This window comes from Schistocerca nitens, chromosome 10, assembly GCF_023898315.1.
Source record: "Schistocerca nitens isolate TAMUIC-IGC-003100 chromosome 10, iqSchNite1.1, whole genome shotgun sequence".
NCBI lineage: Eukaryota > Metazoa > Arthropoda > Insecta > Orthoptera > Acrididae > Schistocerca > Schistocerca nitens.
This window is the reverse complement of record NC_064623.1, coordinates 211663216-211951573: the sequence shown is the minus strand read 5'-3', so window position 1 is coordinate 211951573 and position 288358 is coordinate 211663216. Positions and strand designations below refer to the sequence as shown.

The following is a 288358-nucleotide window of genomic DNA, read 5'->3' as shown; positions in this document are numbered from 1 at the left end:
CGCTGCGTCTGCCTTGTGTCTGTGCAGGAAATTATGTGAAGTAAATAGCTGATACCGCGGCGACGTCTTGCTCTCACGCGTTGTTGAATATATTTCGGAATGACTGAATGGTGAAGATATCCCACGTGGAAGCAAATGAAGCCATTTGCGCCATACTAAGGTACTGTTTTATTCTGCTTAAATTTGTCAGTTATGTGTATTTGTATGCCCTTCTTTAGTTGCAGAAGTTATAGAATTCTGTAAACAGAGAGCTATGTGGAAAGGGATGTAAAGTTGAAACCCTTCCAATAAGTGAATACACTCGAACTCTGCATTACTAAAGGTGCCTTTCCATACCAGCACCTGCCTTGGGTAATAAGTGTTATTCGGAGGTTGCCATGGTGCTGTAAGTAATTATTATACACAAAATTGTTTATTCTGATTATACTAAATTGGAGATATCGGTTGTGTGCCGCTGTAAATTACTATTGTCTCCTCTGTGTGGCAGCCTAGCATTGTCAGTGGCTTCAATCATTATTCCTGTCACATTTCGAGTTTGGTATTCACATTTCGAGGTTGGTATTCGCGGGTTTGCTTAAGCTGACACTGTTGAGTTGTAAGACCTATAAACAGGCAAGTCAAACTGAGTATACTATGAGCTCAAGACGATATCCTATTACGTGGTACCTTAGTTTGTTTGCTTTCTCTAAATAGGAGCTAGGTCTGTGAAGTAGTTTATATTTTATTACTGTGTTACGCGTTGTGCCTTTTCATGTTAGTTGTTTTTAAGAAGCTACAAATGACTGTGTATGTTGCAGGTAGCTGAAACTGACGTGTCCACGGGGGTCGCGTCCTGACGGGGTTGATGGTGGCCCTTTTTACTACGGCACATCCGGCTGTTCTCCTTCAGTACATTTGTCTCGCTTATATCGTTACTACGTTTGTCGAGTGGAATTAGGGCTTACTGTAATCACCTTATATCTTGAAGTTAAGTATCTCCATTGCCAGGGCGCGAACCTTAGTGGATATAGTCGTATTCTCATCTGTAAAGATTGATAGTGTTATTCATCTGTTCTCGTCACATGTATGATTATTTATCTTGTTATATTTAATGACAGTAAAATGTAAGTGTTAGCGAGGTCCGAATTGGGACGTTGTATTCTCCTCTTGTTGAAAAAATGTAAGCGATTTTATTCCTTTTTTAAGTAGCTTTTACATGCGTACATTTGGCCACCATGTTTGGTGTTTTTATGGCTTCCACGTTATTTAAAATTAAAGGTAAATTTGGCAGCGGAGGGTTTCGTGTATTTATTAGTTGCTAAGTGGATGCTAAGTTAAGTGCAGGAACCCTACCAGTTACGGTAAGGTGACCATCAACGTCCTTGGTCAGTTAACATATAGTGTGACATCATGGGAAACAAACATATTGGTCCGTATTTTATCAACGACAAATTGAAAAATTGAATAGACGCAAATATCGAAAGTTTTTGGAACTGCCGGTTCTACTACAGTGTGTTGTTCTGGGCGTTCGAAAATGTATGTAATTTCAGCGTTTCGGTTGCCCAGCGCTTTACAGAATTTGAAGTACGGGAGGTATTAGACAATGTTTATGGATCGGCGGGGATGGCTCTATTAATTGCCCTGCTAGGTCGCCAGATTTGATGGCGCAGGAGTTCTTTCTGTAGGGATATTTAGGAGGTAAGGTGTCCCAGCAAGTGCCAACAGGCCGTGAAGACATGTCTGCCGCAGCAGAAACCTGTGCTGTCATTCCCGCAGACATGCTTCTGTCCTGTGTAGGGTCATTTCAAAAGCGGATTACAGTTACTACATTTGAACACTTAAGCTGGTTGGAAGAGTATAGTAGCGTTCGCCACGGCAACAGCTTCGCGTCGATTAGTCGCCTGTTCGAAATGTCAGAGGAATACAACGTTGCCAGTGGAATTTCCAGTCAGAAGCTATGAAACTCTGGCCTTCCCTACCCCCGCATCATAAAGTGGGGTCCCAAGTGCCACTGGACATTCAAGGGCCCTTGAGTAGCATGCCGTAAATTACGACTGTGTAACCATTTCTATTACTCCAATTACAACGCCAACTGTGGCGAAACGAAGAAAATGCTTCAGACAAAAGGTATGTAGATTTTGCTGTAAATTCGAATCTGCAATAAACGAGGTCTCCTATTGAAGATTTCAAAGCCGCCCCCGCCACCCTCGTACGGGATGAGGGGGTTGGGGGTCGAGTGTAGTCCCCCTTCAAAAGAAAATTGAAATTGTAACTTCTTTTGTCCCGATGTGTAATGTTAGAAATATTTCAATGTCTTCAGTAAAAATGAGCACCCTGAAAAGCGTAACTTGACACAAAGAAGGGATTGGTTCATTGGACACATCCTATATGCAGGACAGTGCGAACGGTAAAAATTGTGAAGTGAGACATAGGCTCAACTAGAGTAAGCAGGTTGAAATAGAAGTAGTTTCAGGAGTTATGCATAACTGAAGAGGCTTGCATATGTTGGACTAGCATGGACCACTGCATCAAATCAGTCTTCAGACTCATAAGAAGAACAACAGTAACAACGCCAATAACAACAACAACGCGTATAGTAAGTAAAATATGCATGTATACAGTACGAGAAAGATAACATCAAAAATTAAAAAAAAAAACAACACATGAATGTCACTTGCTACTTTCCTTAAAGCAGATATTATGATACGATATTTAGGGATGTTTTAAATTTGTGTTAACAGTACGAGTGTATGGTGTAAGAGTTCTGGGTCTGGGAATCGTACTATTCTCTCCCAAACTTCGCTTGGTAACCAAACACATCAAAAAAAGTTTTGCATCATCCCGGTTCCCCGAACTATTGAAGAGAGACTTTGACTGTGGATATTGTATCACAGACACAGTCCCTTTGACTGTTCAGAGATGTCACTAAACCCACTCAAAGATGTAAACAACCATGTACGTGCAGCGCTTATTAGACGGAGGGGGTCCGACAGACGATAAGTTCCACTCATTCCACCAGGAAGGATGTACACGGCTCGTGTTGTCTGTAGTTCAACCATGCCTAGACGATCAATATCGCGGCTCGATCGCGTCCACATTGTGACATTGTGCCAGGAAGGGCACTCAACAAGAAAAGTGTCCAGGCGTCTCCGAGTGAACCAAAGGATGTTGTTCGGACATTGAGGAAATACAGTGATAAGAACTGTCGATGACATGCCTCGCTCAGGCCGCCCAAGGGCTACTACTGCAGTGGGTGACCGCTACCTACTGATTATGGGTCGGAGAAACTCTGACAGCAACGCCAACGTGTTGAATAATGCTTTTCGTGCAGCCACAGGAGGCCGTGTTACTACTTAACCTGTGCGCTGTAGTCTGTGTGATGTGCAACTTCACTCCCGACGCCCATGGCGAGGTCCATCTTTGCAACCACGCAGTGCGGTACAGATGGGTCCAACAACATGCCGAATGGACCGGATTGGCATCACGTTCTCTTCATCTATGAGGGTCGCATATGATTTCAACCAGAATGGAGGCAACCTGGTCAGGTTGAATGCCCTAGAAACACTGACCGACGAGTGCAGCAAGGTGGAGGTTCCCTGCTGTTTTGGGATGGCATTATGTGGGGCCGATGTAAGCCGCTGGTGGTCATGGAAGCCGCCATAACAGCTGTACGATGCGTGAATTCCATCCTCCGACAGATATTGCAACCATATCGGCAGCATATTGGCGAGGCATTCGTCTTCATGGACGACAGTTCGCGGCCCCATCGTGTACATCTTGTGAATGACTTCCTTCAGGATAACGACATCGATCGAACATGCCTGGGATAGATTGAAAAGGGCTGTTTATGGACGACGTGACCCACCAGCCACTCTGAGGGATCTACGCCGAATCGCCGTTGACAAGAGGGACAATCTGGCCCATCAGTGTCTTGATGAACTTGTGGATAGTATGCCACGGCGAATACAGGCATGCATCAGTGCAAGAGAACGTGCTACTGGGTGTTAGAGGTACCAGTGTGTACAACAATCTGGACCACCGCCTCTGAAGGTCTCGCTGTATGGTGGTACAACATGCAATCTGTGGTTTTCATGAGCAATAAAAAGGGCGGAAATGATGTTTATGTTGATCTCTATTCCAATTTTTTTTACAGGTTCCGGAAATCTCGGAACCGAGGCGATGCAAAATTTTTTTGATGTGTGTATAAAGGAAATGTTAGCTGAAGTCGTGCGACGAGGGCCTCCCGTTGGGCAGACCGTTCGCCTGGTGCAAGTCTTTCGATTTGACGCCACTTCGGCGACTTGCGCGTCGATGGGGATGAAATAATGACGATGATGACAACGCAACACCCAGTCCCTGAACAGAGAAAATCTCCGACCCAGCCGGGAATCGAATCCGGGCCCTTAGGATTGACGTTCTGTCGCGCTGACCACTCAGCTACCGGGAGCGGACTTAGCTGAAGTAAAGTATGATTATAAATCAAGTTTCCTTACTTGAGAGGGGCCCCCATTCGTAGGACGTTGAAACCTTGTAGAAACATTTGTAAGGACATTCGGAAAATAATAACGGATAAACCATTGCAAGGAACATATTAATTTACACGAGAGGGTAACATTCGTTAATTGCGTACCATGTTTACGTTTCAGGTTACAAACGAGCATGTGCATCTACGACAGACTAGAACCACACTAGAGTTTGCTCCACTGCTGCCCGAAACATATCAGGTGGATCATGGAATGTTTAGTCGTCGTGACACAGCTCGTACACTACTTGCAGGCCGCACATCGCTTTCACCATTCTCATGGCAACAGTAGCTTCTTCAATAATTTGTGGCCAACTATCAGTCAGTCTGTCCCAGGAGCAATTCCCAAATCGCCGGTTAAATCGAACTTCCCAATCATGTTCAACCTCTGTGTGGAAAGAGGACCTCTCCGTATTCCTATGATGCGTCTATACTCACGAAGAGCAGCAGTACTATTGCTGTCTAATGTACACTGATGCTTGTGTTTCAACACTAAGTCAACGTACCACTACCGGCGCCTAACAAGTCATAATACTAACAATCAAAGACCATATACGATGTTTGGAACTTAAATATTGGCAACTATTTATTCGCAACCGATACAAAAGAGTTGCATGTTTGTACCCATTACTGTCCTTCAGAGTAGTCATCAGCGTTGTGTAGAGCCCGTTTTCAGCGATGTGGAAGGCGTAGTATACAGTTAGCAGAGCCTGTTCTGTTGATGGTGGGAATGGAGCGGTCTACTGCCTGCCGAATCTCTGGAACAGTTCTGAAGCGAATACCGCTAAGTGGTTCCTACAGCCGGCCGCGGTGGCCGTGCGGTTCTAGCGCTGCAGTCCGGAACCGCGGGGCTACTACGGTCGCAGGTTCTAATCCTGCCTCGGACATGGATTTGTGTGATGTCCTTAGGTTGGTTAGGTTTAAGTAGTTCTAAGTTCTAGGGGACTGATGACCTAAGCTGTTAAGTCCCATAGTGCTCAGAGCCATTTGGTTCCTTCATTTTAGGAATCAAATCAAAGTCACAATGACTTTGGATGGTACAGTACTTCCCAGTCCCATCGACCGAACAGAGCAGCCACAGCTTGCGCTGTATGCGCCCGCGCATTGTCGTGTGGGTTACGTAGAAAGTGCCGCCACTTCTTTCGCAAAGCCGGTCGCAGGTGATGCTCGAAAAACGAACAGTAATACTGTGTATTGACGGTATGTCGTGGAGGAACGTAATGCGTTAGGATAACACCATCACAGTCGTATACGAGAATCACCATAACCTTAGACCGCGCCATTCGCACCATCAACAGAACAAGTTCTGCTAACGGTATACTACGCCTTCCACATCGCTGGCAACGGGTTCTACACAACGCTGATGACTACTTTGAAGGACAGTTACAGGTGCAAACATGTAACTGCTTTGTATCGGTTGTGAATAAATAGTTGCCACTATTTAAGTTCCAACCCCCCTGTAACATAGACCGCCCATGTCCCTGTCTCCGCCGTGTTAACGGTTGAAACCAACATCTAAGTCACGTGACTCGGAGCAGAAAGCTGAGTTCCCGTCATTACGCGCTGTGTGAAGTGGAAGTGGCAGTTACAGTTTCTCTCAATTATTGCTGAAATCAAGCATTGATTTTGATATTCAACCTTCTGTAGTACAACTCTTAGACATGTAATAGCGCAGTTAATCTAATTTATTCGAAATTCCTGATAAAACAATAGTTATCTTTTTTTACATGTGGTCAAGTTGAAACGTATTGACCTCTTAACAAGCGACAGAAAGACCCTTCTTTAGTGAATACACGTTTCTTTTCTTTCTTTTTTCACTATGAATTCTTGTAGTTCACCGCTTTCGCAGGAGTGGAAGACAAAACAACAATTTCGAACACAAGAATATGTGTGACATGCTATTGGAAGAAAGGAAATCCGTATATATTGAAACGCGTACCTTTCAAATGTACTCATTACCAGCGATGGCGAGGCGTGACAGAATCTCTGACCAGAGAGTTATTTATCGTGGCTAATAGAGATGGGTCGAACTCGTTCATTCCCGTGAACTACTTCATTCATTTCACTCTTTGCCGTAAAGCGTTCAAATGAAGTAGTTCATTCATGAAGTACGGAAGCCTGGCGAAGTTGCCCAGTTCGCCGCTCAGCCGCGGCTACGCTCGCTTCGCCTCGCTCGTACAATAAAGCTTAGTAATACTTCATAATTTTACCAACAGATGGCCGAACTATGCAGTAACGTGCACGCAACGTTTTGCGTCTTACAGCGTCTGACGAGAGTTAACTTAAATAGAGCATGGTCGAAGGGGACAAAGGAAAGATAAACAGAGAAGCATGTCACATATAAAGAAGCTATTACGTTTAATCTTGCTCGACATTTTCTCATGAAGAGCCAAAAAAAGTCTTCATCTGCCAAGTGAAACCTTATTTGTTTTTTTCATGGACTGAAAACTAGGGCTACCAACGAAATGCAGTCCAATTTTATGTTCCTTTTAAAATTTAATCCAAAATGGAATGAGTATGTTTACCACTGTCACATAGTCTATATACCAACGTTACGTAATTATTCAGAAGTTTTCCTGTATATTTTATTTTTGTTGAGAATAATAACCCTCTAAATTCAAAACGTATACTGTCACATGTAGTCATTGGTACGATTTCAGGTAAAATCCCTCATTATTTTATTCGGAAAGCAGTTTTTGTTTGTGTTCACGCTTATACAATGGCTAGCAACTCACGATCGCCTAAAAGTAGTGAAATTTGGGGTTTCTTCGCAGGTTTAGGTGATGGGAAAGCAAAGTGCAACTGTTGCTCTAAGTGTATTACACCGCGCGATTCGTCGACAGGCAGTAGAGGGAGGACTGAAGTGAAGGGAGAATGAGTGACGTAGCGCCGATATAGTGGAAGAGGGAGAGGGGAAGAGAGTGAGTGAACTAGACAAAAGTGTGGAGTGTGCTATCTGTGAAGAGTTTGAAGTGCCAGTTCATTGAAATTGAGTGGTTAGTTCACACTTCACTGGAGTGAAGCGTTCATTTGAACGGCTCATTCACGAGCTTCCCATCACTAGTGGCTAGTCTGCGCTTGACCGCGCGAGAGTTTAGTTGTGTGTGGCGAGTCGGCAGAGGGAGTAGACAGTTGGATAGTTGTACTCAGTCAGTGCTAGTGTGTAGCGAGTCGGCATGCATCCGCGGTGTGCTCTGCCCACGAGTCTGGTCAGGAATGTGGTGGACGATATGTATATTATTGTAGAAGGTAATGAAGCAGCATTGCGCTCAGCTAATAACGTATGTTAATTGTAATTAATTTGTTCAAAATGATGCCCCAATAATAACTTTTTATAAAGTAACTCATTTAAAGAAAAAGATTCATTTCAAGCTAAATAATATTTCCTATGCATTCCTTCCAAAAATCAAAATTAATTATAAGCCAGCATTGCACGAAGCTATGCCGAAAAATAAGAGCAGATATAGATGCAGTTTTACTGAGGTATGAATTTTGGTTTAATTATTTCACAGGGCCGTAGGTCAACGCTGCTGTCCTTATAAAATTTGTCAGGTTTAATTATTGCTGTTGAGTTGTTACATTCAGTTCATGGTTCATTATCTAATTAATGTTATTGTGGGTTTGTGATCAATCTTCATCCCTTAACGATATTTTGTGGGGAGTTTATATTTGCACAATTTTTATTCTTTAATTTTGCAAGGAGGTTACGCTTGGCTCATTTTATTATTCCGTTAATATAGACTAACTTTATTGAGGGGAGGTTACACTTGGCGACATCCGGACTAGGATCGTATTTCTTTGTGAATCTTCTGATAAGTAGTCAGATATCTGCTCTTATTTACTTAAATATAATCAGCATTTGGCGCAACGCATTTTCTAATTTGTCAACTTTCTTCCATAGATCATCGGCAATTAGTTGCTCTCTGTTGTATTTGTGTCTGTGGGATTTTGTACTGTCTTTGTTTCATTTGTGAATAATTGTGTTTTGTGTAAAAATGCCGCGAAAAACTGTTAATAGTACATCGCGAGGTATAATGAGTGAAATAACCGAATTAAACAACTTGACCGATAGTACTTGCGACACACAGTGTAATGACAATCCTTCAATTACGGACAATCAGTGTGTACCGATCACTAATGTTGATTTTGATCCTAGTGATGAACAGTCGAACTCATTGTGTCCTCTGTTAATTTGACGACAATTGATGACGCGGCGCGTTCTGTTGCAATGAGCTCTGCCCAGCTTAACACAACAGGTTTGCAAAATTTACAGACAAATTTTTCTATTGAAAATGAACAGAGTAATCAGAGTACGACAGATTTATTTAATTCCGGTGTAGTGACTAACAGTGCTCATCCGATTGGCAAACATTTCCAAGAATCACAGAATAACCAAGTGGTTACAGAAAACGTGACAAATGCAAATACACCAACACACAGCAGAGAGAATAGAGTTGTTAATTTTGGCTCGGATGAAATTATGGCATTGTTGCTACATATTAATGAACGTATAGATAAAAATTCCAAACAACAGAATGAAAGACGAGACGAAATTCACAAACAACTAAATAAAAAATTGGACAACAATTCCAGACAGCTTAGTGAACAGATTAGAGTCGTTGCCGCGCAGTGTCATGATACTAAGGAACAATTACGTGAGGAAATTGAGACTTGTGCTAGGAAAAGTAGTGAGGAAATTAGATCTGTTGCTCAAGAATTAAGGGATATGCAAACAGCTGCAACAGAATCACTTAGAGACGAAATTAGTGCAGTCGGTGAACAATGCTCTGAGAAGGCAGCACAATTACGCGAAGAGTTTAAATTAATGACAGCAGAACTTTCGCGCACAATGGATGTAAAGATAGACGCGGAATTCGACCAACAGAACACTCAAATTGACGAGCGTTTTAATCATCACCTACAAAACAGTGATACGCGTTTCCGTAAAACGACAAGTCATGGAAACGATCACCGCACAGAGACAGGAAGAAAAACGTAAATTGTTTGCGAAAGCAAAAACATACATAGACAACAATATTGCTACAGTGTCCGACGAAATTAATACCATCAAACAGTTGAACACAGAATTACGTGATGAAATATCCGATCTTAAGTCGAAAACAGACACACACACAGCAGACTTTCAGACAGTGACAGACAGACTCGAACAATTAGAACTAACACAGGATTCCGATGTCATTAAAGCAGACGTTAAAAAATTGAACGAAACCACACGAAAAATACAAAAACAAATTAATGCTTGCGACACTAAAACCGTTGATCAGGTAAAAATACTGACTGAAAAATATGATGAATTGGCCAGTCGTATTGACGTTATTGAAAATAATAATGTCAGCAAATCAGACGACACTGCACCGATTTTGTTTAACCAAACACCTGAATTCCAAAATTTACAGCAGACGATCAGTGAGATAGATTCGTCTAATAATACATTACGTAGAAAATTGTCAAGTTTACAGCAAGAAGTAACAGAGATGAAAAATGTTTCAGCGTTTAACACATCACAGCAGACGCCACTTTGCGAACATTTGTCAGATTCACACAGCCAGTATAATTGGGATAATTTACAGAGAGTACGTGACTTAAAATCCGAAAAGATACAGACAAACAGATTCTTATGTAATCGTGAACGTGTTCACACATTCAGTGACGAGAACGTTGATTACGAGCAATTTTTATGTGTAAAAAAGTCTAAGGTATTTGAAAATGACAGAGCACAGGTACACGCTTTGAACCGTATACGACAATTTGTTTTTGAGTTTTCAATAGCATTGCCTGTAATACAGAAACTAGAATTAGCATGGATACAGCAATTTGCTTCTGAATTTTTACCGCCATTGCCTGTAACGCAGAAGCTAAAATTTATTTGCAGCGCGTAATAGACCTCAGGGGATTCATTATGCTTTAACGAATATGTGCCGTAGCGTGCACAGGGCCCCGAGCCGTAGTAGTGCTGTTTCATCTTTTAGTTTTCTGCACTGCTGCCTTCTCTTCTACATCCTTTATATCTATCAAAACGGCTCTTCAACTATTGCTCTACCTAGTATTAAGAAACGTGTAAAGAAAACCTGATAAGACAAGTTTTACCGAAAGTGACAGTTCTCTTTAGACACTCCCGAAATAACAACTGCCGCCGTAATTTTAATAACAGATAAAATTGTAATCATCAGTATGTATAGCATTTTCAGCCATCGTCAAAATTATCAGCAACATCGAACGCATTTTGGTTACAATAGACGTCTTTCACCGCAACAGCATGAAAGCGAGCCGGTTAGCATACCTAACCAACAATGTAATGCACAAGGTCAACCAAGCTTTAATGTTTCGCCGCGTGCACGTATAGTCCCAGCTACAACAAATAGTAACGCACGCCAGCAAGGAAATAACTACGTGCAGAAAACACAGTACTTCAATTCCTATCGCAATGCACCGTATAGAAATGACTATCACGACAGACGTAAAAACAATGAGCACAATTATCAACATACGTTTAATAACAGTCGGTCTTACCAGCAGCAAAATGATCAGCAACAACATATTCTCATGAATGAACCAGACAGTAGGTATCATCCAGAGCGTAATACGTCTGGAAGAAATAACAGAACAGTTCAGATAGTCGAAATGCCACAGAATTCTCCTTCCAGTAACACAAGCACTACTTTTGACACGCAGAATGTTGTTTACGAAAATGTTATTACTTTTGACGACATCCGAGACACTCTATTGCAGGAAAGACCAGTTGTTCAGAAAACCATTTCACATCCTGTCATCGAAATTAAAATTGGTTCATCGAAATTTTCAGCAGTAATCGATTCTGGATCACCTATGTCAGTTATAAATGAAGAAACTTTCAACGAGTGTAACAAAGGGAATACCTATCCTACGTTACCATTAGGCAAAACGAAAGTAAAAGGAGCAGTATCTAGTAAAGGAGTAGATGTTAAATTACAGACATATTTATCATTTTGTATTGCAGGTCATACATTTCACTCAAATTTTTGGATTGTTCCCTTATTGACAACAGACATTATTCTAGGTACGAATTTTCTGGTGCAACACGACGCAATTATTGACTTTCAAAATTCCTATTTAATGTTAAAGGATGAAAATGTACAACTGGCTTTAGAATTTCAGCACTCTTTATCTGCGGAAGAACAAACAATTAATTGTACTGAGGTCATTTCCGTATCACGTAGCATAGACTGTAATTCCACATTGTTCACGGATACGTACATACATAACTATAATACTCCAGACGAAGCTGACTATGACATTATGCAGATGATTTCTGATCAAGTTAAACAGAGCAGTGCAAATACAGACGACGAACGCACGCAACTACACAATATTCTTTTACAGCAAGCTCCAGTTTTCGACAACATTCCTGGTACTATGTCCGGTTTTATGTATGAATTTCAAGTTAAACAGCACGACACATTTAAAGCCAAACATTATCCTATTCCGTATATTCATAGAGAGCAAGTTAAGAAAGAATTGCAAGATATGCTCGAGCAAGGAATTATTGAACCGGCAGTTAGTCCGTACATAAACCTGCTCCATATTGTTAAGAAAAAAGATGGTTCACTTCGCCTCGTACTTGATTCGCGTCACATCAATGACATAATTATTAATGAAACAGATCGACCACAGACACTAGAAGAACTACTACAGAAATTTCACGGTACTGCTATTTATTCTACATTAGATCTGAAATCGGGATTTTGGCAAATTCAGCTCCATCCGAACTGCAGAAAGTACACAGAATTTCTCTGTTTTGGCGTCTGTTATCAATTTTGTAAATTACCATTCGGTTTAACTATTTCTTCTGCAGCTTTTATTCGCGGTTTGAATACAATACTTCCGACAGAACTTAAAGACAGAATTACAACGTACGTAGACGACATTCTTATTGCAGAAGCTAACTGGTCTGAACACAATCTGATTCTTGAACAACTGTTGCAAACTTTTCGTGCACAAGGACTCACAGTTAATCTCAGTAAATCGCACTTTGGTAAAACTTCTATAAAATTTCTTGGACATGTAATTTCAGCGGAGGGCATTGCACCTGACCCAGAAAAACTTCAAGCTTTACGTGACATTACTGTTCCTACGACGAAAAAACAAATACGCAGCTTTTTGGGTTTAATTAACTTTTTTCGTAAATTTATTCATTACTCTGCTTTAGACACCCCTAGATTATGCCAATTGACAGGGAAAAACACTATTTGGTCCTGGGATAAGCAAGAACATTCTGAATTTATGAACCTGAAACATGCTTTGTTGAATGCACCACTTTTATCGCACCCAGATCATACCAGAAACTTTTCCATTCCCACCGACAGTTCTAACACCGATTTGGGCGTACATATTTTTCAGGAAATTGAAGAAGATGGCTGTACTGTATTTAAAAACATAGCATTTGCAAGTCGCATTCTATCATCTGCTGAGCGAAATTATTCTGTTACAGAACTTGAAACATTATGTGTTGCTTGGGCTTTTACGAGATTTAGGCATTTTCTTTATGGAAGACACACCACCGTTTACACAGACCATAGAGCAATACAATTTTTACTTTCGGCTAAATTTACTCACGACAGATTAAGCAGATGGAAACTTTATTTACAGGAATTTAATTTTACAATTGTTCACATTCCCGGCACACAAAATATTGTAGGAGACGCACTATCCCGTTCTCTCAGCAACAATCAGCAAGTCATCGCAACCAACTTCTGCAAAGCAAATTTCAGCGTCAGGTACATTCAACAAGTTGCATTTGAAAATTTCACTTCGTCGTCATTACAAGACATAGCACAAGAGCAGAGTAAAGACAACGTATGGAAAGAGATTAAACACCTTTGGCAAGATAGGAAAAATGTTACCATTAGAAACCATTACACTGTACGCAATGACATTCTGTTTCGCCGCTCTCATCCTGACAGCAACAACTGGTTATTATGCATTCCTGACGAAATTGTTAACAAATTAATCTGGTATACTCATTTAAGTTACGCACATTACGGAGCTAGAAAATGTTTTCTTATACTGAGACAGAACTGTTATTTTGCCAACATGAAGAAAAACGTATACGACGAGTTTTAGTGTCATGTAAAATCTGCCAGAAAGCTAAATCAGATACGACTTCACATATTCCTCCATTATATCCCATTGTACCTGTTAAATTGAGACATATGGCCGCTGTAGACATTTTTGGTCCAATTCCCAGAACTAATAGAGGTTTTTGCTACATCTTTGTCGCTGTCGAACTCACTTCAAAATTTGTTACCTTCACTCCGTTACGCAAAGCTACTGCTAAAACTGTTTCGAAAGCATTTGTAAAACATTTTCTATTTCATGTAGGGCATGTGTTGAAAGTAATTTCCGACAATGGATCACAGTTTCGATGTGCTATATGGACACGTATGTTACGAGCTAGAAACATTTCTCCGATATACATATCCAGGTACCATGCTTCTTCGAACCCTTGTGAACGAATAATGAAAGAAATTGGTAAACTGTGTAGAATTTACTGCCATAAAAAACATATTGATTGGGACACACACATACTCTCATTCCAAGATGTAATTAATTCCATACCGAATGAATCTACTATGCTATCACCGTCTGTTATACCGAAAAATGTTGAACCACCTAACAAAATTAAAGAATTAGTAACATTTCCTACATCTCGTCGACTACGACACCATGAAATAATTGACATTGCGCTGAACAACATCAAACGTGCCGCAGAGCGCCGGAGACGACAGCAGAAACAGGTTTGTACAAGCCGTGACTTTCACATTGGACAGAAGATATTAGTAAGTACACACTATTTATCCAACAGAGGAAAGAGTAGATGCAGTAAATTTGAGCTTCTACACGCAGGTCCATATCGAATTCGCAGCATTCCTCACCCCAATGTAGTACACGTCGAAACTTTGAGAACCAGAAAAACCAAAGGGAAACACCGAAACACCACGTCTCCAACATCAAACCCTTTATTGAATGAACATACTTTATGATTTATCACACTGTAATGCCATTTCCTAATTTTTTTATGACCACTTATGCAATTATATTCACATGAACACTTACTGATGATTATTGTATTTTTTTCTTGGCAAGTGCCCGGCAAGGTAAGGTTAGCAGGTCGCTTTTCTTGTCGTTACACATTAGACCGTGCACATTTTTCCAAATAGACTTACACTTTTTATGACCAGTTCTGCAATTATATTTATGTGACTACTTACTGACAATTATCGTATTTCTTCTTGGCAAGTGCCCGGCAAGGTAAGGTTAGCAGGTCGCTCTTCTTGTCGTTACACATCAGACCATGCATATTTTTCCAGATGAACTTACACATTTTATGACCACTTATGCAATTATATTTATGTGGTTACTTACTGATGATTGTCGTATTTTTTCTTGGCAAGTGCCCGGCAAGGTAAGGTTAGCAGGTCGCTTTTCTTGTCGTTACACATCAGACCGTGCACATTTTTCCAGATAAACTTACGTATCTTATGAATAATTATGCAATTCTATCTAGTGACATATTAATTTTATTAAATTCTCTCTCCATTAAAGTCTACAATTCTCGCCTCTATTCACAACATACAAGCCGTACACAAAGAAGGTCACATTCCTTGTCGTTATATATCAGACCGTGCATATTTTCCATTTTTCATGTATGTATGATTGTTTTCCTGATTTGTTTGTATGCACTATGAAATATTTACGATATAACAAACACCAGTTGACTTTGACATTTTTGCCTTATGATATCTCAACATCGTGACTATTTTACACTTTTTTTTTTTTGCTGCTACATTGTGATACTCTGTGTACATTTTTGCACCTGCACACTGTCTATGATTTTGACATATTACGTTTTCTGTCATGCTATGCTGTATGATTAATTATATCACTATAAACCAGTTTTTATCTAATGGGTATATGAATTAAATGCAAGACATTAATCTTTGTTCATCATTTTCAGAAAGAAATAACGTGTAAAGGAAATAAATTAAACAGAAATGGGAATTTCACCTACGGAATAAACGAAAGAAGATGCAAAAACCTTATGAGGGAGAGTAAATGGATCAGAATTAACAAGCATTAACAAGAATATACTATACACATCGTAGAATAGCAGTCTTAACTAAGTTTTTCTTTCAGAATACGAAGCGATTGATGCAGGCTGTCAGACAGAACTTCACATTTTAGTTTTAGTGAGGAAATATGCTAGAAATAAGGAATAGTTGTGTAATGAATAATGAAGTGATTTTTTTGCAGATGATAATGAATGGTGATGAATAATGATGAAGAATATGCAGCTATGAATAATGAAGTTTTTCTTTACAGGTGATGATAATAATGGAGTTATGGTAATGAAGTGATGGATAATGAAGTTTTTTCTTTACAGATGATGATGATGTTGAAGTTTATGTATTTATGCTCTGTAGTTATTTAAGTATTTGTTGCAGTTCTTTTTGACAGTATGTGTTGTATTGCATAGTATGATGACTGAAGGTTTTGGAAAGGACAGCTAGGGAACACATTTTATACACATTTCACTACCTGTTAATTCGAAGTTCACTACTTTTCAGCATAAAATGCGTTTCTTCTTTCAGTCTAATAATCCATTTTTGTATATTTTGCAGGAGAAATTACTCATGAAATTAATGTACTATAAGCAGTTGTTCATTAAACCCATGTCATTTATGAATGTGATTACATATACTCTACTTGTTTCATGATCTTGATACAGCTGACTCATGACGAATGACGTTACACATCTTCATTTGCAGCAATAACTCAAAAGCAAATATTGTTATTAATTATCGAACCCAACGCAATGCATTGCTAGCACAAAAAAATGCTTTGTAACTGGCAAATGAATGCCACTGATTAATGTAATAAGATGAACTATGAGGACAATGTTTACTATAATTAGATTAATTATGCCATTTATTAACTCATTTTCAATGATGACTTCTGATGGTTTGTAATTAGGCAATGAATGCCAATGTTCTCTGTAAATGACTTCTGATGGTAATTAGGCAATGAGTGCCAATGTTCTCTGTAAATGACTTCTGATGGTTTGTAATTAGGCAATGAGTGCCAATGTTCTCAGTAAATGATTTCTGATGGTAACTAGGCAATGAGTGCCAATGTTCTCTATAAATGACTTCTGATGGTTTGTAATTAGGCAATGAGTGCCAATGTTCTCTGTAAATGACTTCTGATGGTTTGTAATTAGGCAATGAGTGCCAATGTTCTCTGTAAATTTACTCATGAACATTATTCTGTAATACTACGTACATGGTACAGAAATGTTCAATGACTCGGCAATGAGTGCCACCCATTACTAGTGTAATTCTCAATGAAGACTAGTATGTGACTTAATGTCCTTCACCTTCTAACCTAACTACCTGGAATTACTGCTATATCCGTTTGTCCTGTATATCCTCATGATCATGGAGCATTATATTTGGTTTTTGCACTAATTCTACATTGCTGTAACAGACAAGAACGTGGTGTTGACACGACATGCTGTCCACCACAATGAGGGATGAGGCTATTATGGTCCCACTGTTTGGTGTACCTAATGTACTACCAAAAGGATAACATGGAATATTACTACGGTATTTCAGTGTCTTGACTACGCTGATTAATACTTCTAGGAAAAGAACTTTAGATTGCCTCACTTGGTGTTGTGCTTCTGTAGAAAGATATGGACTTTCAGTGCAGCTGCGTGCAACCTAAAGTGCTACAACCATGACGCAATCCTTCCCTTTCCTATCCTAATTCTTGTAACATATTAAAAATCATTTTGTTATCATGATTTGTATTCATGGCCTACACATTTTGTGATTTGCTGATATGTTCTGAACTACAGCGCATGTGCACTTTTGTCATTTTGTTAACATGTTTTCTACTCATTGCATATACATTTTTTGTGATTTGCTGATATGTTCTGTACTACTGTGCGTGTGCACTTTTGCCATTTGTGAATATGTTTTGTACTCATTGTATATATTTTGTCTTTGCCTGATATGTTCTGTACTCAGTGCATGTGCACTATATTTACTTCATGTTCTACACACACACACACACACACACACACACACACACACACACACACACACACACACACACACATATATATATATATATATATATATATATATATCTGTATATATTCTGTAATTGTAAAGTTAATTAGTCAAGAAAAAATTTGTTGCTCATGGCAAGTCCAAATGACTCACCATCGCTGCCAAATTTTTGCCCCCCCAGTGGAGGGTTATGAAACGCGTACGTTTCATATGTATTCATTACCAGCGATGGCGAGGCATGACAGAATCTCTGACCAGAGAGTTATTTATCGTGGCTAGTCTGCGCTTGACCGCGCGAGAGTTTAGTTGTGTGTGCCGAGTCGGCAGAGGGAGTAGACAGTTGGATAGTTGTACTCAGTCAGTGCTAGTGTGTAGCGAGTCAGCATGCATCCGCAGTGTGCTCTGCCCACGAGTCTGGTCAGGAATGTGGTGGACGATATGTATATTTCCGGGTCTAGTGCAGCAGGGGATACAACCCGTCGGCTTTGAACAATGACGTCATTCCTTAGTCATAGATCGTAATGTCTTCACTTCGAGGCATAGATAATAAAGCAGTTCTGTGTTCTAATAAGCACTATCATTAAAATAATTGAATGTCAATCTAAAAGCGATCGCTTGATATTTGGTCCATCATTAAATGTGTGATTTAGTTAACTTAATTGTTTGTTTTTTATTCGTCCGGTACTTAATATTTTTCGTAATGATATTGAGGTAATGTAGATTGTGTTTTTTGGCTTTTTTTAAAAAAAAATCTCACGACATAGAATAAACTGATCCTACTTTATTCAGCAATCAATAAAAAAACTAAACTAAAACATAACAGCTTTTGCTGTTATCTTTCCATTTCGTTTTTTTACTGATTGCTTAATAAAGTAGGATCAGTTTATTCTATCTCGTGAGATTTTTTTTAAGCCAAAAAACACTTATCAGCTACTGAAGGCAGCTACAACACTACGAAGAATCGCTTCTCGGCTTCTGACAAGATATTGCTTAATAAAGTAGGATCAGTTTATTCTATCTCGTGAGATTTTTTTTTAAAAAGCCAAAAAACACTATTGCTTAATAAAGTAGGATCAGTTTATTCTATCTCGTGAGATTTTTTTTTTAACCCAAAAAACTCTTATTACGTACTGAAGGGAGCTAGAAACACTAAGAAGAATCGCTTCTCGGCTTTTGACAAGATATTGCTTAATAAAGTAGGATCAGTTTATTCTATCTCGTGAGATTTTTTTTTAAAAAGGCAAAAAACAGTTATTAGGTACTGAAGGGAGCTGCTTAATAAAGTAGGATCAGTTTATTCTATCTCGTGAGATTTTTTTTAAGTCAAAAAACACTTATTACGTACTGAAGGGAGCTAGAATATTAAGAACAATGGCTTCTCGGCTTTTGACAAGATATTGCTTAATAAAGTAGGATCAGTTTATTCTATCTCGTGAGATTTTTTTTTAAAGTCAAAAAACACTTATGCTTTTGACAAGATCAATGTTTATCTCTCTCGCATTCCTTTGTTTCTCAACATTCTCCTCAGCTCTTTCATCTCTGTAATACATGCTCTCTGGCGACTTGAGACGTCATTGTTCAAAGCCGACGGGTTGTATCACCACCACCTAGAGACAAGGCCGCGGCGCGAAATTCATAGCAGGTCGTGACGTCACTCCAAGCGGGCCACCATGTTGTGTTTCGAAGCGTTTGTTTATCTACACGTTTGTTGGATCGAGTGCTATATTCGTGCTTAAAACTAGCGATTACAGTGTTTACGTGTAGTGAAGCTACTGTGAACATGGTTTACAAGTGTTGTGTGCCAAGGTGTCGTGGGAATTACGGAACTCGACCGAAAGTAATGTTGTTTTCCTTTCCGAAAGATGCGAATTTGGGGTCTAGTGCAGCAGGGGATACAACCCGTCGGCTTTGAACAATGACGTCATTCCTTAGTCATAGATCGTAATGTCTTCACTTCGAGGCATAGATAATAAAGCAGTTCTGTGTTCTAATAAGCACTATCATTAAAAAAATTGAGTATATTTACACATCTGTAGCGTAGCCCACTTGAGGTTAGGTTGGGAGTTTTTATTTTGGAATGCGGCCGCGGCAGCGGCCGTCTATGATTCGAAAATATTGAACTGTTGGCAACTGCATGTAAACATTATATATGCCAAGTATTACAGTATACGTTCATTTTAACGGAACGGTAGGTACGTATTTTTACTAATTAGCCACAATCAAACGCCAGTGCAAAATTAACAAACTTTTAATAAACTCCCCCCACTGTATATTTACACATCTGTAGCGTAGCCCACTTGAGGTTAGGTTGGGAGTTTTTTTTTTGGAATGCGGCCGCGGCAGCGGCCGCCTATGATTCGAAAATATTGAACTGTTGGCAACTGCATGTAAACATTATATATGCCAAGTATGAAACGATTTGGATGACTAAAAAATGAAAAATTTTTTCCGTACCTGCTAAACTGCATAAGTGCCGGAGCTAGAACACTAACAGGAATCGCTTCTCGGCTTTTGACAAGATATTGCTTAATAAAGTAGGATCAGTTTATTCTATCTCGTGAATTTTTTTTTAAAGGCAAAAAACAGTTATTAGGTACTGAAGGGAGCTGCTTAATAAAGTAGAATCAGTTTATTCTATCTCGTGAGATTTTTTTTAAAAAAAGTCAAAAACCACTTATTACGTACTGAAGGGAGCTAGAACATTAAGAACAATCGCTTCTCGGCTTTTGACAAGATATTGCTTAATAAAGTAGGATCAGTTTATTCTATCTCGTGAGATTTTTTTTTATAAAGTCAAAAAACACTTATGCTTTTGACAAGATCAATGTTTATCTCTCTCGCATTCCTTTGTTTCTCAACATTCTCCTCAGCTCTTTCATCTCTGTAATACATGCTCTCTGGCGACTTGTGACGTCATTGTTCAAAGCCGACGGGTTGTATCCCCTGCTGCACTAGTCCCCGAATTTGCGTTGGAAATGTCTTTCAGCGATTCATCGGGACAATTTCCAACCCACTGAGCACACGAAGGTATGTAAAAACTATGGGTCTAGTGCAGCAGGGGATACAACCCGTCGGCTTTGAACAATGACGTCATTCCTTAGTCATAGATCGTAATGTCTTCGAGGCATAGATAATAAAGCAGTTCTGTGTTCTAATAAGCACTATCATTAAAAAAATTGAGTATATTTACACATCTGTAGCGTAGCCCACTTGAGGTTAGGTTGGGAGTTTTTTTTTTGGAATGCGGCCGCGGCAGCGGCCGCATATGATTCGAAAATATTGAACTGTTGGCAACTGCATGTAAACATTATATATGCCAAGTATTACAGTATACGTTCATTTTAACGGAACGGTAGGTACGTATTTTTACTAATTAGCCACAATCAAACGCCAGTGCAAAATTAACAAACTTTTAATAAACTACCCCCACTGTATATTTACACATCTGTAGCGTAGCCCACTTGAGGTTAGGTTGGGAGTTTTTTTTTTGGAATGCGGCCGCGGCAGCGGCCGCCTATGATTCGAAAATATTGAACTGTTGGCAACTGCATGTAAACATTATATATGCCAAGTATGAAACGATTTGGATGACTAAAAAATGAAAAATTTTTTCCGTACCTGCTAAACTGCATAAGTGCCGGAGCTAGAACACTAACAGGAATCGCTTCTCGGCTTTTGACAAGATATTGCTTAATAAAGTAGGATCAGTTTATTCTATCTCGTGAGATTTTTTTTTTAAAGGCAAAAAACAGTTACTAGGTACTGAAGGGAGCTGCTTAATAAAGTAGAATCAGTTTATTCTATCTCGTGAGATTTTTTTTAAAAAAAGTCAAAAACCACTTATTACGTACTGAAGGGAGCTAGAACATTAAGAACAATCGCTTCTCGGCTTTTGACAAGATATTGCTTAATAAAGTAGGATCAGTTTATTCTATCTCGTGAGATTTTTTTTTATAAAGTCAAAAAACACTTATGCTTTTGACAAGATCAATGTTTATCTCTCTCGCATTCCTTTGTTTCTCAACATTCTCCTCAGCTCTTACATCTCTGTAATACATGCTCTCTGGCGACTTGTGACGTCATTGTTCAAAGCCGACGGGTTGTATCCCCTGCTGCACTAGTCCCAAAACTATATACCTAGTACAATTATTATTTTTTTCTGGTGGAATATCTTGCATTTTGGATACATTTGACTAAAATTGTGAGCAAAAGTTCGCAGTAAATAGGCCTAGTATTCGTTATCAAGTGGCTTTATTTTGATTTTGAAAACGAAATATAAATTTGTGGCTCGTGTTACTTTTTATTCGTGTTTAAATTTCTCTGCAGTTCGTATTTTGTTACGCATTACCGATACGTTTTATTCTCTATTTGTGAGGGGGTGTTGTTTTTCACTCTCGCATTAGTTAGCATGAGTGCTAACGAATGTTGAAACTGCTGTTTTCATGTTTAAAAAGCGATCTCTCTGTATGAAGCATATCTGTGTTATTTTTCGATGTGTCAAACAATGGAACAAATTAATCTAGAAATAGGTTAAATTTATTATTGACGTTTTTAGCTTGACACATTGTCTCATTCCAACTGCTGCAAATGTCTGCTGAAGGTTTGTAGATTTTCACTGTTGACTTATGCTCAAAATCTGCCATATTTTTACAGGAAAGAAAATTTACATTAGAATAACAACGCATAATTGTTTTTGTGAGGTGAGTTAAAAGTGATTGTTTGCTTGGGGAATGTACTCAGCTTTCCTGAGGGAGCTCTATAAACAGTTACACAATAATTATTTAGGATTCTGAAGGCAGAGGAATTTAATATTATACACTGTATTAGTGCAGAATTTTTCAAGTGAGTGTAAATAATAGTTGTCTGGTCCTGAAAGAATGTACTTTATTACAGTGCATTTTTCACAAATGTACCTTGTTTTATCATGTATATCGCAATATTATTTACATCCCGCAGTCGTACGTTTTCACTGGCTATTGATAAGTCTTATGCAATTACATTACCGATAAAAAAGAATTATGAACTATAGTTTCTGCTATATCGCGATTGATAAAGTTACTTATTTTAACCATTCGGCAAAGTACTCTCCTCTTTGCGTGGTATCATTTGCCAAGATCTCGTTTCGTTATCTCCAGCGGTTTACGAGATATGACAGGCGTTATGAATATTTCATTCCCGCGCGTTGCGATCGGAAGTGAAGTTGCTGCAGACGCTCAATTTTTTCGAGATTGGAAGCAGATATTGATCCAAAGTTTTACGAAAATTTCAAAACCTCATCTGTATTTCATACTCAGCAATAGAATGTGTAATATGCATCAAACACAAATTCATAGCGACCCCTATTTTTGATGGCAACGTTCTCAAATTTGATACTCATCTGTGAAATACCACAATAGTTATGACCATTATCGAAATGATTGACACTTCATCATGAAGCTGCCATATAAAGCTAAAAGTATTTCAGAAATTAATTATTTTTTACGGAATAGGTTCTGTAAAACCGTTTGACAAAGATTTGCAGGCCGTGCGTCTCGATTCTTTAAGCGCAGCGCCAAGCCAACCCTGGCCCGCTTTGTGTGACGTCACAAGAGCGCGCCGCGGCCTTCTCTTTAGGTGGTGGTGGTTGTATCCCCTGCTGCACTAGTCCCCTATTTCCTATGCATTCCCTCCAAGAATCAAAATTAAATATAAGCCAGCATTGCACGAAGCTATGCCGAAAAATAAGAGCAGATATAGATGCAGTTTTACTGAGGTATGAATTTTGGTTTAATTATTTCACAGGGCCGTAGGTCAGCGCTGCTGTCCTTATAAAATTTGTCAGGTTTAATTATTGCTGTTGAGTTGTTACATTCAGTTCATGGTTCATTATCTAATTAATGTTATTGTGGGATTGTGATCAATCTTCATCCCTTAACGATATTTTGTGGGGAGTTTACATTTGCGCAATTTTTATTCTTTAATTTTGCAAGGAGGTTACGCTTGGCTCATTTTATTATTCCGTTAATATAGACTAACTTTATTGCGGGGAGGTTACAATATGCATAATGTCAGTGTTGTGTTGGCAAAAGAGCCAACACCGTGTTACTAGTGGAGGCCGAAAGGCACGCGTTTTAGCTCACGCAGGCTGGCATGAGGAGGGAAGAACTATACTGACGTGAGGTCTGGAGCATGACAAGGAATTAGAATTCAGAAAGCTGGCGTAATTAGTTTGATACTTAACTTTAATCCATTAATGATGAACGTCGCTCTCGACGGTACATGATTCACAATATTATCAGTTCAGAATACATTCGTGAAGAATATGGCGCCTTGCTAGGTCGTAGCAAATGACGTAGGTGAAAGCTATGCTAAACTGTCGTCTCTGCAAATGAGACCGTATGTAGGCAGTTAACCATCGCTAGCAAAGTCTGCTGTCCAACTGGGGCGAGCGCTAGGGAGTCTCTCTAGACTAGACCTGCCGTGTGGCGGCACTCGGTCTGCAATGACTGATAGTGGCGACACGCGGGTCCGACGTATACTAACGGTCCGCGGCCGATTTAAAGGCTACCACCTAGCAAGTGTGGTGTCTGGCGGTGACACCACAGTCAGGCATTTACATAAAATAAGCAGATACGTTTTCTGACTTAATACAGTAGAGATACCAAAACGATATCAAGATAGGAAGCGTAATATATTATAAAATGTTGATTATACTGGTGTACGTGATTTCCCTAAATCGTTTCAGGCAAATGCCGGGATGGTTCCTTTGAAAGGGCACGGTCGATTTCCTTCCCCATCCTTCCCTAAGCAGAGCTTGCGCTCCGTCTCTAATGACCTCGTTGTCGACGGGACGTTAAACACTACTAACCTAACCTATACTGGTGTAATGAGCTAGATATTAACATGTCGTCTCGAAAGCTTAGTCAATCACCAAGTTTTACCTTGAAGGACCTACATCCATCTTAACTTTCAACTTGTGAAAATCCAAGTACTTTAAATTAATTACACAACTCAGATTTTCATCACTATATCTAATCTGTAGGATACAAAAACAAAACACTTATCTGAGCCTATGAGAAGTTCTTTACTTTTGCAACTAGTAAAAAGCACAACAGCACAACATTTGATCTGTATCAAAAAGTCATAAATTGTGCACTATAAATGCATAATGATATATTCGGCTTCGTGCTTAGAGTCACGTGACACACATGTTGGTTTCAGTGAAATGACGTCATGCTCAGTCTATATAATCTATGGTCCATGCTAACAATACTAACAAAGCATTTCCTGCAGAATGTACGCTGAAAATCATTCCTAAAAAGTTGGATGTGTATACGGTAGATAATTTTCCAGCTACACTGGCTGAAGTAGCACAACTTTAATTGGTGAGTATAACTAAAGAAGTGGACTGAGATCCAGACATATTTTCATTTATTAATTATTCCTTTTATATATTATTCTGAATTGATTGACTGTCATTGCAGCGATCCCCAACAGCAAGCTGTCGTACACTATATTCAGATTCTGTTCGTAATAAGTTTTCTTTAACTACTTTAGTAGTAGAATGAAATTTTCACTCTACAGCGGAGTGTGCGCTGATGTGAAACTTCCTGGCAGATTAAAACTGTGTGCCGGACCGAGACTCGAACTCAAGGATTTTGCCTTTCGCGGGCAAGTGCTTACTTTAGTACTAACTAATGGAGACGAAGCACTTTGTGAGTATTCGGTTCGCGCCAGCAATATGCACCAAAGGAGGAGTTTTGGTTTGTCTGAGTAGTCGCGTTTTGAGAGTCGTGTCTGCCGAATTATCGCCACGGATTGAGCGCCGGGACGATACGGTTGTAGGTTGTAGGTCGCACGTGTACCGGCCCAGTTACGCGCCGTCTACGTAACTGTCGTAATGAATCGTGTCCTTGCGAGTGTCTAAATAAGAAGTTTATTCTGTTAGGTGAGTTATGCAAAGCATTTTGAATACTTTATGGTATTGTACAGCTTTAATGTTGTTGTTTTTGATGGAGGAAAGCAGGCAGCGAGGTCAGAGGTCTCATCGGATTAGAGAAGGAAGAGGAAGGAAGTCGGCCGTGCCCATTCAAGGGAACCATCCCGGCATTTGCCTGGAGCGATTTAGGGAAATGACGGAAAACCTAAATCAGGTTGGCCGGACGCGGGATTGAACCGTCGTCCTCCCGAATGCGAGTCCAGTGTGCTAGCCACTGCGCCACCTCGCTCGGTCAGCTTTAATATATGTTAAGAACTGTATTATGCAATGCACAGCTTTGTCGGTATATTTAATTAGAGACGATCTGTTTCGGTCTAGGATCAGACCATCATCGGGTCCACTGTACTGAGGAAGAACAAAAATGCATATAACGAAGTATAAAGTATGGAAGTGTTACGTGTAACGACATTAAATACATCATATCTTACGTCACTATAGCAAGGTACTTACAAAACATCTGAGCTGTGCATCAGCGTAATTTGTTCAAATGCTTAAATGTGTGTGAAATCTTATGGGACTTAACTGCTAAGGTCATCAGTCCCTAAGCTTACACACTACTTAACCTAAATTATCCTAAGGACAATCACACACACCCATGCCCGATGGAGGACTCGAACCTCCGCCGGGACCAGCCGCACAGTCCATGACTACAGCGCCCCAGACCGTGCGTAATTTGAATTACAGTTATCAGATGTATATTGTTCCATTAGTAACAATAGCTGTATACACATAACATATATGTCTATTAACCTCGTAAACGTTTGTGTGTGGTGTACTCATGCACTGAACAGTGTAGTCAAAGATTATTCAATAATTCATTTAAGGTATTACAAAAATATGCCAGCTATAGATTAGTTAGATTGTAAACACCACACAGACGTTAACATTACACATTACTACAAACGCTAAATGCAAACATGTTACAACATTAATAATTCATTTGCATTTTACGTTTAGTGTACAGGGTGTTTCAGAAGTGATAGGCAATAATTCACGCATGTAAAGTACAGGCCAAAAGTAGCTAAAAAGCCCCAATAAACATGGGACCACAAATCAGTAGTTATCGAGATACATTCTCTGTTGCGGTTCATCAGTGTCTAAGAACATCTCTAAACGTTAAAGTAAGTGTTCGAAATGTTATCCATGCGTCTGAATGCAACATTCAGCCCGTCTCTGAAATGATTTGCGAATCCTCTCAGGCAATCCAGGGGAATTCTGTAAATGATGGAAGGCTGTTTTAATCCGCAAGCGTAATTCCTCAACAGTGTTGGCCTCTGTAGCTTAGACCAGGCTTTTGACATGACCCCACACACAGAAATCTATGGGATTTAAATGCGGCGACCTTGGAGGCCATGGCACAGACCCTCCTCCAACTATCCAATGTTGACCATACGTCCGAGTTAAAAGCAGGCGCACTTGTAAATGAAAATCTGCTGGAGCACCGGCATGCATGAACCATACATCATCACGTACATCTGGAAGTATAGTCCGCAGAACCCGCATGTACTTTTGCCCAGTCAGACTCTGTGGTAGGAAGTTGTTGTTGTTGTGCTCTTCAGTCCAGAGACTGGTTTGATGCAGCTCTCCATGCTACTCTATCCTGTGCAAGCTTCTTCATCTCCCAGTACTTACTGCAACCTACATCCTTCTGAATCTACTTAGTGTATTCATCTCTTAGTCTCCCTCTACAATTTTTACCCTCCATGCTGCTGCCCTCCAATACTAAATTGGTGATCCCTTGATGCCTCAGAACATGTCCTACTAACCGATCCCTTCTACTAGTTAAGTTGTGCCACTATTCTATTCAATACCTCCTCATTATTTATGTGATCTACCCATTCAACCTTCAGCATTCTTCTGTAGCACCACATTTCGAAAGCTTCTATTCTCTTCTTGTCCAAACTATTTATCGTCCAAGTTTCACTTCCATACATGGCTACACTTCATACAAATACTTTCAGAAACGACTTCCTGACACTTAACTCTATACTCGATGTTAACAACTTTCTCTTCTTCAGAAACGCTTTCCTTGCCACTGCGAGTCTACATTTTATATCCTGTCTACTTCGACCATCATCAGTTATTTTGCTCCCCAAATAGCAAAACTCCTTTACTACTTTAAGTGTCACATTTCCTAATCTAATTCCCTCAGCACCACCCGACTTAATTCGACTACATTCCATTATCGTCGTTTTGCTTTTGTTGATGTTCATCTTATATCCTCCTTTCAAGACACTGTCCATTCCGTTCAAGTGCTCTTCCAAGTCCTTTTCCGTCTCTGACAGAATTTCAGTTATTTCTTCTCCATGGATTTTAATACCTACTCCGAATTTTTCTTTTGTTTCCTTTACTGCTTGCTCAATGTACAGACTGAATAACATCGGGGATAGGCTACAACCCTGTCTCACTCCCTTCCCAACCACTGCTTCCCTTTCATGTCCCTCCACTCTTATAACTGCCATCTGGTTTCTGTAAAAATTGTAAATAGCCTTTCGCTCACTGTATTTTATCCCTGCCACCTTCAGAATTTGAAAGAGAGTATTCCAGTCAACATTGTCAAAAGCTGTCTCTAAGTCTACAAATGCTAGAAACGTAGGCTTGCCTTTCCTTAGTCTATTTTCTAAGATAAGTCGTAGGGTCAGTATTGCCTCTTCCAACATTTCTACGGAATCCAAACCGATCTTCCCCGAGGTCGGCTTCCAGTAGGAATTATGGCCCAGTTATGCGTTCCCTGAGTACTCCTGCCAAGACATTGAACGAATAACGCTGCTGATTTGCGGTACAAGTGCTGCATTAGGATTGACATCGGACCAAATTTGACAGCTATGGTAGTTAAAAATACCGTCATGGGTAAATCCAGTCTCTTCCATGAAGAGAATACTGCTTACAGACAGGAGATTCAGGATACACTTTTGTTGCACCCACAGGTAGAAATTCTGTCTTGGAGGTGTAGTGTCCCTTTTGCAATATTCACCATTATCGAGGTGAAACATAAGTAAAAATGACTGTATGTGACTCAAAATGAACTGCAAACATCGATTTATCTGCTAAAGGCAATAACACTAACTGTAAAAATGTACAATATAGATCGATAGATGCAGAAGAGACATTATTTTTATTGTATGAGATTATAATGTGTAAGTAATTAAAAAAATTATTATTATCTTTGTAAGAGTATAAAACACAATACAATGCTCATTCTTCTGTCTAGTCTGTTTTGTTCTGTTCGTTCTGGTGTTAGCTGGAATAAGGTAAGCAAGCTATTGTGCTGCGCTAGCATTTGTTTCTGTCGTAATAACGTAATTACAAATATTTAATGGTGTAAACTGTGTCCTAGTAAGAATATATTAGTATAAAGTGATCTCCGTGAGTTATTTCAAGAACCTACGCCACATTTATCTTATGAAAAGAATATTTAATGAAAATTATTTAGCCTGTTTCCAGCTGCTGCGGAGCGAGTAACAGTGATCTCTGACTGTTAACAATTAGCCGCCATTACGCGGTACATTTAAATATATTTTTTCACAGCACAATGTCGGAGCGGAAAAAATTATGTAAAAATATTCAGTGAGATTAATTGACGGAATCCAGTGAAATAATTTTATTAAAACTTGTCTATTTTCTGTGATAGTAATAATTTCAGATCAGTGAACTGGAGCTGAGTAATACTACGCTATTGCATTTAAAGTAATTTGTAGGGAGCCTGGCGCTCGATAAAACCAGACATAATACGTAATTGGCAACCTACGAAATTCATTATTTTGCTTATTATATCTCTTTTGCATTTTTTTTAAAGCTAAACGTAAAAACTAACTTCACTAAAAATCAGTAACAGATCACGATAAATCAAAGGACAACAAATTTACTAGAAGTGTGTTTCCTCTAAAATAAATAGTTACATTATTTTTTAAGAGATATAATAGAGGGCTTGCACTCGCTGGATATGATATGGATGGAGTATTTTCCGATATAAAATCCACCACACACTGCTATGGCGCAGGACACGCTGTTGTTGAAGTACTCTGACTTCCGTGTACAATGCGTGTAACACCCTTTCTTCAACATCGTGTGTTATGGCTCTGGGTCGACCTTCTCGTACATCGTGTGCGAAACTCCCGGATTAGTTAAGACGCTAATGTAACGGGCTAAATGTACGCCTGTCGGGCTGCCTGCCGAGAGAAAAAGCTTCTTCATACAATCGTACAGCCTCAAGGGCACTGCCATTGGCTTTGTCATACATGAAGTGCACGTCAGCCTACTCTTCATTGGTGTAAGCTCTGTTCATGCTGACTTCACGTTCGTAACTGATTGTGAAACCGGTACGGCACAGTGCATGGATGGGAAAGGAAAGTAGGTGCGCATGCGTAAACAAACAGATAGTCCGTGCCAAACCTAAAGATAACGACGTAGATACCGCTGCATCCAGGGACGTTTAGAGTTGGTTCCCAACTCGAAGTAATGCGATGCCTAAAAACGGACGTAGCTGGTGGAATACTTAACTTTAATCCATTAACGATGAACGTTGGTCTTGACGGTACATGATTCACACTATCAATAGTAACTGATAATGGCGCCTTGCTAGGTCGTAGCGAATGACGTAGCTGAAGGCTATGCTAAACTATCGTCTCGGCAAATGAGAGCGTATTTCGTCAGTGAAGCATCGCTAGCAAAGTCGGTTGTACAACTGGGGCGAGTGCTAGGAAGTCTCTCTAGATCTGCCGTGTGGCGGCGCTCGGTCTGCAATCACTGATAGTGGCGACACGCGGGTCCGACGCATACTAACGGACCGCGGCCGATTTAAAGGCTACCACCTAGCAAGTGTGGTGTCTGGCGGTGACACCACGGTAGATATTTGGAATGCTTTAAGTGCTTCACTGAATAATCTCCGAGAAGTCTGTTTAGTGCATGAGTATACCACACGCAAACGTCTACGTATGAGGTTAAATGAACATATACAGTACGTTACGTATATCCAGCTACTACTAGCGATGGAATAATGTGCATCTGATAACTGTTACTTGTAACTATTATTCCAATTACGTAAATACATAGCTGAGGTGGTTTTGGAAGACCGGTCTTACAGCCACGTATTTAATGTCGTTTCATCTAACAGCTGCATACTTCAATGTTACACAGTTCGTTGCATGTGTTTTTGTTCTTTTTTAGTACAATGGAGCCGATGATGGTCTTATCCTAAAATATACCGACACAAATATGTATTGCATAATGCAGTTCTTAACATATTTTATGTGCATTTCAGTTATTTACGTACTGAATCTGTGTTTCGTGTGACGTTTTGCTTTTGCTGATACGTTATTCGAGCACCAAAAGCCGTCGGTGCCCCTCTTTGGAATTTGGCTTTTCATTTGGTAATAGTAGTACGGTATTCTGCCTTACGGCAGGTCTTGTCATGGGTTAAGCCTCTTCCACTTTTGTCTGTCCATAGCCAGTCTTTTCATTTCTGAATATTGGTCTCGTCTGATACTGTCCAGCATTTGCTATCTTCTTTTTCCTCTTCCCCTTTTTCTCTCCACCATTCCTTCTATTCCTTCCTTCAATAAACAGTCCCTCCTCAAACAATGTCCAATCTAGTTCCGTTTTCTCTTTCTGATGACTTTCAGCATGTTACTTTCTTCTCCAACTCTTCTTAATACTTCTTCATTCCTTACTCGGTCTTCCCATTTTCCATTCTTCTCCTCCAAACTTCTGTCATCTTCCTTCCTCAATGTACAGGTCTCCGCAACATATAGTGCAACGCTCCAGATGTAAAATTTGGCAAGTCTTTTCCTCAGAACTTTGTTTAGTGGTGCACAAAGTAATTTCTATTTCCTCTTGAATCTTTCTGTTGCCATTGCAATTCCTTTCCTAATTTCTATTGAGCAATACATATCATCCATTATTACACTTCTCAAGTAATTGAAGTTATTCACGTGTTCTATTTCTTCTCCCCCTATTTTCATATGGCATTTTCTACCCTTTCCTCCAATGACCATGCCTTTCGTTTTCTGCTTGTCAGTCTTCACTCCATATTCTTCTAATTTTGTGTTTCGACGATCTAACATTTGTTCCATCTCTCTTGCAGTAGGAACTCACTGATCAGTTTCTTACTGCCTCACATCAAGGAACACGAACCTGCGAAATACGTATGCTGCTTCTGCGGGACAACCGAGCGAGGTGGCGCAGTGGTTAGGCACTGGACTCCCATTCGGGAGGACGACGGTTCAATCCCGCGTCCGGCCATCCTGATTTAGGTTTTCCGTGATTTCCCTAAATCACTCCAGGCAAATGCCGGGATGGTTCCTCTGAAAGGGCACGGCCGACTTCCTTTCCCATCCTTCCCTAATCCGATGAGACCGATGACCACGCTGTCTGGTCTCCTTCCCCAAACCAACCAATCTGCGGGACATCTACGTCTACTAGACACACCAGGCGGGTGGGTAATAAGGAACTGTGTGTTATGCCTCGATACGGCAGAGTACAGCTGGGCCCTTCGCACGTTCTGCATTCACGTTACAAATGTGGACATGCGCGTCTAATCCGTTGTAATACAGAGGAAGGAACACACACGACGCTTGTCGCATTGGTCACTGACTCGCGTTTCCATTCGATTGCAAAGTTAATTAGTTTCCCTGTCCTATTGTTTCGCCGTAATGGTTCTCCAGAGAACATTCAGACAAACGGTTACAGGTTAATATCTGACAGACATAAAGTGTATGACACAAACATATCACTCTGTCCTGAAATACTTCTCGTGACGTGACCCAGTGAGAAGTGTCCTATGTCCGTTTATGCCGGGTCGCACATCAGGATCGCAGACCATCTCAGGCCGGGCGGGAAGCACGCTAACGTTCACCGTGGCATATCTACTGCCACAGTATCTGAGAGCTATTTTCGAACTGACCGACTACTTCGCAAAATTTTTTAGCTAAGAAATAAGAAATGAAGAGCAAAGTTGGCGGGTCACAGATATAGCGGGTCAGTCATTAGAGAGGGCTTGCCCAGTCGGATAACTAGCTGTGACGTAGTCTCCCTCCAGCTAAAGTGCACTGTACAAGGACGAGCAGCTGGCACTGTATTGCGAGGTCATAAATGCTCTGCTTCACCAGTGCAGTGTGTACCATTTTGTTAATGTAAGCAGGTTCCGGGTCTGATATGAGATTCAAACTATGCGAAACCTCATTAGTTCCTCACCAATCATCCATGATCTGAGACTGTGAAGAGGCGCAACTTTCAAATAGATTATTAAAATACGAGGCGTATTGTAAGTTTCAGTTGGTATCCTCGTAAAAACAACCGTTTTAGCGCTCACAGTGGGGAAAGCTCATGTGTGTATCAGTTTAACCACTTTCATTGTGCACTGCGGCAGTTCGGAATTATACGATTTGGAGGACGACTTCACGTTGCAGAGCTCAATGCACAAGAAAGCAGGCACTGCTCCTAGAGAGATTCCATCCATTTATGAAACGATTCCACAAGGCTGCCATGACAGTGACTGAACAGCACTTTGTAGAATATGATCCACTAGAAAAGCACTCATTGCTTCTGGATGATTCCATCCACTCACAAGGATACTCATTCGACGGACGCACGTGCACCTACACCAGCCAGGACCTGCCATACCACAGACTGCATTGCGTAATGCGTTTTAGGTCTTGAACGGTAAACAAACAGTTAAAAAAATCATTGACATGTCTTCTTCGTAATACTGTTCCAAATGTCCGCCGAGACGAGAGAGCCGGCCGGAGTGGCCGTGCGGTTCTAGGCGCTACAGTCTGGAGCCGAGCGACCGCTACGGTCGCAGGTTTGAATCCTGCCTCGGGCATGGATGTGTGTGATGTCCTTAGGTTAATTAGGTTTAATTAGTTCTAAGTTCTAGGTGACTGATTGCCTCAGAAGTTAAGTCGCATAGTGCTCAGAGCCATTTGAACTATTTGATACGAGAGAGAAACTTATTTTCATCGTATTAAATTCACTAAACCGTTTGCAATTTATTGATAGCATTGAGAAGATTTACTGCAAGGTAGGGACTGCCAAATACTGTCTATTCTGCGAATGCAACAATATTTCAAACTGTGAACACGGAAAAGCGCTCTCATTTCTCTGAGAACACTTTGCTCATCATGGTATTTCGTGGACGTTCATTGTACCAAAGGTGGAGGGTCTGATGGTTAGCGTATGGTAGGAACAAATGAGATTTTCACTCTGCATCGAGTTTGGGCAGATATGAAACTTCCTGGCAGATTAAAAATGCGTGCCGCACCGAGACTCGAACTCGGGACATTTTTTTTCATTTTTGAATGGAGGGATCAGGGGTTGTAACCCGAGGCCTGGCCACAGTGACCCCCTCGCCCGTCGAGGAATCAAGGAATCATGGGTGGTAAGGGGAAATCTTTTGTGGGAATTTTTATTTCTCTATTTACATATTTTTATTTACTGATTTTAATATATTCGTAGTCTGGATTTACTTTGTACCACAACAAAAATAAATGAACCTAGCACTGCATCGTGCTATGAGTAAACAAAACAATATCTCAGCACGTTCCTACGCCGAGGTAACACACTACTGGACATTAAAATTGCTACACCAAGCAGAAATGCAGATGATAAACGGGTATTCATTGGACAAATATATTATACTAGAACTGACATGTGATTATATTTTCACGGAATTTGGGTGCATAGATCCTGAGAAATCAGTAGCCAGAACAACCACCTCTGGTCGCAATAACGGCCTTGATACGCTTCGGCACTGAGTCAGAGCTTGGATGGCGTGTACAGGTACTGCTGCCCATGCAGCTTCAACACGATACGACAGTTCATCAAGAGTAGTGACTGGCGTATTGTCACTAGCCAGTTGCTCGGCCACCATTGACGAGACGTTTTCAATTGGTAAGAGATCTGGAGAATGTGCTGGCAAGGGCAGCAGTCAAACATTTTGTTTCCAGAATGGTCCGTACAGGACCTGCGACATGCGGTCGTACATAATCCTGCTGAAATGTAGGGTTTTGCAGTGATCGAATGAAAGGTAGAACCACGGGTCGTAACACATCTGAAATGTAACGTCCACTGTTCAAAGTGCCGTCAATGCGTACAAGAGGTGACCGAGACGTGTAACCAATGGCACCCCATACCATCACACCGGATGATACACCAGTATGGCGATGACGAATACTGGCTTCTAATGTGCGTTCACCGCGATGTCGCCAAACACTGATTCGACCATCGTAATGCTGTAAACAGAACCTGGATTCATCCGAAAAAATGACGTTTTGCCATTCGTGCACCGAGGTTCGTCGTTGAGTACACCATCGCAGGCGCTCCTGTCTGTGATGCAGCGTCAAGGGTAACCGCAACTATGGTCTCCGAGCTGATAGTCCATGCTGCTGCAAACGTCGTCGAACTGTTCGTGCAGATGGTTGTTGCCTTGAAAACGTCCCCATTTGTTGACTCGGGGATCGAGACGTGGCTGCACGATCCGTTACAGCCATGCCTGTCATCTTGTAAGGTAACAGGGGATAATATGGAACTCTTTCAAGTAATTTAAAATTTAAAGCACGGCAGCAGAGATAATATGCTGGGCAAAATAGACCGGAAAATACTTGTTTGTGTTTTGATGGACGTTGTAGTTCCGTGGGATAGTGTTTTGGTTTTCTTTTAATTGCAACGAATTCTATAAGTGTGGTGATAATTTGTAAAATTATATAATGTATTTAGATTTAAGTATTTAAATACTATAAAATATTGTAAACGAATTGTGGCCATATTTAGCAATTGTTTTGACTACTGTGGTGTCATGTGACCCGACTCAGGTCTGTGGATGTGAGCGGGAAAATCGGGGTTTTTTGTCGTTGGCCGTTGTGGTGGGGAGTTGGGAGCGGGAAAGTGCCGGGAGTGCAAGCATGGACGCCAGGGTATGCGAAGGAACAAAGTGAAAGTGTGTGGGTGTGAGACAAACAGTGTACGAATTGCACCGATTATTATTTGTGAACTTAAAAATGCATGGCCACAACGTTAAAGTTTTTCTTTTGAATAAATAAGTTACAATCTGAACGTGTATAGTTCAATTCACTGCTCTTCAAAAGCCAGCCAATATCAGGCTCAATAATAGGGGCGCAAATGCAACCGTTTACTACCAACCCCCTTTACAGATGAGCCACGTGAAAAATAGGTAGTAAACGAGCCCGAGTACAGTTGCAATTGGGGGCTCGTCCGGGATAGGACTTTCTTCCATATTCCATAGTATTTCGGAATCGAATGTCCGTCTGAATTTAGGCTTTTGAACAGTCAGTGTGGGGGCTCTGAGCTAAATCGGTGCATTAGGAGTACCGGAGTGTTTGTGCTGGACAAGATAGCGCTGCCCCGTGGTTACGCCGATATAAGGCCACCACGATTGTGAAGCAGTCAGTTACACAGTCTGATGAGTCGACCACGTGTTGCCGCGGGTAAAAACCGCCGTGCTTGCCGTATCCACGTGTTGCCGCGGGTAAAACAGTCGTCCGTGCCGCGATACGTGCTGCCGCGAGAAGAAACCGTCGTCCGTGCCACGTCCATGTGTTGCTACGGGTAAAGCAGTCGAAGCTGTATCCGCTTGCTGCCGACGATCAACGCCGTCGTCCGTGCCACCGACCAACACGACTACATGCTGCCAGGGGCCTACGCAACGTGTTCTCGCTCCTGATTGAGTTTGCTGTGTGTCCACGCCGCCGATTAAGATTCATTGCATAGCTGTGCCGCGGAGCTCACTGCAGACGTCGCGTCACACGGGGATTTAAAAGATAAGTACAGTCAGCAGCTACATTGCAAAATTGTGTCCTTTCATTAGCCATGGCCGATGAGACGCGTGAATCTCAAAGTGAAGGCGAGTCAGTGGATGTTAGGAGTACCTGTAGTAGCCCTAGCATGCCAAAAGAAATAGGCTGGATACCAGGAAGTGACCTCAGCACATTTTTTGTAAAACGTACTAGTAAATTAGGAGAAATAGACTCGAAAATAGGGAATATAAAAACTGCAATAGTTGGAGAAATGGATTCGAAAATAGGGGATATGGAATTAAGGCTTAGTGATAAAATAAAGACAGTGAGTGAAAAATTTGATCAGCTAGATCTCAAATTCACTCAAATTACAGATAAAGTTGAAAACACAGTTAAAATTGTTGAGGGAATTATTGAGAGAGTTGATGAGGTTGAAAGAGGCCTAGTAGCCAAGGTGGACACTGTACAAAGTAATCTTGTGGGGCAGATTCAGGTACAGGAACAGAAATGCACATTATTTCAAAGACAAACAGAGGCAGACATTGAATCCATTAAGATAGGAGTGCTGGATTGCCATAAGGGAATTACTGACAATAAGAAGGAATTAGAAGGGGAAATAAATGTCTTGAGGGAAACAGTTAATACTGTGGCAGCAGGGAATGGAAATTTATTGTTGGGATATCCTCTGGGGCATGGATTTCAGTCAAAATCTTTTAATGGGGAGAATAAATACCATGCAGTTGACTTCCTAGCTGCATGTAAGGATATCTTTGTGACAGGGATGAGTGAGCAGGCAAAAATTAAATATGTTAAGAGGCAGTTGGAAGGGGGAGCTCAAACATGGGCAAACCAAAATGATGATAAATTTTGTGATTTTATAAGTTTCGAAAACCTGTTCTTGAACAAATACTGGGGCCAAGCAAAACAATTAAGATTGCAAAACGATTTTTTGAATGGATCCAGTTACAAGAGTGGAAAGGAAAGTATGAGAGAGTTCTGTGTTAGAGAACTGAATAAATTAAATCATCTGGATAGGCCACTGGGCGTATTAACAGAAATATCTACACTAAAGAGAATATTACCAGAGCATTTGCAATGGGATTTGATTCACAGTGCAACAGATTCAGTGGAAGAATTTCTTAATTTTGTGGATAATATGGACAGGGCATTGTGCTACAGACCTAAATACATGGAACATAGGGAGAGTGGAAGCTATCATGAAAGGGGAAACAGTATTAATTATGAATACAGTAATAACCATAACAGGTGGAGGGAAGATAGAAGTAATCAGAATAATCAGGATAGAGATTGGAGAAGCACGCCACAAAGGTATAACAGAAATTTTGGAGGGAGAAGAGACAATTTTGATCAGATGAGGAGTGATAGAGAAGGTATGAGAGTAGGAATGCCAGATGCAAATGGACAGGGTAGGCAATCAAAAAACTAATTGATGCCTCACTTAAGGTCCGCAGGGGGGCTGGTAATTATGTGAACAGGGCCAGACAAGGACATGATGGGATGAGTAATAAAGTCAGCAAGGAGAATAGGGAAATTGGGATATGTCATATGGATGCTGTCTTAGGAAATGAAAATCTATGGGGGGGTTTTAACAATTATAGAAATACAGATAAAAGGTATAAGAGGAAAAAAGGGAACAAGGCTAATATCAGCAATGAACAGTGTGATTTTTACATTGATGACATGTAGCAAGCCCATCAGCAGGGAAGTATTACTGGAATTTAATAGTAATGAGTATTGTTTTGATATTAGTTGCTTTGTGGTGAAGGGTTTGGCGTTGAATGTAATTTTGGGTATGGACTTCTTGTACAAGTATGACTGTAGCATTTTTGTAAAGGACAGAGTGGTAGAATTTGATGCTGGTGGAAATAGACGAAGAATAAAATTTAAAGGGGAATTAAAAGGAGGTGAGACAATTACTCATTTACAAAGGCTAGAAGAGGTAGGTGATGAGATCTGCACTGAACAGCAGATACATGACAAAGTAAATGAAATGGGACATTTAAATGAGGAACAAAAGGTGCAGCTTACAGGTTTATTGTGTAAGCATAAGCATGTGTTCTCTGACAGACCTGGAAAAGTCGTAGATTTCAGTTACGTTTTGAGGGTATTGCCACATGAAGTGATAAGGGCCAAACCTTATCCTATAGCAATAGCTAATAGAGAGGCTGTAAGGGCAAGGATACAGATGATGTTGAAGTGGGGCATACTGGAAATGGGGAGGAGTGAGTATTGTAATCCAATAGTAGTGGTGAAAAAGAGGGATGGTTCTATAAGAATAGTACTGGATGCAAGAAATCTAAATAAAATAATAGTCAAAGAAAATGATCAGCCAGAGAACATGGATGAGCTGTTGCAAAAATATTATAATGTTAAAATTCTGTCAAGTGTTGATTTGACTTCAGGGTTCTGGCAGGTGCAATTGGCTGAAGAGAGCAGAAAGTACACTGCTTTCTTATTTGAGGGCAGGACTTATATGTTTACAGTTGTGCCATTTGGTTTATCAATATCTGTAGCAGTCTTTGTAAGGGCTTTAAGTCATGTGTTGGATGATGAACTAATGAGAAAATTGACAGTGTACGTAGATGACATTTTGATTACGAGTAGCAATTGGCAAGAGCACTGTCAGCTGTTGGAGGATGTATTCAAGGCTATATCTAAAGGGGGGATGACCCTAAAGTTAAGTAAGTGTGAATTTTTTCAAGCAACATTACCATTTCTCGGTCATCAGTTAACTCCTGATGGCATTCTGCCCAATAAAGAGAAAATCAAGGCTATTGTTGACTGCAAGGTGCCAACGAACAGGAAACAATTGAAATCATTTATAGGACTATGTTCATTCTATAGGAAGTACATAAGTGATTATAGCCTGAATTCACCTAACTTATGTAGACTATTAAAGAAAAGTGTAACCTGGTGCTGGACATCTGACTGTGACCAGGAATTTAAAGCCATCAAGAATAGCTTAAAAAACAGCAAAATTTTGTTCTATCCAGATTTGTCTTTGCCTTTCTGTATTGGGGCAGACAGCTCAGATTATGGGATAGGGGCAGTGCTATTTCAGGAGAGGGTAGTAGATGGGAAGGCCGAGCACAGGGCAATCGCTTTTGCAAGCAGAATGCTGTCCAAACATGAATTGATGTATGGTATCTCAGAGAAGGAACTGTTAGCCATAGTTTTTGGATTTCAGAAGTTCAGGATATATGTGGAAGGTAGGTAAGTGATTGTTTACACAGACCATAAGGCTCTGAGCTATTTGCAAGAATGTAAGCTGTTAAATAATAGACTCATGAGATGGGCCATGTTTTTGCAGTAGTTTAACTATGAGATAAGATATATTAAGGGCACAGACAACAATGTGGCTGATGCCTTATCAAGATTACCTTTCATTGGAGAAGAACATGAAGCAAATGGAGACGAGAAAGAACTACAGATATTGTATATGAAAGGAGTGGGTGGAGAGAAGGAAATCAGATCCATCTGTAAGGACATGAGGAGACTTCAGAATGGGGACCAAACCTTGAAGTTTATCAAAACAAACTTTGGAAGTAAAGAACATGAAAAAATAGCTAAATATTATAGAATTTATAAAGGTATTTTATTTAGACGAAGAAATTTGGACAAAGAGGAGTGGAAGGTATGTTTTCCAGATGAGCATGTGGAAAAATTAATAAATTACATCCACCTTAGCCATGGGCATTATGGGGCTCAAAAATGTTTGGAAATACTGCAGGACTATGTTAGTTTTAACAACATGGCCAGGAGAGTAAAGAGACAGTTGGCTTCTTGTGACAAATGTCAAAAAGTGAAGTATAATACTATTGCAGTACAAGGAGAGATGCAGAATATTGTTCCTAAAAGAAATGGTGAACTGCTGGCTATTGATTTATTTGGGAGGCTGCCAACAGGCTGAGGGGGTGTAAAGTATGTTCTTTTAGCTGTTGATGTATTCTCAAAGTTTCTAAGGCTGTATCCACTGAAAAAGGCCACTAGCCAGAATATAATTAACAAGCTAGAGAAAGATTACTTTGTGAATGTTATAAAACCAGAGAATGTTCTGTCTGATAATGGAGCACAATTTGTATCTAGTGTGTGGGGGAAGTTTATGCAAAGATCTGGGATGAAGCATATAAGGATTTCAGTGTATCACCCTGCGGGAAACCCTGCTGAGAGGTATATGAGGGAGCTGGGTAGGCTATGTAGGACATATTGCAGTAAAAAGCATAGTACTTGGGCAGAATATATAACTGTGTTTGAGGATCTTATGAACACAGTGAAGAGTTGTGCAACAGGATTCTCACCCTATGAGCTCATGAAAGATATCAAGCCTGACAATCTAATAGCAGAAAACATAGATTTTCCTCCATCTCAAGACTTGACAAGTCAAGAGAAGATGCAGGTGGCCAGACAGCAAATGTTAAAGAAAGGACATGAGAGACAGAGGAGGCATGGAGAAAGGTATAAGACAACAAAGTTCAAGGAGGGAGATAAGGTGCTCGTGAGGAACAAGAAAAAATCCAGTGACATTGATGGCGAAATCAAAAAGTTATTTGAATTATACCAAGGACCCTTTGAGATAATGGGTTGTCCACACCCTAATGCATATAGGTTAGTATATCCAGTGTCCAAAAAGCCATTTGGACTGAGAAATGTAACGGAGTTGAAAAAATATGTGGTAAAAGAATAAAGATTAAGGAAGTGAGATTCCCATGTACACTATTGTCGAGTTAAAAAAAATTATTTGGGGCTATGTATACGTGTATTTATAATTGGAGTATTATTTGTGTTACTGTGTATGTTGCGATGCCATTGTTGGTGGTCAACAAACTTCATTATACTGTATATATTTGCAATAAGGGAATCTGTTGTCCAATGGATTTGCACAACTGGTGTGGGTGTGATAAAAGCCTTGTTGAAAGTCATACAGGAACTGAAACCTACTGTGCATATAGTCTATTTATGTATAAATATGTGGAGAATATAGGAGGGAGGAAATCTGCAAATAGTTTGTTAAAAAATAGTTGATATTTTTATTAAAATTTCTAATGTATCTGTGGCACCTGGAGTTGATACTGGTGCGTGGGGGTAGAAGTGTCGGAGGTCCTGATCTGGGAACATTTGAAGGGTGAAATAGAATATATTTAACTATGCCATGTTTGTGTTTGATTTGTGTGCATGTTTGTCATTTGTACAAACCTCAATAAGAACTGATCAGTGAAAACAGGATGTTCCAGGGAGGATTTGGATAGCCTGATTCCTGGGAAATGTGGGTCTGCATGTCTAGGCAAGATTTATGAGGATTTGATTAAATTTTGATAGGATGACTTGGCTAATGAGAGGAAGCACAGTGCTGTTGGCTGACAAGTTTGGAAAGACTGTATTACAATGCATAAACCTGTGAACACAAGGATCTGGTTACAACAACTTCGTGCAACTTACAGAAACAACTGTGTAAAAAGTGGAAGTGTTAATGTGCAGTGAGTGGGCAACGTACATATAGACTAACATGGGCATTTATTTGGCCTGCCCAGTCGCTCAATAGGATACTATCTAATTGTCTATTTGAGTTGGATACATTGTTGGATTATGTATGTGTGTTTTCCTAATGACAGTACATACACTGATTAACTCACCACTATAACACTGTTCTACGTGTTTTGGTGCCATTATAGTTATAATTAAAATGTTTAATATATAAAGTAATATGGGTTCACTCCATTTGGTGCTACTTCATGTTGCCGTTACTAAGGTAATGTCACCATGAAGTGGGGGTATGTAAGGTAACAGGGGATAATATGGAACTCTTTCAAGTAATTTAAAATTTAAAGCACGGCAGCAGAGATAATATGCTGGGCAAAATAGACCGGAAAATACTTGTTTGTGTTTTGATGGACGTTGTAGTTCCGTGGGATAGTGTTTTGGTTTTCTTTTAATTGCAACGAATTATATAAGTGTGGTGATAATTTGTAAAATTATATAATGTATTTAGATTTAAGTATTTAAATATTATAAAATATTGTAAACGAATTGTGACCATGTTTAGCAATTGTTTTGACTACTGTGGTGTCATGTGACCTGACTCAGGACTGTGGATGTGAGCGGGAAAATCGGGGTTTTTTGTCGTTGGCCGTTGTGGTGGGGAGTTGGGAGCGGGAAAGTGCCGGGAGTGCAAGCATGGACGCCAGGGTATGCGAAGGAACAAAGTGAAAGTGTGTGGGTGTGAGACAAACAGTGTACGAATTGCACCGATTATTATTTGTGAACTTAAAAATGCATGGCCACAACGTTAAAGTGTTTCTTTTGAATAAATAAGTTACAATCTGAACGTGTATAGTTCAATTCACTGCTCTTCAAAAGCCAGCCAATATCAGGCTCAATAATAGGGGCGCAAATGCAACCGTTTACTACCAACCCCCTTTACAGATGAGCCACGTGAAAAATAGGTAGTAAACGAGCCCGAGTACTGTTGCAATCTCCAGTGATACGAGGCCGTTGGGATCCAGCACGGTGTTCCGTATTATCCTCCTGAACCCGCCGATTCCATATTCTGCTAACAGTCATTGGACCTCGTGCAACGCGAGCAGCAATGTCGCGATACGATAAACCGCAATCGCGATAGGCTACAATCCGACCTTTATCAAAGTCGGAAACATGATGGTACGCATTTCTGCTCCTTACACGAGGCATCACAACAACGTTTTACCAGGTAACGCCGGTCAACTGCTGTGTATGAGAAATCGGTTGGAAACTTTCCTCATGCTAGCACGTTGTAGGTGTCGCCACCGGTGCCAACCTTGAGTGAATGCTCTGAAAAGTTAATCATTTGCATATGACAGCAACTTCTTCCAGTCGGTTAAATTTCGCGTGTGTAGCACGTCATCTTCGTGGTGTAGCAATTTAAATGCCCTGTAGTGCAGAAAAATACTGTCCGTATTTTGTGTTCCGTAGGATCTTGTGGATGGTTCCAAAAGTCGAATTCATCTTACTGACTGAGATACCCCGGCACGACGCGCAACCCGTGCTCACAGGTTCAGTTCTGCCAGTACTTACCAAACTGCACAGAAACTCTTCCACCCTGAAAGGCAAAGATCCCACGTTCGAGTCACGTTTCATGACACAGTTTTAATCTGGCAGGAAGTTTCAAATCAGCGCACACTCCGTTACAGAGTGGGAATCTCATTCTGGAAACATCCCTCAGCCATGTCTCCACAATATCCTTTCTTTCAGGAGTGCTAGTTCTGCAAGGTTTTCAGAAGAGCTTCTGTGAAGTTAGGAAGGTAGGAGACGAGGTACTGGCAGAAGTAAAGCTGTGAGGACGGGTCGTGAGACGTGTTTAGGTAGCTCAGTCGGTAGAGCACTTGCCCGCGAAAGGCAAAGGTCCCGAGTTCGAGTCTCGGTCCGGCACACGGTTTTAATCTGCCAGGAAGTTTCATTAAGGACTTTATTGGTGGAAGAGGCAAATTCGAAGGCAATAATGTCGCTGAAGTCGCCACGATTCATGATAGTCTCCTGGACATTACAAATGGTTCTTCATAGGTGTGAGATCACAATGGACGACAATGCATGCTCTACAACGTGCTTGCATGTTGGCCATAATGTTGCAAAGCAGTTCTTGTGGTAGGGCGTTTCACCAGCGCACTTGATAACGAAAATTGACAGTCGGAATTTGTAGCTGTCCCGCAATACTCCACAAGGCATCCTGCACATCGAAGGAATTTAATTTAAGGGAGCGGACAGTTCATTTGATTCGCCGAGTATCTTTTCGTTCCAACAGCTCATCCACCTACGCTGTTCGGTGAAGCCACGCATTGCGATACAGAAACATCAGGGCCGAGTGTTTCGCTGAAAAGACGGACATGGGGAAAGAGTATAGTGTCACAATAACGCTGATGGTTTAGTGTACTGCGTTTAAAGACCTGGAGGTCAGTACGCCCATGCAAAATCATGCCTTCCCATAACACCTGTACCGCTCACGTTCGACAGTGCTGGAGATACATTCATATGGCGCGATGATAGAGCACGTAATACACCAAGGAACACTGTCGAACATGTCCGTTCAGGTGGGGATTGTGTCACGGTGTGGGGAGCTGTAAGGTTGCATGGGCGCAATGACTTGCAAATCTTTAAACGCGTGACACTCACCAGTCAATGTTATTATGACACTGCACTCTTTCTCCATGAGCTGCTTTTCAGGGGTGCATTCACCACTGACGTTATGTTTACGGATGACTATAAGCGAGCCCTTCGAACAGCGCAGGTGGAGAAGCTCTTTCGGCGAGAGGATACTCGGTGAACCTACACTGAAGCACCAAAGAAACTGGTATACGCATGCGCATGCGTATTCAAATACAGAGGAGCCGGCCGCTGTGGCCGATCGGTTCTAGGCGCTTCCGTCCGGAACCACGCTGCTGCTACGGTCGCAGGTTCGAATCCTGCCTCGGGCATGGATGTGCGTGATGTCCTTACGTTAGTTAGGTTTAAATAGTTCTAAGTTCTAGGAGACTGATGACCTCAGAAATTAAGTCCCATAGTCCTCAGAGGCATTTGAACCATTTGAAATACAGAGAGATTGTAAGTAGGCTGTTTAGGTTTTCTTATTGGTAACATCACGTAGCGCTCTGTATGAAAATCACTGGCTGTGCTGTGTGCAGTCTGTGGCTGGTTTGCATTGTTGTAATACTCGCCATTGTAGCGTTGGGCAGCTGGATGTGAACAGCGCGTAGCGTTGGGCAGTTGGAGGTGAGCCGCCAGCAGTGGTGGATGTGGGGAAAGAAATGGCGGAGTTTTGAAATTTGTAAGACTGGATGTCATGAACTGCTATATATATTTTGAATTTTGATTATATTAAGGTAAATTTGTTCTCTATTAAAATCTTTCATTTGCTAACTATCCCTATCAGTAGTTTTATTTAGCTGGCAGTAGTGGCGCTCGCTGTATTGCAGTATTTCGAGTAACCAAGATTTTTGTGAGGTAAGCGATTTGTGAAACGTATAGGTTAATGTTAGTCAGGGCCATTTTTTTTGTAGGGATTTTGAAAGTCAGATTGCGTTGCGCTAAAAATATTGTGTCTCAGTTTAAGCACAGTCTTGTATAATTCTTCTAAGGGGACGTTTCAAGATGTAAACAGGCAGAATACGGCGCTGCGGTCGGCAACGCCTATATAACAACAAGTGTCCGGCACAATTGTTAGATCGGTTACTGCTGCTAAAATGGTAGCTTGTCAAGATTTAAATGACTTTGAGCATGGTGTTATAGTCGCCGCACGAGCGATGGGACACAGCATCTCCGAGGTAGCGATGGTGTGGGAATTTTCCCGTACGCCTGTTTCACGAGCGTACGTGAATATCAGGAATCCCGTAAAACATCAAATCACCGACATCACTGCGGCCGAAAAAGATCCTGCAAGACCGGGGCCAAAGAGAATCCTTCAACGTTACAGAAATGCAACTCTTCCGCAAATTGTTGCAGATTTCAATGCTGGGACATCAACAAGTGTCAACGTGCGAACCATTCAACGAAACATCATCCATTTGTAGTTTCGGAGCCGAAGTCCCCTTCGTGTACCCTTGATGACTGCACGGCACGAAGCTTTATTCCTTTCCTGGACCCGTTAATACCAACACTGGACTGTTGATGAATAAAAACATGTTGCCTGGTCGGACGAGTCTCTTTTGAAATTGTATCGAGCGGATGGACGTGTACCGTCACGGGGACAGCCTCATGAATCCATGGACCCTGCATGTCAGCATGGGACTGTTCAAGCTGGTGAAGGCTCTCTAATGATGTGGGATGTGTGCAGTTGGGGCGATATTGGACCCCTTATAAGTCTAGACACGACTCTGACAGGTGAACCGTACATAAGCATCCTGTCTGATCACCTGCGTCATTCCGACGAACTTGGGCAATTCCATTAGGACAATGCCACACCTCACACGTCCAGAATTGCTGCAACGTGGGTCCAGGAACACTCTTCGCAGTTTAAATACTACCGCTGGCTACCAGATTCCCAAGACATCGAGACATGAACATTATTGAGCGTATCTGGGATGCCTTGCAACGTGCTGTTCAGCACAGATCTCCACTTCCTCATACTCTTACAGATTTATGGACAGCCCTGCAGGATTCATGGTGTCAATGCCCTCCAGCACTACTTCAGACTTCAGTCGAGTCCATGCCACGTCGTGATGCGGCACTTCTGCTTGTTGACGGGGGTCCTACACGATATTAGCCAGGGGCACGAGTTTCTTTGGCTCTTCTGTATACATCTACAGTTTACGTAGTTATTCTGCAAGATACCGTACGGTGCGTAACGGAGGGTACCCTATACTACTACTAGGGATTTCCTTTACTCTCAAACAGAGCGAGGAAAAAACGACTATCTATATGCCTCCGAATGGGCGCTAATTTCTCGTATCTTATCTTAGTGGTCCTTCCGCACAATGTTTGTTGGCGGCAGTAGAATTGTCCTGAACTCAGCTTCAAATGCCGGTTCTCTTACTGAACAGTGTTTCTCGGAAAGAACGTCAGCTTTCCTCCGGTGATTCCCACTTTGAGTTCCGGAAGCGGTTGCGTAACACTTACGTGTTGTTCGAACCAACCGGTAACAAATCTAGCAGTCCGCCTGTAAATTGCTTCAATATCTTCCTTCAACCCGATGTAGTATAGATGGATCCCTAACACTCGAGCACTACTCAAGAATAGGTCTCTATTACAGATGAAAATTGTCCCAATAAACCGAAGTCGAACATTTGCCTTCTTACAAGCTCGTCCGATCTCATATCGCTTTGCAACGCTATGCCCAGATATTTAAACGACTTTGACTATGTCAAGCAGGACACAAGTAATGCTATAGCCGGACATGTTTGTTCTTCCTACTTATCCGCATTAACTTACATTTTTCCACACTTAGAGCTAGCTGCCATTCATCACACCAACTAAAAATTTTTTTCTAAATCGTCTTGTATCTTCCTACAGCCACTTAACTTCGACACCTTACCCTACAACACAGCACCATCAGCAAACAACCGCAGATTACTGCCCGCCCTGTCTGACAAATCACATATGTAGTACTGGCCATTAAAATTGCTACACGAAGATGAAATGCAGATGATAAACGGGTATTCATTGGACAAATATACTAGAACTGACGCGTGATTACATTTTCACGCAATTTGGGTCCATAGATCCTGAGAAATCAGTACCCAGAACAACCACCTCTGACCGTAATAACGGCCTTGATACGCCTGGCCATTGAGTCAAACAGAGCTTGGATGGCGTGTACAGGTACAGCTGCCCATGCAGCTTCAACACAATACCACAGTTCATCAAGAGTAGTGACTGGCGTATTGTGAGGAGCCAGTTACTGGTCCACCATTGACCAGACGTTTTCAATTGGTGAGAGATCTGGAGAATGTGCTGGCCAGGGCAGCAGTCGAACATTTTCTGTATCCAGAAAGGCCCGTACAGGATCTGCAACATGCGGTCGTGCATTATCCTGCTGAAATGTAGGGTTTCGGAGGGATCGAATGAAGGGTAGAGCTACGGGTCGTAACACATCTGAAATGCACTGTCCACTGTTCATAGTAAATGGGAACAAGAGGTGACCGAGACGTGTAACCAATGGCACCCCATACTATAACGCCGGGTGATACGCCAGTATGGCGATGACGAATAGACGCTTCCAATCTGCGTTCACCGCGATGTTGCCAAACACGGATGCGACCATCACGATGCTGTAAACAGAACCTGGATACATCCGAAAGAATGACTTTTGCCATTCGTGCACCCAGGTTCGTCATTGAGTACACCATCGCAGGCGGCCCTGTCCTTGATGCAGCGTCAAGGGTAACCGCAGCCATGGTCTCCGAGCTCATAGTCCAAGCTGCTGCAAGCGTCGTCGAACTGTTCGTGCAGATGGTTGTTGTCTTGCAAACATCCCCATCTGTTGACTCAGGGATCGAGAAGTGGCTGCACGATCCGTTACAGCCATACGGATAAGATGCCTGTCATCTCGACTGCTAATGATACGAGGCCGTTGGGATCCAGCACGGCGTTCCTTATTACGCTCCCGAACCTACCGATTCCATATTGTGCTAACAGTCATTGGATCTCGACCAACGCGAGCAGCAATGTGGCTATACGATAAACCGCAATCGCGATAGGCTGCAATCAGACCTTTATCAAAGTCGGAAACGTAATGGTACGCATTTCTCCTCCTTACACGAGGCATCACAACAACGTTTCACCAGCAACGCCGGTCAACTACTGTTTGTGTATGAGAAATCCGTTGGAAACTTTCCTCATGTCAGCACGTTGTAGGTATCGCCATCGGCGCCAACCTCGTGTGAATGCTCTGAAAAGCTAATCATTTACACATGACAGCATCTTCTTCCTGTCGGTTAAATTTCGCGTCTGTAGCTCGTCATCTTCGTGGTGTAGCAATTTTAGTGGCCAGTACTGTATATAGAGAAAAACAGCGATCCTATCACACTTCCGGGGGCACTCGTGACGCTACCCTTGATGAACACTCGCTTCCGAGATTCTGTCACTTAAGAAGTTTTCGAGTCAGTTACATATCTGTGAACTTATTCCATATGCTCGTATGCTCGTTAACAGCCTGCAATGGGGCATCGCAACAAATGGCTTACTGAAATCTAGAAATATTGCATCTGCCCGTTGACCTTCATCCGTAGTTCGCAGCATATCATGTGAGTAAAGGACAAGCTGCACGCCCGGCTAGCCGTGCGGTCTAACGCGCTGCTTCACGAGCGGGAAGGCGTCCCGGTCCCCGGCACGAATCCGCCCGGCGGATCCGTGTCGAGGTCCGGTGTGCCGGTCAGTCTGTGGATGGTTTTTAGGCGGTTTTCCATCTGCCTCGGCGAATACGGACTGGTTCCGCCTCAGTTACACTATGTCGGCGATTGCTGCGCAAACACTGTCTCCACGTACGCGTACACCATACTTACTCTACCACGCAAACACTGGGGCTACACTCGTCTGGTGTGAGACGTTCCCTGGGGATCCATTGGGGGCCGAAACGCACAATAACCCTGGGTTCGGTGTGTGGCGGCGGTGGGGTGGGTGGACTGCTGTGGCCTGTTGTGGGGTTGTGAACCACTGAGGGCTACGGCGGGACGAAGCCTCTCCGTCGTTTTTAGGCCCCGGGTTCCACACACACACACACACACACACACACACACACACACACACACACACACACACACACACAATACACGAAGAACAAGCTGAGTTCCACATGAGCGATGCTTTCTAAAACTGTTCTGATTCGTGGACATAAACTTCTAAATCTCAAGAAGCTTTATTATATTCGGACTGAGAATACGTTCGAAGGATATGAGTCTGTAGTTTTGCGAGTCCATTGTTTAGCTCTTCTCCTACCAGGGTTGTCCAGAAAGTAAGCTCCGATCGGTCACGAAGTGAAAACCACTGAGAAAATGCGGTAGAGCTTTGCACAGTGTCTGTGTCCCCGGTATGCCCGTCCATCGTGTCGCGTCGCTCTTTTCAGTTCTGAGTGAAGAGTGAGCACGTAATGATGCGTAGGGAATAGCGTCTCCCGCCAAGATAGAGATTTCGCCTGTGTCATGCAGCCCGCATAACACAACTGTCGAGCAGTTCCTTCTTCACGCCAATCCTCGGCCGCACACTGCAGGGGCAGTGAAGACGCTCCTGCAGCGTTTCCGATGCGAAGTTGTTGATCACTCGCAATGCAGTCCGTAATTGGCTCCCCCTGAGTCTCATCTCTGCTCACAAGAACCGCTGGCTATGAACACAAAATTTTTCCACAGACAACGAGCTGGAGACCAGTGCAGATAACTGGCCGAAAGCGCAGGCGACTGCTTTCTACGACGAGGATATTGGAAAGTTGATACAACACTACGACAAAACTCGAAGTTGGAGCGGCGACTATGTAGAGAAGTAGATGGAAGGTGTACCTAACTGTTGCAAATAAAACTTTTCTGGTTTTCACTGTGGTTTCCATTTCGCGACTGATCGGAACTTACTTTCTGGACACGCCTCGTATACAGGAGTCACCTGTGATTTTTTCCAGTGGAGACTAAAGTGCTGGACGAGAGATTCACCATTGAACCGTGAATTTACTTTCAAAATCTTTTCTTAAAGAATTTACTAGCGATTCATCAAGAACATTTAAAAGGACTCTTACGGTGGAAGAATGGCAACTTTATAAAAAATGACTATTTAAAACCCATGAAATTCAGACTTACATAAAATGTACAACATGCTCTACATTACACATATACCACATCGCAAGATGATAGGCAAGATAAAAACATATTTCAGAAATTCGGCTTTTACACCTTAATTCTATAAATTCGTTAACACCGAATCCGACAAACATGACAGAGGCAGCTATTAACGTATGGCAGATTGACAGGGGGGATTACTGAACAACTCAAACCGCAGATTGCTCTAACCCTCCCCAACTCCACAAGGGAAAAACGGATCACCCAATTCACAAATAACCACCTTCCCCCAGGTGGGCAAACGGTGAAGAATGGTGGGACGACCCCAAAACAAAGCGGCTGGTGACCTCACCAAGAAAACAAGTAGAATTTAACAACTAAATGAAACAACATCTCTCCAATCACTTAACTTCTAATAAACTGCGATTTCTGGCGAAGACCTGGCGCAGCACGCCCAGCGCTCACCCGAACCGTCCGCTGCCAGCCGCTTCAACGGACGCAGGAAGGCGCGTCGATCTCCCGTCTCACGGCGTCGCAGCTCGCCCCGGCCAGCCCGATGTCGTGGTTTCGCTCCTGTTGCTCTCGTGTCAACCGCGAAGCCACTACCCCTTTCTATACGGCGCTGCCCACTGGACTCACGTGGGGACCTCACATGCGCCGACGCTCGAGGCGGACAAGTCATCCCGTGTCTCAGTGCGCGACCGACCAACCGACCGGTCCAACCGCCAATGAGCGTTGCCCGAGCAACTCGAGCAGACTGGCGACCTAACGCGCAGACTCAGATGCAGGAACTCAGCCCCGACCGGGCGACCACTAGCTGAGTTCTCTTACTGGCGGAGTGGCAAGACTCTCATTTTCTGGCTTAAAGTTTGATCCAAACGACAGACATACTCGCACTGCAACGACAGAGAGACACTAACTGCCGCAGAAATGCTAACGAGAAAAGACCAGCAACTAGTGACGCGAGACTGAGCTAGCCTCACTCCGACTGACCAACTGCCGAGCTCATACCGCACCTTAAATGCACGTGAACAGGCAACCTTTCCGCTTTCCCACCAGAGAGACACCAAAGCTGCGATTGCCACAGCGGCGCCACCGCCAGAAACGGAGGTCGACTGCTTCACACAACACGTTGCGGCGCGGTCTTCAAAACAGCAATTTTTTACCACGGCTCAACGATCAATATAAGCTAGGTAAGGGGCGAATACCGTAGAGTACTCTTCGTAAAACTGAACTGGGACTCCATCTGGACCTGGTGATTTATTTGCTTTCAAATCTTTCAGATATTCCTCTAAGCCTTGGATGCTTATTGCTTCGTCGTCTATACGGAAGTCTGGCCTGTCCGTTCCCCCGACTTAAATCCAATCGATCACGTGTGGAATGTGTTGAGGAGAAGTCCGGTGTCACATTAGCACATGCCAGTGACCGTCCAGCAGGTGTCAACCGCGCTAAGAATGGAAGCCGTGCCGCAACAATCCTTACCAGCATTGTGACCAGCGTGGGATCACGTGGTAGAGCATGCACTGCAGTAAGTGGTGATCACACACCGTATTAGGAACCACGCCCTGCCTTTGTAATGTCCAGAGGACCATAACGAATCGCGGTGACTTCAACTTAATTATTGTCCATGAATAAAAGTGTCATTTCTATTCATCTCACTACGTGTCTCTTTCAGTTTCCTTCTGTATTATATTGTAGCAGTTCTTCCTATGTAATGTTCAAATTTTGTCGAGCTATGCTAAATGCCAGTGACGCATCATGCGAAATGCTTTCGTCTTTTGAGGTTGGCCGCTGTAAGGCCACCCAAACGGACCGCGTGGACTTGATCCGGAGCTACCTGTTGATACAAAAGGTGTATCCGTAAGAGTTTGCGACGCTCCTCTGAAGAATTTGAGGTAGGCAACCTGGGGTCGGAGAAGGCAGCTGAAGGAGATGATAGGAATAAAAGCACATTACTGTGTTCCTTTTTTATTTACATTAGTTACAGTTCTCTGCAAATATCATCATTGACACAATGAACGTACCATTTGAACTGTATCTTACAAATTGTGCTGAAACTGACAGCCATCAACCTCACTGCAAGCATGACATCGGCGAACAAGATTCTGACGCCCCTTGACCAATATGCCTGGAGTGTTTCGAAACACATCACAGGCAGCTACAATTCTGGCAACTAATTCCACCTCCGTATCCACTGGGATCTCACACACAACTGACTTCAGACATTCCCACAGAACATGACCAAGGGGTAAATTTCCTTCACTTTATGTCTACGGTCACAATTTTTTTGTCATCAGACTACCGGTTTCGGTGTATCATGACCATATTATGACCTGTTTTATAAAAACATGTCCTAATCAAGGGGACTGAGGTCAGGTGAACTCGCAGGTCATGGAATAGTACATGCCCTTCCAATCTACATCTACATCTACATCTACATCCATACTCCGCAAGCCACCTGACGGTGTGTGGCGGAGGGTACCCTGAGTACCACTATCGGTTCTCCCTTCTATTCCAGTCTCGTATTGTTCGTGCAAAGAAGGATTGTCGGTATGCTTCTGTGTGGGCTCTCATCTCTCTGATTTTATCCTCATGGTCTCTTCGCGAGATATACGTAGGAGGGAGCAATATATTGCTTGACTCTTCGGTGAAGGAATGTTCTCGAAACTTTAACAAAAGCCCGTACCGATCTACTGAGCGTCTCTCCTGCAGAGTCTTCCACTGGAGTTTATCTATCATCTCCGTAACGCTTTCGCGATTACTAAATGATCCTGTAACGAAGCGCGCTGCTCTCCGTTGGATCATCTCTATTTCTTCTATCCACCCTATCTGGTACGGATCCCACACTGCTGAACAGTATTCAAGCAGTGGGCGAAAAAGCGTACTGTAACCTACTTCCTTTGTTTTCGTATTGCATTTCCTTAGGATTCTTCCAATGAATCTCAGTCTGGCATCTGCTTTACCGAGATCAACTTTATATGGTCATTCCATTTTAAATCACTCCTAATGCGTACTCCCAGATAATTTATGGAATTAACTGCTTCCAGTTGCTGACCTGCTATTTTGTAGCTAAATGATAAGGGATCTATCTTTCTATGTATTCGCAGCACATTACACTTGTCTACATTGAGATTCAATTGGCATTCCCTGCATCATGCGTCAATTCGCTGCAGATCCTCCTGCATTTCAGTACAATTTTCCATTGTTACAACCTCTCGATATACTACAGCATCATCCGCAAAAAGCCTCAGTGAACTTCCGATGTTATCCACAAGGTCATTTATGAATATTGTGAATAGGAACGGTCCTATGACACTCCCCTGCGGCACACCTGAAATCACTCTTACTTCGAAAGACTTCTCTCCATTGAGAATAACATGCTGCGTTCTGTTATCTAGGAACTCCTCAATCCACTCACACAGTTGGTCAGTCCATATGCTCTTACTTTGTTGATTAAACGACTGTCGGGAACTGTATCGAACGCCTTGCGAAAGTCAAGAAACACGGTATCTACCTGTGAACCCGTGTCTATGGCCCTCTGAGTCTCGTGTACGAATAGCGCGAGCTGGGTTTCACACGACCGTCTTTTTCGAAACCCATGCTGATTCTTACAGAGTAGATTTCTAGTCTCCAGAAAAGTCATTATACTCGAACATAATACGTGTTCCAAAATTCTACAACTGATCGACGTTAGAGATATAGGTCTATAGTTCTGCACATCTGTTCGACGTCCCTTCTTGAAAACGGGGATGACCTGTGCCCTTTTCCAATCCTTTGGAACGCTACGCTCTTCTAGAGACCTACGGTACACCGCTGCAAGAAGGGGGGCAAGTTACTTCGCGTACTCTGTGTAAAATTGAACTGGTATCCCATCAGGTCCAGCGGCCTTTCTTCTTTTGAGCGATTTTAATTGTTTCTCTCCCTGTCGTCTATTTCGATATCTACCATTTTGTCATCTGTGCGACAATCTAGAGAAGGAACTACAGTGCAGTCTTCCTCTGTGAAACAGCTTTGGAAAAAGACATTTAGTATTTCGGCCTTTAGTCTGTCATCCTCTGTTTCAGTACCATTTTGGTCACAGAGTGTCTGGAAATTTTGTTTTGATCCACCTACCACTTTCACATAAGACCAAAATTTCTTAGGATTTTCAGCCAAGTCAGTACACAGAACTTTACTTTCGAATTCATTGAACGCCTCTCGCATAGCCCTCCTGACACTACATTTCACTGCGCGTAATTTTTGTTTGTCTGCAAGAGACCAGGAAATACAGCTTTGAGATGGTTACGGACGTCCACACCGAAGGGAGACGGTACACCGTTATGTTGTAGTCACAGCCAACGGTATGTTATTCAAAAACTCAGGTAGAACTCTCTGCACGAATCTCAACTAAAAAGGCCTGCGCCATGACTTCCTGGTAATCAGGCTCGTCCTCCTTGTTTCCTTGCAGGAAATGAAGAATGTGCGTGTAAATAAACAGCACATTATGTGTAAATTTGTACGCATGTTAGTTGTAAATAAGCTGGAAAGCAGTAATGCTAAACAAAACGGTACACTACTTCCGTATCTCCTTAAGCTGCCTTCTCCGACACGAGGTTCCCTACCTCAAACTGTTCAGTTTAGCATTCTCTACGTCCTGTTACGTTTTTGCACGCTCTTACGGAAAACACCCTGCATATTCAGCAGCTGCCTCCTGTTACGGGGGGCTTGACCCTGTACACCAGCCTGGAATCATACTGGTAGCATGACTCTTAGGTTGCCACGGGACTCTGATCTTACAACCATCAAGTTCGTCTGATGTGCACGCTATGTGACGCATCTCTTAGGCTATCTGGTTCAAATTCTACCTCGACAGCCACAGGCCCATAATTTATGGGTGTTGCGTGCCCTGTGCGTAGACATCTACTGCTGCAAACGTCCGGAAACCTACCAGGGACTTGTCAAATCCATGATTCACAGAACCGCTACTGCACTGCATTCCAAGAGGTAAACCAACATGTCATTAAACAAATGTTCGTAATGTTTCGGCTTGTAAGAGTTCCTGAAGATACTCGTGGTCTCTCTTCATGGTCAAATTGAGGCGTTTGCGAAAGTAGCCTCGTGTCTCTCGGGTTGACTCATTTTTGGCAGGAATAGGAAAAACCGACCGGTTGAAACCGATGCCGATGTTTAGGTCATGAGACACAGGTATTTTTCGGTAGTTATTTGGTCTCGAATTTAACAGGAATTTTTAGTTTTTTTGATAACCGGGTATAAACCGATATATCAATGTCCGTCCACGGACGAAATAGTGAAGGCAGCAGAGGAGCGAGTAGGTAAAAAGAAGAGGGCTACTAGAAATCCTTGGGTAACAGAAGATATATTGAATTTAACTGATGAAAGGAGAAAATATAAAAATGCAGTAAATGAAGCAGGCAAAAAGGAATACAAACGTCTCAAAAATGAGATCGACAGGAAGTGCAAAATGGCTAAGCAGGGATGGCTAGAGGACAAATGTAAGGATGTAGAGGCACATCTCACTAGGGGTAAGATAGATACTGCCTACAGGAACATTAAAGAGACCTGTGGAGAAAAGAGAACCACTTGTATGAATATCAAGGGCTCAGACGGAAACCCAGTTCTAAGCAAAGAAGGGAAGGCAGAAAGGTGGAAGGAGTATATAGAGGGTCTATATAAGGGTGATGTAACTTGAGGACAATATTATGGAAATGGAAGAGGATGTAGATGAAGATGAAATGGGAGATATGATACTCCGTGAACAGTTTGACACAGCACTGAAAGACCTAAGTCGAAACAAGGCTCCCGGCGTAGACAACATTCCATTAGAACTACTGACAGCCTTTGGAGAGCCAGCCCTGACAAAATTCTACTATCTTGTGAGCGAGATGTGTGAGACAGGTGAAATACCCTCAGACTTCTAGAAGAATATAATAATTCCAATCCCAAAGAAAGCAGGTGTTGACAGGTATGAAAATTACCAAACTATCAGTTTAATAAGTCATGGTTGCAAAATACTAACACGAATTCTTTACACACGAATGGAAAAACTGGTAGAAGCGGACCTCGGGGAAGATCAGTTTGGATTCCGTAGAAATGTTGGAACACGTGAGACAATACTAACCTTACGACTTATCTTAGAAGAAAGATTAAGGAAAGGCAAACCTACGTTTCTAGCATTTGTAGACTTAGAGAAAGCTTTCGACAACGTTAACTGGAATACTCTCTTTCAAATTCTGAAGGTGGCAGGGGTAAAATACAGGGAGCGAAAGGCTATTTACAATTTGTACAGAAACCAGATGGCAGTTATGAGAGTCGAGGGGCATGAGAGGGAAGCAGTGGTTGGGAAGGGAGTGAGACAGGGTTGTAGCCTCTCCCCGATGTTATTCAATCTCTACATTGAGCAAGCAGTAAAGGAAACAAAAGAAAAATTTGGAGTAGGTATTAAAATCCAGGGAGAAGAAATAACAACTTTGAGGTTCGCCGATGTCGTTGTAATTCTGTCAGAGACAGCAAACGACCTGGAAGAGCAGTTGAACGGAATGGCCACTGTCTTGAAAGGAGGATATAAGATGAACATCAACAAAAGCAAAACGAGGATAATGGAATGTAGTCGAATTGGATGACGCTGAGGGAATTAGATTAGGTAATGAGACACTTAAAGTAGTAAAGGAGTTTTGCTATTTGGGGAGCAAAATAGCTGATGATGGTCGAAGTAGAGAAAATATAAAATGTAGACTGGCAATGGCAAGGAAAGCGTTTCTGAAGAAGAGAAATTTGTTGACATCGAGTACAGATTTAAGTGTCAGGAAGTCTTTTCTCAACGCGTTTGTATGGAGTGTAACCATGTATGGAAGTGAAACATGGACGACAAATAGTTTGGACAAGAACAGAATAGAAGCTTCCGAAATGTGGTGGTACAGAAGAATGCTGAAGATTAGATGGGCAGATCACATAAATAATGAGGAGGTGTTGAATAGAATTGGGGAGAAGAGGAGTTTGTGGAACAACTTGACAAGAAGAAGGGACCGGTTGGTAGGTCATGTTCTGAGACAGCAGGGGTCACAAATTTAGCATTGGAGGGCCGCGTGGAGGGTAAAAATCGTAGAGGGAGACCAAGAGATGAATACACTAAGCAGATACAGAAGGATGTAGGTTGCAGTAGGTACTGGGAGATGAAGAAGCTAGCACAGTATAGAGTAGCAAGGAGAGCTGCATCAAACCAGTCTCTGAAGACCACAACAGCAACAACAACAACACAACTTGCCTCAGGAGTGGTGCTAAAATTTGTGCTTGTTAAATAAAACAGTTTAAAAAAAATCTGTTTTGTAGGTAGTTCTGTAGCTTTCGAAAGACTGATATCGCCTTTGTAAGATGTAAGGAATCAACTCGCATGTCAACATACTACACTGTCTAGCGTTAAAAGGTTTTGCTTTTCACATTTAACCAAATATAACATTGATGTTGATAATTTATGGCAATGTTTGCCGACAAGATAAAGAATGCAACCTTTAACACTAGACTGCGTACTCACGGCACTTCTCCTTGGCCGTTTTTTGGTACGACTTGGAAAGAGAGAAAAATTAATGGATGATCGCCGATGCGTCGGTTCTCGATTATGTTCAGGAGACCTACAGATTGATTGCGCGAAAATAGTTTCACAAATGACCTCTTAACCCGGATTGCTTTCACGCAATCAGACTCTTCAATGAAATTACCTAAGGGACCTATTTGAATAATAAAAAAATTGGAAATGAATGCAAAACAGTGAAATTTTGTAAAAAAAATTCTCATATCGGAAACTGAACACATTAATGGTCTCCCAAATACAATCGAGACACCGCAATAAAGAGCGAACCTGTAACAAAGTTCATTTAAACATAAACATTATTTGTAGTTAATTTAAAGAAAAGAATAAACATAGATTTTCTGTACAGTGAAGTATCAATATATTCTCAAAAAACAAAGGCGTTAAACTATAAAGATTAACAAATTTACAATGAATACAAAACTTACATTTCTATGTTTTTCGCATACATGGAGCAGTCCAACAATCGCTGCTTTGTATGTGTGATATTTTGTAAAAATTAAATGTCTTGGCGTCACAAGGTTTACAAAAGCGTTTTTTTTTCTTGGTGATAACGTGGTTTTTCACACTAAATGAAATATAACTTGTGGCGGTGCTACACAACACGTCTTAACAAGTCGGCGACCAAACATCAAAGGTAATGAAGTACATGTTAACATATCGGCGACCAGAAGTACAACTAACTATAAAGACTCTAGAATTTTCCTAACAAATGATAAATTGTTCTTTCTTCTGTTTCGCAGCTTCTTGCTATCAAGCGCTGCGGCAATGATTTTAAATATCTGCGCCCAGCGAGTCATAGTGTTTTAAAGTACCTTTTAAACGCTGGCCGCGCGTCTTGGTATAGGCGCACGTTATAAACCGATTTCGTTTCTTTACTCTCGCGTTGTCATGCTTAGTATCGTTACAAACTACAGCTCGGTGGCTGTCCTTTTCTCATATGCAAAATGTCTGAAATCCAATAATATCACAATTGCCAGTATTTATGAACAGATTGGACCATAAGTATTGGAGAATAAATCAATTCATTATTGAAATTTTAAGTATTTCCGTGTAATTGTTCCTAGTAAATACTATATTTTTTTGATTTGTAAATCATTTAAAGTTTTTGAAAGATTATTTTTCGGCTTTGCCGATACAAAATCAATTATTTTGAAACGACTATTAAAAGGTAATGATATATATTTCACTAAAACCGAGTTTGCGTTCGAAATAATTAAAGAATAAGAATGCTACAAATTTTACACAAAATCTTATTACTTGTCTATCATTACTATGAAACAATAAAAGAGAAAAGAAGTAATTGTTTAAAAACAGAACGGTTCATTCATCATTCATACTGCAAACGGAACTAGCTGATCTTCTGCCTGTATCCTCCCTCCAATACCATTCTTCACTCTTTGGAATGGCTATTTGTAATGCCCACATAGTGGTATGATCCTCAATTATAACGTAATTTTTAACAGAGATTTAAAATATGAGAATTAGGCGAATACCGGTGAATTTTCTATAGTACTCAACCCCTCATTACGTGTCTAGAAAAGCAGCAAGCGGGGGAAAAAGCAAGTATTTGTTTTTTTGTCAATTGTATTTGTTTTGATTCTTTATATGTTGAAACGTATGATGTTAAAGCATTAAGGAATCTCATAACTTTTCAATCTTTTTTGTATGTCTATGTCTATTGTTGGAAATAATAGGAATACAAAACCGAAAATCTGTTATTTTGGGCGGTTCTAACAGGTTAAAATGGAGGTGAAAAAAAACCGGTTGTAACCGGCATCCCGCAGCTACGGCCTATTGAACTTAACTGCGGCAGGTGGAATTTTATTATCTCGTCGTGTCAGCAGCCGCATCTCTAAAGCCCGACGTTTTCGCAATCGTCGCCTGTTGACGACTTCTGACGCATTTCCCGCCAGCCGTTATATCAGGTTAGGTGCAGTTAGCGCCCACGTGGACTCCGGAGCGCGGAGCAGCGCCTGCCGGAGTCACCGCGTCGCCTTCAGTTGTCTGCCTGCCGCTCCGCGAGCTGTCGAGGACCTCGGCAGCGTCTGCAGGGAGACCGTGCCGCGCCTAACAGAGTCCTGCAGGTGAGCGCCGGCTTTGCACAGTAGGGCACAGAAAGTCAGAAACTCGGCAAAATTTTTTTTTGTCAGGGTTTTCCGTTCATATGCTTACAACATCAGTGGCGTATCTACACTCAGAGGTCAGAATTTTATAACCACCAAGCCACACTACTGCCCATTAAAATTGCTACACCACGAAGATGACGTGCTACAGACGCGAAAATTAACCGACAGGAAGAAGATGCTGTGATATGCAAATGTTTAGCTTTTCAGAGCATTCACACAAGGCTGGCGCCCGTGGCGACACCTACAACGTGCTGACATGGGCACAAACAGCAGTTGACCGGCGTTGCCTGGTGAAACGTTGTTGTGATGCCTCGTGTAAGGAGGAGAAATCCGTCCCATCACGTTTCCGACTTTGGTAAAGGTCTGATTGCAGCCTATCGCGATTGCGGTTTATCGTATCGCGACATTTCTGCTCGCGTTGATCGAGATCTGACTGGGTGTTGTGTGATGTCCTTAGATTAGTTAGGTTTAAGTACTTCTAAGTTCTAGGGGACTGATGACCATAGATGTTAAGTCCCATAGTGCTCAGAGCCATTTGAACCATTTTGATCGAGATCCAATGACTATTAGCAGAATATGGAATCGGTGGCTTCAGGAGGGTAATAACGAACGCCGTGCTGGATCCCAACGGCGTCGTATCACTAGCAGTCGAGATGACAGACATCTTATCTGCATGGCTGTAACGGATCGTGCAGCCACGTCTCGATCCCCGAGTCAACAGATGGGGACGTTTGCAAGACAACAACCATCTGCACGAACAGTTCGACAACGTTTGCAGCAGCATGGACTATCAGCTCGGAGATCATGGCTGCGGTTACCATTGACGCTGCATCACAGACAGGAGCGCCTGCGATGGTGTCCTCAACGACGAACCTGGTTGCACGAATGGCAAAACGTTATTCTTTCGGATGAATCCAGGTTCAGTTTGCAGCGTGATGATGGTCGCATCCGTGTTTAGCGACATCGCGGTGAACGTACATTGGAAGCGTGTATTCGTCATCGCCATACTGGCGTATCACCCGGCGTGATGGTATGGGGTGCCATTGGTTACATGTCTCGGTCACCTCTTGTTCGCATTGACGGCACTTTGAACAGTGGACGTTACATTTCAGATGTGTTACGACCCGTGGCTCTACTCTTGATTCGATCCCTGCAAAACCCTATATTTCAGCAGGATAATGCACGACCGCATGTTGCAGGTCCTGTACGGCCTTTCTGGATACAGAAAATGTTCGACTGCTGCCCTGGGCGGCACATTCTTCAGGGCTTTCACCAACTGCAAACATCTGGTCAGTGGTGGCCGAGCAACTGGCTCGTCACAATACGCCAGTCACTACTCGTGATGAACTGTGGTATCGTGTTGAAGCTGCATGGGCAGCTAGCTGTACCTGTACACGCTATCCAAGCTCTGTTTGACTCAATGGCCAGGCGTATGAAGGCCGTTATTACGTCCAGAGGTGGTTGTTCTGGGTACTGATTTCCCAAGATCTATGCATCGAAATTTCGTGAAAATGTAATCACATGTCAGTTCTAGTATATTTGTCCAATGAATACCCGTTTATGATCTGCATTTCTTCTTGGTGTAGCAATTTTATGGCCAGTAGTGTATTATCGATATAAGCCCACCTAGATAATAGGAGCGTCACATGGTGAGAATGCCTGCTACTCAGACACACGAACGATGCACGTAGTACCAGCGAGCGTGCAGGCCGTGTGTAGAATGGCGAAGACGCGCGTTGTGTCTGGCCGCCTTGCCACGGTTCGCGCTTCTCCCCCCCCCCTCCTCCCACCCCCCCGCCAACCCCACCCCGTCGGATGTTCGAGTCTTCCCTTGGGCATGGGTCTGCGTGTTGTCTTTGGCGTAAGTTTGTTTAATTTAGGTTACTTAGTGTGTAAGCCTACGGACCTATGGGCTCAGCAGTTTGACCGAGTGCCGATTGTGATGGCCCGGTGGCTCGGCACGATCATTTCAGAAACTGCACGACTTGTCGGGCGTTCGAGGAATAGTGTGGCGAGTGTCCTCAACACTTGGCGGAACCAAGGTGAAACCACCTCCAGACATCGTCGAGCTGGACGGACACCCCTCATTGCCGGCCGGGTTGACCGAGTGGTTCTAGGCGCTACAGTCTGGAACCGCGCCACCGCTACGGTCGCAGGTTCGAATCCTGCCTCGTGCATGGATGTGTGTGATGTCCTTAGTTTAGTTAGGTATAAGTAGTTCTAACTCTAGAGGACTGATCACCTTGGATGTTACGTCCCATAGTGCTTAGAGCCATCTGAACCGTTTGAGAGTACAAGTTTGTCTGAACAAACAGTGCAGCGAACAGTCCTAACGACGGACTTCCGCAGACGACGCCCCCCCCCCCCCCCCCGCATGTGCCAACTTTAACACCACAACATCGGCAACTACGCGTGAAATGGGCACGTGACCATCGGTATTGGACGTTGCTGCAGTGGCAGAACGTTGCATGGCCTGATGAATCCCGATACTTTCTTCATCGTACAGGCCGCAGGGCGCGAATCTGTCGTCTTCGAGGGGAACAACTCCTTAACACTTCTACATCTACATCTACATGGATACTCTGCAAATCACATTTAACGCCTGGCAGAATCTTCATCGAACCACCTTCACAATTCTCTATTATTCCAATCACGTATAGCGCGCGGAAAGAACTAACACCGATATCTTTCTGAACATCAACAGAAGCAAAACGACGATAATGGAATGTTGTCGAATTAAATCGGTTGATGCTACGGGAATTAGATTAGGAAATGAGAAGCTTAAACTAGGAAATGAGTTTTGCTATTTGGGGAGCAAAATAACTGATGATGGTCGAAGTAGAGAGGATATAAAATGTAGACTGGCAATGGCAAGGAAAGCGTTTCTGAAGAAGAGAAATTTGTTAACATCGAGTATACATTTAAGTGTCAGGAAGTCGTTTCTCAAAATATTTGTATGGAGTGTAGCCATGTATGGAAGTGAAACATGGAAGATAAATAGTTTGGACAAGAAGAGAATAGAAGGTTTCGAAATGTGGTGCTACAGAAGAATGCTGAAAATTAGATAGGTAGATCACATAACTAATGAGGAGGTATTGAGTAGAATTGGAGAGAAGAGAAATTTGTGGCACAACTCGATTAGAAGAAGGGATCGGTTGGTAGGGCATATTCTGAGGCATCAAGGGATTACCAATTTAGTATTGGAGGGCAGCGTGGAGGGTAAAAATCGTGGAGGGGGACCAAGAGATGAATACACTAAGCAGATTCAGAAGGATGAAGGCTGCAGTAGGTACTGGGAGATAAAGAAGCTTGCACAGGATAGAGTAGCATGGAGAGCTGCATCAAACCAGTCTCAGGACTGAAGACCACAACAACAAACAATAAGCTCTTATTTCCCTTATTCTATCGTGGTGATCTTTCTCCGTATGTAGGTCAGTGTCAACAAAATAATTTCGCATTCGGAGCAGAAAGTAGGTAATTGGAATTTCGTGACAAGTTTCTGTCGCAACGAAAAACGCCTTTCTTTTAACGATGTTCAGCCCAAATCCTGTATCATTTCTGTCACAGTCTCTCCCATATTTCGCGATAATACAAAATGTGCTGCACTTCTTTCTACATTTTCGATGTCACTCAGTCAGTCCTATCTGGTAAGGATCCCACACCGCGCAGCAGTATTCTAGAAGAGGACGGACAAGCGTAGTGTAGGCAGTCTCTTTAGTAGGTCTGTTACATTTTCTAAGAGTCCTGCCAATAAAACGCAGCCTTTGGTTAGCCTTTCCCACAACTTTTTCTATGTGTTCCTTCCAATTTAAGCTGTTCGTAATTGTAATACCTAGGTACTTGGTTGAATTTACGGCTTTTAGATTAGGCTGATTTATCGTGTAACCGAAGTTTAACGAATTCCTTTCAGCACTCATGTGAATGACGTCACACTTTTCGCTATCTAGGATCAACTGCCAATATTCGCACCATTCAGGTATCTTTTCTAAATCGTTTTTCAATTTGTTTTCATCTTATGGTGACCTTATTAGTCGATAAGCGACAGCGTTATCTGCAAACAACCTAAGATGGCTGCTCAGATTGTCTCCCAAGTCGTTTATATACAAGAAAGGAACAGCAAAGCGCCTATAGCACTACCTTGGGGAACGCCAGAAATCACTTCTGTTTTACTCGATGTCTCTCCGTCAGTTACTACGAATAGTGACCTACCTGACAGGAAATCTCCAATCCAGTCACATAACTGAGACGATATTCCATAAGCACGCAATTTCGCTAGGAGCCGCTTGTGTGGTACAGTGTACTGTGGGACGGAGACAAGCGGCGGCGGCGGCTCCGTTATGCTCTGGAAAACGCTAAAGCAGGCGTCCGTGGCTCCAGCGGACCTCGTGCGAGGCACCTTGACAGCCAAGGAGCATCGTGCGCTGGCTGCAGATGGCGTACACCCGTTCATGACGATCATGTTTCACGACGGCAGAGGCATTTTTCAACAAGATAATGCGCCATGTGACAAGGCCAGAAGTGTAATGGAGTGGTCCGAGAAACACGGTGGCGAGTTACAATTGATGTGCTGACCCCCAGCTCACCACATCTGAAACAGATCAAATCCATCTGTGATGTGACTGAACATGACGTCAGAGCTCATCGCCCCCACCCCAGAATTTACGGGAACAAAGTGACTTGTGTTTACAGGCGTGGTCCCAACTCCCTCCAGCGACCTGTCAACGCCTCTTTTCCTCCATGCCACAACACGTCGCTGCTTCTATCCGTGCCAAAGATCGACATAGCGCCCGTAAGATAGGTGGTCATTATGCTGTGGCTGATCGCTGTAAATTAGTTATACAAAAGTAATCTTTAACTGTCAAAAAGATAAATACTTTAAATGTTTCATACAGTGCAAGGTGGCTATAATTTCGCATCTTACAAGCACGCATCTGCATACTTCGGTGTGATTTACAGCTGGAATTAGGTGTCATTTGATAGATTGTACATCATATGTATGAATATCTGAAGAAGACTGACATTATCATGTACACCTTATAAATAGTTGTTAACGCTTATTGCATGATAGGTGATGGAGTGTCTTTATTATCAAAACGGCGTAATGAATGATTGCCGCTACAGATAAGACTTTATTAATAATTATAATACAAGGTTACATCACCAGTTACAGTTACATTCTCAGAAAGTACACCAAGTCCTTTCATCTATACATGTATTTTTTCATCAATACTAACTTTACGACAAGAGCGGGTGTACAAAGTAAATGGCATATTGTTGTTGTTGTTGTGGTCTTCAGTCCTGAGATTGGTTTGATGCAGCTCTCCATGCTACCCTATCCTGTGCAAGCTTCTTCATCTCCCAGTACCTACTGTAACCTACATCCTTCTGAATCTACTTAGTGTATTCATCTCTTAGTATCCCTCTACGATTTTTACCCTCCACGCTGCCCTCCAATGCTAAATTTGTGATCCCTTAGTGCCTCAGAACATGTCCTACCAACCGGTCCCTTCTTTTTGTCAAGTTGTGCCACATACTCCTCTTCTCCCCAATTCTATTCAGTATTTCATCATTAGTTATGTGATCTACCCATCTAATCTTCAGCATTCTTCTGTAACACCACATTTCGAAAGCTTCTATTCTCTTCTTTTCCGAGCTATTTATCGTCCATGTTTCACTTCCATACATGGCTACACTCCATACAAATACTTTCAGAAACGACTTCCTGACACATAAATCAGTACTTGATGTTAACAAATTTCTCTTCTTCAGAAACGCATTCCTTGCCATTGCCAGTCTACATTTTATATCCTCTCTACTTCGACCATCATAAGTTATTTTGTTCCCCAAATAGCAAAACTCCTTTACTACTTTAAGTTTCTCATTTCCTAATCTAATTCCCTCAGCATCACCCGACTTAATTCGACTACATTCCATTACCCTCGTTTTGCTTTTGTTGATGTTCATCTTGTATCCTGCTTTCAAGACACTGTCCATTCCGTTCAACTGCTCTTCCGAGGCCTTTGCTGTCTCTGATAGAATTACAATGACATCGGCGAACCTCAAAGTTGTTATTTCTTCTCCCTGGATTTTAATACCTACTCCGAATTTTTCTTTTGTTTCTGTGGTGTCACCGCCAGACACCACACTTGCTAGGTGGTAGCTTAAATCGGCCGCGGTCCATTAGTACATGTCGGACCCGCGTGTCGCCACTGTCAGGATCGCAGACCGAGCGCCACCACAAGGCAGGTCTAGAGAGACGTACGAGCACTCGCCCCAGTTGTAAGGACGACATTGCTAGCGACTACACGTACGAAGCCTTTCTCTCATTTGCCGAGAGACAGTTAGAATAGCCTTCAGCTAAGTCCATGGCTACGACCTAGCAAGGCGCCATTAACCATATCTGGAGAGAGTCTCACTTGTATTATCAAGAGAAATGTACCATAATTAATTAAAGTTAAGTATACGAGAAGCTCCGTTCTTTTCTTTGTAGTATTCATAAAGTATCCTGTTTCAGACTTAACGCAAGACGGCGTGAGTTGACGCGTGCCCTTTCGGCTACTTCAGTGTGGCGTAGCTAGCTTGTTACGCCACAACAGTTCCCTTTACTGCTTGCTCAATATACAGATTGAATAACATCGGGGAGAGGCTACAACCCTGTCTCACTCCCTTCCCAACCACTGCTTCCCTTTCATGCCCCTCGACTCTTATAACTGCCATCTGGTTTCTGCACAAATTGTAAATAGCCTTTCGATCCCTGTATTTTACCCCTGCCATCTTTAGAATTTGAAAGAGAGTATTCCAGTCAACATTGTCAAAAGCTTTCTCTAAGTCTACAAATGCTAGAAACGTAGGTTTGCCTTTCCTTAATCTTTCTTCTAAGATAAGTCGTAAGGTCAGTATTGCCTCACGTGTTCCAATATTTCTACGGAATCCAAACTGATCTTCCCCGAGGTCGGCTTCTACAAGTTTTTCCATTCGTCTGTATAGAATTCGCGTTAGTATTTTGCAGCCGTGGCTTATTAAACTGATAGTTCGGTAATTTTCACATCTGTCAACACCCGCTTTCTTTAGGACTGGAATTATTATATTCTTCTTGAAGTCTGAGGGTATTTCGCCTGTCTCATACATCTTGCTCACCAGATGGTAGAGTTTTGTCAAGACTGGCTCTCCCAAGGCCGTCAGTAGTTCTAATGGAATGTTGTCTACTCCCGGGGCCTTGTTTCGACTCAGGTCATTCAGTGCTCTGTCAAACTGTTCACGCAGTATCGTATCTCCCATTTCGTCTTCATCTACATCCTCTTCCATTTCCATAACATTGTCCTCAAGTACATCGCCCTTGTATAGACCCTCCATATACTCCTTCCACCTTTCTGCTTTCCCTTCTTTGCTTAGAACTGGGTTTCCATATGAGCTCTTGATATTCATACAAGTGGTTCTCTTTTCTCCAAAGATCTCTTTAATTTTCCTGTAGGCAGTATCTATCTTACCCCTAGTGAGATAAGCCTCTACATCCTTACATTTGTCCTCTAGCCATCCCTGCTTAGCCATTTTGCACTTCCTGTCGATCTCATTTTTGAGACGTTTGTATTCCTTTTTGCCTGCTTCACTTGCTGCATTTTTATATTTTCTTCTTTCGTCAATTAAGTTCTATATTTCTTCTGTTACCCAACGAGTTCTACTAGCCCTCGTCTTTTTACCTACTTGATCCTCTGCTGCCTTCACTAATTCATCCCTCAGAGCTACCGATTCTTCTTCTACTGTATTTATTTCCCCCATTCCTGTCAATTGTTCCCTTATGCTCTTCCTGAAACTCTGTACAACCTCTGGTTCTTTCAGTTTATCCAGATCCCATTTCCTTAAATTCCCACCTTTTTGCAGTTTCTTCAGTTTTAATCTACAGTTCCTAACCAATAGATGGTGGTCAGAGTCCACATCTGCCCCTGGAAATGTCTTACAATTTAAAACCTGGTTCCTAAATCTCTGTCTTACCATTGTATAATCTATCTGATACCTTCTAGTATCTCCAGAATTCTTCCATATATACAACCTTCTTTCATGATTTTTGAACCAAGTGTTAACTATGATTAAGTTATGCTCTGTGCAAAACTCTACCAGGCGGCTTCCTCTTTCATTCCTTAGCCCCAATCCATATTCACCTACTATATTTCCTTCTCTCCCTTTTCCTACTCTCGAATTCCAGTCACCCATGACTATTAAATTTTCGTCTCCCTTCACTACCTGAATAATTTCTTTTATCTCATCATACATTTCTTCAATTTCTTCATTATCTGCAGAGCTAGTTGGCATATAAGCTTGTACTACTGTAGTAGACGTGGGCTTCGTGTCTATCTTGGCCACAATAATGCGTTCGCTATGCTGTTTGTAGTAGCTTACCCGCACTCCTATTTTTTTATTCATTATTAAACCTACTCCTGCATTACCCCTATTTGACTTTGTGTTTATAACCCTGTATTCACCTGACCAAAAGTCTTGTTCCTCCTGCCACCGAACTTCACTAATTCCCACTATATCTAACTTTAACCTATCCATTTCCCTTTTTAAATTTTCTAATCTACCTGCCCGTTTAAGGGATCGTACATTCCACGCTCCGATCCGTAGAATGCCAGTTTTCTTTTTCCTGATAACGACGTCCTCCTGAGTAGTCCCCGCCCGGAGATCCGAATGGGGGACTATTTTACCTCCGGAATATTTTACCCAAGAGGACGCCATCATCATTTATCCATACAGTAAAGCTGCATGCCCTCGGGAAAAATTACGGCCGTAGTTTCCCCTTGCTTTCAGCCGTTCGCAGTACCAGCACAGCAAGGCCGTTTTGGTTAATGTTGCAAGGCCAGGTCAGTCAATCATCCAGACTGTTGCCCCTGCAACTACTGAAAAGGCTGCTGCCCCTCTTCAGGAACCACACGTTTGTCTGGCCTCTCAACAGATACCCCTCCGTTGTGGTTGCACCTACGGTTCGGCCATCTGTATCCCTGAGGCACGCAAGCCTCCCCACCAACGGCAAGGTCCATGGTTCATGGGGAAGGAATGGCATATTACTATTACCAAAAACTAAATGGCATATTACTATAAACATAACTAGGTCTAGATTGGGACTTAGCATCCATTCCACAATGTCAGGTCTTATAAGCGATGACATCTCGGTCGGCGAATGAGTCCAATCCAAGTAGAGAGGCGTCCTCACATCGGACGATAGCGAGGTTGGAACGCCAGTGGAAATGAAACGGCAGGCGTAACTCAAGCCCTGGGTGGAGAAGCCCGCGCAGGTGTGTTTGGTCCTGCTTAACACAGGAAGTAGCCGAGACGGATAGTCGGGCCATCTGAGCGGTGAAGCGGAATACAGCGGCGGCCGGAAGGATAACCGGATAATCCTTCGGAAACTCTGAAAATCTGGGACGCAGCAGAGAGGAACGAGGAAGCGTTACCTAGGAAATCACGTAGGCTGGGTTATTTACGAAGATTTTTACTCTTAGAAGCGTAATCCGAATTAACAAGGATAGGTATTTCCTCGCAAACTTTCAGCATTGGACGACAAAAGACTGAAATATGGTTGGTCGGCGTTCGGGAGGATCTGTAGAGAGGGAGAATATTCCGTGGTTTCGAGAATGTGATTCACCTTCTGCAGTTACGAGGGAGGGGAGCCGAGCTCTGCTGGGAAGCGAGCGGTGGAGAGAAAGTGGTCTTCCGTTTTGAGCGCCCTTGTTTGACAGTCGCTCAGAATCAGCTTTGTTGCTACAGACAGTCCTGCTGTCTTTGCTCTCAGGAGATTTTAAATTTAGAACGATTAGGCACTGTGCTGATGCGAGCTTATACGATTCTGGACTTTGCTCCTGGTAGAGAGTCCTCGTTGAGTACACAGCGTTCAGTGATTGAGAGCACTTCTTCTGCCTACACTCACGTTGAGACATTATCTCCGTCCTTGTGGCTGTGAGTTCGCGTTTCTCGTCTGTAGAACACAGAGAGGAGAAGACAGTATTAGATTATACTATTCAGATGACCGTCTTCTGCCGTCTTAGTGTTTGAATGAGGTTTTTCTTTTATATTTTGTGGCTGCAGTTCTTCCGTCGTCGCAGACGAGTACGAGAACCATCACTCCGACGCACTGGACGCAGTACATATGGTGATATTGCTAACTGCTTCGGCTTATTAGGGCTATAAAGCTAATCAGCTGTGATCACGTAAATTTTATTTCCACTGAGGTTCCACACCACTGTAGATCATCTTTGAAAGTAGTGACTTCTAGTGTCTGGTACCTAGACGGTGTCAGTCATCTTGCGTTATTTATATTAGATCGCGTAACCATAAAAAGTGACAGATTTGGGCAATTGATGAATTGTATTAGTTAGGAAATCCATTTGTATCTCTTGATGTCCATTGGACATTGATATATAAACATTTGTTATATATAAAGGGGTTTCAAACTACAATAAATGTATAAGCAGTGTAAATAGGCTGTTTAGGATTTTGGTAACGCCACGTAGCGCTGTATATGAAAATCACTGACAGTGCTGTGTGCACTCTGTGTCTGTTTTGGCATTCTTGGAATATTCACTATTGTAGTGTTGGGTAGGTGTATGTGAACAGCGCGTAGCGTTGCGCAGTTGGAGGTGAGCCGCCAGCAGTGGTGGATGTGGGGAGAGAGATGGCAGAATTTTGAGAGCGGACGATGTGGACGTGTTTCCATAAGAAAGAGTAAATTTTTTAATACTGTATTTCATGAACTGATGACTTTTGAATATTATTAAGGTAAATATACATTGTTTGTTCTCTATCAAAATCTATCATTTGCTAACTTGGCCTATCAGTAGTTAGTGCCTTCAGTTGTTAGAATCTTTTATTTAGATGACAGTATTGGCGCTCGCTGTATTGCAGTAGTTCGAGTAACAAAAATTTTTGTGAGGTAAGTGATTCATGAAAGGTATAGGTTATTGTTAGTTAGACCGTTCTTTTGTAAGGATTATTGAAAGTCAGGTTGCGTTGCGCTAAAAATATTGTGTGTCAGTTTAGTATTGATCAGAATAAGTAAAGAGAGAAATGTCTGAGTACGTTCAGTTCTGCTCAGCTGTTTGAAAATCAAATGACGTAAGAGGTTTCCCAGCACTGTCATTCATAAATTTTTCTAAGGGGATGTTTCAGCAGAAACAGCATTTATCATTTGTAGCTAGTAGTCCCCTTATTTTTTTTTTTACTTTTTTTTACTTTATTGTTATTTTAATACTTGTACAAAGCAAGTAGGCTGGCAGCGGCACACTACGCCGCTCTTCAGCCACAGCGGTTTACAAAAGTAGAAAAACGGAGAAAGACAATGAAACAAAGTGACGGGCAAAAGAAAGATGTCACATAGACACAAAAAACACGGAGTCGTTCACACGTGACGATAACAACACTGAGAACACGTTGGCACGGCGCACACAACACTGACGAATCCGACGGCACAAGTGAACGTAGTAGTGGGACGGCGGACACCAAAAACACTAAACGGCGGCACACACACGAGACACAGAAGGCGACGATCTCTGGCGCGCAAATGTTCACTATGCGTGTGCGAGTCCGGGGACCTGCCAAGAGAGGAGGAGGAGGAAGTGGAGAGGGAGAGCGAGAGGGGAGAGCAGGGATGCCATGGGCAAAGGAGAGAGGGGGAGGGAGGAAGGGGGTGGGGAAGCCCGGTGGAGAGGGGAGGAGGGAGGGGGGAAAGGAAAGAGAAGGGAGGGGATAGGAGGGAGGGAGGGTGCCTAAAGGATAGGACACAGGAGGAGGGGGGGGGATCAAAGTTGATAGGAGGGGTAGATGGAGGGGAGGAGGACATCATCAGGGAGCTGGCGGAAGCCACCTCGGGAGAGGGTAAGGAGGGTGGAGAGATGGAGACCGGGTGGGACATGGGAGTACAGGCGCGGCAGCGGGCGGGGGTGGGAGAGGATCGGGGAGACGAGCGGGTGAGGAGGATCGAGTTTACGGGAGGTGTAGAGGATTCGTATCCTTTCGAGGAAGAGGAGGAGGTGGGGGAAGGGGATAAGGTCATACAGGATCCGCGTGGGGGAGGGGAGACGGATGCGATAGGCAAGGCGGAGAGCATGGCGTTCAAGGATTTGGAGGGATTTATAAAAGGAAGGGGGGGCGGAGATCCAGGCTGGATGGGCGTAACAGAGGATAGGGCGGATGAGGGACTTATAGGTGTGGAGGAGGGTGGAGGGGTCCAGACCCCACGTACGGCCAGAAAGGAGCTTAAGGAGACGGAGTCGGGAACGTGCCTTGGCTTGGATTGTCTGGAGATGGGGAGTCCAGGAGAGACGACGGTCGAGGGTGACGCCAAGGTACTTAAGGGTGGGGGTGAGAGCGATGGGACGGCCATAAACGGTGAGATAGAAATCAAGGAGGCGGAAGGAAGGAGTGGTTTTGCCTACAATGATCGCCTGGGTTTTGGAAGGATTGACCTTGAGCAACCACTGGTTGCACCAAAGTAGTCCCCTTAATCGTTTATTCATATTTATGTTGTAATTTATATGTTAAAGAGCGAGATGGAGGAGATAATACCACCATTAAAAGATCCTAAAATCTGCCCTAGGGGGTAGTCAGACAGGACCATATCTTCATTTTCGCTTTCAATATTTTCCGTTCCACACATTCATTTTACACCCGCCTGGAGTAGCATCTTGGAACAGCACTAATGCAGTATGTCCTCAAGTTTTATTCCCGCCTAATACTATTAGTTTCCCACTTTTCCGGTAGGCGGCATGCGCGAATGAGTTATTTCAACAGTCATCATTGAGTCCTATAACGGAGCAGAACGTGTGTAGTGTTGTTTATAGTTTCATGAATCCAAATCCGCTACTACAGTTCAGAGACAATTCAGAACTAAATATGGCAAGCCACCACCTGAAAGACAAAATGTTACTAACTGGGACAATCGTTTCACTGAAACTGGCTGTGTATCGCCTGGACGTCGGGTCAGGATAGGCCAGCAGTCTCGGGCGCAGCATTTGAATAAGTTTCGCAATCCTACATTCGTAGTCCAGGTAAATCGAAGAGGCGTATCAGCCGGGAGTTGAATGTGCCTAGTATTACAGTGCGGAAGGTATTATCGAAACGCGTCACTGAAACCCTAGAAACTGCAACTGCTGCAAGTTTTAATAGAAAGTGACAAAGAAAAACGAGCTGAGTTTTGTATAGAAATGTTTAACAGAATGCAGACTGAAGTTGATTTTCTTAATAAAATTGTGTTCAGTAAAGTAAATCAGCATAATTTTAGGATATGAGGTGAGAGGAAACCAGGAGCATAAGAGAATATGTACGGGAAGTACCTAATGTAGATTTTTTTGCGCTGTTAACCACAACAAGATTTATAATCCTTTCATTGTTGCCGAGTCACCTGTACCTGGACGTGCCTGGACTTTATCTAATGCCCAATTACAATAGCATATCGGCACAGAATTTATTTTCCAGCAAGATGACGCGCCAACACATTATCTTCGTTATCTTCTCACATTCTCCGTAGCAATATGGCGACTTGATTTGGACGCGGTAGAATAATATCCCGGCCACCACGATCACGGGATTTAACTCCAACTGACTTCTGTGGGTGGGGCTACATTAAAAATAGTTTTGTCCGTCCGCTTCCGTGACAGGTCGACGAGCTGTGACGACGGATAATACAAGCGGTAGCCACCATACATCAAGATTTGCTTCATAGGATTTGACAAGAAACTGATTACAAAAATGGTTCAAGTGGCTCTGAGCACTATGGGACTAAACATCTGAGGTCATCAGTCCCCTAGAACTTAGAACTTCTTAAACCTAACTAACCTAAGGACATCACCCACATCAATGCCCGAGGCAGGATTCGAACCTGCGACCGTAGCGGTCGCGTGGTTCCAGACTGAAGCGCCTAGAACCACTCGGCGTCAGCGACCGGCAAACTGATTAGAGTTGGAACACTTGTCGTGTAACAAAATGTAGCCACACTGAAAATTTGTAAGGAAAACTTGAAGATATACTACATTCAGTGCTGCGTCAAACATTTCTGTGAGTTATTTACCTTTTTCGCTACTAAAGGTTTCTTTTGCGTGACTAATTTACAGAGTGATAATTATTGAACGATATGAAGTAAAATCGCCAAAACTTCTGAACGGTTTGCGTTAGAGAGTTGAAACTGCACAGTTGTCCGCGGGGCATGATGGAAATTCGTATGCGCGTTATATACGAGATGTGGCTAGAAAAAAACCGGACTAGTACTGGTGAAACAATAAAACGAATGCAATAAGGCTGAAAGTCGCATGGCCTGTCACGTGACTCTCGCTCCGCCTACTGCTCGAGTTTCATCTGCCTCCTGCACTCAGTCTGCCCGTGGCGTCTGTTTTAAGTAGTTGACGTTTTGTCTGTGCGTCGGAAAATGTTGAGTGTACAGAAAGAACAGCGTATTAACATCAAATTTTGTTTCAAACTAAGAAAATCTGCAAGTGAAACGTTTGTAATGTTACAACAAGTGTACGGCGATGATTGTTTATCGCGAACACAAGTGTTTGAGTGGTTTAAACGATTTAAAGATGGCCGCGAAGACACCAGTGATGACACTCGCACTGGCAGACCATTGTCAGCAAAAACTGATGCAAACATTGAAAAAATCGGTAAACTTGTTCGACACTTTCCTTGTCAACTCCTGTTAACTCAGACACTGCTCTGATTGTTAAACGGCGATCTTGTCGAACAAGTTTACCGATTTTTTCAATGTTTGCATCAGTTTTTGCTGACAATGGTCTGCCAGTGCGAGTGTCATCACTGGTGTCTTCGCGGCCATCTTTAAATCGTTTAAACCACTCAAACACTTGTGTTCGCGATAAACAAATATCGCAGTACACTTGTTGTAACATAACAAACGTTTCACTTGCAGATTTTCCTAGTTTGAAACAAAATTTGATGTTAACACGCTGTTCTTTCTGTACACTCAACATTTTCCGACGCACAGACAAAACGTCAACTACTTAAAACAGACGCCACGGGCAGACTGAGTGCAGGAGGCAGATGAAACTCGAGCAGTAGGCGGAGCGAGAGTCACGTGACAGGCCACGCGACTTTCAGCCTTATTGCATTCGTTTTATTGTTTCACCAGTACTAGTCCGGTTTTTTTCTAGCCACACCTCGTATTCGAATGGGTTCCTCAATAACCAAAATTGGCGCATTTGGGGGACTAAGAATCTGCATTTCGCTATCGAGAAGTCTCTTCACAATCAACGGGTGACTGTATCGTGTGCAGTGTCCAGTCACGGAATAATCGGTGCGATATTCCTTCATGGCACAGTGACTACCGAACGGTACGTGAAGGTTTTGGATGATGATTTAAGCCCGATTATCCACAGTGACTTCGACAAGATATGGTTCATGGAAGACGGAGCTCGACCCCATCGAAGCAGGAGAGTGTTTGATGTCCTGGAGGAGCACTTTGGGGACCGCTATGGGGCACTCAGCGGCCACTGGCATGGGCCTCGATTGGACGCCATATCCTCCGGATCTGAAGACATGCGGCTCCTATTTGTGTGGCTATATTAAAGGCAGTGTGGGCAGCAATAACCCCGTAATCGCTGCTGAGCTGAAGACAGCCATTCAGGAGGTCATCGACAGTATCGATGTTCCGATACCTCAGCGGGTCATGCAGAATTTCGCTACTCGTCTGCGGCACTTTATCGCCAATGGTGGCAGGCATATCGGACATGTCATAGCCTAAATCTGAATGTCTGTAGTGCCGTTTACATGTTGAATAACTCGTGTGTACGCCGTAGTTTGTAAATAATTTATATTTTTTATTCAAATAGTTCAATAATTATACATCTTGTGTAATCACCGAAATCCCAGCTGCATTTCCAGAGGCATCAAAAGTCTGATTTTCAGTATTTGATGTAAGTATTGACGGAATATAAAAAAATGGATCTATCTTTATAATCTACACAACAAAAAGGTGTAGTCTTACGTAAAGGTGGACTTCCATATTTTACTTGTCAGACTTTGCAGCACAAATTTCTCGCCAAGTGCAATGCAAATTTTCGCTCATACCTGATTCCTCGTCAACAATACGTCTCGTCCGGCAGCATAGTCACAGTGCAAGCAGGGTTCGGTATTAGGTCCTATACGTTTTTCATTGGGTGTCAATAATGTGTCATCACTTTTGTCGTAATGTAAATAACACACGTACGCTGAAGACCTCCAATTGTATCCAAGTGCAAAATCAATAGACCTGGAGACAGTTATCGAGACTCTGAATACCGACATGTGTGCACTCTCAAAATGGGCACAGGATAAAGGGCTAAAGCTCAACCCATCCAAAACCCAAGCGGCATTTGTTGGTCAATCCGAAAAATCAGGAATCCCTACCATCTGTAAGCCTAATTGAGACAAATATCAACTTCTCTCCTTTAGCAACAAGTCTAGGATTAATAATAGATGAAATTGGACTGAGTACGTAACTGCATTGAGCTACAAGAGATCTGCATCTCTCGATGCCCTACAAAAATATGAAAACTCTCCTCTCTTGCCCTGAAAAAGAAACTTATACTTGTAATTATTTATTACAGTCATGTTATCGTCCAAGGTCTTTCTCAGGTTATGAATGCCTGTGTTCGCCATATATGTGATGTTCAACTCTTCGATCGTATTTCACCGTCATGTACACAGCTGTCCTGGCTGCGTGCAGACAAGCGCAGAGATTTCCGCACCCTCTGTTCTCTCTATTGTCTTATCGATGTACATAGTCTCTCATATCTCTCCTTGACTCTAACGCTCTTATCTGAACAACATGGCAGAATTCCCCCATTCAGATACTTCCTGTCGCATTATGTCATTCAGCCACAATCTCGAAGTCCTTCTCAGTAACAGGAACCCGACTCTGGAATAACCTCCCGCAGTAGAGAACTGAATAACATCTCCAGCTTCAGCAGACAGTTAATGAGATGTACACCGATGACCCAAAACTTTAGGACCACATGTTTAATGCCGTGTTGTTCCACTTTTCAAATACAGTACGACAGAGACTCTACTTGGCATTGATTCTACAAGTTCTTGGCAGGATTCCCGAAGTATGTGGCACCAGATGTTTGAGCACAGATCAAGCAATTCCAGAAAATTATGGGATGGTGGTTTATGGGCACGCAGCTAGTACCCAACGTGTGTTCCAGTGGGTACAGATCAGGCACAATTGCTGGCCGAGACATCAGTTTGAATTCGCTGTAATGCCGCTGAAACCACTGCAGCACGATTCTGACCTTGAAACACGGACAGTTGTCCTGCTGGAACATGTCGTCGCTGTAGGGGCAGACTTCAAGCATGAGGCGATGCGGGTGGTCCGCTATGGTGTTCATGTAGCTCACTGCTGTCACAATGCCTTCGATTACCACCACACATCTCGTGGAAGCCCAACTCAGTGCACCCCATGGCATAATTCTGCCCTCACGACCTGGGGTAACATGAAATGCGGCTCATTCGACAGGCGACAAGTTTCTATTGATCCAAAGTGAAAACTCGGTGATGCTGTGCCCACTGCAGTCATAACTGGAGACGTCGTTCAGTCAACACAGGAACATGTAGGGGTCGTGTGCTGTGCAACTCCACGCTCAACAGTGGCCTTTGAACGGTCTGCTTGTACCTGCACCAGCATTGAACTCTGCCATCAGATGTGCCACAGACCGCTGCCTACCCTGGATAACACAGGGGGGGGATCCCCTTGTAACACCATGGCTCTATTGCTCTACTGATTTATTTTGCCTTTGTTTCATTTAATGTTACATCATTGAGCTTCTGTAAATGTGTTTGCTTGAATCGATAACATAAAATTGTATACTCCTTTCTTTGTACGAACTTTGATATGATTTGATTGTATGCTGTGTAGCATATCTCTCGTTTATATGCTTTGATCCATTTGGAGGGAACAAAGCTTACTGTATATAATTGTAATTTTGTGTGAATAATTTTGTGTAGACATGTAAATATGTGCAAATGTTCTGTGTTATTCAATGCATTTGGTTGCTGTTATGCAAACTGCTGATCCTCACTTAGGAATCTTAGTAATTTTGTGTATAAAAGTTGTTGTGGTTCCCCTCGGGAACGGAACTGTGTAGCGCGCGCAAATTGTGGTTGGCCTGGGTGGAAAAGGTGGAACTGATAGTCAGTCGGGGACGAGCCAGCAGTCGGTGCACTGCCATGTAAAAGATACATATTGTGCTGATTCCGTGAGAGGCTTTTCCTGCTTCTTTCTAAGGCCTCGGATGGATGGATAAATAGCTGGAAATATTCTGGAATTTGTATCTATCACCGCCACCAAGAAATGACCGAGTCCAGCAATTCTGCCTGCAATTCCACCTACCATCATGCAGTTGCCACCACATTGCGCAATCACTGTAACGTAATACTATAATGATGTACAGTGAAGGATCAGCTTAATGGATGTGCTAATGTGTTGAAATATAAGGTAATTTATATCTGAATATATGTACCTACCTTGACTTTTCTCCTCATCATAACAGCTCTCAGGGTCCTCTCCGTTTGAACTAAAGTGATTACCGAGTGTCCTTACTGAAAGAACTTTTATGACCAATGTTATGCTAATTAATGTCTCTTGAACGTAGTAAAGTGAAAGATAAAGTTAATGTGGCAAGAAAGTGAGTTAGAGTTAATGATGCTTGCTAAAAATAATTTTCTTAGTAAAAATGCTTATTAATGTGTTGTTGCCAACTTCAAAGTAAAAGTTCTTAAGACTGAGGCTTATAAAGCAAATGATCACGTTGTTGTGTGTAGTAAATTCTAAAAGGTGAGTCAGTTTCTTGCAATTTTGTCAGTATTGTGTTTCGCTGTAGTAAAAGTGAGAAAGCTGCAGTTGCGAAACGTTATATGTTCATGATTACCAAGTGTTTGTATCTCTTGTGTGCATATTAACAGTATAAAGGCCACTCAGTTTGTGTAAGCCCTGAAAGTGATAGTGTTTTTCTGTACCTGTTGTAATGTTGCAAATAGTTTGTGCTACTCCAACTGTTAGTTTCACTCTTACCGTAAACATATGAGTGTGTCAGAGTTCATTGCACTCGCGTGTGGCCAAGTCTAGGTTGTGTTTGTCCGTTATAGTTACTTATATTTTTTTCAACGAGAATGTTAATCATTCTTTTGCCTAGTTAGGCGTTCGACCGTTTTCCATTATCAGTTAAACAGTGCAGATAGGCAAAATTTTGCTTGTTACTGTTCAAACATTTACGTAATTCTGACTTTCATTTCCGATAAGCCACCTCTGTTAGGTACAACACGGTCAACGTAACGAAATTCCTCTCAGAGGGTAACACTGCTCTGTCACTTTATACCATAGTTGCTTTAACAAGATAGTGTTGTTTCACGACCTGCTTCCTACTTTAAGGTTATGGTATAACAGTAGCAGACGAGAGTGTTATACGTGGCTTTTCCGTGACAGGACTATTTGTTCTGTTGGGGCATACTACGTAATGAACCAAACTTGGTATTTCATAGTATAAGCTACGTAAATACGCTGTTGTAGTGTTATACCCTGAACTCTATGTTTTGTGGTCGTCCCATACCATATGGTCCACCTTTTATTTCAGCCACTTTTCCATAGGAGCTCACGACAGTAGTACACCAATAGGCGACCTACTCCACCGTTTCAGAGATTCTAGTGTCCAGCCGCAGGGCCACAACAATGTGCCATTTGTCAAAACCTCTTATATCTGTGGATTTCTGTGGCCCCTACCTTCGCTATAATGACTGTCCGTTCGTCTCTCTTCCCCGTACCTTGTCTCCTTACTGCGTCACGTGCCCGCAGCACCACCAGGAGGCTTTCAGGGTCGCGGTGGCCAATGATGTTAATGTTTTGGCTATCACTGTATACTAAAGCAACATTATTGATTACCATTGTTCCAGTATGCACTCGTTACCCCTGTACATCCTTCTTTCCAGCCAGCCGGAGTGTCTGAGCGGTTCTAGGCGCTACAGTCTGGAACCGCGCAACCGCTACGGTCGCAGGTTCGAATCCTGCCTCGGGCATGGATGTGTGTGATGTCCTTAGGTTAGTTACGTTTAAGTAGTTCTAACTTCTAGGGGACTGATGACCTCAGAAGTTAAGTCCCATAGTGCTCAGAGCCATTTGAACCATTTGAACCTTCTTTCCAACGCTATTTTCCTCACTTCCCAGTATTCTTAGCTGGTGCAGTTTTCCTAAACTTCTCTTCCACAGAACTCATTATGTCAGAAAATACGTATTTTCTGCACCTAGAAATTCTTTTTACATTTGCCACTATTATTATTATTATTGTCATTACTTTTTTTATTACTGTTATCACTATTAGTAGTACAAGTACTACCAGTATTAACTTTAGTAGTTCTAAGTCAGTATTATTTACACTCATTGTCTCAATAGACACGAAAATGATTTTAACCTTAGGACGCCAAAGCCTTCTTCTCTAACTTGGATGCCTAAGGGGGGAGGGGTTCGGTGAACCCACAGGTATTAAATAAGTTTCCTGACGAAAAATTACAACTTTCAAAATGGTTTACGTATTTTAACTAAGGCATCGCTTTATAAATGTTGTTAATTGTTATAAATATTCAATTCAGTAAATAAAAAATTGACATATTATAATACAAAATACAGATGTGTTCATATACAGTAAACTACTCTGAGTCTTCAACTTCAAGGCAAGAGACACACTTCACAATTTTTTCTGAATGTGTGTTACACACATGCTTATGACACTGTCCACAATACTGTTTTGGCTTACTTAGATTGTTGTAATTCTGCTTCTTTGTTTTAGCTTCTCTTACACAAATATGGCACCGACCTTTCCCTGCAGGAGGCTGACGTGCTTCTGTTGTCACTTCATTGATTTTCTTTAGTAGAATAGTCTCCTTTGGTTGAAAAATTTGGTTGGATAACCCTCTTGCATTGGCACTTCTTTCTTCTACCTGCAATTTCACTAGTTCCATCCCAGCTTGCAGAAGATAACGTTTCCGTTTGTTGTGTTTCTTTTCATTCCATCTTGGATGTTGCTGGATGAATATGGTGGTTGCATTGATAGCACAAATGTCGATGAGAGAGTAAAATACAGATAGAGGCCATTTCTTTGTTCCCCTCTTGCAGGTGTACATAGGCGCCATTTGATCTATGGTATCAATTCCACCTTTAGTGGAATTATAATATGCATATATATCGGTTTTATTCTTCTCCCCTCCAACAGTGCCTTTATCTTGGTGCATTGGTGACAACGTCAGTAAGTTTTTACTTGGTTTCGTTTTTGCTATGTAGGACACCAAAGTTACTGGAGGCCTACCTGTTGATGGGTCTGTGAACAAGAACATTGATGAATATAGCTCTCGATTTGACGTGTTGTTCATTATGTCTGGAATATGCTTCCTGTTTGACTGGAGCGTTCCTACTGTAGTAAATTTGTAGTCTTGGTATAACTCTTCCGCCAAATCCACCGACGTGTAGTGTCGGTCTGTAGTAATATTTCGACTAATATTTTTCACATGTGCTACCTGCATAGGGTTCCATATTCAATACGTATCTGTCAACAGCATCGGGCATCATGCGTATAAGGATGCCATACTTGCCCGGTTTATCCTTCATAAATACTTTGAACGAAATGGACAGTGTCTTGAAAGGAGGATATAAGAAGAACATCAACAAAAGCAAAACGAGGATAATGGAATGTAGTCAAATTAAATCGGGTGATGCTGAGGGGATTAGATTAGGAAATGAGACACTTAAAGTAGTAAAGGAGTTTTGATTTTTGGGAGCAAAATAACTGATGATGGTTGAAGTTGAGAGGATATAAAATGTAGACTGGCAATGGCAAGGAAATCGTTTCTGAAGAAGAGAAATTTGTTAACATCGAGTATAGATTTAAGTGTCAGGAAGTCGTTTCTGAAAGTATTTGTATGGAGTGTAGCCGTGTATGGAAGTGAAACATGGACGATAACCAGTTTGGACAAGAAGAGAATAGAAGCTTTCGAAATGTGGTGCTACAGAAGAATGCTGAAGATAAGGTGGGTAGATCACGTAACTAATGAGGAGGTATTGAATAGGATTGGGGAGAAGAGAAGTTTGTGGCACAACTTGACTAGAAGAAGGGATCGGTTGGTAGGACATGTTTTGAGGCATCAAGGGATCACAAATTTAGCATTGGAGGGCAGCGTGGAGGGTAAAAATCGTAGAGGGAGACCAAGAGATGAATACACTAAGCAGATTCAGAAGGATGTAGGTTGCAGTAGGTACTGGGAGATGAAGAAGCTTGCACAGGATAGAGTAGCATGGAGAGCTGCATCAAACCAGTCTCAGGACTGAAGACCACAACAACAACAACAAATACTTTGAAGGGGAAGCGCCCTCTAAACAAGCTGAGCATCTCATCAATGGTGAGGTGCACCCGTGGTTTATTTATTTATTTTTTTTTTTTTTTTGGTCATCAGTCTACTGACTGGTTTGATGCGGCCCGCCACAAAATCCTTTCCTGTGCTAACCTCTTCATCTCAGAGTAGCACTTGCAACCTACGTCCTCAATTATTTGCTTGACGTATTCCAATCTCTATCTTCCTCTACAGTTTTTGCCCTCTACAGTTCCCTCTAGTACCATGGAAGTCATTCCCTCATGTCTTAGCAGAAGTCCTATCATCCTGTCCCTTCTCCTTATCAGTGTTTTCCACATATTCCTTTCCTCTCCGATGCTGCGTAGAACCTCCTCATTCCTTACCTTATCAGTCCACCTAATTTTCAACATTCGTCTATAGCACCACATCTCAAATGCTTCGATTCTCTTCTGTTCCGGTTTTCCCACAGTCCATGTTTCACTACCATACAATGCTGTGCTCCAGACGTACATCCTCAGAAATTTCTTCCTCAAATTAAGGCCGGTATTTGATATTAGTAGACTTCTCTTGGCCAGAAATGCCTTCTTTTGCCATAGCGAGTCTGCTTTTGATGTCCTCCTTGCTCCGTCCGTCATTGGTTATTTTACTGCCTAGGTAGCAGAATTCTTTAACTTGATTGACTTCGTGACCATCAATCCTGATGTTAAGTTTCTCGCTGTTCTCATTTCTACTACTTCTCATTACCTTCGTCTTTCTCCGATTTACTCTCAAACCATACTGTGTACTCATTAGATTGTTCATTCCGTTCAGCAGATCATTTAATTCTTCTTCACTTTCACTCAGGATAGCAATGTCATCAGCGAATCGTATCATTGATATCCTTTCACCTTGTATTTTAATTCCACTCCTGAACCTTTCTTTTATTTCCATCATTGCTTCCTCGATGTACGGATTGAAGAGTAGGGGCGAAAGGCTACAGCCTTGTCTTACACCCTTCTTAATACGAGCACTTCGTTCTTGATCGTCCACTCTTATTATTCCCTCTTGGTTGTTGTACATATTGTATATGATCCGTCTCTCCCTATAGCTTACCCCTACTTTTTTCAGAATCTCGAACAGCTTGCACCATTTTATATTGTCGAACGCTTTTTCCAGGTCGACAAATCCTATGAAAGTGTCTTGATTTTTCTTTGGCCGTGCTTCCATTGTTAGCGTTAACGTCAGAATTGCCTCTCTCGTCCCTTTACTTTTCCTAAAGCCAAACTGATCGTCACCTAGCGCATTCTCAATTTTCTTTTCCATTCTTCTGCATATTATTCTTGTAAGCAACTTCGATGCATGAGCTGTTAAGCTGATTGTGCGATAATTCTCGCACTTTTCAGCTCTTGCCGTCTTCGGAATTGTGTGGATGATGCTTTTCCGAAAGTCAGATGGTATATCGCCAGACTCATATATTCTACACACCAACGTGAATAGTCGTTTTGTTGCCACTTCCCCCAATGATTTTAGAAATTCTGATGGAATGTTATCTATCCCTTCTGCCTTATTTGACCGTAAGTCCTCCAAAGCTCTTTTAAATTCCGATTATAATACTGGATCCCCTATCTCTTCTAAATCGACTCCTGTTCCTTCTTCTATCACATCAGACAAACCTTCACCCTCATAGAGGCTTTCAATGTATTCTTTCCACCTATCTGCTCTCTCCTCTGCATTTAACAGTGGAATTCCCGTTGCACTCTTAATGTTACTGTTTTGTCTAGACATGACAGCCTAGACACAATGAGAGGAAGCCGAAAGGCACGCGCTTAAACTCACACAGGCTGGCGTGAGGTCTGAAACAGGATACGTAATGAATGCTATAAAGAAAAGTACGTAGCTTCTGGAATACTTAACTTTAATCCACATTTGTAGAACATCGCTCTTGATGATACATTAATAGAATCTCAATATCAATTGAATACGGCGCCTTGCTAGGTAGTAGCAAATGTAGCTGAAGGCTATGCTAACTATCGTCTCGGCAAATGAGAGCGTAGTTGTCAGTGAACCACTGCTATGAACGTCGGCTGTACAACTGGGGCGAGTGCCAGGACGTCTCTCTAGATCTGCCGTGTGGTGGCGCTCGGTCTGCAATTACTGACAGTGGCGACACGCGGGTCCGACGTATACTAACGGACCGCGGCCGATTTAAAGCTACCACCTAGCAAGTGTGGTGTCTGGCGGTGACACCACAGTTACCACCGTTGCTTTTAATGTCACCAAAGGTTGTTTTGACTTTCCTGTATGCTGAGTCTGTCCTTCCGACAATCATATCTTTTTCGATGTCTTCACATGTTTCCTGCAGCCATTTTGTCTTAGCTTCCCTGCACTTCCTATTTATTTCATTCCTCAGTGACTTGTATTTCTGTATTCCTGATTTTCCCGGAACATGTTTGTACTTCCTCCTTTCATCAATCAACTGAAGTATTTCTTCTGTTACCCATGGTTTCTTCGCAGCTACCTTCTTTGTACCTATGTTTTCCTTCCCAACCTCTGTGATGGCTCTTTTTAGAGATGTCCATTCCTCTTCAACTGTACTGCCTACTGCGCTATTCCTTATTGCTGTATCTATAGCGTTAGAGAACTTCAAACGTATCTCGTCATTCCTTAGTACTTCCGTATCCCACTTCTTTGCATATTGATTCTTCCTGACTAATGTCTTGAACTTCAGCCTACTCTTCATCACTGCTATATTGTGATCTGAGTCTATATCTGCTCCTGGGTACGCCTTACAGTCCAGTATCTGATTTCGGTATCTTTGTCTGACCATGATGTAATCTAATTGAAATCTTCCCGTATCTCCCTGCCTTTTCCAAGTATACCTCCTCCTCTTGTGATTCTTGAACAGGGTATTCGCTATTACTAGCTGAAACTTGTTACAGAACTCAATTAGTCTTTCTCCTCTTTCATTCCTTGTCCCAAGCCCATATTCTCCTGTAACCTTTTCTTCTACTCCTTTCCCTACAACTGCATTCCAGTCGCCCATGACTATTAGATTTTCGTCCCCCTTTGCATACTGCATTACCCTTTCAATATCCTCATACACTTTCTCTATCTGTTCGTCTTCAGCTTGCGATGTCGGCATGTATACCTGAACTATCGTTGTCGGTGTTGGTCTGCTGTCGATTCTGATTAGAACAATCCGGTCACTGAACTGTTCACAGTAACACACCCTCTGCCCTACCTTCCTATTCATAACGAATCCTACACCAATTATACCATTTTCTGCGGCTGTTGATATTACCCGATACTCATATGACCAGAAATCCTTGTCTTCCTTCCACTTAACTTCACTGACCCCTACTATATGTGGATTGAGCCTTTGTATTTCCATTTTCAGATTTTCTAGTTTCCCTACCACGTTCAAGCTTCTGACATTCCACGCCCCGACTCGTAGAACGTTATCCTTTCGTTGATTATTCAATCTTTTTCTCATGGTAACCTCCCCTTTGGCAGTCCCCTCCCGGAGATCCGAACGGGGGACTATTCCGGAATCTTTTGCCAATGGAGAGATCATCATGACACTTCTTCAATTACAGGCCACATGTCCTGGTTTATATAGTAGTGGAAACCTATCATTCACTTTGTTGCAAACCTCACGGATTGCAGTGAACGTGTCTGCTTCCCTTCTTAGGTAGTAGGTACCTTTGTCATCAAATATTGAAACGTTTTCTTGCCATAATACCCTTGTAAACTGGCTGACCCATTAGGTTTGACTAAAGATCGTGTACACTGACAGAATTGTCCTTATTTGCCTCCATAAGTATCAGGATTCCTATAAAGGCATACAATTCTTTCTCATTAGTCAAAGTAACATTTCGCCTAACTGCCTCTTCATTTGAATGTTTTACTATAACATCCATGACGTCAGGCGTAAGAAGCAACTTCAAGGCTTCTCCAGGTGAATGACAAACACAATGTGGAGTTACTCCTGCCTGCTCTCTTACTTTATTAGCAACAGACCTCCGAGGAATTCTAGGCTGTGTGGTTACGTACCTTCTTCCAGACTTGGCCACGATAACATCCTGATGGTCACTGCCTGAAGCTGCGCTATCTTAATTTTCTCTAACATCCACATCACTTTCCCGATCTGAATCATACTGCATAACACCATCCTCATATTCACTCCCTGAGTCAGAATCTTAATCTACAATTTCATTCAGAACCCTTTCTAAAGACGAGTCACGCATTCTTTTAGTCATTTCTAAGTCTAGGTGTGAACAGTGGGGAACTGCACCAACTCACTGCAAGTTTACAAGATAAATAACATCTGACTGACATCAACAATCACTTCCTCTGAAAGTACACTGATTGTTGTGAATATCAAGAATACCCACCAACAAGGAACTAACTTGCATTGTTGTAGAGATGAGAAATACGAAATCATACTAAGGGAAATTTTCTATAGCATGGAAGCTTAAAGGGGGGGGGGGGGCTTTGTTGGACCCATAAAAAGTTTATTTACTTTTTTTCAAAGCAGGAATTTTGTATAAAATATATTGACACTTACGTTTCATAAAATAGCCAGCAAACAATAACTCAAAGGGACTATGTAGTATGAAAGTAACTTGGGCAATAGCAGGGGACATAAAAAAACTGTGGGTTCAACGAACCGCCCCCCTCCTCCCCCTTAGGCGTCCTAGGGTTAATACTACACTCCTGGAAATTGAAATAAGAACACCGTGAATTCATTGTCCCAGGAAGGGGAAACTTTATTGACACATTCCTGGGGTCAGATACATCACATGATCACACTGACAGAACCACAGGCACATAGACACAGGCAACAGAGCATGCACAATATCGGCACTAGTACAGTGTATATCCACCTTTCGCAGCAATGCAGGCTGCTATTCTCCCATGGAGACGATCGTAGAGATGCTGGATGTAGTCCTGTGGAACGGCTTGCCATGCCATTTCCACCTGGCGCCTCAGTTGGACCAGCGTTCGTGCTGGACGTGCAGACCGCGTGAGACGACGCTTCATCCAGTCCCAAACATGCTCAATGGGGGACAGATCCGGAGATCTTGCTGGCCAGGGAAGTTGACTTACACCTTCTAGAGCACGTTGGGTGGCATGGGATACATGCGGACGTGCATTGTCCTGTTGGAACAGCAAGTTCCCTTGCCGGTCTAGGAATGGTAGAACGATGGGTTCGATGACGGTTTGGATGTACCGTGCACTATTCAGTGTCCCCTCGACGATCACCAGTGGTGTACGGCCAGTGTAGGAGATCGCTCCCCACACCATGATGCCGGGTGTTGGCCCTGTGTGCCTCGGTCGTATGCAGTCCTGATTGTGGCGCTCACCTGCACGGCGCCAAACACGCATACGACCATCATTGGCACCAAGGCAGAAGCGACTCTCATCGCTGAAGACGACACGTCTCCATTCGTCCCTCCATTCACGCCTGTCGCGACACCACTGGAGGCGGGCTGCATGATGTTGGAGCGTGAGCGGAAGACGGCCTAACGGTGTGCGGGACCGTAGCCCAGCTTCATGGAGACGGTTGCGAATGGTCCTCGCCGATACCCCAGGAGCAACAGTGTCCCTAATTTGCTGGGAAGTGGCGGTGCGGTCCCCTACGGCACTGCGTAGGATCCTACGGTCTTGGCGTGCATCCGTGCGTCGCTGCGGTCCGGTCCCAGGTCGACGGGCACGTGCACCTTCCGCCGACCACTGGCGACAACATCGATGTACTGTGGAGACCTCACGCCCCACGTGTTGAGCAATTCGGCGGTACGTCCACCCGGCCTCCCGCATGCCCACTATACGCCCTCGCTCAAAGTCCGTCAACTGCACATACGGTTCACGTCCACGCTGTCGCGGCATGCTACCAGTGTTAAAGACTGCGGTGGAGCTCCGTATGCGACGGCAAACTGGCTGACACTGACGGCGGCGGTGCACAAATGCTGCGCAGCTAGCGCCATTCGACGGCCAACACAGCGGTTCCTGGTGTGTCCGCTGTGCCGTGCGTGTGATCATTGCTTGTACAGCCCTCTCGCAGTGTCCGGAGCAAGTATGGTGGGTCTGACACACCGGTGTCAATGTGTTCTTTTTTCCATTTCCAGGAGTGTATTTGTCATATTAAAATTGTCATTTCTTACGTAACTATGATGTAAAAGTGTACGGTATGTGTCATACCCTGGTCCGAAACAAGAGATTGCCTGAGGGCCCTAATCAGATCAGGTTATATAAATAATACAGTAAGACAATTAGCAACATTAGAAATTGTGTGTGTCTTGTTGCGGAGTTTAGGGTATGCAATTTTTAATAGTTACTGGATTATGTCAGAGACAGCAAAGGACCTGGAAGAGCAGTTGAACGGAATGGACAGTGTCTTGAAAGGAGGATATGAGATGAACATCAACAAAAGCAAAACGAGGATAATGGGAGGTGGTCGAATTAAACCGGGTGATCAAATCAAATGGTTCAAATGGCTCTGAGCACTATGGGACTTAACATCTATGGTCATCAGTCCCCTAGAACTTAGAACTACTTAAACCTAACTAACCTAAAGACATCACACAACACCCAGCCATCACGAGGCAGAGAAAATCCCTGACCCCGCCGGGAATCGAACCCGGGAACCCGGGCGTGGGAAGCGAGAACGCTACTGCACGACCACGAGATGCGGGCAAACCGGGTGATGCTGAGGGAATTAGATTAGGAAATGAGACACTTAAAGTAGTAAAGGAGTTTTGATTTTTGGGAGCAAAATAACTGATGATGGTTGAAGTTGAGAGGATATAAAATGTAGACTGGCAATGGCAAGGAAAGCATTTCTGAAGAAGAGAAATATGTTAACGTCGAGGATAGATTTAAGTGTCAGGAGTAGTTTCTAAAAAGTATTTGTATGGAGTGGAACAATGTATGGAAGTGAAACGTGGACGATAAATAGTTTGGACAAGAAGAGAAAAGAAGATTTCGAAATGTGGTGCTACAGAAGAATGCTGAAGATTAGATGGGTAGGTCACATAACTAATGAGGAGGTATTGAATAGAATTAGGGAGAAGAGAAATTTGTGGCACAACTTGACTAGAAGAAGCGACCGGTTGGTAGGACATGTTCTGTAGCATTAAGGGATCACCAATTTAGTATTGGAGGGCAGCGTGGAGGGTAAAAATAGTAGAGGGAGCCCAAGAGATGAATACACTAAGCATATTCAGAAGGATATAGGTTGCAGTAGTTACTTGGAGATGAAGAATATAAATGCGATAGTACCTGGATCTCAGTGGCAGTAGCCGGACGACCTCAGAAAATGTCTCCCGCAGATGGAGACGAAACGTTGGGTGGAAATTTTATATTTCGACCACGGCCTCTCAGCCCGGAAGTTTCAACTGAAGAGCTGTTGATTTGCCTCTTGTCTGCCGCACCGTACTGCTGTTTGGTGCGGTGCGGTGTAGTTGAAGTGTTCAGTAGTACTGCATCTGCTCCCTCGCCCGTTTTAAGGTTTGCGAGCCGCATCCCAGTACGCAATTGGTAAGTTGGTTCTGCCCTGTCAACGTTTTGCATATCGTGAAAAATCTTTCCCGTGCCGCATGTGATCATCAAGGAGAGCACGGTGCACAACAGCGCATGAACACGACGAAATCAAAAGATATGTATTGTATATATATTTTTTAACGGATGTAACCACTCAGCTTAAGAGCTGCTTTGTGTGTTTTTTATTTATTTTGATAGGAAAAGATTTACATACCTTACTATCAAAAACAGTCTTGATCACAATTTATTTAATACGGTGACGTAATAAATAAATTGTGATTAATACTGTTTTTGACAGCAAATATTTGTAGCATATTGATCACTGTTCACTGCAATAATGTATTCAAAAGTAACTTACATACCTGGTTAATTATAACATCTATGCTTAATTATTTGTCGTAATTCGTTGAGTGTACAATGCATATCATGTAGGGAGGTTTATGGTATAAAGCGTTTAAAAGGTAGGAAAATATTTTGTGATACGGGGCGCATCGTAGAGGCTACGGAGTTTGAGTGTGCGTTGGTAGTAATCAGATATTATTGTATTTAGGTTGTTGCTTTGATTCAAATTTTGTGATCAATAATTTATTGCCATTTAGAGAGCACATGCGATATCTAGGAAAATTTTGGTATTGCCATGTGGCATTAGAAGCTTTTATTTAACCTTGCATTATGCAGTTTGTATTTTTGTCCTTTGCTTAAATAAGGATTTTGACTTTTTTAGGCGTTGCAAATTGATTCTGAGAGCTGTTCTTTGGTCTGTTAAAATAATACTTCAGAAACTTTAATTAAGAACCTATATTGAGGATCTTGCTGTTCATGATAAGGAATGTTCACTTACTATTTTAAAATGAAGTTAGTAAAGTTGTGAAATTTTAAAGGTGAAAAAGGCTATTATTGGAGAAACGGTGCCTGCCCGTACTCGCCATCACTTACACGTATTCAAGGTATTGGCCTTCGGGCGTTGTCTGATGTTTTCCCCGGTGTCCATACCAGCTAACGCCTGCGGGGCCGTGTCACTTTGTACGGTATATGTTGTGGCACGGTACAGTCTGTTCTACAGGATGGTTTAACAATGGACTGCGAAGATCTGAAACTGGCCGATATTTGTATAAAAAAACGTATATATGTGTCTTTGACGGTTTTGTAATTCTGTTGAAAAACTTCATTGTTTTAATCTGTAAAAACTGTCGATCAAAAGGAAAAAGCAAGCAAGAAACAGAGTTCAATAAATAACCGTACCACTGCCTCCTGCCTACGAGGAGAAGCCGTTCCGTCGCCCCACGACTAAACCGCGCGCCTTTGTAACAGTGTCATTTCGTCCAAGTACCATCGTGAAGAAACCACTGCTACCGAACAGAGTTCTGTCGCTAACACGGTTTATGTGACAAAAATGCAGTCGTCACAGTCAGAGCTGGATCATGTTCGACAATGGAATTGTTGAAAGATTCTGGCAGATTAAGGGGAGGTTCGCATCTTTTGGTTCAAAAAATCGATCTTTTTCTAAATTACATTTTTTGATCCATAAAAGTGTTTAGAATCCACCCCTAAAACGGTTTTACCGAATACGGAACGGAAATGTCTGTTACTCGCGGTTGGAGAAAAAAATGCACCTGCCTGGATTCGGCCTTTTTCACGCACCAGTTTGTTTCTTTCGGAGGACGAGTTATTGTACCGGTGCTTGGGAGGAAATACAAAACACAAAATTCAAATGATAGTTTGAACGCGTGTGTTTGGAAGCTAGCCCCCAAGTATTTGCACTCTGGTGCGAAGACTGTGGAGATTGCGACTTTCCTGGCAGTGAGCAGCTTCAACGAAGGGTATTCAGCAATTCTGAAGGCCATGACAACGATAGATGTCACACTGGGACTCTATTCGACGCAGTTCGCCAAGAATTCGGACGACCACCGGATTCAAAGGGCCGAAAACCGCTTGTCACCGGCCGTACGAGCGGCTCTGGAGTAGTGCAGGATGGCCCAGATCGAGCAGAACGCCCTCTATGAGGAAGAGGACGGACTAGTTTATGGACGACGTCGAAAAATCGACGAAAAAACCCTATTTTTTTTCAAATGGCCGCCATTTTGTTTCCTATGGTCCAAATAACTTAAGCGAGGTAGAACTCCTAAAAAGTCTTACATACTTCGCTAACGTCAACTCAATTTTGATTTCACACGAGCCGACTGACCTTTGACGTACCGTGCGTGGAGGTCTACATCGAAATTTTGTTTCGTTCCGACGGCACTTCCGCCTTTGCTCTTCGACATTTCCGCTCAAAAAAATTCCAGTTTGTAGAGGAAACAGCCAGCCGGGGTGGCCGAGCGGTTCTAGGCGCTACAGTCTAGAACTGCGTGACTGCTACTGTCGCAGGTTGGAATCCTGCCTCGGGCATGGATGTGTGTGATGTCCTTAGGTTAGTTAGGTTTAAGTAGTTCTAAGTTCTAGGGGACTGATGACCTCAGAAGTTAAGTCTCATAGTGCTCAGAGCCATTTGAATTTGAATTTTGTAGAGGAAACATCAATAAACATTTTGACCAAATGTGACATTGATATCTACAACACATCTCGAGAAAATAATTATCAAAGAACATGCTTTTTTCGGGCCATAGATAGTAAACCTCTCCTTAAAACTCGAACTCGGATATTCGCTTTCCGGGGGCAAGTGCTCTACCGACTGAACTACCCAATCACGACTAGCGACCCGTCCTCATAGCTTCCTTACTTCCACCAGCACCTCGTATCCCACCTTCCAAACTTAACAATAGTCTTGCAAGTTTCGCAGGAGAACTTCTGTGAAGTTTGGAAGGTAGGAGACGAGGTATAGACGGAAGTAAAAAAGCTGTGAGGACGGGACGTGAGTCGTGATTGGGTAGTTCAGTCTGCAGAAGGCTTGCCCGCGAAAGGTAATGGTCCCGAGTTCGAGTTTCGGTCCGGCACACACTTTTAATCTTCCAGGAAGTTTCAAATAACGCACACTTCGCAGCGGAGTGAAAATCTCTTCTGGATGGCGTTGTTGCTGTCCCAGCCGGCCTGAGGAGTTGTAAGAATTTTCATTGCTATTTCGAAATTTTTTCCACTTCAGTTTGAATCTGGGTGCCGAGTAAGAACGTCGTTTTTGCAGAAGTTGTTTGTTCCCGTGAAACGCTCTGACCAACAATACACTGCGCGTCGCTTCCAACGGCCAATAGGGAGCGAGGTACATACACCACGTGTATATGCCGGTCGCTGCTGCAGCGTCGGACCGAAGCTATACTCTCCGTTCATCGCAAGAATGATTCTCGTGTAAGCAAACACTTGCTAGGCGATTGGCCGGCGGTCATAGCAGACGTTCACGGGTGTTATTACGCCATGGGAAGTAAAACTTACTTATGTACTAGATATTTTACACTCCTGGAAATTGAAATAAGAACACCGTGAATTCATTGTCCCAGGAAGGGGAAACTTTATTGACACATTCCTGGGGTCAGATACATCACATGATCACACTGACAGAACCACAGGCACATAGACACAGGCAACAGAGCATGCACAATGTCGGCACTAGTACAGTGTATATCCACATTTCGCAGCAATGCAGGCTGCTATTCTCCCATGGAGACGATCGTAGAGATGCTGGATGTAGTCCTGTGGAACGGCTTGCCATGCCATTTCCACCTGGCGCCTCAGTTGGACCAGCGTTCGTGCTGAACGTGCAGACCGCGTGAGACGACGCTTCATCCAGTCCCAAACATGCTCAATGGGGGACAGATCCGGAGATCTTGCTGGCCAGGGTAGTTGACTTACACCTTCTAGAGCACGTTGGGTGGCACGGGATACATGCGGACGTGCATTGTCCTGTTGGAACAGCAAGTTCCCTTGCCGGTCTAGGAATGGTAGAACGATGGGTTCGATGACGGTTTGGATGTACCGTGCACTATTCAGTGTCCCCTCGACGATCACCAGTGGTGTACGGCCAGTGTAGGAGATCGCTCCCCACACCATGATGCCGGGTGTTGGCCCTGTGTGCCTCGGTCGTATGCAGTCCTGATTGTGGCGCTCACCTGCATGGCGCCAAACACGCATACGACCATCATTGGCACCAAGGCAGAAGCGACTCTCATCGCTGAAGACGACACGTCTCCATTCGTCCCTCCATTCACGCCTGTCGCGACACCACTGGAGGCGGGCTGCACGATGTTGGGGCGTGAGCGGAAGACGGCCTAACGGTGTGCGGGACCGTAGCCCAGCTTCATGGAGACGGTTGCGAATGGTCCTCGCCGATACCCCAGGAGCAACAGTGTCCCTAATTTGCTGGGAAGTGGCGGTGCGGTCCCCTACGGCGCTGCGTAGGATCCTACGGTCTTGGCGTGCATCCGTGCGCCGCTGCGGTCCGGTCCCAGGTCGACGGGCACGTGCACCTTCCGCCGACCACTGGCGACAACATCGATGTACTGTGGAGACCTCACGCCCCACGTGTTGAGCAATTCGGCGGTACGTCCACCCGGCCTCCCGCATGCCCACTAACGCCCTCGCTCAAAGTCCGTCAACTGCACATACAGTTCACGTCCACGCTGTCGCAGCATGCTACCAGTGTTAAAGACTGCGATGGAGCTCTGTATGCCACGGCAAACTGGCTGACACTGACGGCGGCGGTGCACAAATGCTGCGCAGCTAGCGCCATTCGACGGCCAACACCGCGGTTCCTGGTGTGTCCGCTGTGCCGTGCGTGTGATCATTGCTTGTACAGCTCTCTCGCAGTGTCCGGAGCAAGTATGGTGGGTCTGACACACCGGTGTCAATGTGTTCTTTTTTCCATTTCCAGGAGTGTATGTTATAATAGCACTAACGAAGACGTTCCATAACAACAACAGACAGCAACATTTTCGCTGATCAGTATCCTACGTGCTTACACCATGTATTTCTTATTTCAAATCACAGTGTACAGTCGCTTCCTCCGAAAGATTCTGTGCACAATGTTATTGATAGATCTAATGATACATGTCGCCTTGCTTTGTAAATATGCACTCAGTTTCTCCTTTGAACATGAAATGTCGAAACCCTTAAGTTTTCACTTTCTTCCTAATAAATTTGAGAAACGTGCTACAGTATCACAGTAAAAATACCACGAAGTCCACACACTTGTGGTAGCGTAGTAGATATAGTGACTAGCTTGCATACCGACGGTTCCACTATAAGTTACTTTTTTATTTCCTTGATAATTGGTCCTGCAGTGAAACTTACGTCTTGAAAGGACATTATAAGTGGGGTTCCAGTATCACTGCTTAAAACATGTATTGATTATTTCGACAGCTGTTTCGGAAGATTTCCGTTTTCAAGTACCTGCGTATGCAAAGTTTGAGAATTGCAATGTGCTATAGTTCTATTGAATTTAATTTTTGGACTGGTTGTATTGGACTTCATATTTTTTTTATAAGTGAAGAATTTCGTGAATTTTTTAGATATAACTGAAATTTCAGTCATAATTTTCATTATAACGAATTCCACAATCAACTATGTCCTAATTAATTTTTATATTTGTAAATTATATAAATAAGAGGGAGACTTACGTCTACGTTGATCTGACGTATATACTGTATAACACCTGGTGTGACTGTATCTGCTGACTTTTCTCGTTATATTTCACGTGAAATTCTAAGATACCGATTTCACGTCGATTTTATGCTGTTTCATAGAGTGTGGTATAGGATTTTTATATTATATTGTAAATATTTCCTGTAATTTTTTTGACAGTTCACGCATTAGACGTTTTATATTTACATAGTAACATGCTGTGTCAGAGGTGATTAAATCTTTAGGTATCTGAAGTATGCGTATCCTGTCTTTGGTTCTCAGTTTATGTCAACGTTGTTCTCAGGTAGAAATAATATCTTGTGTGACTGTTCTTACTGCATTTCATGCGACACAGAAATTTCTTGAATTTCACCTGTCAGAGTCGTATCTAGACATATCAGGGGTCTCATATCGCTCCACACCATTACAGAGCCTCTACCAGCTTGAACAGTCCTCTGCTGACATACAGAATCCATGGATTCATGAGGTTGTCTCCATACCCCTACACATCCATCTGATGAGTGGTTATCTTTCAGTACAGCAGCGTTCAGTAATATATGTCATTGTGAAGAAACATCCAGGGGGTAGCAGCGTGCGAAGAAGCTCTCCCGTTGTATTGAAGAAAATGGCGGGAGGTCTCCCCCCCCCCCCCCACTCCTAACTGCTTCCCACAATCTCGCGGGCAGTTACTGTGGTGCTTCTCTCTTCTTCGTGTTTCCCACGTGTACGGTGCAAATGGCTGAAACTGCGTCGTTAAGAAGCGGGAAAAACTGACGCTTCTCAACATTTTAGAGAAGTTATCGGGAGACATCCGTCGCTACCGGGAAAAGAACTTGCAGCAATAACATCCGACTTTACCGGAGTTTCTGTGACAAGTGCAAAGTGTGCGCTTAAACAAAGACGAGACACAGGTAAGCTGTCAGCTCCAGGAAAGACAAGAAATTGTCAACCGTGTGCTTTAGGAAAATGTGATGAATTCGTTACAAGTGCTGTGTGGTCAAAGGTGCACGCATTTTTCTTCAGGAATTAAGCGCCTACAATAAACAAAGTACTTCAGGCCGTACGTAATGACGATCACTTGCCTGCTTTCAGAAGAAAGACATTTAATGACCTGATAAAAGACATTGTTTTCATTTTGAAAGTAGGAAACGGAATACAGTAATTACAGACAGAGGGGATACTGCTTTGTGGAGGAGGCGCTATCTCCAGCAGATTCAATAGTTAAGACGCGAGAAACGGAAAATTAATTACCTCGACGAAAGATGTGTTTACGCAGGACATGTGACACAAAAAGTGTTGACTGACGAAACAATGACTGATAACAGAGAAGCTTTGTTGCAGGTCTTTCAAAGGGGTTACAAAATCCGACGGTAAATGGAAAAAGATGATTACAGCTCATATAGAAAGCAACTGTGGTTTTCTGGAAAGTTTGCATGGGGGCTTAATTATTTAAAATGCAATAATTTTAGTAGCTGTGTGTCCGGTTACGAAGTCTCGTAACCGGTTGGCCCTGACTAGTATTAGTACGCAATCTGACTGCATAAAATAACGATAAAGAATGAAGGGAAATTTCCGTTAACACAATTGATTAATTTAGTCCCCTGCAACTATAAAAGCTACGAAACAATAAAGCACAAGTGCAACTGTTTTGTGTGTGGTAGTGTGACTCAACGTACATGTATCTGGCACGGTTCTTCCTCAATACGACAAGAAATTTTAAACACCATTTACAATGAAGTAATTAAAAAAACCAGAAATACTATAATTGCACATAGAAACCAGAATTACTGTCTAATACATGAACACGAGCCAGATGCTTTGTTGACTGAACCTGTGACCAAGAGGCATTGTTATTTAGGAAATTTGAAATAAAAAAAATTTTTGTTACCTCCATATATATCGACGAAAAAACACACTGTGATCATTGCAACATCTTCCATACATACATTACACCAACCGAACAGCATCTACTCTCTCGCCCAGCAGAACAATAACTGCACACGACATGCTCTCAACAAGCACTGCCCACGGCAACCTCTGAACAACTACTGCCCCAGTGGAGGCGGCGGAATAATACTCTTTGGCGTAATCTGTGGCTCTGTGACTCAGTGTAGCCACCTTTCAAGTTCTAAATTGATTTTTTTTAATACAAAAATACTAGAGAGTATCACGAACGCATGAATAGTGTAGTGTTTCTGAAATGATTCGAAGATATCCTACCCAAAATGTCTTAGTTACGAGAAAGCTTCATATCACTGTGTTAAGACTGAGCTTCGGCCAGAAAAATCTTGGAGCATGGAAGAAATTGTAAACTGTTTGATAGGAAAAGCAGTACATATCGATCCTATTGCGATTAAGCTTGAATTGCTGAAACAAGCTGAAGCTTACGTTGCAGATCAGCACTTTATTGCTGAAGCGGCACAGCCTGTAAATCACATTGCCGTTGGATTAACGCCTGGAATTGGAACCCCTTCAGTACATTATTGATGAAACGGCGCAGTCTGTGAATCACATTGCCGTTGGATTAACGCCTGCAATTGGAACCCCTTCAGTACATTATTGATGAAACGGCGCAGTCTGTGAATCACATTGCCATTGCATTAACGCCTGCAATTGGAACCCCTTCAGTACATTATTGATGAAACGGCGCTGTCTGTGAATCACATTGCCGTTGGATTAACGCCTGCAATTGGAACCCCTTCAGTACATTATTGATGAAACGGCGCTGTCTGTGAATCACATTGCCGTTGGATTAACGCCTGCAATTGGAACCCCTTCAGTACATTATTGATGAAACGGCGCTGTCTGTGAATCACATTGCCGTTGGATTAACGCCTGCAATTGGAACCCCTTCAGTACATTATTGATGAAACGGCGCAGTCTGTGAATCACATTGCCATTGCATTAACGCCTGCAATTGGAACCCCTTCAGTACATTATTGATGAAACGGCGCTGTCTGTGAATCACATTGCCGTTGGATTAACGCCTGCAATTGGAACCCCTTCAGTACATTATTGATGAAACGGCGCTGTCTGTGAATCACATTGCCGTTGGATTAACGCCTGCAATTGGAACCCCTTCAGTACATTATTGATGAAACGGCGCAGTCTGTGGGTAGGTTGTCGTTTAGGTTAACGCCGTACCACTGCAATTTTAACCCCACTGAACTTGTTTAGAGACAAATTAAAGGAAATGTCACAAGAAATAACACGGCATTTAAGCTACTTGCTTAAACTGATGCGCGAAGCTCTGTCGCACGTCGCTTCGGAACGCTGTCGGATGCGTTGAATGGCTACTCATCTGTGTTCTTCAGATTCAGATATCGAAGAAGCTCAGAGGTTACCAAACGACTGAAGTGAGTGTTACCTTCTTTTTCTTCAGTATTTCACTGTACAACAAAATGTCTACAATACGCTCTTAAAATGAGACATTGCTGCCACAGATAAATTACACTGGGTTTACGCAAGTATTTTTTGTTCTTTTTCTGCGATAAAGTATGGTTTCTCCCAGGTCGATTGAGAAGCGTATTTAAGTGAGAAGAGTATTGAAATGTATTTATTTATGCCTTTCAAAATTTAAATGGTATTTCAGCTTTTATTGTCTGCTATTTATTATCTGCAGGTGTAATGTTTGGTTTCATCTGCTTCCGAATGCTTTGCTTTAATTACTCTCATGCGGATGGTTTCAGTGTACCAGCCTGCATCTCGTGGTTGTGCGGTAGCGTTCTCGCTTCCCACGCCCGGGTTCCCGGGTTCGATTCCTGGCGGGGTCAGGGATTTTCTCTGCCTCGTGATGGCTGGGTGTTGTGTGCTGTCCTTAGGTTAGTTAGGTTTAAGTAGTTCTAAGTTCTAGGGGACTGATGACCATAGCTGTTAAGTCCCATAGTGCTCAGAGCCATTTGAACCATCAGTGTACCAGCATTTTCAAATTGCTATCTGTGAGAGGTGTTACAATAAAAGTAATTTTAGACGGATTAAACGAACATTATTAACATTCAGATGTAGAGTGTCGAAAAGAAACAAATAAGCTTCCACAGGTTTATCTACAATTGTTCATATCACTGCGGGTTTGTCGGACCGTCTCCCCTGACTCAGCGCGACGGTGAAGTTTTGCCCGTTGTGTTATCTTTGCTGAGTAGTGCGGGCGAGCTACGCTGCTGCATAAAGCGTAAGGTTATTACTATACCCGATTATACACAGCTGTTGGAAATACACTCAAGCGCCAAAGAAACTGCCAGGCGGTGTGGCCGAGCGGTTCTAGGCGCTACAGTCTGGAACCGCGCGACCGCTACGGTCGCAGGTTCGAATCCTGCCTCGGGCATGGATGTGTGTGATATCCTTAGGTTAGTTAGGTTTAAATAGTTCTAAGTTCTAGGGGACTGATGACCTCAGCAGTTAAGTCCCATTGTGGTCAGAGCCAGAGCCAAAGAAACTGATATAGGCATATACAGAGATATGTAAACAGGCAGAGTAAGGCACTGCGGTCGGCAACACCAAAAGAAGGCAACAAGTGTCTGGCGCAGTTGTCAGATTGGTTACTACTGCTACAATGGTAGGCTATCAACATTTAAGTGAGTTTGAACGTGGTGTTATAGTCGGCGCACGAGCGGTGGGACACAGCATTTCCGAGGTGGCGATGAAGTGGGGATTTTCCCGTACGACTATTTCACGAGTGTACCATGAATATCAGGAACGGTAAAACGTCAGATCTCCGACGTCGCTGCGACCGAAAAAGATCCTACAAGAACGGGATCAACGACGACTGAAGAGAATATTTCAATGTCACACAAGTGCAGCCCTTCCGCAGATTGCTGCAGATTTCAGTGCTGGGGCATCATCAAGTGTCAGCGATCGAACCATTCAACGAAACATCATCGATAACGGCTTTCTGAGGCGAAGGCCCACTCGTGTACCCTTGAAGACTGCACGACACGAAGCTTTACGCCTTGTCTGGGCCCGTCAACACCGACATTGGACTGTTGCTGACTGGAAACATGCTGCCTGGTCAGACGAGTCTCGTTTCAAATTGTATCGAGCGGATGGATGTGTACGCGTATGAAGACAGCTTCATGAATTCGTGGGCCCTGGATGTCAGCAGGGGACTGTTCAAGCTGGTGGAGACTCTATAATGATGTGGGGATTAAGCAGTTGAAGTGATATGGGACCTGTGATAGGTATAGATATGACTCTGAGAGGTGACACGTACGTAAGCATCCTGTCTGATCACCTGCATCCATTCACGTCCATTGTGCATTCCGACGGACTTGGGAAATTCCAACAGGACAATGCTACACAGTTGCTCCAGGAACACTCTTCTTCGTGAAAACGCTACCTCTGGCCACGAAACTCCCCAGATATGTATTGAACATCTCTGGGATGCCTTGAAACGTGCTGTTCAGGAGAGATCTCCACCCCTTCGTACTCTTATGGATTTATGGACAGCCCTGAAGGATTCGTGGTGTCAGTTACCTCGAACACTCGAGACATTAGTTCAGTCGATGGCACGCGGCACTTCTGCGTGCTCGTGGGGTCCTACACAATATTAGTCAGGTGTACCAATTTCTTTGGCTCTTCAGCGTTGGTAATAGCATGAGGTAATAGCAAAGACGTAACGAGAAGAGGCTATAGACGCTCGTTCTGGCACTAATTTTCAGGACGCTTAGTGTATGAGGCGAGCTGTCTCCTTGTTTGGACTTTGTTCCAAACGAAAAACCGACATTTTGGCATGTCTACCTTGACCGACTGACAGCCTCACAGGCCGACTAGGGAGCACCCATCTGAATTCCCGATAAAAGAATAAAATGGATGTTCAGTTTCTTCTTTCGCTATGAAAGCCCATTCAGAAGCCCGCAGTCTTGCCTCTCCTGCCCAGGAGCCGCTTCGACCCTGGACACCGCCGCTACCTCGCTCCATTGTTGTAGGATCTCAAGGCCAATACGCTATTAGACCGAAGGCTTCCGATTATGGCCGATTTCTGCCGGTTGAGATGCGACGGTGGAGGAAACAGGCAAAAAAGGGTGGAGCAGATACGTAATTTATTTGCTTCTCCAACCAGTATTTCTCCGGCTGTCAAGTTTCGGTTGGTACGACCTGTTACGTAACTTAAAAAAAACTTGGGAAAAGACTAAATGTTTTGTGAAATGATTTATCTGCAATTGAGAAATAAAATAGATTACAGGAATATTTGGCGCATCACATTTGCTGTACAAGATTTCAAGCGTTGTTCAAAGACGTGACATATTTCTCTAATTAATTTTTATTTTACTTTTAGACAAATTATTTCACAAAATATTTGACAATTTTTTTAATTTCTTTTTAATTTCAAGAATTGTTCTGAACACATGAGCAGTTAAATATCACACGAATGAACATTTTTGCACGCAAAATATCAGAAGCGATCGAAAAGATTCCATTAGAGGGCATTGCGCCGACGTATATGCAACACAGAGGATTCCGATGCAGGTATATAAGCACCGACTTCTAGTCAAGGAATCATTGTGGCATTCGTGTCTTTCCGACATGTGTGTGTGGTAAATGAGGAAAGGTGAACTTTGGCGCCATTGTTACCAAATGCGTCTCAACAGGAACAACGGGTTCTTAATCTTTTCTTGGCTGCCGACGGGCAAACACCTGTAGCATCCGTCGAAGAATGAGGAACGTGTATGGGGCAGCATGCGCACCAATGGTTGCTTCTGGTTCCTGACGATGCACGTCGCTGTATCTCAAACGTCGTGAGACAGAAGTTACGGCAACTCATGTGGGGGACACAGGAGCACTCGGCCTATAGTCCTGATTTCTCACCATGCGATCAGGAAGTGTTGGCGATTCTTGTAAGACGAGGATATGCAGCAGGCAGTCAAGGAGTTATTCACGCAGCAGGACACGCTGCTTTACTAAACGGGTACCTGAAAGCTGTGAGGCGATGGGATGATTTCCTCAATGCTTACAGCGACTTTGCCTGATTGGTATACCGATTCAGACTGGTTGGTTGGTTGATTTCGGGAAAGGTCATTGGTCGCGTCGGGTTGGGGAAGGAAGTCGGCCGTGCCCTTTCAAAGGAACCATCCCAGCATTTGCCTGAAGCGATTTAGGGAAACCACGGAAAACCTAAAGCAGGATGGCCGGACGTCGGTTTGAACCGTCGTCCTCCAGAATGCGAGCTCAGTGTCCTAACCACACCGATTCTGAACAGTACGGCCTTCGAACGGAAAATTTTTGAGATTTTTGGTCGACCCATATACCTAAATCTTGAAAAGATAAACTTTTTCACACTTCAGTTATATAGCTAGCAGCAGCTGTTCGTGAAATGTTTTAATTTTCCCCTCAAATAACTAATTACGTTTTTCTTTTCTTTACCCTGATAACTCGCAAGCAAAATTACACCTCTCCTGGTCAGTTTGATACTATATTTGACCATTTCCAACTCTTCGTTTGGATATGAAAATTCGGACGCTTAATTTATAGGCGTCTTGCTCCCGCTGTGCTCAAATATTTCACTAAAATTTGAAAAAAATAATAAGACACTTCCTGGCAGATTAAAACTGTGTGCCGGACCGAGACTCGAACTCGGGACCTTTGCCTTTTGCGGGCAAGTGCTCTACCAACTGAGCTACCCAAGCACGACTCACATCCTGTCCTCACAGCTTTACTTCTGCCAGTACCTCGTCTCCTATCTTCCAAACCTGCGAATCTACTGGCAGAAGTAAAGCTGTGAGTAGGGGACGTGAGACGTGCTTTGGTACCTCAGATGGTAGAGCACTCGCCGCGAAAGGCAAAGGTCCCGAGTTCGAGTCTCTGTCCGCCACGCAGTTTTAATCTTCCAGGAAGTTTCATATCAGCGCACACTCCGCTGGAGAGTCAAAATCTCATTCTGGAAACATCCCCCAGGCTGCGGCTAAGCCATGTCTCCGCAATATTCTTTCTTTCAGGAGTGATAGTTCTGCAAGGTTAGCAGGAGAGCTTCTGTAAGGTCTCCCCATAGGCTGGGATTTGAGAGAGAGGAATTAGAGTTTTACAAATGTTGACCCAAATACTGTATTAATATTTTCCGCAGATTCGGATAAATTTTGTTTGTTCCGTGGTCATAAGCCCGCACAACTTTTAATTATCAAACAAATCATCTGACTAGCTAACTAAATAACCAAACATTGCGAAGTAAATAAGTATTTTTTATTTATCCGTAACCATTTTCCATGGAAACATTAGAACATGGATTTTCTTGAATTACAGCACTAACTACCAAGAATCAAAAGAAATGTTTAACACAAAAAGTACGTAGTTTTTTTAGTTTTTTATGTAGAATCTGATTCTGCAATAAATAATGGGGGATCCCATTTGAAATTTTAAACTTTCTTCCCGCCCCACCCCCAGGGGGCTGGGGTGGCGGGCTAATTTTAGCACCAGCTTTTGTATCCAGTCTGGAAGGCGGCGCGTGGGTAGGAGCAGGAAAATTACGTCGCTACTGCAGTGAGTAAAGGTGGTTTACTGGTGCAGGAAAGAATACATACATACCTTTGTACAGATGTGAAGTCTCAGACCCGTCGTATGTAGAGCAAAGCTGAAGTGAAGTTTCCTGGCTGGCTGCACCTGATGAAATGGGCAGAATCTGTAGCGATCTTCGCCCATAGATACTAGTAGACTGGCCTTGCTGTGCAGAAGCTATAGGGCTGGTGTGGCTCCAACATAAACCACGTGACTGTTGGCAAAACGTGGCGGGATTTCAAATCAGCAGTCTGCCATGCTATGTTTGTATCGTATTGTCCCTACATTTCTCAATTGACTGCCAAACGTTTCCAACAAAAATTACTTTTTTATTTGCGAAAAATTATCCCAGAACTACATTTGACCTGGATTTGTTCACAGTACCATTTATAAAATCTAACAAATACATCGAACGCCACTCTGGTGGGCAGCGGGACAAAATTACTATAAACTATCAATTAAAGTAAAATGTCGTTAAAATTCTTTTAAACAATAACAGTGGGCACGTGTAAAAACTTTAAAAATTGGATTCGCCGCGTTTTGTGCTCTAGTCAGTTATAAAAGAAAATGGGATATGGGAATTATGTCAACTATAGGTGCCAAAATTGTCGACTTTAGGAGCAGGTCCATTTTAGAGTATCAATTTTAGTTGCACTTCAAAGGTTCAGTTCCCACTATTTTTACAAAAGTTTAAACTATCAGTTTAAAAAAAATGATATTTTACATGAAAGGTGAGACTTTGAAGTTTCAGAAAATAATTTTGGAGCCTAGGTTTAAAAGTGAGAGACACTGTAAATATAAATTATAAATATACATTGCAAATAATAACTAACCTATCAAAACACTTCTCCGCGAAGTGCTTCGACCAAAGGCGCGTATGTGCAGATGGCTTAAAGTTTTTCCGTTTGTGGGCCTGTATCCAAAGCTGGCTTCGGTTTTCATGCTTAGGGAACCTATGAGTAGGAACAAGAAACAATTATACTTACTTCTGTAACCGAATTATCACAATTACTTTCCAAAATGTAATATGAGTCTGACTTTACAGGCGTCAGTTTCAACACTTTAATGTACGTGATACTCTATTTCAAGTGTAAAAACCATAAAAGTCACTTCCGCAGATTTCAATAAACGCATGAGCACTATCATAGAAACACTTACATGTGAAATGTAATGCCATTTCCCCCGACAAAACGCAGAGTACAGCCATAAGCGCAACAGGAAACAACCATGTTTTGCCAACATTCATGTGACTTTAGCCCAGACATGTTGGAGCTACGAAAATGACGTCAGGGCCAGTCATATATTTATTTATGGTCGAAGGTAGCGATGCTCGTAGAGCTCTCCAGCGGCGGCTAGAGGGCGCTATCAGTACCACACTAGCAGATGTACCCCTCGAAAATAATGAAATTTGGATTCAACACATTTTTTCGTGTGAAGCTTATTTTTCGAGTTATTCTGCTTTGTCAACTTAAAATTTACACCCTTATAGTTCATATACATCACCTATAGGGATTTCCGTCTATATACATATTGAATATGAAATGGGAATTAAGATGAAATGGGAGATACTATACTGTGTGAAGAGTCTGACAGAGCACTGAAAGACCTGAGTCGAAACAAGGCCCTGGTAGTAGACAACATTCCATTAGAACTACTAACAGCCTTAGGAGAGCCAGTCCTGACAAAACTCTACCATCTGGTAAGCAAGATGTATGAGACAGGTGAAATACCCTCAGACTTCAAGAAGTATATAATAATTCCAATCCCAAAGAAAGCAGGTGCAGGCAGATGTGAAAATTACCGAACAATCAGTTTAATAAGTCACGGATGCAAAATACTAACGCGAATTCTTTACTGACGAATGGAAAAACTGGTAGAAGCCGACCTCGGGGAAGATCAGTTTGGATTCCATAGAAATGTTGGAACACGTGAGGCAATACTGACCCCACGACTTATCTTAGAAGCTAGATTAAGGAAAGTCAAATCTACGTTTCTAGCATTTATAGACTTAGAGAAAGCTTTTGACAATGTTGACTGGAATGCTCTCTTTCAAATTCTGAAGGTGGCAGGGGTAAAATACAGGGGGCGAAAAGCTATTTACAATTTGTACAGAAACCAGATGGCAGTTATAAGAGTCGAGGGCCATGAAAGGGAAGCAGTGGTTGGGAAGGGAGTGAGACAGGGTTGTAGCCTCTCCCAGATGTTATTCAATCTGTATATTGAGCAACCATTGAACGAAACAAAAGAAAAATTTGTAGGAATTAAAATCCATGGAGAAGAAATAAAAACTTCTAGGTTCACCGACGACATTGTAATTCTGTCAGAGACAGCAAAGGACCTGGAAGAGCAGCTAAACGGAATGGACAGTGTCTTGAAAGGAGGATATAAGATGAACTTCAACAAAAGGAAAACGAGGATAACGGAATGGAGACGAATCCAGTCGGGTGATGCTGAGGGAATTAGATTAGGAAATGAGACGCTTAAAGTAGTAAATGAGTTTTGCTATTTGGGAGCAAAATAACTGATGATGGTCGAAGTAGAGAGGATATAAAATGTAGACTGGCAATGGCAAGGAAAGCGTTTCTGAAGAAGAGAAATTTGTTAACCTCGAGTATAGATTTAAGTGTCAGGAAGTCGCTTCTGAAAGTATTTGTATGGAGTGTAGCCATGTATGGAAGTGAAACATGTATGATGACTAGTTGGGACAAGAGGCGAATAGAAGCTTTCGAAATGTGGTGCTACAGAAGAATGCTGAAGATTAGACGGGTAGATTATATAACTAATGAGGAGGTACTGAATAGAATAGGGGAGAAGAGAAATTTGTGGCACAATTGACTAGAAGAAGGGATCGGTTGGTAGGACATGTTGTGAGGCATCAAGGGATCACCAATTTAGTATTGGAGGGCAGCTTGGAGGGTAACAATCGTAGAGGGAGACCAAGAGATGAATACACTAAACATATACAGTAGGATGTAGGTTGCAGTAAGTACTAAAAAGTTCTACTTAGGAAATCATAAAATTTGCTACAATTCCAAGGAAAAAATTGCAGGAAAGTATCTTTGCACTGGGGGGGAGGGGCAGCTTTGTCAGTTCTGTCAGAGGCGCAGGATCCTCTCGGTACTACCGTGCTAGGGAGGATGTTTACAGCTGTTTACAGCGGCCGCTCGTAATCTCCGAGGCTCCAGCAGTCGACTTTGCACAGCTGAGGCTCTCTAATCGCTCGCCGCATCTGCGCTGTTTGAGAAGATAGCGCCGTATCGCCAGAGTTGTTTACAAATCACGTGACGGCCGTACTGACCTTAGCGCATCAAGTACTTTAGTTATTACGAGTCCCACGATAACAGGTGTCCCGTGTGGGCCTAACTCGCGGTGATGACGTCCGTCAGACGTACACATGTCCTGATCAGCACTGCGCACGGCTAGGTTGTATACTGCCTGCTGACGCTGAAGGCGCGAGACGCGGTAAGAGAAGTACACTCCTGGAAATGGAAAAAAGAACACATTGACACCGGTGTGTCAGACCCACCATACTTGCTCCGGACACTGCGAGAGGGCTGTACAAGCAATGATCACACGCACGGCACAGCGGACACACCAGGAACCGCGGTGTTGGCCGTCGAATGGCGCTAGCTGCGCAGCATTTGTGCACCGCCGCCGTCAGTGTCAGCCAGTTTGCCGTGGCATACGGAGCTCCATCGCAGTCTTTAACACTGGTAGCATGCCGCGACAGCGTGGACATGAACCATGTGCAGTTGACGGACTTTGAGCGAGGGCGTATAGTGGGCATGCGGGAGGCCGGGTGGACGTACCGCCGAATTGCTCAACACGTGGGGCGTGAGGTCTCCACAGTACATCGATGTTGTCGCCAGTGGTCGGCGGAAGGTGCACGTGCCCGTCGACCTGGGACCGGACCGCAGCGACGCACGGATGCACGCCAAGACCGTAGGATCCTACGCAGTGCCGTAGGGGACCGCACCGCCACTTCCCAGCAAATTAGGGACACTGTTGCTCCTGGGGTATCGGCGAGGACCATTCGCAACCGTCTCCATGAAGCTGGGCTACGGTCCCGCACACCGTTAGGCCGTCTTCCGCTCACGCCCCAACATCGTGCAGCCCGCCTCCAGTGGTGTCGCGACAGGCGTGAATGGAGGGACGAATGGAGACGTGTCGTCTTCAGCGATGAGAGTCGCTTCTGCCTTGGTGCCAATGATGGTCGTATGCGTGTTTGGCGCCGTGCAGGTGAGCGCCACAATCAGGACTGCATACGACCGAGGCACACAGGGCCAACACCCGGCATCATGGTGTGGGGAGCGATCTCCTACACTGGCCGTACACCACTGGTGATCGTCGAGGGGACACTGAATAGTGCACGGTACATCCAAACCGTCATCGAACCCATCGTTCTACCATTCCTAGACCGGCAAGGGAACTTGCTGTTCCAACAGGACAATGCACGTCCGCATGTATCCGTGCCACCCAACGTGCTCTAGAAGGTGTAAGTCAACTACCCTGGCCAGCAAGATCTCCGGATCTGTCCTCCATTGAGCATGTTTGGGACTGGATGAAGCGTCGTCTCACGCGGTCTGCACGTCCAGCACGAACGCTGGTCCAACTGAGGCGCCAGGTGGAAATGGCATGGCAAGCCGTTCCACAGGACTACATCCAGCATCTCTACGATGGTGTCCATGGGAGAATAGCAGCCTGCATTGCTGCGAAAGGTGGATATACACTGTACTGGTGCCGACATTGTGCATGCTCTGTTGCCTGTGTCTATGTGCCTGTGGTTCTGTCAGTGTGATCATGTGATGTATCTGACCCCAGGAATGTGTCAATAAAGTTTCCCCTTCCTGGGACAATGAATTCACGGTGTTCTTATTTCAATTTCCAGGAGTGGATATGAGCGGAGTAGAGGCAAATGAGGAATCATTCTAGCGACGATACGTGGCTAAATGGGAATATCCGCTGACTTAAGCGAATTTGACAAAAACCAGATTGTTGCGGCCCAGTTCATCGGTGCGAGCATCTCGGAAACGGCGAAGCTGGTGGGCTGCTCGCGCGCTACTGTCGTGAGCATTTGAAGAATGCTGGAGCCGCGAATAGGCGACAAGAAGTTGGACGTCCAGACCTCATCACAGAACATAGGGATGGGCGGCTGGTCAGGTCTCCGGAGCACGATAGGGGGCGATCTGTGGCAGGTCTGACGCCAGAGTACAGACACAAGTGTTTCAGAGCGCATCGACCGGCGCGCAGTACTGAACACGGTTCCCTGCAGCACAGGACCCCTGCACGTCCCATGTTGACCCTGCACCCTAGTTGGAAAAACACGAATTTAGGAGATCTACCATCATCCTTTTTCTTACATCATCATATACCACTGAAATGTGACCATGTCCTCCACCACCAGTGTACTCTCCACTGCTATATTAATGCGCCCAACAGCCGCATTAAGATGCCAGTCATGACGCTCACCACTTATAACTAATTTCTGGTACTTCCTATAAAGTGAATCAACAACGCTCTCTAGTTTTAGCAGAAATGCTCTGAAGTCAGAGTTAGGGGACTTCTAAACAACAACAATTCGAAGTTTAGTTTCTCTAAATTCAACTGCCCCGGGACAACATTCAAATATCTGTGCACTGCCGTGATACCTCTATGGACTCAAATGGAATACTGTTTTTTACTTGCATGGCGACTCCACCACCCCGCAAGGAACTCCTTGAAAAACCACCAACTAATCTGTATCCTGCTAAATGAAGCCTCTGAATTGTCAAATTATTTAATTGGTGCTCTGACATACCAATAATTTTAGATTCATCTATTAGCAGTTCTCTAACTTTATCTCTAATGCCTCTTGTATTTTGATGAAATATTCTAATTCCTTCTCTACTTGCAAACATGATGTCCTCTGAAGGTGATTCTTTAGTTAGAGGGACTTCCTTTAAGAATCAATCAATCTAAAAAAGGTGCAGCTTTAACACCAACTACTACAAGAGTTTTTTCATGAGTGATCCAACCAATAACCACTGCACTGTCACCTATAAGCTTTTGCCAGCTTCCCCTTCCTATACCTATAGAGGTGCAGGCCATGCCTAATGAAACCCGAACTATTGATAGACTCAGCTGGCACCACTGAAATGTGAGCCATGTCCTCCACCATCACTGTCCTCTCCGCCGCTATATTAACGCTCCTAACAGCCGCATTAAGATGAGGCCAATCATGACGCTATAACAGTTGCACGAAATGTACATTACTGCCACCAGTTTGAGTAGTTATCTTTACCAGGTCACCACCTACATCATATTCCTCGTCCCTATCGAGACTCTTCCCTGCTCCACCCACTATCACTACCTGATCCTCCTTCGTAAAATTCCTACATAACTCCCCTATGCTGTCAGTCACCTGAGGCCATCCTGCACGAGGCTTCACAATGCTGGTGACCTGGTACTCAGCCGGCCGCGGTCGCCGAACGGTTCTAGGTGCTTCAGTCCGGAACCGCGTGACTGCTATGGTACAGGTTCGAATCCTGCCTCGGGCATGGACGTGTGTGATGTCCTTAGGCTAGTTAGGTTTAAGTAGTTCTAGGGGACTGATGACCTCAAAAGTTAAGTCCCATAGTGCTCAGAGCCATTTGAACCATTTTGAACCTGGTACTGACTCCCCAACACTTCCTGCAACTGCTCTCCCACACATCTACAGTACGAACTGCCTAGCAGCAGAACCTTCCTGTTAGACTTTACATCCTACCTAGGCCATGGAAGGCCATGGAAGTTCCGTCTTTCCATCAGCACCACCTGGTCACGGTCGAACGGTTATTCACCGAAATATCGTGGGCCTTGGGTCCAGCAGTACATCCGAGAACCTTAGAAATATATATCATATACGCAGAGAAACCCTCAAAGCACACACTGCAACCATTTTACCTGGTGGCAAGTATGTGTAGCTAGCTTTCGTATCGGTACTCCGCCACTAATTAGCGCTAGTGTCAAGAAGGTAATTGTGTGACACAATAAATCGTTTTCTCTTTGTATGTAAAGGGAAATGCCGTCGCTGACTCAACATCGCCAGCCCAAACTGCTAGGATAGAAAATTGAAATTTGGAGAGAGTGTTGGTCTTACCCTGTAAGCATTGTTTAAGCAGAGATTTTCCGAAATTCCAGCTCTAAGGGGTTGAAGTAAAGGATGAAAGGTTGTTTGAAAACGAGGCGCTGTAAGGCAATTCTGAAGCTAAAAGTACGAAAGTCGGTATTTGTTTTCCCAGTCAGAAATTAAAAGAAATAAGCGTTTCAGCAATTTTTGAAATTCAGTACCTAAAGTGTGAGACAGCGAGTGTCAGTTCGTTTTGACTGACTATTACATAACTACTTAAGTGTCTGAGGGGGTGAAAACAGGATGAAAAGTTTTATCAAAATATTTCATGATGAAAGCAGATTCGCTTTTCGGGCAGAAGTACATTCAGGAAAGACCATGCTTGTACGGCCTTAACTAGCGTGAAAAGTTTGTAACGAGTTGCAGTTTGTAAGATAAGTCAAAGAAAACAATTAAATAGCGACTACCACAAATCGGCTTTGTCAGAAATGCTTATAAAAAGAAATGGAGCATTAATACATTAACTTTTTAGTAGGCCTAATATGTTTATCAAATTATTTTTGTTGTAATTCAAATGATTCAAATGGCTCTGAGCAGTATGGGACTTAACATCTGAGGTCATCAGTCCCCTAGAACTTAGAATTATTCAAACCTAATCAACCTAAGGACATCACACACATCCATGCCCGAGGCAGGATTCTAACCTGCGACCGTAGCGGTCGCGCGATTCAAGACTGTAGTGCCTAGAACCACTCTGCCACTCCGGCCGGCTTGTTGTAATTACTACGCAAACTAATCATTATTGATGGGAGGACAGATGTCACCCTTAAATGCTATTCCATGTATTGCAATATCCGTTTGAGATATCTGTATGGTGTGAAAATTTGCAATTGGCCCTAACTAACGAAAAGTGTGAGGTCATCCACGTGAGTGCTAAAAGGAATCCGTTAAATTTCGGTTATACGATAAACCAGTCAAATCTTAAGTCCGTAGTTCAACTAACTACCTACGAATTACAATTACGAAGAACTTAAAGTGAAAGGACCGCCTAGAAAATGTTGTGGGAAAGGCTTTCCAAAGACTGTGTTTTATTGGCAGTACACTTATAATATGTAACAGATCTACTAAGGAGCACTGCAGCGAGATGTGAGATCCTTTCCAGATACGGTTAACGAAGTATATCGAGAAAATTCAAAGATAGGCAGCACGTTTTGTATTATCTGGAAATAGGGTAGACGGTATCACGGACATGATGCAGGATTTGGGGTGGGCATCATTCAAACAAAGGCGTTTCTCGTTGCGGTGGTGCCTCTTCACGAAATTTCTATTTCCGACTTTCTCCTCCGAATGCGAAAATATTTTGTTGGCGCCGACCTACAAAGGAAGAAACGATCATCATAATAAAATAAGGGAAATCAGAGCTCGCACGGAAAGATACAGGTATTCGTTTCTTCCTCACGATGTTCAAAGGTGGAGGAATAGAGAATTATGAAGGTGGTTCGATGAACCGTCTGCCAGGCACGTAAGTGGATCTGCAAAGGAGGTGTAGATGTGGATGTAGATCAGATGAGAGAATTCAGTTCCTGGTGTAAGTCTGGTGCTAATAACTGTTGAACCACTTACCCGATTTGTTCAAATGGCTCTGAGCACTATGGGACTTAACTTCTGAGGTCATCACTTAAACGTAACTAACCTAAGCACATCACGCACATCCATGCCCGAGGCAGGATTCGAACCTGCGACCGTAGCGGTCGCGCGGTTCCAGACTGTAGCGCCTAGAACCGCTCGGCCACTCCAGCCGGCTACCCGATTTGTCTTTATTTTTAAACTCCCTGAATGAAATTAAATGAAACCCGTTGAAACACTTTAATTGCGAGAGGATTGGCGGTCATGTAAAGAACCAATAAGTCTTTTATAGTGTGTGTGTGTGGGAGGTGGGGGGGGGGTGGGAGGGACTGTGGAACTGTGGAGGGAGACCAAAACTCAACTAGAGAAAGCAGTCTGTAATTTGTGTGGGCTGCAGTAGCTATCCAGAGATGATGAGGCTTAGACAGGATAGACAACTGTGGAGATCTTGTATGAATCAACAAGGGTTCCGAAAACAATGATGGTGTGAAGCCTAGCTCGCTCTTTTCGGCCACGAGACCCAGAATGCAGTGCGATACGGGGGCCGAGGTAGATGCAGTGTTCTTTGAGTTCACGAAGGCATTCGATACAGATCCGCACTGCCGTCTAAAAAGCAAAATACGAGCTTACTGAATATCAGACCAACTGTGTGACTGATGACTTTATAGCAAAACAGGACAAAGCACGGATAGGAGTCTTCAGACGTAAAAGTAACTTCGGACGTGCTCCGGGGAAGTGTTATCGGACCAATATACGGTGATTTTTTCCAACGTGTACAACCCTAGGAATTGATCGATGAGAGGATACGGAGAAAAAAAGGTCTAAAGAAATTTCCATGGTTTCCATGCTAAGGACCATTTATTTAATCACACATTGTTACGGAGAGTGCGGTCTATTACGCACTGTACCACGCAGCTACAGTTACAGTATGCGCTGAAAATGGTTTCCGTGTGGGTCAACGCATGTGTGTACGCGCCGTAGGCATGTTCTCAGACGTTCACATCGGCTAGGCTGCATCCTAACAGTGTCAAAGGCAGCACGAATACACTGCTCCGGTGTCTCCACATCTGTAATGGGCTCTGTTAGGTGACGTGGAAGGAAGATTGGTCCCAAAATACGGTCGCCAATTATCCCGGTCCACACATTTCGGCTACACCGATGTGGATAATTCGCTGTCACCATACCGTGAGGCTGTGCACAGTATCCCACAGATGACTGTTATGAAACTTGAAGGCACCACTCCGTGTAAAGGTGGCCGCATCTGTGAATAGGCTGGTGAAGAAACCAGTGACAAAACTGCTCCCGATGTGGATGCTCTGTCGCTAGTAAACCGTGCACACGCTGTAAGGGATGAGAATAGTGGCAAATGTCATGGAGAATGTTCCAGACGGTCGTCCGATATACCCTGTACTGGCGGACCAACTGCTTGGCACTGACACGGCGGTCGCCTTTCACAGTGTCCGGGACATTTTCCTCCAAGTCTGGTGTCCGGGCATTTTGGGTACCTTCGTGATTTCCTGCTTCTTGAAACGACCCTGCCTCAGATAAGCCGGCCGCGGTGGTCTCGTGGTTCTAGGCGCGCAGTCCGGAACCGCGCGACTGCTACGGTCGCAGGTTCGAATCCTGCCTCGGGCATGGATGTGTGTGATGTTCTTAGGTTAGTTAGGTTTAAGTAGTTCTAAGTTCTAGGGGACTGATGACCTCAGCTGTTGAGTCCCATAGTGCTCAGAGCCATTTGAGCCTCAGATAAACGGTGAAACGCTATTGCATACATTGAATGCTGTGATGGTTGTCGGCGGGGGTAGGTCACCTGATACAACCTTCGTACCCACCGCTCGTTGCTATTTGCCTTTCCGTAAGTAAACACCATGTGGGCAAGCTGTCAATTCGAATACGGAACCACTGTGTACAACTTTGTGCCACATTCACTACAAGTGGGGTCAGCAAGAGAAGTGAATCGGACAGTACATTACTATGGCAGGAGAGGGCGCTAGGGCATGGCTTATGAGGAACAGTACCACCCTTTAGGAGGAAACCATGCATATTGTGACTGTGGCTGCGTGGGGCAGTGAGTATTAGACCGCAGCCCCTGTAACAATGTATGATTAAATAATGGTCTCTAGCACGGGAAATGTGATATAAGTTCATTACACTTTTTTTCCGTATCCTCTCATCGGTCAATCCCTAGAGTTTGTACAGGTGGAAAAAATCACCGTAGAGAGAGAGAGAGAGAGAGAGAGAGAGAGAGAGAAAGTCGCGACGCAAGAAGCACTGCCAGTTGAGCCTCAAGATAAACAAATGTAACGTATTGCGAATATACAGCCAGAGAGACCCTTTGCTGTATGATTACGCAAATGCAGAACACTCATTTGAGGTATTAACTACCATAAAATATCTGTGAGTATGTGTGCGGAGCGATTGGAGAATGACCACATAAAATTAATCGCGTGTATGCAGATGCCAGACTGATATTCATTACAAGAATCCTTAGGAAACGTAGTCCATCGACAAAGGAGGTAGCTTACGAAACCCTGTTTAGACCTAATCTTGAATATTGCTCATCAGTCCGGGATCTCTACCAGGTCAAGTTGATAGGGGAAATGGAAAGGATCCAAAGAAAAGCAGCACGTTTCCTTACAGGTTCATTGAATATGCGCGAAAGCGACACGGAGAATCTCGGCCAACAACAATGGCAGACGCTGGAAGAGGGGTAGTCTTCACATCGTTGTGGTTTCTTACCAAAGTTAAGAGGGTACGTTCAGAAGAGTCAACAAAAATATTGCCTTCTACTACGCGTATCTCGCGAAAGTACGCATGAAGACAAAATGAGAGGATTTTTCCTGCGTACTATTCGGGACTGGAACACGTGGAGAGGGAGGGTGGGGGGGGGGGATGGAGTGACAAAGTACCCTCCGCCACACATCCTAAAGTGGTTTGCGGAGTATAGATGTAAATGCAGTAACAACAACGACGACGACGACGACGACGAAGACGACGTAATTTGTGTAGTACTCAGCCGTGGACCTTGCCGTTGGTGGGGAGGCTTCCGTGACTCAGCGATACAGACGGCCGTACCATAGGTGCAACCACAACGGAGGGGTATCTGTTGAGAGGCCAGACAAATGTGTGGTTCCTGAAGAGGGGCAGCAGCCTTTTCAGTAGTTGCAGGGGCAACAGTCTGGATGATTGACTGATCCGGCCTTGTAACATTAACCAAAACGGCCTTGCTGTGCTGGTACTGCGAACGGCTGAAAGCAAGGGGAAACTACGGCCGTAATTTTTCCCGAGGACATGCAGCTTTACTGTATGATTAAATGATGATGGCGTCCTCTTGGGTAAAATATTCCGGAGGTAAAATACACTCCTGGAAATTTCAATAAGAACACCGTGAATTCATTGTCCCAGGAAGGGGAAACTTTATTGACACATTCCTGGGGTCAGATACATCACATGATCACACTGACAGAACCACAGGCACATAGACACAGGCAACAGAGCATGCACAATGTCGGCACTAGTACAGTGTATATCCACCTTTCGCAGCAATGCAGGCTGCTATTCTCCCATGGACACCATCGTAGAGATGCTGGATGTAGTCCTGTGGAACGGCTTGCCATGCCATTTCCACCTGGCGCCTCAGTTGGACCAGCGTTCGTGCCGGACGTGCAGACCGCGTGAGACGACGCTTCATCCAGTCCCAAACATGCTCAATGGGGGACATATCCGGAGATCTTGCTGGCCAGGGTAGTTGACTTACACCTTCTAGAGCACGTTGGGTGGCACGGGATACATGCGGACGTGCATTGTCCTGTTGGAACAGCAAGTTCCCTTGCCGGTCTAGGAATGGTAGAACGATGGGTTCGATGACGGTTTGGATGTGCCGTGCACTATTCAGTGTCCCCTCGACGATCACCAGTGGTGTACGGCCAGTGTAGGAGATCGCTCCCCACACCATGATGCCGGGTGTTGGCCCTGTGTGCCTCGGTCGTATGCAGTCCTGATTGTGGCGCTCACCTGCACGGCGCCAAACACGCATACGACCATCATTGGCACCAAGGCAGAAGCGACTCTCATCGCTGAAGACGACACGTCTCCATTCGTCCCTCCATTCACGCCTGTCGCGACACCACTGGAGGCGGGCTGCACGATGTTGGGGCGTGAGCGGAAGACGGCCTAACGGTGTGCGGGACCGTAGCCCAGCTTCATGGAGACGGTTGCGAATGGTCCTCGCCGATACCCCAGGAGCAACAGTGTCCCTAATTTGCTGGGAAGTGGCGGTGCGGTCCCCTACGGCACTGCGTAGGATCCTACGGTCTTGGCGTGCATCCGTGCGTCGCTGCGGTCCGGTCCCAGGTCGACGGGCACGTGCACCTTCCGCCGACCACTGGCGACAACATCGATGTACTGTGGAGACCTCACGCCCCACGTGTTGAGCAATTCGGCGGTACGTCCACCCGGCCTCCCGCATGCCCACTATACGCCCTCGCTCAAAGTCCGTCAACTGCACATACGGTTCACGTCCACGCTGTCGCGGCATGCTACCAGTGTTAACGACTGCGATGGAGCTCCGTATGCCACGGCAAACTGGCTGACAGTGACGGCGGCGGTGCACAAATGCTGCGCAGCTAGCGCCATTCGACGGCCAACACCGCGGTTCCTGGTGTGTCCGCTGTGCCGTGCGTGTGATCATTGCTTGTACAGCCCTCTCACAGTGTCCGGAGCAAGTATGGCGGGTCTGACACACCGGTGTCAATGTGTTCTTTTTTCCATTTCCAGGAGTGTAGTCCCCCATTCGGATCTCCGGGCGGGGACTACTCAGGAGGACGTCGTTATCAGGAAAAAGAAAACTGGCATTCTACGGATCGGAGCGTGGTATGTCAGATCCCTTAAACGGGCAGGTAGATTAGAAAATTTAAAAAGGGAAATGGATAGATTAAAGTTAGATATAGTGGGAATTAGTGAAGTTCGGTGGCAGGAGGAACAAGACTTTTGGTCAGGTGAATACAGGGTTATAAACACAAAATGAAATAGGGGTAATGCAGGAGTAGGTTTAATAATGAATAAAAAAATAGGAGTGCGGGTAAGCTACTACAAACAGCATAGTGAACGCATTATTGTGGCCAAGATAGACACGAAGCCCACGCCTACTACAGTAGTCCAAGTTTATATGCTAACTAGCACTGCAGATAATGAAGAAATTGAAGAAATGTATGATGAGATAAAAGAAATTATTCAGGTAGTGAAGGGAGACGAAAATTTAATAGTCATTGGTGACTGGAATTCGAGAGTAGGAAAAGGGAGAGAAGGAAATATAGTAGGTGAATATGGATTGGGGCTAAGGAATGAAAGAGGAAGCCGCCTGGTAGAGTTTTGCACAGAGCATAACTTAATCATAGCTAACACTTGGATTAAGAATCATGATAGAAGGTTGTATACATGGAAGAACCCTGGAGATACTAAAAGGTATCAGATAGATTATATAATGGTAAGACAGAGATTTAGGAACCAGGTTTTAAATTGTAAGACATTTCCAGGGGCAGATGTGGACTCTAACCATAATCTATTGGTTATGACCTGTAGATTAAAACTGAAGAAACTGCAAAAAGGTGGGAATTTAAGGAGATGGGACCTGGATAAACTGAAAGAACCAGAGGTTGTACAGAGTTTCAGGGAGAGCATAAGGGAACAATTGACAGGAATGGGGGAAAGAAATACAGTAGAAGAGGAATGGGTAGCTTTGAGGGATGAAGTAGTGAAGGCAGCAGAGGATCAAGTAGGTAAAAAGACGAGGGCTAGTAGAAATCCTTGGGTAACAGAAGAAATATTGAATTTAATTGATGAAAGGAGAAAATATAAAAATGCAGTAAACGAAGCAGGCAAAAATGAATACAAACGTCTCAATAATGAGATCGACAGGAAGTGCAAAATGGCTAAGCAGGGATGGCTAGACGACAAATGTAAGGATGTAGAGGTTTTTCTCACTAGGGGTAAGATAGATACTGCCTACAGGAAAATTAAAGAGACCTTTGGAGATAAGAGAACAACGTATGAATATCAAAAGCTCAGATGGAAACCCAGTTCTAAGCAAAGAAGGGAAAGCAGAAAGGTGGAAGGAGTATATAGAGGGTCTATACAAGGGCGATGTACTTGAGGACAATATTATGGAAATGGAAGAGGATGTAGATGAAGATGAAATGGGAGATACGATACTGCGTGAAGAGTTTGACAGAGCACTGAAAGACCTGAGTCGAAACAAGGCCCCCGGAGTAGACAACATTCCATTGGAATTAATGACGGCCTTGGGAGAGCCAGTCCTGACAAAACTCTACCATCTGGTGAGGAAGATGTATGAAACAGGTGAAATACCCTCAGACTTCAAGAAGAATATAATAATTCCAATCCCAAAGAAAGCAGGTGTTGACAGATGTGAAAATTACCGGACAGTCGGTTTAATAAGCCACAGCTGCAAAATACTAACACGAATTCTTTACAGACGTATGGAAAAACTAGTAGAAGCCGGCCTCGGGGAAGATCCGTTTGGATTCCGTAGAAATACTGGAACACGTGAGGCAATACTGACCTTACGACTTACCTTAGAAGAAAGATTAAGGAAAGGCAAACCTACGTTTCTAGCATTTGTAGACTTAGAGAAAGCTTTTGACAATGTTGACTGGAATACTCTCTTTCAAATTCAAAAGGTGGCAGGGGTAAAATACAGGGAGCGAAAGGCTATTTACAATTTGTACAGAAACCAGATGGCAGTTATAAGAGTCGAGGGACATGAAAGGGAAGCAGCGGTTGGGAAGGGAGTAAGACAGGGGTGTAGCCTCTCCCCGATGTTATTCAATCTGTATATTGAGCAAGCAGTAAAGGAAACAAAAGAAAAATTCGGAGTAGGTATTAAAATCCATGGAGAAGAAATAAAAACTTTGAGGTTCGCCGATGACATTGTAATTCTGTCAGAGACAGCAAAGGACTTGGAAGAGCAGTTGAACGGAATGGATGGTGTCTTGAAGGGAGGATATAAGATGAACATCAACAAAAGCAAAACGAGTATAATGGAATGTAGTCGAATTAAGTCGGGTGATGTTGAGGGTATTAGATTAGGAAATGAGACACTTAAGTAGTAAAGGAGTTTTGCTATTTGGGGAGCAAAATAACCGATGATGGTCGAAGTAGAGAGGATATAAAATGTAGACTGGCAATGGCAAGGAAAGCGTTTCTGAAAAAGAGAAATTTGTTAACATCGAGTATAGATTTAAGGGTCAGGAAGTCGTTTCTGGAAGTATTTGTATGGAAGTGAAACATGGACGGTAAATAGTTTGGACAAGAAGAGAATAGAAGCTTTCGAAATGTGGTGCCACAGAAGAATGCTGAAGATTAGATGGGTAGATCACATAACTAATGAGGAGGTGCTGAATAGGATTGGGGAGAAGAGGAGTTTGTGGCACAACTTGACCAGAAGAAGGGATCGGTTGGTAGGACATGTCCTGAGGCATCAAGGGATCGCCAATTTAGTATTGGAGGGCATCGTGGAGGGTAAAAATCGTAGGGGGAGACCAAGAGATGAATACACTAAGCAGATTCAGAAGGATGTAGGTTGCAGTAGGTACTGGGAGATGAAGAAGCTTGCACAGGATAGAGTAGCATGGAGAGCTGCATCAAACCAGTCTCAGGACTGAAGACCACAACAACAACAACATGAAAGTGTACGGGCCTGAAGATGACGTTCACGCAACGTCGAAACTAGTAGGCGAATAAATATGAAATATTAAATACAGCTTCATTTGAAAAGGGCGAGCTCGACGCCCTGTGCCAAACAATCCCCCGTTCGTGCTCGTGGTTCGTCTATAATAAACTTACTGCGCATGAAAGGTCTCTGTTGGATTCCTTTCGTGTTAATTTTTTAAAACTGTTGTCATTTACGGCATACATTCCACTTCTAAATTTACTGTGGTGTTTCTGACTATCTGGGAGGACACTGAGCAGTGAAACGTGTTACTTTTACACATAATCAAGAACGATCTGTCACACTACTACACTTTAAAAGACAGTTTATATGTAATTCATGTCACACAGTCTCATGCGGAACCTACATCCGCTTTCTTTCATATACTGTATATGATAAGATACTGTCATCCCCCTTCCCTTATGTGTGAAAGGATGAATGAGCAAATGTATTTCTAGCTGCATGCTTGATAGTTGCAGACAATCCTGTCTGCTAGAGAACAGTAGGATCAACGTCGGAACAGGTAGCTACGCTTTCTAAAATCAGAGAGGTTTCTATACTTAGTATGGTCCTGTCCGTCCCTTGTCATGTTGGTTTTGTATCTGGAAGCACCATTGGTAGGGGCCCACCGCAGTCTGTCTGCGGCGAGCGTCTGAAGTGGTAAGATCTCCGGCTAAGCGCGTCTCAGCTAAGTCCGTAGGACAATGGATTTCTTAAGTTCAGCCTAACAGAAAATTTAATCACTTTTATTTCAGGTTTAGATCTAAAATATCTAACGTTATCTTAAATTGCAACGCAGTGTAATTCGAGTGTGAAGTTCAGAATATCTTCCAGTAGTTGCTTTGTCACTACTTTGTGAGTAAAGTGGAACCACGTGTGGATGATCCGTAACTCTAAGATCATCAATCTTAAATGCGAATGTGCGTGAGATTATAACGTCTCGTCTTGACAATATTTTTCAATATAGCAACTTTTCTGTATGTTCAACTCATGTGGGGTCAACTTTGTGAGACCAGTACCACGTGCTAATACAATTGTTTGAACCATTAGGTTAATAGCAAGACGATAGTAACCAGTTCGAAGTTTTTCTATTGTAATTTGCGTTCGATGTAATTTATTTTAATTATCAAAATTATTGTGGAGTTACACTCTTCGTGTAAACCAAGTTGACCACGTGAAGCATGTAGTGTAATCATCAAAGTAGCCCTCATCTATTCTTTTCGGGAAGATTTCCCAGAGAGTTAGTATGAATTTAGTATACCAGTGTGTGGTAATTTCATGACGGACAGGATTGCGCTACGAACGTAACTTCTTTGGGTGAAAATTGAATCGGTTGATTGTGGTTAATTTCCTCTTGCATATGTTTCAACGTTCTTCGTGTGTCATTTTATGAATGCAGTGTTGTATGCAGTCTCCCAATCTTGGCTCCATATTTGATATGTTCTGTAAGATTACAAAGTCACATTTTCACAATCTTAAATAAGGCACCAGTTTAGTTATGAATCAAGTTTAATATGCTGAAATTTTAACGGAACAATGATCAGTGTTAAAATAAATGTCCAAATATAAACTGATTTATTTCTGTTTATTTAAATTGTCTTTATATATATACATCACCGGTTATCGTAAGATGACTACTAAAAGATTATAATTAATGTTAGTCTGGTTGGGAATTTGGTAACTTGGTGAAACAGTTGCTCAGTAATGCAAGGTTAACGTCCCCAGATAGCTCAAAGCTTTTAACCCGCTTTTATTGTCTTGAATATCAGCACCGCTTTCAGAACAACTTAATGCATCAACATTACACGGACGGGACGTCAAAGCTACAGCTCTCGTACTTTTTTTACGACTGCGAAGTACCAACAATAATGCCTCTGTTCTGCATGCTTCTCCATAATCTATAGTATTACCGAACGAATGCAGACTGTCTGTTTAAAATTTCATTTTCAATATTTCGTAAAATTATTGACAGAATTTAAACGTTTAAAACGCCACATATTTTCGTTTTCACTCTCTGTCACAGTTGCATTCAATAATTTTTATATCTGATGACTACTTTCAGACTAATTGAAAGTTTTCAAACCATAGCCTGGAGACAATGAACAGCTGTTAATGTAATCCTTACAAAAAGTTTACAACGTTTGAATATTCAAGAAAATTAAACAACTCTCATTTGTGTAATGGACACTGAATACCGTTATAAATGTTGGCTCATGTGCAATACCCATAAATGGTATATACATATTCAGGAACCATTAAGTTCACAAACACGAGTAGTGAAAGGTGTCAAGCTCTCTCCAGACGTACGTGGTGTACTGAAGGTCCACGTGTTGACCGTGTCGAAGTAAACTAGACAGAGGAAGGTAGTCGCTATGTGTAATATTGTTATACGCTGAGAAGCTTTACGTGATTCATGCTTCGCAGTGATAATCATCCGCTATTCGTTAAACAGTATTAATCTTACCGAAAACTTGACGACATCTCATGAAATCTGTTAAACAGTTATAATGCACCAATTAAAACTGCCAAAAGTTAGGACGCATTAAAAGTTCAACGCCATAATCTGGTTCTATACATCTACCTCTACAGTCACCATACAGTAATGGCGAAGGGTACGTTGCACCACTACTAATAATTTCCTTTCCAGTTCCACTCGTAAGTAGAGGGACGGAAAAATGTCTGTATTCCACCGTACGAGGACTAATTTATATTCTTTTATCTTCGTGGTCTTTAAGCGAAATGTACTTTGCTGGCAGTAGAATCGCTGTGTACTCAGCTTCAAATACCGAGTTTCTAATTTTGCGCAATACTGTTTCGCGAGAACACCGTCGTCTTCGCTCCAGGGATTCCCGTTTGAGTTCACGAAACATCTCCGGAATGCCTGGGATCTGATCGAACGTGCCAGTAACAAATATAGCAGCACGCCTCTGAATCGCTTCGGTGACCTTCTTTAATGCGACCTGATGGGGATCCCAAATACTCAAACAGTACTCAAGAATCGGTCTATCTCTTTTGAGAATGAGCAACACTTTCCTTAAGTGCCCCCAGTAAATCGAAGCTGACCATTCGCCTCTCCCACTACAATTCTTACATGCTCGCTCCATTTCATATCGCTTTGCAACGTTACACTTATATATTTAACCGATATGACTGCCAAGCAGCAACCATTATGCTGTATTCCAAAGTCACACGATTTTTTTTACCTTCATTCGCATTAACTTACATTTTACTACATTTAAAACAAGCTGACCTTCAGCAGACCCCAACAATATCTGTAATCACAGGCCAACCGCAGAGATTTTTCTAGGGGAGGGGGAGGCAAGAGACTGTCATTTTTTATATATAAATGATTTGATCACTTTTCAGATGGGTGATGTCAGTTTTCAGATGGGTGATGCCATTAGAACTACATTTTTTAGCAAACACCAAAACCTTATTATATGTCAGAGAACTCACTTCTAGAAGTATATTAGAATTCTTTAATGAAACTGCGCTCCAGATTGCAGTGGGAGAGGGGGGGGGGAGTGTCCCTTATTCATCCGCAGTCCCTTGTAGCCGCCTATGGCCATAATTGCAATAATTAGTAAGTAAGTATGCTTTTATTATTATGTAAAAGACAATTGTGTGAAAAGTATATGAAAGAACGTTACGGCAGTGTTCGAATCTATTGCGTATCTCACTATTGGATTACAGTGTAAGATATGTACACTCCTGGAAATGGAAAAAAGAACACATTGACACCGGTGTGTCAGACCCACCATACTTGCTCCGGACACTGCGAGAGGGCTGTACAAGCAATGATCACACGCACGGCACAGCGGACACACCAGGAACCACGGTGTTGGCCGTCGAATGGCGCTAGCTGCGCAGCATTTGTGCACCGCCGCCGTCAGTGTCAGCCAGTTTGCCGTGGCATACGGAGCTCCATCGCAGTCGTTAACACTGGTAGCATGCCGCGACAGCGTGGACGTGAACCGTATGTGCAGTTGACGGACTTTGAGCGAGGGCGTATAGTGGGCATGCGGGAGGCCGGGTGGACGTACCGCCGAATTGCTCAACACGTGGGGCGTGAGGTCTCCACAGTACATTGTCGCCAGTGGTCGGCGGCAGGTGCACGTGCCCGTCGACCTGGGACCGGACCGCAGCGACGCACGGATGCACGCCAAGACCGTAGGATCCTACGCAGTGCCGTAGGGGACCGCACCGCCACTTCCCAGCAAATTAGGGACACTGTTGCTCCTGGGGTATCGGCGAGGACCATTCGCAACCGTCTCCATGAAGCTGGGCTACGGTCCCGCACACCGTTAGGCCGTCTTCCGCTCACGCCCCAACATCGTGCAGCCCGCCTCCAGTGGTGTCGCGACAGGCGTGAATGGAGGGACGAATGGAGACGTGTCGTCTTCAGCGATGAGAGTCGCTTCTGCCTTGGTGCCAATGATGGTCGTATGCGTGTTTGGCGCCGTGCAGGTGAGCGCCACAATCAGGACTGCATACGACCGAGGCACACAGGGCCAACACCCGGCATCATGGTGTGGGGAGCGATCTCCTACACTGGCCGTACACCACTGGTGATCGTCGAGGGGACACTGAATAGTGCACGGTACATCCAAACCGTCATCGAACCCATCGTTCTACCATTCCTAGACCGGCAAGGGAACTTGCTGTTCCAACAGGACAATGCACGTCCGCATGTATCCCGTGCCACCCAACGTGCTCTAGAAGGTGTAAGTCAACTACCCTGGCCAGCAAGATCTCCGGATCTGTCCCCCATTGAGCATGTTTGGGACTGGATGAAGCGTCGTCTCACGCGGTCTGCACGTCCAGCACGAACGCTGGTCCAACTGAGGCGCCAGGTGGAAATGGCATGGCAAGCCGTTCCACAGGACTACATCCAGCATCTCTACGATGGTGTCCATGGGAGAATAGCAGCCTGCATTGCTGCGAAAGGTGGATATACACTGTACTAGTGCCGACATTGTGCATGCTCTGTTGCCTGTGTCTATGTGCCTGTGGTTCTGTCAGTGTGATCATGTGATGTATCTGACCCCAGGAATATGTCAATAAAGTTTCCCCTTCCTGGGACAATGAATTCACGGTGTTCTTATTTCAATTTCCAGGAGTGTATATGACATCAGAGGGGCATATGACAATTAACATTTCATTTTGACCTGTGTCGAAAATGATGATGTTTGGTTTCTGGGGCTCTCAACTGCGTGTTCATCAGTGCCGCTCAAAGTCCCAATTTTTACACAGTGCAATCTACCCACTGTCACCAATGGTGATTATGATGAGGACAACACAGACATCCAGTACCCGGGCGCCTGTGCCGAGATTAAGCGTTGCTATTTTTTGAGACGAAGACTGCGTCAGACTGGTGCCTTAAAGACTACCTATGCCTATGTCACTACTCAAGAGTGACTTCTACATCTACATCTACATTTATACTCCGCAAGCCACCGAACGGTGTGTGGCGGAGGGCACTTTACGTGCCACTGTCATTACCTCCCTTTCCTGTTCCAGTCGCGTATGGTTCGCGACTGCCGGAAAGCCTCCGCGAGCGCTCGAATCTCTCTAATTTTACATTCGTCATCTCCTCGGGAGGTATAAGTAGGGGGAAGCAATGAATTCGATACCTCATCCAGAAACGCACCCTCTCGAAACCTGGACAGCAAGCTGCACCGCGATGCAGAGCGCCTCTCTTGCAGAGTCTGCCACTTGAGTTTGCTAAACATCTCCGTAACGCTATCACGCTTACCAAATAACCCTGTGACGAAACGCACCGCTCTTCTTTGGATCTTCTCTATCTCCTCCGTCAACCCGACCTGGTACGGATCCCACACAGATGAGGAATACTCAAGTATAGGTCGAACGAATGTTTTTTAAGCCACCTCCTTTGTTGATGGACTACATTTTCTAAGGACTCTCCCAGATTTCCTGGACAAGCGTCTGCTCATAAGCCACACATGACGCCGGTAAATGGCAAACGTTGGACGATTGAACAGTGGAAAAACGTTGTGTGGAGTGACGAATCACGATACACAATGTGGCGATCCGATGACAGGGTGTGGATATGGCGAATGCCCGAATTCACGGTCTGTGGCCGAGTGGGTACACGACAATAGCATTCCTGTAATGGACTGGCCTGCACAGAGTCCTGACCTGAATCCTATAGAACACCTTTGGGATGTTTTAGAACGTCGACTTCGTGCCAGGCTTTAGCGACTGATTCCCATACCTCTCATCAGTGCAGCACTCCGGAAAGAATGGGCTGTCATTCCCCAAGAAACCTTCCAGCACCTGATTGAACGTATGCCTACGAGAGCGAAAGCTGTCATCAAGGCTAAGGGTGGGCCAACACCATATTGAATTCCAGCATTACCGATGGAGGGCGCCACGAACCCGTAAGTCATTTTCAGCCAAGTGTCCGTATACTTTTGATCACGTAGTGTACGTATTTTTATTTGTATGAAGCAAGACCATGAACATATCTCTCCGGGTGCCAGACCCGCCTTACCAAAAATTAATTTTATATGATCATTCCACTTGAAATCGTTCCGCACGCATACTCCCAGATATTTTACAGGAGTAACTGCTACCAGTGTTTGTTCCGCTATCATATAATGATACAATAAAGGATCCTTCTTTCTATGTATTCGCAATACATTACATTTGTCCACGTTAAGGGTCTGTTGCCACTCCCTGCACCAAGTGCCTATCCGCTGCAGATCTTCCTGCATTTCGCTGCAATTTTCTAATGCTGCAACTTCTCTGTATACTACACCATCCTCCGCGAAAAGCCGCATGGAACTTCCGACACTACTACGACATTTATATACATTGTGAAAAGTAATGGTCCCATAACGCCCCCCTGTGGCACGCCAGAGGTTACTTTAACGTCGGTAGACGTCTCTCCATTGAGAACAACATGCTGTGTCCTGTTTGCTAAAAACTCTTCAATCCAGCCACACAGCTGGTCTGATATTCCGTAGGCTCTTACTTTGTTTATCATCCGACAGTGCGGAACTGTATCGAATGGCATCTACCTGGGAGCCTGTATTTAATATTTTCTGGGTCTCATGAACAAATAAAGCGAGTTAGGTCTCACACGACCGCTGTTTCCGGAATCCATATTGATTGCTACAGAGTAGATTCTGGGTTTCCAGAAACGTATCATATACCCGAGCAAAAAACATGTTCTAAAATTCTACGACAGATCGACGTCAGAGATATAGGTCTATAGTTTTGCGCATCTGCTCGACAACCCTTCTTCAAGACTGGGACTACCTGTGCTCTTTTCCAATCATTTGGAACCTTCCGTTCCTCTGGAGGCTTGCGGTACACGGCTGTTAGAAGGGGGGAAAGTTCTTTCGCGTACTCTGTGTAGAATCGAACTGGTATCCCGTCAGGTCCACTGGACTTTCCTCTGTTGAGTGATTCCACTTGCTTTTCTATTCCTTTCACACTTATTTCGGTGTCAGCCATTTTTTCGTTTGTGCGAGGATTTAGAGAAGGAACTGCAGTGCGGTCTTCCTCTGTGAAACAGCTTTGCAAAAAGGTGTTTAGTATTTCAGCTTTACGAGTGTCATGCTCTGTTTCAATGCCATCATCATCCCGGAGTGTCTGGATATGCTGTTTCGAGCCACTTACTGATTTAACGCAAGACCAGAACTTCCTAGGATTTTCTGTCAAGTCGGTACATAGAATTTTACTTTCGAATTCAGTGAACGCTTCACGCATAGCCTTCCTAACGCTAACTTTGACATCGTTTAGCACCCGTTTGTCTGAGAGGTTTTGGCTGCGTTTAAACTTGCAGTGAAGCTCTCTTTGCTTTCGCAGTAGTTTCCTAACTTTGTTGTTGAACCACGGTGGGTTTTTCCCGTCACTCACAGTTTTACTCGGCACGTACCTGTCTAAAACGCATTGGGTACAATGAAACCTAAATTCAATATAGTGTTAGTATGCGGCCCTGTAATATCGTTGTAAGATCACCCTTTCCAAGCCAACCACTGTTAGGAGATGTCCATTATTTAAGCGGGGATTTTTTTTTTTAAATTCCTATCCCCCTCACCCGCCCCAACCCCCCCGCCCCCCAGCCTTGAAGGGGTTTACCCTGCATTTTTAAATAATTAAATTTATTTGATATGTTCATGGTCTTGCTTCATACAAATAAAAATACGTACACTACGTGATCAAAAGTATACGGACACTTGGCTGAGAATGACTTACGGGTTCGTGGCGCCCTCCATCGGTAATGCTGGAATTCAATAAGGTGTTGGCCCACCCTTAGCCTTGATAGCTTTCGCTCTCGTAGGCATACGTTCAATCAGGTGCTGGAAGGTTTCTTGGGGAATGACAGCCCATTCTTTCCGGAGTGCTGCACTGATGAGAGGTATGGGAATCAGTCGCTAAAGCCTGGCACGAAGTTGACGTTCCATAACATCCCAAAGGTGTTCTATAGGATTCAGGTCAGGACTCTGTGCAGGCCAGTCCATTACAGGAATGCTATTGTCGTGTACCCACTCGGCCACAGACCGGGCATTCGCCATATCCACACCCTGTCATCGGATCGCCACATTGTGTATCGTGATTCGTCACTCCACACAACGTTTTTCCACTGTTCAATCGTCCAACGTTTGCCATTTACCGGCGTCATGTGTGGCTTATGAGCAGTCGCTTGTCCAGGAAATCTACGTTTTCTCACCTCCCGCCTAACTGTCATAGTACGTGCAGTGGATCCTGATGCAGTTTGGAATTCCTGTGTGATGCTCTGGATAGATGTCTGTCAGTTACACATTACAACCTTCTTCAACTGTCGGCGGTCTCTGTCAGTCAACAGACGAGGTCGGCCTGTACGCCTTTGTGCTGTACGTGTCTATTCAAGTTTCCACTTCAATATCACATCGGAAACAGTGGACCTACAGATGTTTAGGAGTGTGGAAATCTCGCGTACAGACGTAAGACACAAGTGACACCCAGCCACCTGAACACGTTCGAAGTCCGTGAGTTCCGCGGAACACCACACTCTGCTGTCTCACGATGTCTAATGACTACTGAGGTAGCTGATACGGAGTACCGGGCAGTAGGTGGCAGCAGAATGTATCTAATATGAAAAAAGTATGTTTTTGGGGGTGTCCGAATATCACATAGTGTATGAAATGCCAGTGTTCCTTTGCATACTTTGGATATGAAGTACAACGTTATTTGCCTCTTCCTTCGAATTGTACGATTTACAATCTGTTGATTTATGCTATAACTAAGAGAATTATTTTCGGTGTGCACTCTGTCCTGACATCATGTTCATGGAGGACAAGCGGGACCGCATCGTTCGGCACAGGTGGATGCGCTCTCAGGACGAGAGTATATTCGGCAAATTGACTGGCCTGCCCCTTCTACCGACTTAAATCCCATCGAGGGCATATGGGATGCGGAGGAGAACGTACGGTAGCACGTCCACACGCCCAACGGCCATCAGCAGTTGTCAACCGTACTGTTGGAGGAAGTGAATGTCCTACAACAAAAACTCGTTACCCAACTTGTTGCCCGCAGCTCGTGGTCTAGGTACTAGAGTTGCCTCCTCTGGATCACAGGGTCCCTGGGTCGATTCCCGGCAGGGTTGGGGATTTTCTCTGCGAGGGGACTTCGTGTTTGTATTGACGACATCATTTCATCATCATGCTCATCCTTCGTGACGGTGGCTAGATTGGACTGTGAAAAAATTGGGCCTTTCTACGGGTACTAATGACCGCGCAGTTGACCGCCCCACAAATCATACATCACCATCATTACCAGACTTGTGGCCTGCGTTGCCGTCCTTGCTGATCGTGCAGTTTATTCAACAACCATGACTCGTCTTTTGTAATGTCCAGGGGGCTATAATAAATCGCAGTGACTCAGTGTAATTATTGTCTTTGAATAAAAATGTCATTCCTTTCCGTGTCATTGCGTATTTCTTTCAATTACCTTCTGTATTATGCTGTAGTCGTTCTTTCTGTGTGTGGTTTAAGTATGATCGACCTATGTTACTTGACAGTTCGACATCGTGCCAAAGTTACTTTCGTTCTTTCGATTCGCGCTGCCATATTATATGTATAACGCTCACGCATATAAAAAATTCCAAAATGATTTTACCATACAGGAATTACAGAGTGACAATTATTGACGTATATAAAATAAAATCGTCACAACGTCGGAAAGGTTTACGCTACGACGTTTCAACTGCACGGTTGGCAGCGGTGCATGATGTGAATTAGTATATGTTGTGTGGTTTGGTTTTGAAACCCTCTTTCAGTTGGATGGGTTCGAAACCCTCTTTCATTTGGATGCGTTCGTCAATAAACAAAGTTGGTGCATTTGGGAAACTGAGAATCCACATTTCCCGATCGAGAAGTCTCTTCACCCTCAACGGGTGACTGTGCGGTGTGCAGTGTCCAGTCACGGAATAATCGGTGCGATATTCCTTGATAGCACGGTGACTACCGAACAGTACATGAAGCTTTTGGAAGCTGACTTCATCCCCATTATCGAAAGTGATGGCGGTTTCGACAAGATGTGGCTCTTGCTAGACGGAGCTCGACCATACCGAAGCAGGAGGGTGTTTTATCTCCTGTAGGAGCACTTTGGGGACCGCATTCTGCTTCTGGGGCACCCAGAGGCCACTGGCACGGGCCTCGATTGTCTGCCATATTCTCAGGATCTTAACACGTGCCACTCCTATTTGTGGGGCTATATTAAAGGTGTACAGCAATAACGTGAAAACCATTGCCCAGCTGAAAACAGCAATTCAGGAGGTCATCGACAGCATCTACGTTCCGACACTTCAGCGGGTCATGCAGAATTTCGCTATTCGTCTGCGCCACGTCAGCGCCAATGATGACAGGCACATCGAACTTGTCATAATCTACATTCCAGTATCTTACATAATGAATAAAGTGTGTGCACGCCGTAGTTTGTAAATAATGTACTTGTTTCATGTTGTTGTGGTGTTCAGTCCTGAGACTGGTTTGATGCAGCTCTCCATGCTACTCTATCCTGTGCAAGCTTCTTCATCTCCCAGTACCTACTGCGACCTACATCATTCTGAATCTGCTTAGTGTATTTATGTCTTGGTCTCCCTCTACGATTTTTACCCTCCACGCTGCCCTCCAATACTAAATTTGTGATCCCCTGATGCCTCAGAACATGTCCTACCAACCGATCCCTTCTTCTAGTTAAGTTGTGCCGCAAACTCCTCTTCTCCCCAATCCTATTCAATATCTCCTCATATGTGATCTACCCATCTAATCTTCAGCATTCTTCTGTAGCACCACATTTCGAAAGCTTCTATTCTCTTCTTGTCCAAACTATTTATCGTCCATGTTTCACTTCCTTACACGGCTACACTCCATACAAATACTTTAAGACCGACTTCCTGACACTTAAATCTGTACTCGATGTTAACAAATTTCTCTTCTTCAGAAACGCTTTCCTTGCCATTGCCAGTCTACATTTTATATCCTCTCAACTTCGACCATCATCAGTTATTTTGCTCCCCAAATAGCAAAACTCCTTTACTACTTTAAGTGCCTCATTTCCTAATCTAATTCCCTGAGCATCACCTGTTTTAATTCGACTACATTCCATTATCCTCGTTTTGCTTTTGTTCATGTTCATCTTATATCCTCGTTTCAAGACACTGTCCATTCCGTACAACTGCTCTTCCAAGTTCTTTGCTGTCTCTGACAGAATTACAATGTCATCGGCGAACCTCAAAGTTTTTATTTCTTCTCCATGGATTTTAATACCAACTCCGAATTTTTCTTTTGTTTCCTTTACTGCTTGCTCAATATACAGATTGAATAACATCGGGGAGAGCTACAACCCTGCCTCACTCCCTTCCCAACCACTGCTTCTCTTTCATGTCCCTCGACTGTTATAACTGCCATCTGGTTTCTGTACAAATTGTACGCTCCCTGTATTTTACCCGTGCCACTTTTTTTTGTATGGTTCTATAATTATCACACTATACAGCGGGGCTTACGGTCAAATAAGGCAGAAGGGATAGATAACATTCCATCAGAATTTCTAAAATCATTGGGGGAAGTGGCAACAAAACGATTATTCACGTTGGTGTGTAGAATATATGAGTCTGGCGATATACCATCTGACTTTCGGAAAAGCATCATCCACACAATTCCGAAGACGGCAAGAGCTGACAAGTGCAAGAATTATTGCACAATCAGCTTAACAGCTCATGCATGGAAGCTGCTTACAAGAATAATATACAGAAGAACGGAAAAGAAAACTGAGAATGCGCTAGGTGACGATCAGTTTGGCTTCAAGAAAAGTAAACGGACGAGAGAAGCAATTCTGACGTTACGGCTAATAATGGAAGCAAGGCCAAAGAAAAATCAAGACACTTTCATAGGATTTGTCGGTCTGGAAAAAGCGTTCGACAATATAAAATGGTGCAAGCTGTTCGAAATTCTGAAAAAAGTAGGGGTAAGCTATAAGGAGAGACGGGTCATATACAATATGTACAACAACCAAGAGGGAATAATAAGAGTGGACGATCAAGAACGAAGTGCTCGTATTAAGAAGGGTGTAAGACAAGGCTGTAGCCTTTCGCCCCTACTCTTCAATCTGTACATCGAGGAAGCAAAGATGGAAATAAAAGAAAGGTTCAGGAGTGGAATTAAAATACAAGGTGAAACGATATCAATGATACGATTCGCTGATGACATTGCTATCCTGAGTGAAAGTGAAGAAGAATTAAATGATCTGCTGAACGGAATGAACAGTCTAATGAGTACAGAGTATGGTTTGAGAGTAAATCGGAGAAAGACGAAGGTAATGAGAAGTAGTAGAAATGAGAACAGCGAGAAACTTAACATCAGGATTGATGGTCACGAAGTCAATGAAGTTAAGGAATTCTGCTACCTAGGCAGTAAAATAACCAATGACGGACGGAGCAAGGAGGACATCAAAAGCAGACTCGCTATGGCAAAAGAAGGCATTTCTGGCCAAGAGAAGTCTACTAATATCAAATACCGGCCTTAATTTGAGGAAGAAATTTCTGAGGATGTACGTCTGGAGTACAGCATTGTATGGTAGTGAAACATGGACTGTGGGAAAACCGGAACAGAAGAGAATCGAAGCATTTGAGATGTGGTGCTATAGACGAATGTTGAAAATTAGGTGGACTGATAAGGTAAGGAATGAGGAGGTTCTACGCAGAATCGGAGAGGAAAGGAATATGTGGAAAACACTGATAAGGAGAAGGGACAGGATGATAGGACATCTGCTAAGACATGAGGGAATGACTTCCATGGTACTAGAGGGAGCTGTAGAGTGCTAAAACTGTAGAGGAAGACAGAGATTGGAATACGTCAAGCAAATAATTGTTTCCAGTTTTCTGAATTTGATAGAAAAGAGCCGAGAGTTCTGTAGCAGCCATCTGTGTCCACTTGGGTAATGAAATTACTATACAAAGACAGCTACAAGCACGCTTCTGCTTGTGCAGGTCATGTCCTCGCCGGGCTTCGACATCCGGACTCTGACGGAGAGGGACGGCCCGCAGCTGGTGTCCTTCCTGAGGCGCTTCTTCCTGAGGGACGAGCCGCTCAACGCCGCGGTGGGCATCATGGCCGACGGGCAGGACTCCTCTCCAGAGCAGGAGGGCTTCTGTCTGGAGGCGCTGCCCGAAGGTACGGCTGGGTCAGCTCACCACTGGCTGCAGTGTAAATGCTGGCAAAGCTTTTCTATTTTTTATCTTTTCAGTGTCGTCTATAATTATCGTCTGACAGCAAAACGTAGTAGATATTCTAATGCTTAATGCGAAACCGGTTTACAATGGAAAAAGTTAGTTCCAATTTTGGCCACCAGGTGCAAATGTGGCGCTGCGAATGCAAGAAAGACGTACAGATTTGTGTCCATATTTAATGGATCAGCAATTGGATGTGGGCAGGAAAGGTCAAACAAATCAGAAAGACCTAATGGTGATTTTCTTATTAACTGTTGGTTACATAATTTGTTCAATATGAGCACTGGAGACATCAACGAGATGCCTTACAGCGCCAGATTTGCACCTGGTTGCCAAAATTGTAACTAATTTTTTGTCGTTGCTTAACATTGTTAGCAAAAATATCGAACTGTTCTTGTCCGATTTATTTCAAGTTTGGACACATTCCTCTGATATACGTTGGATGAACAGAGGCTAAATATTTTAATATATATAATACAGAAACATATATGTAATATACAAAGGGAAAACGTAGTTACCAAAATCTCGGAAAGTTCTTCAGCGATTTATTTCAAATTTTTACACGATACTCTAATAAGCATTCGGACAGATGTGGGATACATACTTTTTTGTGTATGTAATATGTAGATTTATATTTAATATAAATAGAGGAAGCGTTATCAGCAAAAATTGCGGTAAGTTCTTCACATATTAAAGTTTAAGACGATATTGTAATAAACGTTCGATCACACATAAGTTATTTTGTTTTATACGACAATGTGTAGTTTTTCTGTTATACCTAACTGCGGGAGAGAAAATGCTCTGCTGTGCTGTGAAAATGTGCAGCTTCGGTTTCAACTACAATAACATAGAATTAGACGAAATGTTTCCTCCGAATACATTCTTTTTCCTAATATATAATTTCAAACAAAAAGTTTGCACAATATTGTACTGTTTTGTTTTCTTCCCCGCCGTGGGTTTTATAGCAAACGGGAAAGTTGTATTTGTGGTGTATCGGCTTATGATAGGAATTGTATTCCGGAATTTTAAACGTCCGAATCTTTTTAATCCTATCCATTCGCAGGTTAAAACTATGCGAAATACTGCCACTGAAACTACTATACAGACCCAGCAGCTTGAGTGGTATCCCTCATATCCCAAATACCAATGATCCCACCCGGTTTACCCATTCATTTTGATCGATTTCAGTTCCCAACCAGCATTTCACTTCCAATACGAATAAACAACGCTCAAGTCAGAGAGAGTGGTGACGAGGGGATGAACAGAGAGGGGTGGGGGGGATAATGGACACAGAGAGAGGGAGGAAGATATGGACAGAGAGAGTGGGGAGGAAGTGACGCACAGAAGAGGGGAGAAGGAGGAGATATAGAGAGGGGGTGAAAATGAGGTGGACAGAAAGAGGGAGTAAGGAGTTAAGGATGTATACGCAATACAATATTACGTGAATAAGAAGCACTGTCGGGTTCGCTAGTGTACTATAATGCAAATGATCAACTTTCCAGTAGGAAGCAATAATGCCAACTAGTTTCTATGCATAAGGTAAGATTATGCACTCCGTTTGTCATTCAGAAATCTCCATCTGAATGTTTATTGGCTGTGAGAATACCATGTTATGCTTGATACACTATGTGATCAAAAGTATCCGGACATCCCCAAAAACATACGTTTTTCATATTAGGTGCATTGTGCTGCCACCTGCTGCCAGGTACACCGTATCAGCTACCTCAGTAGTTATTAGACATCGTGAAAGAGCAGAATGGGGCGCTCCGCAGAATTCCAGGACTTCTAACGTGGTCAGGTGATTTGGTGTCACTTGTGTCATATGTCTGTACGCGAGATTTCCACACTCTTAAACATCCCTAGATCCACTGTTTCCGATGTGATAGTGAAGTAGAAACGTGAAGAGACATTTACAGCACAAAAGCGGACAGGTCGACAACACCTGTTGACTGACAGAGACCGCCGACAGTTGAAGTGGGTCGTAATGTGTAACAGGTAGACATCTATCCAGACCATGACACAGGAATTACAAACTGCATCAGGATTCACTGCAAGTACTATGACAGTTAGGCGGGAGGTGAGAAAATCTGGATTTCATGGTCGAGCGGCTGCTCGTAAGCCACACATCACGCCGGTAAATGGCAAACGACGCCTCGCTTGGTGTAAGGAGCGTAAACATTGGACGATTGAACAGTGGAAAAGCGTTGTGTGGAGTGACGAATCACGGCACACCATGTGGCGATCGGATGGCAGGGTGTGGGTATGGCGAATGCCAGGTGAACGTCATATGCCAGCGTGTGTAGTGCCAACGGTAAAATTCGGAGGCGGTGGTGTTAGGGTGTTGTCGTGTTTTTCATGGAGGGGGCTTACAGCCCTTGTTGTTTTGCGTAGCACAGGCCTACATTGATGTTTTAAGCACCTTCTTGCTTCCCACTGTTCAAGAGCATTCGGGGATGGCGACTGCATCTTTGAGCACGATTCAGCACCTGTTCATAAGCACGGCATGTGGCGGAGTGGTTACACGACAATAACGCCCGTGTAATGGACTGTCCTGCACAGAGTCCTTATCTGAATCCTACAGAACACCTTTGGGATGTTTTGGAACGCCGACTTCGTGACAGGCCTCACCGACCGACATCGATACCTGTCCTCAGTGCAGCACTCCGTGAACAATGGGCTGCCATTCCCCAAGACTGACTGAACGTATGCCTGCGAGAGTGTAAGCTGTCATCGAGGCTAAGGTTGGGCCAACAGCATACTGAATTCCAGCATTACTGACGGAGGGCACCACGGACTTGTAAGTCATTTTCAGCCGGGTGTCCGGATTCCTTTGGTCAATAGCGTATACAGTAAGAAGAGGAAACAACGAACTACACGTGTCACAAGCGGCGGGGTGTAGCCTATTCAGGCAGCCGTTTATCGTTCTGCCAAAATGCTGCTTGCGTCCGTTCGGGATACGTCAGTCATGCTAATATGGAATCTATGGCTTCAGGAGGACCATGTTCAGCGCCATGTAGAACTTGATGGCTCCACACGAGCCTGAAAGGAAAGACATCGTGTTCGGCCATATAGAGTCGTTCAACTTAGTCATCTGTTCTAAAACTGAATCATGCGAAACAGTTTCTAATCTGATCTGCATAAAGGACACAAACTGCAGTAATGTTCAAGTGTAGGCAATTATAAACTCTCGAAGTATTTTGTAAACCTAAGTAATAAAAATTAATGTGATGGTGCTGCAGTCGGTGAAATGGCTTTAGTTTATCGTGCTGTAAGGCGTAATTTAAGTTATTCCAGTTGTTGTTGTTGTTGTTGTCTTCAGTCCTGAGACTGGTTTGATGCAGCTCTCCATGCTACCCTATCCTCTGCAAGCTTCTTCATCTCCCAGTACCTACTCCAACCTACATCCTTCTGAATCTGCTTAGTGTATTCATCTCTTGGTCTCCCCCTTCGATTTTTACCCTCCACGATGCCCTCCAATACTAAATTGGTGATCCCTTGATGCCTCAGAACATGTCCTACCAACCGATCCCTTCTTCTGGTCAAGTTGTGCCACAAACTTCTCTTCCCCCCAATCCTATTCAATACTTCCTCATTAGTTATGTGATCTACCCATCTAATCTTCAGCATTCTTCTGTAGCACCACATTTCGAAAGCTTCTATTCTCTTCTTGTCCAAACTATTTACCGTCCATGTTTCACTTCCACACATGGCTACACTCCATACAAATACTTTCAGAAACGACTTCCTGACACTTAAATCTATACTCGATGTTAACAAATTTCTCTTCTTCAGAAACGCTTTCCTTGCCATTTCCAGTCTACATTTTATATCCTCTCTACTTCGACCATCATCAGTTATTTTGCTCCCCAAGTAGCAAAACTCCTTTACTATTTTAAGTGTCTCATTTCCTAATCTAATACCCTCCACATCACCCGACTTAATTCGACTACATTCCATTATCCTCGTTTTGTTTTTGTTGATGTTCATCTTATATCCTCCCTTCAAGACAACATCCATTCCGTTCAACTGCTCTTCCAAGTCCTTTGCTGTCTCTGACAGAATTACAATGTCATCGGCGAACCTCAATGTTTTTATTTCTTCTCCATGGATTTTAATACCTACTCCGAATTTTTCTTTTGTTTCCTTTACTGCTTGCTCAATATACAGATTGAATAACATCGGGGAGAGGCTACAACCCTGTCTTACTCCCTTCCCAACCACTGCTTCCCTTTCATGTCCCTCGACTCTTATAACTGCCATCTGGTTTCTGTACAAATTGTAAATAGCCTTTCGCTCCCTGTATTTTACCCCTGCCATCTTTAGAATTTGAAAGAGAGTATTCCAGTCAACATTGTCAAAAGCGTTATTCCAGTATTGACTGTGGGAAAAAAAAATTGTACTGGCGTAACCACAAGCGGCAGAACGATGAGGAAGAACGCAAGACCAGATAAGGCGGTGAGGCGACTTCAGCCTATAGACCGCTGACAAGGAGCGCATCACGACAGGGGCGACCTGTGCAAGAGGTGGGCATAGGCGCGCCCCTGCCAGCCTAGGCGGGCGTTAGTGGACGGTATTCGCAGAACATTAGCGAGGCCTAGCAGATAGTGCTACGAGGACAGTTATTAGTGGTCCACATCCATTGCTTGTTTGAACATTGTATACAGCAAGGACTCTGGTTTATGTTGCATATCACCCATCACTTGTGACACCATTGTTAATTCAAGTTAAGTACCGTCGATCTGCTTGACTGAAATAAAACAACTGATGTCATTCACTTGAGTTGTTGTATAGCATTCCGAGAATGTAGCCTCCCTTAGGCACCCTATACGAGGCGAGTGGGCGAAACCCCAAAAAATTAGTATCCCATATTTTCGCCAATTCAAAAGTTAGATCACAACTGAAATGTGGATGAAGAAGGCAGACTCTTAATGAAAAATGTGCTTGCTCCCAAGAATGTTAACAACTTTTTAGATGTTTTAATTACACTACTGGCCATTAAAATTGCTACACCAAGAAGAAATGCAGATGATAAACTAGTATTCATTTGACAAATATATTCTACTAGAACTGACATGTGATTACATTTTCACGTAATTTGGGTGCATAGATCCTGAGAAATCAGTACCCAGAGCAACCACATCTGGCCGTACTAACAGCCTTAATACGCCTGGACATTGAGTTCCCCATGCAGCTTCAACACGATACCACAGTTCATCAAGAGTAGTGACTGGCGTATTGTGACGAGGCAGTTGCTCGGCCACCATTGATCAGACGTTTTCAATTGGTGAGAGATCTCGAGAATGTGCTGGCCATGGCAGCAGTAGAAAAATTTCCGTATCCAGAAAGGCCCGTACAGGACCTGCAACATGCAGTCGTGCATTATCCTGCTGAAATGTAGGGTTTCGCAGGGATCGAATGGAGGGAAGAACCACGGGTCGTAACACATCTGAAATGTCCAGTGTTCAAAGTGCCGTCAATGCGAACAAGAGGTGACCGAGACATGTAACCAATGGCACCCCATACCATCACATCGGGTGATACTCCAGTATGGCGATGACGAATACACGCTTCCAATGTGCGTTCACCGCAATGTCGCCAAATACGGATGCGACCATCGTGATGCTGTAAACAGAACCTGGATTGATCCGAAAATAATGACGTTTTGCGATTCGTGCACCCAGGTTCGTCGTTGAGGACACCATCGCAGACGCTCCTGTCTGTGATGCAGCGTCAAGGGTAACCGCAGCCACGGTCTCCGAGCTGATAGTCCATGCTGCTGCAAACGTCGTCGAACTGTTCGTGCAGATGGTTGTTGTCTTGCAAACGACGCCATCTGCTGACTCAGGGATCGAGGCGTGGCTGCACGATCCGTTACAGTCATGCGGATAAGATGCGTGTCATCTCGACTGCTAGTGATACGAGGCCGTAGGGATCCAGCACGGCGTTCGTTATTACCCTCCTGAACCCACCGATTCCATATTCTGCTTACAGTCATTGGATCTCGACGAACGCGAGCAGCAATGTCGCCATACGATAAACCGCAATCGTGATAGGCTACAATCCGACCTTTATCAAAGTCAGAAATATGATGGCACGCATTTCTCTTCCTTACACGAGGCATCACAACAACGTTTCACGATGCAACGCCGGTCAACTGCTGTTTGTGTATGAGAAATCGGTTGGAAAATTTCCTCATGTCAGCACGTTGTAGGTGTCGCCACCGGCGCCAACCTTGTGTGAATGCTCTGAACAGCTAATCATTTGCATATCACAGCATCTACTTCCTGTCGGTTAAATTTCGCGTCTGTAGCACGTCATCTTCGTGATGTAGCAATTTTATTGGCCAGTAGTGTAACTTGTTGCTGTTATAGTTTATGTGTAACTGTAATGTACCAACGTGAGATGGAACAAATGGTCATTAAAAATGCCGAAAAAACTGGCAGCTATAGTGTATCCAGAGAAGACCACTGATCTGTTTTAAGAAGGGACGTGATTAAACTGACCAAGTGGCTCATTTCTATGGATCCAGGGCCCAATTCCTATGAGCCTGTTCCCAGTGTAGTTCTAACTGATGATGTCGTTGGGTCAGCACGGGTAAACGTAGAGGTCGTTTGCAGCAGAGCCATATGTTTCACATGGAGCGCTGACGGGCGTGCTCCAAAACGCTCGTGCCTGCACTAGCCATGTCCAGTCCACGCGGGATTCGGTGGCCTATGCGCGGTGACCAATTGGCGCCCAAAGTCCTGGACCAGTTCATTCATTTGTTCGGAAGAGGGTCCCCCCTTAGGTCGGTCGGCGATGACAGAATAGAGGCGCACGCACTACAATCTTATTCAATCGATTTTATAGAAACTATACGGTAAAAAATATCATTTCTGCTTTACTTTGTAGCTTTACATGTCAGGTTCATTATGATCTGCCTATCTCTTCAGCACCTCAATGCCCTGCGTTGCCTGAGCAAACCAATTGGGGTGCAGATCGCTGTACGCTGCTGCAGCTCTACAGAGCCCTTGTCCAATCCTGAACTGACTGTGGGAGTGTGCTTTATGGTTCGGCAGCGCCTTCAGCGTTGCATTTACTCGACCCTGTGCACCACTGCGGGGTTCGATTAGCGACAGGAGCTTTTAGGACGAGCCCGGTGACCGGTGTACTGGTGGAGGCTGGTGTCCCTCCACTGGAGATCAGACGCGCGCAACTTCTCGCCAGTTACGCAGCACACATTCACAGATCCCCTGAGCATCCGGATTACCGTCTCCTTTTCCCGCCAGCGGCAGTCCATCTCCGACATTGGTGGCCCAGATCGGGGCTAACGGTTTGGGGGTTGCGTGCGGTCCCTTCTCTCCGAACTGCGGTCCGTTCACGTACGCCTCCATGGTGCACGCCTCGGCTGCAGCTTCGTCTGCACCTTTCGCATGGCCCTAAGGACTGCGTTAACCCCGCCGCTCTCCGCTGTCATTTCGATTCTTGACGTGTTCCGGGGCTCTGAAGCGGTTTACACCGACTGCTCGATGGCTGATGGTTCACGGATGTTCACGGAGGACATATTGAGCAGCTCTCCTTGCCACTTGGCTGCAGTGTTTTCACTGCAGAGCTGGCGGCCATATCCCGTGCTCTCGAGTACATCTGCTCGTGCCCTGCCGAGTCATTTCTCCCGTGTACTGACTCGTTGAGCAGCCTACAAGCTATCGACCAGTGCTGCCCTCGCCACCCTCTGGTAGCGTCCATTCAGGAGTCCATCTATGTCCTGGAACAGGCCTGCCACCCCGTGGTGTTTGTGTGGACCCCAGGACACGCCGGAATCCCCGGCAACGAACTTGCCGACAGGCTGGCCAAACAGGCGACGTGGAAGCCGCTCCTGGAGATGGGCATCTCCGTAGCTGACCTTCGTTCTGTCTTACACCACAGGGTTTTCCGGCTTTTGGAGAAGGAATGGCATAATAGCGCGCACAAACATCTGCGTGTCATTAAGGAGACTATGAATGTGTGGAAGTCTTCCATGCAGGCCTCTCGCAGGGAATCAGTTGTCCTCTGCCGGCTCCGCATTGGCCATATGTGGCTAACGCGTGGTTACCTCCTCCGTCGCGAGGACCCACCTCACTGTCGCTGTGGCTGCCAAATGACAGTCGTCCACCTCTTGCTGGACTGCCCACTTTTAGCCGCCCTGCGGCGGACTTTTAACTTTCCCAGCACCCTGCCTTCGGCGTTGGGCGACAATGCCTCCACAGCAGCTTTAGTTTTACATTTCATCCGTGAGAGTGGGTTTTATACTTCTATGTAGGTTTTAGCGCGTGTCCTTTGTCCCTCTGTGTCCTCCACCCTGGTGCTTTTAGGGTGTAGGTTTTAATGTGTTGCAGAGTAGCTGGCTTTCCCTTTTTATTGTCGTGGTTGCCCGGCCACTGTAATCTGCTTTCATATTTTACTCTCTTCTGTTTCTAGCGTCTCTCTGTTGTTTTCTTGTCCTCTTTTGTTCCTTTTAGTGTTCGTTGCCTTCCCTTCGTTCTTGTGGCTTTTCCTTTCATTCCGTTTTGTGTTATATGTTTCATCCGTTTTACTCTTACACTTGTGGCATTGTTTTATTATGAACAAGGGACCGATAATCTAATAGTTTGGTCCATTCTCCCGCCTTTAAACCAACCAACCAACCTACATTAATCTACAAGGAGAATAAATTGAAAAATAAGTACTTCTTTTCTATTCCGTTCCGAAAACTTTTCAAACCATCCTCGTAAACAAAACCTAATACTAACAATAAATTTATTAACAGCTTCAGGAAGAAAGGAAATTTCCTTCCAAAGGTCCACAAATTTCAGATTACAAATTTTTACCCAATGAAAAAAAGAAACTATAGACAAAATAAGTCTCAGACTTCACTGTGTGTCCACACTTCACCAAAATTTTTAGTAAGTCGATTGAAGTAGAAAAATTTAAACGCTGGAGCCACATTACAATAATTAACGTCTGTTCAAATGTATACACAATGTTCAGCTAACACTACCCAGACAGCAATAATTAACATAGGAAGCACAATAAAACAGAACGGAACCTCTGCGGGGTTCAAAGGCGGCAAACACAAGTCCGAAATATTCCTAATCTGACACACAAAGCAACAGGTCATAATATAACCATCAAACAGAACAGTTATGATTACGTCAGGTTGTTGACAGCTCGAATAATAATCAGAAAGAGTAAATTACAACTTCCTACGAGGGTTGGAACTTAAATAGTGGCAACTATTTATTCACGACCGACACAAAAGAGTTACATGTTTGGTCCTGTTACTGTCCATCGAAGTAGTCACCAGCGTTGTGTAGCACCCGTTGCCAGTGATGTGGAATGCGTAGTATATCGTTAGCAGAGCCTGTTCTGTTGACTTTGCGAATGGAATGGTCTACTGCCTGTCGAATGCCTGGAACAGTTCTAAAGCGAATGCCACGAAGTGCTTCTTTCATTTTCGGAATCAAATCAAAGTCACAAGGACTTAAGTCCGGGGAGTATGGTGGATGGTACAGTACTTCCCAGTCCCACCGACCGAACAGAGCAGCCACAGCTTGCGCTGTATGAGCCCGCGCATTGTCGTGCAAAATGATGAGTGGTTTGCGCAGAAAGTGTCGCCGCTTCTTTTGCAAAGCTGGTCGCAGCCGATGCTCCAAAAACGAACAGTAATATTGTCCACTGACGGTGGCATTCGCTTCAGAACTGTTCCAGGGATTCGACAGGCAGTAGACCGCTCCATTCGCACCATCAACAGAACAGGCTCTGCTAACGGTATACTACGCCTTCCCCATTGCTGGCAACGGGTTCTACACAACGCTGGTGACTACTTTGAAGGACAGTAACAGGTGCAAACATGTAACTCTTTTGTATCGGTTGTGAATAAGTAGTTGCCACTATTTAAGTTCCAACCCTTGTATATTTGACGCTGCTGTCGGAGCGCGTAACAAGATCACTAAGGCAAGGTTTAAGGCTATCATCTGACCAGCACTGGCTCCGAATTAAAAAAATTCATAGTCTAATTCCATTCACCAACGTGTTTATAAGAACCTGCTCTTGATTATACGCAAAAATTGTCTTTGAAATGGCCACACAATCCGGGATTTCAGACACACCAAAATACCCAAAGAATTTATACACGTGCCAAGAATAATACCTTGTATAAGACGGTGCGTAAAAGAACACCCTTAACAACGCAAACCAAGAACTATATGTCAATCCACAAGCACAGAAAATTTCAAGGCACACTAACAGCAGTCTAATAAAGGAAATGCACCATATTTCAAAACAAGAACAAACAAGTTTAACACAGCGTTTTTAGAGCACCATAGACCAGGTACTAACTAGAGGTAGGCACTCCTGCAGTAAACCATATCTATGCAGAGTGGCTGTTTTGTACACAGTTCCGCGTAGTCAGCGCGTACACAACTTTCCCTCTAGAGCGCGCCCCACTAAGCACAACAGCGCAGGCGCAGCGCTCGTCCGTCTCCGCACTACGAGATGGCGCTGTCTTAGAGACGGACCAAATTCTGCTTCCGCCGATCCGCGTATTAATATGTCACGCAGCCAATGAGATTGCTGCTAACGTAGAATCTTTTCTCCTCGCGGATCACACTCGCGCAGTGATACATGAACTTGCGAGGTATTGTAACGAGTGTACAGACCTCCCATGTGTCAGTCTGCATTAGTCTGTACCAGTCTGTACGAGTTCTACATTTGTCTATACCAGTCTATACTCAAGTTTCAGTCTGCGCCTAGTAAGATTACCATATTCCTGTACATAGCCATGAAGATAAATGTATAGACACTTTGTCAAGTATCAGAGATATATGTGAGAATAAGATTAACGTACCACTACCAAAGGAACTTCAGATTGTCAATTGTAAATACCATCCAGATCAAAGTTAAGCAATTTTATGCTTGTTATTATTTTAATAAATGTGTGTGAAAATTAATCAAGTTCTGTTTAAAGTTGGTCACCGTCAATCTGCTACTGTAAGCGTGCAAGTGGCATTTCTATCGTCTGACCTAACGGCAGAAGATAAACACGCCACAATAAGACCACGAGACATATTGCTGACACTCGCCTACTTCGTTAGAGTGACAAGTCAAATAATCTGATGGTGTGTGTACTGAAGGTCTTACAGTACGAACACCACAGTGGCATACTGATCTCCACTCAGCAAACCGAGTACCGAACTAGAGTAATCACAAGAGTAACAGAAAGTTAACTGACTCGGTAACTTGAGTAGAGAACAAAATATACGTTCTGTTGTGATGGGAGTTTTCTTCCTGGTGTTGACTCTCACTATTTTCAAAGTCGTTCAGTGCCCAATGCTTCACTTTCTTCATTAATAAGCATTGAAGCCACAATAAGACTCCAACCTAAGTAACATCATGACTCATATAATTGGAGAAACTGAAACATAAACAAAATCAAGTTACGCAATGGTAAATCACAACCTACATCGTTAATTTGCTAAAACCAAACGCTACGCAGGAAAACCCACAGTCTTGAGCATCCAGATAATACCCAACAGAAGCAGCAATATAATTTCAAACAGAAGATACCGAGTCCACTGTGGCCGGTGTTACTGAACACACATCCTCAAAATTCTACAGCCAGTAACGCGTGTCGGTCGCGCCGTTTAAACAAAAGACGCCAACCTCACAACGGCCATGAGCTTTCTGCCAATCGCACAGTAAAACAACCGCAGCGCATCCATATAAAGCCAGTTCATAAACAAGAGAAACACAGGTACACATCCGCCAGCTGATCAGCGTTAAACTGAAGAAGTCTTTTCCAGGGACACACCAAATGATGCAGGAAGCCAGCGGTGATGAGTGCTTTAGTCGTACGATTCTGCACGAAAGGTTCAGACAGTTTAAAAGTCCAGAATGAGATTTTCACTCTGCAGCGGAGTGTGCGCTGATATGAAACTTCCTGGCAGATTAAAACTGTGTGCCCGGCCGAGACTCGAACTCGGGACCTTTGCCTTTCGCGGGCAAGTGCTCTACCAGCTGAGCTACCCAAGCACGACTCACGCCTCGTCCTCACAGCTTTACTTCTGCCAGTACCTCGTCTCCTACCTTCCAAACTTTACAGAAGCTCTCCTCGGGCGTGAATCGTGCTTGGGTAGCTCAGCTGTTAGAGCACATGCCCGCGAAAGGCAAAGGTCCCGAGTTCGAGTCTCGGCCCGGCACACAGTTTTAATCTGCCTGGAAGTTTCAGTTTAAAAGTCGCCGGACGGAAGTTAATGATGAACCTCGTTCAGGACGCCCTTCGATATCTACCGACAGCGCTCATATCAGGAACGTCAACGAAATTGTACGTTCCAATCGAAGACTGGCCGTCCGAGGGATTGCATAAAAATGTAACATTCCAGCTGGGTCCTGTCATGAAATCCTGACAGCATCTTGGAACGCATCGTGTTGCCGCTAAGTTCGTCCCACGGCTCATCAGTCAAGACCTGAGTCACCCGCTATTTGGTTGGTGCGTGACTATTGAACAAAAACCGGAATCACTGTGCCGCCTCATCGTCCATACTCTCCAGACGTGGCTCCTGCGGACTTTTTTTAACTTCCAAAGTTGAAAACCCCTTTGAAAGGACGAAGATTTGCAACGATAGACGGCGTTTCGCACGATATATACACTACTGGCCATTAAAATTGCTACACAACGAAGATGACGGGCTACAGACGCGAAATTTAACCGACAGGAAGAAGATGCTGTGATATGCAAATGATTAGCTTTTCAGAGCATTCACACGTCCTCACATGAGGAAAGTTTCCAACCGATTTCTCATACACAAACAGCAGTTGACCGGCGCTGCCTGGCGAAACCTTGTTGTGATTCATCGTGTAAGGAGGAGAAATGCTTACCATTTTTTCGGATGAATCCAGGTTGTTTACAGCATCATGATGATCGCATCCGTATTTGGCGACATCGCGGTGAACGCACATTGGAAGCGTGTATTCGTCATCGCCATACTGGCGTGAAAATGTAATCACATGTTGGTTACACGTCTCGGTCACCTGTTGTTCACAATGTCATTGATAAAGGTCGGATTGTACGCTATCGCGATTGCGGTTTATCGTATCGCGACATTGCCGCTCGCGTTGGTCGAGATCCAATGACTGTTGGCAGAATACGGAATCGGTGGCTTCAGGAGGGTAATAAGGAACGCCGTGCTGGATCCCAACGGCCTCGTATCACTAGCAGTCGAGATGACAGGCATCTTATCCGCATGGCTGTAACGGATCGTACAGCCACGTCTCGAACCCTGAGTCAACAGGTGGGGACGTTTGCAAGACATCAACCATCTGCACGAACAGTTCGACGACGTTTGCAGCAGCATGGACCATCAGCTCGGAGACCATGGCTGAAGTTACCCTTGACGCTGCATCACAGACAGGAGCACCTGCGATGGTGTACTCAACGACGAACCTTGGTGCACAAATGGCAAAAAGTCATTTTTTCGGTTGAATCCAGGTTCTGTTTACAGCATCATGATGGTCGCATCCGTGTTTGGTGACATCGTGGTGAACGCACATTGGAAGCGTGTATTCGTCATCGCCATACTGGCGTATCACCCGGCGTGATGGTAGGGGTGCCATTGGTTACACGTCTCGCTCACCTCTTGTTCGCATTGACGGCACTTTGAACAGTGGGCGTTACATTTCAGATGTGTTACGACCCGCGGCTCTACTCTTCATTCGATCTCTGCGAAACCCTATATTTCAGCAGGATAATGCACGACCGCATGTTGCAGGTCCTGTACGGCCTTTCTGGATACAGAAAATGTTCGACTGCTGCCCTGGGCGGCACATTCTCTAGATCTATCACCAACTGGAAACGTCTGGTCAATGGTTGCCGAGCAACTGGCTCGTCACAATATGCCAGTCACTACTTTTGATGAACTGTGGTATCGTCTTGAAGCTGCATGAGCAGCTGTACTTGTACACACCATCCAAGCTCTGTTTGACTCAATGCCCAGGCGTATCAAGGCCGTTATTACAGCCAGAGGTGGTTGTTCTGGGTACTGATTTCTCAGGATCTATGCACCCAAATTACGTGAAAATGTAATCACATGTCCGTTCTAGTATAATATATTTGTCCAATGAATACCCGTTTATCAAGTGCTTTTCTTCTTGGTGTAGCAATTTTAATGCCCGGTAGTGTAATAAGAGGCATACTGCTGTGTTGGCAGAAGAGCCAACACCGTGTTGCTAGAGGAGGCCGAAATGCACGCGTTTAATTACACGCAGACTGGCGTGAGGTCTGGAGCAGTTAATTGTAATTAATATAGCCAATAAGATACGCTGTTGCTGGAATACTTAACTTTAATCCATAATCGGTGTACATCGCTCTTGACGGTACAAAAGTATTATCTCAATATAAATTGGTAATGGCGCCTTGCTAGGTCGTAGCAAATGCCGTAGCTGAAGGCTATGCTAACTATCGTCTCGGCAAATGAGAGCGTATTTGTCAGTGTAGCATCGCTAGCAAAGTCGGCTGTACAACTGGGGCGAGTGCTAGGAAGTCTCTAGACCTGCCGTGTGGTGGCGCTCGGTCTGCAATCACTGACAGTGGCGACACGCGGGTCCGACGTATACTAACGGACCGCGGCCGATTTAAAGGCTACCACCTAGCAAGTGTGGTGTCTGGCGGTGACACCACACATACCACGAGTGCGTCCGAAGTGGAAAGGGCATTGGGACCGGCGTATCAATTGTGGAGAAGAGTATTCAGAAGGAGACCTTGCACAATAAGTAAAAGGTAATGGTAGAAAAATTTTGTGGACGAAGTTCCGTAATTTTTTGAACAGACCTCGTAGGTACTTCATGTTAAGATCCTTGAGTTAAAAGTAGGACAGTGTGTCTTTTTTTTCCTTCATGACAGTGCATCAGCCTGTTACCAATCTGAGAAGTTCCTGGGCGTCCCAAAAGTAGTTTCTACAGAGAAATCTTAATTTTTATCCCCATTATTCCTGCGTGCCAGCTTGATCTATGGAACACGGCTGTGATGGTGGACTTTTTGGCAGGACTGTCGCTGCAGGCAGTGGACACGGAGAGCGGGAATTTGTTGGGAGTCAGCCTCAGTCGTCTGCACCAGCCGGGGCTCGAAGCAGAGGCCGTGAAGAGCGCCGAAGCGTGTCCGGACCCTACTTTCCGCAAGATTCTCAGGCTCATCGCGTTTGTCGACCTCCAGGTTAGTTCACAAAGTCACGGTCTACCTGCACCCTGAGAGTCTATGCCAACAGTAAGGTGCTGAGCCGCGGCGAAGGCGCCATCCAAATGAGCACAACATAAAACATTCTGCTGCTGGGAGAATGGCGTCACCAGTGGTCGATGCTACGTTCTACAATATGTTGTCTTACATTTGCATATTGCACTGGTTCTGGTCGTTTCAAAGTGTTAATCTTGCCTTTTCCTCTTTCCTGTCCTAATGTGAGCCGGCCGAAGTGGCCGTGCGGTTAAAGGCGCTGCAGTCTGGAACCGCAAGACCGCTACAGTCGCAGGTTCGAATCATGCCTCGGGCACGGATGTTTGTGATGTCCTTAGGTTAGTTAGGTTTAACTAGTTCTAAGTTCTAGGGGACTAATGACCTCAGCAGTTGAGTCCCATAGTGCTCAGAGCCATTTGAACCATTTGTCCTAATGTGAAAAATCATGTTAGCATTGTCACCTTAAAATATGTTTTCTTTGTTATTACGTAAGTTATTTTATGAGGCATACCTTGTCCTTTGACAGAATATCTTTCTTTTATTTAAAACGCAAATTTATAATATACAGAACAAAAGCATGGAAATATTACAAACACATTCTAAAGTAACTGAAATCCTTAACTTCGTCGAATTAGTGGTCCCCGATTTTGATACTTAGTTTATTGTTAATCTCACTTCTGCTACTCCTCATGACTTTGGTCTTTCTTTTCTTTACTCTCAGACCACATTCTGTGTTCGTTATACTGGTCATTCTATTCAGCAAGTCTTGCAATTTTATCTCACTTTCACTGAAGATAGCTTTTGTGACGGCCTTCGTAGCGACAACACTTCGCTGTAGAAACGGCCTACGAAGTCACCGCCACACTTTTAATAGCGGGCCGACCGGTCCGCTGGAACAGTGAACAGAAAGATGAAAACCCAAACACTCGGATTAAATGAAAGTCGGTACTTATCTTTATTAACGACGATACAGAACACAGTGGTGAAGATGGTCTACAGAAATCTGTCTAGTTCGAGTCGGAGCGGCTTGGTCAGCGTCGGCTGACGACAAACAGCAACTCTGCTGTGATGAACACACAACTGACTAGCAGGTACACAATTCGGTGGCGAGTCTACAACTGAGCGGCGAATCCAGAACTGTCCTAGCGCTCGCGACTCCAGCGCTTAAGAAGCCAGAAGCCAGCGGTGGCGCGCGCAGACTTGCGGCGATTTCCTGTATCGCTGGCGCTGCTTATGCGGACGGCGTCCGGACTTTGATGCTGCCAACCTTTTTGGCAGCGGGCTCGGTTGGCATTACTGGCTAGGATATAACACTCCTCCCCCCCCCCCCCCAAATCGCCGCACCGTCGTTGAATAATGACGTGGCGAGCGTCGACGGCGGGGGAGGGGTCTGGCCGCAGGCGTAGCAGAAGAGACCGGGGCGGAGACTGTTGTCGGTGGCAGTCCCCGGTCCGCACCCCAGCATTGGCTGCGCGGGGCCTCGGGAAACACCGACTGAAAACCGAGGTCAGGGTGCACGCCTGTGACCACGGGCGCAGCTTCTGGTACTGGACGCGACGGGGCGTCGGGACCCACGAAGAGAGGCAGCGTCTCCTGACGCTGCGTCGACGGCTGCTGAGTGGGCGCCGGACAAGGCGCTGCGGTGTCAGACGCCTTGGGGGTGCCCAAGGAAAGCGGCTGCAGGACAGGCTGCACAGCCACCGCTTGGGAAGGCGGCCCGGCTGAGGGGTCGACGTCCATCAGCTCCGAAGGCGGTGGCGACTGAAGAGGGACCGCAGGCGCCGGAGCGACCACCCAGGGCGCTCCCGAATGAAGCTGCGCGGGAGGCATCAACGGGACGGGCTGTCGGCGTGGTAGCGGCGACGGCTGCTGCTGCTGCCCTGGGGGCGGCAGCGAAGTCGGAAGGCGCGGCTGGAACCCGCCGCGGACCAAATCTGTGGACAAAGAACGAGCGGCAGAATCCGGGCGGCCAGCGCGGCGCAACTGGTTCTGATGCCTCCTGTGCATCCCAGTAGCACCTTGAACAGTATAAAAACCGCGACCCTGGACACTTATCACGGTACCACGTTCCCAACGACGGCGACCGTGATAAACTCTGAAAAAAACGGCGTCGTTGCGCTGAAAACGCGTGCGATGCTCAGAAGCGGCGGGTCGATCCGGGGGGTGCAACAACCGTAGTAGGGTGCGATGACGACGGCCGTGGAGAAGCTCCGCAGGCGAAGGGCCGTCGCGTGGCGTGGTCCGGTACGACGACAGGAACGTGATGAGGGCCTGCTGACGAGAGTGCGTAGCACGAAGGCGGTCCATATGATCCTTGAATGTGCGTAAAAAACGTTCCGCTGCACCATTCGATTGAGGGTGGAACGGCGGAGTAAGAACATGGCGAATGCCATTGGCAGAACAAAAACTTTCAAATTCGGCAGAGGCAATTTGTGGACCATTGTCAGACACTAAAACTTCTGGAAGACCCTCAATACAAAAAATTGAAGTCAACGCCTGTATAGTTTGTGCAGACGTTGTAGACTGCATGGGCACAACAAACGGAAAATTACTAAATGCATCTATCACGATGAGCCAACGAGAATTCCAATATGGACCAGCGAAATCAATATGTACTCGCTGCCAGGGACCGGCAGGGCGTGCCCACTCAAAATAGCGTTGAGGCGGAGCAGCTTGGTGTTCGGCACACGTCGAACAATCTGTAGACATCTGCGTAATCTGCTTATCAATGCCGATCCATGTACAATGACGGCGGGCAAGCTGCTTGGTACGGACCACTCCCCAATGACCTTGATGCAACAAGTCGAGGACCTTGGATTGGAGCACTTGGGGAACCACTACACGAAGCTGGTCATTCTCGGTGCGTAACAGCAAAACTCCGTGCGAAACAGACAACAGATGACGTTGCGGATAATAGCGACGAACCACAGGATCCGATATGTCCTTTGCCTTGGACGGCCAACCACGTTGAACAAAACGTAATAGTAAACTCAGATGAGGATCCGTAGCTGTCTCACGTGCCACCTGACGATAATCAATCGGAAAATCCCGGAGGGACTGATGCTCATCGGCGTCAATCTGATGGCAAGAGTCGTCAGAGGAATCGAAGACCTCATCCGCAGCAATCGGCAAGCGAGAAAGCGCGTCAGCGTTTGCATGCTGAGCTGCAGGGCGATACAGTATCTCATACTGGTATTGTGATAACAAAAGAGCCCAACGTTGTAGTCTCTGAGCTGTCCGCTGAGGAACTGGTTTAGACGGATGAAACAGTGACGTCAGGGGCTTGTGATCTGTTACTAAATAGAATGGTCTACCATAGAGGTAGTGATGGAATTTTGTGACACCGAACACAATAGCCAACGCTTCCTTGTCCAATTGGCTATAATTACTCTGAGCTTTGTTTAGCAATTTAGATGCGAACGCAATAGGACGTTCGGTGTTACCGACTCGGTGAGACAACACAGCACCGAGGCCGAAAGAAGAGGCATCACAAGCTAACACCAGAGGCTTGTTAGGGTCGTAATGGACCAGACAACGATCATTCAATAAAGCCTCTTTAAGCTGCTGAAAGGCTGATTGGCAATCAGCTAACCACACAAACGGAACATTCTTACGGCGGAGACGATGCAACGGTGCAGCAATCTGTGATGCATTAGGTATAAACCTAATATAATATGTCAATTTGCCAAGAACTGCTTGCAATTCATGCAGATTGCGAGGGGCGGGCAAATCACGAATAGCTGCTAAATGTGACTGGGAGGGATGAATGCCTTGAGCATTAATAACATGTCCCAGATACTCCATCTCCGTAAGGAAAAATGAACATTTATCGATGTTGCAACGTAGGCCTGCCTGAGACAACACTGTAAACAAACACTCCAAATTACGGAAATGTTCAGCAGGCGTCCGACCGGACACAACAATATCGTCTAAATAGTTGCAACACGAAGGCACATTAGCCAAAAGTTGGGACAAAAAACGCTGAAAAACAGCTGGAGCTGACGCAAAACCAAAAGGCAAACGCAGAAAACGGAACAACCCCAACGACGTGTTTATGACAAAATACTGTTGTGATTTGAGACCTGAGTTTCTCCTGGCGTATACAACTTTCAAATAACTTCCGGGAATTCAGCCAGGTAACACTTTCAGCGACCGCCGATATTTCGGCGGGAGAACACCCCGCCATTTTCAAGGCAAACTGCAACGGACAGGCGGCGTGCATGCAAATTTAATACCTCGGTTCTGCGACAGAAGCAGGAAAGATAACACACACACTGAACACTAGTGCCACCAAAGATGACCAAAGTCAGAGCTATCGATAGTGAGACTATGAATTCACAGGTGAGGCAGCATTGACTCTGTTCCTCTGTTTTTTGACAAGGGAGAGAGCCGGATTCCAAACAGAGTTTAAACAGAAACCTCCATCCCTGTTAACGAGGTTGCTCGCTAGTTTAATCTCAACTGCCTCCTTAATGACACTGTCCCAATAGCTGGACGTGCATGCCAATATCTCGGTGTTATTATATAACATGGGGTGACCAGTATCCAAGCAATGTTCGGCAATAGCAGATCTATTTGGCTGCTGTAATCGTGTGTGCCGTTTATGCTCAGTACATCTGTCCTCCACGGTCCTGATAGTTTGACCAATATATGCCATACCGCAGCTACAGGGAATACGATACACACCTGCCTTACGCAATCCAAGATCATCCTTAACGCAACTCAAAAGTGCTCTAATTTTAGATGGAGGTCGGAAAACACATTTCACATCGTATTTCCGTAAAATACGACCGATCTTATTGGACGTGTTTCCTACGTAAGGCAAAAAGGCAGTAGACTTAGGTGTTGACTCAGAATTATCATCAATCACCCAATGTACAGTTGGTCGATAGCGCAACGCACGTTCAATCTGTCTATCACTATAACCATTTTGACGAAATGTAACTTCAAGATGGGACAGCTCAGCTGGCAAAGTCTCAGCGTCAGAAACGACATGTGCCCTGTGTACCAAGGTACGAAGTACCCCTTCACGCTGAGCCGAATGGTGACAACTATTAGCTTGTAAGTACAAATCGGTGTGAGTACGTTTCCTGTAGACTGCATGTCCCAATGATCCATCATCCTTCCTCCTAACCAACACGTCGAGAAAGGGAAGGCAACCATCCTCTTCCACCTCCATCGTAAAACGAATGTTCGGGTGGATCGAGTTCAGATGTTCTAGAAAGACATTCAAATTCTCCCTACCGTGAGGCCAAACAACGAAGGTATCGTCAACGTATCTAAAGAAACAGGCGGGTTTTAAAGGCGCCGACTCCAATGCACGTTCCTCGAAGTCTTCCATAAATAAATTTGCGATCACAGGAGACAACGGACTACCCATCGCAACTCCATCTGTCTGCTCGTAATACTGGTCATTAAATAAAAAGTAAGTGGATGTCAACACATGCCTAAAGAGATTAGTTAAATCAGTACCAAACCTGGCTTCAATTAACCGCAACGAATCAGACAGAGGAACACGAGTGAAGAGAGAGACCACATCGAAACTCACTAAAATATCAGAGTGAGTAACATCGGCGCTCCGACATATCGTGTATCCAAGCATCTTGCTTCTCTGTTGAGTCCACAAGTAGGACAGTGTGAACATCATATCAGGAACTCAGCTGATTTTTTACGTCGTTTGGAGGGACTGAGGCTGAATGACTCTGATATTTTAGTGAGTGCTTGGATACTGGTCACCCCATGTTATATAATAACACCGAGATATTGGCATGCACGTCCAGCTATTGGGACAGTGTCATTAAGGAGGCAGTTGAGATTAAACTAGCGAGCAACCTCGTTAACAGGGATGGAGGTTTCTGTTTAAACTCTGTTTGGAATCCGGCTCTCTCCCTTGTCAAAAAACAGAGGAACAGAGTCAATGCTGCCTCACCTGTGAATTCATAGTCTCACTATCGATAGCTCTGACTTTGGTCATCTTTGGTGGCACTAGTGTTCAGTGTGTGTGTTATCTTTCCTGCTTCTGTCGCAGAACCGAGGTATTAAATTTGCATGCACGCCGCCTGTCCGTTGCAGTTTGCCTTGAAAATGGCGGGGTGTTCTCCCGCCGAAATATCGGCGGTCGCTGAAAGTGTTACCTGGCTGAATTCCCGGAAGTTATTTGAATACTGTTGTGATTGCTCGTCGAGGGGCAATTGCAAATATGCTTCACGGAGATCCATTTTGGAAAAGAAACGAGCTTCCCCTAACTTATCCATCAGCTCGTCCGGTCTAGGCAAAGGAAAAGAATCAATGACAGTCTGAGGATTAACTGTCGACTTAAAATCAGCACACAAACGTAACTTGCCAGACGGTTTCTTTATAATAACTAAGGGAGAAGCCCACTGGCTCGCTGAAACGGGTTGAATAACACCGTCGTTTTGCCAACGACGAAGTTCATCTTCTACAGGTGCCCGGAGGGCGTGAGGCACTGGACGAGCACGAAAAAATCGAGGCTGAGCATTATCTTTTAACGTAATATGAGCGGCAAAGTTCGCAGCACAACCGAGTTCGTCTTTAAATATGTCACTGTATCGTTTACACAAATCGGTGATGCTGTCTTGAGGAACAACAACAGAATTAAGTTGCAACACATTGTCTTGGATAGACAGGCCAAACTAGTCAAAACAGTCTAATCCGAAAATGTTTACACTGTCTGTAGCGCGGAGCACTGTGAATGAAACTGTTTTTGCGTTGCCCCGGAATGTGGCTGGCACGCTACATACACCTAACACAGGAATGTGTTCGCCACTATAAGTAGCCAAAGAATGTTTTGCCGCTGAAAGTTTAGGGCGGCCGATAGCCGCATACGTAGCACTATTGATGAGAGTCACAGACGCACCAGTGTCTAATTGAAAATTGAAGGTCTTATCCTGGATGCGTAGCTTCACAAATAGTTTATTACACTGTCTCTGGATCGGTGCAGTGGAGGCGGAAGACACAAAATCAGCGCGTTTAGCGCGTGTTCGCTGCTTACGACAACTCGTGGGTTGGGCGGGTGGAACAACTCCCGCTTCACTTGCAGTCTGTTCATTACTTTTTACAGCGGTTGAATTACGCTTGGGTCGCATAGCAGAGGGCCGGGTGGGTGGCTTATGGCGAACAAGTTTATTACCCACACGAACCGTGGAAGAGTCTTTAAACGCGACCGTCTGGGCGGACTGGCTTTGAAGAACATGAATATCCATGGGCTGGGCAGCACTAGAATTGTTCTTGCGTTTACGCAAACAAACAGTCTGGATGTGTCCTTTCCTTTGACAAAAGTGACAAACCGCGTTTCTTAACGGGCAACGTTCACGAGGATGAGCAAGAACACACTTAGGGCAAGACTTAAGTCTATCATTTTGCACACGCGGCTGACGAATGTGTTTAACATGACGCGGCCGGCCAGTGTTTACAGTGGGCGTGACATAACTTGCTTAGCACAGGCAATTTGAGAAATACATGGCTGATCTAACTCACACTCAGCATAGTCAAAAGTATCTTGGGCTTCAATAATGTTCATCACAGTCTCTAATGACGGGTCAGGCAACTTTAAGATAGCAGCACGAATACGAGAATCTGCAATGTTTTGAGTAATAGCGTCGCGTAACATGGCATCACTGTAGGAAGCTCCACACACACAATTCAATCGGCACTGACGGGTGAGGCCCCGTAAATCTGTTAACCACTGTTTATTAGATTGATGTGGCAGTTTCTTTAATCTGAAGAACTTGAATCTGGCCGCTGCCACATGAACTCGCGACTCGAAATGCTCAGCAAGCTTAGTAACAACAACGTCATAGTCTAAAGCTTCTGGCTTGGATTCCGGGAACAACTTACAAAGTAGTCTATAGACTTCCACGCCTGCAGTGGAAATTAAATAAAGCTGCCGCTCATTACCTGTGATTTTGTAGACTGACATGTGCGCCTGCAACTGCGCGAAATATTCTTGCCATTCTTCTCGTGATGCCTCAAAAGCACGAAAAGGCGGTGCTGCCTGTGCTTGTTCCTTTTGTGGTGGTGGAGTAGCCGCTTGTTTGGCGATTGCTTCCACCAGACTTTGTATTTGCTGACTCTGTAACAAGATCAACTGTTGTAATTCGGCAGACATAGTGAACACAAAATAAACCAGCCTCCAAAATTCTATCTCAAGAAACAAGTTGAACCAGCCCTGCACACGAGTTCGGAAGTCCTCGTCGCCAGTTTTGTGACGGCCTTCGTAGCGACAACACTTCGCTGTAGAAACGGCCTACGAAGTCACCGCCACACTTTTAATAGCGGGCCGACCGGTCCGCTGGAACAGTGAACAGAAAGATGAAAACCCAAACACTCGGATTAAATGAAAGTCGGTACTTATCTTTATTAACGACGATACAGAACACAGTGGTGAAGATGGTCTACAGAAATCTGTCTAGTTCGAGTCGGGGCGGCTAGGTCAGCGTCGGCTGACGACAAACAACAACTCTGCTGTGATGAACACACAACGGACTAGCAAGTACACAATTCGGTGGCGAGTATACAACTGAGCGGCGAATACAGAACTGTCCTAGCGCTCGCGACTCCAGCGCTTAAGAAGCCAGAAGCCAGCGGTGGCGCGCGCAGACTTGCGGCGATTTCCTGTATCGCTGGCGCTGCTTATGCGGACGGCGTCCGGACTTTGATGCTGCCAACCTTTTTGGCAGCGGGCTCGGTTGGCATTACTGGCTAGGATACAACAATAGCAATGCCATCGGCGAATATTACCGCGGATATTTTTTCAGCCGGAATTTCAATCTCACTCTTGAAACTACTTTGTTTCTGTCACTTCTCCTTCGATGTACAAAACGAACACTAGGCGCAAATGGCTGCATCCCTACCTTAGACTCTTTTTAATCGGTGCTCTTCTGTCTTCACCTTCCATTCTTATTGTTCTCCGTTGATTCCTGAGAATATTATGAATTACTCATCTTTCCCTGCAGCTCGTATATATTTTCCTGATGATTTCCAATATCTTGCAGGATGTTACGAAAGCGCTTTTTAATTCGCAAAGTCCAGTGAAGGAGCCTTAATTTGTCCTAAGCCTTGCCTTCGTTATAGATCGCCAAGTCAGAACTGCGTCTCTATCTTAGCCTTTTCTAAAGCCAAACTGGTCATCCTCGAAAAGATCTTCAGTTGTCTTTTCCATTCTTCTCTTAGTAATCTTATCTGCAAACTAGATGTAAGAACTGTTAAGCTGATTGTGCCATAGTTCTCACATTCATCTGCCTTTGATATCTTTGGGATTTTGTGGGTGATAATCTCCTTGAAGTTCGATGGTAAGTCTCCAATCTCATGTATCCTCCGTACTAAATTGAATAACGGTATGGTTGCCTCTTTATGGAGGTATGTTACCTATTATCGTCTGCCTTATTTGATAGCAAGCCTTCCAGAGCTCTGTTAAGCTCTGGCCCTACTGCTGGATAACTTATATCTTCCACAGTGACGCCCATTTCTTCTTGTGACACATCATCAGACAGTTGCTCCCCGTTATAGAGGCCTATAGTGTTCTCTTTCCACCTGTTCACTCACTCCTTTTGTAGTGACATCGTCGCCACTCTCCCACCCTCGACGCCACTGTGCAGCCTTGTACCAGGGAAGCAAGAGTTATGGTTGGCTGGTATCTTGTTTCTACAACACAAATGCACACGTGGATCAACATGGTTTTTTTATTTACACGAACAGATAGCTGCTACTTAACTTTAATAGAGCCCATGTGTTGTGGTACAAGCTCATCAGTAAATAGTCCTCTTGCAGACAATATCGGTAATCTTGCTATTATACAAATCTGCTCACTAGTCTCGTCAGTATGCACAGTGGCAACCTGCGATGCGAACTGACAGATGCCAACTGAAATAGTCAGTAAGACAGTGAGCTATTGACTGAGCGACTGAGGTTCCTCAGTTTTTTTGTTTAATTGTATTTAAATTCCCCATCGGGGCGGGCTGGCAGGAGCCTATGCGCTGCTCTTCACCGAAAGACAAAGAACAAACAATAGAAGACATTTAAAAATAACAAAGAACAAGACATGGTGAACATAGATATAAAAAAAGGGGAGTATCATGGAAGACAATAGACAAAAAAGGGGCGACTGTAAAATGTAGATAAAAAGCGTAAAAAAGTAGTGCACACAAAAACCACACACTGGGACAATTCAAAGAACACAAGGCGCAGTATGACCGGAGCATAAAAGTAACGACAGATGGCATAGCACATAACAAACACTGTCAGTAATGCTAAGTACACGGCCAGCACACAATTAAAATCACACCTCTCGACGCACTAAACACAACACTGACAATGATCAAAATGGAGGATCTGCCAGGCGCAAAGAGATGAGGGAGAACGGAAGAAGTGAGGAAGAGAGGCGGGAGATGGATGGGGGGCGCGCTGAAGAGGGCCAGGTAGGGAGGGATGGGGGAAGGAAAGAGGCAAGGATAGGAGCAGGGTCTCAGTGGGAGGGGAAGGAGGAAAATCCGCTCTAGGAGGAGAGGAAAAAGGGGACCCTGGGGTGGGGGGGGGGGACAAGGCCAGGTTATAGTTGGAGGGAAGGGTAGATGTCACGGCGAAGTTCATCATCTGGGAGGGGGAGGCGCTGGAAATTGCCCTGATGAAGGACATGGAGGGTGTGGAGGTGCAGAGAGGGAGGGATACAGCGATAGAGGCGTGGCAACAGGCGGGATGTGGAGAGGAAGGAGGAAACCAGGAGCTGGGGGGATCAAGCCTGCAGACAATGTAAAGGATGCAGAGATGTTGGAGGAACAGGAGGAGGTGAGGGAAGGGGATAAGTTCATACAGGAGCCGTGTGGGGGAAGGAAGGCGGATGTGGAAGGCAAGGCAGAGTGCATGGCGTTCGAGGATTTAGAGGGCCTTGTAAAAGCGGGTGGGGGCAGAGATCCAGGTGACATTGGCATAACAGAGGATAGGACGGATGAGGAATTTGCAGGTGTGGAGGATGGTGGAAGGATGCAATCCCCACCCCCCCAGTCAGTGGCGATGGCCTAAATACTCGCGGTCGAGAGGGCGTTGGTGGCAGATTGCTTGCGAGTGTGTCTTTGGCCTGTCTCGTGATAGGCACACATTGATCGAGCGCCTACTATCGATCTTCGCACTACATATTTGCTGAGCGGTGCGCTGGAGACAGCTTACGCCAGCACACCATTTTCTTCCACTCATAATATGGAGGCTCTTCTTCATAAATTCAGGTTGTCAGACTTTTCTGTATGCTGAATTTGTCCTTCTGACAACCAATTCCTTTCCTATTTGTTCACATGTTTCCTGCAGCCATGTCGCTGTTGCTTCCTCACAATAATTAGTGACTTTATTCCTGCATTGTAAGGCAACAAAGCTAAGAAATATTGTGCATGTTCTTCTTATTAATTTTTCCTCTGTTCAACGAATTATATTTTGTGTAAAGAGTATAAGTGTACACACTTTTATATGTGGAACCTTAATATGTATATGCATCAGTCTGCTGTTTTTTTCCTCACTCTGTGCATGAAACAATCTCCCCACAAACATGTAACAAACTTTCCGACCTGATGTTTTCTGCACAATCGTAAAGGCAGTACTGATTGTAACTGGACTTCTTCTGTCAACACAGACTGCCTGTCCACACCTCAACACCTGACCTGATGCCTAGGATAATCGCTTACTCTTGCCACATGTACTTGGAGACACTATTCAACCAAAAACCATACGAAAGGTAATCACTACTGGTCATTAAAATTGCTACACCACGAAGAGGACGTGCTACAGCCGCGAAATTTAACCGACAGGAAGAAGATGCTGTGGTATGCAAATGATTAGCTTTTCAGAGCATTCACACAAGGTTGGCGCCGGTGGCGACACCTACAACGTGCTGACATGAGGAAATTTTCCAACCGATTTCTCATACACAAACAGCACTTGACCGGCGTTTCCTGGTGAAACGTGGTTGTGACGCCTCGTGTAAGGAGGAGAAATGCGTACCATCACGTTTCCGACTTTGATAAAGGTCGGATTGTAGCCTATCGCGATTGCGGTTTATCGTATCACGACATTGCTGCTCGCGTTGGTCGAGATCGAATGACTGTTAGCAGAATATGGAATCGGTGGATTCAGGAGGTTAATACGGAACGCCGTGCTGGATCCCAACGGCCCCGTATCACTAGCAGTCGAGATAACAGGCATCTTATCCGCATGACTGTAATGGATCATGCAGCCCCGTCTCGATCCCTGAGTCAACAGATGGGGACGTTTGCAAGACAACAACCATCTGTATGAACAGTTCGACGACGTTTCCAGCAGCATGGACTATCAGCTCGGAGACCATGGTTGCGGTTACCCTTGATGCTGCATCACAGAAAGGAGCGCCTGCGATCGTATACTCCACGACGGACCTGGGTGCACGAATAGCAAAACGTCATTTTTTCGGATGAATCGAGGTTCTGTGTGCAGCCTCATGATGGTCGCAACCGTGTTTGGCGACATCGCGGGGAAAGCACATTGGAAGCGTGTATTCGTCATCGCCATACTAGCGTATCACCCGGCGTGATGGTATGGGGTGCCATTGGTTACACGTCTCGGTCACCTCTTGTTCGCACTGACGGCACTTTGAACAGTGGACGTTACATTTCAGATGTGTCACGACCCGTGGCTCTACCCTTCATTCCATCCCTGCGAAACCCTACATTTCACCCGCATGTTGCAGGTCCTGTACGGGCCTTTCAGGATACAGAAAATGTTCGACTGCTGCACTGGGCAGCACATTCTCCAGATCTCTCACCAATTGAAAACGTCTGGTCAATGGTGGCCGAGCTACTGGGTTGTCACAATACGCCAGTCACTACTCTTGATGAACTGTGGTATCGTGTTGAACCTGCATGAGCAGCTGTACTTGTACACACCATCCAAGCTCTGTTTGACTCAATGCCCAGGCGTATCAATACCGTTATTACAGCCAGAGGTGGTTGTTCTGGGTACTGATTTCTCAGGATCTATGCTCCCAAACTGCGTGAAAATGTAATCACATTTCAGTTCTAGTATAATATATTTGTCCAATGAATACCCGTTTATCATTTGCATTTCTTCTTGGTGTAGCAGTTTTAATGGCCAGTAGTGTATAATTATTTGTCTGCAAATGTCGTAAATTCTTATGTAATGTAGTTTAGTACACTGTCCTCAATCGCTAATAGAAATAGGTGCACTTATTATACCCTGTAGAATCCCTGTTGCAGTCGCAGTTAGAACATTTTGAACGCCTGGTGTATCTAGCGTTCGGTCAAGCTGAGATGCACTTTCTGTGACTACAGGTCTCGGAGAAGCTGCGCAGTCTGTTCCCCGAGGCGGACTTACGGCAGGTTGAGGTCCAGGTCGTATCTGTGGATACAGCGACCAGGGGCCGAGGAGTCGCCAAGGCTCTCATAGACCACACGAGGTAAGCATGAAATGCATCACACTATATTGGGGATGTCCCAGACATGTCAAACACAACACAAGGTGTAAACCACTACACACTGGCGCTGCAAAGCTCACATAGACCAACCAAAACCAACCTCTTCATCACAGAATAGCACTTTCACCCAGAGACATCAATCATTTGCTGGATGTATTCCAATCCCTGTCTTCCCCTACGATTTTTGCCCTCTACAGCTCCCTCTAGTACCGTGGAAGTTCATGTCTTAATAAAAATTTTATCATTCTATGCCTTCTTCTGGTCAGTCATTTTCTGGATGATTCTGCGGACAACCTCTTCATTCCTTATCTTATTGGTTCACCTAATTTTTAACATTCTTCTATAGGACCACATCTGAAACCCTTCGCCGGCCGCTGTGGACGAGCGGTTCTAGCCGCTTCAGTCTGGAATCGCGCGACCACTATGGTCGTAGGTTCGAATCCTGTGTGATGTCCTTAGGTTAGTTAGGTTTAAGTAGTTGTAAGTTCTAGGGGACTGATGACCTCAGATGTTAAGTCCCATAGTAATCAGAGCCATTTGAACCATTTGGAAATCCTTCGATTCCTTTGTTTTCCGGTCTCTCCAAAGACCGTGACTCATTTTATCGCAATTCTACGCTCCAAACGAACATTCTCAGAAATTTCTTCCTCAAATTAAGGTGACGTTCGATAGTAGAGGACAGTTTTTGGCCAAAAAATCCCTCTTTCCTCGTGCTAGCGAGATTTTTATGTCCGCCTTGCTACGTCCGTCGTGTTTCACTTTGTCTCCAAGGTGGCAGAATTCTTCGTCTCTTTTTAGGTCTCGAATCCTGATGTTAAATTTTTCGTTATTCTCATATCTCTTTCCCTTTACTTTCATCTAACTTTGATTTATTCTCAGTGCATTGCATGTACTCATGAGACTGTTCATTCCATTCAACATGTAGTCAGACACTTACACACTTTCATTGATGATAGCAATCTCATCATCGGGTTTTGTCATCCATATCCTTCCGCCCAGAATTTTAACCCTACTTCTGAAACTTACTTTGATTTCCATCATTGCTTCTTCGATGTACGGATTGAACAGTAGGACAAAATATTGCATCCCTGTTTATGGCCTTTCAAATACGGCCACACCGTTCTTGGTCTTTCATTCTTACTGTTCCCACTCGGGTCTCGTCCGTATTGTATATTTCTCGCCTTTCTCTAATACTTATGTTACTAGGAATTTTCGACATTTTGCACCATATTACATTCATGTTCATAAAAAACAGATCACCTTGAACGATTAGAGATAGGACGTTCATATTCACAGGACGTGTACATTGGTATGTTCTGCAGGAACGATTAACATTTCAACCATGTTGGCCCACGGGTTCAAATCCAACATCGATATCCAGGCGCAACGCAACCTACCGATAAAATGTGCCTGCGTCTCTCGTTGTGGGTACAAATAGAAGGTAATGGACCAGAGTGACTTGAGCAGACGCTCAACGTATGCGCGAACCGTATCATCAAATCAGTGAGTTTCAAAGAGGGTGCGTTATTAGCATGATAGAATGTGATGCATCCATCCGGGAAATTGCTGCTCTTGTGGGACAAAGTGTTTCGGCAGTGTAACGAGTGTGTGCAGAATGGTTCACGGAAGCTCGTAGAACAGGTCGTGATGGGCCAAGTCACACCACAGAGACCACCTCATCCGAATGGCATTACAGGACAGATCTGCATCCTCCTCGGCTCTGGCGCTAAAGTACAACAGCGCAACACATCTTACAGAATCAGGGGTGACAGTCCGTCGCCGTTTATTACGGCATGGGTTACGTGCGCGTCGTCCACTTCTCCGTCTACCTTTGACGAATGTGCAGAAACGTGCTAGACGGCTGTGGTGTGTGGAACGACGTCTCTGGGGAGAGGCATCAGATCCGACAGTGTGTTCGGATGAATCGAGGTTCTGTTTGTTTGAAGATGATGGCCGCATTTTGGTTCCCTACGGACAGGAGGAGCAGCATCACAGTGCCTGCATTCGCACAAGACACACGGCGCCAACTCAGGGTCATATGGTTGAGGTCCAACTGGGTACAGCCACAAACCGCAGTTGGTGCGTCTCCAGTGCGACCTACGTGAATGACATCCAGCTATCCGTAGCCATACCCTTTCTGCACAACACCCCAGACGCCATTTTTCAGCAAGACAATGCACGACCACACGTTGCTGCACGAACATATGCCATCTTGGTGTCAAAGATGTCACCCTTCTGCCTTGGCCTGCCAGATCACCAGACTTGTGGCCAATTGAAAATATGTGGAACGTGCTGAAGCATCAGTTGCAGCACTGTGACCCAATGCCAACCGCCATAGATGAACTTTGGAACCGGATGAGTGCAACATGGATGGCTGTACCACAGGACGCCATTCGCGCCTTATACGTGTCGAAGCTATCACGCATGGAACAAGTTATCAGGGCCATGGCAGACCTGTGCCCACTAGGCAACAGGACACGTGCTGAACCCAGGTGACTGAAACGCTAATCATTTCTGCAGAACATACTAATGTACATGTCCTGCGAATATGAACGTCCTATCTCCACTCATTCAAGGTTTTCTATATTTTATGAACATGGTCTCTGGTACCTTTCCATTTAATACAGCCAAATTGATTTTCTCATGAAACAAGTCCTCAATTTTATTTTCCTTTCCAGAGATCATGTAATATAAACATTAAGATTTTGGTCACTATACAGTCGAGTTGCTAAAGACCGTATAATGTAAATGTAAGGTCTCGGTCGTTACACAACCAGTGCAAAAATGCTCCTGTTGGAGGAAAAAAAAGGCGAATGTGCTCCTGTTTATTAAAAGACTCCGAATGAAAAGTGGGGTACAGGATGCCTCATTCTACCTTCCTCATCATCTTTTAAAAACGTTCCCAAAATTTTTGGCATGTGTATATATTCACGGTCTTTTGATACGCAACTCACTTCTGACTTTCGCAGGCTCCCCTAAATGCAACTCGCTTACACGAACTAGTCCATCGCTATAACTCTCTCATCTCATCCACTCCCACCTGCCCATGCTCACTCACTCATTCAGCCCAACTTATTGTCGTTGTCTCTTTGCGTCTCTCTTAAAGTCACTGTCTCCTGTCTCACAACCACAGACTCCTTCGTTCTGTCCACCTACTACTATCTCCGTTCACTGTAACTGTCTCTTTCTTACTGCTACTGTCTCATTCATTCCTTCGCACTGCTGCTGTCTCTTGTGACTGTCACCGTCCCTTGTCACTGTCATACACTTTGTCTTTCATCATTACTGTCTCTCGACCACTTTTAGTTTCTCCTGCTCTTAACTCCTGTCTGACTGGCACTGTCTCCTTCACTCTTGTCCTGGCACTATTCTGTCACTGTCAACTATGTTCCACTGGCATTGTGTCCCATTCTTTCTCTCACTCTGTCGTTGTCTCACTGGCTCTTCCCATACCACATTCACTGTGCAGTATTTTTCAGTATTTGTTACTTTTCTGTCTCTTTCCTTTGCCACTGTCTCCTCTCGCAGCCCAAAAATTAGCGAATATGATCGCATGTCAAAATTTTTAGCAAAAGTTTTAAGGTTTGAGGAAGTCAGATGACCTAAATGGTACGCCACTTTTCAGTCAGAGTCTTTTCATAAACAGAAGCATATTCGCCTTCTTTTTTTTGCTCCAGTGGGAGCAATTTTCCACTGGTTTCTTTCCTTTCCCTGCTAGAGTAGGGCAAGTCACTGATATGAAAAGAACTTCATGGGTTAGTAAAATATTGCTGATTTACTTGCGTGAAATTCAAATAAAGCAAAATTATATAATTTACACCTTACACATTATACCGGATTTTTTGTGCTTCATTACTACAATATGGGTTTGCCAGAATCCTTCAGATGACAACGGAGACACTTTACAGTATATTTTTCCGCACTACGTCGCTCTATAAACCACATTTTCAACTCACACAGAATTTTACTAGCGAGCGTATTTTACGTGTATATCTACGGTAACCAATGAGCGAGGTGGAGCAGTCGTTACCACATGGACACGCATTCGGGAGGACGGCGATTGAAACCCGAGTCCAGCGATCCTGATTTGTGTTTTCCGTGATTTTCCTAAATGCCGGGATGGTTCCTTTGAAAGGGCAAGGCCGACTTTCTTCGCCATCCTTCTCTAATCCGATGGAACCGATGACCTCGCTGTTTGGTTCCGTCCCCCAGATCAACGAGTCAACGAACTATGGTAACTTAGAAACCTCTGTATCTCGGATACGGATAGAGATATCAAGAAAATTTTCAAGATTATCCGAGATGGGGATCTTACATATATGGCGTAAAACTTTCAGCCACTTGCTGTGCGTAGCAGTCTTCGAATCTGCGGCTCGGTTTTCGTTACAGAATAGCATGTTTTTAGAGTTTTCTCATCAACCACCCATGAACCTACAGGATGCCTCCATAAGCCTGTTAAGGTGCGCCGTAGACCAGATGAAATGGAAAAAGAACCAGTCGATTTGTTTGATCCGCCTAAGCTAGAGGAAGTTTGTAATATTCAGACTTTGATCATGTACGCAGGGTAGTTACAGTAAGGTATACAATTGGTCCCTAGCCCAAGGACTCTGCAAAACGCTGCACCCTACCTTTCTATCAGCAGCAGAATCCGAGGTATGGACCCTGGAAATATCTCGTTTCTTGTGCGGCGTTTTGGAATATATTAGGTAGCGCATGCTGTCACATGCGTACCGAAATGGAGCTACCAAATATCTCATAGACCACACAACTAGATACGGTTAAGACCATTACACAAGAGGGTTGCTATAGGTACCGTTGACCACAATACAATAAAAAAAAATATGCTACAAACTGCTGTTCCGCATGAAAATACACTCGCCGGCTCAACGGTGGGTTCTTTGAACGATGATGGACCGTATGCCGAACGTCCCGAATTGTTGTTTGTTACTCAGTGATCACGACTCACTGCCACGATCGCGAGGAGAGAATATGGAGATAGCTGTAGATACGCCTTGGCTCCTATGAAAGCGATGCTCTATCGCCTCTGTGGATGAAAGTTTCAGACACAGGTTTCCATCTGGAATCCTCTATAATCTCCAATATTTTTCGGTATGCAGGAAAAAAATAATAAACTACAGATGGAAACCCATAACCGAAACCGTCATCCATAGAGGCAATAGGGCATTGCATTCATAGAAGACAAATCTTCTCCATTAACGATCGTGGCAATCAGTCGGGATCACTGAACAACAAGCAACATTGCTCGACATTTCGCCTATGGTCCACCAATGTACAAAGTCTCGTTTGCTGCAAAAGGGGTTGCCTAGTGGTAGGCGCTGGTGCCTATAACTTCGACACTATGTAGCATCGTTGGATGTTACTGGATATGGGTTCCTATCCTCGATTTGTTCCTGAAGACATGCTGTACAACCTCTCAAGGTTTGTCGCAACATCTCTGGGACAGCCTCTATACAAAATGTTTAGAGGCCATTGTTTATATTTGACAGTCAGGTCACAGCACTGTGTGTCACTGATGCAAGTCATTCAGACAGCCCCTAAAACCAATGAGTGGGCAGTTCTCCATAGTATATCCTATCGACCTATCGCCTGTTCATCCGCACCACAGTCACACGCAACATTTTCACAATAATGCTATTTCTTGAAAATGTATTGGGAGAATGGGAAGTCATTTTAGCGACTAGGGGCAGTGGATGAGAGAATTCATTGACATAACGAATTTAACAAAAGGGAGCTTTTATAAAATTAAATTTTCCTTGGAACATATGAGTCTCAACTTTATCTACGATTATGACAGAAGCTGAAGAAATGAACTAAAATCTGTGCATTAGCCGGGACTTGCACCTGAGTCTCCTGCTTACTAAGGCGGTTGTGTTAGCGATAACACAATCGTAGCAGAACATTTGACGGAGCATCGTGAACTACCCCAGCCCAATGGCCGCCTTAACTCCAATCCTCACGAAAACAAGAAGGGGAATATACACTCCTGGAAATTGAAATAAGAACACCGTGAATTCATTGTCCCAGGAAGGGGAAACTTTATTGACACATTCCTGGGGTCAGATACATCACATGATCACACTGACAGAACCACAGGCACATAGACACAGGCAACAGAGCATGCACAATGTCGGCACTAGTACAGTGTATATCCACCTTTCGCAGCAATGCAGGCTGCTATTCTCCCATGGAGACGATCGTAGAGATGCTGGATGTAGTCCTGTGGAACGGCTTGCCATGCCATTTCCACCTGGCGCCTCAGCTGGACCAGCGTTCGTGCTGGACGTGCAGACTGCGTGAGACGACGCTTCATCCAGTCCCAAACATGCTCAATGGGGGACAGATCCGGAGATCTTGCTGGCCAGGGTAGTTGACTTACACCTTCTAGAGCACGTTGGGTGGCACGGGATACATGCGGACGTGCATTGTCCTGTTGGAACAGCAAGTTCCCTTGCCGGTCTAGGAATGGTAGAACGATGGGTTCGATGACGGTTTGGATGTACCGTGCACTATTCAGTGTCCCCTCGACGATCACCAGTGGTGTACGGCCAGTGTAGGAGATCGCTCCCCACACCATGATGCCGGGTGTTGGCCCTGTGTGCCTCGGTCGTATGCAGTCCTGATTGTGGCGCTCACCTGCACGGCGCCAAACACGCATACGACCATCATTGGCACCAAGGCAGAAGCGACTCTCATCGCTGAAGGCGACACGTCTCCATTCGTCCCTCCATTCACGCCTGTCGCGACACCACTGGAGGTGGGCTCCACGATGTTGGGGCGTGAGCGGAAGACCGCCTAACGGTGTGCGGGACCGTAGCCCAGCTTCATGGAGACGGTTGCGAATGGTCCTCGCCGATACCCCAGGAGCAACAGTGTCCCTAATTTGCTGGGAAGTGGCGGTGCGGTCCCCTACGGCACTGCGTAGGATCCTACGGTCTTGGCGTGCATCCGTGCGTCGCTGCGGTCCGGTCCCAGGTCGACGGGCACGTGCACCTTCCGCCGACCACTGGCGACAACATCGATGTACTGTGGCGACCTCACGCCCCACGTGTTGAGCAATTCGGCGGTACGTCCACCCGGCCTCCCGCATGCCCACTATACGCCCTCGCTCAAAGTCCGTCAACTGCACATACGGTTCACGTCCACGCTGTCGCGGCATGCTACCAGTGTTAAAGACTGCGATGGAGCTCCGTATGCCACGGCAAACTGGCTGACACTGACGGCGGCGGTGCACAAATGCTGCGCAGCTAGCGCCATTCGACGGCCAACACCGCGGTTCCTGGTGTGTCCGCTGTGCCGTGCGTGTGATCATTGCTTGTACAGCCCTCTCGCAGTGTCCGGAGCAAGTATGGTGGGTCTGACACACCGGTGTCAATGTGTTCTTTTTTACATTTCCAGGAGTGTAGACTGAAGGCATGAAATGAAGTCTGTGTTAGGGAGGGCATTGGAGTACATAGCCCGTACAGCATTGCCAAATATACTACTATGGTGGTGTAATGTCTAACTCATCTGTGTAGAGAGCAAGAGACTTGGTTTCAAGTCTTGTTCATAGCACAAATTTTAATTCATTTCTTCAGCTTTTGTCATTTTCGTAAATGGTAGATTGTCATGCTAATCACCTTGGAACGACCATCTCTGAAATGGCGAAACTGGTCAGTTGATCGCATGCTACTCTCGCGAGCATCAGTGGCAAGTGGATCAAAGTTGGTAAAACCACAGGTAGCCGGAAATTCGTTGGTCACCCAGTTCTCATCATAGAACATGGGAGTGGAAGTTTGGCCGCTCTATAAAGCAGGCTAAACGGAGTTCTGTAGCAGACCTGAGGACAGGGTGAAATGCTGCCTCAGGCGCTACTGTTCCACAACACAAATTTCAGCTCAACTGTTGATACGGGACTCTGCAGCAATGACCAATACACGTCCTCATTTGAAGCCAATGACATTGACAATTGCAATTGCGGTGGACATTGGATCATCGACGTTGGATCGTGGATCAATGGAAACGTGACGCCTCGTTGTACCAGGTGGTTATACATTTAAGGTGCAGCTACTCTCAGAGGATCAGAATGCGCTGTAAATATAGTATGGTCGAGAGACTCGGTAGGTATTCTAATGCGTTAATGTGGAACCGATTTAACCTGAAAACAAATTCAGTTTTCGCCCACCAGGTTCAAATCTGACGCCGTGAATGCAAGAAAGATGTACAGAAATGTTTTCATATGCAGTGAATTAGCAACAGCAGGTGGACAGGAAAGGTCAAACAAGTGAAAAAGTCATAATGTTGATTTTATTATTAACCACCACTTACACGATTTGTTCAGTATGAGCAACGGAGATGGTGTATCGACGTAATCAACTGTTGCCCGCTGCAAAAAATGGCTCTGAGCACTATGGGACTCAACTGCTGAGGTCATTAGTCCCCTAGAACTTAGAACTAGTTAAACCTAACTAACCTAAGGACATCACAAACATCCATGCCCGAGGGAGGATTCGAACCTGCGACCGTAGCGGTCTTGCGGTTCCAGACTGCAGCGCCTTTAACCGCACGGCCACTTCGGCCGGCCTGCCCGCTGCAGTTCCGGTGGAATCTGAGTAATGTGTTTCTGTAGGCCGGCCTTCAGATCTGGTACAAACTGAACGTGTCCCTGGTAAACCCTTTGTTTTAGATACCCCAGAACGAAAAGCCACATGGATTCATATCAGACGACCTTGCAGGCCATGAATCTGGAAAACGCCTAGAGACAACACTTTTGTGAAGAGTTGCATTAAGTAGATCTCTTATTGGGCGGACGACATGAAGTGTTTCCCCATCTTGCATTTACATCTACGTCTACATGGTTACTCTGCAATTCACACTTAAGTGCCTGGCAGAGGGTTCATCGAACCATTTTGATACTACTTCTCTACCACTCCACTCTCGAATGGCGCATGGGAAAAAGGAACACCTAAATCATTCCGTTCGAGCTCTTATTTCTCTTATTTTATTATGATGATCATTTCTCCCTGCGTACGTGGGTGTTAACAAAATATTTTCACATTCGGAAGACAAAGTTGGTGATTGAAATTTCGTAAATAGATCTCGCCGAAAAGAAAACCGCCTTTGTTTCAGTGACTGCCACCCCAACTCTCGTATCATATCAGTGACACTCTCACCCCTATTGCGCGATACCACTAAACGAGCTGCCCTTCTTTGTGCTATTTCGATGTCCTCCGTCAGTCCTACCTGGTGAGGATCCCACACTGCGCTGCAATATTCCAGCAGAGGACGGACAAGTGTAATGTAGGCTGTCTCTTTAGTGGGTTTGTCGCATCTTCTAAGTGTTCTACCAGCAAAGCGCAGTCTTTGTTTCGCCTTCCCTACAATGTTATCTATGTGGTCTTTCCAATTTAAGTTGCTCGTAATTGTAATTCCTACCTATTTAGTCGAATTGACAGCCCTTCGATTTGTGCTATTTATCGTACAACCAATCAGTGGTTTCGACACAGTTACGCGTTTTCAAAGCGGAAACCACATGCTGTACGAGGAGGTCTCGATAGCGTGCAGGCGTCATGGTACACCGGACAGGCGCTCTGCTTTTCTCTTGATGGAAGAACGGACCGAGAATGAAGGTGCTTATCAATCCACACCACACAGTCACACACAGCGAGTGCAATGGCTCTTCGTGTTAAACAAGCGGATTAACAGTGCCCCAAATTCATCAGGTCAGTATAGTCACAGCTTCCTGTAGTGTAAACTGTGCCTCGTCACTTCACAGGATATTGGCTGGCCACATGTCATCAGCTTCAGTCGACACCATAAACCGAAGAGCAAATTCAGATCGTTGATGCGGATCATGAGGTTTCCGTTGCTGTACTATCTGGATCTTGTACGGGTACCAGAGTAAAATAAACCACAAAACTTTCCGTACTGTTGACCATTGGATGGACAATTCTCGTGACACTGTGGGAGCACAAGCACTATCGAGGGCACGTGCTGCATGGTCAGATACAGCAACAGCAACCTCGTCAGCAACTTCCACCGGGAAAGCTGCCACACGAAGCCCAACTGTGTTTCCAAATTTCATTATCATCTTCTTTTCACCAGTTAATGACATCGCGCATCTTCTCAGACCTTTCAGTCAGCTATACTGTCTCAGTGCTTCACTGCAATTACTGCCCTTCACATAAAACCGTTACACCACAGCGCGCGGTCGCTCTTCTCGATAGCCATACTGTTCACTCAAGCTATGGCTTGTCAAATGACAGCGTGGATGTGAGACCTTAACTTTTCCCGGCGAACTGAATGTTCAAATAACTTTCGGGTTTGCTGCCGGGTGACATCGTCAAATACCGCCGATATTTCGACAGGAGCACACCCTGCCATTCTCAAGACACAAATGCCAGGAAGAAAAAATGTACAAGGAAATTTAATACCTCGATTCACAGAGGAGAAACAAGGAAGATACCACACACAGAACAAGTCTCAACACAAACAAAGATAACCAACATCAGAAATATCGATAGTTACTATTAATCAACAGGTGAGGTAGCACTAATTCTGTCCCTCTGTTTTTTGAGGAGAGACAGAGCCCGATTCCAAGCAGCATTTAAACAAAATCCACTATCTCTGTTAATAAGGTTCTTGATAGTTTGATTTCAACAGCTTCCTTAATATATCCCAATAACTGGACGTGCAAGCCAGAATCTCCGTGTTGTATTCCATAGGATGACCGGTGTCAAGACAATGTTCTGCAATAGCGGATGTCATACCGTCATACAAACAGTGTAGAGCGCCTGATTTGCACCCGGTGGCCACAACTGGAACTAAAGTTTTCCATTCCGTAATAACATATCTACCAAGTTTCGCTGCCATACGATAACTTAAGTCCACACTGGAATTCCGTGAGTAGTTGCACTTAACTACATGGTACGGCACACGTTTCTTATTTCACATGGTCGACAGACGTGCCCATGCACACCATGATCCAGGTTATGGGGCGCACATGGTATCGGACACCAGTTCCACGCCTTGAAACTACTGGCTGGTAAGTTGCGGCAATTGCCTGACCAGTGCATAGACTTCTGGTTCCACTTACAGGGTGTTTCAAAAATGACCGGTATATTTGAAACGGCAATAAAAACTAAACGAGCAGCGATAGAAATACACCGTTTGTTGCAATATTCTTGGGACAACAATACATTTTCAGGCGGACAAACTTTCGAAATTACAGTAGTTACAATTTTCAACAACAGATGGCGCTGCAAGTGATGTGAAAGATATAGAAGACAACGCAGTCTGTGGGTGCGCCATGAACTATGAGCATTCGGCAGTGGAACTGTGGCAAGTGGCCACGCGAAGAAAGACGAGTCCGGCCGAACGAGACCGAGACAGGCGGGAACAGAACCGAGGCTGGAACGAGACCGGCCGACGTGCCGTTGCGGGAACGAGACCGACCTTTTCCCGTTCCCGGGAACTGTAAGTAGAAAGGCGCGGCCGAAGTGAACTACCAAAGACCGTTCCTTAGAATTCGTTCCTCGCCCGTTCCGTTCATCTTAGTGAACCGTTCCTTTGGACCCTTTAGTTGGCGAACGACCCATCTCTACTACGCAAACGTCGCTGCGTTGCCGGTGGTGAGAGGTAATGCCTGAAATTTGGTATTCTCGGCACACGCTTGACACTGTGGTTCTGGGAATAGTGAATTTCTTAACGATTTCCGAAATGTAACGTCCTATGTGTCCAACTACAACCACCACTCAACTTTCAAATTCTGTTAATTTCTGTTGTATGGCCACAACCACTTCGGAAACCTTTTCGTATGAAGTACCTTAGTAGAAATGACAGCACCGGCACTGTACTGCCTGCCCTTTTATACCTTTTGTATGCGATACTGCCGCTATCTGTATATGTTCAAATCCTTATCACCTCACTGTATACACAATATATATATATATATATATATAGGGTGTTTCAAAAATGACCGGTATATTTGAAACGGCAATAAAAACTAAACGAGCAGCGATAGAAATACACCGTTTGTTGCAATATGCTTGGGACAACAGTACATTTTCAGGCAGACAAACTTTCGAAATTACAGTAGTTACAATTTTCAACAACAGATGGCGCTGCGGTCTGGGAAACTCTATAGTACGATATTTTCCACATATCCACCATGCGTAGCAATAATATGGCGTAGTCTCTGAATGAAATTACCCGAAACCTTTGACAACGTGTCTGGCGGAATGGCTTCACATGCAGATGAGATGTACTGCTTCAGCTGTTCAATTGTTTCTGGATTCTGGCGGTACACCTGGTCTTTCAAGTGTCCCCACAGAAAGAAGTCACAGGGGTTCATGTCTGGCGAATAGGGAGGCCAATCCACGCCGCCTCCTGTATGTTTCGGATAGCCCAAAGCAATCACACGATCATCGAAATATTCATTCAGGAAATTAAAGACGTCGGCCGTGCGATGTGGCCGGGCACCATCTTGCATAAACCACGAGGTGTTCGCAGTGTCGTCTAAGGCAGTTTGTACCGCCACAAATTCACGAAGAATGTCCAGATAGCGTGATGCAGTAATCGTTTCGGATCTGAAAAATGGGCCAATGATTCCTTTGGAAGACATGGCGGCCCAGACCAGTACTTTTTGAGGATGCAGGGACGATGGGACTGCAACATGGGGCTTTTCGGTTCCCCATATGCGCCAGTTCTGTTTATTGACGAAGCCGTCCAGGTAAAAATAAGCTTCGTCAGTAAACCAAATGCTGCCCACATGCATATCGCCGTCATCAATCCTGTGCACTATATCGTTAGCGAATGTCTCTCGTGCAGCAATGGTAGCGGCGCTGAGGGGTTGCCGCGTTTGAATTTTGTATGGATAGAGGTGTAAACTCTGGCGCATGAGACGATACGTGGACGTTGGCGTCATTTGGACCGCAGCTGCAACACGGCGAACGGAAACCCGAGGCCGCTGTCGGATCACCTGCTGCACTAGCTCCGCGTTGCCCTCTGTGGTTGCCGTACGCGGTCGCCCTACCTTTCCAGCACGTTCATCCGTCACGTTCCCAGTCCGTTGAAATTTTTCAAACAGATCCTTTATTGTATCGCTTTTCGGTCCATTGGTTACATTAAACCTCCGTTGAAAACTTCGTCTTGTTGCATCAACACTGTGTTCTAGGCGGTGGAATTCCAACACCAGAAAAATCCTCTGTTCTAAGGAATAGACCATGTTGTCTACAGCACACTTGCACGTTGTGAACAGCACACGCTTACAGCAGAAAGACGACGTACAGAATGGCGCACCCACAGACTGCGTTGTCTTCTATATCTTTCACATCACTTGCAGCGCCATCTGTTGTTGAAAATTGTAACTACTGTAATTTCGAAAGTTTGTCCGCCTGAAAATGTACTGTTGTCCCAAGCATATTGCAACAAACGGTGTATTTCTATCGCTGCTCGATTAGTTTTTATTGCCGTTTCAAATATACCGGTCATTTTTGAAACACCCTGTACCTCCAGGAAATGTACGAAGGACTTGGTGAACCCACGTCCCGCAGAATGGCTGCTATAATGCGATCCAAAGGTGGACCAACACGTCATTTGTTCACTACTAGCACTTCATTCTAGCGAAATAATGAATGCCATGGACAGGCGGTGTCAAATTGATTCCATATTTCTACATTTTTAGAAGAATTTGACACCGTTCCTCACAAGTCACGTCTAACCAAATTGCGGTCCTGTAGAGTATTGTCGCAGTTGTGCGACTGGGTTGGTGATTTCCTGTCACAAAGATCACAGTTCGTAGCAGCTGATGGAAAGTCATCTAGTAAAACACAAGGAATATCTGGCGTTCCCCAAGGAAGTGTTACAGGCACTCTGCGGTTCCTGATCTACCGGGTGATCAAAAAGTCAGTATAAATTTGAAAACTTAATAAACCACGGAATAATGTAGATAGAGAGCTAAAAATTGACACACATGCTCAGAATGACGGGTTTTATTAGAACAAAAAAAAAGTTCAAATATCCGACAGATGGCGCTGGATAGCAAAACTGCTACCGTGAAGGGTGAGAGGTACGCCGATATGTTACAGAATCGCATCATCCCCAGCCTGGCTGATAAACACCTGCTGGAACGTACGATGTTTATACAGGATGGCGCTCCACCCCACATTGCTAGACGCGTGAAAGATCTCTTGCGCGCGTCGTTTGGTGATGATCGTGTGCTCAGCCGCCACTTTCGTCATGCTTGGCCTCCCAGGTCCCCAGACGTCAGTCCGTGCGATTATTGCCTTTGGGGTTACCTGAAGTCGCAAGTGTATCGTGATCGGCCGACATCTCTAGGGATGCCGAAAGACAACATCCGACGCCAATGCCCCACCATAACTCCGGACATGCTTTACAGTGCTGTTCACAACATTATTCCTCGACTACAGCTATTGTTGAGTAATGATGGTGGACATATTGAGTATTTCCTGTAAAGACCATCATCTTTGCTTTGTCTTACTTTGTTATGCTACTTATTGCTTTTCTGATCAGATGAAGCGCCATCTGTCGGACATTTTTTGAACTTTTGTATTTTTTTGGTTCTAATAAAACCCCATGTCATTCCAAGCATGTGTGTCAATTTGCACTTCTCTATCTACATTATTCCGTGATTTATTCAGTTTTCAATTTATACTGACTTTTTGATCACCCGGTACATAAACTATTTAGGAGACAATCTAAGCAGCCCTCTTAGTTTGTCTGCATATGATGCTGTCATTTACCATCTTGCAAAGTCATCAGATGATCAAAACAAACTGGAAAATTGGCAAAATATCTGTATGGTACAAAAAGTGGCAACTGAATAAAATAAAAATTGTGTGAAGTTGTCCATATGAATACTAAAACGATTCCGCTAAATTTAGATTTGACGATATATCACACAAACCTAAAAAGGCTGTAAATTCATCTAAATACTTGAAGATTACTATTAAGAATAACATAAATTGGATCACGTAGATAATGTTGTAAGGAAAGCAATTAATGACGATTTATTGGCAGAAAAGTTAGAAAATGCAACAGGTCTACTAAAGAGACTGCTTACACTTCGCTTGTCTGCCGTCTTCTGGAATATTGCCGTGCAGTTTGGAATCCGCGTCAGATGGGGTTGACGGATTACACTGAAAACTTTAAAGGAGGTCAGCTGGCTATGTATCATTCTACATCTACATCTACATACATACTCCGCAATCCACCATACGGTGCGTGGCGGAGGGTTCCTCGTACCACAACTAGCATCTTCTCTCCCTGTTCCACTCCCAAAAAGAACGAGGGAATATGACTGCCTATATGCCTCTGTACGAGCCCTAATCTCTCTTATCTTATCTTTGTGGTCTTTCCGCGAGATATAAGTTGGCGGCAATAAAATTGTGCTGCAGTCAGCCTCAAATGCTGGTTCTCTAAATGTCCTCAGTATCGTTTCACGAAAAGAACGCCTCCTTTCCTCTAGAGACTCCCACCCGAGTTCGTGAAGCAGTTCCGTAACACTCTCGTGATGATCAAACCTACCAGTAACAAATCTAGCAGCCCGCCTCTGAACTGCTTCTATGTCCTCCCTCAATCCGACCTGATAGGAATACCAACACTCGAGCAGTACTCAAGAATAGGTCGTATTAGTGTTTTATAAGCGGTCTCCTTCACAGATGAACCACATCTTCCCAAACTTCTACCAACGAACCGAAGACGACTATCCGCCTTCCCCACAACTGCCATTACATGCTTGCCCCACTTCATATTGCTCTGTAATGTTACGCCCAAATATTTAATTGACGTGACTGTGTCAAGCGCTACACTATTCACAATGATAGGGGAAACAGTGTCACGGACCGGGGTGGCAATTACTGAACACAAGGCTTTTTTGATGGCAGGATCTTCTCTTGAAATTTTAGTCACCAACATCCTCCTCAGAGTGTGAAAATATTTTGTTGGCGCGCACCTACTGTAGCGACACTATGAAACTACTTTTGTCTAGCGATAACTGTGGGTTTTTCATTTCTCAGTGAGGTGGCACATAGGAACTAGAACACATGAAATATTAGTTCACTTGATTATGTAAGTGATAAAAACATTACTTAGGGGGGGGGGGGGGGGCAGGACATCAAACGGGCCGACTTGGAGCAGGACAGTCACCACAGGACATTTTAATTTCTACTGTCTATACTTTTACAAATATATTTCATAAAACTTTGTCACCATGACCAGGAAGGATTGAGAACTCACACTCATCGCAGTGGAAGTTCAAAAACGTAGCAAAATACCTTTTTTTACATGTGAAATTTCATCATTTTTTCACTTATCACTGGCTGCATTTGTTGCTATAGGTACACTTTTCTTCCTAAGTAAGAGAGATTCTTCGATGAATTTGTCATAGCATACAAACAGTAGTTACAGGTGTATGAAACTCTAGAATTCTCCTAATCTATTGAAAAACTGTGGAAAAAATTGAGATAATTAACTATAAAACTTGAATTTTTTGTAAACATGAAGTTTAAAATGCAACAGTTCATTCATTTTTTAACAAATTAAATAACTTCTAGAGTTTCATCCACCTGTAACTTTGGTTTGTATGCTGTGCAAAAGTCATCGGAGAATCTCTCTTACTTAGGAAGAAAAGTGTACCTATAGCAATAAATGCAGCCAGTAGTAAGTGAAAAAATGATGAAATATCACATGTAAAAAAATGTGTTTTGTTACGTTTTTGAGCTTCCACTGCTATGAGTATGAATCCTGAATCCTTCCTGGTCATGCTGTTAAAGTTTTATGAATTTATTTGTAAACATATAGACAGTGGAAATTAAAATGTCCTGTGGTCCCTCTGCTGCCCAAGTCGCCCCGTTTGACGTCCTACCCCCCTTAACTCTGACACATTTCTTTGCCACAGGAGAACTGGACAATTTATAACTGTCACTGACTATAAAGCTTCACTTTATGCACTAATTAACAAACTGTTCTCTTGAAGTAAAACATGCAACATTTACGAAAGTACAATTTCATCAGAAACTTTAACAATTCGTTTGTCAGACACTATGATGTTGGCTCCTTCAGCAAAGGTCACAGACTGGGCTTAGCTTCTGCATGGTCGACACTATATTGGCCTCAGTGTGATGGCGCTGCTATACTGAGAGGGAGACCTGGTCTTCTCTCTGTATTCCATCAGTAGTTGCGGATTGCATCGAGTCCTCGCTAATGTCTGTGGTATCGATTCGTGTTGGCGACTTTGGTCTGGCATCGCGATCCCTGGACGAAACCACACCTTGATAGGGGCAAACGATCATCATAAAAAATCGGAGCACAAACGGAAAGATTTCAGTGTTTGTTGTTGCTACGCACTACGTGACAGCTTGACGTTGGTTCGATAAACCCTCTGCCAAGCACTTAATTATGAATTGCTCAGTAGTGGTGTAGATGCAGAGACCCTGCGAGCACGTAGAAGTGCCACAACACAACGTCCCATGGACTCGACTAATGTCTGAAGAAGTGCTGGAGGGAACTGACACCATGAATCCTGCACGGCTGTCCATAAATCTATAAGAGTATGAGGGGGTGGAGATCTCTTCTGAACAGCACGTTGCAAGCCATACCAGATATGTTAAAAAATGTTCAAGTCTGAGGAGTTTGATGGCAAACGGAAGTGTTTAAACTCAGAAGTGTGTTCCTGGAGCCACTCTGTACCAATTCTGGACGTATGGCGTGTCGCATTATCCTGCTGGAATTGCACAAGTCTGTCGGAATGCACAATGGACATCAGTAGATGCAGGTGATCAGGAAGGATGCTTACGTACGTGTCACCTGTCAGAGTCGTATCTAGACGTATCAGGGGTCCCATATCAATCCAACTGCACACGGTCCACACCATTACAGAGCCTCCACCAACTTGAACAGTCCTGTGCTGACATGCCGGGTCCATGGATTCGTGAGGTTGTCTCCATAACCGTACACGTCCATGTGCTCTATGCAATATAAAACGAGACACGTCCGACCAGGCAACATGTTTCCAGTCATCAACAGTCCAATGTTGGTATTGATGGGCCCAGGCGAGGCGTAAAGCTTTGTGTCGTGCAGTCATCAAGTGTACATGAGTGGATCTTCGGCTCCGAAAGCTCATATCGATGGTGTTTCGTAGAATGTTTCGCACGGTGACACTTGTTGATGGTCCACCATTTAAATCTGCAGAAATTTGCGGTAAGTTTGAACTAATGTCACGTTGAACGAATCTCTTCAGTGGTCGTTGGTCCCATTCTTGCAGGATCTTTTCCGGCCGCAGCGATGTCGGAGATTTGATGTTTTGCCAGATTACTGATGTCCATAGCACACACGTAAAATGGTCGAACGGAACAATCCCCACCTCATCGCTCCTCGGAGATGGTGTGTCTCATCACTCGTGCGCCGACTATAACACCACGTTCAAACTCACTTATAACCTGCCACTCTAGCAGCAACGATCGATCTAACAACTGAGCCAGACAGTTTTATAGGCGTTTCTGTCCGCAGCACCGTATTCTGCCCGTTTACATATCTCCAAAGTTCAGTAAGAAAGCCTACACCGGCTTTTTTGGCGCTTCACTGTAGATGTAGCGATGTAGATTAAGCAGGTAGGCATTATCGCTTGACTCATTGGTGCAAAATCCCCATTGTCTCAAATTGTTGTTTGCAGTATTTGTTCGTTTAATGTTTTTGATTATTATGCTTATGATTATTTTCTGTAGTTTGAAAACCTTTTTTCATATTTTCTGTATCAGTTCTGCAGAAAAAAGGCGACAATGTACACTACAGGCCATTAAAATTGCTACACCAAGGAGAAATGCAGATCATAAACGGGTATTCATTGGACAAATATATTATACTAGAACTGACATGTGATTATATTTTCACGCAATTTGGGAGCATAGATCCTGAGAAATCAGTACCCAGAACAACCACCTCTGGCCGTAATAACGGCTTTGATACGCCTGGGCATTGAGTCAAACAGAGATTGGATGGCGTGTACAGCTACAGCTGCCCATGCAGCTTCAACACGATACCACAGTTCATCAAGAGTAGTGACTGGCGTATTGTGACGAGCCAGTTGCTCCGCCACCATTGACCAGACGTTTTCAATTGGTGAGAGATCGGGATAAGGTGCTGGCCAGGGCAGCAGTGGAACATTTTCTGTATCCAGAAAGGTCCGTACAGTACCTGCAACATGCGGTCGTGCATTATCCTGCTGAAATGTAGGGTTTCGCAGGGATCGAATGAAGGGCAGAGCCACGGGTCGTAACACATCTGAAATGTAACGTCCACTGTTCAGAGTGCCGTCAGTGCGAATAAGAGGTGACCGAGACGCGTAACCAATGGCACCCCATATCATCACGCCGGGTGATACACCAGAATGGCGATGACGAATACACGCTTCCAATGTGCGTTCACCGCGATGTCGCCAAACACGGATGCGACCATCATGATGCTGTAAACAGAACTTGGATTCATCCGAAAAAATGACGTTTTGCCATTCGTGTACCCAGGTTCGTCGTTGAGGACACCATCGCAGACGCTCCTGTGTGTGATGCAGCGTCAAGGGTGACCGCAGCCACGGTCTCCGAGCTGATAGTCCATGCTGCTGCAAACGTCGAACTGTTCGTGCAGATGGTTGTTGTCTTGCAAACGTCCCCATCTGTTGACTCAGGGATCGAGACGTGGCTGCACGATCCGTTACAGCCATGCGGATAAGATGCCTGTCATCTCGACTGCTAGTGATACGAGGCCGTTGGGATCCAGCGCGGCGTTCCGTATTACCCTCTGGAATCCACCGATTCCATATTCTGCTAACAGTCATTGGATCTCGACCAACGCGAGAAGCAATGTCGCGATACGATAAACCGCAATCACGATAGGCTACAATCCGACTTTTATCAAAGTCGGAAACGTGATGGTACGCAGTTCTCCTCCTTACACGAGGCACCACAACAACGTTTCACCAGGCAACGCCGGTCAACTGCTGTTTGTGTGTGAGAAATCGGTCGGAAACTTTCCTCATGTCAGCACGTTGTAGGTGTCGCCATCGGCGCCAACCTTGTGTGAATGCTCTGAAAAGCTAATCATCTTGTACCTGTACCTGTATCTTGTACCTGTCGTTTACATTTCGCGTTTGTCGCACGTCATCTTCGTGGTGTAGCAATGTTAATGGCCAGTAGTGTAGTCTTTTACGGCAAACTAAGCAATTGCTCGCTCTTTTTTTTCCAGGAAGCTGGCCAAGGACAGAGGAATCCCGCTGGTGCGGATCGACTGCTCCAGCGTGTTCTCCGCCAGGGCGGCGGAGAGGCTGGGCTTCCAGAAGGTTTTCTCCCTCAAGTACGACTCTTACAGACCGGACGGGGAGGTCGTCTTCACACCGTCTGAACAAGCTGGGGACGAGTACTGCACATACATCCAGAGAGTCATCTGACCCGGTTCTGTACGGTGCAAACAGTGGCAGAAATCTATGAGAAACTGACGAACTGCAAACTGACCCAGAGACGTGCTGTCACGTTATTTATAGTACCTGAAAAATACGTAGTGAAAGGGACATCCTCTTGTTGCTGACAATGTGTGGTTTAAATTTTTACCATGCTGTAACATGTGTTGCCCTACGTTCGCTGATTCTCTGTACGCAGGGAGAGGCACAATTTCACTGACAAAATATCATTAGCTGTTCAGACACATCTTTTGAGTATTTTGCTATAAGGAACCCGCGGCCTCCGGTGCTCATGATAGAGTAATTGCAATCCGCTTGATTTGTGTCTGTGTTGCATATTAAATATTTGCTCAGCAGTGCAAATTGTCTACCAATTGCTCTGTGTGTCTTTTTCGGAAAAAAGAAAACTTGTTCTGTTCTATATCTACAGCGACATATACACCGACATCTATACTCCGCTGCTGATAATGGTCTTAAGGAGACTGAACATCAGCCTCCTAATAGCCCCCCTTCACTTTTGGGAAGTTGCTCAACAGGGGGTTCATCAACGCCCGAAAATGAAAGCTGAAGCAACCACCGTGGAACACACTAAAATCATGAAACTAATACGCTTTTACTTCGTATTTAGTAACTGGAAACTGTATGTGTACCAAAATCTCTCGCTGGCAATGTGAAACCAAGTACTTTTAACTTCCAGTTACAGTATCTGATCTAGAACCGTAGTTACTCAACCTTCGAATTTATGCAAATTACTATTAAGTGTGTAATTGTAATTAATCTGAAACGAATCCGACAGTCTGTAAAAGAAATTAAAAATAAAGAATTGTTACCAATAATACTCAGAATGCCTTTGTCATTAAACAATTACGCACAATGGCTAACAGTTGTGTTACGAACATACACTCCTGGAAATGGAAAAAAGAACACATTGACACCGGTGTGTCAGACCCACCATACTTGCTCCGGACACTGCGACAGGGCTGTACAAGCAATGATCACACGCACGGCACAGCGGACACACCAGGAACCGCGGTGTTGGCCGTCGAATGGCGCTAGCTGCGCAGCATTTGTGCACCGCCGCCGTCAGTGTCAGCCAGTTTGCCGTGGCATACGGAGCTCCATCGCAGTCTTTAACACTGGTAGCATGCCGCGACAGCGTGGACGTGAACCGTATGTGCAGTTGACGGACTTTGAGCGAGGGCGTATAGTGGGCATGCGGGAGGCCGGGTGGACGTACCGCCGAATTGCTCAACACGTGGGGCGTGAGGTCTCCACAGTACATCGATGTTGTCGCCAGTGGTCGGCGGAAGGTGCACGTGCCCGTCGACCTGGGACCGGACCGCAGCGACGCACGGATGCACGCCAAGACCGTAGGATCCTACGCAGTGCCGTAGGGGACCGCACCGCCACTTCCCAGCAAATTAGGGACACTGTTGCTCCTGGGGTATCGGCGAGGACCATTCGCAACCGTCTCCATGAAGCTGGGCTACGGTCCCGCACACCGTTAGGCCGTCTTCCGCTCACGCCCCAACATCGTGCAGCCCGCCTCCAGTGGTGTCGCGACAGGCGTGAATGGAGGGACGAATGGAGACGTGTCGTCTTCAGCGATGAGAGTCGCTTCTGCCTTGGTGCCAATGATGGTCGTATGCGTGTTTGGCGCCGTGCAGGTGAGCGCCACAATCAGGACTGCATACGACCGAGGCACACAGGGCCAACACCCGGCATCATGGTGTGGGGAGCGATCTCCTACACTGGCCGTACACCACTGGTGATCGTCGAGGGGACACTGAATAGTGCACGGTACATCCAAACCGTCATCGAACCCATCGTTCTACCATTCCTAGACCGGCAAGGGAACTTGCTGTTCCAACAGGACAATGCACGTCCGCATGTATCCCGTGCCACCCAACGTGCTCTAGAAGGTGTAAGTCAACTACCCTGGCCAGCAAGATCTCCGGATCTGTCCCCCATTGAGCATGTTTGGGACTAGATGATGCGTCGTCTCACGCGGTCTGCACGTCCAGCACGAACGCTGGTCCAACTGAGGCGCCAGGTGGAAATGGCATGGCAAGCCGTTCCACAGGACTACATCCAGCATCTCTACGATCGTCTCCATGGGAGAATAGCAGCCTGCATTGCTGCGAAAGGTGGATATACACTGTACTAGTGCCGACATTGTGCATGCTCTGTTGCCTGTGTCTATGTGCCTGTGGTTCTGTCAGTGTGATCATGTGATGTATCTGACCCCAGGAATGTGTCAATAAAGTTTCCCCTTCCTGGGACAATGAATTCACGGTGTTCTTATTTCAATTTCCAGGAGTGTATGTCATGTTATAAGAACACATAATTGAATTTACATAAAATTTTGCCAATGAAAACTGATCTTAATTTTCTCTGCAAACGTACGTTTAGGCCCTACAATAGGTTCTTACCTCGTAGCAGATAACTTGGCTTTGGTCTGTCCGGACTGCAACAATAATGAACTGAATAAAGATCATTCATAAATCGCAGCACAGCAAACTGCCTTATTTTTTTATCAGCGTGCATTAGCAATTAAACTTTTGTTATCTCTCCAAGAATAAGATTCACTGTCCATCCAGAAGAGCAAGGTGTGCAAATGCGGGTTTTCTTACATACGCTTTTTATCTAACAGTGAGGATGACCTTCATGAAATATTTGTAAATGAATAGAACACTATTTTGTAATTACATTTAATCGTTTTAATGACACATAAATGACTATCAACAATTATAATTTTTCCTTAGCATTGTCACACACCGTAAAATTTAGTTTTTTACGCGATCTTTAAATTAGATAAGCTTCACTTTTTGCCTTTTTTAATGAAATACTTTGAGTAATGTTGGAGGGAGCAATGTATTTACGCTACTCAGTAAAATTTAGTTTTTTACGCGATCCTTAAATTAGATAAGCTTCACTTTTTGCCTTTTTTAATGAAATACTTTGAGTAATGTTGGAGGGAGCAATGTATTTACGCTACTCAGTATGGAACTTTTTATCCACTATGGACACCAGCACGTAGTTTTTGTTAGAAACGATCTAACCTTACCACTATAACACTTCACAATTAGCGCTTGCAGCAAATAAAACTCGGTAAAAGTTGCCTTCTTCCAAAAATGTCATCCCTCTATAAAATCATGTCATACTCTTTTTCTGTCCTCACACACATCAGGAGCCTGTCAGACAAATTTCTATTCTGTACTGCACCTCTGCTATCTGAGCTTCTCACTCTGCCATGACAATAATGCATGTAACATAAGTGAACAAATATTAGAAACTATGTTAAGTACATTTACATTCAAAACTGCAATAAAAGATTAATTGTATAAATATACCCGTACAGAGAAGGGCGCTAGAAGATGGTGCTTCATGAAACAAATTTACTCGTAACATCTTTGACTTTTGTAGATATTACATAAATAGGAACATAGTATCTACGTGTAATGAAAAGTATCTTATACAATAACAGCTGAATTTTGAATTATAGTTATGCAATAGAAGTGTAGAATAATGTGAACATTGTGTACCTGTAGGCTAGTTTATTGTTACGTTGATCTCAGTTGCTAAATAACCACAAAATAACAAGGCAAAAGATCTACCCCCTCTGTTCAGTGCATCTACTAACAAAGAGATTCTAATCCACAACACCAAACTACAAAACATATGATACAACTTTATGAAAAAGGAAAAGGTGATTACAATGCCTTTGGTAACTACTATGTACACACCATCAGATCAAACATCATATTTGCAGACGAAGTCAGTCAGTTTGCAAGTCACGAGCTTATTGTTACAGTTAAATTAATAATATGTTACTGCTAACAGTCCGCCCCGATAGCTGAGTGGTCAGCGCGGCGGTCTGTCACGCCAAGCGGCCCGGGGGTTCGATTCCCGCCTGGGTCGGAGATTTTCTCCGCTCAGGAACTGGATGTTGTGTTGTCCTCATTATCATTTCATCATCATCAGTGGGAGGCAGCGGGAAACCACGACTGCAATCACTTCCCTAGACGCTCATGCGGTGGACCTCTATGACGAGGCTTCCCCTATGACAAGACCTGCCGTAAGGCAGAACACAATGTTTAAAGTTTTACTGCTGACAGCTAGTACCATCTTATCATAACTTTACAGAAAAAATCCGTACATTGTATGACAGTAGTGTGGAAATAAGCTTAATTACTTCTTGAATCTTACTTTCTTGTCTTTAATTTACTTTTGGATTTGGACCAAAGCAAGAAAGCTACAATCTCATACACCACCATTTTACCACTATCTCCGTCCGCCCCAGATAAATGAGTGGTCAGCACTGCGGAATGCCACGCCAAGGGGCCCGGGTTCGATTCCCGGGTGGGGCAGGAGATTTTCTCCGCTCAGGGACTGGGTGCTGTGTTGTCCTCATCATCATTTCATCCCCATCTCCAACGCGCAAGTCGCCCAATGTGGCGTCGAATGCAGTAAGTACTTGCCCTCGGCGGCCGAACTTCACCGAATGGGGGATTCCCGGCCCATAATGCCGAACGCTCATTTCATTTCCATACCACTGTCTCCATCGCATTCACCAGAACAATCATTTATCCCACTCTTTGTGCCTGAAATGAACATTCCCAAGCGCATATTTAGATTTCCTTGATCACTCACGAAGAATTCCTCTCTCTCAGCTTCAACATACGTTGTGCTCTTTATGATTTTTAATATCCTACCACACAGAAATTAGCAATAATCATTCCTTATACATCACAATATGTATTCTCGATTACTCTTCCCCACATCATAATACATACGTCATCTCTTATTCTACTTCACTTCATCACACGTACATCATCTTTTTACATTTATAAATACACCGAAACTCTTGGCTTATTTCTTCCGAAACAAAACATTCCAGCATCCTTAACATTGTGACAATCAACTAGCATATTGAATAGATATGTAGCTTGAACTGGTACTGTATATGTGGTGCACGGACTCTTTTTTGAAACAGCATCAAAAGTTTAGCACAAATTCCAAGGATAAATATCCATTACAAATCAAGATATTTTATATCTTGTACTGTCACACAAAATTAACAAATGATTTGAGAAGGGAAATATTGCAGCATAAGCATATTTTAATGACATTAACGTAAGAAAATCACAAGTCACTAAACATTAAAAGCCGGCCGCGGTGGTCTAGCGGTTCTGGCGCTGCAGTCCGGAACCGCGGGACTGCTGCGGTCGCAGGTTCGAATCCTGCCTCGGGCATGGATGTGTGTGATGTCCTTAGGTTAGTTAGGTTTAAGTAGTTCTAAGTTCTAGGGGACTTATGACCTAAGATGTTGAGTCCCATAGTGCTCAGAGCCCAAACATTAAAAACTACTCACCATCACCAAACCCTTCTTTACTAAACATGTCTTATCTCTCTACAGGTTAGCATTACTATTTATTAAGCTTTACCTCATTTACGTATACATATTTCTAGACACTATATTCTTTAACCTGCTGAGAATTCTTCCGGGTTGTATGGCCGTGGTCTATGGAACTCTTTTATCCACGACGTTTCGTCCAAGGCTACGTTGGACATGTTCGGAGGTGCTCCTGGTTGTGCTGAGTCTCGCCGGCCATACTACCGGGAAGAATTCTCAGCAGCTGAAACATCCGGTTGCGAAAGCCTTCATTGTATCACTATATTCTTTTTCTAGAAGTCTATATAACTTATTTCACATTTACTTACTGTCTCTCTGGAAAATCAATCAAATGGTTTTACAAGCTAACTACCACAATTACCTTTATATACAGATAGGAAAGAAGACGATACTAGCAGTGTTTGAAATGAGAAATAAAATTGCACTCAGTTGAGAGTGTACCATGTGCCATTATGATATAACAACGAAAGAGCTATTGGCTCCCCACGCCAAAGAGTCCAGCCTTTCTTTGCACAAGCTCAGCCATACTTCCATGTGATAAGAAACGTTATTTTGCTTAAAATTTACTTTTCTCCAGTAATCTGTAATTACCAATTTAATAAACACAGACTGTTCACACTACTGAACACAATGATCTGTCATCATTCATGTACATGAATCTCTAAAACTTGTTGTAAGCCTGCATCATTAGTTGTCCAAACAAATCCTCACTATGTTCATAATGCAAGAAAAAACTGAAGTTATAGCGTGTAATACTTTACATACAGTATCTACATTCAGTACATTTTTTAAAATTATTTCACAGTTGTAGGGTAAGCCGGGACAAGACGGGGAGGTGGGGTAAGACGGGGAAGGGCCTGAAAATAAGGAGCGACGATGACTGTAAGAATATATGGTTGTGGTATTATACAATTCTATCTTTTGCAAGAGCGAAATAATTAATTACAATTCCCTCTTGAAAGACTGTGGAACTATTGTTAACAATGTTAACAATGCTGGAAAAGCCATTCAGCTATTGCGTTTGGGTTTTTTTTTTTTGAGATGATATGGTACACAATCGCATTTACACCATTACATTAGTTTAGATGAAGAGTCACATATTCTCTTTTATTAGTCACGTTGTCGTGAAATTTCCAGAATAATTGATACAGATAATACGACATTCTTGCCGGCAGGTGTGACCGAGGGGTTCTAGGCGCCACAGTCTGGAACCGCGCGATCACTACGGTCGCAGGTTCGAATCCTGCCTCGGGCGTGGATGTGTGTGATGTCCTTAGGTTATTAAGGTTTAAGTAGTTCTAAGTTCTAGGGGACTGATGACCTCAGAAGTTAAGTCCCATAGTGCTCAGAGTCATTTGAACCATTTTGAACGACTTTCTTTCTGACACTTGTGTTCCAAGAAATGTATACAGTTCAGTATTTCGTCAACAACATATCGTGTGTCACGTACTTGCCTGAATTTCTGGAAATTCAATTATGCCCTGGACAGTTTAAGTGAATAACTGCCTCCCGCGCTCCTCTGGGCGTAATCGACAGGAAACTAGAGAAGGTTACGAGAGACTCTTCAATCGTTCATATTAGATATTATAAGATTAGATTATATTAGATATTATAAGAGTTTTTTACCATGAGGGACTGAACTAACATAATATTTTCAAAACAGTTACTAGAAAACTGTTGTTTTGAAGCAAGTTGAGACTTATGTAAAATTTATCATTTTAACTCTTCTCGTGAATATTGAATCATCACGTTGGCACTACATATAAAACGTTACAATGACTAAATTCGTTCTTGCTTCACAAGATTGAAGAGAGATTATGTTATGGAATTGGTTGAAGGTTGCAGCAGATGATGAGCACGTACGATGGACTGAAGGATTTCGTACAGACGACGTCCTCAGCTGACGTAGGACCCATGTCAATGATTAGGTTCTCGACAAGAAAAGATCATCATACGGGCAGTAGGTAAGATATATGCCCAGACAGTCTTTGGTTAGCCTTCCCCACAACATTTTCTATGTGTTCCTTCCAATTTAAGTTGTTCGTAATTGTAATACCTAGGCATTTAGTTCAATTTATGGCTTTTAGATTAGACTGATTTTCGTGTAACCGAAGTTTAACGAGTTGCTTTTAGCACTCATATGGATGACCTCACACTTTTCGTTTTTCTGAATCATTTTCCACTTTGTTTTCATCCTCTGATGTCTTTATTAGTCGATAAACGACAGCGTCATCTGCAAACAACCTAAGACGGCTGCTCAAACTGTCTCCCAAATCGTTTATATAGAAAAGGAACAGCAAAGGGCCTATAACACTACCTTGGGGAACGCCAGAAATCAGTTCTGTTTTACTCGATGATTTTCCGTCAATTACTACGAACTGTGACCTCTCTGACAGGAAATCACAAATCCAGTCACATAACTGAGACGATATGCCATAAACACGCAATTTCACTATGAGACGCTTGTGTGGTACAGTGTCAAAAGCCTTCTGGAAATCCTGAAATACAGAATCGATCTGAAATGCCTTTTCAATAGCACTCAACACTTCATGTGAATAAAGAGCTAGTTGTGTTTCACAGGAACGATATTTTCTAAACCCATGTCCATTGTGTGTCAATAGACCGTTTTCTTCGAGGTAATTCATAATATTTGAACACAATATATGTTCTAAAATCCTTTTTACGATATGGGCCTGTAATTTAGTGGATTACTCCTTCTACCTTTCTTTAATATTAATGTGACCTGTGCAACTTTCCAGTCTTTGGGTACGGATCTTTCGTCGAGCAAACGGTTGTATATGATTGTTAAGTACCGTGCTAGTGCATCAGCATCCTGCGAGAGGAACCTAATTTATATACACTCTGGACCAGAAGACTTGCTTTTATTAAGTGATTTAAGTTGCTTCACTACTCCGAGGATATTTACTTCTACGTTACTCCCAAAGTGTTAGTTGTCTCCATTATGGTATGCGACGGCAGTATGCTTTATCACACAACGGCCTTAGAAGCATTTCATAGGCCCTGCCATGTTTCTAGTTGTTGCATAATGTACTCCAGGAACACGTCTCCAGCTCCAGCAGTCTGAGATATCCTCATGTTCTCTCCTCCTACGTCCTCTTCTTTATCAGTTTCATCGTAACTTTCCTGTGAGCTTATGATTACCTCATTTCTGCCGAAGTTTGGTCAGAAATAATTGCTGGTCCAACACTGCTGCCAGCAACAATGGTTTTCTAAGAAGAACCTCATTTCAGTTTATATCTAATTTCGAGTTTCTGCTTGAGGCCTATAAATAACGTATTTCCCATTAGAAGCCATGATAATGATTCGTAAGGAAATTTCAAAGTTTACAGGAATGTTGAACATTATAATTAACTAACAACATTGTTGCAGCCGAAATTTCATTATTGTAGGCGTCATTTCAGGTTGAACGACTAGAAGCTGAAAGTGTGCCGGATTACTGAGAGGCCGGACTACTTAGAGCCGTATTAGCGAGAGTTTGGTGTATTTTCAACCGAAATTGGCAGAGAAAAAATGTGTGACATTAATTTTTCCTAAGAAAAATATATTTTAGTATAACCTGCGTAGGTCATACTGTACGTAGTAGTAATTCAGTTGTACCATTGCTTCACGTCATCTGACGATGCGACTGTGTATGAGACGATCTTGAGAAACAGAAAGTTGCAGATATTCACAGACGCTTGCAGAATGATTACGGAGACCTGCCAGTGAACAAAAGCACGGTGAGTCGTTGGGCAAGGCGTATGTCACCACTGCAACGAGGTCGCGCAAATCTTTTCGATCATTACCCGCTTGACGGCCAGCCGCACACTGCTGTGACTTCTGCATAGTATAAAGATTCTCTTTTTTTTAACGTTACTACTGTTACCATAAAAAATGTGCCTCTATGTAAGTTTCCAATCATATTAAAGAACATACTGCAACCGAAGGAAAAAAATAATGAAATATTTATGTAGAACAGTTTTGATCGCATAAAAGCACTTTTGATCATAACTGGTGACTAGTTTCGACGCGGTGTGGATCATCTTCTTACTATACTTCAGTGATTAGTGTGAACATAGTGGCATGGAACAGGAACTGTGGGTACCACCCACTGATGAATAAAAGTGTTTTTACATGATCAGAACTGATCTGTATAATACTTTATTACTGTTCATTATAAACACTGTTGTGACCAATATGTTTACAAAGATTAAAAGTGATGTTAAAAATAAATATATGCTGTGTCTCTGACATAGTAATCAAGAAAAAAAATATTCTACAAAGAAAATGTCACCAAAGGGAATATTATGAATAAATGAAGATTTATTTCTCTATTTCCCTGTTATTATTTACAAAAAATAAAATTCAAAATGTACCTGCATTCCTAAAAACCCGACCACGTTGGTAGTTGCAGCTGTACATAAATGTTAAAAGAAAGGAGTTGTATTACATGTAAAGTAATTTGTACGAAAAAAGATTGATAGATTTGAGACACAACATAAATGACGAGATGGTCTGATGGACCAAGGGACTGGTGTGGGAAAATCATTATTTTTGGGTAATAAATCACTATACGTAGGTATTAAATATTGGTGATAAAAGTGATAGGTTATTAGTAGTTATCATCAAAGTGAGATGCCATTAATAATGGTGATAAAAGCGATGTGTCATAAATTAACCAATAAATAATGGTGATAAAAGCGATGACAGACTTTCCTGTGGGATAAGGAGATTAGGCCAAGCGGCTGACTTGTGAGGAATATTGGACCCCTTGTCCTAGGAGGATTTTGGCCAAGGAGGACTTTGACCTGTGATGTTGAAGGACAACTGCTTCAGGATGGTGACCTCTGACCTAGACCTTAGGTCTTGAAACAGTTACAGCCCCCCCCCCCCCTTACCAACACGCCCTCTTGCTGTATGGACTTCATTATCAATATCTTTCATAAGTTGTTTATCCTTCTATGATATCTAACTAGCAAATCCAACAGCAAACTGTTCTCTTTGTGATACAAATTGCTCGTTAACTATCTTCTCTTGCTCCAGAGATAAATCATTACACGTTCGGACACCTTTCTAACTGTTTCAGATAGAGGCTCTTGCGTAATTCGTATTTCAGATACCTCATCTGTCAGTTTACCCGTCGATTCAGGCAAGCCAGCATGAGTCTGTCTTAACTTATCTCAGTAGCAATTTCCTTCGTCAGATTATTCGTTAACTCAGAAAAGTGCTTTGCTATCGTCTCCTTGACATTAGTAGTTCCCTTGGCTAAATTTCTTTGCGCCTCAGACACTTCTTTCAGCAATTTGGCTTGTATTACGGGGATTTCCCCTTTTGTAGCCACAAACTCTGCTAACATATCCATTCTGGGGATTATTTCCGGTAATGTATCTTTCGATTCACTACTTTGCACAGTTTGCTCCACATTTTCAAAATATGGTTGAATATTGCCGTGTTCGTTTACATCCATTTTTTTTTATTTTTGACCATGACCTAGAAAATTTCCCAAAAACTTCCAAAATTCCCTTATACTCGGTTACAACAACAATAATCAACCTTATTACACTCTTACATATACCGGGTGATCAAAAAGTCAGTATAAATTTGAAAACTGAATAAATCACGGAATAATGTAGTTAGACAGGTACAAATTGACACACATGCTTGGAATGACATGGGGTTTTATTAGACCCAAAAAAATACAAAAGCTCAAAAAAGTGTCCGACAGATGGCGCTTCATCTGATCAGAATAGCAATAATGACCTTAACAAAGTAAGACAAAGCAAAGATGATGTTCTTTACAGGAAATGCTCAAAATGTCCACCATCATTCCTCAACAATTGCTGTAGTCGAGGAATAATGTTGTGAACAGCACTGTAAAGCATGTCCGGAGTTATGGTGAGGCATTGGCGTCGGATGTTGTCTTTCAGCACCCCTAGAGATGTCGGTCGATCACGATACACTTGCGACTTCAGATAACCCCAAAGGCAATAATCGCACGGACTGAGGTCTGGGGACCTGGGAGGCCAAGCATGACGAAAGTGGCGGCTGAGCACACGATCATCACCAAACGACGCATGCAAGAGTTATTTTTTTTTGTTCTAATAAAACCCCATGTCATTCCAAGCATGTGTGTGTCAATTTTTACCTCTCTATCTACATAATTCCGTGGTTTATTAAGTTTTCAAGTTTATACTGACTTTTTGATCACCAGGTACTTGAAATTAGCAGAATTAAGCTTCAATACCAAAAAAAATTCTTGCAGCGCCTCGCGTTCTAGCTTACGTGACACGAAACTACTACAAAAATATTCTGTTTCTACAGTACCAAAGCAAATTGTTACTGTACAAAAATATTTCAAAAGTTCTTCAAGATAATCCTAATAAATCGTTAAAAAAATTACTGAAAATGAATCAAAATTTATTGGGGGCGGCTTAGCTGTATAGAGGATACGACAACAGAGACATAGAACGAGCTGTGAGAAACAGTGAAGACAAAACATACACAGGAGCAGAAGAACCTCTTCCTGTAGTTCGCCTACCTGATGTGAGAGGCGTCAGAGACGGTGAGGGCAAGTTTGTGGCCCGCGCGGGAGCCAAGCCCGTATTTCAAAGTGGCTGTGAGACACGAGATCTTTGAAGCCCACTAAGGATCCAGTGACAGAGCACTGAAAGACCTGAGTCGAAACAAGGCCCCGGGAGTAGACAACATTCAATTAGAACTACTGACGGCCTTGGGAGAGCCAGACCTGACAAAACTCTACCATCTGGTGAGCAAGATGTATGAGACAGGTGAAATTCCCTCAGACTTCAAGAAGAATATAATAATTCCAATCCCAAAGAGAACAGCTGTTGACAGATTTGAAAATTACCGAACTATCAGCTTAATAAGTCACAGCTGCAAAATACTAACACGAATTCTTTACAGACGAACGGAAAAACTGGTAGTAGCCGACCTCGGGGAAGATCAGTTTGGATTCCGTAGAAATGTTGGAACACGTGGGGCAATACTGACCCTACGACTTATCTTAGAAGAAAGATTAAGGAAAGGCAAACCTACGTTTCTAGCATTTGTAGACTTAGATAAAGCTTTTGACAATGTTGACTGGAATACTCTCTTTCAAATTCTGAAGGTGGCAGGGGTAAAATACAGGGAGCGAAAGGCTATTTACAACTTGTACAAAACCAGATGGCAGTTATAAGAGTCGAGGGACATGAAAGGGAAGCAGTGGTTGGGAAAGGAGTGAGACAGGATTGTACCCTCTCCCCGATGTTATTCAATCTGTATATTGGGCCAACAGTAAAAGAAACAAAAGAAAAATTCAGAGTAGGTATTAAAATCCATGGAGAAGAAATAAAAACTTTGAGGTTCGCCGATGGCATTGTAATTCTGTCAGAGACAGCAAAGGAGTTGGAAGAGCAGTTGAACGGAATGGACAGTGTCTTGAAAGGAGGATATAAGATGAACATCAACAAAAGCAAAACGAGGATAATGGAATGTAGTCGAATTAAGTCGGGTGATGCCGAGGGAAATAGATTAGAAAATGAGACAAAGTAGTAAAGGAGTTTTCCTATTTGGGGAGCAAAATAACTAGTGATGGTCGAAGTAGAGAGGATATAAAATGTAGACTGGCAATGGCAAGGAAAGCGTTTCTGAAGAAGAGGAATTTGTTAATGTCGAGTATAGATTTAAGTGTCAGGAAGTCGTTTCTGAAAGTATTTGTATGGAGTGTAGCCATGTATGGAAGTGAAACATGGGCGATAAATAGTTTGGACACAAAGAGAATAGAAGCTTTCGAAATGTGGTGCTACAGAACAATGCTGAAGATTAGATGGGTAGATCACATAACTAACGAGGAGGTATTGGGGAGAAGAGGGGTTTGTGGCGCAACTTCACAAGAAGAAGGGACCGGTTGGTAGGACATGTTCTGAGGCATCAAGGGATCACAAATTTAGCATTGGAGCGCAGCGTGGAGGGTAAAAATCGTAGAGGGAGACCAAGAGATGAATACACTAAGCATATTCAGAAGGTTGTAGGTTGCAGTAAGTACTGGGAGATGAAGAAGCTTGCACAAGATAGAGTAGCATGGAGAGCTGCATCAAACCAGTCTCAGGACTGAAGATAACAACAACAACAACAACAACAAGGATCCAGTTGATGCTTACCACACCACAGGCGTCAGCGAACTTGGACGTGAAGGCGGTGATGTCTGTGTTGATGGAACTGAGAATCCATTAGAACTCGCGCCTCGAACCATGAACGCTACACATGGCTGGGAGAGAACACCACAAAGAATGCCGCCGTTCTATCAGTTTTGTAAAACCTCGCGTGCTTGCTTGGCTGCCGTGAATGCAGCAGCGAGAAACAGACAAGCTATAGAAGTAATCAAACAGCCTAACAGGATGAACATGGAGGATGGCTGCAAGGTACTTAAGGCCTGGTTGCCGGCGATTCTATACCACGTGCGTTCGCCAGCCAGCAGCACCACTCGACCCGGATTTAACAGCACAAACAGCGGCCACGAGAGAACTGCACTTCACTGCAGGGGAACACTACTCCAGGTACGCAATCTTTCCATTTACTATTGCCTACCAGGCACCAACGAGAGTTGTCTACCAATCACTTACTACAGTGGTACAGACAACACCCTAGCAATCACGTTATTTCCTATCAGTCACCTACTACAGTTGCCTTCCAGTCAGCCACCAGCGTAGAACAGTCAACAGCCCACTATACAGCCATTCCCCCTCCGTAGCAACCTCTCTTCGAATTGGACAGTGTTTGGTCTCTATCTCAATCAGAAATCTATGGATACTAGTCATTGAATAGACAGATATTCAGCGGTTATAGCCCTGCAGACCACGCGCTGCTTCCACAAACTGCCTCCATTCCTTCCTGTTTTGTGCCCGGTTCCTCCAGGTGTCTTCAGTTCCCAGGGCTGCGAGGTCCTTCGCCAGGTCGTCCATCCAGCGCTGCCTTCGTCGTCCAATGGGGCGTTTGGTGTTTGGTTTCCCCGCTAGTGCCATCTTCGCCTGGCATACTGGCTACATGGCCCACCCATTGCATTCTTTCGCTCTTTATCTTCTGCAGGATAGTTGGTTGTCGCATCAGAAGGTAGATTTCCTCGTTTTTCCTCCTCCTCCATTCTCCGTTATCTAAAATTGGTCCCTATATCTTCCTCATTACTCTTCTTTGAAATACTGAAACCTTCCCGTCTTCTCTATACCTCTTTTGTTAATGATAACCTTCCCTTTTACAATAAACTATGAAACCTTTCCTTAGGATTTCTATCTCTTGCTTAATAATAACAAATGAAATCTTCCCTTTGAAATTTATTCTCTTTCTCTATCTTCGCATACAAATTTAATTGCTGCTTATTAAAAGTGATTTTCTGATTATTTCGACGAAACATAGAATTTGTCGTCGTCGTCGCCCTCAGTCGTTACCTGCAATAACCCAAAACTGTTCCTTACCTTTTTCACTCTTACTGGATCGCCATCTGACTGCTACATCGAACTGCGACATGAATATACTTACTCTGGTTTACTATACTCTATTAACTGCTGGTGGGCTGTCATAATAAGTGGCTGTATTTATTACCAAAGCTGACGTTATTCTTTAATAGCAAAGCTGACGTTATTCTTTAATTAATTTCACTGAAGTTACGTAATTCATAGTTACACTTTTTCTTGACGACAATAATATTTTTGCAAAGTTTTATGTTGATGGTTTTTGGGATGGATTATAATCAGTAATCCAACATTGCTGGCAATAATTAATTATATTCTGAAAGCGCTTCAAATATTTACTGTTGGTAATGAAATGATTTTACAAACGTTCAAATGGGACTTACTTTTTACAATAATCTTACAACTAGCATTGCGCAAACACACATTCAGTACTCTTGAGTTTCGCAAAGAAAATAATTCAATAATATTAGTTCCTCTTATGATAATAGTTAGTTGATGTCTCTGTACATGCGTTTCTAATCTCTTGTAAATCATAGCTGGTGGCTGGCAGGCATAATACTACTCTCAACCTCTCGCTTCAGACCTGCTACCAACTCGCTTCACATCTCGCTTACTACTGACTTCCTACGAACGCTAAAGTGCGGTCTCTCTGCCAACAATGCCTTCTGGTGCAGACAATCCCTGCTACCATTACAAAATGTATCAATGCGCGGTGTTTCCCGCTCTTTTCTTAAAATGTATCCATACGCGCTCTCTCCCGCCCTTTTTAAAATTATGTCAATTTGCGGGCTCTCTTGTCAACAATACTTTGGTGCAGACATTCCCTGCTACCACAATTATTTCCAACATGACAGATATTAATTATTCCTACTTAATCCTATTAATAAAATATAAACATCTTTCATAAATTGTGATTTGACAGTAAACAATAGAAATATACACGTCTTACAATATTAATAGTTATTCCCTTTCTCGCTTAGTCATGTCCATGTTTCTGAACCGTACATTAGTGTTGGGCATATCACTGTGTTGTAGATTTTCATCTTAGTGTTCACAGAGATCGATATAGAGCCAAATGTCTCTCTAAGGGAATGCATGCATTTCGTTCCCTCTGCTATTCTTTCCTTGTTGTCCATTTTTATGTTGTTGTCCGTGGTAAACAAAGATCCTTTGACCCTTCCATACAATCTTGCACCATTCTCACTAGCTTCTCAGGGATTCTGAAGTCCCACATTGCATTGTATAGGCTATTCCTGTGTATGCTGTCACATTCACGTTGAAAATCGACGAACAGGCTGTAGATATCTTTATCATATTCCCAATGTTTTCCAAACAATTGTCTTAGTGTGAAAATGTGATCTATTGTCGATCGGTTTAGTCGAAAGCCAGCTTTGTACTCCTGTATGTTGTTCTCTATGAATGGTTGCAATTTTCTGAGGATAATGATGGACATCACCTTATACGTTACAGTCAACAAGCTGATTCCTCTGCAGTTACCGCATTCCATTTTGCTTCCTTTCTTGTATATTGGGCATATTATAGCCAATTTCCATTCATCTGGCAGTGTCTCCTTCTCCCATATCAAGTGGATCAGTTTATATATCTCTAAGTGTAAGCTCTCACCTCCCTCCTTGATCAATTCTGATGTTATTCCGTCCTTCCCTGGGGCTTTGTTATTTCTGAGTCCTTTGATTGCGATTTTCACGTCTTCTTCACTAACTTCCCATTCTTCTTCATCTTTCTTTTCCTCCGTAGAGTTTGCAGGTAATATCCCATCTTGGTCTGGGCGATTCAACATTTCTGAGAAGTATTCTTTCCATCTTTCTACAGTTCTTTCCTTGTCATTTATCAAGTTGCCGTTCTTATCTCTAATGAAAAAAGTTGGGCTCTGAAATCTACGGTTCCGATTTTTTATGTATTGGAAAAACTGCCTTGAGTTCTTGTCTTGGCTCTCTGCCTCAACTTGTTCTAGCAAACTGGTTAGTCTCTGCTCTTAGGATTCGCTTTGTCTCCCTTCTGATGTTGATAAAATGTTCCCTTTTCTGCTCATTCTGCCTGTCAGCTAGCCACTTCTCTCTCATCTTCCTTCTCTTCTCTGTAGACTTCTGGCATGTCTCGTTGAACCACATCCTCTTCTTCATTATCTTCTTTCTTTCCAATATATCCTCCGGTACACTTACTACCGTGGACTTTATTTCTTTCCACCTCTCCTCCGCGTTCTCTCTTGGTTCTAGTGCCTCTAGGACCTCGGAACGGTTTTTGATTTCTATAGCATATTGTTTTTTAATGGCACTTTCTCGTAGTTTCTCAACATTCATAGCAGGTTCTAGTGTCCCCTTCTTCTTATATATGTAGGTGAACATGAGTTTAAGCCTGCACACAATGAGGAAGTGGTCTGACGTACAGTCGGCTCCTCTATACGATCTGACGTCCATGGCTCTATGGCTACAGCGCTGGTCCACCAAGATGTGATCTATGTGGTTGATGGTTCTTCCATCCGGTGAACACCATGTTCCCTTATGTATTCTCTTGTGTTCGAAGTAAGTCGAACTTACTCTCAGGTTCTTTGAGATAGCTAAGTTGATCATCCTCTGACCATTCTCGTTTGTTTCATCATGCAAACTGTGCCTTCCTATAGTTGGTATGTAGAATTCGTCTTTTCCTGCTTTCCCATTAAAATCTCCCAGCACTATCCTCATATTTCTAGTTGGTGTGCTGCCAATTCTTCGTTCTAGTTGGTCATAGAACTCTTTCTTTTCCCCATCTGTTTTATCCTCAGTTGGGGCATGAACGTTGATGAATGCTGGCACCTATTTTGACTTGACCAATATTCCTGGAAATCTTCCTACACGTCGACAAGGGAGTCTGCAGAAACCGATATAGATCGCCGAAACTGGTAGCCCAATAAATTAACAATCTGTAAACTTAGACAGCTAAAAGGTGTCTGGTTTGACATTCTGTACTGAACACCCGAGATTCTGCAACCATTTGTGGCAAGAGAGACCTACAGAGTCTCTTCAAACGGTCCAATGACATCTCAGATATGTGACGTCGGCAGCCACTAGATAACTGAGATAGACAGTATATAGGGGAAGACATTCGACAGTCTCCAGCAGTTAACCGCCCTGAAGAGAATCGCAGCAAGTCAGTCGAAACGTCGGCAATGTAGTTACTTTAGTATTTTGTTCAAAAACATATATATTTTGAACTCGCTGAACTAATTAGGAACCAATGCTTTAGATGGGGCTTTTTCTCCAGATACGAGCCGATCTTCACATTGTTTAGATGTTAATATCAATCTAAAATCGTAAAAAAAATCGTACCCCGACGATGTTCTCTAGCGAAATTCATTTATCGTCCACGCGAAATCTTTAAATGTTGATAACTACACAATATTGGAGGAAATCGAACAAACCACACACCAAACAACTAGCACAACACTGGAAAGTGACACATGAACAAGTTTCATTTGTTTTTAGAACAATAACATTCCAAAAGTTTTCAAAGTGTCTCTCGTAAAACGCTTTCCGGAAGTCTAGCACCGTAGTAGCAATTGGTAGGCCGTTCTTTCCGGCACTCACCTGAACAGAGTGAGATGATGGAAATCTTCTCGTATTTTTGGGTCACAATCGTGTGATAATTTTTGAATGATATTTCTGCCATTTCACTGTAAAAACTTCTATATTTTGTATTACTATCACATTTTCGGCCTTAAGGCATTATGAAGCAGAACAATGAAATAATATTTGTACAAATGCATACACCAAAATTCAACATCTTTATACGATTCCAATGCCAGATTAAAAGCTATCTAAATAATTCTACTTGCCTGTTGGGTATAATTAAACTTTGTTAAGTGAACTAATCTTCAAGATCTATTTAACTGGATGTTTCAACATGAAGACAAGTATAAAATCACAAAGCTATATGACAGACAGGCAGCAAACATGTTTTCCAACTATAGAACAATTGAGTCACAGAATAAACATTAGTATAGACGTTACATGTGCAGTGACATTCTCTGAAAATAAACAATCAACGTTGCTCGTCTTCAGAGATGAATAGCGTAGGTCGTTACGTAAAGATCATACATACATAAAATGGAAACACATTTACACTTCTTTGAAAGAACAGCGTTATCTGTGAATACATCATTTGAAGACCAGTGTTATCTGTGCATTCAAGGTGTAAACAATATGCTTGTAGTACGAAAATATGACATCATTCCTAAAGTAATACCGTACATCATATACTGATTTAGATGAGAAACACCCGCACATCAGTGAACTGTAGAACAATTATAACTATGACAGAACAAAACAATCTACTGAATCTTATTACAAAGATGGTCTACGAGTCAATCATAAACATGGTACACAAAATTATGGAAGTTTGCCATAAACATATCATGTGGTAACCAAAATGTTGCAGAAGAGATATAATGCACAAAATATAATCTATTAAATATACAATTCACATAGTGATCGAATAATTGTAAATATGGTTGTGAAGAAGTGGGGGGGGGGGGGGGGGGGGGGTCGGAATGGAATAGGGAATAAAGCTTATGCATATGGTGCTAGTGGGAAAGTTGTCAATGAGGTGCACTATGAAAAGGGAAAGTTGAAGGTGGTGCGAATGACTTGGAACTAGGGATGAAATGGGTGGAGAAGATGGTAAGTGGTGAGAAAGATTTCAAGGAAATGGAAACTATCGACTGGGGGAGGTAGGTGGAAGGGTGTGTGTGATGAATGAGGGACAAAAGCACCGATTACAGAATTGTAAAGGGAAGTAGTAATTACAAGAGTTGAAACTATTTAAGTGCAACAGTCTGTTAGGAATTTAAAGTTAAAAGTCATTGTATAATGTAACAATAGAGATTGTGCCCTCTGCCACGTGGCAGTTGGTATATATTTGTTTGTACATAAGCACATTTGATACAGTCCTATGTTCCCTCCTTTACGTTTCTGCCGCCTTCCCCCACTTTCTTCCACCCACTTACATTGGCTGTTACTAATTGTACATCTCATTAGTTTCAGCTATTCTAATTACTACTTCTCTTTATAATCTTGTTGGCTCTCATTCATCACACACACCACTCCATCTTCCTCCCCCAGTAGTTAGTTTCCATTTCATTGACATTTTTCCACCACTTACGTGATCTCTTCCCCATCCATTTCGTCTCTGATTCCATGTCGTCCTCCTTCCTCCACTCCCTCTCAAACTTCCTCTTTCTCTTTTAATAGGTCTATCTTTATCTCATTGACAACGTCCCTACGACCTCCCTAGCACAATTCGCACACGTTTTATTCCCTATTCCATTCCACCTCCCCCGCACCATCCCCCTCCCCCCCCCCCCCCCCAACATCTATATTTGGAAACATTCGATCATTGTATGAACTGTACATTTAATACCTTATATTTTGCGCATTATATCTCTTCTACAACACATTGGTTATAACATAAAAAGTACAAGAATAGCGCCTGCTGCTTCGCTCGCATAGACTTTATGGCCTACAGGGTTTTTTTTAGTTTTATTTGATAGAATTTTTATGTTGTTCACAAATTACAACACCCTCTAAACTTTTCATGCTAATTAAGGCCTTACAAGCATGGACTTTTTCGGATGTACTTCTGACCAAAAAGCTATTCTGGTAGCTGGAGTCCGAAGTTTTTGTTAATCATGCCTTTTACGTTCGTGTGGAGATATGTGCACAGCACCTTTCGTACCCTAAAAAATATTTCTTTATGAAGTGAAATACCAATTTTCATAAATTTAGCTTAAATTTTTTTTCATGTAACGAAATGTTTTCTTAAAAATTTTCATCCCCTAATACACTGTGTTAGGCCTTGAATTTCCAAAACCACTGGACTTTTTTTTTGTTTGTTTCTAACTAGAAGTCAAATACCAATTGTCGTAGATTTAACTTTAAAAATCTTAGTAGTTCTTTAGTAACTATTTTCAAAAAACTTTCACCTCCTGTTTTACCCCTTAGTGGTTGAATTTCCAAAACCGCTGCAACACGTACTTTTTATTTTCTGTTTAAGAAGCCAAATACCAGTTTTCGTAGTTCCAGCTTCAAAGATGTCTTAATAGCGACATACTTTCCAGAAGTCTTTAATCCCATGTTTCTCCCCTTTACGAATGGAATTTCGGAAAATCCTTCCTTAAACGATTCCTACAGTATAAGATCCACATCCTCTCCAAACTTCAAGTTTCTATCCTTAGCGGTTTGGGCTGGGTGATGATCAGTCATCCAGGACACTGCCTTTTATCTAGAGAGATTAATGGCAAGATTCCGCAATTTTGTGTACCATGTTTACGTATGACACATAGGCCAACATTATAACAAGGCACACCGATTTTGATACAATGGAAGAAACCTTGACATCCGATCTGTCTGCCCTGGCAGCATACTTCCGTAAATGGAGGCTTATGCCTAAAGCCACGAAGACAGAAGTAACTTGCTTCCACCTCAGTAACAGAGAAGCCGACAGAGCTCTGGAAGTATACCTTGACGACACACACCTCAACCACAACAAGGAGCCAATGTACCCGGGGGTCACGTTAGACAGAACCTTGTGACTTAAATCACACCTTACAAAAGCAGCTGCCAAGGTGAGAACAAGAAACAACCTCATCCATAAACTCTGCGGGACCACCTGGGCATACACTGCAACATATCGGAGGACGTCTGCGCTGAGCCTGGTATACTCTGCGATGGAGTACTGTGCACCAATATGGCTAAACAGTAGCCATGTGAACAAAATCAATGTCGAACTTAACAACACGATGCGCATTATTTCAGAAACTGTTAGGTCTACACCTAACATATGGCTACCTGTCCTCAGTTATATACCACCCCCAAAAATACGACGAGAACCAGCCTTGGTCAGGGAATACAACAAGATCGAAGCAAACCCTGAACTACAGGTATACATCGATATACCTGATCTGAGTATCAACAGGCTTCGTTCAAGACATCCTCCCCTTGCTCTCGACAGCCTCACTGGGGCTGACATTAACTCTTGGAGAATGGCTCCAAAATGCCCCAACAACTTGCCACCTATTGCCTTGCCTTACTGAGGCAGTCCCTGGGTTTGATCAGCCCCGCAAGATCTGGTCAACTCTGAACCGACTAAGAACTCGTCATGAAAGATGTGCTGACTCACTCTTCAAATGGGGACTGCTGTCTTCACCAGCATGTGACTGCGGCGCGCCTAGGCAGACCATCCAACACATCAGAGGAGAATGCAGTGCCAGAGCGCCCAGTCGGGACTTTGAAGAATTCCTCATGGCATCCCAAAAATCTATTGAATATATACAAGGACTAGATGTTTGTATGTGAACATATGTAATGTTATGTAATGTAGAATAACATGATCCTATACTGAAATGTACTTCAATGACATACGCTAAATAATAAAAAAAATAAAATAACAAGGTTCGACAGACGGTTGTGTTCTGTCACTGTTATAATTGTGTACTGATGTATGGGTGTTTCTCATTTAAATCAATATATGAAATGGGGTATTCTTTTCGGAATAATGTCATATTTTCGTGCTATGAGCATATTGTTTACACCTTGTATGCACAGATAACATTCGTGTTCCAAATATGTATTCAAAAATAACACTGTTGCTCCAAATAAGTGCGAATGCATATCAATTTTATGTACCTATGGTCTTCGCGTAAACGTGGAATATGCAACACAGACTTACGATCGTGGAGATAAAAGAAGAAGGGAGATGGCGCTACAGACTTAGGTTGTACGTTGTTTTGAAGCCAGAGTGGGCGGTGCCTGCCGCCATTTTAAGTAGCCCAAAATATTAGCAGACTACTGTTTACTGTTGTTTCTTGCTAATTATTTCTGTCGTGTGCATGCAACAGCTATTTTTAAATACTAAGAATTACAGTTCTTACATAAATAATATAGCTTCAGCAAAGAGTTTCGAACGTTTTTCTGCTCCTGAATGCGTATTTGCTCTAGTGATACGACATATTTGGCCTCGTCAACGTAATTCGTTTTTTGCTGCTATATTTTGGAACGAGAAGGAAGCGATGTGAAAAGCATGCTTTTGTAATCCATTTAATTCCACTTTTACTGTGCTTGTATCGACAGCAAATGAAACTGGAACTCCAAAACCGAAGCTTGTTTGCTTACTGGTATCGGTATTGCTTCTTGTTCGTTGCATTTTTCATCTCTCAACTCATATGCACAAAATTTTTAGCGTTCACGTTTGCAAAAGACTTACCTACTTGCTCTTTGCCAGCCCATAAACATGAGCAACGAGAAAAGAACAAAGGCCATGAAAAACACAGGAAAGGAGAGAGAGAACGGACAATGAGTAATGTCAGACAAAACCTCAAGTCAAATGTCAGAAATAAAACCACTACAGTAGAAGTAAAGAATGGAACAATAATTCATGTGTAGAAAAGAAAATATTGCTTGGACGGCTCCACTTACGAATTAAATGTGATTGCTTTAAACTTTAGATTACGATCAGATCGATGATTACTGCACCCGTAAACAACTAAAGCTGGCATTTTTGGTGAAACAAGTACGTCTCTTCACAACCAAAGCACCCCAAACCGTCGAAACTGGGCACAGACGTGTCAGAGTGTGTCACAGGGAGGTATTACCGCGGTAGACAATCGATGTATGAATGCGGTGAACCTAATATTTTGGACTAGTTGAGTTGGCGGACATCGGCTTCGAGTCTGTAACGTAATGACACCTCCCTTGTTTTTTCACCTTCATGCTTAAGACCTTACGTCTTTGACCATCAGTCGACCAGTAACTTCGACAATATATTTTCAGGCCACGTTCGCTGCACACGTAACGACTGTATTGATGTTTATTCTGTGGCTCAACTATTCTATATTTGGAAAACTGCTGGAGGGAAATGACACCATGAATACTGCAGGGCTGTTCATCCGCAAGAGTACGAGGGGGTGCAGATCTCTTCTGAACAACACGTTGCAAGGGATCCCAGATAGGCTCAATAATGGTCGTGTCTGCGGAGTTTGGTGGTCATCGGAAGTGTTTAATCTCAGACTAGTGTCCTGGAATCACACCGTAGCAATTCTGGACGTGTAGGGTATCGCATTGTCCTGATGGATTTGACCATGTCAATGGACATGAATGGATGCAGGTGATCAGACAGGATGCTTACGTACGTGTCACCTGCCGTATCTAGACATGTCAGGGGTCCTATATCACTCAAACTGCACACGCCCCACACCATTACAGAGCCTCCACCAGCTTGAACAGTCCACTGCTGATATGCAGCGTCCATGGATTTATAAGGTTGTCTCCATACCCGTACACGTCCATCCGCTCGATACAATTTGAAACGAGACTCGTCCGACCAGGCAACATGTTTCCATTTATCAACAGTCCAATGTCAGTGTTGACGGGCCCAGGCGAGGCGTAATGCTTTGTGTCGTGCAGTCGTGCGTACACGAGTGGGCCTTCGGCTCCGAAAGCCTACATCCATGATGTTTCGTTGAATGGTTCGCATGCTGACGCTTGTTGATGGCCCAGCATTAAAATCTGCAGCAGTTTGTGGAAGAGTTGCACTTCTGTCACGTTGAACGACTCTCTTCAGTCGTCGTTGGTCCCGTGCTTGTAGATTCTTCTTCCGGTCGCAGCGATGTGGGAGATTTGATGTTTTACCAGATTGCTGATGTTTCTCGGTACAGTCCTGAAATGGTCGTACGAGAAAACCTCCACTTCAGCGCTACCTCGGAGTCGTTGGGCCCCATCGCTCGCCCGCCGACTATAACACCACGTTCAAACTCACTTAAGTGTTGATACCCTCCTATTGTAGCAGCAGTAACCGATGTAACAACTGTGCCAGACACTTATTGTCTTATATAGGCGTTGCCGACCGCAGCGCCGTATTCCGCCCGTTTAAATATCCCTGTATTTGATTACACATGCCTGTACCATTTGTTTGGTGCTTCAGTGTACGTTTTCTACGTGTCTGCGATATATTCGGTGACTTTGTACTTATGTACACGCTATAACGATATGTTTACATAATGTGTATACATAAACATACAGTTATAAATGTCCCCGTTCGTAGTCGCTAATTATAACAATATGTTTACCTTTGTGCTGTAACATATAGCTATAATCAGCGGTGGAAATGTATTTGCGAGCGCCGACCGTGTGCGGCTGTTTCTTGTTGGATCGTCTGATCAGTCGGAAGTTGCATTGCAGAGGAGAGAAATGCCTATTCAAAATATAATTATTTTTGGATAGCTGAACATGAATTTCCCAAGGGACTGTAGTTTATCATGCATTTACCAGTAGAATATGGCGCGGAGAAAATATTTCGCCGCATGCAACTTCCGTCCGATTTCGACGAAAGAATTCGTGACTGTGAACTCTCTATTTGGCAGAAACATAAAGAAAATTAAATCACGAAGGAGTGAGACATAGATTCTATACTAAATAAATAGTCCATACACCAGTTCCATTTAACTCTGAATTTATGGCAATTAACTTACGCTGCAATGAAGGATTTAACATGGATGCCGTTTTGACTGGCACTTATCTTCTCGTAATGAAAATAATTCCTTTGACGTTTTCACATACACGTCGCACAATAAATCTACTGCTATGCAGTATTGCATTTTTAGTATTGCACTTTTACTTTACACTAAAATAATATTATTTTTAACAATAATAATACGGCGGCAAGACATGCGCGTCCGACACAAGTTACAAGGGACAGGACAAAATGAGTAACTGAGTAACTGTTCATCGACAATATCTCGTACATCAAAAGAATGTGTGAAAGTGTTCTTCTTCTGCCCGTTTTTCGCGCCGCGGTTTTCAAAGTCAATAACTCGCTGCATCTCTGACAGCGCTTCAACAATAAACACGTTACGTCACAGGACGTTCGCCTTTTACATTCTCGCAACATTATTTGCTAATTGTGGCTGTTGCCGAGCGACTTCTCAATTAGTGAATGATTTAAAATGATAAGGCAATCACATAATGTTACAACGCTGAGACGCTCAGTTTAATAGATCTTAACGATTACTTCTCTCAGCAAACTCTGATTATATCCAATATGTAAGTAGCATTACTTCGATAATTTTTAATGTGATACTGGAATGGCTTAATGATCTACGGTTCTTCTCACTTCTGAGCATTTGTAGAATCATTATATATATATATATATATATATATATATATATATATATATATATATATATATATATATTTGTAGAATCATTATATATATATATATATATATATATATATATATATCTCCCAGCCATCTTGTCCACCCAAAATATCTCTGGAACAATAACAGCTATTGGAAAACTACTTTCACCGGTATCAATGTAGGGCTGGGGCCAATGAATGTACATATTTGGAAACGTTCTAAAACGAAAGCATATGTGTTTTTTAACACAAACTTATGTTTTTTTAAATGGACCTCCTATATCTTTTCTTGAGCAATCCATAGCATGACAAAGCACATACACAATGGCGTTGATTGCATCGCAATATTCCCATTACATCCCGAGATATTGAGACGCGAAGTTGACGCTTGAAACACCCGACATGCGCCGCTAGCACACGTCCTGAGGCTCAGGCGTGAACCCCATGCTGCCCGTAATCACGATGTGATTGACATGTGTAATCACACCTCCATACTTATCAAGAGATCCGAAACGAATAATACAGTCTGCTGCCATCAACTCTCATAAGCACATAATGGTTTCCCTCTTGCACGTTTTACATGTCTACGTACACAATATGAACCAGTACCGATCGGTGTACACCAGTCAGGTTGCCTTATTTATCCTGCACACCCAAAATAAGGTTTATCTAATGCGTTATATGACCCATTGTGCCTGTCGTGCAGGGCCTGGCTCTACCTAGTCAAGTGTCCAACGTAGTTCCCACTACTGTCACAGTTACCACTTCGCCTTGTTTATGATTTGCGACCCATGCAAACTCCTGTACTCCACCACCCTCCGAGCATCCCATTTGTTGTTGCTGTGGCGTGCAGTACACCGCTTGCCAGTGTAGTCGTTCATCAGTGTAATCTAGTGACGGCACGGAGGTAGTACACATTGTGAATAAACGTTTTGTTGTGGAACTTATACTGTACAGTATAATGTACGCACATGAAGATATGGTAGAAATGCTGCTGATCTATGGAGAATGTACGTTGACGGGAAATACGTTATGAGATTGCTTGTTTGTTGATAGTACTGTTAGCGAACATTATGATTATTAATATGTCTGTTTTCTACCCTACTCTACATACCTGTGCTGTACCCTGTTGTAGGTGGACGAAATGCTGTTCAGGCAGAACGACTGTACAGAAGACGATTCCCTGACAAGCCATCGCCTTCGCGCCGGATGTTTGGTCGTCTCACATCTCGTCTACGTGAAACGGGAAGCTTAAATCCAAGACCTCGACATCGTCCTAGAACACGCACAGATGAACGTGCTGAAGTTGCTGTGCTCGCTACCATAGCTGTGAATCCTCAAATCAGCACACGTCAAATTGAACGTGAAGTTGGTGTGTCGAAATCAAGAGCACAGGGTATTCTTAAACGTCTTAAATTTCATCCTTACCATGTTCACTTACACCAGGATCTTCATGGGAATGACTTCCGGCAAAAACTTCTGAGGAGGTACTGAATACGACAGGGGAGAAGAGGAGTTTCTAGCACAACTTGACTAGAAGAAGGGATCGGTTGATAGGACATGTTCTGAGGCATCAAGGGATCACCAATTTAGTATTTGAGGGCAGCGTGGAGGGTAAAAATCGTAGAGGGAGACCACGAGATGAGTACACTAAGCAGATTCAGAAGGATGTAGGTTGCAGTAGGTACTGGGAGATGAAGGAGCTTGCGCAGGATAGAGTAGCACGGAGAGCTGCATCAAACCAGTCTCAGGACTGAAGACCACACCAACAACGATAGTTACATAAAATAAAGGCGTATGTACAGTAAAATGGCGGAAATATACTTCAAAGTGAGCTGAGTTTGACAAGACCTCTGCTCCATGTTGATTCCTACACAGGCGATGTTTCTTTCTCCAAAACATTTCTGTTAGTTGCACGACTTTTCAGGAAGGCACGCTCCGTTCGCGTGATTTCATCTCAACAATAGCTGACCAGAGCCACTGACAGGCTGACAGCTCCGGAAACAACTCACTGCGACCGTCCCACAACAGGCGGTGAAAATAAAAAAAATATATGTGTCCAGCCTGTCACGTCAGCTCGACAGCAGGAAGCGTGCTGAACAAACTTTTGCGACAGGTGAGGGAACCGCTGGTGCCAGCTGACAGTAATTTCTGTTTTGCCGCCACGTCACGCGGAGTGAGACGGCGCGGGGGAGGGGTATAAGTGCGGCTGCGAGCACGCAGGCAGGCGTCACAGCCCCCCTCCGCCAGCCGCCATGAGGACGCTCCTGATCGCCGCAGTAAGCGCTCTGCTGTTCTCCGCCGCCTCGAAGGTAAGCCGGCGAGCTGCTGCTGCAGCCACTGCTGCTGGAGGCTCCAAGTACCGTCTCCTTACCGCCTGAAGCGTTTCGCAATAACTGGACGAGTAAAGTCCGTGTATTCGTGTGCCGTCAGTCACGCTGCCTGAAGCCAAACACACAGTTTCTAGTTGGTGAATGACGCAACCAGCCTCAAATACTTTCGGAATGTTTTATTTTAGTGCCATAACCGGTGTCAGGTTACCATGCCCCATCTTCAGGTGGCTAATATTTTTCGTTGCACAGATGTTTCGGTTACAGCATGTCGTCTGTTCCACACTGTACAAGAATATACACTGCTGGCCATTAAAATTGCTACACCAAGAAGAAATGCAGATGATAAACTGGTATTCATTGGACAAATATATTATACTAGAACAGACATTTGATTACATTCTCGCGCAATTTGGGTGCATAGTTCCTGAGAAATCGGTACCCAGAACAACCAATTCTGTCCGTAATAACGGCCTTGGTACGCCTGGGCATTGAGTAAAACAGAGCTTGGATGACGTGTACAGGTACAGCTGCCCATGCGGCTTCAACACGATACCACAGTTCATGAAGGCGAGCCAGTTGCTCGGCCACCATCGACCAGACTTTTCAGTCGGTGAGAGATCTGGAAAATGTGCTGGTCAGGGCAGCAGTCGAACATTTTCTGTATCCAGAAAGGCCCGGACACGACCTGCAACGTCCGGTCGTGCATTATCCTGCTGAGATGTAGCGTTTCGCAGGGATCGAACGAAGGGTAGAACCACGGGTCGTAACTCATCAGAAATGTAACGTCCACTGCTCAAAGTGCCGTCAATGCGAACAAGAAGTGACCGAGAGGTGTAACTAATGGCACCCCATACCATCACGCCGGGTGATACGCCAGTATGGCGATGACGAATACACGCTTCCAATGTGCGTTCACCGCGATGTCGCCAAACACGGATGCGACCATCATGGTGCTGTAAACAGAACCTGGATTCATCCGAAAAAATGACGTTTTGCCATTCCTGCACCCAGGTTCGTCGTTGAGTACACCATCGCAGGCGCTGCTGTCTGTGATGCAGCGTCAAGGGTAACCGCAGCCGTGGTCTCCGAGCTGATAGTCCATGCTGCTGCAAACGTCGTCGAACTGTTCGTGCAGATGGTTGTTGTCTTGCAAACGTCTCCATCTGTTGACTCAGGGTTCGAGGCGTGTCTGCACGATCCGTTACAGCCATGCGGATAAGATGCCTGTCATCTCGACTGCTAGTAATACGAGGCCGTTGGGATGTGGCATGGCGTTCCGTATTACCCTCCTGAACCCACCGATTTCATATTCTGCCAACAGTCATTGGATCTCGACGAACGCGAGCAGCAATGTCGCGATACGATAAAGCGCAACCGCGATAGGCTGCAATCCGACCTTTATCAAAATCGGAATCGTGATGGTACGCATTTCTCCTCCTTACATCAGGCATCACAACAACGTTTCACCAGGCAACGCCGGTCAACTGCTGTTTGTGTATGAGAAATCGGTTGGAAACTTTCGTCACGTTACCACATTGTAAGTGTCGCCACCGGCGCCAACCTTGTGTGAATGGTCTGAAAAGATAATCATTTGCATATCACAGCATCTTCTTCCTGTGAGTTAAATTTCGCGTCCGTAGCACGTCATCTTCGTGGTGTAGCAATGTTAATGGCCAGTAGTGTATATACACTATGTGATCAAAAATATCCGGACGCCCCCCAAAATATATGATTTTCATATTAGGTGCATTGTGCTGCCACCTACTGCCAGCTATTCCGTATCAGCGTCCTGAGTAGCCATTACACATCGCGAGAGGACAGAATGGGGCGCTCCCCGGAATTCGTGGATTTCCAACGTGGTCAGGTGATTGGGTGTCAGTTGTGTGATACGTCTGTATGGGAAATTTCCACACTGCTAAACATTCCTTGGTCCACTGTTTCCGATGTGATAGTGAAGTTGAAACGTGAACGGACACGTACGGCACGAAAGCGTACAGGCCGACCTCGTCTGTTGACTGACAGAGACCGCCGGCTGTTGAAGAGGGTCGTAATGTGTAATAGGCAGACATCTATCCAGACCATCACACAGGAATTCCAAACTGCATCAGGATCCACTGCAAGTACTATGACAGATAGGCGGGAGGTGAGAAAACTTGGACTTTATGGTGGAGTGACTGCTCGTAAGCCACACATCACACCGGTAAATACCAAACGGTGACTCGCTTCGTGTAAGGAGCGTAACATTGTACGGTAGAAAAACGTTGTGTAGTTTGACGAATCACGGTACACAATGTGGCGATCCGATGGCAGGGTGTGGGTATGGGAATGTCCGGTGAACGTCGTCTGCCAGCGTGTGTAGTGCCAACAGTAAAATTCGGAACCAGTGGCGTTATGGTGTGGTCGTGTTTTCCGCTGAGGCGGTTTGCACCATTTGTTGTTTCGGGTGGCACTATTACAGCACAGGCCTACGAGTACATTGATGTTTTAAACACTTTCTTGCTTCCCACTGTTGACGACAGTTCGGGGATGACAATTGTATCTTCCAACACGATCGAGCTCCTGTTCATAATGCACGGCCTGTGGCGCAGTGGTTACACGACAATAACGTCCCTGTAATGGACTAGTCTGCACAGAGTCCTGACCTGAATCCTGTAGAACACTTTTGGGATGTCTTGGAACGCCAACTTCGTTCCTGGCTTTAGCGACCGATGTCAATACCTATCCTCAGTGCAGCACTCCGGAAGGAATGGACTGCCATTCCCCTTCCAGGACCTGATTGAACGTATGCCTTCGATCGTGGAAGCTGTCATCAAGGCTAAGGGTGGGCAAACACCATACTGAACTGAATTCCAGCATTACCGATGGAGAGCGCCACGAACGTGTACGTCATTTTCTGTCAGGTGTCCGGATACTTTTGATCGTATATATATGATCAATGAGGAAAGTAGTTGCCTTCTCTTACAGGGTGACAATTATTGAACTATATGAAATAAAATTACCGTAACTTCTGAATGATTTCCATTAGGACGTTCAAACTACACGGTTGGCCACGGGGCATGGATGGAATTTGTATGCGCATGGGCATAATTTGCTTTGGCGGCGAAGCCACTTTCATTTGGATGAGCTCGTCAGTAAATAAAGTTGGCGCATTTGGGGGACTGAGAATGCGCATTTCGCGATCGAGAAGTCGTTTCGCCCTCAACAGGTGACTGTGTGGTGTGCAGCGTCCAGTCACGGAATAATCGGTGCGATATTCCTTGATGGCACGGTGACTACCGAACGGTACGTGAGGATTTTGGAAAATAATTTAATCCCCATTCTCCAAAGTGACCCTGATTTCGACAAGAGGTGGTCCATGCAAGACGGAGCTCGGCTCCATTGAAGCAGGAGAGTGTTTGATGTCCTGGAGGAGCACTTTGGGGGTCGCATTCTGGCTCTGGGGTACCCAGGAGCGACTGGCATGGGCCTCGTTTGGTGTCATTCTCCGAATATGGATTTGGTGATATATTCTCTGAACACATGCGAGTCCTTTTCGTGGGGCTGTCTTAAAGACAAGGTGTACAAAAATAACTCCAAAACCATCGCTGAGCCGAAAACAGCCTTTCAAGAGGTCATCGACTTCATCGATGTTCCGACACTTCAGCGGGTGATGCAGAAGTTCGCTATTCGTCTGTGCCACGTCATCGACAATGATGGCAGACATATCGAACATGTCATAATCATACAGTCTTTGCAGTTTAAAGAAAAACATCAAGTGTATAATGCACGTGCGAGGCTCAACATGCATTTTAAGAATATTACGAAGTGAGCCACAGTGATTTATTTACAATATGTGTGCTATGGTGGAATTCAGGAACATATACATGGAGCTGGAAAACCACATGGGCCACACCAATACAGATCGCCATCTACTGGAACGTATTGTGGGCAGACCACATGCTGTTGATAAAAACATTTCCGTAATGAAAAATATTAGGCGTCTGAAGTTGGACATGGTAGCCCGAAATCGGTTATGGCACTAAAATAAAATATTTAAAAAGTATTTGAAGCTGGTTGTGTCGTTCACCAACCGTCAATAATGGCCGCGGAGTCCACAAGATTCAACATGGGTAAAACAACACTGTTTCTATCTGTAACATTTGTCTTATTGTCTTAAACTTTTGACGTAAGATTATGTCCCTTAATCAGTAGATTATGACAGCATTTTAAATTTGTTAATTCGTACAGTAGTTACGCAGTGTTGAAAATAAATTTTTTCTTTCGACTGAAAGCATTGAGATAGGCTGGTTATCACATTTAGCATTCAACCGCGATTTTTATATATATTTTAACAACGCGTTTCGAGAGACAATGCTCTCATCATCAGGTTGTAAAATCTATGTCGCGAAATTAAACGTACTAAAAAGACAAAATACCATCACCAATAGTTGGTGGGTCCATAGAGTAAAAAAGAATTAAAAGTATATTGGATTGTGGGTCCTCGTCTTACATTAAAGTTGTTGACGCAGGTCGATGGCCGTCCCATAGCTACCAAATATGCTGTCGACTGTGCCGGCTCGGGTGCTGTTGTGGACTAACGTGCCTAGGTGTTGTGGCGTGGTTACCGCCGTGTGCTTGACGGTAACGCTATGCTATTGGGCGCCTCATTTCCTTACTGCATTGGTCTGCCATCGTTAGCCTCTCGCAACTCCGTCATTGACATGCTACAAGTTTTAAGTCGCATGCCTGCCCTAAAATAATTCTAAAAACCCGCTAAAAAATCTCATTTCTTTAAAGTTATCTTGTACATTTAGGATATTGCTTTGATTCTTTTCATGGATAGCTATCTCGAATTCCTCTAGTAAGTCAAGTTTCCTCCCTTTCTTTTCTACATGCAATATTTCTACGTTGTCTTCTATGCTATTAAGGGGATGGCCTGCTACCTCGACTCCATAATGGATTATATCAAATTGAGATAGGCATCTAAGAACTGGTATCGAGTTCCAGGTTCCGGTTTCCCGTACAGACCTTTGGTGATACAGACAGCTCAGATCATGCATTGTTTTTGACAGTTGAACGACTCATAGTATTAAGTATTACACAAGTAGTAATTTTAACGACGTGGCGTTTTTATATTTCAACCGTGCTTGAATAATGATTTTCTAAAGAAATGATACGATGAGTTAAATTGCAATGAATCTCGACATATGCTCTATCCTAGATATTATACTGCTTCTATTCGACGCTGTGAACACGATGCTGAAGCTCCACAGACTACTGAAGTTGCGAACACTGGCACTTCTGAACTCGAGCTTGTGCAATGCTCTGTTCTCGGACCCTAAATTATTCGGGCCGGGCAGTCTTTTGCCTCTCATTGTGCCTAGAAACCCATTATGTTTCTTGGTCGGTACTTCAGTCTAATAACTGATTTTCCAATTACATGAACGTACACACCTCCATGAGCCGCTGCCGAGATTTTCTCCTGCTTTTTTTTCCCCTGTGAGACTATAGGTTAAGCTCGTAAATATAACGTTTAAGCAGTGTATAATATATTAAATCTGTTTGGAGGATACTGTTATTCCTTCAGCTACCGAGTTTCATGATGAGCAAAATAATGTGTATTTTTAAAACTAATTACATAACGTGTGAACTACTTCGTCGGTCTTGCACCTTGAAATGGAAGAAGATCTTCTACCATGGAACACGTGATATTTTAACGATTTTTGCTGCCTTCAATATGGAAATCTGTGACAACAGCAAAAAGCTTCTATTTCGACATGTTTTTAAATTGTAACTGGTTTTTGATAGTATTTCTGCTTAATTTGAGTTCAATTACTGTTTATTAATGACAGACCTAGAATGGGAGTGCGAAGCGAACGAAACCAACAACAAGAACAACTCGATACTGAACTATGAGCAGTCGGCAGTGGAACTGTGGCAAGTGGCCACGCGAAGAATGTCGAGTCCGGCCGAACGAGACCGAGACAGGCGGGAACAGAACCGAGGCTGGAACGAGACCGGCCGACGGGCCGTTGCGGGAACGAGACCGGCCTTTTCCCGTTCCCGAGAACTATAAGTAGAAAGGCGCGGCCGAAGTGAACTACCAAAGACCGTTCCTTAGAATTCGTTCTTCGCCCGTTCCGTTCATCTTAGTGAACCGTTCCTTTGGACCCTTTAGTTGGCGAACGACCCATCTCTACTACGCAAACGTCGCTGCGTTGCCGGTGGTGAGAGGTAATGCCTGAAATTTGGTATTCTCGGCACACGCTTGACACTGTGGTTCTGGGAATAGTGAATTTCTTAACGATTTCCGAAATGTAACGTCCTATGTGTCCAACTACAACCACCACTCAACTTTCAAATTCTGTTAATTTCTGTTGTATGGCCACAACCACTTCGGAAACCTTTTCGTATGAAGTACCTTAGTAGAAATGACAGCACCGGCACTGTACTGCCTGCCCTTTTATACCTTTTGTATGCGATACTGCCGCTATCTGTATATGTTCAAATCCTTATCACCTCACTGTATACACAATATATATATATATATATATATATATATATATATATATATATATATATATATACAGGGTGTTTCAAAAATGACCGGTATATTTGAAACGGCAATAAAAACTAAACGAGCAGCGATAGAAATACACCGTCTGTTGCAATATGCTTGGGACAACAGTACATTTTCAGGCGGACAAACTTTCGAAATTACAGTAGTTACAATTTTCAACAACAGATGGCGCTGCGGTCTGGGAAACTCTATAGTACGATATTTTCCACATATCCACCATGCGTAGCAATAATATGGCGTAGTCTCTGAATGAAATTACCCGAAACCTTTGACAACGTGTCTGGCGGAATGGCTTCACATGCAGATGAGATGTACTGCTTCAGCTGTTCAATTGTTTCTGGATTCTGGCGGTACACCTGGTCTTTCAAGTGTCCCAACAGAAAGAAGTCACAGGGGTTCATGTCTGGCGAATAGGGAGGCCAATCCACGCCGCCTCCTGTATGTTTCGGATAGCCCAAAGCAATCACACGATCATCGAAATATTCATTCAGGAAATTAAAGACGTCGGCCGTGCGATGTGGCGGGGCACCATCTTGCATAAACCACGAGGTGTTCGCAGTGTCGTCTAAGGCAGTTTGTACCGCCACAAATTCACGAAGAATGTCCAGATAGCGTGATGCAGTAATCGTTTCGGATCTGAAAAATGGGCCAATGATTCCTTTGGAAGAAATGGCGGCCCAGACCAGTACTTTTTGAGGATGCAGGGACGATGGGACTGCAACATGGGGCTTTTCGGTTCCCCATATGCGCCAGTTCTGTTTATTGACGAAGCCGTCCAGGTAAAAATAAGCTTCGTCAGTAAACCAAATGCTGCCCACATGCATATCGCCGTCATCAATCCTGTGCACTATATCGTTAGCGAATGTCTCTCGTGCAGCAATGGTAGCGGCGCTGAGGGGTTGCCGCGTTTGAATTTTGTATGGATAGAGGTGTAAACTCTGGCGCATGACACGATACGTGGACGCTGGCGTCATTTGGACCGCAGCTGCAACACGGCGAACGGAAACCCGAGGCCGCTGTTGGATCACCTGCTGCACTAGCTGCGCGTTGCCCTCTGTGGTTGCCGTACGTGGTCGCCCTACCTTTCCAGCACGTTCATCCGTCACGTTCCCAGTCCGTTGAAATTTTTCAAACAGATCCTTTATTGTATCGCTTTTCGGTCCTTTGGTTACATTAAACCTCCGTTGAAAACTTCGTCTTGTTGCAACAACACTGTGTTCTAGGTGGTGGAATTCCAACACCAGAAAAATCCTCTGTTCTAAGGAATAAACCATGTTGTCTACAGCACACTTGCACGTTGTGAACAGCACACGCTTACAGCAGAAAGACGACGTACAGAATGGCGCACCCACAGACTGCGTTGTCTTCTATATCTTTCACATCACTTGCAGCGCCATCTGTTGTTGAAAATTGTAACTACTGTAATTTCGAAAGTTTGTCCGCCTGAAAATGTACTGTTGTCCCAAGCATATTGCAACAAACGGTGTATTTCTATCGCTGCTCGTTTAGTTTTTATTGCCGTTTCAAATATACCGGTCATTTTTCAAACACCCTATATATATATATATATATATATATATATATATATATATATATATATATATATATATATATATATATATATATATATAGGGTATTCCCTGTAGAATAAGGTAGCAAGTGAAAAAAAAATTTAAATCCATTGGTACAATGGTGAAGCAAGGCGAATGCGTAAACTTCCCAAAAATATTCATAAATTCGTTCAACGGTCTCGGTATGCCGTCGCAATAAAGCGTCTGAACAACACCATAGAAGCGGAAGACAAAAGCGAGTCAACAATCATGCCACAAATTCCAATCGAGTCAATTAACATTCAGTCTTTAAGGCTCCAATTTCCGGTAAGGTTATCATACAGTATGGCTAACAATAAGGTGCAAAGGGAGAGATTCCAATCTTGCCGAGTGAATTTAAAATAATCCTGTTTCTCGGAGTGACAGTTATACATAGCGCGTTCACGTGTCGGACAATCACAGAACTTGTTCGTCTTTGCACCTAAAAGCAAAAAACGACTGTAGGTTATAAGAATATACTGAGAATAAGTTAGGTGTTTGTGCTGGTCCGTGATCGATTGTCAAAGATCTGGAGCCACGCTACCAGAGTCGAGACTCGGCAGATATAAAGGAGCACGCACAGCCCAGCTAAGGGTCTGTGGGTCCCGTCTGCAAGCAGTGCTCTACGTCGCGCCGGAGAAGTAAGACTCGGTACAGAATACGGTGGCCGATGTTCAGCGACCAGTTTTCGTCCAAAGCGCAGGGTGAGTTCTTTCGTTTGTTTGGAAGGAAAGGCCGTCAAGTGTTTTCCACCTTATGGCCGGTCAGCGATGACAGAATCGAGACGCACGCCCTACAATCTTTCTCAAAAGATTTTACAGAAATTATTAAGTAAAAAAAAGTATTTTTCCTTTACTTATAGCTTTATATCTCACGTCTATGATGACGTGCCCATCATCACGTTAGTGGTCATACTTAATGCGATATTTACGTGGAAGTAAGACACTGCGCGAAATTCGGAAAAGTCCGCAATGAAAAATAGAGGTCGCTATGATTTTGCTTTTTGTGTATTACAATAATATGTTTTTGTGTATAAAATTCAGCTAACGTACTGATTTTTCTTTAGACTGGTAGAGGTATCTATCTGTCACCATTCTCGAGAAATTTGCCGTGCGGGGTGGCTGCTCGGTTTAGGGCGCCACGTCACCGATTCCACGGCCCCTCCCGCCGGATCTTCGAGTCCTCCCTCGGGCGTGGCTGTCTGTGATGTTCTTAGCATAAGTTACTTTAAGTCAGTGTAAGTAGTGTTTAGCGACTGATGACCTCAGCAGTTTGGTCCTTCAGGAATTCACACACACTTTATTTATTTATTTTTTTTTCTCGAGAAATTTGATGTGATTTAGGACACTCACTTGCGATCGCTCTGCACCAGTAAGTGTTCGAGTCGGTGGAGGCTCTGTAATGGTGTGGGCCATGTGCAAACGGTTCAAATGGCTCTGAGCACTATCAGACTTAACTTATGAGGTCATCAGTCCCCTAGAACTTAGAACTACTTAAACCTAACTAACCTAAGCACATCACACACATCCATGCCCGAGGCAGGATTCGAACCTGCGACCGTAGCGGTCTCGCGGTTCCAGACTGAAGCGCCTAGAACCGCTCGGTCACAACGGCCGGTGGGGTCATGTGCAGTTGGAATAATATGGGACCCCTTATATTCTGACAAGCGAAAAGTACGTAAACATGCTGTCGATCACCAGCATCCATTCTACATCTACATCTACATACATACTCCGCAATCCATCATACGGTGCGTTGCGGAGGGTACCTCGTACCACAACTAGCATCTCTTCCTGTTCCTCTCCCAAACAGAACGAGGGAAAAATGACTGCCTATCAGCCTCTGTACGAGCCCTAATCTCTCTTATCTTATCTTTGTGGTCTTTCCGCGAAATGTAAGTTGGCGACAGTAAAATTGTACTGCAGTCAGTCTCAAATGATGGTTCTTTAAATTTCCTCAGCAGCGATTCACGAAAAGAACGCCTCCTTTCCTCTAGAGACTCCCACCCGAGTTCCTGAAGCATTTCCGTAACACTCGCGTGATGATCAAACCTACCAGTAACAAATCTAGCAGCCCGCCTCTGAATTGCTTCTATGTCCTCCCTCAATCCGACCTGATAGGGATCCCAAACGTTCGAGAAGTACTCAAAAATAAGTCGTGTTAGTGTTTTATAAGCGGTCTCCTTTACAGATGAACCACATTTTACCAAAATTCTACCAATGAAGCGAAGACGAATATTTAATCGACGTGAATGTGTCAAGCACTACACTACTAATGGAGTATTAAAACATTACGAGATTCCCTTTTCCTATTCATCTGCATCAATTTACATTTATCTATATTTAGAGTTAGCTGCCATTCTTTACACCAATCACAAATCCTGTCCAAGTCATCTTGTACCCTCTTACAGTCACTCAACGACGACACCTTCCCGTACACCACAGCATCATCAGCAAACAACCGCACATTGCTATCCACCCTATCCAAATGATCATTTATGTAGATAGAAAACAACAGCGGACCTACCACACTTCCCTGTGGCACTCCAGATGATACCCTCACCTCCTATGAACACTCACCATCGAGGACAACGTACTGGGTCCTATTACTTAAGAAGTCTTCGAGCCAGTCGCATATTTGGGAACCAATCCCATATGCTCGTACCTTAGTTAGGAGTCTGCAGTGGGGCACCGAGTCCATTGTGCCGGACTTGGCCAATTTCAGCAGGTCAATGCGACACCTCACGCGTCCAGAATTGCTACAGAGTGGCTCCAGCAAGTAGGAACACTCTTCTGAGATTAAGCGCTTTCGTTGGCCATCATACCTTGCAACGTGCAGCTCAGAAGAGATCTCCTCCCCCTCTTACTCATGGATTTATAGACATCCTTGCAGGATTCAAGGTGCCTACACGATGTCTGGCAGGTGTACCAGTTTCTTTGGTTCTTTAGGGTAAATAGTATAAGGCTGTTAAAGGTTCCAGCGGAGTCTTTTCCCTGATAACTTACACGCGCGTCCCCTGTTTCTTTCTGGGAAAACGGGATACCGCTGCTTTACTTGCAACCCATGGCAATTCTCATACTCACGCTGTGTTTCTTTTCTTTTCTAGGCAGATGGCAACGACGCAAAAGTAATGAGCGAAATAAAAGCTTGCATGGCCACCGAGAATCTAGGTAAGTCTAAATCTCATCCCATCACATTGTTCGTGTATTATTATGGCCCGAAAAGTCTCTGCATTCTTGAGGTGAAAGAGTGTGCATGCATTTTGCACATGCGTAAACAAATAGGAAACAAGACAAAATACATTATGATGTCTAACTCTGAGTGTAGAAGAACCCAAGCTGACCAAGCCTGCGCTATTCTCACATTTCGTGAAAGCCACGGAACAGGCAGTCAGATAGATGCAATGTTTCTTGACTTCCAAACAGCATTCGACTCGGTACTACACCTACATTTATTAACAAAGGTAAATTATACGGCCCATCAAGCAAAATTTGCGACTGTGTTGAGGATTTCTTGGTAGCCAGTATGTATCACGTTATGTTGAATGCAGGGTTACGGCCAAAAGTTGAAGGGCCTTCCCCAGGAAAAGACATGGGACTATTGTTGTTCACGTTGTACACGCTGTTCCATAGTAAAATAAAATGTGAAAAATTCAATTAGCCACTAATGCGTCTGCATCAGGGGCTCGGACAATGGACAGGAATGCACAGTCCACAAATTTAAACAAACTTCACTTTCTAAACAAAGTTATGTAATTTTTTAATGGTACCTGTACAAAATATACCGAAATGAAAACTAGAGGCAGCGTTAGTATTGGGAGACTTGGTTCCACTGCTCTAAACCTTATACATTCTGGAATACTTAGACTTTATATAATGGAATCAGTGCCACATTTTGTGACGTAACGCTATAATGTCAAAATGCCGGATATCTGCATTGTCCTGAAGCCTGATATAGGAAAATCTTACTCTACGCATTACGGCAGAAGCTCTGGCGCCATTGCTATCCTTTGACGTCTACGTACTTCGAAAGGCATGGTGTTTAAAACAGTGAAAACAAGTGTGCCGTCAATAACTGTACCGCTATTTTACATTTCTGCAGAAAAGACGTACATGTGCCATTTAAGAAAAACGTGACTTTATGTTGAAAGTGATGTTTGTTTACATTTATGGATTGCGTATTCCTACCCACCGTGTGATCCCCTGACACACCGTATGAGATCAACAGTATCCGAACACCTAGCTGAAAATTACTTACAAGTTCGTGGCGTCCTCCATCGGCAATGCTGGAATTCAATATGGTGTCTGCCACTCTTAGCCTTGTTGACGGCTTCCACTCTCGCAGGCATGCGTTCAACCAGGTGCTGGAAGGTTACTTGGGAAATGGCAGCCCATTCTTCACGGAGTGCTTCACTGAGGAGAGGTATCGAAATCGGTCGCTAAAGCCGGGAACGAAGTCGGCGTTCCAAAACATCCGCCGGCCGAGGTGGCCGAGCGGTTCTAGGCGCTTCAGTCCGGAACCGCGACACTGCTACGGTCGCAGGTTCGAATCCTGTCTCGGGCATGGATGTGTGTGATGTACTTAGGTCCGTTAGGTTTAAGTAGTTCTAAGTTCTAGGGGACTGATGACCTCAGATGTTAAGTCCCATAGTGCTCAGAGCCATTTGAACCATTTGAACCAAAACATCCCAAAGGTGTTCTATAGGATTCAGGTCAGACCTCTGTGCAGGCCAGTCCATTACAGGAATGTTATTGAAGTGTAACCACTCCGCCACAGGTCATGCACTATGGTGTTCGATCGTGTTGAAACATGCAATCGCTAACCCCGAATTGCTCTTCAACAGTGGGAAGCAAGAAGGTGCTTAAAACATGGTGCTGTGATAGTGCCACGCACAACAAGATGGAGTGCAAGCGCCTTCCATGAAAAACATGACCACACCATAACACCATCGCCTCAAAATTTTACTGTTGGCACTACACTCACTGGGAGATGGCGTTCACCGGGAATTCGCCATACCCACACACTGCCATCGGATGGCCACATTGTGTACCGTGATTCGTCACTCCACACAACGTTTTTCGACTGTTCAGTCGTCCAATGTTTACCCTCCTTACACCAAGCGAGGCGTCGTTTGCCATTTATCGGCGTGATGTGTGGCTTATATGCAGCCGCTCAACCATGAAATCCAAGTTCTTTCACCTCCCGCCTGTCATAGAGTTTCCAGTGGATCCTGATGCATGGGCGAATTCGTGTGTGACGGTCTGGATAGATGTCTGCTTATTACACATTACGACCCTCTTCAACTGTCGGCGGTCTCTGTCGGTCAACAGACGAGGTCGGCCTCTACGCTTTTGTGCTGCATGTCCCTTCAGGTTTCTACGTCACTATCACGTCGGAAACAGTTGGCCTAGGGATGTTTAGGAGTGGGAAAATCTCGCGTACAGGCGTATGACACAAGTGACACCCAATCACCTGCCGCTTTCGAAGTCCGTGAGTTCCGCGGGTTGCCCCATTCTGCTCTCTCACGATGTCTAATGACTGCTGAGGTCGCTGATACGGAGTACCTGGAAGTACGTGGCAGCACAACGCACCTAATATGAAAAACGTATGTTTTTTGGGGGTTTTCGGATACTTTTGATCACATGGTATAGGTGCAGCCCTGGCCAGTTGCATTTTTCACATTTTTTTTCGTTTTGGGAATTTGTGAGGTGGCAGAGATAGATGGGAGAGCCTATATATTAATGATATGACATACAACATTGACATCAACCTTAGACTTGTCACAGACAAGACAGTTTTCTATAACGAAATGTCGTCTGAATGAAGCTGCAGAAATAGTCTACAACTAGATGTTGATAAGATTTCAGTTGCTTCAAATTTAGATAAATAAACATCATGCACTTTGCAAAACGACAACACATAACGTGCTGTGACTAAAGCATCAGTGAGTTACTGTAGAGTGCGATTTAGGTGTAGTAGAGTTGGGCTGGGTTGCGCAGACAAAAAATTTTAAGTAACAAGATCAAAACCAATTCTCTGTAGCCCAAATACTTATGTAGCGCTAGAGTATTCAAACGGAATATTTTTAACAAAAACAGAATAAGGTGAAATATAGAACAAATAGCTGATAAATCCATCTTTGCCCAGGCATTCAATATGCCAGTTTTCTGCGGCAGCGGCAGCGACTTTTCGTAATTCTATACACGGCAGTTGTTTTCACCTGTAGCCGTTTGCGCTTCGCAGTTGAAAGCTACCAAATGAGCTACCAGGTGTCTGGGATTTCTGTAAGTTGACTGGACTGTAGGAGTGTCTTAATAGTAAAGAAGAAGTGTATTAAAACTTAGTGCATGGTGGGATATTTTCTCACGCATCTCAGTGTTTATGATCTTTTGAACTGTGTGTCGTGCAAAGACATGTTTGTGTAGACACATTCAGCGGCATATGAGAATACTGACGACACAATGTGTTGTGAACAGAATTGGTAGTAAAGGGATAAATTTAAACATCAGTGACAATGTGGCAGTTTTTGACGCATCTCAGTGTTTATCTCGTCATATGTCCTGAGGTCCTAGGTCCACTGTTTCCAATGTGATAGTGAAGTGGAAACGTGAAGGGACACGTACAGCACAAAAGCGTACAGGCCGACCTCGTCTGCTAACTGTCAGAGACGCCTCGCTTGGTGTAAGGAGAGTAAACATTGGACGATTGAGCAGTGGATAAACGTTGTGTGGAGTGACAAATCACGGTTCATGACGTGGCGATCAGCTGGCAGGGTGTGGGTATGGCGAGTGCCCGATGAACGTCATCTGCCAGCGTATGTAGTGTCAACAGTAAAATTCGGAGGCGGTGGTATTATGATATGGTTTTCCATGGAGGGGTCTTGCAGCCCTTATTGTTTTGCGTGGCACTATCACAACACAGGCCTACAGTGATGTTTTAAGCACCACCTTGCTTCCCACTGTTGAGCAATTCGTCGGTTGGCGATTGCATGTTTCAACACGATCGAACACCATAATGCATGAATTGTGGCAGAGTGGTTACACGACAATAACATTCCTGTAATGGACAGGCTTGCACAGAGTCCTGACCTGAATCCTATAGAACACCTTTGGGATGTTTTGGAACGCCGACTTCGTGCCAGGCGTCACCGACCGACGTCGATACCTCTCGTCAGTGCAGCACTCCGAGAAGAATGGGCTGCCATTCCCCAAAAAACCTTCCAGCACCTGGTTGCGGGTATGCCTGTCGCAGTGGTAGCTGCCAACAGGGCTAAGGATGGGCCAACACCAAACTGAATTCCAGCATTACCGATGGAAGGTGCCACGATCTTGTAAGTCATTTTCAGCCAGTTGTCCGGATACTTTTAATCACATGGTGTATAATTTGGCACGTGCATTTAGCGTCATGTGTGCATACGATCTGCGAAATTTATTGAGACTAGAGTTAGTTGCACAGAAGTTAGTTGCACAGAAGTTAGTTGCACACAAATTTAATTTTGAACGTCGCCCATGATGAGGCAGTTTTTCACGCATCTCACTGTTTACGATGTCTTATCTTCCGAACCGAGACGGACATGTGGTTCTTATACCCGCAGTGATTGTTGCTTGCAAGGAATATGTGTACCAAATTTGGTTGTAATTGGTCCAATGATTTGGGAGGAGATGTGGAACGTACACATATAAACATACATATATACATACACTGATAAGCCAAAATATTATGACCACTGCCTACCGCAACGTTGGATACCGCCGGGAGGCACGGTAACAAAACTATGTAAGTGGAGGAGACACGGACGGGAGATCGCCCTCGCGAAGATGTGGGCTGAAAATGGCGAAATCCATTGAGATACGCAACTTTGACGAGGGGTAGATTATTATTACGTAGAGCTTGTGAACGACTATCTCGAAAACGGTGAATCTGGTCGGATGTTCACGTTCTACTGTCGTGAGCGTCTACAGAAAGAGGTGCTAGGGCAGTAAAACTACTACTAGAAGGAAAATTGTCCACGACTCTACACAGAACGTGGGGTTCTGTGAAGTAGGATGGATGGTGATCTGTCGCATCTCTGCCGAGAGACTATTACGCTGGTGCACGCACAAGTGGTTCGGACCGCGCGTTCACCGTACATTGTCCAACACGGCGATCTGCAGCAGACAACGCCCACATGTTCACATGTTGACCCAACCACATCATTAGTTACGATTTCAGTGATCGCGGGTGCATCTGGATTCGAGCGTTGATCAATGGAAACGTGTCGACTTTTGAGGGTGAATCACATTTCCGCTACACTAAGTCTCCACAAATGCCGTCATCGAGGGGAATGGCGGCTCGAAACACGCAGCGTATCACGGGCGCATGGTGATGGGAGCAGTGTAATGCAATGAGGGACATTCTGCTGCACTTGCATGGGATCTGTGGGAGTAATTGAAGACACGCTGACAGCTGCGAACGACCTGAATCCCTTCGCGCTTGAAGTCTTCCCGGACGCCGATGTCATCTTTCAGCAGTATAATTATCCGTGTCTCGGAGCCAGAACCACGCTACAGTGATTTGAGAAGCATTATAGTCGACTCGTGTTGACGACTCGGCGACCAAATTCGCCTGATGTATATCCTGTGGAACCCATCTGGGTCCCTACCGGGCGCCATCACGGCTACGCAAATCAGCGACCCAATATTTACGCGAATTACATGAACTGCGCGTAGACACCTAATGCCACTTAACTCCACAAACCTGCCAACAAATTTGGATCCCGTATTCGTAAAATCAGTGATGTATTTCGTCCTAAAGGCAGACAAAGACGCTATTGAGCAGGTGGTCATAATGTTTTGGTTCATCAGTGCAAATACATAATTATAACATATTAAATTTGACGGTACAGGAGGTATCTTGGCAACAACGTAACAACTCAAAACATTACATTGTCCTCATTACACAAGACAACTGAAAACTTACGAAGTCACATAACATTTATGGTAGTAGTTATAACCTCTAACTACATCTGGTTCTTTAAACACCAACAAATAGGACACCGTCTACCATCCACACTAGCCAGCTACCCACGCAAGCGTCTAAATAAATAGTTATCCAGTTACATGCATGACAATTCTATCGTATAAGGCAATACAAAACAAATATTTCTGCAGCTGAGTGAATCACAGGTCAACACATAAGAAATTAGCACAGTATCAATTCTGAAAATCACTGACAATGCCTGATTCACTGTGGCAGTGAAAAACACAGACATTTGGGGAACCAATATAGAATCAATACTAAAAATCACTGACAACAGTTTGACAGTCGTCCAAAAAAATTTTATACGAACGGATTTCAATAAGTAATGCAGCACTTTTTTTTCTCGTAGAATTTTGGCTGAAAAGACGTCATTTTTGTGGCGCATCGTGGAATAATCTCTCTTCGGCCCCTACAATTTCATAAAGTTCCGATGGGTGGCAGCACTATACATAGCCTTCAAAATGCAAACGAAATTCTCCTTCTCCAGGACAAGAAGGGTAATAGGAGTAATCCATCGAACTACAGACCTATATCATTGACGTCGGTTTGCAGTAGGGTCTTGGAGCATTTACTGTATTCAAACATTATGAATCACCTCGAAGGGAACGATCTATTTATACGTAATCAGCATGGTTTCAGAAAACATCGTTCTTGTGCAACGCAGCTAGCTCTTTATTCGCACGAAATAATGGCCGCTATCGACAGGGGATCTCAAGTTGATTCCGTATTTCTAGATTTCCGGAAAGCTTTTGACACCGTTCCTCACAAGCGACTGCTAATCAAGCTTCGGGCCTATGGGGTATCGTCTCAGTTGTGCGACTGGACTCGTGATTTCCTGTGAGGAAGGTAGCAGTTCGTAGTAATAGACGGCAAATCATCGAGTAAAACTGAAATGATATCAGGTGTTCCCCAGGGAAGCGTCCTGGGACCTCTGCTGTTCCTGATCTATATAAATAACCTGGGTGATAATCTGAACAGTTCTCTTGGGTTGTTCGCAGATGGTGCTGTAATTTACCGTCTAGTAAGGTCATCCGAAGACCAGTATTGCAAAGCGATTTAGAAAAGATTGCTCTATGGTGTGGCAGGTGGCAGTTGACGCTAAATAACGATAAGTGTGAGGTGATCCGCATGAGTTCCAAAAGAAATCCGTTGGAATTCGATTACTCGATAAATAGTACAATTCTGAAGGCTGTCAATTCAACTAAGTACCTGGGTGTTAAAATTACGAACAACTTGGGAGAGCCAGTCCTGACAAAACTCTACCATCTGGTGAGCAAGATGTATGAGACAGGCGAAATACCCTCAGACTTCAAGAAGAATATAATAATTCCAATCCCAAAGAAGGCAGGTGTTGACAGATGTGAAAATTACCGAACTATCAGTTTAATAAGCAAAGCAACGATAATGGAATGTAGTTGAATTAAATCGGGTGATGCTGAGGGAATTAGATTAGGAAATGAGAGACTTAAAGTAGTAAAGGAGTTTTCCTATTCGGGGAGCAAAATAACTGATGATGGTCGAGGTAGAGAGGATACAAAATGTAGACTGGCAATGGCAAGGAAAGCGTTTCTGAAGAAGAGAAATTTGTTGACATCGAGTATAGATTTAAGTGTCAGGAAGTCGTTTCAGAAAGTATTTGTATGGAGTGTAGCCGTGTATGGAAGTGAAACGAGGACGATAAATAGTTTAGAGAAGAAGAGAATAGAAGCTTTCGAAATGTGGTGCTACAGAAGACTGCTGAAGATTAGATGGGTAGATCACATAACTAATGAGGAGGTATTGAATAGAATTAGGGAGAAGAGAAATTTGTGGCACAACTTGACTAGAAGAAGCGACCGGTTGGTAGGACATGTTCTGAAGCATTAAGGGATCACCAATTTAGTATTGGAGGGCAGCGTGGAGGGTAAAAATAGTAGAGGGAGCCCAAGAGATGAATACACTAAGCATATTCAGAAGGATATAGGTTGCAGTAGTTACTTGGAGATGAAGAATATAAATGCGATAGTACCTGTACAGAAACCAGATGGCAGTTATAAGAGTCGAGGGACATGAAAGGGAAGCAGTGGTTGGGAAGGGAGTGAGACAGGGTTGTAGCCTCTCCCCGATGTTATTCAATCTGTATATTGGGCCAACAGTAAAAGAAACAAAAGAAAAATTCAGAGTAGGTATTAAAATCCATGGAGAAGAAATAAAAACTTTGAGGTTCGCCGATGGCATTGTAATTCTGTCAGAGACAGCAAAGGAGTTGGAAGAGCAGTTGAACGGAATGGACAGTGTCTTGAAAGGAGGATATAAGATGAACATCAACAAAAGCAAAACGAGGATAATGGAATGTAGTCGAATTAAGTCGGGTGATGCCGAGGGAATTAGATTAGAAAATGAGACAAAGTAGTAAATGAGTTTTCCTATTTGGGGAGCAAAATAACTAGTGATGGTCGAAGTAGAGAGGATATAAAATGTAGACTGGCATGGTACGGAAAGCGTTTCTGAAGAAGAGGAATTTGTTAATGTCGAGTATAGATTTAAGTGTCAGGAAGTCGTTTCTGAAAGTATTTGTATGGAGTGTAGCCATGTATGGAAGTGAAACATGGGCGATAAATAGTTTGGACACAAAGAGAATAGAAGCTTTCGAAATGTGGTGCTGCAGAACAATGCTGAAGATTAGATTGGTGGATCACATAACTGACGAGGAGGTATTGGGAAGAAGAGGAGTTTGTGACGCAACTTCACAAGAAGAAGGGACCGGTTGGTAGGACATGTTCTGAGGCATCAGGGGATCACAAATTTAGCATTGGAGTGCAGCGTGGAGGGTAAAAATCGTAGAGGGAGACCAAGAGATGAATACACTAAACAGATTTAGAAGGATGTAGGGTGCAGTAGGTACTGGGAGATGAAGAAGCTTGCACAGGATAGAGTAGCTTGGAGAGTTGCATCAAACCAGTCTCTGGACTGAAGACCACAACAACAACAACAACAGGGTTTTGTAGCCTAAGGAATGGGGTGTTTTGTGGTGTATTGAATAAAACCATCCTGTTTTCAGAAAAGAAAGTGTTGCATTACAAAGCGAACGCCTCGCGCACATGTTGCTCCTGAAACAACTGGGAGCTGTGCGGTGATGATTACTGGGAGATGTCTGATGTCTCTGATTGGCGACTTTCCTGTTCGCAGACAGTCTGGCTGCGCTCAGAACCAACAAGGAGGCCAGGACTGCAGAGGAGAAGGTAAGTCAGCCTCAACCATCAGGTTCAGCCTATCGGTATAACCGACTGATGATGATTGATTGTGATGATTGTGCGTTTAAAGGGGCTAAACTACTGGGAACTGGCTGATGATACCGTTGCCTGTGTCTATATAGTGTGTCCCAGAAGGAACGGTCAGTATTCAATTATATGAAAGGAACCATCGTTCGAAACAAAAAAGTCTAGTAAATAAGGGGCCTAAAATGCATACCTGTAGAGCTATCAGCATTACTTCATCTTCGATACTGCGAAACACATCGTCCCTCTACCGCAAACTGTTGGCTTTCCCTGTCGTGGGATGCGGTAGTGTGAAGCAAAACAAAAAAAAGTCGTATAAACATGGGCTCTAGAATACATACCATAAGAGCAATGAGCACTTGTTCATATTCGCTAGTGCAAAACACGTATCTTGTACAGCACAAGACATCGTAGCTCTGAAGGTATTCATTTTGTGGCCCGTCTTTACTAGAATTTGAATTTGTTTTTGTCCAGACTACCAGCTACAAAAATATTGATAGCAGAGAGCATACAGTAGAAGAGATTTGCTTCACAGTATCGAAGATAGACAAGTGCTGAAGGCTCTGAAGTTACGCATTTTAGACTCCATGTTTGCTAGATATCTTTGCTCTGAATGATCGTCCTTCTCGGATCCCTGAATATTAAAAATTCCTCCCCGGGACGCCTTGTATATCTACTTCCACACTCCATAAGCAAGCTTGTGATCTGTTGCAGGAGATACTTTGTGTTCCACTATCATTCCCCAACCCCCTTGTACTGGTGCCTTAATGTACTGGTTTTTGGGGCACCTATCTTAAAGAGGGAAAAATTATACAGAAAAGTACTGTAGTAAAATATGTACCACAGAAAAGGATAGAATTCAAGTTAAAACGTGGGCCAATATATTGAAATCTGGAAATCTGCTTTGATTCTTTAGTTAAAATACTATTGTTTTAAATAACGGCGCACAGCCTCGTTAAGTATGCGTGGTGTGAGGCGTCTTGAAATAGTACACGTAAAATGTTTACGTGATGTGTCGAAAAGCTAAACATCACAGGGTATCCGTGATAAACTTAAACCTGAGAAAATATTCTTGGGTGTCGCGTGGTGGAATATTGTTTTCTTTTCGAAACGAAACGTAAACTATTTATTATTTTTTTCCTCAAAATATTGTCTTCGAAGTGGTAATCGATCGTCGTGAAGCGGCCAATTTGAATCTCTGAACTAATAATCCACAAATTACGATAAATACTGCAAATGGTTTTAAGTTACTAATATATTCATGCAGGCCCTGTCAAAGAGAAATTATTTATACAGCTGTGAAAATATGCAAAACAAATGTTACGGCCGGTAATGGCGGCCAACAATGACTTTCATTAGCGCTAACTTCCTGCGTTGCTACAGTCACTGAAAATTAGAAAAATCACTACAACTTGCATGGGATAGGGCTGTCTACTTAAATGAAACAGTAATAACTCTTTCTATAACATATTTTAACAATTGTTAAGTTATTACAGACGTACTATATTCAATGGCCCACCGTTGCGCGCATTCCGGAAAAAGAGAACCGTGACAGTGAATTCCTTGTCATTGTGCAATAATTAACAAATAAAATCTTTTCATTCTATTTACAAAGAACAAAGAGTTTCTTTATTATTACACAATTTCTCCGCCAAATTTATAGACATTATTCTCAAATTAATTTTAGTTCCTTTTATCTTTAGCATGCCTCCATAAAAATCTTTGAGTATGATCAAACATATTTCAGCACATAAAAATGTTCGCTTTATTTAATGTCATCAACAAGTATCGGTACACCCTTTCCTGTTCCAGTTTCGAATGGTTCGCAGGAGAACAATAGCTGGTAAGCGTCCATATAAGCTCGAATCTCTCTACCTTCACGGTCTTTTCGAGAGATAGGAGAAAGATGTATTGGTTGACTCATCTATATTAGAACATCCTCGGGAACAAAGAACCTCATCTTGATGCACAACACCTTTCTTTTTTTAGCGTCTGCCACCGGAGTTGGATGAGCATATACGTGAGGATTTGGCACTTACTAAACGAACCTACAACGAAATGTGCTGTTCTTCTTTGGCTCTTCTCTGTTTGCTTTATCACCACTGTCTTTGAGTACTTGCTAAATCTGAACGGTCTTGGAGATGAAGATATAGACTAAAGGAGGCAGAAGTACACTCTGCAGGGAACGCAACGAAAACATTCTCCGGACCGTAACCCTCCCCTCCTCCCCCCCCCCCCTTGTTTACCTTCAGACGTTTCACGCCGTACACGCCAATGGTCTTCTGTCCATTGAAGCGTGAAACGTGATGGATCTGAAAAGGACACCTCTCGCCACTCAGTGGACGTCGCTATGCAAATTCCAGCCTTCGTCGCCTATGAACAGCAGTCAGAATGGAAGGTGAACCATAGCCTACTGCGGAGGCCCATACGCAGCAACGCTCGCTGAATGGTCGTCGAGGAGAAACTGTTGGTGTTGGTAGCCCCTTTGTTCTTCTGGGCGTCAGTTTGTAACCTCCCCCTTACCAATCGGCCTAGCTGCTTACGATATAAAATATGACTGTGGATCGCGTGTATGCTTAACGCATTTTTACTAATTGGATAAGGCTGTCTTTCCCGAAGAAATAATACCGATAAGTAGGAGGAAAGTATACAACAGACCCTTCATATGGTAAAGTCTACTAAAAATAAAAAAGTAATTAAACCGAACAGTGCTATAATTTGGAAAAATGGAAGTTATTTTGTGTATTCACTCACGAACAGCACTGGACAGAAAAGGGGTATCACTGATCATGAATCCAAAAGTTACACTAATGAACGAAAAGGAAATAATTAACGGTCACCAGCCCACTAGGGCAATTTGCATCCTAAATCCTGTACAAGATGATGGGGAAGAAAAACATGTAATATTAAACACTGATGTGGCAACTGAAGATTATCACGTTTTTTTGACACTAATTTTAAGTGAGTATGTAATGATAAAAAACTGAGAAGTCACTCTTATGTTATGTTTGTCATTAAATTTTGAAAAAAAAACGAGTAATAATTTGAAAATATGCAAATTAAACTGTATGTTGGTACTGAACTTCGTTACGTGAACAATGACTTTCAGTGATCTCAACGTAACTACATCAAAGACTTTTTTTTTAAAGAAAGCAAGCACTTTTACTTTGCAGTTATTTATTTTGCAAATTGGATTGCAAGTTATTGTCTGAACAACTGACTTGAACAGAAATAAATAATAGAATACGTACCAAACCAAACAGCGATGTGCTCCAAACTATATGTAAAACAAATAAAACTTCCGCACTCTTAATTTGTGCATTTCTTTAGATTTGGATTCTTTCCAGCGATTGATTCTCAAACTTGAGAAATGAAATTGCGTTAGTATACGCATATACTGAAGCCTCTGTTGTACAACAGTTAATTGAAAGTAGACTGAGGCTAAAATTCTTAAAAGTGAAATTATTCATTAATAAACTGGCTGTGACTATTCAATTAGTGTCTTATAACATTCGATTAGCTTATAAGAAATAAAGGAACGAGGACCCTGCTTGGTAACAATGTCTCAAGACAATGAGGACACAATCGTCCTGAGTTTAACTGATTATTATTTAAATAAATTTTATCAATCAAATCACATTCAGTTGTGATGCTGGGTTAGCCGTTAATACTTTCTACCAATGAACAGTCGTACTTCAGTGCTGTGCATACGACGAAACTCGACGAAACTGTGTTGCTAGAACTGCTGCTGTTGTTGACGGTAGCATATTGTGGAGCCACGGAAAATTGTAGGAACGGGCAGTCGTAATTAATACAGCCTCTTATGCCCGTCCACTGCCCGTACTCCTGCTGTAGACATCTGGCCGGCGCGCGTATATTATGCCGCCGAAATTGGTACTCTCTACTGCGAGAGCGTTAACACCACACTTCCGCACACTACAAGCGCTGGAACCCGTCTCCCTCTCTCGCGCGCTCCGCGCAACAGCTGCCTACCCAAAGATTTTACAACGCACAAGCACTGCTATTATCGTTGCTAGTCAATGCGAATAACAATTCTTTTGGCTTTTCCCCAGAGCTTAGACACAGATAAATACAATGAAATGTCAACAGACTTCTACCTAAATGTACACATACAGTAAAGCAATGTTCTTACTTATTAAAAGAAAGCATTTAAATTACAAATATTTACATACAATTCAGCAAACAATTTTATATATCGGTGGCAGGTGCCATGCATCCTGCATTTTCGGTGTTACAAGTTGCTCAACAGTTACACGTCAATTCGCCTGCACACATTTCTGCAGCTGTCATTCACACCAGTGCTGCACCTGTTTTGGAGAGCGCCATTTAGCCACGCACGGTATACTTTAATCACAGCAGCATGCGAACAGTTTACACACTTAGCCGTTTGGGAAATGTTTCCACCCTTAGTCCAAAAGTCAATGATAATGCTTTTTTTTTTGGGTCAGATAAATGGCTCCCTTTCCGCATCGCAACAGCGCTTGCACTGTCTCCCTAGTGCCCCCTCCACTCCCAGTGCTGCCATCTGCCATCTGTGACTGGTTATTACACGTCGACGTCGAACAAAGGCAGTGATCACACCAATGTGACTCGACCGTATATTTATCCCAACTACTGCAGTATGTCACACTGCAGTCATTGGCATTTCGTAACTCCACATGCGCATTAACTTGACGGGGAAATTTCGATGTATTACGGAATACTTTCCTCCACGTCAGTTTTCGCTATTATGATTCGACTACATTCCATTACTTTTGTTTTAATTCTGTAGATGAGCCTCTTATAGTCGTTCTTAAAGACACTATCCGTCCAGTTCAACTGGTCTTCAAGTTCATTTGGCTTCCCTGACACAATCACAATGTCAGCAGGGAACCTACGTAACTCGAAAGACAAGCATTCCGGAAAATACACTCCTGGAAATGGAAAAAAGGACACCGGTGTGTCAGACCCACCATACTTGCTCCGGACACTGCGAGAGGGCTGTACAAGCAATGAGCACACGCACGGCACAGCGGACACACCAGGAACCGCGGTGTTGGGCGTCGAATGGCGCTAGCTGCGCAGCACTTGTGCACCGCCGCCGTCAGTGTCAGCCAGTTTGCCGTGGCATACGGAGCTCCATCGCAGTCTTTAACACTGGTAGCATGCCGCGACAGCGTGGACGTGAACCGTATGAGCAGTTGACGGACTTTGAGCGAGGGCGTATAGTGGGCATGCGGGAGGCCGGGTGGACGTACCGCCGAATTGCTCAACACGTGGGGCGTGAGGTCTCCACAGTACATCGATGTTGTCGCCAGTGGTCGGCGGAAGGGGCACGTGCCCGTCGACCTGGGACCGGACCGCAGCGACGCACGGATGCACGCCAAGACCGTAGGATCCTACGCAGTGCCGTAGGGGACCGCACCGCCACTTCCCAGCAAATTAGGGACACTGTTGCTCCTGGGGTATCGGCGAGGACCATTCGCAACCGTCTCCATGAAGCTGGGCTACGGTCCCGCACACCGTTAGGCCGTCTTCCGCTCACGCCCCAACATCGTGCAGCCCGCCTCCAGTGGTGTCGCGACAGGCGTGAATGGAGGGACGAATGGAGACGTGTCGTCTTCAGCGATGAGAGTCGCTTCTGCCTTGGTGCCAATGATGGTCGTATGCGTGTTTGGCGCCGTGCAGGTGAGCGCCACAATCAGGACTGCATACGACCGAGGCACACAGGGCCAACACCCGGCATCATGGTGTGGGGAGCGATCTCCTACACTGGCCGTACACCACTGGTGATCGTCGAGGGGACACTGAATAGTGCACGGTACATCCAAACCGTCATCGAACCCATCGTTCTACCATTCCTAGACCGGCAAGGGAACTTGCTGTTCCAACAGGACAATGCACGTCCGCATGTATCCCGTGCCACCCAACGTGCTCTAGAAGGTGTAAGTTAACTACCCTGGCCAGCAAGATCTCCGGATCTGTCCCCCATTGAGCATGTTTGGGACTGGATGAAGCGTCGTCTCACGCGGTCTGCACGTCCAGCACGAAGGCTGGTCCAACTGAGGCGCCAGGTGGAAATGGCATGGCAAGCCGTTCCACAGGACTACATCCAGCATCTCTACGATCGTCTCCATGGGAGAATAGCAGCCTGCATTGCTGCGAAAGGTGGATATACACTGTACTAGTGCCGACATTGTGCATGCTCTGTTGCCTGTGTCTATGTGCCTGTGGTTCTGTCAGTGTGATCATGTGATGTATCTGACCCCAGGAATGCGTCAATAAAGTTTCCCCTTCCTGGGACAATTAACTCACGGTGTTCTTATTTCAATTTCCAGGAGTGTATGTCCATGAATTGTATTTTGCCTCCCCAAGTCTGGAGACTCCGTCCGTAGAAAATTATCCTTGTGCATTATTTACTTCTTCTGTACTAAATATTTTGCGTAATATCAATGATCTACATTTTTTGCAAAACATTAATAGTATCACTATTAGTCGTAGAAATTCTGTAACAATGTTATAGTAGTTTTGTAGTTCATAAGCTTGTAACTCTTTTGCTCAGTCAGTGTTAACTCTTATCGATGTTTTTGATTTCAGTGTTTCGTTGGCTGCATGATGAAGAACCTCCATGTGGTAAGTCATGCTACAGCGCCCTCGGCAGTGACGGTAACGATTAAGTTCCGCACGCTGGTTTTAGTCAGTTAACTGGTTAGTTTAGCTCGCTGACACTTTGAAACTGTTTCGTTTCAGCGCTAGGCACACAGTGCGCTGTAACGTGTTGTTCTATTGGACGCATGCCAATTATTTTAGTACGTTGACAACTCCCAAGCATAATTTGTCTTTCAGTTCTTTGTTTCTCCCGCTGATTTTGACGATGTTTTTATCCTGTCAGACCTGAATTGTCATGTGATGTCCAGGATTGTCTTCTGGCTGTGTTTTGGTGATGTATTGGTGATAATGCATTATTTGGATCGGATGCCCATCTGCCGTTTCCTCCAAGGTTTCACCGAGCAGTGAGATATTCTACGGCCAATTGTATCTTGGAATTCGTGGCATATTACGTACTAGTTGCATGTGACCTGCAGACAGGAATGGAGGCACTATCGAAGACAGTGCTGCCAAACCAGAGTTACTAAACACACCCTTCCGAAATGCCTTCACAAAAGAAGACGAAGTAAATATTCCAGAATTCGAATCGAGAACAGCTGCCAACATGAGTAACGTAGAAGTAAATATCCTCGGAGTAGTGAAGCAACGTAAATTACTTAATAAAAGCAAGTCTTCTGGTCCACACTGTATACCAATTAGGTTCCTTTCGGAGTATGCTGATGCATTAGCACCATACTTAACAATCATATACAACCGTTCGCTCGACGAAAGATCCGTACCCAAAGACTGGAAAGTTGCACAGGTCACACCAGTATTCAAGAAAGGTAGTAGGAGTAATCCACTAAATTACAGGCCAATATCATTAACGTCGATATGCAGCAGGAGTTTGGAACATACATTGTGTTTAAACATTATGAATTACCTCGAAGAAAACTGTCTATTGACACACAGTCAACATTGGTTTACAAAACATCGTTCCTGTCAAACACAACTAGCTCGTTATTCACATAAAGTGTTGAGTGCTATTGATAAGGGATTTCAGATCGATTCTGTATTTCTGTATTTGCGGAAGGCATTTGACACTGTACCACACAAGCGGCCTGTAGTGAAATTGCGTGCTTGTGGAATATCGTCTCAGTTATGTCACTGGATTTGTGATTTCCTGTCAGAGAGGTCACAGTTCGTAGTAGTTGACGGAAAGTCATCGAGCAAAACAGAAGTGATTTCAGGCGTTACTCAAGGTAGTGTTATAGGCTCTTTGCAGTTCCTTATCTCTATAAACGATTAGGGAGACAATGTCAGCAACCGTCTTAGGTTGTTTGCAAATGACGCTGTCGTTTATCGACCAATAAAGTCATCAGAAGATCAAAACAAATTTCAAAACGATTTAGAAAAGCTATCTGAATGGTGCGAAAATTGGCAGTTGACCCTAAGTAATGAAAAGTGCGAAGTCATCCACATGAGTGATGAAAGGAATTTGTTAAACTTCCGTTACACGATAAATCAGTCTAATCTAAAAACCGTAAATTCCACTAAATACCTAGGTATTACAATTACGAACAACTTAAATTGGAAGGAACACATAGAAAATGTTGTGGGGAAGTCTGACCAAAGACTGTGTTTTATTGGCAGGACACTTTGGAAATCTAACAGATCTACTAGGGAAACTCCCTACACTACGATTGTCCGTCGTCTTTTAGAATACTGCTGCGCGGTGTGGGATCTTTACCAGATAGGACTGACGGAGTACATCGAAAAAGTTCAAAGAAGGGCAGCACGTTTTGTATTATCGCGAAATATGAGAGAGAGTGTCACAGAAATGATACAGAATTTGGGCTGGAAATCATTAAAAGGAAAGCGTTTTTCGCTGCGACGGAACTTTGTGCTCCAAATGCGAAAATATTTTGTTGACACCGACCTAGATAGGGATAAACGATCACTACGATACAATAATGGAAATCAGAGCTCGTACGGAGAAATACAGGCGTTCGTTCTTTCCGCGCGCTATACGACATTGGAATGACAGAGAATTCAGAAGCTGGTTCGATGAACCCTCTGCCAGGCACTTAAATGTGATTTGCGGGGTATCCATGTAGATGTAAATGTAGATACACCTCCGAGATATGAAAGCGGTCGTCATACAGTGAAAGCACAACAAACAGCTGTTGCGGATTTGGACTTGCAATTTTAATCTGTACTATTTTACTATCTCTGATTTCAAATTGTTTGATTGTCCTTCACATTACGTAAAAGTCTTTTAGCTGTGACTTCCCAACCTATAAGGTTGCTTGTATTTGTTTGTGTAGTTTGTAATGTATGTACGTTTCTTCTTTTGATTTAATAATGCCAACAAAAAGTTTCAGGCATGAAAACAAATAGTATTGCATTGAATGTGTGTTAAAGTAACCAGCAACTCTCCGAAATGAAATTTCACAACACTTGTTAAAAAACAAAGACAAAAAAGGAAATTACACAGAGAGTTTCAAATTATTTACGAGAAATACCTCGAGGTGACAGATCACGTCACGGGGAACAACTTTCCCAGCAAAGCCACACGTTGTTTAAGACTGGTGATATCCCTGGGATGTGGTTCTGCGGGGTTCCTATGCCATGTGTGTGACCAACGATTACAATATCAGGAAAACTGGATGATTTACTCAAAAGAAAGAACTTCGCAAACTGATCAAGTCAATGACGTGTTGTTCCGCCTCTGGATCTTATGTAAGCTGTTATCCGGCTTGGTATTGATTGAGAGAGTTGTTGGGTGTCCTCGTGAGAGGTATCGCGCCAAATTCTGTTCAATTGGGGCATTAGATTACCAAATCCCGAGCTGGTTGGCGGGCCCAGTCCATAATGCGCCGAACGTTCTCAATTGTGGAGACATCTGTCGACCTTTCTGGTCAAGGTAGAGTTTGTCGAATACGAAGACAACCGGCAGAAACTCTCCCGTGTGCGGGCGGGCATTATCTTGCTGAAATGTAAGCCCAGGATGGCTTGCCATGAATAGCAACAAAACGGAGCGAGGAACACCGTCGAAATACCGCTGTGCTGGAAGGGTGATGCGGATGACAACCAAAGCAATCCTGCTATGTTACGAAATGGCACCTTAGACCATAACTCCTGGTTGCCTGGCCGTATAACGGGCGACACACGGGATGTCTGGGGCGCCTCCAGACGCGTCTTTGGCCTGGAATCTCACTGACTGGAGTAGAATTGTCTTCACTGACGCTAGGAACTGAGCCCCAGAGATTCAGAGGTAATCCACAATGGCCTGGTCGTGTGTACACTTCCATGAGCTCAGTCTACACGTCCTCGGTGACAAACTGACGCGTCATCTGCGCCCTGTTTGCAGGAAGATGCGACTGGTGTCCTGTAGCAGCTCAGATGCAGAATGCAGCTTGATCAGGTCTAAGCAGGGGGAGCTGAAAGGTTGAAGAAATACACAGAGGAACTATACGAGAAGTCATAACAATACTCCTGTTTTTTCACTTGTTCTTTTCTTACCCAAAGAGCAGCGCGAGCTTTTTGAAAAAAAAAAATGGCTCTGAGCACTATGGGACTTAACATCTGAGGTCATCAGTCCTCTAGAACTTAGGACTACTTAAACCTAACTAACCTAAGGACATCACACATACCCATTCCGGAGACAGGATTCGAACCTACAACCGTAGCGGTCGCGAGGTTCCAGGGCTTTTTGAGATACACCCCAATTAAGTGTGACTATTCTTTCCAGTCCATTGTCCCAAAAGGGTGGGAGTGGCGCAGAGGGAATCCTAGTTGAGAATAAATGGGAGAGGACTTCCGGTTCCGGCATTTGCTTGTTAACTAAGGAAAACATGTTGAAAATCTAGGTCAGAACTGGGGACTGGGAAAATTTTACTTTATTTCTGTCTCAGACAAAAAATAAAAAATTGAGATTTTGTACGTATGTATGTGTGTGTGTGTGTGTGTGTGTGTGTGTGTGTGTGTGTGTGTGTGTGTGTGTGTGTGTGCGTGTGCGCGCGCGCGCGTGTGTGTGTTAGTCAGTGAGAGCGCGGGTATCTGCAGGTTGTGTTGATTGACCAAAAGGTAAATATTATTACGGAAGAGGAAGATGAAGTAGGTGAAGATAAGATAGGAGATATGGCATTGCAGGAAGAGATAAAACAGTGAAGACGTAAGTCAATACGTGGCCCCTGGAGCAGACGACAAGGATCCTCACAATTATTGAGATCATTGCGAGGGCATACCAAGACAAAACTGTTCCACCTGATATGCAAGAGATGTAAGACTGGCGAAAAACCATCAGACCTCAGGAAGAATGTAATGTATCCATTCCCAGAACATGTAGATGATAACGGGTTTGAATATTACCAAACCATTAGTTCGAACCATCAGTTTATTCAGTCATGGGTTAAAAATACTGCCACAAATTATTTACATAAGACTGGAAGAAATGTTCAACAATGACCTCGAGCAAGATCAGGTTAGGTCTCAGTGAAATGTGGTAACATGAGAGAGAACACTAATCCTACATCATATCTCGGATTATAGATTGAAGGAAAGATAAACTTAAGTTTGTAGCCTCTATTAGACAGGGGGCGACCAAGAATTCGGTTCACGGACTGTGCCCTAACTCTCAAGCAGTAGCACTCAATCTGGCTGCACACTTCACTGCCACACCATACTGTTTGAGTGGGAGGAGGGGTAAACTGCCAATGTGACGTACTTAGATGGCAATGCAGTCACACTGCAGACAACTTGCTTTTATATTTCTCAACAACATAGATCACAAATGAAACAGGTTTTCAGTGTCATTTAATTATTTTTGGCACACTTAAGACATTGTAATTTTTATCCCCTGTAAACTGTCAGCATACGGACGGATGCGGGAAATTTCACAGATTTTCGTATTCACGTTGTTACGTAATCGTGAGTTGTTTATTTTTATAATCGTAAAACGGTTACCTTCCATTAGGAATGTGGGTGCACTCAACGGCTGTCATATGACTTTCAAATGATAGAACACAGCAACAGCAATCAGTTGTCCTTTTCTTTCAGGTTTTATTATGCAAATCTACATTTGTAGTCTTGAACGAACTGTGACAGGAGCCCGAACAACAGGAGACTGACGTAGTCGGACATGCATTGATACTGTGAAATAGTCCTTTGATAATGGCTAGACACTAGCCGAAATCTAGATTTGCCTAACAGAATCTGAAAGAAAAGGACGACCGATTGCTGTGCCCAAGCATTTGAAAATTGTATAAAGGCCTTTCACACACATCTGTTCATCGAAATATTTTAGCACTTTTACAACCACATTATGGAGACGTGGAAACTCTGAGGAGAACAGTGTAGATGCCCTGTACAATTTTAACGCGAAAGCATTTGTGTGTAGATGAGAAGTACAATGCAGATAAGTCAGTTCCATCTGCATATGCACAGTCGCACTTTCAACTGAATCAGCAAACAGCCTCGAAAACAGCCCGGAAACAGATGTGAAACTGGCAGCTTCTTCAAAACGTTAAGAAAACTATCCTCGTGATTCTTTCAAGGCCACAATGAATTCTTCAGACCTCCCGTTTTCTTTAACAGTAGTGTGCTTGGGCAACTAGGCAGTGTTTCTTCTCACAATTCGACCCTTCTACAATGTTCAAATGGTGTGAATTCCTAAGGGACCAAACTGCTGAGTCATCGGTCCCTAGACTTACGCACTACGTAACTAACTTAAACTAACCTGTGCTAAGAACAACACACACACCCATGCCCGAGGGAGGATTCCAACGTCCGGTGGGAGGGATCGCGCAATCCGTGACATGGCGCCTCAAATCACGCGGCCACTCCGCGCGGCTTTGTATATTGTGATTTTTTTTTAAATAAATCCCCATCAGATCAGTGGTTCTCGTCTTGCAGTGTCTTACTGAGGACAGTGGACAGTCTGGTCCACTTAAAATGCAAGGGGTGCAACGCATTACGGATTTTCTAATTTTCGTTTCTGTACTCGATTTTCCTTCATAAAACCAACAATAGCGGATGTTAAATCCAAAAATCGTTCCAGACATTAACCAACGTTATTAGCAGTAATACGAGTCCTGTCTAAAAAGTATCCGACCTTTGGCCAGAAAAAAATATTTCGAGTACCTGGCGGGGTTGGGAACCTTAATCCCTTTCAAAGTAGGCCCCTAGTGCTTGCACACACTTAGGTCACCGATCCTTCCACTGCGGGAAACACCTCTTAAAGTCTTCTTTTGGAATGGTGTTCAGCTTCGTCATCGTGTTTCGCATTCTCTCTTCTCTACTCTCAAAACGGGATCCTTTCCGTGGCGTCTTCAATTTTGGAAACAACCATAAGTCGCAAGAAGCCATGTCTGGACAGTAGGGAGGTTGGTGAACGGCTGTAATTCCATGTTTGGCCAAGAAATTTTGGATCAAGTGGGATGAATGTGAGGGAGCGTTGTCCTGGTGCAGCTGCCAGTTTTTCGCCGTCCACATGCCTGGTCTTTTGCGCCAAACTGCGTCACGGAGTCGCCGGAGTACATCTTGATAGTACTCCTTTGTCACTGTTTATCCTTCCGGTGCGTATTCGTGATACACAATTCCACGGACATCAAAGAAGACAATCAGCATCACCTCGATTTTGCTTCGCACCTGCCGCGCTTTCTTCGGCCTTGGAGACTCGGGATGCTTCCATTGCGACGGCTGTCTTTTCTGTTTCTGAGTCGTGCCCGTACACCGACGACTCATCTCCAGTTATCACGGTGTTCAGAAACCGACGATAAGTGTTGGTGGTGTCCAGAAGGTCATATGCAAGATCAGAATGGAGGTCTTTTTGTTCCGGCGACAACAACTTGGGCACGAATTTTTCAGCCACTCGGTGCATGTTCAAAGCATCACGCAAAATTGCATGTGCAGAAACTTTACTCACTCTAACCTCTCGGGCAATCTCGCATATGGTCAAATGACCATCTGCCAGCACCAAATTTTGCACCCTCTCAACAACAGCTGCACTCCGAGCAATTTGGGCCCCCCATAACGCTGGTTACTTTCCGCTGATGTGGGGCCATTTTCGAATCAGTTGAACCACCCTTTAATTTGTGTTACACCCATCGTATCTTCTCCAAACACCTGCTGAACCTTACGAATTGTTTCGCTTTGATAATCACCAAACCTGGCAAAATTTGATACAGTAACTTTGCTCGCGCATAAAGGTTTACTATGTACAGTGGCGCCGCGCTATCGTATCTACACTCCTGGAAATTGAAATAAGAACACCGTGAATTCATTGTCCCAGGAAGGGGAAACTTTATTGACACATTCCTGGCGTCAGATACATCACATGATCACACTGACAGAACCACATTCACATAGACACAGCCAACAGAGCATGCACAATGTCGGCACTAGTACAGTGTATATCCACCTTTCGCAGCAATGCAGGCTGCTATTCTCCCATGGAGACGATCGTAGAGATGCTGGATGTAGTCCTGTGGAACGGCTTGCCATGCCATTTCCACCTGGCGCCTCAGTTGGACCAGCGTTCGTGCTAGAGGTGCAGACCGCGTGAGACGACGCTTCATCCAGTCCCAAACATGCTCAATGGGGGACAGATCCGGAGATCTTGCTGGCCAGGGTAGTTGACTTACACCTTCTAGAGCACGTTGGGTGGCACGGGATACATTCGGACGTGCATTGTCCTGTTGGAACAGCAAGTTCCCTTGCCGGTCTAGGAATGGTAGAACGATGGGTTCGATGACGGTTTGGATGTACCGTGCACTATTCAGTGTCCCCTCGACGATCACCAGTGGTGTACGGCCAGTGTAGGAGATCGCTCCCCACACCATGATGCCGGGTGTTGGCCCTGTGTGCCTCGGTCGTATGCAGTCCTGATTGTGGCGCTCACCTGCACGGCGCCAAACAGGCATACGACCATCATTGGCACCAAGGCAGAAGCGACTCTCATCGCTGAAGACGACACGTCTCCATTCGTCCCTCCATTCACGCCTGTCGCGACACCACTGGAGGCGGGCTGCACGATGTTGGGGCGTGAGTGGAAGACGGCCTAACGGTGTGCGGGACCGTAGCCCAGCTTCATGGAGACGGTTGCGAATGGTCCTCGCCGATACCCCAGGAGCAACAGTGTCCCTAATTTGCTGGGAAGTGGCGGTGCGGTCCCCTACGGCACTGCGTAGGATCCTACGGTCTTGGCGTGCATCCGTGCGTCGCTGCGGTCCGGTCCCAGGTCGACGGGCACGTGCACCTTCCGCCGACCACTGGCGACAACATCGATGTACTGTGGAGACCTCACGCCCCACGTGTTGAGCAATTCGGCGGTACGTCCACCCGGCCTCCCGCATGCCCACTATACGCCCTCGCTCAAAGTCCGTCAACTGCACATACGGTTCACGTCCACGCTCTCGCGGCATGCTACCAGTGTTAAAGACTGCGATGGAGCTCCGTATGCCACGGCAAACTGGCTGACACTGACGGCGTCGGTGCACAAATGCTGCGCAGCTAGCGCCATTCGACGGCCAACACCGCGGTTCCTGGTGTGTCCGCTGTGCCGTGCGTGTGATCATTGTTTGTACAGCCCTCTCGCAGTGTCCGGAGCAAGTATGGTGCGTCTGACACACCGGTGTCAATGTGTTCTTTTTTCCATTTCCAGGAGTGTATCTTGCGCGGGAAAATCAAAGGTCGGATACTTTTTAGGCAGGCCTCGTATATATAGTCAAAATTCCAAACTCAAAAGTTTGATTCCGTTACAAGTGGCAGTAGGTTAATGCTTGCGAATCCACGTTATTCCAGAATGATATTTTCACTCTGCAGCGGAGTGTGCGCTGATATGAAACTTCCTGGCAGATTAAAACTGTGTGCCCGAATGAGACTCGAACTCGGGACCTTTGCCTTTCGCGGGCAAGTGCTCTACCATCTGAGCTACCGAAGCACGACTCACGGCCGGTACTCACAGCTCTACTTCTGCCAGTATCTCGTCTCCTACCTTCCAAACTTTACAGAAGCTCTCTCTCGGTCGAGCACAGAGTTTTAATCTGCCAGGAAGTTTCACGTTATTATTCGTACTATCAATTCCTGCACATTCTCCATGCCTGCACATTTAGCGCAAAGTGCTTCTCGACGAGCCCCATCTGTCGATCGTTGTAATTTTTTACTCTTTCATTATCAACTAAATCTTTAAACACGTTCTGCATGAAATTGAAATGTCGTTTCATAGCAGATTTGAGGTACTGTCGATTATGCAGTTGCATAATTGATATTGAGAATGTTTAGCCCTTTCTTCTGTCATTCCTAATAATTTTTGAGGGCTTCTCACGATAGACCACTACAGCGCCTCTTTTTGTGCAGAGAGCCACTAGATCTGCATCTCCAGTTGAAACGACAGACCTGGACCCTGGACCCCTCCATGCGCTCATCGCCCACTCACGGACAGACCAGCTCAGCGGACGGGCCGGCAGACCGAGCAAATGTGAGACAGGCAGAGCCTCGGTCCCCACGTGACCTACAGTACACATAGGGCTCCCAGTCCTTTGTTAGACAAACAATTTGACTGCATTGACTGGAATACATTCTTTGATATTCTCACCGCAGCAGAGATAATAATATAAAGGGATAGAAAAGTTGTCTACACGTTCCACAGACATCAAACGGCTGTTATAAGCGCCGAAAGAGATCAAGAGGAATCGGTAGTTGAGATGGGAATGAGGTGTAGCTGCAGCATATCTGTACACTGAGCGAGCAATAAGGGAAACTAACAGGAAATTCGTAAAAAGGAATAAAATTTCTGGAAGAAGGTATAAAAACTCTGAGGCTGACGATGACACTGCAGTTCTGTCTGAGACGACAAAGGACTTGGAGGATTAGCTGACTCCAGCAGATGTCTTGCATAGTGGTTATAAGGGGAACATCAACAAATGTAAAACGGGGGTAGTCGAGTTGAATCCAGCAATGCTGGTTGAATTAGATTAGGAAATCAAACACCAAAAGTAGTTTATGAATTTTGCTACTTACGCAGCAACATAACTGAGGCTGGCTGAAGTAGAAAGGACATAACATACGAAATTGTCGATAGCAAGGGAAGTATTTCAAGAAAAGAGAAATTTTTTAATACAGAAGATACACTGCTGGCCACCGTAAATGCAACACCAAGAAAGACAAGAGGTAGCACAACAAGATTTATTTTGTAGATAACATGTTGACCAAGTATCAAATGATTACGTTTACAGACGTCCGTGACATGTGGTTCCTGCCAGAATCAGTAGCCAGAGTAGCCGCCATTGTTGGAGATCACCGCTGCCACACGTCTCGGCATTGAGTCAAAGAGACGTTGGATGTGTTCCTGGGGTACAGCAGCCCAAGCAGCTTCCACACGTTGCCAAAGATCATCTGGTGTGGCAGCTGGGGATGTAATCTGGGTCACTCGTTGAGCAACCGTGGACCATATGTTTTCTATCGGCGAAAGATCCGGAGATCGAGCCGTCCAGGGAAGCAATTCTATCTGGTTATTGACGAAGAACCTTTGGACAATGCGTGCCACGTGTGGTCGCGCATTATCCTGTTGAAATATGGCTGTGGCCGAGCCCTGAAGGTAAGGAAGGACAACTGGCTCCAGCACCTCGGATATGTATTTAAAGTACCGGCAATGCGTACTAGAGGCGTGCGAGAGTAATATCCAATACCGCCCCATACCATAATACCCGGTGCAAGACCAGTGTGGCGGTGTATAATGCAGCTGTCCAGTATCCTCTCTCCACGGTGTCTCCACACTCGAATCCGACCATCGTGGTGCTGCAGACAGAAGCGTGCCTCGTCAGTAAAGACAACGTCATTCCATTCTGCCGTCCACATCCGTCTGTCATCATACCATTGGCGACGGAGACGTCTGTGGTTCTGCGTCAATGGTAGACGAAGCAATGGACGTCTTGCGGACAGACCACTCTGCTGTAAACGGCGTCGAATGGTACGCGCAGACACTGGATGATGCGTTACAGACGCAATGTGCTGTGCTATGGTTCGGGATGTCCCTGAGCGATCCGTCACTGCCATGCGCACAGTTTGCCTATCAGCACGTGCAGTGGTGCACCGAGGTGAATGCGATCGACCACGTCGGTCCGTCGTACCCTCCTGCATCCAACGGTCACATATCCGCATTACAGTTGTTTGGTTTCGTCCAACACGACTAGCGATTTCTCTGTATGATAATCCACAATCTCGGTAAGCCACTATCCTTCCTCTGTCGAACTCGGATGCTTGATCAAAAGATGTTCGCTGTTGTCTACGAGGCATAACTGATCGTCTTGTGAAACAACCACAAGGTAAACACACGTGCCGAACGTACACTAGTCGAAATCGCCAAGCCTTAAATGGCGCTATGAGGTGGCGCCACAGGCGCGCGTGATGTGCGTCTGCGCTGAAATTCTAATCAGTTGCATATCTCATCGCTGCAAACCCACGGTGTAAATTTCACTTGATTCGGATGCTTCCTTCAGGGTGTTGCATTTACGGTGGCCAGCAGTGTAAATTTAAGCGGTGTGAAGTCTTTTCTGAAAGTATTTGGTTGGAGTGAACCTTTATATCAAGGTCGTATGTCATCGATGAACAGGTAAGAATAGAATAGCAACTTTTCAAAATGTGATGCGACAGAAGAATGTTTAAGATATGATGAGTAGATGGGTTGCGTTATTGAATCTAAATGGGGAGGAAAGAAATTTATGGGATAACTTGACTAAAATTGAGGGCTGGTTTGTAGGACACTTCCTGAGGCACCAACAATAATAAATTTGTGAATGGGGGCAGGTATGATGCCGGGGGTGTGTGGGGGGAGGGGGCGGGGGCGGGGGGGGGGAAGGGATTCGAAGAGGTAAATCAAAGCTTGAGTACAGCAAACATCTGTAGATATGTGGAGACGAAGATACTTACACGAGACAGGCTAGTATGGAGAGCTGCATCAAACGACGTCTCAGACTGAGTCCGACAACAACAACAGCAGCAGCATACAGACCTCGCAAGCGGACGCAGCTAACTGACGAGTAAGTTGGTGTTTCCGACTAATGCACTCCGTCCGGATATCTCCAGAATATGGGATGAGTAAACGGAGAAAAAACGCTCATTTAACAGAAGACAGTGAAGCGACTTCCGCACTCTCTACGCCGTTATACGTTGCGTCTGCTTTATCTCTCAGAATATTACTGAGTCTGTAATCAGAAGATAAATTACATTTTCATACGCCGACGGAAAAAATTTAGAGTAATGAAATTTGGGGAATACATTTGTCCAGGTAACATATTGCAAGATCACAGGTTAGTGTAAGTACGAAGTAAGCTATTGCACTTGTGAAATGTTGGTACATTAATAACCGGTCTAGCATCCAGAATGTTGAATGTAAGCATGCCAACGTGCATACATTGTGCTATACAGGTGCCAGATGTCAGTCTGAGGGTTGGAGTCCCATGCCTGTTGCGTTTGGTCGGCCAGTACAGAGACGGATAATTCTCGCTGTCGATGACGTTGGAGTTGTAGTCCGAAAACGTCCCATACGTGCTCGATTGGACAGATCTGGCGATCGAGCGGGCCACAAACCCTTGGAAAGAGTTGTTGTTGTTGTTGTTGTTGTGGTCTTCAATCCTGAGACTGGTTTGATGCAGCTCTCCATGCTACTCTATCCTGTGCAAGCTCCTTCATCTCCCAGTACCTACTGCAACCTACATCCTCTTGAATCTGCTTAGTGTATTCATCTCTTGGTCTCCCTCTACGATTTTTACCCTCCACGCTGACCTACAATATTAAATTGGTGATCCCTTGATGCCTCAGAACATGTCCTACCAACCGATCCCTTCTTCTAGTCAAGTTGTGCCACAAACTTCTGTTCTTCCCAATCCTATTCAATACCTCCTCATTAGTTACGTGATCTACCCATCTAATCTTCAGCATTCTTCTGTAGCACCACATTTCGAAAGCTTCTCTTCTTTTCTTGTCCAAACTATTAATCGTCCATGTTTCACTTTCATACATGGATACACTCCATACAAATACTTTCAGAAATGACTTCCTGACACTTAAATCTATACTTGATGTTAACAAATTTCTCTTCTTCAGAAACGCTTTCCTTGCCATTGCCAGTCTACATTTTATATCCTCTCTACTTCGACCATCATCAGTTATTTTGCTCCCCAGATAGCAAAACTGCTTCACTACTTTAAGTGCCTCATTTTCTAATCTGATTCCCTCATCATCACCCGACTTAATTCCACTACATTCCACTATCCTCGTTTTGCTTTTGTTGATGTTCATCTTATATCCTCCTTTCAAGACACTGTCCATTCCGTTCAACTGCTCTTCCAAGTCCTTTGCTGTCTCTGAGAGAATTACAATGTCATCGGCAAACCTCAAAGTTTTTATTTCTTCTCCATGGATTTTAATACCTACTCCGAATTTTTCTTTTGTTTCCTTTACTGCTTGCTCAATATACAGACTGAATAACATCGGGGAAAGGGTACAACCCTGTCTCAGTCCCTTCGGAAAGAGTATTAATCGTAAAACATCTAGGAGTAACTATTTGGAGCGACCTTCAGTGGAATGACCATATAAAACAAATAGTGGGAAAGCAGATGCCAGTCTCAGATTCATAGGAAGAATCTTAAGGAAATGTAACTCATCCACGAAGTTAATGGCTTATAAGGCGCTTGTTCGACTGACTCTTGAGTATTGTTCATCTATCTAGGATACATACCAGACGGGACTGATAGAATAGATAGAGAAGATCTAACGAAGCGCGGCACTTTTCCTCACGAGATCATTACGGAGATGCTCAATAAATCTGATTGGCAGACGTTACAAGAGCGGCGTTGTGCATCACAGAGAGATTTACCATCGACATTTCAAGAGAGCACTTTAGCCGCCAGGGTAGCTGAGAGCAGTAGCGCGTTGCTTCCTGGACTCGGGTAGGCACGCCGGCCCAGGATCGAATCTGCCTGGCGGATTAACGAGGGCCAGTGTGCCGGCCAGCCTGGATGTGGTTTTTAGGCGGTTTTCTGCACCCCGATAGGTGAATACTGTGCTGGTCCCCACGTCTGCCTCAGTTACACGACTCGCAGACATCTGAACATATTCACACTATTCCATTGATTACACTAGACGCCGACAGATGGGGTACAGTAATTCCCTCCCGGGGTGTACGGGGTGGCAACAAAAGGACATCTGGCCACCCCTTAAAAATTAACATGCCATATCTGATTAACCAGCAGACCCCGCAAGTCGGTATAAATTCTTGGAAAGAGAGAGAGAGATTTCAAGAGAGCACTTTAAGGGAAGAGTCGGAAAACGTACTACTTCCCCCTACATACTTGTCGCGTAATGATCACGAGGAGAAAATACGAAAAAGTGGAGCCAACACAGGAGCTTACCGACAATCATTCTTCCCACCAATTATTCGCGAGTGGATTAGGGTTCGACGTCTGGGTTATTGGCACAAGAAGTACCCTCCGCCACACACCATTAAGTAGCTTGCGGAGTATGATGTAGATGTTGCAACCGTAGTATGTGAACGAGATGTATAATTCTGTAGTCAGGGTGCGTAGGATAGCCATGAGGGCGCTCTTGCTGTCATACGAAATCGCACCCCAGACCGTAACTACAGTTGTAGGTCCAGTGTGTCCAGCTCATAGACATGTTGGCTGCAGGCGCCCAACTGGCGTCATTCTGACCAACACACGGCCATTACCGACGCAGAGGCAGAATTAGTTTTTATAGGAAACACAACACACCTCAACCCTGCCCTCTAATGAGCTCCCACCTGACACCAATGAAGTCGCTATCGGCGGTGGTTTGGGGTCAGGAGTGCAGACTACAGGGCGTCTGGATCGACGCCGTCCTTCAAATAACCGATCTGTGACAGCTCATCTATATCTACATCTACGAGGGCTATTCGGAAAGTAAGGAACGATAGGCCGCGAAATGGAAAACAGTGAAAACCAAAACTGTTTTATTTGCAACGGTTAGCAACACCTTCCAGCTACTTCTCTACACAGTCATCGCTCAGAATTAGACATCTGTCGTAGCGTTGTACCAACTTTTCAATTCCATCGTTATAGAAGACAGCTCCCAGTGCTTTTTGACGATTTTCTACTCTGGACTGCAGCTCGTTGTCTGTGTCAGTATATTATCTTCATAGCCAGCGGTTCACTTGAGCAGAGATGATCCTCAGGGGTAGCCAATTACAGGCTGTATTGTGGGTGATCAAAACTTCCCATCGAAAACGCTGCAGCAACATCTTCATTGCCCCTGCAGAGAGCGGCCGAGAATAGTCGTGTAGAACGAACCGCGTGACAGTCATGTTATGTTGATTGCATACCTTCAGACGAAATCTTTCGCCAGGCGCTCATACGAGAGCAGTTCAATAAGTAATGCAACACATTTTTTTCTCGGCCAATTTTGGTTGAAAAAACCGGAAATTTCTTGTGGAATATTTTCAAACATTCCCGCTTCGTCTCGTATAGTTTCATTGACTTCCGACAGGTGGCAGCGCTGTACGGAGCTGTTAAAATGGCGTCTGTAACGGATGTGCGTTGCAAACAACGGGCAGTGATCGAGTTTCTTTTGGCGGAAAACCAGGGCATCTCAGATATTCATAGGCGCTTGCAGAATGTCTACGGTGATCTGGCAGTGGACAAAAGCACGGTGAGTCGTTGGGCAAAGCGTGTGTCATCATCGCCGCAAGGTCAAGCAAGACTGTCTGATCTCCTGCGTGCGGGCCGGCCGTGCACAGCAGTGACTCCTGCAATGGCGGAGCGTGCGAACACACTCGTTCGAGATGATCGACGGATCACCATCAAACAACTCAGTGCTCAACTTGACATCTCTGTTGGTAGTGCTGTCACAATTGTTCACCAGTTGGGATATTCAAAGGTTTGTTCCCGCTGGGTTCCTCGTTGTCTAACCGAACACCATAAAGAGCAAAGGAGAACCATCTGTGCGGAATTGCTTGCTCGTCATGTGGCTGAGGGTGACAATTTCTTGTCAAAGATTGTTACAGGCGATGAAACATGGGTTCATCACTTCGAACCTGAAACAAAACGCCAATCAATGGAGTGGCGCCACACCCACTCCCCTACCAAGAAAAAGTTTAAAGCCATACCCTCAGCCGGTAAAGTCACGGTTACAGTCTTCTGGGACGCTGAAGGGGTTATTCTGTTCGATGTCCTTCCCCATGGTCAAACGATCAACTCTGAAGTGTATTGTGCTACTCTTCAGAAATTGAAGAAACGACTTCAGCGTGTTCGTAGGCACAAAAATCTGAACGAACTTCTCCTTCTTCATGACAACGCAAGACCTCTCACAAGTCTTCGCACCCGAGAGGAGCTCACAAAACTTCAGTGAACTGTTCTTCCTCATGCACCCTACAGCCCCGATCTCGCACCGTCGGATTTCCATATGTTTGGCCCAATGAAGGACGCAATCCGTGGGAGGCACTACGCGGATGATGAAGAAGTTATTGATGCAGTACGACGTTGGCTCCGACATCGACCAGTGGAATGGTACCGTGCAGGCACACAGGCCCTCATTTCAAGGTGGCGTAAGGCTGTAGCATTGAATGGAGATTACGTTGAAAAATAGTGTTGTGTAGCTAAAAGATTGGGGAATAACCTGGTGTATTTCAATGCTGAATAAAACAACCCCTGTTTCAGAAAAAAAAATGTGTTGCATTACTTATTGAAGTGCCCTCGTACTTGGCGGGAGACGCTAATTTCTAACCATCTTTACGTTCTGGCTGTGAGCTCAGAACTGAAAAGAGCGACATGATGCAATCGATGGGCATTCTAGACACAGTGCCCAACGCATCTGTGCAAAGTTTCATCAGATTTTCCCTGTATTTTCCATTTCGCGACCGATCGTTCCTTACTTTCCGAATAACCCTCGTACATCCACGTGACCGAGCGGTCTAAGGCGCTGCAGTCATGGAATGGGCGGCTGGTCCCGGCGGAGGTTCGAGTCCTCCCTCGGGCATGGGTGTGTGTGTTTGTCCTTTGGATAACTTAGGTTAAGTAGTGTGTAAGCTTAGGGACTGGTGACCTTAGCAGTTAAGTCCCACAAGGTTTCACACACATTTGAACATCCACGTGATTACTCTGCTACTCACAATAAACTGCCTGGCAGAGGATTCAGTGTATTCAAATGGTTCAAATGGCTCTGAGCACTATGGGACTTAACATCTGAGGTCATCAGTCCCCTAGAACTTAGAACTACTTAAACCTAAGGACATCACACACATCCATACCCGAGGCAGGATTCGAACCTGCGACCGTAGCAGTCGCGCGGTTCCGGACTGAAGTGCCTAGAACCACATGGTCACCGCCGCCGGCGATTCAGTGTACCACCTTCAAACTGTCTGTCTACCGTTCCACTCTCGAACGGCGCGCAGGAAAAACGAGTACTTAAATTTTCCTGTACGAGCCCTGATTTCTCTTATTTTATCGTGACGATCCTTTCTCCCTATGTAGGTGCCAACAGAACGGGTTCGCAATCGGAGGAGGAAACTTGTGGTTGAAATTTCATGAGTAGATCCCGTCGCAACGAAATACGCCTTTGTTTTAATGATTGCCTCTCCAATTCACGTATCATGTCTGTGACACTATCTCCCCTATTTCGCGATAATACAAAAGGAGCTGCTCTTCTTTGTACTTTTTCGATGTCATCCGTCAGTCCCACCTGATGCGGATCCCACGCCGCACAGCAATACTCCAGAATAGGGGGACAACTGTGGTGTAAGCAGTCTTCAGTAGACCTGTTGCACCTTCTAAGTGTTCTGTCAACGAATAGCACTCTTTGGTTTGCTCTACCCTCAACATTACCTATGTGATCGTTGCAATTTATGTTATTTGTAATTGTAATCCCTAAGTACTTAGTTGAATATACAGCCTTCAGATTTGTGTGACTTAAAGCGTAATCGAAATTTAGCGGATTTCTTTTAGTACTCATGTGAATAACTTCACACTTTTCTTTATTCAGAGCCAACTGCCACTTTTCGCACCATACAGGTATCTAAATCATTTTGCAATTTCTTTTGGTCATCTCATGACTTTACAGGACAGTAATTGAGAACGTCATCTGCAAACAATCTGTGACGGTTACTCAGATTGTCTCCTATATCATTAGTATGGATCAGGAACAATAGAGGGCCTATAACACTTCCTTGAGGAACGCCGGGTATTAGGAGTACTTCTGTTTCACTCGATGACTTTCCATCTGCTACTACGAACTGTGACCTTTCTGGGAGCAAATCACGAATACAGTCGCAGTTTGGTTAGAACACGCTTGTGTGGAACGGTGTCGAAAGCCTTCTGGAAATCTAAAAATACGGAATCAATCTGACATCCCCTGTCAATAGCACTCATTACTTTATGGGTATAAAGAGCTAGTTGTGTTTCACAAGAACGATATTTTCTGAACTCGTGCTGACTATGTGTCAATAAATCGTTTTCTTCGAGGTAATTCATAATGTTCGAATACAGTATACATTCCAAAACGCTACTGCAAATCGACGTTGGTGATATGGGCCCGTAATTCAGCAGATTACTCCTATTTCCCTTTTTGGATGTTGGTTCGACTCAAGCAATTTTCCAGTCTTTAGGTACGGATCTTTCTGTGGGCGAGCGGTTGTATATAATTGATAAATATGGAGCTATACTCGGAAAGGTACCTGACTGGTATATAATCTGAATCGGAGGCCTTGCTTTTATTAAGTGATTTAAGCAGCTTTGCTACTGACTGGAAATCAGGAATATTTACTTCGTCTTCTTTGGTGAAGGCGTTTCGGAAGACCGTGTTTAGTGACTCTGCTATAGTGACACTGTCATCAGTGACTTCACTGTTGTTATCACGCAATGAAGGTATTGTTTGGGTCTTGCTACTGGTGTGTTTTATGTATGACCAGAATCTCTTTGGATTTTTTGCCGGATTCCGATACAGAGTTTTGTTGTGCAAATTATCAAAAGCATCTCGCATTGATTTGTGCGTTATATTTCGAACTTCTGCAAAACTTTGCCAGTCTTGGGAATTTTGCGTCCTTTTAAATTTTGCATGCTTTTTTCGTTGCTTCTGCAGTAGCGATCTGACCCGTTTTGTGTACCATGGGGGGGGGGGGGGAGGGTCAGTACCATCACTTATTAATTTATGTGGTGTACATCTCTCAGTTGCTGTTGATACTGCCTCTTTGAAATCATTCCACATCTTTTCTACGCTTGCATGATCAGAACGGAAGGAGTGAAGACTGTCTCTTAAAAAGGATTGATTGGCGACTCCGTGGAGTGTTCTGTGCACCACGATCAAATAGTGGATGGAATTGGAAGGAGAATCAGCATTGGTTGTATCTTTTTTTTTTTGTTTTATTATCCGCAAAATCGATTTGTGACCATCCTCAGTGCTGTAATATACAATTAAAATTGGTAGGCACTGGTATCAACAAGCTTAGAGCGATCACATAAACTCTCTAAGCTTATTGATACGAGTGCCTACCAATTTTAATTGTATATTACAGCACTGAGGATGGTCACTAAGTGACCGAAAATCGATTTTGCGGATAATAAAAAAAATACAAAAAAAATACGACGAATGCTGATCCTCCTTCCAATTCTATCTTAAAAAGGAGCAAGAGCATTGTGTTGCTGTGGCGCCGACTGCTCCTGCACGGGCGGTACGATGCGCCAGTGCCCTACGCTGAAGGCGGCTGTCTTTCCCGTCGGCAGTGCCTCCTGGTCGTTCGGAGTCCGGTCCTCTTGCGACCGCACAGTGGCTCGTGTACAGTGGATACGTTTCCGCCAAATCTTTCTGCAGTGTCGCAGAAGGAACACCCAGTTTCTTGCAGTCTTACAACACGGCCTCGTTCAAACTCAGTGACCTGTTGATAATGGCATCTTTGTTGTCTCAAAGCTTTCAACAACCCACCATGCCCAGTCTGAAGGGTAAATAACGCTCACGATCATTACAGTGTATATTTAAAGCAAACATGATTTGCATCCTCATAGCACTAGTGTTACGCGATTGGAATAGACATCATCGTTAAGATACAGAAACACGAAAACCAACTTTCATTTCTCTCACACAATTCATTCTTGATGCTGGGATTTTTTTTCCATCAGTGTTTGTCAAAACACAACCAAATGTGTTGTATTTTTCTTAAGTAAAAATGAGGAAAGGATCCACAAATTCTCCATTTTAGGCCTTATTGATAAGGACAAATGAGAATTTTTAAATTACTTGGATTTTAATGACAGTGGAAACATTTCCATACATTTTCTTACATCTTATGAAATATACGGGATAATTCAGCTGTCACTATCTGTGGGTTTATGCTAGCCACAACGCCTTCAAAAATTATAGCCCTATAGAAAAAAAAATTTCACGAAATTTGGGTGCATAGATCCTGAGAAATCAGTACCCAGAACAACCACCTCTGACCGTAATAACGGCCTTGATACGCCTGGCCATTGAGTCAAACAGAGCTTGGATGGCGTGTACAGGTACAGTTGCCCATGCAGCTTCAACACGATACCACAGTTCAAGAGTAGTGACTGGGGTATTGTGACGAGCCAGTTGCTCGGCCACCATTGACCAGACGTTTTCAGTTGGGGGGAGATCTGGAGAATGTGCTGGCCAGGGCAGCAGTCGAACATGTTCTGTATCCAGAAAGGTCCGTACAGGACCTGCAACATGCGGTCGTGCATTATCCTGCTGAAATGTAGGGTTTCGCAGGGATCGAATGAAGGGTAGAGCCACGGGTCGTAACACATCTGAAATGAAACGTCCACCGTTCAAAGTGCCGTCAATGCGAACAAGAGGTGACCGAGATGTGTAACCAATGGCACCCCATACCATCACGCCGGATGATACGCCAGTATGGCGATGACGAATACACGCCTCCAATGTGCGTTCACCGCGATGTCACCAAACACGGATTCGAACATCCTGATGCTGTAAACAGAACCTGGATTCATCCGAAAGAATAACGTTTTGCCATTCGTGCACCCAGGTTCGTCGTTGAGGACACCATCGCAGGCGCTCCTGTCTGTGAGGCAGCGTCAAGGGTAACCGCAGCCATGTTCTCCAAGCCGATAGTGCATGCTGCTGAAAACGTCGTCGAGCTGTTCGTGCCGATGGTTGTTGTTTTGCAAACGTCCCCATCTGTTGACTCAGGGATCGAGACGTGGCCATGCAGATAAGATGCCTGTCATCTCGACTGCTTCGACGAGCAAGTCACCGAAGTGGCGTCAAATCGAAAGACTTGCACCAGGCGAGCGGTCTACCCGACGGGAGGCCCTCGTCACACGCCATTATTATTGTTATCTCGACTGCTAGTGATACGACGCCGTTGGGAACCAGCACGGCGTTCCGTGTTACCCTCTTGAACCCACCGATTCATATTCTGCTAACAGTCATTGGATCTCGACCAACGCGAGCAGCAATTACGCGATACGATAAACCACAATTGCGATAGGCTACAATCCGACGTGTATCAAAGTCGGAAACGTGATGGTGCGCATTTATCCTCCTTACACGAGGCATCACAACAACGTTTCACCAGGCAACGCCGGTCAACTGCTGTTTGTGTATGAGAAATCGGCTGGAAACTTTCCTCATGTCAGCACGTTGTAGGTGTCGCCACTGGCGCCAACCTTGTGTGAATGCTCTGAAAAGCTAATCATTAGCATATCACAGCATCTTCTTTCTCTCGGTTAAATTTCGCGTCTGTAGCACGTCATTTTCGTGGTGTAGCAATTTTAATGGCCAGTTGTGTAGTTAAATTTGTACTTCAATGCTCGTAGCTTTTAAATTGTTCAAGAAAAACGTACAAAAGGGACCTGTAAACGCCATTTCTTGAAGAACTCGAGAACTGTGCCCTCAGCAAAAACGTATCCCAGTACAAAATTGAACCACATTAAATTTCTTAAAAATATTTCATGTTCGTTTTCTTCTGTAGGACTAATAGTTTGTGCATAACGAACGAGGGAATAGGAAAATCTCACGCCAGCTTTTTGAAGGTGCTATGGGTTGCATAAACCCCATATTTGGGCGGAGCTGAATTACCCTGCATGTTTCTTTGTTGTTGATTTATTTGTATTGTTGGTATTGATCACTAATTCTTGCATTATTTTACTGCAAAAATATAGAACGACTCTTGCATTATCTTTTAATGTCTAATTTTCTGATCTGGTTCAATCAGCATCTCCTGATCTGTTTCTGTTGCACTACATTAGCCTTGTTTTGATTTTATTGTTCATCTAACAACCTCTTTTGAAGGCACTGTCCATTCCGTTCAACTACTCTTCCAAGCCTTTTGCCATATCTGACGGGGTTACAATGTCATTTGCAAGCCCTAAACGTTTTACTTCCTACCCGTAAAACTGAACTTCCACTTCCAAATTCAGCTGTTTTCATTTACTGCTAGCTCAACGTACATTTTGAACAGCATGGCAGCGAGGCTACATACCTTATCTTACTTCTCAACTACTGCTTCCTTTTCATTTCTTTCACTTCACAATTTGAAAGTCAAAGCTGTGGAAAGGTATCGCGAAATTTGCAAAAGCTATAACAATAAGTTTGCCTTTCTTCAGTCTACCTTCTAAGTTAAGTCGTGGAGTCAGTATAGTCTTGGGTGTCGCTACATTTCTCGGGGACTGAAATTGCTCTTACCCGAGGTCGGCTTCTACCAGTTCTTTAATTTTCTGTAAATAATTGGTGTTACTATTTTGCCACCGTGGCCTAGTAAACTAATGGTTCGGTAATATTCACTCCTCCCTGCAACCCTCTTCCTTCGAATTGAAATTACAGCCTTCTTCTGTACGACTGGGGGTATTTCGTCATTCTGATATATCTTGCATTTAAAATGGAATATTTTTGTCATGGTTAACTCACCTAAGGATCTCAGTAATTCTGAGGAAACGTCGTCTACTCCAGCGGTCTTGCTTCGTCTCTCGAAGTATCGTATCTCTCATGTCATCTTCAATTCTTCCTCTTCTCTTTTCATAATATTGTCTTCCTTTTCGCCTTTCAGCCTTCTCTTCTTGCTTCAGTACAGGCTCGCCGTCCGAGCTCTTAATATTCGTACAAAAAATGGTTCAAATGGCTCTGAGCACTATGGGACTTAACATCTGTGGTCATCAGTCCCCTAGAACTTAGAACTACTTAAACCTAACCAACCTAAGGACATCACATACATCCATGCCCGAGGCAGGATTCGAACCTGCGACCGTAGCGGTCACGTGGTTCCAGACTGAAGCGCCTAGAACCGCACGGCCACACCGGCCGGCAATATTCGTACATACAATTCTCTTTTCTCCAAGTGTCTCTATGATTTTCCTGCACGCTACGTTGTCACAGTTGCAACATTCTTTAAATTGTGTCGCTTTGCAGCTCAACTCTGACGGTCAGTACGATGCGGAGCTTTTCAAGGACCACATCAACCACTGCCCTGAACTGGACAATCAACCGCAGAAGAAGGCGGCTGCCATTGAAGTCGCCGACAGCTGCACTGGGAAAGGTGAGCACCACGTTTCATTCGCTCGTCCTTGATTCTTCATCAAAATATGTCGCACACCGTTCCTACCAGTGAACTGTTTCACAAATCTCTGCCGTGTGCGCAAGCTATTTTACAATAATATTCTTGGTGAACCTAAACTGTGTGCTCGCAATGCTAAATACACTCCTGGAAATGGAAAAAAGAACACATTGACACCGGTGTGTCAGACCCACCATACTTGCTCCAGACACTGCGAGAGGGCTGTACAAGCAATGATCACACGCACGGCACAGCGGACACACCAGGAACCGCGGTGTTGGCCGTCGAATGGCGCTAGCTGCGCAGCATTTGTGCACCGCCGCCGTCAGTGTCAGCCAGTTTGCCGTGGCATACGGAGATCCATCGCAGTCTTTAACACTGGTAGCATGCCGCGACAGCGTGGACGTGAACCGTATGTGCAGTTGACGGACTTTGAGCGAGGGCGTATAGTGGGCATGCGGGAGGCCGGGTGGACGTACCGCCGAATTGCTCAACACGTGGGGCGTGAGGTCTCCACAGTACATCGATGTTGTCGCCAGTGGTCGGCGGAAGGTGCACGTGCCCGTCGACCTGGGACCGGACCGCAGCGACGCACGGATGCACGCCAAGACCGTAGGATCCTACGCAGTGCCGTAGGGGACCGCACCGCCACTTCCCAGCAAATTAGGGACACTGTTGCTCCTGGGGTATCGGCGAGGACCATTCGCAACCGTCTCCATGAAGCTGGGCTACGGTCCCGCACACCGTTAGGCCGTCTTCCGCTCACGCCCCAACATCGTGCAGCCCGCCTCCAGTGGTGTCGCGACAGGCGTGAATGGAGGGACGAATGGAGACGTGTCGTCTTCAGCGATGAGAGTCGCTTCTGCCTTGGTGCCAATGATGGTCGTATGCGTGTTTGGCGCCGTGCAGGTGAGCGCCACAATCAGGACTGCATACGACCGAGGCACACAGGGCCAACACCCGGCATCGTGGTGTGGGGAGCGATCTCCTACACTGGCCGTACACCACTGGGACACTGAATAGTGCACGGTACATCCAAACCGTCATCGAACCCATCGTTCTACCATTCCTAGACCGGCAAGGGAACTTGCTGTTCCAACAGGACAATGGACGTCCGCATGTATCCCGTGCCACCCAACGTGCTCTAGAAGGTGTAAGTCAACTACCCTGGCCAGCACGATCTCCGGATCTGTCCCCCATTGAGCATGTTTGGCACTGGATGAAGCGTCGTCTCACGCGGTCTGCACGTCCAGCACGAACGCTGGTCCAACTGAGGCGCCAGGTGGAAATGGCATGGCAAGCCGTTCCACAGGACTACATCCAGCATCTCTACGATCGTCTCCATGGGAGAATAGCAGCCTGCATTGCTGCAAAAGGTGGATATACACTGTACTAGTGCCGACATTGTGCATGCTCTGTTGCCTGTGTCTATGTGCCTGTGGTTCTGTCAGTGTGATCATGTGATGTTTCTGACCCCAGGAATGTGTCAATAAAGTTTCCCCTTCCTGGGGCAATGAATTCACGGTGATCTTATTTCAGTTTCCAGGAGTGTAATCTGAATATCACAAGTTTTCTATCGTGGCCGCAAGCAGTGGCACACGTGATACGTCGCGTGAAGTCCCCGTGCACACTGTTAGGGCTGAAAATCAAGACCGCAGATCGCGTAGGGTTGGCACGCCGTGCTCATTCTCCCACCTTCTCTTCCATTCACTCCAGTGTGAGCGCTGATTTACGCGTACAAAATTAGGTTTTAACATCCGGCCGATATCGAGGCACAGGCAGTTCCTTTTCAAAAGTAACTGTATTTCCAGTTCATGACGTGACAGACACACGAGATGCACTTGAACTCGAGGACTTTATTAAACAAATACCTGAAGCAGCCGGAGTTGCCCTGATGTCCATTTATTCGAATTCTGTTACCACTAGCAAAAAGGGCATTCCTGGTCCATAGAAGTTGTAACCTCCCCACAGAATAAACAATACGAGGTGTGGCTAGAAAAAAACCGGACTAGTACTGGTGAAACAATAAAACGAATGCAATAAGGCTGAAAGTCGCGTGGCCTGTCACGTGACTCTCGCTCCGCCTACTGCTCGAGTTTCATCTGCCTCCTGCACTCAGTCTGCCCGTGGCGTCTGTTTTAAGTAGTTGACGTTTTGTCTGTGCGTCGGAAAATGTTGAGTGTACAGAAAGAACAGCGTGTTAACATCAAATTTTGTTTCAAACTAGGAAAATCTGCAAGTGAAACGTTTGTAATGTTACAACAAGTGTACGGCGATGATTGTTTATCGCGAACACAAGTGTTTGAGTGGTTTAAACGATTTAAAGATGGCCGCGAAGACACCAGTGATGACACTCGCACTGGCAGACCATTGTCAGCAAAAACTGATGCAAACATTGAAAAAATCGGTAAACTTGTTCGACAAGATCGCCGTTTAACAATCAGAGCAGTGTGTGAGTTAACAGGAGTTGACAGGGAAAGTGTTAGGCAGATTCTTCATGAAAGTTTCAACATGAACAAAGTGTGTTCAAAAATGGTTCCAAAGTGTGTCACAATTGAACAGAAGGAACGCCGAAGAATGATTTGTTGTGACATCCTGGAAAACATTGAAAGTGATCCCACCTTCTTACAAAATGTTATTACTTGCGATGAATCGTGGTTTTTTACTTACGATCCCGAAACTAAACGCCAATCGATGCATTGGAAAACTCCTGGTTCTCCACGACAAAAAAAAAGCACGAATGTCAAAATCGAAATTCAAGGCAATGATTATTGTTTTTTTTGACATCAAAGGGATTGTGCACATTGATTGGGTACCAGAGGGACAAACAGTGAATCAGCATTACTACATTAGCGTCCTGGCTACCCTACGTGAGCGAGTACGGAGAAAACGGAACGATTTGTGGAGAAAGAAGTCGTGGATCCTTCACCAAGACAATGCCCCAGCTCACAGTGCGTTGTCAGTGAAGACGTTTTTGGCAAAACACAACATTCCCATCTTAGATCATCTAACCTACTCACCTGATTTGGCCCCCTGTGACTTTTTTCTTTTCCCTACAGTCAAGTCAGCTTTGAAAGGAACTAGATTTGAGACTGTTGAAGCAGTAAAAGAAAAAGCGACGGAAGTAATGTATGGACTTACCGAAAATGATCTGCAGCATTGCTATGAACAGTGGAAAATTCGTATGGAGCGGTGTAGAGACCGAGGAGGAGAGTACATTGAAGGAGATAACATGAAATTGTAAATAATTGTAAATAAATGTTTTTTTCCAGCATCAGTCCGGTTTTTTTCTAGCCGCACCTCGTATTTATAATAACTTCCCAACACCAAAAAATATAATTATAGCATTGACATTTAGTGCAACCTCGCCACAAAAGAAATTCCGTAACCTCGCAACAGTAAAAACAATATAATTATTTATTTCATTCACGTTCAACTTAACCTTCCAACAGTTTATTATTCCGTAACATAGGAATAATAAAAATGTGGCTCACTTATAACCGTTCAATAATTGACTGTGAATTTAAACTGGTAAATTTTGGACGTCAGCAGTGCTACGTCATGGCCCTTAAAGATCATTCTGAACAAATTCAAAATCCTTACCTCAATAAGGTCGCCGGATAAAGCATATATATATATATATATATATATATATATATATATATATATATATATATATATATATATCTGCTCCTATGAGAAATTGTTCTGTCACAGCCGAGTGCAACGCTGGCCGATAGATTTGTCGTGCATAAAAGGAAACAACTGATTTTTCTTTAAAATAATCGGGATGACCATGCCTTGGAGAAATTAGTAAATTCTTTAAATTGAGATGAATGATTATCAAAAGTTAATTTTTTTATAAGAAAGATTATTATTAAGAGATTTTTTTAAAAAAGCATTTACATGGCACTTGATATAACAATACTACATATGCACGAGGCTGCTTTTACCTTATACTACATCGCTCAGGCTCTGCCATCGCTCCCCACGACCGGCCCAGCCAACTCGATACGCCAGACTGCTAGCTACTACTACAACAACTGCTACACAGTTCCTACTGCCGACAACACTACTCTCTAGTAATTAAAACTTCCGGGCTAAGAGGCCGTGGTCCAATAGTAGAAATACTTCTCCCTGACGTTTCGTTGCCAGCTGCGGGCAACATCATCTGAGGTGAGTCTACGACTGGCTGCTAGGCCGTGGAGGTCCTGTTTATATAGAGCGCGTAGAGGGCGCCACCACTCGTCACGTGTTGTCAACAGTAAAACTATCTCTGGCTGGCGTCATTACTCTCGATCGAACGTAATCGATTGTCTTATCTTTGGTACAGAGTCGATCGCCATATCTTATCTAGCTTCAAGCCTTCTTCTTTCCTGTTAAAATTATTGTCGTGTTTAAAAATCTCTACAGCCTCTCTATACATACGTGCATAATAATGCGGTGTCTTAGCTAGCACGCTCGTCTCACTAAATTTTATTTCATGGTCACCCGTCACAAAGTCTACAGAAAAGATACGCATACCGATCGTTATCTTCATAAGCATTCAAACCATCATCCCAGGCAGAAGAGAGGTATTATCAAGACATTGGTGGACAGGGCTAATAAAATCTGTGAGCCAGCTTATTTGCAAGAGGAACTAAACCACCTGCGAACCGCTTTCCAGAAAAATGGGTACGCTGGCAAGGAGATAGATAGAGCACTCCATCCCAGAAGAAAAATGTCCGAAAACGAGCAACAACAACAACCATCGGTGGGGAAAGTTTTTCTTCCATTCATCCACAATGTTACGGACCGTATCGGGAAAGTGCTGGCCAAGTCCAGAGTTGAAACAATCTTCAGACCCACCAAGAAGATTAGTGAATGCTTAAGATCGGCGAAAGATGCACGACACCCTCTAGCTACTCCTGGTGTCTATAAGATTCCGTGTAGTTGTGGGAAGGTTTACATTGGAACCACAAAAAGAAGTATCAATACTCGCCTAACTGAACATAAAAGGAACTGTCGACTGGGACACACGGACAAATCGGCTGTAGCGGAACATGTTTTTGAAACGGTTGACCATGAAATAAAATTTAGTGAGACGAGCGTGCTAGCTAAGACATCGCATTATTATGCACGTATGTATAGAGAGGCTGTAGAGATTTTTAAACACGACTATAATTTTAACAGGAAAGAAGAAGGCTTGAAGCTAGATAAGATATGGCGATCGACTCTGTACCAAAGATGTGACAATCGATTACCTTCGATCGAGAGTAATGACGCCAGCCAGAGATAGTTTTACTGTTGACAACACGTGACGAGTGGTGGCGCCCTCTACGCGCTCTATATAAACAGGACCTCCACGGCCTAGCAGCCAGTCGTAGACTCACCTCAGATGATGTTGCCCGCAGCTGGCAACGAAACGTCAGGGAGAAGTATTTCTACTATTGGACCACGGCCTCTTAGCCCGGAAGTTTTAATTACTGAAGACGCCTGCCGTGAAAGCCTACACGCTATGATTACACTGCTCTCTGGTCCGAGATTCTCTTACAGCCTACATATCGCAGGCAGCGCGTGAGCAATACATCGAAATTACATCTGCTCGAGTGTGCTAGCAACAGATTCCTTAATCGTGGACCTCTTACAAAGTCTACTAGTATCAAACAAAGACCTTACTTTGAGGAAGAAATTTCCGAGAATACACGTTTAGAGCACAGCATTTTATGGTAGTGAAACGTGAACTATGGAAAAACGAGAAGAGAATTGAAGCACTTGAAATTGTTGCTGCAGACTTATAATGAAAATTAGGTGGACTGATAAGGTAAGCAATGAGAAGGTTGTACACAGAATCGGTGAGGAAAGGAGTATCCGGAAAATACTGACAAGAAGGATGGACAGGAGAGTAGGGCATCAGTTAAGACCTCAGGAAGTTACTTCCATTGTACTAGAGGGAGCTGTAGATGGTAGAACCTGTAGAGGAAAATAGAGGTAGGAATACATCCAGCAAATAATTGAGGACTTAGGTTGCAAGTGCTATTCTGAAATGAAGGGGTTGACCAGGAGAGGAATTCATGGCGAGCCGTATCAAGGCATTCAAAAGACTGCTGAGTCACAACAAAAGGCTTCTACCTCGTCCTTTCCCCTCTCTCTGCCAACATCCTTTTCCCTCATCCGTGTACTTCTCTCCCTCTCATTGCCCACCTGTTTCGCCCCACGCCATTTCTATCCTTCTCAACCTGCCTGTTTGTGTCCGACTGAAACTCAACCCCTACTCTCTCTCTCTCTTTCCATCTGGTTCTCCCCCTCCCCCTGTCCATTTGCTCCTTCCGCCTCTGTCCATCCCCTTCTGTCCATCCCCTCCTCTCCCATCCAGGTCTATATCCTCTTCCCCCACTTATCTCCTCTCCCCATCTATATCCTTCCCCCCTATTTCTGTCCATCTCCTCTGTGGTGTACGTAGTTCTGTGTAGTCAGCGCGTACACAACTTTCCCACCAGAGCGCGCCCCGCTAAGCACTACGACATGGTGCTGCCATAGAGACGGACCAAATTCTGCTTCCGCCGATCCGCGTATTAATATGTAACACAGACAATGAGGACTGCTGCTAACGCAGAACCTTTTCTCCTCGCGGATCACACTCACGCAGTGATACATGAATGCGCGAGGTACTGTAACGAGTGTACAGACCTCCGATTAGTCAGTCTGCATTTGTCGGTACCAGTCTGCATTTGCCTGCACCAGTCTGTACCAGTCTGCATTAGTCTGTACCAGTCTGTACGAGTTCTACCTTTGTCTGTACCAGTCTATAGTCAAGTTTCAGTCTGCGCCTAATAATATTACCATATTCCTGTACATAGCTATGAAGATAAATGTATAGACACTCTTGTCAAGTATCAGAGATATATGTGAGAATAACATTAAAGTACCAATACCAAAGGAACTTCAGATTGTCAATTGTAAATACTATCCAGAACCAAGTTAAGTAATTTTTATGCTTGTTATTATTTTAATAAATTGTGTGAAAATTAATCAAGTTCTGTTTAAAGTTGGTCACCGTCAATCTGCTACTCGAAGCGTGCAGGTGGCATTTCTATCGTCTGACCTAATGGCAGCAGATAAACACGCCACGATAAGACCACGAGACATATTGCTGACACTCGCCTACTTCGTTAGAGCGACAAGTCAAATAATCTGATGGTGTGTGTACTGAAGGTCTTACAGTACGCACACCACATCCTCCTACCCCCTTCTCTCTGTCCATATCCTTTCCCCTTCTTTCTGTCCATCTCATCCTCCCCCATATCTGTTTTCATATCCTCCTTTCCACATCTCCGCTTATCACTTCCTCCCCAACTTCTCTCTCCTCATTACCACCCAAACCATAATAAGAAGTTGCTGTTTGTTACCGCTGCAGTATTTCTTCCCAGATAGTAAGTTATGTCTGTACTGATGTTGGTTGAAATGTAACCAGGAGCTTAGAAGGAGCGTTTTGCCCGTGGTTTTGCCTGCATATTCACGTGTCATAAACATTTCACATGTACAATGTGACCAGAAATAGTCTCAATATTTTGTAGCAGTGGTGCTGAGCATGTTGTGTTGAGACATAACTGTTAAGAAAAAATTCGGTAACTTGCACCATTTCCGGGTTAATTGGCATTGAAGTTAGACACCCAGGCCGTCGTGCACGCAGATTCAAGAGGCCCACCAGATACAACTAGCGTCAGTTGTTCTCACAGCATAGATGATACCTCAAGAGACTGCTCAGCCTTTTGCTCTGGTTCGAGCCTTACTGCCGTCCCGTGGCCAATTTTTGTGTTGCTCTCTTGATCATGTGTAGGAAAGCAAACGAAGAACATGTTTGGCGACATCCTCTCTGACAGGCTGCTTAAACTGACACACTCAACGGCTTGGCTGGCTAACTGCAATATTATTTAACTCGGAAATGACGCAGTTATCGAATTTTTTCTCAACGATTATTTCTCGACACATTCTACGCTGCAACACCCTCACAAGCTTTTCGAGCTGTTTGTGACCACCCTGTATATGAAAGCCACTCTCGTAAACTGCTGTACAGTTATTAATTCCGTTTTTACTGATAGGTACACTGATTCCCGACGAAATTTGGTGTATATAATACGAGGGTAATTAAATAATTTAAGAGACAAATTGGTCTGGGAGAAAAAGGCGTTTATTTTTACAAAACAAAACTCCTCCTACTTTTCAACATAATCCCCTTGAACATTTATGCATTTGTTACAACGGGCTTCAAGCTTTCTTATTCCGGCTGCAAAGAACTCTTTATCTCGATGTTTGAACCAATTTCCCTCAAACTTTTTCACGTCCTCGTTGTACTGGAACCTCTTCACACGTAATGCCTCCTTCAGTGCACCAAAGAAATGTAAATCACTAGACTTAAGTCTGTACGAGAGATGAGGTAGTACTTCCCAGCCCATTTTGTCGATGGTTTCACGGGTTAGTTGACCAATATGAGGACTTGCGTTGTCTTGCTGGAGAACTATACCTCTCCTCTCAGATCCACGAAGTCTCTCTTCATTGTACGCTGCTCTTCGAGACAACTACAAAAACAGGCCCTTCACCATCCCAAAACACCGTCAGCGTGAGTGCTCCTGCTGATGCTTAGGTTCTGAATTTTTTCTTGACAGGTCAGTTGGTATGCTTCCACTCCATACTTTGTCTTTTTGATTCTGGTTCATGATAGTGAACCCAAGTTTCATCACAAGTTAAGAGTTTATTGAGTAAGCGCTCACCTTCTCTTCCATGACGTTAGCTCTGCGCACACTCTCAACCTTCTTTCCCTGTGTAGCCGTGTCAATTCCTTTGGGACCCATCTTGCACGTGTTTTGCGGTACTTCAGCTTGTTACAAATTATGTTATAAACTGTAGTAGTACTAACTTGAAGCTTATCAACTATCATTTCCACAGTCACACGGCGGTCGGCAGGAATAATGTCATCAATTAGACTTCCTAGTGAGTGAGTTTCAGAAGGATGTAGGTTGCAGTAGGTACTGGGAGATGAAGAAGCTTGCACAGGATAGAGTAGCATGGAGAGCTGCATCAAACCAGTCTCAGGACTGAAGACCACAGCAACAACAGTGAGTGAGTTGAAACTGAAACAGGTCGGCCAGAACGGTGTTCGTCAGTCACGACCATTTTTGAACTGCTCTACCCACTTGTAAAAATTTGCACGATTTATACAACATTCACCATAAACTTTAGACATTCTACTCTATATATTCACTGGTTTCTCGCCTTCAGCAAGTAAAAAACGAATAACAGAACGTTGTTCAACTAATGTGAACGTTTCAGGCGGACCCGCCATCTTGAAATGTGTTTTTTAGGCTATAAACAAAACAGTAGTATACATCAGCTGATCGGGACTCATCCCAGTGATGCCAACTTAAAGCCATAAAAGTACCAAACTTGCCCTACTAACTGTTTTTTCCCCAGACCAATTTGTTCCTTTAATTATTGAATGACCTTCGTATATGGTATAGGATCTCCATTGTTTACACTGTGTATAAATGATCTAGTAGAACTCGTCAGGAACTCATTACATAATATATGTTATAGGACCTTCATGTTTATAATATGTAGAAATGATCTATTAGAAAGCGTCTTCTGAAGCTCGTTCGCCAGTGATAGAGTTTATGGAGAGGTAACAACGCAAGAAGGCTGCAGCGAATTGCAGGAAGACCTGCACAGCATTGATGATTGGTGCAGGGCCTGCATTAGATCCAGAATGTATACAAATGTAATGTATTGACATAAATAGGAAAACAAATCTATTAGTGTATGTATAATACGATGACACAACGGAGGCTCACGCTCTGCAATATTTCTCAAAAGATTTTACAAAAACTATTCGGTAAAAAATTTCATTTTTGCGTTGCTAATAATCTTATATGTCAGCTCCATGATGACGTGCCCATAATTTCGATAATGGCCATAGTTATTGTGATATTCGCATTTAAGTAAGACACTGCGCGAAATTCGAAAACGTTTACAATGGATAACAGGAGTCACTATGACGCTGTATTTGGCGCATACTGCAAAACATGTTTCTGCTCATGAAATTTAGCTGACATGCAGAATTTTTCTTTAAATTTGAGTGGAGGTCTCTGCCTGTCACCAACCTCAAGAAAACTGATCGAATGTGGTGCACTAATTTGCGATCACATTTTCCAGCTATAAATCTAGAATGAAATATCCGTATGTTCCTCATATTTCATAAATGGTATGAGACATCGAAACGAGATTGTGGCAAATGATAGCACGCAAAGAGGAGAGCGGTTTTCCGTATGGTTATTATGTGAAACTTCATTATCTAGCGTGCTAGTCCACTAAATATGTACTTTATCCATGAAATGATGTAATTTTTTTAGGGCTATCGATATCTGGTGAAACACGAAATTTTATAAGTTTTGGAACGACATAGCTAAAAACATTACACGCTTATTTTTGTACAAAGGATGGTTTTTTTATAAGCTACTGACCTTACATGTCTTCAGTCCCTCACTTAATAAACCACTGTCTCAGAATTATCTCGCAGTCGCGTCTACACAACATATTAGTGAGCAAAATTCGCCACTCGTGAAACTTTTCTGAAAGTTACAAATGGTTTGTTGCATTTTCAACGGAACTTTTTTCAGCTACTAAGCAAAGCAGATAAGTTTGGATGCTCATCATCCAAGTGTGGAGATGGGGAGGCTCCACTTAGTACAAGTAATAATAGATGAAAGTCTAAGTTGGACTGAGCACGTAACTGTATTGTGCTAGAAGAGCATCTCTCCGTGCCCTACAAATAGAAAACTCTCTTCCTACTTGATCTGAAAAAGAAACTTGTACAAATGCTTATACTGCCAATTATTGGCCGGCCGGAATGGCCGAGCTGTTCTAGGCGCTACAGTCTGGAACCGCGCGACCGCTACGGTCGGACATGGATATGTGTGATGCCCTTAGGTTAGTTAGGTTTAAGTAGTTCTAAGTTCTAGGGGATTGATGACCTCAGAAGTTAAGTCCCATAGTGCTCAGAGCCATTTGAACCATTTGAACCAATTATTGATTACAGCGATGTTATCCTGCAATGCACACTGTGGCAGCAACTGGTTGTGAATGTCTTTGTCCGTTATGTCTGTGATGTTCGAGTCTTTAGCCACGTTTCAATATCATATGCACAAGTATCGTCGCTGTGTACAGACAAGCGCAGAGCTTTCCATACCCTCTATCTTCTCTACTGTCTTATCAACGAACGCTGTCCCCCATACTCCTCCTCGACCTTAACGCTCTTGTTTGAACAACACAGCAGAAACACCAGTTCCCATCAGAGCAAAATTCTTTCTGTTACGCTCCATAGTTCAGCCGCCTTCTCGAAGTCCTTCTCAGTAGCAGAAAACCGACTCTGGAATGACACCCGCATAATATCAGACAAGTAGAGAACACCTCTTGCTTCAGAAGACAGGTAATGGCATTTCTACTAAAGTAACAATAATTATTACTGTTGTCCCTGTGCGCACTCGTTACCGTTGTACATCTCTCTTTCCAACTAGATCTTCCTCAGTGGCAGTATTGGGCTCTGAGCACTATGGGACTCAACATCTTAGGTCATAAGTCCCCTAGAACTTAGAACTACTTAAACCTAACTAACCTAAGGACATCACACAACACCCATGCCCGAGGCAGGATTCGAACCTGCGACCGTAGCAGCCCCGCGGTTCCGGACTGCAGCGCCAGAACCGCACGGCCACCGCGGCCGGCGGTGGCAGTATTCTTAGCTGGTCTAATCTCCCTCAATTTCCTTTTCCCAGAACTCATTATATCAGAAAACATATGTTTTGTACACTTATAAATTCTTCTCATATCTCCCTCCATAGCTATTGTTATTAATGCCACTATTACTGCCATCATTATTATTATTAGTACTATTAGTGGCTGCAGCTGCACTAGTGCATGTAATACCACTATTAACTTTCACGGTTCATAGCCCGTACAATTTACGCATAGCAATACATCTAAGCGCTTAAATCACGTTAGTACTAGTTGCCATATTACATTTGTTATTTCTTGAGTAACTGTGATGTAATATATACTGTAGGGTAAGTGTACCAAAGAGCTCGCAGTACCAAAGAGAGCGCAACTTGTGTTCCTGACAATTTTATAAACTCAGCAGCTCACCACTGACGTAGTTGTGTTCAGTATGGTGTCAGAAAACCTCGTATGAGTCGTGTGGAGAAATCCTGTGTTGTGAAGCAAGTAAGAATCACTTTTCAGCTTTCTTGATGTAGTTCTGGTACTCTGTTGCGTAAGTTATACACATAATATACGAGCAACAGTCCCTAATTCTTGAGTGCATTTTGAGATGCTGGCTTGCTTCCACATATTTTGAAAAAGTGACGTGTGCTGCCACCTGTTGACTTCGCTTGGAATCATTGTTTCTGTACGAAAGAGCGCGCATATAATGTCCCAAAAGGGTGGATACGTTCTCTTTAGGGCAGAGCTGCAAAATTTGTACATCAACTACGAAAATCGACCAGGAAGTTCACTAAACTGAAGAACAGCTGAATGGCACCAGAAAACGAATTAAAAACGGAAAAAACAAACAATAGTTGCCACTGCTCTTGGTACGAAGGAGTCTGCGTTAAGGAAAAGACTGTTAGCTGTGAGTAGAGAACATCGATTTTGACGTTTTCAGAGGACTGGAATCAGTGCATTAAGCGTGGGAGCTGGTGGCACGAACTGAGTTCTTTATTTGCGGGTGACACTGCGTTCGTTTACAACATTTGCTAAATGCGTACTATTTGGGCATGTTTGGCGTACTCTTCAGCACAGATGAATGGAAGAGTACGCATTTCTCGTTTTTTTGTATTTTTGAAAAATTCAATATTACCTCTGTGCTGCTGTACTTTTCCGAACATGTAAATTTTTTGTTAATAAACGTGAACTTAAAATGATTTTCTTTTTCCTGTTGATAATAACCCAGCTATTTAAGGTTATTCCTTAACCGCACACTCTTAGGTATGGTTCCCCTATATGTGAATCCCTGTAACAGAGGATCTGACCTCCCTAATCGTATCACGTTAAGTAAAAACATAAATAATAAATACCAAGGCCACGTATATATATTAGACGAACCATTCGTGATGACGTGGTCCATGGAAGCAAACAGGTCCGCGGCACCGATGGCATGTAACACGCTCGCGTTGCCACCTACTGGCCGACCCAACATACGTGATTGAAGTTCTGGTGTCTGGTGATGTCACCCCTTTCGTGTAGGCCGCACGCTCACCACAGGTGTGAGAGGAGTTGCAGAGCTGCCAGGCAAGCGGCTCTTAAAGGGGGCTAGGACGTTAAACGGGCCGTCTTGGAGCAGGAGAGGCACCACAGGACATTTTAATTTCCAATTTCTATGCTTTTACAAATAAATTCATCAAACTTTGTCAGCATTACCAGGAAGGATTGAGGATTCACACCCATATCCGTGGAAATTAAAAAACATAACAAAAGAATTTTTTTTACATGTGAAATTTCATTATTTTATCATTGGCTGCATTTGTTGCTATAGGTATCCTTTTCTTCATAAGTAAGGGAGATTCTTCGATGAATTTTGCACAGTATACAAACCATACTTACAGGTGTTTGTTACATTTTAAATTTCATGCTTAGAAAAAACTCGAATTTTACAGTTAATTATTTAAATTTTTACGACATCTTTTAATATATTTGGAAAATTCTATAGTTTTGTACACCTGTAAGTACGGTTTGTATGCTGTGCAGAATTCATCGAAGAATCTCTCTTATTTATGAAGAAAAGTGTACTTATAGCAACAAGTGCAGCCAATAGTAAGTGATAAGATGATGAGATTTCACATATAAAAAAAATATTTTTTTATGTTTTTGAATTTCCACTGATTCGAGTGTGAATCCTAAATCCTTCCCGGTCATGCTGACGAAGTTTTATGAATTTATTAGACAGTGGAAATTAAAATGTCCTGTGGTATCTCTCCTGCTCCAAGTCGGCCCGTTTGACGTCCTACCCCCGCCCCCCCCCCCCCTTAAGGCGCACAATTACTCGTCACAAGCGCCATTCGCAAAAAGAACAGGGAAGGCAGAAAGGGGTGAATGGTGGACCACAAATACTGTTCTCCAGACACTGTGGGATGGGTTGTGAAGTATAGACATATATGTTTATGTAAGTTCTGTTAAAGCGATATACACTGCTGGAAATTGAAATAAGAACACCGTGAATTCATTGTCCCAGGAAGGGGAAACTTTATTGACACATTCCTGGGGTCAGATACATCACATGATCACACTGACAGAACCACAGGCACATAGACACAGGCAACAGAGCATGCACAATGTCGTCACTAGTACAGTGTATATCCACCTTTCGCAGCAATGCAAGCTGCTATTCTCCCATGGAGACGATCGTAGAGATGCTGGATGTAGTCCTATGGAACGGCTTGCCATGCCATTTCCACCTGGCGCCTCAGTTGGACCAGCGTTCGTGCTGAACGTGCAGACCGCGTGAGACGACGCTTCATCCAGTCCCAAACATGCTCAATGGGGGACAGATCCGGAGATCTTGCTGGCCAGGGTAGTTGACTTACACCTTCTAGAGCACGTTGGGTGGCACGGGATACATGCGGACGTGCATTGTCCTGTTGGAACAGCAAGTTCCCTTGCCGGTCTAGGAATGGTAGAACGATGGGTTCGATGACGGTTTGGATGTACCGTGCACTATTCAGTGTCCCCTCGACGATCACCAGTGGTGTACGGCCAGTGTAGGAGATCGCTCCCCACACCATGATGCCGGGTGTTGGCCCTGTGTGCCTCGGTCGTATGCAGTGCTGATTGTGGCGCTCACCTGCACGGCGCCAAACACGCATACGACCATCATTGGCACCAAGGCAGAAGCGACTCTCATCGCTGAAGACGACACGTCTCCATTCGTCCCTCCATTCACGCCTGTCGCGACACCACTGGAGGCGGGCTGCACGATGTTGGGGCGTGAGCGGAAGACGGCCTAACGGTGTGCGGGACCGTAGCCCAGCTTCATGGAGACGGTTGCGAATGGTCCTCGCCGATACCCCAGGAGCAACAGTGTCCCTAATTTGCTGGGAAGTGTCGGTGCGGTCCCCTACGGCACTGCGTAGGATCCTACGGTCTTGGCGTGCATCCGTGCGTCGCTGCGGTCCGGTCCCAGGTCGACGGGCACGTGCACCTTCCGCCGACCACTGGCGACAACATCGATGTACTGTGGAGACCTCACGCCCCGCGTGTTGAGCAATTCGGCGGTACGTCCACCCGGCCTCCCGCATGCCCACTATACGCCCTCGCTCAAAGTCCGTCAACTGCACATACGGTTCACGTCCACGCTGTCGCGGCATGCTACCAGTGTTAAAGACTGCGATGGAGCTCCGTATGCCACGGCAAACTGGCTGACACTGACGGCGGCGGTGCACAAATGCTGCGCAGCTAGCGCCATTCGACGGCCAACACCGCGGTTCCTGGTGTGTCCGCTGTGCCGTGCGTGTGATCATTGCTTGTACAGCCCTCTCGCAGTGTCCGGAGCAAGTATGGTGGGTCTGACACACCGGTGTCAATGTGTTCTTTTTTCCATTTCCAGGAGTGTATATTCGTTCATAGCGTTATTTAAGGATGTGTGGCCGGACGCTGTGGCCGAGCGGTTCTAGGCGCTTCAGTCCGGAACCGCGCTGCTGCTACGGCCGCAGGTTCGAATCCTGTCTCGGGCATGGGTGTGTGTGATGTCCTTAGGTTGGTTAGGTTTAAGTAGTTCTAAGTTCTAGGGGACTGATGGCCTCAGATGTTAAGTCTCATAGTGCTTAGAGCCATTTGAAGGATATGTGTGTTGAGAGCTAGACGGCAGTTAAATGGCGAGTTTATTTCGTCACAAATATGCTACAGTCGCTGACACTGTGCTTTTCTTTGTCACAGTTACGGCGTGCAGCGGCTACTGTGAATGCGGTCTCGTTGCTGGAAACTGCCTATCCCAGGGAATGGAAACCAGGGGCCATGAGGTAAGCTTAAGATGGCGGTCTGAGGCGAATAATTATTATGTAGGTATAACCTGTAGGGGAAGAAGGACAGTAAACAATATTTACAAAATCCAAGAGAGTCACAACAAGGATGGCTCACTAAGAACTAAGTGCTCGCATTGGAAATTACTGTTCAATCTGTACATAGAAGAAACAGTTATAAGAGTTATAAGAGTGGGGTTTCAATTCAAGGTGAAAATGAAACTCCCTGGCAGATTAAAACTGTGTGCCGGACCGAGACTCGAACTCGCTGTGAGGAGGGGCCGTGAGTCGTGCTTGGGTAGCTCAGTCGGTAGAGCACTTGCCCGCGAAAGGCAAGGTCCCGAGTTGGAGTCTCGGTCCGGCACACAGTTTTAATCTGCCAGGAAGTTTCATATCAGCGCACACTCCGCTGTAGAGAGGAAATTTCATTCTAGAAGGTGAAAATGTATCATATTTTAGGATCACCGGTAGTATAACTATCCCCAGTGGAAGTGAGGAAGCTTCGCAGGACCTGTTGAATGGAATGAAACTTCTAATGAGCGCGGTATATGGATTGAGAGTAAAGAGACGAAAGCAATGCGAAGTAGCAGAAATGTGACTAGCGATAGTCTTACCGCCAGGGCCACGAAGTAAACGAAGCACAGGAATCTTGCAACTTCCGAAGCAAAGTAACTCGTCACGGATGAACAGAGGAGGACACAGAAAGCAGACTAGCTTAGGCAAAGAGGGTACTCGTGGCAAAAAAAAATTTAATAGTATCATCGGTGTTAAACTTAGGGATAAATTTCGGAGAATGTGTGTGTGTGTGTGTGTGTGTGTGTGTGTGTGTGTGTGTGTGTGCGTGTGTTCGTGTGTGCGTGTGGAGCATAGTGTTATATCGACTGTGGGAAAATCGAAATAAGGAGAACTGAAGCGTTTGAGATTTGGTGCTATAAAAGCATGCTGTAAACCAGGTGTGCTGGTGACATAAGAAATGATGTTCTCCGCAGATTTTGCCACGAGAGCGACACGTGGAAAACATTCACAAGAAGAAGGGAGAGGATGACAGGACATATGTTAAGGCATCAGGGAATAACTTCCATGGTACTAGAGGGAGCGGCAGAGGGTAAAAATTTGTAGAGGAAATCAGAGGTTGGAATACATACAAAAAATAATTGAGGATATTGGCTGCAGCTGCTACTCAGAGATGAAGAGTTTGGCACAGGAGAGGGATTCGTGGCTCACCACATAAAACCCTTCAGGAGACTGGTGATAGGTTACGTTCCACAGTCTCAGTACCGGTCGATTTCCATAGTCTTTGATATCAATTTCGAGAACACAGATTCCGTTCGATCGCATCTCATAATAAGTTGAGCTCATCCACGTGCATTCCGTAGTTTTGTTCATGAAAGGCGACTCACCATTAGCAAATTCACGTATCAGTTCACTTGGATATACTCGTCTTGTGGTCATTTGTTTGTCCAAGGTTATAGGTTCATGGGTTCATTTTACGATTCTAAACATAAGTGGCGATAGAAAAGTTTCCTTTGCAAGGCTGAAGAGTCGAGAACCGGTATGGCAATCAGGCAAAATCACGGGACGCAATCAACGATACGCTGCTCCCATGCACGTTATTCTTTCTCCAATGGATGACCATCGGTATTTGTCCTACGGCAGAACAGAGCAGAACAGCCCGTTGGTCCTGCTTGGACGCATTTGGTAATAACGTCGCCATAGTCCACGTTTTGGCATTTACTGTACGCACACCGTAAAGACACGAAAACCACACTAATCCGTTGTCCACAGGTCAGTGCTTATATTACCCGTATAGGAGTCACACTACTTTGCATATACAATGTAGCGACGGCCTCAAACGTAAGCTTTTTTATCGGCTCGTATAACAAAAAAAAATCCATGATGTTTATCAATTATCGTTTAACACAAAACGACAAAATAAAATGCGCCGCTCTTCTTCAGTGTTGTGTTATCTCAGTGTTCCCACCGTACTATTTATCAGAATGGAATCATTCGAAACAATTGCTCCTATGATCCTCGTACTAACAAACCTAATCTTATGAAATGCCTCCAGAACTAACCATCCACAGCTGATGTGGCTTATGTTATTATGATGAATTGTGATGCCATTCTCATAGCGTTAAACAAGCCCTGCGTCAGAATTATATTGTGTCTTATGGCCCAAATGAGCGGTTAAGTAATTTCTAATGACAATGAAGCGCAGACGTCCACAACGGCTCGGGGGTGGTGGTGGTGGTGGTGTTGGTGGTGGAGGTGGTGGTGGTGGTAGTGGTGATGGAGGGGGGGGGAGAGGAAGGGGCAAGAGGGAGCACTTGCTACCTGAACCATAGGAGGGTATTAAAATTTCTCGTGCATTTCTGGTGATAATTCTGTGATTACACTAAATCGCCGATTTTGCAGCGTCAGGCACTATAGGAAATAGTGAGTTTTTTTAGTTTATTTCTGTTTCTACAGTTCCAGTATTAATTTTGCATTTTTCCCAAATTGTTTATGTTCCCATTGAACAGAATTTTTTCAAGTGTTCTGAGTGTTTTATTTCAATTTTTTATGTATTTTCAGCAAAAACCTAAAATTATTTGTTTATAAGAAAATGATTACTTCTGAAGAAGTTATACGATACAGTTAACTTAATCGTAAGAAGGATGTAATTTCAGATAGACGCTTCGAAATGGTGGGATCCATATTCATGTTAAGACTATAAAAACATTAACGAAATATGTTTACTAATTAGGTATCATTGTAATATACCTGTAGGTAACCCATTGCAGAACTCATGCAAAGTGAAGCACTGGCTAATATAAATTGTGAATAATGTTTTTATTGCTCCTAAATTGTACCAACATACACGCGAGCGTCTATTCGCAGAGGTGCACAAAACAACACTGACTAAACAGAAAAGATATGCGATACTTCACTATTCCTTGTTCTCATATCCTGAGTCGTCTTTATCGATATTATTTCATTGTTCCATTGCATCTCGATGGGCAGGAGTGCCCCATACCTGTTAACACTGAGCTGCTACTGTTGGGTGTTTGGAACAAGATACATTTTGTGTAATTCCTGTCAAATTTATTTTTGAGGACAATATACATTCTCGAACTCATTTGGTTCGTTGTATAAAAATAGCAATTTTAGTATGTTGTTCCTCCTTGAATTAATTTCTGCGCAGGCCCACGCACTGGAGGCCAGATTTCAGCAGGACTCGGTGGATCGGAACTGCAGGCTCACTCAGGGCCCCTCACAGACTGGTTCTGTTTGCATACAAGCCATGCTTATAATATACTGATTAAACACGGTCGACACACAAATCGAAAATCCCTAGAAAAAATATTAAAATCAAGACTGAAGATAATGTGGTTGATGGATACATATGAAAAGACATCAGTTTCATCATAGTTTACAAATCAAAGTATACCATACGTTAGTCATGCATTTTTATTGATGTTTTACTGATTTGGTACTAATTAGAACATTGACTTTTTAAGAAACAAATTACCTGTAGAATGGTTATTTAGACACTGTACATCCACAGTGACGCTTCAGTTGTTACCGAACGCTTTTCAAAGAAAGTGTGCCTAAATGTAAGTTTAGTGGAGCTCTCATAGGTTTTGGAAGAAGATTTGTGCAAGGAAGAAATTCTCCGAAAAATCTCTTATGTCACAGCAAATAAGAGGCGGTTCTAGCTTCCGATTCGGTCAGTAATGTTGTGGATTGCTTGTGAAAGAGAAACTAATTATGAAACCTTGAATCATATCCCTTAACTCACTATGTGACTTTTCTGTAAGGTGTACTACGATGCGGGGGTGTATGGGACAATTACTTTTAAATGGAATTTAAGGCGCAAATAATTTGAAATTTTTAAGAGGCATGACAATTATTTTTACAATTATTATTTAACTGTTGTTTAACTAATCCTCGTTGATTTTATTGCGCTAAATAGAACCTGCAGTAATTTTCTTATCACATAAAGTCACATACTTTTGTATCGTTTTTTAAATAGTACATACAAACAAATTGTTACACATGGGAATTTTTCGTTCTAAAAATTACTGTACCTCTATACCAAGTAAATTATCACATAAAATTAAATTTCAAGGTTTAATCTTGCACGTAAAAATTGGGTAGAAAAAGTAAGTCTGCCGAACTGGGCTCTACATTTTCCATCACCACACAAAGTACATTTTAATTTTAACTAACACCTTAATTATTTTATTGGAGAAACAGAAAGATCCCCATAACCACTGTTCTGAAGTTCTTACTCTGAATAATCCTCCGGTAGCGTAACTGTGATCAAAGTCTATTGTTAAATCGCCATCGATCTCATCTATTTCTTGACCTGTTATCACTGACATCTTATTCCATCCACCAACTAACGATTTCATCGATCCTAAGTCTGATGAATTCAGGTATCATCAGACTCAGGGTCGTTAAAACTCACACATTCCGGCAGATACATTTTGTACTATACTGGAAAAAGAAGAAACAGATTAGTAGTTCACGAGGCGCGCTCTTTGGAGACCCCAACACGTGTCAGTAACACGTGTCAACAATAAACAAAGGTGATAATGCAACTTACAACAAAATAATCTAGGAAAGATGATTAAAGGAGGATAGGGAGGGTACACAGGGAGATTCACGTAGATATGCAAATATTTTAATATGTTACTCTACAAGTAAAACTAAAAAAAAAAATTCATATAAACGTAGGTCCGCAAATGTTTAGTTACGGAGTTACGGCTGATAAGATTTTGTCTGAAATTTAACAACTTCGCTAGTACGAAGCCTTCACAAAACAGTTCGCGGTTAAAGTAAAGCACAATTTTCATTTACTTTGTTGTTATTGGTCTGGTGAATCAGTGCAGCGCAATTTCCAGCAGTGATTTAGCATAAATGTGTGGTGTGGTATAATCAACACACTCTTTATTGGACCATTCATTTTCCCAGGACGTCTAACTGGCGAGACGTACTTACAATTGCTTCAAGAAGAAATGCCCACTTGTTCGAAGATGTTCCACTTGCTGCGCGATTGCAAATGTATTTTCAATATGACGGCGCGCCTCTGCATTTCACCAATACCGTTTCTACCGTACACATTTAAATGAACATTTTCCCCAGAAATCGATTGGTCGAGGTGCTACACGTCTGTGGTCACCCAGATAGCTCTATTTAATTCCTATGGATTTTTGTGTATGGGGATGGATGAAAGATATAGTTTATAAGGACAAAGTCAATACAGTTGAAGCATTACTTGCTCGCATTATGAATGCGATAGACGAAATTAAGAACAACTCTTGAAACTGAAACGAGCAACAAAATCTGTTCACACACGTGCAACTAAATGCATTGAACTCGGTGGAGACATTTTTGAACATTTATTGTGAATGTATTGTGAAATCGTATGTACACTGTACAACTTCCTTGAGCTTTGTTTTTTCTGGCCTAACAGGATTTCACATATGCTATGGTATTGATAAAATCAGATTATCTGACACATACATGCAGTTTCAGTTTACGTTATTACCATCATTTTTCTAAAATTAATTTCTCAACAATTTCTGTTGAAAGCTTTGTAAAATTGTTTCGAATTTAAAAAGCAAATTGGGCCAAGTAGTTAGATTAAAAATTTTACAAAATTACTTATTTGCTTCTCTGGATGTTCTGGAAAACTACTGCAGGCACACTTCTGGGATATGTTTTATTAGATTCACCAGACCAACAACAACAACAACAACAACAACAACAAAATGGAAATCGTGCTTTACTTTAAGTTCGTACAGTTTTGCGATGGCATCATATTAGCGAAGTTGCTAAATTCCAGGCAAAATCGTTTACTAGCCGTAACTCCGTAACCAAACATTTCCAGATCTATGTTTATATGAACTATTTTGTTTAGTTATACTTGTAGAATAAGATATTAAAATATTTACCCATCTTCATGAATCATCCTGTAACAGCATTCCACCGGGGCTGACGTTGGAGAGCGAGTGCGAAAATTTTCACCAGGTCTGAGACACTACACGTCGTGAGTTAAGAGGTACTGAGAAAGATGATAAATACAATGAAGAAGATCGATATGGAAAAGGATGAATAATCCAGTCAGTTTTGTATAGTACCAGAAAGTAACTAATATGTCACATAAGAAGCAACTTCTGTGACTATAAGCGGAAATTTTAAATGAAATCATCTTTTTTACGAAAGGAACAGAGAACTCAATACAATTATATTACAAGCAGCCCCCCCCCCTCTTTCTTTCGTCTTGGAACACTATAAATTACATGAATCTTGTGGACAGGAGATCTCTGAAACATGGAAAGAGGTTAAGAATGCAAATTTTCTTGAAATGAACTGTAATGAAATGATTTAACTTTATGTATGGTTATACTGAAATACCAGAGTGCTACCAGTAATTACATCATAAGCCATAGGCATCCGAAAGCAGGAGAGGGGGGGGGGGGAATAAGGGACAAGAGAGTTCTTCCCCATTCCTTGAAGGTGAGGGTATAGATTATCTAGTCGTTACAAAATTCTCGTACTTGTTTAGCATCGATTCTCTGTAGATATAGCATTGCCGAGCACGATAGAATCGCTGTAGGTTAAACAGCCTCCGTTTCTCATTAGTCTAGGATCTGTAACATCTAGGACAGTCAGAGGAAATATAGAAGAAGTGTCTTTCGTCACAGGTTCATTTAGTAAACTCGAAAGCATCAAGGATATGCCCAACCAACACCGGTGGAATAAGCTAGGTCTGTGACGTCGTGTATCACGGCGTGGTTTACTGTTAAAATTCTGAGAACGCAGCCTGAAGGTAGGCGAGAATTACCCGATATATTTCTTCCTCCTATGTACACTGACGTCCATAATTAAAGCAACGTTAATTTTGCAAGGCTGTGTTTGTTACACCACAAAACATTATAAACAGGTGATGGTAAAAGTTGAAACAATGTAAACAATACAGAAAGTAAACAACTGTAATATGCATAACGGTAGACAAAAATGTTTTTCGTGTTTTACAACTTAATGGATTTGCGCTCACATTCCTACAACTGGTTAATGTTCTCAGCATGGTGTGTGACCACCTCTGGCAGCAATACAGGTCAGACAACGACGGAACATGCTGTGAATGATATCGTCACTCTCATGTTGAGGCAATAACGCCCATTCTTCCTGCAGAGCTGCTCGCAAGTCTTCGTGACTGGTTGGTGGATGCTGACGCGACACAACCTGCCTCCCTAGTACTCCCCAGACATGCTCTGTGGGATGCAAATCAGGAGAGCGGGCAGGCCATGCCATGTGTGCAATATATTCCGTTTCCAAGAAAACATCAACCACTCTTGCTTTGTGAGGTCGATCGTTATCGTCCGTCAATACGAAGTCTGGGTGCGCACCACATTACAACGACCCCACACGGGGTCCCAAGATCTCTTCACGATACCTGACAGCAGTTAAACCTTGCCAATTCAGCCATACAATTTTTGTGAGGAGGTGTTCATGCGATCAACGAAGTCCATAACCACAACATTAGGGATCCTCCCCGATATCGGTCTCTTTCCATAACGTTTAGGTTCCGAAAACCTGTTCAATGTTCCATCCAGATGCGAATGCGTCGAGAATCACTCTCCAGACCACATCGGGCTCATCTGTGAAAAGAACATAGTCATCTGTTCGACCATCCACTCTAGACGATCTCTTCTGTGAAGACGCATCGGAGGTACACATACAGCAGGCCTCCAACAATGAAGGCTACTCTGCTGGAGCCTTCTGTACACCTTTTGTTTCGATACAATACGTCCAGTGGATGCTGCAGTGTCAGATGCCAGGTGCCATGCAGTATAAAGGCAGTACTGTTGTACCCTTATATCCAAATAACGGTCCTCTCTTTCTGATATCACACATTGTCAGCCCTGCCCTCGTCTTTGGGGTGCCGTTTCGGTCTCTGTAAATTGTTGCCACATCCAAGAAATAACAGAACAATTCACATTAAGCCATCAGGCCACATCAGTTTGTGGCCGTCCTGCTTCCATTCGTCTTATGGCCCTCCACTGCAGGTAGTCAGGTAGACATCATCTTTTTACCACAGTACACCGCCAGTGACTGTGTACGCAGAGATTGTGGAGTGAGACTACTCGCCAAACTCTACCCCTTTTGATAGGTGCCCTGATGTCATCACACATGTGCTAGTCCGTTGACCGAAATGCCATTTCTCGTGCAGAACACGATTGTACGGACATCCATTGACAGTTTGTATGATTATATGGTGAATTGTCCGCCCCTGGTAGTTGAGTGGTCAGCGCGACAGACTGTCAATCCTAAGGGTCCCGGTTCGATTCCCAGCTGGGTCGAAGATTTTCTCCGCTCAGGGACTGGGTGTTGTGTTGTCCTAATCATCATCATTTCATCGCCATCGACGCGCAAGTCGCCGAAGTGGCGTCAAATCGAAAGACTTGCACCAGGCGAGCGGTCTACTCGACGGGAGGCCCTCGTCACATGACATTTTATTTCATTGCATATGGTGAATTAGATACAAGATGGGGAAAAAGCAATTCGTTGCTTTAATTTTGAACACCAGTGAATATTTTAAGGGAAAGGCCATAAAGGTAAAAATCACAGAGATACCATGTTCATACGGTGGCGTATCAACAATCATTCTTGCCAACACGAAAATGGAGTGTAATGGTGATACACAAAGTACCTTCCACCACACACCATAAAGTGGCTTGCGGATATGGAAGTAGTTGTGCCACTTCTTGGTAAATATATTCCTATTTCACAAACGAACAGTACAGTAGCACCAAAAATTACAGCTACAAAGACTTCAAGGGTTTAATATTATTACACAAAGGCATCGTTTACAAGGGCCCACATGCATTCAACAACCGACTTGAGGGCATTAAATGTCTTGTGGATAATGTGATGAAGGGTAAGACTGAATTACAGACAGTTCTATTTGACAACTTCATCTATTCCAGTGATAATTCCCCTCATTCTCAGCTTAATTTTTTAAAAATTGTTATTAGCACTGTAGTCCAATAATAGCACACAATGTTGAGCTATTTAATCATGTTGTACTAAAATAAAAATTGTCACTGATTTCACTGCATTTCTCAGAGACTCCTATCTGCAATGTTCTATTTAATTGTTAAATAAGCAGCTCTATTTTTCTCCACTATGGTTACAGTATGTTTGTGTTTTCTGCTTCTGTTGATGCTACAACCCAGAAAAGCTTCACCAGATCACCAATTTTTCTAAGCCTCTGTTTCTTTCAGAAATGATGTTTCTGTGTCTCCTCAAGAAATGTAGTCTTGTTACTTGGTGACTACTGCAGACAAATATTTAATATGTTTTTCATTAGTATGTTAATAATACTGGAAGTGACTAGACCGAAGATTATAAAGGTGAACAGGATATGTTATGAATAAACTTGTTTGTGTTCTTTCAGACAATATATGGCTGGCTTGGAAAAATCATTGACAAGATGGACTCCTAGATCAGGATAAAGTGAAGAAATATGATGTTGCTAATTCCCATCTACTGTTGTAGTTTAGACGCTAATAAAAAATAAAAATGCTGATAATTGGCTAATTGTTTTATTTAGCAACTTTACCATCAGTCCAAGAAGTTTTGAGGCTGAATTAGTAAAAAATAGATGAACACTAAAATGGTGGTTTTTATACTTCAGGTATTCTACATATACTCTTCCCACATGAGTATATAATCTCCTCTTATACATGCTATTAATATTTCGTTTATGCGTTTTTAATGAACAATACTACTTTTGC

The 288358-nt window shown here is 43.9% G+C and overlaps 2 protein-coding genes and 1 non-coding gene across 3 annotated transcripts; 2 read left to right on the top strand and 1 right to left on the bottom strand.

Annotated features, from left to right (window-relative positions):
- Positions 1–60157: 60157 nt before the first annotated feature.
- LOC126210449 (arylalkylamine N-acetyltransferase 1-like) lies at positions 60158–183750 on the top strand. The gene is made up of 5 exons (XM_049939681.1): positions 60158–60272; positions 134169–134352; positions 149444–149610; positions 162951–163075; positions 183347–183750. Exons 2-5 carry the CDS (start codon positions 134172–134174, stop codon positions 183546–183548), a joined length of 675 nt encoding a protein of 224 aa, XP_049795638.1. The 5' UTR covers positions 60158–60272; positions 134169–134171; the 3' UTR covers positions 183549–183750.
- On the bottom strand, positions 103293–103367 carry Trnal-caa (transfer RNA leucine (anticodon CAA)). Its single transcript has one exon. It is a non-coding gene; the product is annotated as a tRNA-Leu (tRNA).
- A 28108-nt stretch (positions 183751–211858) lies between the features above and the next one.
- LOC126210444 (uncharacterized) lies at positions 211859–288156 on the top strand. The gene is made up of 7 exons (XM_049939677.1): positions 211859–211935; positions 223211–223274; positions 232291–232343; positions 238977–239012; positions 262383–262509; positions 278485–278567; positions 288019–288156. Exons 1-7 carry the CDS (start codon positions 211879–211881, stop codon positions 288064–288066), a joined length of 468 nt encoding a protein of 155 aa, XP_049795634.1. The 5' UTR covers positions 211859–211878; the 3' UTR covers positions 288067–288156.
- Positions 288157–288358: the final 202 nt, after the last annotated feature.

What these genes read in the sequence shown, in the direction of transcription:
- LOC126210449 (XM_049939681.1), top strand. Translation starts at nt 134,172, where the DNA reads ATGTCCTCGCCGGGCTTCGACATCCGGACTCTGACGGAGAGGGACGGC. An exon ending in TCTGGAGGCGCTGCCCGAAG is followed by an intron (nt 134,353 to 149,443) that starts GTACGGCTGGGT and finishes ACTTTTTGGCAG; the next exon opens with GACTGTCGCTGCAGGCAGTG. An exon ending in GCTCTCATAGACCACACGAG is followed by an intron (nt 163,076 to 183,346) that starts GTAAGCATGAAA and finishes TTTTTTTTCCAG; the next exon opens with GAAGCTGGCCAAGGACAGAG.
- LOC126210444 (XM_049939677.1), top strand. Translation starts at nt 211,879, where the DNA reads ATGAGGACGCTCCTGATCGCCGCAGTAAGCGCTCTGCTGTTCTCCGCC. An exon ending in TGTTCTCCGCCGCCTCGAAG is followed by an intron (nt 211,936 to 223,210) that starts GTAAGCCGGCGA and finishes TTTCTTTTCTAG; the next exon opens with GCAGATGGCAACGACGCAAA. An exon ending in CCAGGACTGCAGAGGAGAAG is followed by an intron (nt 232,344 to 238,976) that starts GTAAGTCAGCCT and finishes TTTTGATTTCAG; the next exon opens with TGTTTCGTTGGCTGCATGAT.